Consider the following 279737-nt stretch of genomic DNA (forward strand, 5'->3'; position numbering starts at 1 on the left):
AGTCACTAAGTTTGGAACATTACAATTAATTAATTATCCCGTCCTCCCTGGTTTTGCAATTACGTGTGTGTGTGTGTATCTGTGTGTATGTGTGTGTGTGTGTGCCATAGATTGTCGTTCAAATCCCGTGTACTGTAAGCCCTCGACCTTACACTTTTAACAACAACAACAACAACAACAGCGTCACGGGCTATATATTTCCGGTTCCCCCCATTACCCATAATCATTACGGTTTTCAAGATGGTTGCTGGAGATGTGTGTGTTAATTATTATGCTTGTTGCATTATTATGCTTGTTGCATTACTAGTACCCGACTGCAAAGCCGCAATGAGCCGGCGAAGCCAAAGCCTCTTGCCACTATTTTACCCATCACTATGGCATCAGTAGGTTAGGTAGTTGGTAGTAGGTAGGTGTAGTAGGTACCGTACCTGGTAAGACTTGGTAAAAGAGAAGAGCAGACAGTCCTCCCCAATACCTACATACAATAAATGTCACAAGAAGCTTAAGGAAGTAACTATACGATGTGCTAGGTTAAGGCCTATTTTAAGAAATTTTAACTACTGGGCTTAACATACGTTTTCACAGTATGTGTGTCGTCTTCTAACTTCAGTCGCTGTCAGGGCTGGTTCTCTCCGGGCACTGCGGCTTCCTCCACCAGAAGAAGTTAGCTTGCAGTAAGATCAGTGCCGACAGATCAGACGATAGCGCCGTTTCAACGGCAATGTGTGACTGTCGTTAATCAAACCGAGCTTTCTTTCTTTATGTAAACCGCTTATACCGTATTTCTGGCCCTGAAAAACTATCCCCGACGGCCACGAGATTTCTAAAAAATAATTCTTCGTCATTTGTACAATATTTGACGCCGTTTTCAGCGTCCGAAACGCGTAATAAGCTTTTAAAAAATATTTTTTCAAATGTTCGAATCTCATTGGTTCCGGTGTTTGGTGACGATTTTCGTTGAAGATAATGAGGTTGGTCTTAACGTATTTTAATTACAAATTAGAGGTGCATTAGATTGTGAATCAAAGAAAGACGGGTGAAACAAACTCCTATTGAACTTTTTCGCAATTGTTTTATGCAAACTTCCGCATCCGGTCGATGGTGGCCTCCATTGCGTGATTTGGTTTTAGAAATATTTTTTCAAATGCTCGAATCTCATTGGTTCCGGTGTTTGGTGACGCTTTTCGTTGAAGATAACCAGGCCCGTGCGGGCCGAGGTTGGTCTTAAAGTATTTTAATAATAAATTAGAGGTGCATAAGATTGTGAATCAAACAAAGACGGGTGAAAGAAACTCCTATTGAACGTTTTTCAATTTGTTATGCATACTTCCGCATCCGCAAGATGGCGGCCTCCATTGCGCTTCGGAATTCTCAAGCCAAGGCATAATCTGGTTTTCCACATAATACGTACGCGTTTATTGACAACACCGGCTTCGCCGGCTACTAGTACCGACTGCAAAGCCGCAATGAGCCGGCGAAGCCAAAGCCTCTTGCCACTATTTTTACCCATCACTATGGCATCAGTAGGTTAGGTAGTTGGTAGTAGGTAGGTGTAGTAGGTACCGTACCTGGTAAGACTTGGTAAAAGAGAAGAGCAGACAGTCCTCAAAAAAACATGACCCATCACCAGGGACATCTACTGCAGCATATTCCCAAAAAGAAGACAATGGTGTCACATCCGATGGCTTTACTTGGTGCAACGTAAAAACCTCTCTCAAGTTACCACGGACTGTTGTCGAATCATGTTTCAGTGATGATAGCACTGGTGGAGGTTGTACCATTTTTCCTTTCATTTCGGTTCTTGTTCTTTCTCCGTAACAGACAACAGTGCCCAAAGCAATGACGATTTAGCTTAGGAAATTTGAGCATATGATGAGAACTATTTCGAGCAGTATATGCTTACGTGTGATTCGGTTGTTTTGCACCAACCTCGTTCCCGGCGTCGCAGACGTGTCGAGGGCGCTGGTAAGATGTCCTGTGTCGAGGGCGCTGATTGGCTGATTCGGTTCTCCGACGGCCACGAGATTTCTAAAAAATAATTCTTCGTCAATGTGAGAATATTTGACGCCGTTTTCACCCTCTGAAATGCGTAATAAGCTTGTAAAAAAATATTTTTTCAAATGCTCGAATCTCATTGGTTCTGGTCTTTGATGACGATTTTCGTTGAAGATAACGAGGTTGGTCTTAACGTATTTTAATTACTAATGAGAGGTTTCATTCGATTATGAATCAAAGAACGACGGGTGAAACAAACTCCTATTGAACTTTTTCGCAATTGTTTTATGCAAACTTCCGCATCCGGTCGATGGCTGTCTCCAGCACTCCATCCAGTGAGTGATTTCATTTTAGAAATATTTTTGCAAATGCTCGACTCTCATTGGGTCCGGTGTTTGGTGACACATTTTGTTGAAGATAACCAGGCCCGTGCGGGCCGATGTTGGTCTTAAATTATTTTATTAATACATCGGAGGTGCATAAGATTGTGAATCAAACGACGATGGGTGAAAGAAACTCCTAATGAACGTTTTAAATTTGTTATGCATACTTCCGCCTCCGCAAGATGGCTGCGCCCACTGCGCTTCGGATTCTCGAGCCAAGGCATAATCAGGTTTTCAACATAATACGTACTCGTTTATTGACAACACCGGCTTCGCCGGCTACTAGTACCAACTGCAAAGCCGCAATGAGCCGGCGAAGCCAAAGCCTCTTGCCACTATTTTACCCATCACTATGGCATCAGTAGGTTAGGTAGTTGGTAGTAGGTAGGTGTAGTAGGTACCGTACCTGGTAAGACTTGGTAAAAGAGAAGAGCAGACAGTCCTCAAAAAAACATGACCCATCACCAGGGACATCTACTGCAGCATATTCCCAAAAAGAAGACAATGGTGTCACATCCGATGGCTTTACTTGGTGCAACGTAAAAACCTCTCTCAAGTTACCACGGACTGTTGTCGAATCATGTTTCAGTGATGATAGCACTGGTGGAGGTTGTACCATTTTTCCTTTCATTTCGGTTCTTGTTCTTTCTCCGTAACAGACAACAGTGCCCAAAGCAATGACGATTTAGCTTAGGAAATTTGAGTATATGATGAGAACTATTTCGAGCAGCATATGCTTACGCGTGATTCGGTTGTTTTGCACCAACCTCGTTCCCGGCGTCGCAGACGTGTCGAGGGCGCTGGTAAGATGTCCTGTATCGAGGGCGCTGATTGGCTGATTCGGTTCTCCGACGGCCACGAGATTTCTAAAAAATAATTCTTCGTCAATGATAGAATATTTGACGCCGTTTTCACCGTCCGAAACGCGTAATAAGCTTGTAAAATTTTTTTTTTCAAATGCTCGAATCTCATTGGTTCTAGTGTTCGATGACGATTTTCGTTGAAGATAACGAGGTTTGTCTTAACGTATTTTAATTACTAATTAGAGGTTTCATTATATTGTGAATCAAAGAACGACGGGTGAAACAAACTCCTATTGAACTTTTTCGCAATTGTTTTATGCAAACTTCCGCATCCGGTCGATGGTGCCCACGCACCCCACCATTGAGCGCTTTCATTTTAGAAATATTTTTGCAAATGCTCGACTCTCATTGGGTCCGGTGTTTGGTGACGCGTTTTGTTGAAGATAACCAGGCCCGTGCGGGCCGATGTTGGTCTTAAATTCTTTTATTAATACATCGGATGTGCATAAGATTGTGAATCAAACGACGACGGGTGAAAGAAACTCCTAATGAACGTTTTAAATTTGTTATGCATACTTCCGCCTCCGCAAGATGGCTGCGGCCACTGCGCTTTGGATTCTCGAGCCAAGGCATAATCAGGTTTTCAACATAATACGTACGTACTCGTTTATTGACAACACCGGCTTCGCCGGCTATTATGCTTTTTGCATTATTATGCTTGTTGCATTATTATGCTTGTTGCATTATTATGCTTGTTGCATTATTATGCTTGTTGCATTATTATGCTTGTTGCATTCTTATGCTTGTTGCATTATTATGCTTGTTGCATTATTATGCTTGTTGCATTATTATTCTTGTTGCATTATTATGCTTGTTGCATTATTATGCTTGTTGCATTATTATGCTTGTTGCATTATTATGCTTGTTGCATTATTATGCTTGTTGCATTATTATGCTTGTTGCATTATTATGCTTGTTGCATTATTATGCTTGTTGCATTATTATGCTTGTCAAATGCGGTGGACCTATCTTTACATGTGTTGTTGCAGGTTGTTCAGTTCTTGCTGAGTAAAACCGACTTGAATGATTTCAATCGAGTCGAGCCTCTTCTATACTCCCTACGGCTTATTACAATTTACTGGGGATGGCAATTTCGAAACTTCGAAACGTTTCGAGATATTTTTTAACAATGCTGGCTCAACATTGACATCTACTGGCAGAATCTGCCATTGCAGCCATTAACTAGATGGTATTCATCGAATACTTACCCTACGCATTCAACTTGTTGCGAGCCAACTCTTCTGTTTTTTAACATTTTTTTTCTTTGATCCAATATGGCTGCCAGACCACGTGAGTGATGACATCATAAATGTATGTTCTCTAATATAATTGTTCCATAGATCACGCCCAATACATTTCAAACTGATCAGACTAAGTGTCGTCCCTGTCGAATTATGACATCATAATTATGGCACCAATGATGTCATCGTTAACACCTATTCCCCATATGGAATTCTTTACAAAGAGCCTTGTTTCAATTTTTTCCATGTAGCGGTTTTGGAGATATAGAGGTGCAACATTTTTCGGTTTTTCCAAGATGATGCCTGTACCACATGACCTATGACGTCATGATTGTAATGAAATTGTATCTAAGTTGAACCCAGGTGTTATGCTCTCTCCAACCACTGAGAGGCGTCTATAAGAACTCGGACGGCCATCGCTCCTGATCATTCCTGTGACATTTAATCTGTAACACGTAGACTCGAATGGTGCGTATATTTAGATGATCTAGGCTTGCTTGCACTGATTGATAATTGCTGAACTTCTCCTTGATTATACTAGGGCATGCCCGTACTATATATATGCCCGTACTATATATCTATCTAAAATTATATCCCCCCCCTCTATTTACATGAAATGGTTTGGTTCATTCGCAACGCCAAAGCGAACGGCGAACGGCTTGCGAGTACAGTGACAATCCCCCCCCTCTATTTACATGAATGGTTTGGTCCATTCGCAACGACCACAGAACCCCCCCCCCCTCTATTTACATGCAATGGTTTGGTCCAAAGCGAACGGCTTCCGGAGTTTGGTAAAGCAATCGCCATCGCGTGCACAAACGCGCAGGAAAGCGAATGAATCGCAAATTCGTTTTTATTAGTTTTAAAACTTTATTAAAACATAGTTTAACGCCAACATAGTTTGCAAATGTGAAATAAATGAATACGCTCTCAAATGTGCCATCCGAGGCAGAGTGTGTCCGCCACGTTCGGCACACGCGATCGTTCGCTGCTCTCTGATTGGTTGAATCGTTTTTTGGACATAGCTCGGTAAGTAATTGTCCGATTAATATGAAACCTTGAAAAGGCACATCCTCGGGTCCCCAGCAATATACCTGGCAAGTTAAAAGTATATCGGACCCGTGGTTGTCGAGAAACAGCGGTCACAGACAGACAAACGTACAAACGTACAAACGTACAGAGATTACTGGAATTATAGATAGATAATCCTGATATATTGCATGATCGTATTTTTACAGGATGTTGCCAGAGATCGAATTGCCATTAAACCTATTATTGGGACAATGTTGTGGATTTGACTTTCATAACAATGATTATCATTAAAATATTCTACATGAGGCGCTCCTATGGTCAAAATTTCGTTCCCATCAGACCAACAGTTGCTGAGAAAAAAAAATTCACAATGATCGGATAAGTATTGTTCTTGTCGAATTATGACATCATAACAAAGGCACCGATGACATCACCATCAACATATCTTATTCCCCACAGTGAGTACTTGACAATGAGCCATGTTTCAATTTTTTCCATTAAGTGCTTTGGGAGATATAGAGGTGTAAGGTTTTTCCAATACGGCGTCCATACCACATGACCTATGACGTCATAACTATGAATAAAAAAAATTCTACAGGCAGAGGTGCTTCTATGGTAAACTTTCGTGTCAATCGGACCAACGGTTACCGAGAAAATGCATTTTTAAAATGCAGACATGTACGGCACACGGTACACGTACGGCACACGTACGCAACTGAATGCTTAACTCCGATTTTCGCTTTGCGAGCGCAGGGTAATTACCTCCGCCACCAAAGGTGGATGGAGGTTATGTTTTCACCCCTGTCTGTCCGTTTGTGAACAAAATATCTCAAAAAGTTGTGGACGGATTCGAACGAAAGTTGGCAGAGAGGTAGTGCATGTGACGAGGACGAAACGATTAGATTTTGGTGAAGATCCGGATTCGGATCCGGCTACTAGAATTTTTAAAGTGATTCTTCACCATTGGGAGATAGGGTCAAAAATGATACATAGCAGGATATCTCAAAGTTGTGGACGGATTTGGACGAAACTTGGTGGACACGTTGTGTGTGTGACAATGACTATTCAATTCGATTTTGTTGAAGATCTGAATTTTGGATTCGGATATGAGAATTATTTAATTTTTTCAGTGATTCTTCACCATTGGGAGATGGGGCCAAAAACGATATATGGCAGGATATCTCAAAAAGTTATGGATGGATTTGGACGAAACCTGTTGGACAGGTTGTGTGTGTGACGATGAAGAATCGATTCAATTTTGGTGAAGATCCGGATCCAGCTAGTATAAATTTTTAAGTGATTCTTCACCATTGAGTGATACGGCCAACCAGGCGGAGGTTTGATCTCTACTGAGTGCCGTTCTAGTTATACATGTGTTGAAGTGAATCTAAGACATACTTCTAGTGAAGTATGTTCAGATAAGTGAGACTATGAACCACTACCAAATACATATACACAAGTACAACAGTCTATCATGCAGCATATGGCAATATAGTTCTTGAATGCCATGATGGTGATGGTCCTATGCTTATGTACTATTAATTCTTGTGATTTGATGTGTCTGTGTTGAAATGTTGTGGCCATTTGTGGGCAAGACAAATTCCTTCCCTGGCAATAAAGGTTTTCATTCATTGAGAATGAACATATTGTGTATATATTATTACTTCTTGTTTTTATGCTTTTTATATTCCCTAATTGTTGAGCATGTGCATGCAGCAAACGATAAGTCAAAATCCTTCTGTGTGTAAATGTACTTGGCTCTTAAAATTATTCTGATTCTGACTAGTTCTTATTGCATAAAGACTCGTATTCAGAAACGATGCTTTAAAGGTTTTTTTATTTAGAAATAACATTTTCTCCACATTTTTTTGGGCTCAGTCTTTGTCCTCCTCTCTGCTACCTGAAATGAAATGACAAGGTTATTTGGCAGACACTTTCTGAAAACAAACAAAAATGCAGTAACTCACTGAGACATTGGAATGCACTATCTGGCCAGCTTTTGAAAATATCCTCTCACATGGCACAAGTGTAGCTGGGATTCCCAAGTACACCTGTGCCAGTTTGTATAACTGGGGGAAGACCCTACAGTTTTGTTCCCAGTGTGCTATAGGGTCCTCCCCTCTGTCCAGGAAGCCATCTGCCAGGTAGCGCTGGACTTCCACAGCTGCATCTGCTGTGGCATTTTGGGCTCTTCTTGTCATTTGGACCTTCTCATCAAATTCCCACCAGACCTTGCAAGAATTTTCCAGTAAATACGTAAATGTCCTTTTTATAAGACCTTCTTCTTTTTTTTTTACAGAAGAATGTAACAAAGAATGTGCCATTAAAATCAGTAGTCATGAAAAAGAATAAACTTTTGAATTGTCTGACTGACTGCTGGTGCCAGGTCTGGGATCTTCTGATGGTATGGATGATGCTGCTGCTGCTGGTGGTGGGGGTAGTTTGATGAGCCTGGCGCACTCTGAAGTCACATACCTCTGGGCCTCTTGGGCTTTTGCCTGGTTACCAAAGGCAAGCAGTTTGAATATGGGGTCTAGGACTGTAGCTGTCTGCAGGCAGTGGATGTTTTCAGACATGGCCTGGCCCTCAAATTGTCAAGTAAATTATGGCCTAATGTCACTGCCATTGGATGTGTCCTGTCAGCCAGCTGCGATGATGCCTCATACTGCAGATTCCTGAACAACGGAATTATCTTGAAATATAAAGGACAGATATGCATTTTGTTATTCACTGTTATACTTGCATTGCAGTGTATTTTGTAAATAGTTTTGTGTTAAAAAAAAAAAAGTTCTCAAAACAAATCTTGCAACAGGTCCTCAAAAAATAGTCCTCAAAACAAGCCTTAGAACAGGATAAAGTACTCAGCTGACAGTTCTTCTGTGACTTCATGGAATACAGATAGCACAAGGAGAGACTGATTGATTGCCTCGAGCTCATCACTGGACAGAGTAGTGATTTCTGTCCTCAGATTAGCCAGAGCTGCTCCTACCGGCTCCCTCTGGTTGTAGAGACGCTGCAACATAAAATATGTGCTGTTCCATCGCGTCTCCACTTCCTGGAGTAGCTTGGGCTGTGGCCTTCCTAGCTGCTCTTGGACACAAGCCAGCCTCTCCCTTGCCGTGGTGCTTGACTTAAATAGCGCCACTATTTTCCTTGCCTTCGAGCGGATGAAGGCCAGGCCAGGAGTATACTCTATCACCTTCTTGGTTACAAGGTTCAGTGTGTGTGCAAAACATGCAATATGTGTCATCTTCATGAGTTGTGCACAACGACTCATGTTGGCTGCATGGTCTGTTACTATGCACCTAATTTTGCCCTGGAGGCCCCAGTGTCCTATGAGCAAATATTTTGCTTCTTTAATGCTCAGAGGTATGCGACTGCGTAAACTTTGTCACACCCAGTAGTCGGTACTGGAGTTTGCCATCTTTTATAAAATGGCATGTGACGCCCATGTTCATGGAGGTCCACATGTCCGAGGTCAGGCTCACACAAACCACTTCCTTCATGTTTTGCTTCACCTCTTCTTTTGTTGCTTCATATTTTTCTTCCATCATCTGCTTCATTGTATTCCTGCTAGGTAAGGTGTAGGTTGGGTCCAGCTTCCCAACAAAGGCTCTGAAGCCCTCATCCTCCACCACTGAAAATGTCTGACAGTCTTTCACCACCATGTCCACAAATGCATCATCCAGCTCCTTCCTGCCTATTAGATCAAGTAATTTACTATTGTAGCAATAATGTTTCATCAATAAATGCAATCATGTTTCACTATTTTAAGCTCCACCTTTTTCTCAACTTACCTGATTGAGCACATGTTTCAAATGTTCCATCAAAGGTACATTTTCTTCCCATAAGAACCACAATCCCTCACCCCGAGCCCAATACAAACACAATAAAACAACCACAATCCAAAAAAGTCATTCGACAACTTATTGAGAGCAATTGAGCATCATGGACCAGAGAAGCTAACTATGCTCATAAACTATGTTGCTCCAAGTGTGTACGAGTTTATCGCTGACTGTGAAGATCATGACACTGCCATACAGACCTTATGAAACATGTACGTAAGACCAAAGAATGAAGTCTATGCATGGCACCTATTGGCGAGTCATCGACAGCAACCGGGAGAAACTCTTGATGAATACCTGCAGGCATTGAAGCATTTGAGTGGAGACTGTAATTACAAGGCTGTCACTGCTGAGAAATATAAGGAGGAGTCCATCCGGGATGCCTTCATAAGTGGATTGCAGTCCCACACCATTCGCCAAAGGCTCCTCGAGAATAGAACGTTGGATCTCGCGACAGCTTTTGACCAGGCTCGGGCTCTCGATCAAGCTCAGAGGTGTTCTGAGCCATATACGGCACCTGTAACACCCCTGAACGCGGTTACAACTTATTCGGTCGATAGACCTACTGCCGAAGCCGAAACGAGGATTGGCCGACCTACTCGTTCAGATGACTCTCAAGTAGTCTCTGCTGCTGGAAAGCAACAGAAGTGCTTTTTCTGTGGGAACTTTCGACACTCGACGAGTTTGTCCCACTCGGGATTCTGTATGTAATAAATGCGGGAAAACAGGACATTTTGCGAAGGTATGTAGATCATCTGGGCTGGGAACTGCTGCTATGCTCCACACCCCCACCCTTGCTACAATATCCGCCACATTAGTAGATAACCTATCAAAGGCAACAGTTAACATGCTTGTGAATGGTAACAAGTGTAGAGCACTTTTGGATACAAGGAGCTTGGAAAGTTTTGTGTGCCAGAGGCTGGTTAAGGTGTACAAACTTTATGTGCACCCTGGGACAGGTACAGTATCAATGGCATCTCCCTCATTGTTGACTAGAATAGCTGGTCATTGTTTAGTGAACCTTGAGCTGAAAGGGTAGTACATACAGTAATGTTCGACTTTCCATATTACCTGACCTTTGCAGTGATGTGATCCTAGGCCAGGATTTCATGAAACATCAAGAGTTATTGCGCAGTTTGGGGGAGACAAACCACCGCTCTCTGTCTGTGCTCTAGCTATCCTCTCTGTACCTCCTCTACTGCTTTTTGCCAATCTCACTCCCGACTGTAAGACTATTGGTGTTAGGTCAAGAAAGTACAGTGCACCAGACAGCTGTTTCATTGAGTCGGAAACAAGAAGGTTGCTCAAAGAGGGCATCATTGAGATGAGCCCAGCACCTCGCCCTGGCGATCTCAAGTGGTAGTTACAACAAATGAGTGACAAAAGGCGGGCGGTAATTGATTATTCACAGCCCGTCAACCACTTCACGCAACTAGATGCCTACCCACTACCGAAACTGGACGAATTGGTCAACAAGGTAGCGCAGTACCAACTATACAGTACTATCGATCTGAAGTCCGCTTATCACCAGGACCATATCAAAGATAAAGACAAACCATATACTGCCTTTGAGGCATGCAGGCAGTTGTATCAATTTTTCAGAATTCCATTCGGGGTGACAAACGGAGTCGCATGTTTCCAATGGGTGATAGATCAGGTAATCGACAATGGACTTTCTGATACCTATACTTACCTGGATAACATTACCGTCTGTGGCAAAAGTAAGGAACTGCATGTCGCTAATCTTCACAAATTTCTCGACGCTGCCAAGAAATTCAATTTGACCTTCATTCAACCCTGATAAATGCTCATTCTCTGTAGCCACAGTTGATCTCCTGGGATATAATCTCAAATGGGTTAATTAGGCCTGACCCAGAGAGACTTCGGCCACTCCGGGATCTTCCCCTTCCAGTGGATATGGGGTCTCTGCGTCGAGCACTGGGCATGTTTTCATACTACTCTCAGTGGATTGTTAACTATTCTGAGAAGGTCAGCCCCCCTTGTTCAGGTTCGTATTTTCTTATGTCGAATGCAGCCCAAACAAGCTTTCAAAGATCTAAAATCAGAGGTGGAGAAATCAGTGGTTCATTCTATCGATGAATCTGTCCCATTTGTTGTAGAGACAGATGCTTCAGACAGTTCGATCGCCGACACTCTTAAGCCGGAAGACCTGTGACATTTTTCTCTAGGGCACTGAAGGTGAGTGAACGCAAACATTCTTCAGTGGAGAAAGAGGCCTATGCTATTGTTGAATCAATTGCGCAAGTGGAGAAACTATCTGACTGGGCGCCACTTCACCCTGACCACCGATCAGAAGTCTGCAGCCTTCATGTTCGACTCCAAACAATCAGTCAAGATCAAGAATGATATAATACAAAGATGGAGGATCGAGCTTGCGTGTTACAACTTCGACATACAGTTCCGACCCGGGAACGAGAACATAGTGGCAGACACATTATCCAGAGCATATTGCTCGGCAATCAGCACGGACACATTGATCAAACGACACACCTCTCTGTCACACGGGCATTACAAGGATGGTACATTTTGTAACAACTCGGAATCTTCCCTTCTCTGTTGAGGATGTGAAGAAGGTAACGGCCTCTTGTCCAATGTGTGTTGAGTGTAAACCACGATTCCATCGACCGCAAGTCACATTTTATAAAAGCTACACAACCCATTGAAAGACTCAGTATAGATTTCAAGGGGCCCTTGCCATCATCTACGGCTAACCAATACTTGCTTACTGTGATAGATGAGTTCTCTCGTTCCCATTTGCCTTTCCTTGTCCTGACATGACAACTTGCATGGTGATCACATGTCTTAGTCAACTCTTTGATGTCAACAGAATTGACCCTGATAAATTTATTTTGTAATTTTTTTTCACTGTTTTTGTTATTTTGGGCATATGGAAGAAGAAGAACACGTCTGAGTACAAATGGATGCGGACAGGATTTGCATTTTCAGATGCTTTCTCGTTTTAATTTGTAAATGAGATTCTAGGTCACATTCGGCATACACCAGGGGTGTGTTCAGTTACCAACTTTCTTGTAGAGTGCTCGCCAAGTGGCTTAAACATTCAAACAAGAACTCCATTCAAAACCGTTGATAAGGAACAGCTGGCTTGGCAGGCAATAGCTACCTGCTTGGTATTTGAACTCCCCTGGAACGAGCTGGAGCCGATTTGCAAGTAGGGGAAACTGAAATTCAACATATGTCATATCTGTGGGTAATATCCTATGTCCTCAGTAGGGGAAACTGAAATTCATCATAGGATATTACCCACAGACAGGAGCGTCGAGACCCAGCCCGGGCCCCGGGGCAAACAACCTCGGGGCCCCCTGCTCCCCCCCCCCCCTTTTCTCTCTTTAAAAAAAACCTTTTTAAGGAACTTTCTTGAATGAAAAACCAAAAAAAACTTTATAAAAACAAATGCTCACTTTTACTTAGCCGTATGATCAAAAATAAAGGAGGTAGCGGGACGTTTGGACCGGTCGAGTCAATTCGCACCATCGACTGTTGAACTCTATTTCTCCATAAGATTGACAAAAAAATACGTGAGAAGATGGTTAATAAATTTTTTTTGGACAAAGGGGATACAAATCCATTTCTTTGTAATGCACATTTCTGGTTAATAACCATTTTCTGTAAAGTTTGAAACTGTACCATTAACAGCGGTAAATGTTTCATTTCCGACAAGAAAGGCAGCAAGGAAAGCAAAATCAGCTTCTGGGTTTAAATGTAACGATGAGGAAATGAGGATGAGCCGATGCAGGGTTTCACTGTACTGTTTTAAAAAATTACAGGAGAAGCTTGGGCCCCTAAACGGACCCCGCCTGGGCCCCGAGGCAGCAACCCTCTCCTCTCGACGCCCCTGCCCACAGATGACATATGTCCTCAGTAGGGGAAATTGAAATTCAACATGAGATATTACCCACATATATAACATATGTCCTCAGCAGGGGAAATTGAAATTCAACATAGGATATTACCCACATATATAACATATGTCCTCAGTAGGGGAAATTTAAATTCAACATGGGATATTACCCACATATATAACATATGTCCTCAGTAGTGTAAACTGAAATTCAACATGGGACATTACCCACAAATATGACATATGTCCTCAGTAGGGGAAACTGGAATTCAACATAGGATGTTACCCACAAATATGACATACAGTATATCCTCAGTGGAGGAAACTGAAATTCATTATGGGGTATTACCCACATATATGACATATGTCCGAAGAAGGGGAAACTGAAATTCAACATGGGATTCACCATCATCTCGTTTACCATCAACGTTTACCATCAAACCCGACATCGATGGTCCCGTCTTCCCGGTCGGCCTGTAGACGGTCAGTCGACCCGGAGAGGTGGGCTGCGCAGACGTCGCTGGGCATTGATACCCACATATGACATGTCCTCAGTAGAGGAAACTGAAAATCAACAAAGGATATTACCCACAGATATGACATGTGACCTCAGTAGGTCGTCGTTTTATAACAAATTATTGCACAAAAAAAAAATCAACACCAAACAGTCAAAAATGCATCGAATTAAACTGATATAGATGTCACCTGTACATATATATATATTGTTGTGGATATGAGAATTGTGTTCTTTTATTGTGTAGTAAATGGTAAAATATCACCCTCCTTCCTCCAGTTGTGTATAAAGGTCAAAAGGGCGTCCCTTAGTTAGGACATATGCAATCACGTAGCCAAATCATAGATCTCCCTGTTCAGTAGTTATTTCCTTATTCTGTGGATTAGGTTAAGGCTTTGTCTTCCATTAATTAATACTCCATTGCACCGAAGTCAAATAAGCTAGGTCCCCTTTCGTTTTCATCCCAGCGGTGCGAGTGGTTTTCCATCGCCGCAAGACTCCATTAGCCACGAGGTAATCTCAGAGAAGAAGGGGGAGGAGCCAAATCACGGGCGTTGCCCGCCCATCGTCATCAAAAGGGTGGAGCCAGCGAGCCCTGACCAGCCAACCAGGGCTGGGGAAATACCATCACGGGCGTGGCGCGAGTTGATCTGAAAGCGCGTTATAAAAGCGCCTGCGCAAGCATTTCGAGAGAGTACGGCAGATGAGTAAGGGATCCCCACAAACAGATGCGTCAGGGAGAGAACCCGTCACGCAACGCCCCCACGAGATACGAGAGAGAAGGCAGATGAACCAGTGGAGAGCACGCGGCGCATGAGGCGGAGGAATCCCTGAAAGAGCAGCGGCACGCAGCAGCTTCAGCCACAGCAGCTTCGGGTTTCACCGGCAGTATCGACCGTGGCCGCGAAGGAACGCGCCGTGCGAGACCGATCAAGAGGGCGGCGGCTGCTCCCTCCGGCCCGACCGTGCTTCAGTCTGAGCTGAACCTTCCTCTCCCTCCAGCCATCCACCTCCTGCCATTCCTGTCATCACCCCCGTGTAAGTGTGCTTGTAGTCTGTCTTTGTCTTGGCCTTGGGGTATAAGTTAAGCCTGTTTAGTTAAGCTAGAGTTTCACTGTGTCCTTCTGGTCCGTCCCTCTTTCTGTCTTTATTTTCGTATCCTTCCTTCTCCTTGGTTTCTTTGGTCTTGTAAATATTAGTAATAAATTATAGTCATATTTCAAACCCTTTTTGTCTTCTTCTTCTTCACATCCGTCGTCTTTGTCTTTTCCCAATTGAATACCTGTGGCACGATTTGGCCAACGTTAAGGAATCGGGTCTAGTCATTGTTAACGGTTCGGGCCGCGGCTGCCATCCGCTCGGCAAATTAACATCTTATCCGCGGTCACGAACGAAGCTGCTCACCGGCCTTTCCGGAGGTCGTGGTGCAGCTTCAGGGACCACGTCGGTCAGTAACAAACGAGGGGACTAATCCCCCCTCAAAGGGGAACCATAGGCCGACGTTGGGTTCCGCAACAATATATATATATATATATATATATATATATATATATATATATATATATATATTTACTCTAAATAAAAAAGATTTTCAATTATCTTGGGCAAATTTTGGACCTTTGGTAATAACTATGTGATTTATAATATGCATGAAGTAATCATATATAAACAATAAATCATATATAATTATAGCCATATATTATAATTGGAGGCAGGATACTTAGCGGTTAGGGTGCTGGCTTGGGATCCCATGATCCTGAGTTCGAATCCCGGTCGATCGTTGAATCAGGCCAGGGGGTTGACTTGAACAGGTTGGTTGTTGACAGGTTGAAGCCAGTGAGTTGACTCAGCCTTCCATCCTTCCGAAGTCGGCAAAATGAGTTCCAGCTCACTGAGATGAATGAGGCTTTTGGGAATCCTGCATCGGAGCGGCGACCCAATTGTGCCCAATAGCCAAGGAGCCTACTTCAGCAGCCCTATACATTGCCATGGTGCAAAAAGGAATGGTCATCATCATCATATATAATTAAGACCATAATATGGACCATAATATTGTTATGTCGATGTGGTAGTGATATGTAGAGCAGATAGATCTGAGTAGGTAACATGCTTCATGTGTCGCGGTAAGGAAAACTACCTGTAATAAGTTCTTCATGTGTAGGCGTTTGTTGGGTTAAGATGTATACTTATGAATCTACCAGGAGGTTCGTGTGTTAAGTAGAGTTAGGGATTAAAGAGTAGAGCCCCTGTGTGTCCTCACCTGGTCAGCCAAACCTTTGTCCCTTATGGCAATGCACACCTGCAGACACCATAGATAGGTCCCTAGCGCAACACTAAATAATTCCCCTCCCTGACATGACTGTGAAAGAGAACCGGCAAAAGGAAACCATGCCAGGACCCCGCCGATAATGGGCCGCCGCCATTTACACCTCCAACAGGCCTATCCACCTCGAGTGCCACATGCTATGACGACACCACAGGCCTGTGTTTCGGTGGAGGCCACTGATTGGGTGGCGCGCCAAGGCTGACATCACCGATGCGGAGTGATACGAGGGGCGGCAGGACTTTTGGTGGAGAGAGTGAGTTGGCCAAGAGAGGTCAGCGAGCGCCGAACGCAATTGTGTATTCTGGCAGTGAGTCTGGCAGTGAGAGAGAGAGAGAAGCAGTTGCTTCTGGCAGTTGCACGGCAGTTGGTTCGAGAGAGTTGCTTCGTTGGCTTGGACTTGGCTCGAAGCGGCACTTGGCGTGCAGTGGACTCGTGCTCTCTTTCCCCCTTTGCCGTTCTCTGTCGTTCTGTGTTCGTGCTCGAGTTGAAGGTCGACCTTGTGTGGAGCTCGCGGGCCTGCGTTGGATGCGTGGTGCTTGGTGCATGGACCTCGTGGGCGGTGAGAGGATCGGAGCTAGGAGCGAGGCCTGGTGGTGCTCGGAGGCGGTCTGAGAGGGTCGCGTGGGACGCCGAGCGGGGCCGTGTTACATGCAAGACTACAGACAGATAAGACTGCACACTACATTACCTTTCCCAATTACATGACGAACGTGTTCTTTTTATTCATTCATATCCCCTCGTCTCGTTTCTGAAATCTGTCATGTGGGGACTTCCCGATTAGGATATTTGTTACCGACGCGTGCTTTTCCTGTCCTTGCCTTTTTCCTGTAATAAACCCTTGTATTATTTTGCATCCCCTGTGAAACCTGTGCCCGCTTGAGTTTTTTTTTTTTTTTTTTTTGTATACTGAATCGAGGCTCGTGAAAGAGCTAACATTTATATCACAAACAAATCAACCAGACAAACAAAATATATAAAAAGAGGGAGCGGAAGACAAGATGGGGAGAGAAGGGGAAGCACACAAACACAACATTTTAGAGCAGGGAGATGTGTGGACTGTGGGAGGGAGAGGGCTTGGGGGGAGGAGGCATGGGAAGGTGGGGGGGGGGGGGGGGGGAGAAGTATAAAACACAAGGACACCAAGGACTTCCAGGACAGAAGTTGGTATTTCAAAAAAGTGGATTTGGGGTGAAATTAGCGAGGGTAGAAAAGATCAAGGTTTTGGATGGGGGAAGATACGAGATGGTGGTGAACAGCTGTTTTAAAGACCTGGAGGGTGGAGTGGGATTAAAGAGAGTGAGGGAGTTTGTTCCAGAGGCAGGAGAAAAGAGGAATGAAGGAGTGAAGGTGAGCAGAGAGTCTTGATTTTGGCAGTTTAACCATAAGAGGGTTGCAGGCAGATCTTGTGCGACCTGTAGGAATATTTGGGGGACAGAGCCCAGAGAGAGCTGGGGGGGGGGGGGCAAGGCCAGAGAGGAGTCGGTAGAAGACGGAAAGACCACCAACCTGCCTGCGGTGAGTGAGTGAAAGGCCCTTGGAGTTAGCTTCATCGCGGGAGATTCCAATGATTCTGAATGCTTTGGTTTCAACAGCGTGAAGACGAGCTAGGTGTGAGGCAGGAGCACCAGCCCAGAGGGGAGAGCAGTATTCCATTGAGCTGCGGATGAAAACCTTGTATGTGGTGAGGAGCTCAGGTGTGCCAAGGGAGGACTTCGCACGACGGAGGATGCCCAGTCGGCGACTGGCTTTGGAGGCCAGATTTGAAATGTGGTTTTCCCAGGAGTTAATCCCCCTTACAAGACCGGAGCTACGTCGATGCGCTGAAAGTAAGCTTTTGCCGCAGCCTCCATTTTCCTTCTTCCTCCCGCGCGACATATAGCCGAATCCGTGTTTGGTTGTTGCCTCTGAATAAGACCGTTTAGGCCATCCGCGACTCTACTGTTAACCGGAGTTGTGCGACAATATTATGGTCCATAAACCATAATAAACATCCATTTTTCAAAAGTCATTAAAAAAAATTTTTTGTTGGAAAACATGGCAAAAGTTGATAATGTCCACATTTTAAAATTATTGACGTTAATTTGGATACAGCACAAATTCCTACTTTTTTTAGTTTTTGATGGCAACCCCCTCTGACAATAATCATACTACCCTCAATAAATTCTGTGGAAAATTTGATGCTTTTTTCCGGTCTGTAATGGTATTATTTCGTATAAGCCACCTTGCTAATAGAACACGTCCAAGTACAGAAAAACTGGAGGTTCTTGAAAGTATTGTCGTGTGACTACCCTGAGTGAACACTGTAGGGTAGCACGGATGACCAAACGAGCGTTAACACTCCAAGGCGTTCAGTTCAATGGCGGAGTTAATATGCGTGGGGAGCAAATGGGGGAGAAGAGAAACTGGAGAGCTTACCTTTGCAGATCCCACTGGCAGTCCTCGAACCTGTAACTGGCAGTCATGCGGATCCCACTTGTCGCTCCAAGTCCTTTGTACGCGCCGCTCTGACCTCATCCGTGCCTGCCTCCCCAATCAGCGAGTCCCTTCTTACTCGTCCTTTCTGCCAATCAAACCCCGGACCAATCACTGCTCCTCGGGGCGTGGCTCTCGGCCCTGCCTGCTTTGATGTTGCTATCCAAGTTGGTGTAATCAGCCATAGCGCTCAATGTCCTGCTTCCGGATAGCTTATATTAATTAGTGTGTTTAAATGCGGGATTTTGGCTAGTGTCTAGTGCAGTGCCATAAGGAACGAAGGAATAGATTACAGAGGTATTTACAAACAGGGAACTAAGTTACCCTTAATCCCTGCGCTAATTAACAAGCCCCAATCCTCTGATGGGGACGAATATACAAACTTAACTTGACAGTCCGGTCTAATACAAATTCCCTACTTATAACATGGGGTGGTTCTTCTTTTTCACGACAATCGGAGCACACCAATCTATATATTCTACCTGGTTCTAAGAATCTAGGGTATCACCACCCCCTACAAACATAACAGTGTTCTGAAGGTGATTTGTGTTCTACAGTATTCAGGTATATAATTAAATTTAAATGACAAAAAGACAGACGGACATAAACCATTTGTGTAACCCCACTTTCGCTTCTCGTGCTCTGGGTAAATGTGCAATTATACGTCACGATGACTTTGTTTGTTTCAACTTTTATTTGAGTGGAACAGAAATTCCTCTTTACATTCAGCAATTGTTTTAAACAGACAGAGGTAGTAATATCAAGGATTCTAAAAAACATCTGTAAGAGTTTAATCGGGCTCACAACGCACCGGGATACACAATACTCAGCTGGGTGTACCTGTGATGTTTGTTGCATCATCGAACCAGGTACAAACCATCTGTCTCTCTTTCTCCCTCTATCTCTATCTCTATCTCTATCTCTCTCCATCTCTCTCCATCTCTCACCATCTCTCTCCATCTCTCTCTCGGCATCTCTCTCTCGGCATCTCTCTCTCGGCATCTCTCTCTCGCCTCTCTCTCTCTCTCTCTCGGCATCTCTCTCTCTCTCTGTGTCTCGGCATCTCTCTCTCTCTGTGTCTCGGCATCTCTCTCTCTCTGTGTCTCTCTCTCTCTCTCTCTGTCTCTCCCTTTCTCCCTCTCTCTGTCTCTCTGTCTCTCTCTCTCTCTCTCTATCTCTCTCTCTGTCTCTCTGTCGCCACCTATCGGCCGTCGGTGCGTTGGGTGTAGCGTCATGGTGGCTGTGAGCAACTGCTCTGTGTTTTGGTGAGTCCGTCGTGCGTTTTCCCCCCTCTCCTGCCCTCCCCTGCCCCCCCCTCCCCCCCTCCCTCTCCATTTCCATCCTGTGTGCCTTGGCATTTGTTTTCATCTGTTCTACACCTTTGCCTTCGAGAGAGAGAGGATTGAGAGCGGGCCCATTTTGGGTGCGGCCTACTGGCGTTGACGGCGCGTTGTAAGCCATTTCTGTGCTTATAATGCACGTTTATTATTTACTTTAGTTCGTTTATTTAGGCTTGATACGGACAAGCCGGACAAGAGGGGGAAGGGGGGGGGGCAGGAAGCATGCGTTTGTGTGCTTGCCTCCGGATGGAGTCCCTGTCGAGGACATCATCCTCGCTGTGGGGAGCATTGTTGGGGATGAAAATATACGTGCAGCTTCGCGTATGAACCAGAAAGTGGTGGTGTTCGTTTCGGACGAGGAACTCGTCCATGACATGGTAAGTGCGGGAATAACCACAGAAAGCGGTCACTTTATGATGGCGTCGCCGCTATTAACTCCCGCGACGAGAGTGGTTATTTCCAACGTACCACCATTTATCCCAAATGACAAGTTAATGACCGTGCTATCACGGTACGGTAAAATGGTATCGAGGATTTCAACAATCCCTCTTGGGTGTCGGAATGAACGTGTTAAGCACGTAATGAGCTTCCGCAGACAGGTGTATATGGTCCTTCCAGACCGTGGGGACGACACAGGCCTCAACATCACTTTCAAAATTAATTTTGAAGAGGCAAATTTCCAGCTATACGCATCGTCCACCACCTTAACATGCTTTCAGTGTGGAGCGTATGGACATTTAAAACGTTCTTGTCCCAAAGCCTCGTGTGTCAGGTGTGGCAAGACAGGTCACACTGCCATAGTTTGTAAGGAGGAGGTTGCTCTGCTAATGAATACACCCAGTGGGAGGGAGGTTAACGCTGCTCCACTAATGAATACTCCCAGTGGGAGGGAGGTTAACGTTGCTCCACTAATTGAGATTCCCAGTGGGGGGGAGGTTAATGCATTGCCACCGCTTAAAATTCCTAATGAGGGTGAATCCAGTGTTCCAAGCGTGAACGTATTTATTCCTCCTCAGCAAAATGTTGAAATGGACACTGATAGTAAAGTGGGGACAAGTAAACGAAGGGCTCCGGATGATAGTGACTCATCTGGAGCAGGTAAAAAGGTCGTGCTCGATTTGCAGGCTGTTGGTGGAAAAACTCTTCAGGATGCACCTGGAATCTCTCTACAAAGCGTGGACCAAATAAATAAAGAGGAAAACCCAGAAAAGAGTATCAGGGTTCAGCCGCTAAAACAACGCGCTTCCATAACTCACACAGACGACGTTAATGATGTAAATAATTCAGGCCACGATTCCGTGAATGGTGCATCATTGATCCAAGCGAATGTCGCCGAACAGGCTGACATCCATAATAAATCTGCCAATATAGCAGATAAGGGTGGAAACAAAAATCCACACGAATGTGGGAATAATGATTTCATGCCAATTGAGGAAATCAGTAATCAATGTGCTGATGTTTCCCAAACCCAACACTGCGTGGACCCCCCAGACAAGGGAAGGCTAGGTTGCATAGCAGGAGAAGAAAACGGTATTGACCCAGACCCCATTGGACCACTTTCTGATTTATCAGAATCGGAAGAGGAGGTGGAGGTAACAGCATTATCACAATTAATGGCAGATCAACCCCCAACCCCTCCCCATATTGTTCTCTCATTCCTCAATGAAACGTATAGACAGCGAAATGTCATCATTGGGGATCATTTCCCTGATTTGGCTCCCTTTATTCAGGCTGCAAAACTAGTCATAAAAAAATCTGAGGAACTAAACCTAACAAAATCGCAGTTTCATCGACTAAAGAAAATCATAACAAAGGCAAAGAGTGAGTACTCACAGTGTCAGACAAAATTTACTAATGAGTGATGAAGACGCTTAATCTTGCAACACTCAATATAAATGGCGGTGGGGCCAGTCACGTCCGCCAGATCCAAGTGAATAGTTTATTCAAACGGAAACAAGTTGATGTAATATTACTGCAAGAAACTCATATTATTGAGAAGGTTGAACATGACTGGTGCAGCATGTTCAAAGGTAAATGTTTCTTCAGTAATATGTCATCTGTATCTGCTGGAGTTGGGTTTTTGTTAAAACCAGGGCTTGTACCTGAATCTTGCCTCTTTCAGGAGGTGATTCGGGGACGTTTTGCCTCCCTAGAATTGGTGATCAATAGCCTGAAGCTTATTATTTTTAATGTATATGCACCAAGTGAGAGTACTGACCGTAAAGCCTTCTTTACTGAAGTGATAAACCATTTAAATTTGTTTGACCCAAATCAGTGCATATGCATGGGGGGAGATTTCAATTGTACGCTAGAGCCCAAAATAGACAGAAATTCACCGGAACCACATCCCGAGTCCCATGGTGACCTCTCCCAGTTTCTTTCAGGTGGGGCTTTTTTGGATGTATGGCGATTGATGCACCCAAATGACCGGCAGTTTACATGGTGTCGATGCTCCAATGGCCAAGTATCCTTAGCGAGGCTTGACTGCTGGTACATCACCCCACGATTAAGGAATATTGTAACCTCCTCAACTATTACCCCTTCCATCTTCTCTGACCACCACATGGTCACGATGGGCCTATCTTTCCTTCAATTCAAACGGAGGAGCGCCTATTGGAAATTCAATACAAGTCTTTTGGATGACACCCTGTTTAAGGAAGCCTTTCGCATCCTATGGATAGCTATAGTTGGAAAAAAGCCCCTCTTTGCTTCCACTAACCTTTGGTGGGATAATATGAAAACTCATATCCGACTGTTTTGTCAACAGTTTAATTCCCACATCACTCATGAAAGTCAAATCACATTGGCACGGTTGGAAACCGAAATTCTAAAACTGCAAAACAAAATGGCAGAGCAAGAAAATGAGACAAATTATAAATTGCTCCTTGAAAAAAGGACCCAACTCCGGGAACTATTACAGGAGAAGGCTGCAGGACTACTAGTTAGACTGAGAGTAAAAAGCATTAAAGTATCGGATAGTCCTAGCAAAGCCTTCTTTCACTTAGAAGCTGAAACGAAGCCTCCCCGGCTTATTTTATCAGTTAAGGACCCCAGTGGGAATGAAATTACAAGTTCTGATGGGGTAAAAATCACTATTAGAAAGTATTATTCTGAACTATTTGCTAAAAAAGATATATATGAGGATAAAATAAAATGTTTTACCTCCCATCTCCCAACCCTAACTGAGACTCAACGCCTGGAGCTGGATGTGCCTTTAAGCCTTGATGAGTTACAGTGTGCCCTGGTTGGAATGGAATCTGGAAAGGCTCCAGGAATTGATGGCCTGCCAGCTGAGTTTTACATGGAATTTTGGGACATTTTGGGCCCGGAACTATTGATTGTATTCCAAGAATCCTTGCGAAAAGGTGTAATGCCACTAAGTCTAAGGAGAGCAGTGGTGAGTCTTCTCCCAACGTCAGGAGATCTCCGGCGGATGGAGAATTGGAGACCGGTTTCAATAATGTGCACTGACTATAAAATGGTTTCGAAAGCAATGGCAAATCGTTTGAAAAAAGTCATTGGTGATCTGGTTTTACCTGATCAGACATTCTGCATCCCCAGTCGTTCGATTTACGACAACATTTTTTTCGTGCGGGATTTAATGTATGCTCGCCATGACCAAAATGATTTTGGAATATGTTTTCTAGACTTTGAAAAAGCCTTTGACAGCATTGACCATGTTTTTTTGTGCCATGTTCTTGAAGCATGTGGGTTTGGGGTAATTTTCAGGGCCTTTATAACTCTATTGTACACTGACATCTCCAGTGTAATTAAGGTGAACAATGAACTGGTTCCCCCCATAAAGGTTCAGAGGGGGGTACGGCAGGGTTGCCCAGTCTCAGGTTTGCTTTTTGCGTTAGCAATGGAGCCATTACTTTGCACACTGAGAAAGAATATCTCTGGCCTGACCTGTTTTCCTGGAAGCCCACCAATGACTATATCGGCCTATGCAGATGATGTTTGCGTCATTATAAAAAACCACCAAGACATTGTTGCTCTTGTAAAGTCCTTAAGAACCTTTTTCATGGCTTCATCTCTGAAGGTTAATTGGACGAAAAGCAAAGCTCTTTGGGTGCCATACCTTAATAGTTGCCTACCTGTCTCAACACATCTGCCTGCTCTTCCAGAAAACTTAGAGTGGAAAGCAGATGGTGTTGATTACCTTGGTGTGTCCCTGGGCTCTACACAATTTGAGAAAAGGAATTGGGAAGGTGTGACTGGAGAAATAGACAGGAGGCTGAACCTGTGGAAAAGAACCCTACCGCACCTCTCATTTAAGGGCCGAGTCTTAGTGGCAAACAACTTGGTTGCTACAACGTTGTGGCATCGCTTTATTTGCCTGCAACCACCAGAAGTGCTGCTGGACAGGATACAGGCCTAACTTGTGGACTTTTTTTGGGGAGGCCATCATTGGCTGCGGCCAAGCGTAATATGCCATACTTCATCTGAAGGTGGTCAGACCCTTGTTCACGTGAGATCCCGTCTCATGGCTTTTCGCCTGTGCTCCATTCAACGCCTCCTATTTGGTGAAAACCTGCCAAACCATGCCTTGGCTTGCCATATTTTACAGCAGGCGGGTAGACTCGGCTATGGTCTCGAAGTATTCCTGACTCACCTTAAGTACGTGAATACATCAACGCTCCCCATATTTTACCAGAGCCTTCTCAGTGCCTGGGAAAGACTTTCCGTGAGCCGTAAAGCGGACACTTACTCCCCAGGGATGTTCGAGGTTGAACCCCTGTTCTTCAATCCTCTCTTCCCTGATGTTCTCAAGAGTCGTCATTTGTGCCAACGCTTTATTGAGGCAGGCATAAACAAAGTATGGCACCTTCGGCCAAACTCCGGTGTCGGGTGGAGGAATGTGGAGGAATGTGGAGGAAATTTCAACCTTGACGGCGATTCGGTCCAAGAGGACAATTGGAACGATTTTGAGGAAAGTTGTTCAAAAACGTCATCAGCTACAGAAACTTTGGACTTGGAATACTTTTGGACACCCCAACGAGTCCCCGTTTCCGAAACTGATTTTTGACTGCTTTCCCAAGGAACTTCCACCTGTTAGCACAGGGACAAGTGTATTGCACGCTGAGAGCAGCAAGAGCCTGTATAGGTGGTGGTTATCTCAAGTTCTTGGTATTCCTCCGCTAAATGGAGTAGCACGATGGAAGAGGCTACTCCCTGCCGGGCCCCCCAATGAACCTGTATGGGAATCAATGTATTGTAAGCTGATTAACAAAAGAACAGGTGATCTTCAGTGGCGCCTTGCCCACTGGATCATCCCATGCAATACATATGTATGGAATTTTGCCCCAATATCTGCATGTTGCCCCTTTTGTTCTGTAAATGAGGATGTTTTTCATTTTTTTATTGGTTGTGAAAGACTTTTTCCTTTATTTGAATGGTTAGACTTTGTGTCGTTCAAAATGAATTTCAGATTTACTTTTCGATCCTTTATTTTTGGGCTCAAAAAGAGACGGCAACACAACAAAGAATATGAACTGTTGTGCTTTTTTGTAGTTACAGCAAAGCTTGCTACTTACCTGTCCAGAAAGGAGAGGCGGAATGGTAAGCCCATTCATCAATGCAATGTCATGACGTTTTTCAATGCACTGTGTGCTGCAAGGCTAAAACATGAGTTTGAGTTTTCCAAGATCATGGGTGAAATTGATGGATTTGTAGAAAAATGGTGTTTGAAAAGTGTCTGTGAAGTCCGCCAAAACGAGTTGGTATTATTTTTCTCTTGATTGTTCATAATTTCTACACTTCGTAGTTTTGCTGCAGAAGATTGCATTTGTTTTCGGTAAAATTTGAACTGATCAGCGCATGTATCTGTATTGTTTCCTCGCTTCATCGTTTTCTCTTGTTTTTGGCTTTGTTGATTTTATACACTGTACATCCATGCACTTTATATTTTTTGGAATAAAAAGACGTCAAAAGTCAAAAAAGTCTCTCTCTCTCTCTCTGTCGCCACCTATCGGCCGTCGGTGCGTTGGGTGTAGCGTCATGGCGGCTGTGAGCAACTGCTCTGTGTTTTGGTGAGTCCGTCGTGAGGTTTCCCCCCTCTCCTGCCCTCCCCTGCCCCCCTCCCTCTCCTTTTCCATCCTGTGTGCCTTGGCATTTGTTTTCATCTGTTCTACACCTTTGCCTTCGAGAGAGAGAGGATTGAGAGCGGGCCCATTTTGGGTGCGGCCTACTGACGTTGACGGCGCGTTGTAAGCCATTTCTGTGCTTATAATGCACGTCTATTTTTTACTTTAGTTCGTTTATTTAGGTTTGATACCCTCTTGTCCGGCTCGGACAAGCGGGGGGAGGGGGGGGGGTATTTTCGCCGGAATGGCGAATGCACGCTCTCGTCGCGATGACTTTGAAGGCTTAACCAGGAAGCACGCGTTTGTGTGCGTGCCTCCGGATGGAGTCCCTGTCGAGGACATCATCCTCGCTGTGGGGAGCATTGTTGGGGATGAAAATATACGTGCAGCTTCGCGTATGAACCAGAAAGTGGTGGTGTTCGTTTCGGACGAGGAACTCGTCCATGACGTGGTAAGTGCGGGAATAACCACGGAAAGCGGTCACTTTATGATGGCGTCGCCGCTATTAACTCCCGCGACGAGAGTGGTTATTTCTAACGTACCACCATTTATCCCAAATGACAAGTTAATGACCGTGCTATCACGGTACGGTAAAATGGTATCGAGGATTTCAACAATCCCTCTTGGGTGTCGGAATGAACGTGTTAAGCACGTAATGAGCTTCCGCAGACAGGTGTATATGGTCCTTCCAGACCGTGGGGACGACACAGGCCTCAACATCACTTTCAAAATTAATTTTGAAGAGGCAAATTTCCAGCTATACGCATCGTCCACCACCTTAACATGCTTTCAGTGTGGAGCGTATGGACATTTAAAACGTTCTTGTCCCAAAGCCTCGTGTGTCAGGTGTGGCAAGACAGGTCACACTGCCATAGTTTGTAAGGAGGAGGTTGCTCTGCTAATGAATACGCCCAGTGGGAGGGAGGTTAACGCTGCTCCACTAATGAATACTCCCAGTGGGAGGGAGGTTAACGTTGCTCCACTAATTGAGATTCCCAGTGGGGGAGAGGTTAACGCATTGCCACCGCTTAAAATTCCTAATGAGGGTGAATCCAGTGTTCCAAGCGTGAACGTATTTATTCCTCCTCAGCAAAATGTTGAAATGGACACTGATAGTAAAGTGGGGACGAGTAAACGAAGGGCTCCGGATGATAGTGACTCATCTGGAGCAGGTAAAAAGGTTGTGCTCGATTTGCAGGCTGTTGGTGGAAAAACTCTTCAGGATGCACCTGGAATCTCTCTGCAAAGCGTGGACCAAATAAATAAAGAGGAAAACCCAGAAAAGAGCATCAGGGTTCAGCCGCTAAAACAACGCGCTTCCATTACTCACACAGACGACGTTAATGATGTCAATAATTCAGGCCACGATACCGTGAATGGTGCATCATTGATCCAAGCGAATGTTGCCGAACAGGCTGACATCCATAATAAATCTGCCAATATAGCAGATAAGGGTGGAAACATAAATCCACAGGAATGTGGGAATAATGATTTCATGCCAATTGAGGAAATCAGTAATCAATGTGCTGATGTTTCCCAAACACAGCACTGCGTGGACCCCCCAGACAAGGGAAGGCTAGGTTGCATAGCAGGAGATGAAAACGGTATTGACCCAGACCCCATTGGACCACTTTCTGATTTATCAGAATCGGAAGAGGAGGTGGAGGTAACAGCATTATCACAATTAATGGCAGATCAACCCCCAACCCCTCCCCATATTGTTCTCTCATTCCTCAATGAAACGTATAGACAGCGAAATGTCATCATTGGGGATCATTTCCCTGATTTGGCTCCCTTTATTCAGGCTGCAAAACTAGTCATAAAAAAATCTGAGGAACTAAACCTAACAAAATCGCAGTTTCATCGACTAAAGAAAATCATAACAAAGGCAAAGAGTGAGTACTCACAGTGTCAGACAAAATTTATTAATGAGTGATGAAGACGCTTAATCTTGCAACACTCAATATAAATGGCGGTGGGGCCAGTCACGTCCGCCAGATCCAAGTGAATAGTTTATTCAAACGGAAACAAGTTGATGTAATATTACTGCAAGAAACTCATATTATTGAGAAGGTTGAACATGACTGGTGCAGCATGTTCAAAGGTAAATGTTTCTTCAGTAATATGTCATCTGTATCTGCTGGAGTTGGGTTTTTGTTAAAACCAGGACTTGTACCTGAATCTTGCCTCTTTCAGGAGGTGATTCGGGGACGTTTTGCCTCCCTAGAATTGGTGATCAATAGCCTGAAGCTTATTATTTTTAATGTATATGCACCAAGTGAGAGTACTGACCGTAAAGCCTTCTTTACTGAAGTGATAAACCATTTAAATTTGTTTGACCCAAATCAGTGCATATGCATGGGGGGAGATTTCAATTGTATGCAAGAGCCCAAAATAGACAGAAATTCACCGGAACCACATCCCGAGTCCCATGGTGACCTCTCCCAGTTTCTTTCAGGTGGGGCTTTTTTGGATGTATGGCGATTGATGCACCCAAATGACCGGCAGTTTACATGGTGTCGATGCTCCAATGGCCAAGTATCCTTAGCGAGGCTTGACCGCTGGTACATCACCCCACGATTAAGGAATATTGTAACCTCCTCAACTATTACCCCTTCCATCTTCTCTGACCACCACATGGTCACGATGGGCCTATCTTTCCCTCAATTCAAACGGAGGAGCGCCTATTGGAAATTCAATACAAGTCTTTTGGATGATACCCTGTTTAAGGAAGCCTTTCGCATCCTATGGATAGCTATAGTTGGAAAAAAGCCCCTCTTTGCTTCCACTAACCTTTGGTGGGATAATATGAAAACTCATATACGACTGTTTTGTCAACAGTTTAATTCTCACATCACTCATGAAAGTCAAATCACATTGGCACGGTTGGAAACCGAAATTCTAAAACTGCAAAACAAAATGGCAGAGCAAGAAAATGAGACAAATTATAAATTGCTCCTTGAAAAAAGGACCCAACTCCGGGAACTATTACAGGAGAAGGCTGCAGGACTACTAGTTAGACTGAGAGTAAAAAGCATTAAAGTATCGGATAGTCCTAGCAAAGCCTTCTTTCACTTAGAAGCTGAAACGAAGCCTCCCCGGCTTATTTTATCAGTTAAGGACCCCAGTGGGAATGAAATTACAAGTTCTGATGGGGTAAAAATCACTATTAGAAAGTATTATTCTGAAATATTTGCTAAAAAAGATATATATGAGGATAAAATAAAATGTTTTACCTCCCATCTCCCAACCCTAACTGAGACTCAACGCCTGGAGCTGGATGTGCCTTTAAGCCTTGATGAGTTACAGCGTGCCCTGGTTGGAATGGAATCTGGAAAGGCTCCAGGAATTGATGGCCTGCCAGCTGAGTTTTACATGGAATTTTGGGACATTTTGGGCCCGGAACTATTGATTGTATTCCAAGAATCCTTGCGAAAAGGTGTAATGCCACTAAGTCTAAGGAGAGCAGTGGTGAGTCTTCTCCCAAAGTCAGGAGATCTCCGGCGGATGGAGATTTGGAAACCGGTTTCAATAATGTGCACTGACTATAAAATGGTTTCGAAAGCAATGGCAAATCGTTTGAAAAAAGTCATTGGTGATCTGGTTTTACCTGATCAGACATTCTGCATCCCCAGTCGTTCGATTTACGACAACATTTTTTTCGTGCGGGATTTAATGCATGCTCGCCATGACCAAAATGATTTTGGAATATGTTTTCTAGACTTTGAAAAAGCCTTTGACAGCATTGACCATGTTTTCTTGTGCCATGTTCTTGAAGCATGTGGGTTTGGGGTAATTTTCAGGGCCTTTATAACTCTATTGTACACTGACATCTCCAGTGTAATTAAGGTGAACAATGAACTGGTTCCCCCCATAAAGGTTCAGAGGGGGGTACGGCAGGGTTGCCCAGTCTCAGATTTGCTTTATGCATTAGCAATGGAGCCATTACTTTGCACACTGAGAAAGAATATCTCTGGCCTGACCTGTTTTCCTGGAAGCCCACCAATGACTATATCGGCCTATGCAGATGATGTTTGCGTCATTATAAAAAACCACTAAGACATTGTTGCTCTTGTAAAGTCCTTAAGAACCTTTTTCATGGCTTCATCTCTGAAGGTTAATTGGACGAAAAGCAAAGCTCTTTGGGTGCCATACCTTAATAGTTGCCTACCTGTCTCAACACATCTGCCTGCTCTTCCAGAAAACTTAGAGTGGAAAGCAGATGGTGTTGATTACCTTGGTGTGTCCCTGGGCTCTACACAATTTGAGAAAAGGAATTGGGAAGGTGTGACTGGAGAAATAGACAGGAGGCTGAACCTGTGTAAAAGAACCCTACCGCACCTCTCATTTAAGGGCCGAGTCTTAGTGACAAACAACTTGGTTGCTACAACGTTGTGGCATCGCTTTATTTGCCTGCAACCACCAGAAGTGCTGCTGGACAGGATACAGGCCAAACTTGTGGACTTTTTTTGGGGAGGCCATCATTGGCTGCGGCCAAGCGTAATATGCCATACTTCATCTGAAGGTGGTCAGAGCCTTGTTCACGTGAGATCCCGTCTCATGGCTTTTCGCCTGTGCTCCATTCAACGCCTCCTATTTGGTGAAAACCTGCCAAACCATGCCTTGGCTTGCCATATTTTACAGCAGGCGGGTAGACTCGGCTATGGTCTCGAAGTATTCCTGACTCACCTTAAGTACGTGAATACATCAACGCTCCCCATATTTTACCAGAGCCTTCTCAGTGCCTGGGAAAGACTTTCCGTGAGCCGTAAAGCGGACACTTACTCCCCAGGGATGTTCGAGGTTGAACCCCTGTTCTTCAATCCTCTCTTCCCTGATGTTCTCAAGAGTCGTCATTTGTGCCAACGCTTTATTGAGGCAGGCATAAACAAAGTATGGCACCTTCGGCCAAACTCCGGTGTCGGGTGGAGGAATGTGGAGGAATGTGGAGGAAATTTCAACCTTGACGGCGATTCGGTCCAAGAGGACAATTGGAACGATTTTGAGGAAAGTTGTTCAAAAACGTCATCAGCTACAGAAACTTTGGACTTGGAATACTTTTGGACACCCCAACGAGTCCCCGTTTCCGAAACTGATTTTTGACTGCTTTCCCACGGAACTTCCACCTGTTAGCACAGGGACAAGTGTATTGCACGCTGAGAGCAGCAAGAGCCTGTATAGGTGGTGGTTATCTCAAGTTCTTGGTATTCCTCCGCTAAATGGAGTAGCACGATGGAAGAGGCTACTCCCTGCCGGGCCCCCCAATGAACCTGTATGGGAATCAATGTATTGTAAGCTGATTAACAAAAGAACAGGTGATCTTCAGTGGCGCCTTGCCCACTGGATCATCCCATGCAATACATATTGTTGCGGATATGGGATTTGGCCTCCATATCCGCTTGTAAATATTCCCCTATTTCCCCAATACTCCCCAACTATCCCCAATCCCCCATTCCCTAGTCCCATTGTCTGTAAGCAACACTCTGTAGAACCGACCTTCCCCTTTTTCCCCCATTAAATATCGTGCCCAGGTCCACCGCATCTCACGTAGACAACTTTCGGACATCTTGCTAGTTATTCTTAGTCTATGTCAGTTAAGGACTCGTTTCCATTAATTCTGACTCTTCGTTGCACCAGGATGTGATTGTATGGCACCAGTAGTGAGTTTAGGACCTCCCCATACCTCCTCCCATCTTCCCATGAAACAACAACAACAACAACAACTACCACAACAGCGCGCGGGGAGTGTGCGTCCTCACTCCGGCTCGGTTAGCCGCCATTACCCATGTGCGCCGACGGGGTTACCACGAAGGGGCTGCCTATCGGCCCCTCGTCAAGGGCGGAGCCCGGTAACCCCCCGCACCCAATAAGAAGCAACGGGCCGATTCCATCTGGGGCGGAGCTAACGAGCCGAGGGCGTGTCACTCCCCGCCGGATATACGCAGCGACTTACCGGACGTGACGTCAGATGCGCCCCCAGCTTGGAGAAAGAACGTCACCTTCTAGCGCTGAGAGAGACCTCCCGCATCTCTGGACCGGACCGGGTCGATTCTGCCCCTGAGCCAAGGTGCACCTTGAGCCTCGACTACCTGCCCTTCCTTGCCATCAATCCCCGTGTGAGTCAGTCTTGTCCTGTTTATCTATGGTCTGTCGGGGTTACTATAAGACCGTGATTAAGTGCCTACCTTCCTATGCTGTCTCTCTCGTCCTTGTAATCTAACGTTCCGAACTATTATAACCTCCTCCGGAGGTCTTGAGAACTGTACCCCTGGTGTCGTGTCATTTAATCCAGCCGTTGTGTCCTTTCCGTAATTGATTTAGCATAGCGCGACTCGGCCAACGTTCGAGTATAATCGGGTAAACTGTGCAGACGCGGTCATACCAAACCGCTCGGTAAACCAACATCCACAACCGCGTCTGTAACATTTGGTGTCGAGGAGTTGGATTCGGACCTGGGACTAAATTTGTTAGGCCCAAATTTTGGAACACCAATTGTACCATTAGGGTAACAATTGGTGTTGGGAAGTGGAATTCGATCCGGAGCGCGTTTCACGCGCTCGAAATTATAACGGCGAAATTTGATTTTGTTTTGCGAAAATAAAAACCCGAATTTTGAAAGTCGCGCTATGGCAGACCAAGACGGCTGGGTTCCGGTAGCGGAGAGTGAGGCAGGGTCGATCCAGGACCAAATTGAGGGACATGAGGAGAGCGAAGCAGTGGGGGTAGCAGACGCACGAAATGGCGCCTCGCACATGGCCACGGCGACCACGCACGCGACCGTGGTAGCGCCGCTGGTGGATTCGAACCTTTTCCTCCTGCAAATGAGGGCCCTTATGGAACAAATGGGTGAGCGATTGGAGGGCCAAATGGGAGTAATGGGGAACCGGATGGATGCTCAGGGTGAGCGATTGGAGGGCCAAATGGGGGTAATGGGGAACCGGATGGATGCTCAGAGTGAGCAAATGAGGGCTGATAGTGAGCGATTAGAGGGCCAAATGGGGGTAATGAGGGACGAAGCGAGGGGTACCGGTGAGGGGTTAGACAAGAAATTTGGGAAGTTAGACAATAATTTTGAGGAGTTAGACAAGAAATTTGGGAAGTTAGACAATAATTTTGAGGAGTTAGACAAGAAATTTGGGAAGTTAGACAATAATTTTGAGGGGTTAGACAACGGGATAAAAGAGGTGAGAAATGGGTTAATGGGGGTAGAAAACAGAATGGCCGCTCAAGAGAATCAAATGGAAGGGATGCAAAAGGGGTTAGAGGGGTTAGAAAACAGTATGGAAGGCAAATTGAGGGACATGAGGGACCAAGCGGAAAGGGAAGTTAAACAAATGGAGCAGCGGATAGAGGGGGTCAGAATGGGGGTAGAAACCAAACTGGATGCTCACAGGGAGGAAATGGAGCAGATGAGGGTGGCATCTGGGCAGGAGATGCAAGTGATGGGAGAGGAGATCAGAAGAGGTGTGAGTGAGGAGGTCGGAGGAGTGCGCGAGGAGGTGAGGCACTGTAAGGAGCACATGGAGAAGGAGGTGAGAAAGGGGACTGTAAAGTTACAAGAGGGCATAGAGGACCTGACGCAGGAGGTGGAGCAGCTGACGGTGGGACAGACGGAGTTAGTGGAGCAGGTACAAAGGAACACTGCGGTAATAGGAGGGTTAAAAGCGACACAAAATGACCTAAAAAATGACTTGGTAGCGACGAAGAGGGAATGTCAGATGGTACGTGAGGGATTGACAACGAGGTTGGACGAGGTGATAGAGGTAATGGAGACGAAGGACCGGCAGGTGAGGACGCACATGGAAACGGTCAAGGTAGCCTTGGAGGACGAGCTTGAGGAGACGTACCGGGGAATAAAAGAGGTGAAGCAGAAATTAGAAGAAGTGGAAGAAGGGGTGAGCGAAATTAAGAAGCGACGGAGAGGGGATAAGAAAGAGATAAAAGAGGAGATAAAAGAATTGGTCCGAAGTCTGTGTTCGGATCGTGATGATGTGCTCATTAACCGGATGAGGGATTCGCAGGTGATGGAGGAGAAGCGAAGAGGAAGAGGACCCGGTGTAAGTGGTGACCAATATGGTCGTGCGTATGATGCGCCAGGGGATTTAAGAAGCTTGGGGGTCGAGATGGACCCGGGTGTTCGTGAGAGGCCGTTGGTGAAGTGTGCGACAGGTCTGGTGTGCGAAAAAGGAGGTGTGCGAGAAAGTCCGACTCTGGGGTGTGTGAGGAAAAAGTGCGTGCCAAGGAGTGAGGGTGCTGGCGAGAGTGAGTCGGTCGTAGCGCGTGTGCGAGGGAGCACATGGAAGCGCGGTGTGGTAAGTGTTACAGAGGGTGTGACGGGAGAGTGTGCGCAAGAGTGTGCGCGAGAAAGGTGTGTGACGGACAGGTGCATGGGGAAAGAGTGCGCTGTCAAAGGTAAGGAAGAATGCACGCCTGTGGTGAGTGTTACAGAGGGTGTGATGGGAGAGTGTGCGCAAGAGTGTGCGCGAGAGAGGTGTGTAACGGACGGGTGCATGAGGAAAGAGTGCGCTGTCAAGAGTAAGGGTGAGTGCGTTGTCAAGAGTGGTGGTGAGAGTAGGGAGAGTGACAAGGAGCGTGAGTTGGTTGTGACAGGTGAGCGAGGATGTACACCTGGAATGGAAGGATGCACACCTGGGATGGTAGAGCGTGAGTGGGAATGCACGCTGGAATTGGTAGTGAGGCATGTGGTTGGGTGTGCGAGTGAGAGCACACCTGTGATTGTCACAGAGGAGGTGACCGAGGAGGGGGTGCGAAGAGGTGTGTTGGTGAGGTGTGCTACCAACGAATGTGTGCCAAAGTGTTCGGTGGTCAGGTGTGTGACCAAGGCTGTGAGTGGAATGAGGGTACCTGGGTGTGTAAGGAAAGGTACGAGGAGCATGGGCACGGCTGGATGTGTGAGCAAGGAACGGGCTGCGGGGTGTAAGCATGCAGGTGAAGCATCGACGTTAAACGGAGCAGCGGTTAGGTCGACTTTTAGCCGAATCGGGCCCTCGGTGCGTGCCGGGCCTCGCTTTGAACGGCCGCGTCCGTGCTCCACTAGGCGGAGCGGGCAGCTGGATAGGAAGGGTCGTCATGGCGACCACTTTTTGTTGAGGCATTCCGGCAGGTCGAGATCGAGCCATGGGATGGCTCCGTGCCGAGAAGGTGCGTGGGATCTCGGCCCGGGTAAACCTCCTTCCCTGCACCGAGTGCCGGACGCATCCAGCCGCTGGCGTAGAACAACCCGCATTCATGGCTTGGCTTTACGAAGCCGGGCTTTGGACAGGAATTGGCGCACCGAGAGGCATTAGTGAGTAGACTGTGTGATGAGGATAGTGTTTTGGCCCCGAAATTAGAAAAACAAAATTTTATGATTGGCAAAGGATTGGCAGTAATGATTGGCAGATGATGGGTAGGATTGGCAGTAAATGAAATTTTTTTGAATTGGCTGAAATTTGGTGTGCCAAATTGATACTAGGGAACGCCCCATGTGGTGGGATGGCAACTCTGTCATCCCTCACAAAGGTGGGGCAAATGCGCAATAGCTTATGGGGTGTATGGCAGTGAAAACTAGCCCGGGTGGGTTAGGATATTGATAGGGCCCTAGAAGATGACATTAGGTAACGTTAAGTTTAGTTAGTGACTGATACCTGTAGTGGGGACGCAGGTAGATTAGTGTGGATTATAATGACGAGGGAGCGCAATAGTTTAAAGGGACGACTGGGAAGCGCAAGTTTCAGAGGGGAGTAGTTAGATGAGATGATGCTGTGTGAGAACTGGACAGGTGTGTGGAGCAGTGGATGAGTAGTGAGTGTTGTGGATCAGCGCGAATGCGCTTGGGGAGAGAAGGGTGCAGGTGGCACCAGGTGTGAGAGCACAGGTGTGCAAGTACAGGTGTGTGGAATATATGGAGCAGAGAATGAGTGGTGTGGAGAGAGTTGGAGTAAGTGGTACGGAGTGGTGTGCATGGTGCGAAGGTGTGGATGGGGGAAGAGTGGACCCCTTTCACGAGTACCCGGGGCGGGTAGTGTAAGTGTTAGGTAGAGGGTATAGGTAAATTGTGGTTGGATATTGGCATTTGTGGTGCGGTTGCAGAATGGTATTGCGGATGGGTGCATTAGTGTTGTGGAAATGGCTGGGCGTGTAGCCTGTTAGTGTGTGTAGTTGGTTGGGCACTCCACCACTGTGAGGATGTCGGCCAGGTGAGGCCGCAGGTGGGCTCTGGGAGCCATTAGTGTCAGTGGGGCCCGAGGATCCGGAGGACGGACCCGGGTAGCCCAGTGCCAGAGAGGGCACCGAGTGGGGAGAGCGCCAGAGGGCCTTCCCCAGGTAGTTAGGTTAGGGTAAGGAGCAGGTAAGCTCGGAGGCAACTGCAGTGGTGGAGGTGTGCAGGTGGGTAGACCTGCTGGGAGAGCTACACGTCGCGGCCCAGAAATTGTGCGAGGGCACCGGGAGATGAATCGGGGGAGTGAGACCCCATATTGAAAAGCACCACAGTTTGGTCAATGGGAATTGGTTTTTAGAACCCATAGTGTAAGTTGGCCAATGGTTTGGCAGGAGAAAGACCCCGGGTAATGTAAAGTTGTTAAAGTCATTTAGGAAATAATTAGGATTGATGAACCTGTCGCACCATACGCAGCCACTTACCTGAGGTGATGATGACTCCACACCTGTGTTTTCTTTGTTTGTGTTGCAGAAAGGAGAATTGCTGTTGGATTTGTGAGACGCATCACGACGTGGATGAGACATTGGGGTGATTCCATCTCTCCCTCCTTAGGAGGGACTGATGATGAATTGGTGATGGCAAATTTTGATGTTGAGTTGGAGATGGCAAATTGTGATGAGAGTTGGAAATGGCAAATTTGATTGGTTAGGAGGGAGAGAAGACGAATTTGGTTTATGGGAGGAACGGGGAAGACAGTAGGGACGTTTGTTGATTTGTAAAATAGATGTTTATGGGTAGTGTTGTGTTTTGTGGATACAGTAAGGGGTAAGGGAGGGGCCATGTAGGTTACCTGGTGGGGGGGGGGGGGGGGGGCGTACGGTAGGAACGTACCTGTCTCACCTGGTTCCCATGTGCCCCTAGTGTGCATTACCTAATGTTGCGTGCACTTTTGCGTCCTTACCACCTTACTCACTTGTCTGCTTCTTTTGTCTCCCACCTCCGAGGATCTGGCTTTGGGGCAGAGAGAGAGGAGAGAGAGGTGCTGGCTCCGCAGTTGTGGGCCTGCACTTTCGCTGCTTGCTGCCTGGATCGATACACCATATGGACCGCAATTTTGGTGGCCACCCACAATGGACCGCAGTTCTTTTGCGGCCAAGCACCACCCGTGGATGGACCTATGGGTCAACGTGGCACCTATGCCATACAGGTGAACCACTAATAGTTGGCCCCCTGACGGCCACAATAAAGAAATGGACGCGGTTGGCGCCTTTCTTTATTTTTAAAGAAGCAAGAAGGCCAAGTGCACCACACGAAGGCAAGACCAGCGGCAGAACATCGGCCGGCTGCGACACCACCGGTGATTTATAAACACTTTATTGGTGCACCGGATGGTGCTGACTGTACATGATGGGGTGGTGCTTTTGGTGCTTGGAAGGGGTGCTCTGCACATTATTAAAGGCCGTAAGGCCACAGAGCACTCGTGGGTTGGTGTATCGATGCTGGCATGCGTGCTCTCTCTATGCATAACATCTGCATGTGTTCCTCCAAAAACAGGTCCTGGATCGTAGTGTAAATATCAGCGTAGTCTTGTGTAAATAATGCTCCCTACCGGCTGTATGTTTAGTTTGCGAATTCTTTCCGTGATTCGGTTATCCTGTGGGTGTGTTTCTGTGAGGAGAAGGGTGCAACGTCGCAGGGGGACATATTTACTCATTTGTGAATATCTGTAAAACTGTCGCACTCAGGGTAGAGTTAATAGTAGAGGGAACTACATCTGAGTGCCACACTAAAGTAGGTAAAAATTTATCGGGTCGGGACGCCCCGAGGGTAGAGAAGGGTGCAATGTTGCGGATATGGGATTTGGCCTCCATATCCGCTTGTAAATATTCCCCTATTTCCCCAATACTCCCCAACTATCCCCAATCCCCCATTCCCTAGTCCCATTGTCTGTAAACAACACTCTGTAGAACCGACCTTCCCCTTTTTCCCCCATTAAATGTCGTGCCCAGGTCCACCGCATCTCACGTAGACAACTTTCGGACATCTTGCTAGTTATTCTTAGTCTATGTCAGTTAAGGACTCGTTTCCATTAATTCTGACACTTCGTTGCACCAGGATGTGATTGTATGGCACCAGTAGTGAGTTTAGGACCTCCCCATACCTCCTCCCATCTTCCCCATGAAACAACAACAACAACAACAACTACCACAACAGCGCGCGGGGAGTGTGCGTCCTCACTCCGGCTCGGTTAGCCGCCATTACCCATGTGCGCCGACGGGGTTACCACGAAGGGGCTGCCTGTCGGCCCCTTGTCAAGGGCGGAGCCCGGTAACCCCCCGCACCCAATAAGAAGCAACGGGCCGATTCCATCTGGGGCGGAGCTAACGAGCCGAGGGCGTGTCACTCCCCGCCGGATATACGCAGCGACTTACCGGACGTGACGTCAGATGCGCCCCCAGCTTGGAGAAAGAACGTCACCTTCTAGCGCCGAGAGAGACCTCCCGCATCTCTGAACCGGACCGGGTCGATTCTGCCCCTGAGCCAAGGTGCACCTTGAGCCTCGACTACCTGCCCTTCCTTGCCATCAATCCCCGTGTGAGTCAGTCTTGTCCTGTTTATCTGTGGTCTGTCGGGGTTACTATAAGACCGTGATTAAGTGCCTACCTTCCTATGCTGTCTCTCTCGTCCTTGTAATCTAACGTTCCGAACTATTATAACCTCCTCCGGAGGTCTTGAGAACTGTACCCCTGGTGTCGTGTCATTTAATCCAGCCGTTGTGTCCTTTCCGTAATTGATTTAGCATAGCGCGACTCGGCCAACGTTCGAGTATAATCGGGTAAACTGTGCAGACGCGGTCATACCAAACCGCTCGGTAAACCAACATCCACAACCGCGTCTGTAACAATATGTATGGAATTTTGCCCCAATATCTGCATGTTGCCCCTTTTGTTCTGTAAATGAGGATGTTTTTCATTTTTTTATTGGTTGTGAAAGACTTTTTCCTTTATTTGAATGGTTAGACTTTGTGTCGTTCAAAATGAATTTCAGATTTACTTTTCGATCCTTTATTTTTGGGCTCAAAAAGAGACGGCAACACAACAAAGAATATGAACTGTTGTGCTTTTTTGTAGTTACAGCAAAGCTTGCTACTTACCTGTCCAGAAAGGAGAAGCGGATTGGTAAGCCCATTCATCAATGCAATGTCATGACGTTTTTCAATGCACTGTGTGCTGCAAGGCTAAAACATGAGTTTGAGTTTTCCAAGATCATGGGTGAAATTGATGGATTTGTAGAAAAATGGTGTTTGAAAAGTGTCTGTGAAGTCCGCCAAAACGAGTTGGTATTATTTTTCTCTTGATTGTTCATAATTTCTACACTTCGTAGTATTGTTGCAGAAGATTGCATTTGTTTTCGGTAAAAGTTGAACTGATCAGCGCATGTATCTGTATTGTTTCCTCGCTTCATCGTTTTCTCTTGTTTTTGGCTTTGTTGATTTTATACACTGTACATCCATGCACTTTATATTTTTTGGAATAAAAAGACGTCAAAGGTCAAAAAAGTCTCTCTCTCTCTCTCTCTCTGTCTCTGTCTCCCTCTCCGTCTCTGTTTCTCTCCCTTTCTCTCTGTCTCTGTCTCTCTCTCTGTCTCTGTCTGTGTCTCCCTCCCTCTCCCTCTCTCTCCCTCTCTCGTCCTTCAATTCGTGTCATAGCCTGATTGAATAAACTGTGACGACCAGGGGGCGCTTGTGTACCATGGTTCATCTCGCACTGGACGAGCAGAAAACGGGAAATTTGACACAAAAAAATGATTTCAGCAATTTTAACATTCCAATTAAAAGGGGATCTGAACGTGTCATATAACATACCACGTAAAATGTCTACACGCAATACGGTGCAGCACCGACGGAGTCAGCGTTGCCTCAACCATTTGACACAAACACACTATAGGTGCTCGTGACGTCACAAGCCATTGGAGGGGAGTGGGGGGGCGGGGGGGGGGGTGTTTCTTGACGTTAAATAAAGTTCTAAAAATTCCTTTGAAAACGATTTGTGGTATATTCCATGCATGTTTTCAAATACTTCGTTTGCATCTTCCTTCCCAAATTCCCTCCATCCTTTGCATATAATGTTCACTTTCCTTCAAAAGTGATATATAAAGAGAACTTTGTTTGTTTTTTGTATGTTATTTTATACATTCAGACCCTGCAGGATCCACACCAAACTTTGCATGGGCTCCTCTTTCATCCAGAGGAAGGTCGAGGGCTATGTTTGGTTAAAAAATAATTGAAAAAAAAAAATAATTAAATCGTATAATTGGCCTTCAAGGCCTCGATCGGGTCTTGTGCTTATACCCTGCCTGCGTTTCTTTCCCCCTGGGAGTGATCGAGTAATATGTATTGTGAAGATCATATGTTGAAGTTGCATTTCGTGAATTGTTTTCAACAACACAAATTTAATTCTTACAGCGTTTACACGTGTGCATGTTATTAATAAGATTGCTTTACATGGGTTTATGATAACACTTCTGTGTTCAGGCCTTGTGTGAGTATGTTCTTATACACTGCCTTGGTTTTTCCCGGGACCGATCGTGTTATATGTTTTGTGATTGTCATGCAGGAAATATTTAAATACATATTTCATTGAATTTCCCCAGGCAATGCCGGGTACTTCAGCCAGCAGCTTATATTAAAAAAAAACATAGGGGCAATACCCCTGGCGCTCACCTCGTGGAATAAACAGTATACTGCACCGACTAAAGATATTTTAAACCAATTTCAATGGTCGCTAGAAGACAGGGCAGCATGTAGAATCATGCTAACATAATCATAAGACTTTAAACAAACAAACAAACAAAATACCTATTTTGGGGGGTGACCCCACCCCCCCCCCCCCCCCCCCTCCTCAGACCCCAATTTTTCCAATGCCTTGAACAAACATTGTTACATCATGGATGATGAAGGTTGTGGTGAAGTTTCATCAAAACTGGGTGTGTAGGTTCTGAGAAAAAAGCAAGTACCTACTTTGGGGTGCAAGCCCCCCCATAGTCCACCTTAGAGTCGGATTTTTTTAAATTCCGGGAACAAACTTTGGTACAACATGGGTGATTAAGGTTGTGGTTGTTTCATCAGAATTGCGTGTGTAGTTTCTGAGAAGAAAGCAAACACCGATTTTGGGGGGCAACCCCAACCCTGTAAAAACCCTAAAGGGGAGATTGTTTTAATGCCGTGAACAAACTTTGGTACATCACGGGTGATGAAGGTTGTGGTCAAGTTTCATCGAAATAGTGTGTGTAGTTCCTGAAAAAAAAGCAAATTCCTTCCAAATTTCATTCAAAAAAGCCCCCCTCCCCCCAAAAAGGTACACCCCCTCAGACCCCAATTTTTTTTTATTCTCTTTTATTTTTATTTTTAAATAATGCCGTGAACAAATTTTAGTTGCAACACAACAAATATCATTTGTGCCAAGTTTGGTCGCAATCCCATCAGCGGTTTCGGAGAAGATGTTTTAAGTGTCTATGGACTGATGGACCGACAACATGCCATCGCATAAGCTCCCCTGAACTTCGCTCCAGGTGAGCTAACAAGTGTGTGTTCCATTACCGATCAGCTTGCTATAGCTTGCCAAACCAGCCATCAACCGTTTCGATGGAATGCTTGATTGGGGTTTTAAGCCACTTGATGAGCTCTCAACAAGCTGATTGGTCATTGAATACACTCCAGGTGTACGATGAAATTTTCAGGGAAAATAACCAAACCAATCAGAATTTGATGATGAAGAAATGCTCGTATTATGAAGAATGGGGGTGTGTTCTGTGTGGTTCCTCCAAAAGAACACCAATTCAGCTCAATTCAAAGTGGCTTTTATTGTGTGAGCAGCAAGCACAATGTCGCATCCCAGGCCCGCCAACCTGGAAGTGACCTGTACATCCGTATCCGGTTGTTATATGTTGCAGACAGAGGTCTAGATGTTGCATAGATGACATCTCCCCCTTTTAGATGGGTGATTACCAAAAGCCCATGTACAACATTTATTTTGGCAAACGTGAATTAACACAAAACGGTGCTAAGTTGAGGAAAACTAACACAACACAACTTGAAGTTTACGAAAACTAGAATAACACAACTTGAAGAGTCAGGGGTGAACTACCACGATGCAACAAGATGACTTTGACTGCCACATCTATAGGTCCATCTATAGGTCCTGATTCTAGTTGATCGGCATGGCAGGTGTGCATGAGAGTTGGTGTCGCTGTTTCTGGATGAGCTGCGTGTGCAGGAGAGTTGGTGTCGCTGTTTCTGGATGAGCTGCGTGTGCAGGAGAGTTGGTGTCGCTGTTTCTGGATGAGCTGTGCATGGCAGGAGAGTTGGTGTCACTGTTTCTGGATGAGCTGCGTGTGCATGAGAGTTGGTGTCGCTGTTTCTGGATGAGCTGCGTGTGCAGGAGAGTTGGTGTCACTGTTTCTGGATGAGCTGCATGTGCAGGAGAATTGGTGTCACTGTTTCTGGATGAGCTGCATGTGCAGGAGAGTTGGTGTCACTGTTTCTGGATGAGCTGTGCGTGGCAGGCACTTAGGAGAGACAACATCACTGCCTGCAGGTGGAACGGCAGCATCGATTTCAGGCATGAGTGGATCAGAGACGCCCGTTAGTGGCACGACATATCCAGGTGCAGGCACAACAATGGATTGTTGCTGTTCAGGCTCCGGCATAACGACAGGCAGTATTGGAGGTTCGATGGGGCTGCAGTGACCGTCGACAACGTGGTCCTGGTGTCGACGGACAACCCGCCCATCATGCAAGCGTATTGTATGTGACAGTGGCCCAGGGTTGTCAATGACATCGCCAGGCAACCAAACAGCGCCTGCACCAAAGTTGTGGGAGAACAATGGATCCCCGGTGTGAAGTGAGCGGCTCATTGCTGACTTGTCGTGATGCAACTTCTGGTTAAGTTTGCTTTGGTACACTCGAGAAGCCATATCTGGTTTCAGATGGTCCAGGTTGGTCCTTAGGTGTCGTTTCATCAGTAATTCTGATGGTGTTACTCCTGTTGCACCATGAGGTGTATTACGATACTTGAGGAGCAGACACGAGAGCCAGGTTTCAAGGTTTCCGTCCTGCAGTTTGCGTAGTCCGGACGTGATGACTCTCTGCATTGGAAGCTTGGCGTTGTGGACTGACAGATTTGTGTCTGATACCATTTCTGCGTGTGAATTGGCGAATTCCGAGCTCGAGAAACATGCACCATTATCACTAACGATAACTCTGGGCAAGCCGTGTGAAGCAAAACAACGTCTGTTTCTATATCGTTCCAGCTGATGTAGTGCCATGTGTTTTGTAATCGTCAATCCACTTTGAGTGGGCATCAGTGATGATAAGTAGCATCTGACCGTACACTGGTCCAGCATAGTCTAGAATCTAGATGAACTCGATGCCACGGTTCGGTGGGCCATTCCCAGGGATGCAACGGTGCCTTCGCTGGTGCATTCCTGGTGCGTTGGCAGGGATAGCAATGTTGAATGACCTGTTCAATATCAGTATCTAGATTTGGCCACCATACATAATTCCTAGCCAGTGACTTCATCTTGACTTTTCCAGGATGACACTCATGAAGTTCCTCCATTACCCTAGAATGCAGATGTTGCGGAATCACTACATGGCATCCACACAATATCCAATCACTGTCCACGCTAAGTTCATTTTTACGTGCCACGTAAGAACATAGGCAGGGTCCCCATCAGGTAGCGATTGCCATCCAAGCTGTATGGGTTGGAGAACTCTCGAAAGGACTGGATCACGTCTTGTGTCGGTGCAAATATGGTTGGCATTGACGGGTCGGTCCTCCAGATGATCCCATCCTCGTCGCCATGTGTGGTTCCTCCAAAAGAACACCAATTCAGCTCAATTCAAAGTGACTTTTATTGCGTGAGCAGCAAACACAACGTCGCTTCCCGGGCCCGCCAACCTGGAAGTGACCTGTACATCTGTATCCGGTTGTTATATGTTGCCGACAATGAGGTCTAGATGTTGCATACATCACATGTTCAATTACCAATGAGCTTTTAGAGCGCTCGCCAATAAGCACTCAAGCAAGCACTCCAACCAAACTGTTGATTAGGATTGACGAATATGGCTTGGCAAGCAATAGCAAGTTGACTGGTAATAGAAAACACACCTGTGATAGCTTCAAGAAGCACAGAATTATCACGTGATTTGAATTATGACATGTAGAGAGGGATGGATCAGTAAGTTCATCGGTTAACAAAAAGACAACATAAAACGAGTGTGATCTTTTAGTTTAAATGAAAAATTGCTGTATATGAGAGAGGATCACGAAGATCTTTGTCTTTCCAAAAGTTTTAGATCGAAAAATGTGAAATATTCTAATGGCATCAGCAAACTGACGCAACGGTGGTTACAATGTGCGACACCAGCTGGAAAAAGTGAAGAAAACCAACAACTTACCGTGATCAGTGTGATTGTGGTTTGTGTGGTCAGCTCTGATTCTGGGAGGTCAGCAGTTCAGACACTTCTCGAATAACACTAAACACTTTAAAATGGTACGTGCTGCTTCCTCGATTTTATGTTCAGCATTTAGAGGATAGAGCATGCATAAGTAACCATAGGTTTGGATCCATTGGGAGGACTGGAGGAGGAGCTTCGTCTGTGAAAATGCTCCAATGACTACATGAAGAAAGATGTGGCAACTAATTAGGTGCTCCACCACCTAGTGTGTGTGTGTGTGTGTGTGTGTGCACATGTGCGCATGCATCACCACCACCTGTCCTCATCTTTCTCCGGCTCCCCTCCCACTCAGGTGCACCAAATCTCAGGCCCCCCTCCCACTCAGGTGCACCAAATCTCAGGCCTACTCCCACTCGCGTGCACAAAATCTCAGCGACGCCCTTGCATTTGGGTCCACCAAATCGAAGGCCCCCTCCGTGTGTGTCCGCCAAATCTAAGTCCGTGTGTGTGTGTGTGTGTGTGTGTGTGTCTGTATGTGTGTGTGTGTGTGAAAAACATTGTGGAGTTTTTCTGAAAAAAGACCATTCGTTCAAGGTTATGGGGTAAGCTTATTGAGAATACAGTTGGGTTCATCTTGGTAAACATCCTGCCACTCAATACTAGTGAAAGACCATATCGAGGATCGGGTAGTTATTCACAAGTAGCAAAACTTACCAGCTTATCTGGATTTGAAAAAGGCGAATCTGGATCAACCTACTTCACATTCTTATATGGGACGAAGTTGGAATTTTCTAAACCGGGCAGTTCCACAACTTGTAACGATAAATGGAGACAAGATCATCTGGTTTTGTTTCATCATCTGAGATCTGGAGTGTGACAAGGGTCTGCTGTTCTCATCAATGCCATCCTCTTCTGCGGCAAGTTATGCCTCTCCTTCCATATTCCCTGGGTTTTATGGCCATGTGACTTACATTTATTCCCAAGATGAAAAAGAAATCTTAGGGTCGGATGTTTTAAATCCTCAGAAGAAGTTCACGCAGCCACGTTCACTGCAAGAAGGAAACTTTAGAAGGATTGCCTGAATCCTGTGGTGAGGCAGTTGCTCTGAAACAACTTGCGTTTTCTTCCCGATTGAAGGGAATCTCAGCTCTTGTCAAGTCTGTTTCCTGAGTATGCTCCCCCTTGCATCCCTGCCCTCCCTTGAAATGACACCACAACCGACTCCGCTCGTGAAAAGATCGAATGCCTCAATTCTGTGTTTGCTTCCAAATCTTGTGTCCACGACCCCTCGCTCTTCTTACCCATCCGACCCAACTGCTCTTCGACTCGGCATCTTTTGCATCTGAGAAGGTGGAGAAGTTTCTGACAATTCACATCTCTAAATCTGCATCCGACAGCATCAGCTCACGTGATCTAAAAACCTGCTCTGCTGCTCTTGAACATCCTCTCTCTGTCCTTTTCATCCTGCCATTTGTGCACGGTCATCTTCCATCTGCTTGGAAATCAGCCAACATTACCACTTTACATAAAAAGGTGCAAAAACAGATCCTTTCAACCACGGACCAATTGGCCTGCTCCCAATCTTCAGCAAGGTCATGAAATCCATCATCGTGTCTGACATAAAATACTTCCTCTTCTCCAATGGCTTGATCTCGGATCATCAATTTGGATTCAGACCAGGTCACTCTACTCTGGACATGCTGCTTCTGCTGTCTCAACAATGAATGGAGGTCCTCAATGCCAAACAGAAAATCAGAGCTGTCTCCCTTGAAATCAGAACCGTCTCCCTTCGATGCGGTCTTGCACCCGCCCTGTTCGCCAAACTCTCCTCTTATGATATGCATGGAAATCTCCGTGCATGGCTCATGGACTTCCTCTCCGGTCATAGTCAGCATGTGGCTCTAAATGGAATTCTCTCAACTCCTCTTTCTCTCCAGGCTGGAGTTCCTCAAGGAGGTGTTTTGGGCTCTTTCTAATCTTCTGTGCTCTTTTTAATCTTCATCAACGATCTTTCCAACTCTCTGGAACATCCTTTTTATCCGTTTCCTGATTTCTCGACTCTGCCGTTCCATTCCTCATCCCTCAGATCGGCAGTCTGCAGCCTCCTCACTCTCTGAAGACCTGGACAAAATCACAAACTGGTCAAACAAGTGGAACATTTCTTTCATTCTTGACAAATCTCACACTCTCACTTTGTCTCTCCGAAAAGACCGGCTGGACAACCCTCCCATCTACTTTCTCAACAATCCTCTCCAAGAAGTTCTGTCACTCAAGCTTTTGGGTTTTACTATCTGCCATGATCTTTCCTGGGAAAACACATTTCCAAGCTGGCCTCCAAAGCCAGTCGCCAGCTGGGCATCCTCCGTCGTGCGAAGTCCTTTCTGGGCACTTCTGAGCTCCTCACCACATACAAAGCTTTCATCTGCATCTTGATGGAATACTGCTCTCCCCTGTAGGCTGGTGGTCCTGCCTCACACCTCACTGGGCTTCACGCTGTAGAAACCAAAGCTTATAGAATCATTGGAATCTCCAACGACACCGAGACTGGAGACCAGAACTGAACAGAGACCAGAACCCAGAACCAGGCCAGAACTGAACAGAGACCAGAACCCAGAACCAGGCCAGAACTGAACAGAGACCAGCGGTGTGTCCATTACCAATGCCCTTGCTATATATATATATATATGCCAAGCCAGCCGATGCTTATCAACCGTCTCGTTGTACAATGAGAGTGTAAATCGAGAAAACGCAGTGTCAATGGTCGAGGTAAACGTAATTTGAATAAATCATCCATTTTGCGGCCAAATGGCTTCTTTCTGTGTCTTGGCATTCTTGCACTGGACTGTTCGTCCTTGGCGGCCATCGATTTATTACGTACACAATTCGGAAAGATTTTTGAATCATTAGCTCCATTCATATTTGCTACCTTTCCTGCCCCTTCCCCTCTTTTCTCTTCCAAACTTTATTCCACCTCTTTCCACATTCTTCCAACACCAAAACACCTCTTCTTTCTCGCTTCTCTCATCTTCATTTTTATTACTTATTTTTAATTTCAGCCTTCACCACCCATGTGTGTACATAATAAATAGATGTATTTTGAGCAACGTGCTATCGGAATGTTAAAATACACTTCGACAAACTTGTCAATGTTTCGTCTTTGTTTGAATTCAGCAAAATCGTAAATAAAATGGAATGCGCATGCGCAGCCAGGTCGAAGTGAGTTAGTTCAACGTGATCCGAACCTGTCTCGGTATTTGTGTTACCTTGACCCACTTGTGTACATGTAAACGACTCAGACAATGAGGCAAGCGATTGGATGTTAGATGATCGCAGTGGCAATCCGAAAGCCGCCGCTGTTGCTCTGCTTTCAGTTCGACCTGAGGACACGCCTACTGTTGGGCGTAACCTCATTAATACCCCGCCTCTTAATGACGTCTCGGACCAAGCGAGCCAATGACAGCGTTCGCGTTCGGAAAAATCTGCAGAAACCGCGCAGTTCCGCGGAAGGAGCATTTGGAACTGGAAGCCACAATAGGGAAGTGGCGTTTGGGAATGGGAAACCAGGATTAGGCCACATCGTGCACGACTTTTGTTGTCGTGATAGAATCCGATCGTTGCTGTGCTCTTGGTTTTGAGCTCACGGCCTTGTCCGAGCCACATGGGAACGAGTACTTAGCCGGACATTCCGTGCACCAAAGTTTTCTCGAGCTCCTTGGTGGCGCCGCGCCGCGCTCGTGCATGCGACGGTCGACGGTCACCGTGGCCGCGCAGAGCTCCGGCTCGGCTCGCGGCGCGGCTCGCGGCTCCGGCTCGCTGTGCCCGCACTGCAGGGCTGCCCGGCTCCGTGCGTGGCGCGACCATGATCGCGGGACTCACGCAGAAGTTAAGGGCGCACACCATAGAGGAAGCGCAACAACAACAATCGTTCAAGGTAAGAACCGACCGACTGGTGTGACGAGTGACGTCGATGTGTTGTGTTCGGTCCGCAGGCCACACAACTCCTGCTGGGGTAACGTGATCATCTGGGTGTAAATACGGTACGTAAATACCGTGCGTTGAAGGTTACCACGTTCCCGGTTAAGGTGCCGAAGGCGGCACGAGGGACCTTGGTAATGGCTGGCAGGGAAGGACACCTTTGTAGGTGATTTTTACCTTCATTATAATTAATACAGAAAGATAAACGAAAAAATAATTTACACTCCGCCTCGCTCCTCACCGTTTACTGTGTCCCTCATTCTCACCGTTTACTGTGTCCCTCATTCTCACCGTTTACTGTGTCCCTCATTCTCACCGTTTACTGTGTCCCTCATTCTCACCGTTTACTGTGTCCCTCACTCACCGTTTACTGTGTCCCTCACTCTCACCGTTTACTGTGTCCCTCACTCTCACCGTTTACTGTGTCCCTCACTCTCACCGTTTACTGTGTCCCTCACTCTCACCGTTTACTGTGTCCCTCACTCTCACCGTTTACTGTGTCCCTCACTCTCACCGTTTACTGTGTCCCTCACTCTCACCGTTTACTGTGTCCCTCACTCTCACCGTTTACTGTGTCCCTCACTCTCACCGTTTACTGTGTCCCCCCCACTCCTCACCGTTTACTGTGTCCCCCCCACTCCTCACCGTTTACTGTGTCCCCCCCCCACTCCTCACCGTTTACTGTGTCCCCCCCACTCCTCACCGTTTACTGTGTCCCCCCCACTCCTCACCGTTTACCGTGTCCCCCCCACTCCTCACCGTTTACCGTGTCCCCCCCACTCCTCACCGTTTACCGTGTCCCCCCCACTCCTCACCGTTTACCGTGTCCCCCCCACTCCTCACCGTTTACCGTGTCCCCCCCACTCCTCACCGTTTACCGTGTCCCCCCCACTCCTCACCGTTTACTGTGTCCCCCCCACTCCTCACCGTTTACTGTGTCCCCCCCACTCCTCACCGTTTACTGTGTCCCCCCCACTCCTCACCGTTTACTGTGTCCCCCCCACTCCTCACCGTTTACTGTGTCCCCCCCCACTCCTCACCGTTTACTGTGTCCCCCCCACTCCTCACCGTTTACTGTGTCCCCCCCACTCCTCACCGTTTACTGTGTCCCCCCCACTCCTCACCGTTTACTGTGTCCCCCCCACTCCTCACCGTTTACTGTGTCCCCCCCACTCCTCACCGTTTACTGTGTCCCCCCCACTCCTCACCGTTTACTGTGTCCCCCCCCACTCCTCACCGTTTACTGTGTCCCCCCCACTCCTCACCGTTTACTGTGTCCCCCCCACTCCTCACCGTTTACTGTGTCCCCCCACTCCTCACCGTTTACTTTGTCCCCCCCACTCCTCACCGTTTACTTTGTCCCCCCCACCGCTCACCGTTCACTGTGTTCCCCCCACCCCCCACCGTTCACTGTGTCCCCCCCCACCCCCCACCGTTCACTATGTCCCCTCACCGTTCACTGTGTCCCCCCCCACCCCTCACCGTTCACTGTGTACCCCCCACCCCTCACCGTTCACTGTGTACCCCCCCCACCCCTCACCGTTCACTGTGTACCCCCCCCACCCCTCACCGTTCACTGTGTCCCCCCCACCCATCACCGTTCACTGTGTCCCCCCCACCCCTCACCGTTCACTGTGTCCCCCCACCCCTCACCGTTCACTGTGTCCCGAGGTTGGTCAGAGGCAGAGGCAGAGGCAGAGGCAGAGGCAGAGGCAGAGGCAGAGGCAGAGGCAGAGGCAGAGGCAGAGGCAGAGGTGCACACAGACACAGACACACAGACACAGACACAGACACACAGACACAGACACACAGACACACACACACACACACACACACACACACACAGACAGACAGACAGACAGACAGACAGACACAGACACACACACATGCGCACACACACACACTCTAACGCGCATGCAGGCACAGACACACACTCAAACGTGCATGCAGGCACAGACACACACTCACACGCGCGCACAGACACACACTCGCACGTGCATGCAGGCGCACACGCACACGCACAGACGCGCACGCACAGGCGCGCACGCACAGGCACGGACGCACAGGCACGCACGCACAGGCACGCACGCACAGGCACGCACAGGCACGCATGCACAGGCACGCACAGACACGCACGCACAGACACGCACAGACACGCACGCACAGACACGTACGCACAGACACGCACGCACAGACAGTCAGACACGCACGCACGCACAGACATGCACGCACATACACACACCACAACACAACACACACACACACACACACACACCTATGTACTCAAGAAAACGCGCACACACACACACACACACACACACACACACACACACACACACACACACACACACACACACACACACACACACACCTATGTACTCAAGTGCCACACACACACCCAAGTCGGCTTTGATTTCTTGGTAGTTCTTTGCATATATGTTTTACCATTTTCAACAATAGCATTGTTTATGTTCAGTCACCCCACTTTAGGTAAGCACAAGTATTGTATCAGATTAACTTGAAATAAATTAAAGTTGTATAATAGTTAGTATTTGTTTGCATATCCCTTGCATGCAATAACTGCATTGAGCCGTGACCCGTTGACGTCACCAAACTCTTGGTATCTTCCTTTTTGAGATGCTTTGTCAAGTCCTTACTGCAGCCATTTTCAGTTGTTGTTTGCTTTGGGGGGTTTATTGCTTTAGTCTCTTCTTCTTCATCAAGTGAAATGCTTGATCCATTGGATTGAAATGAAGAGATGGACTTGGCCAGTCTAAAGCCTTCCACTTTTTTTCCCCCTGATGAACTCCTTGGTTGTGCTTTGAGTTTACAGCAATATTGACAAATTTGACTTCACCGTTCCAAAACTTGTGGATGGCACTATATATATATGTACAGTATGTACATGTGTATATATATATATATATATATATATATATATTGTTACTGATCGCGGTTTAGGATGTTGTTTGCCGAGCGAAGGCTCCGCGACCGAACAGTTGTTCCCCGATTCACCCAGAACTTTGGCCGTATCGCACCGCAGCTGCCCAATCTGGAAAAGACTAAAACGACGAATGCAAAGAGGAAAAGGAATAAGACGAGAAGACGGACAGAAGAGTAATGGGATTTATTATTTACACAAGCAAAAAGAAAGCAGTCACATTTATTTACAACACATAAGACGCAGGTGACACAGTGCAAATACTAGCTTACCTACAGTCTTAATTAACCCCGGGACAGAACAAACAAAAGACAGACTCACACGGGGAATGATGACAGGAGTTGGCTGGAAGGAGAGGATGGCTTGGAGCTGTATTGTGCAGCACGATTGGCGCGTTTAGCAGCCGCCGTTCCTTCGCGGCCCTGCTCAAAACCGCCGTCCAGGCCCCAAGCGGCTGTTGGGTGTCGTTGCTGCTGTGGCCGCCGCTGCTTTTCCAGGACTCGTCTGACTCGTCTGGTCCAAACCCTCAACTCAACAACACTCTTGCACGTCTCCCTGTCCAACCACTCTTTCTCTCTTGGTCCAACCACTCCTTCTCTTTCTTGGTCCAACCACTCTTTCTCTCTCTTGGTCCACTCACTCCTCACCACCGAACACACCACGCTTCTTGCGCGCGCGCCTTTATAGCGCCTCCGGCGATCAAGCCGCCGGCCTTCAGGACACGCCCATCGGTGTGCTCACCTCGGCCCTGGTTGGTCACGCGACCCTCTGGCTCCGCCCTTGATGACGACGGGCGGGCACGCCCCTCTTCCCCGACCCGAGCACATGTTCAATGGTGGTTTTGGAGGGGATGTAATTGGCAATCGAGGCTTGGCAATGACGAAAGGGGATGTGAAAGGAAATGGAGATTTTGGGGATGGGAATGAAAGGGGATCTATTCTCTTTCACTGGTGCAATGGAGTACTTCAATTAATGGGAGACACAGCCTTACTCTAAAACACAGAATAAGATATAACTATCGAACAGGGGTATTCTATTATTGGCTGACGTGTATGCTTGTGGACTAATTATGGGATGCCCTTTTACCTTTACACAGCTCCGGAGGCAGGGGGCGCAGAATAAACAATAATAATAACTCACACAATCAAAAAAATACAGTCCTCATATCCGCAACACTGCACCCTCCTCCTCTTAGGCACGTCCCGGGCCTACAACTTTTATTTAGTGTGACACGTAGGTGTAGTTCCCTCTACTTTTAACCTGACCCTGAGTGCGACAGTTTTAAAACATAAATAAATGTGTCCCGCTGCTCCATTGCACCCTGCCTAACAGACTTACGCCCACAGTTAACCGAATTGCGGAATTGTCTTCAAACTATACACTGACGGTGGGGAGCATTATTTACAATGACGCTATTTTTATTTACAAAACTAACCCAGGACCTGTGATTGTTCTTTCTGGGGGGGAGACAGTCTGCTCTGCATCAATGCACCATGAAAGCACCCAAAAACGCACCAATACACACCCAAGCACCAATCGGTGCAGTCACCATTGTTCATCAATGTTCAACAATAAAAAATAAATCAACAACCCCTAACCCTGCAGGTGATCTCTTGCTCTTCGGCTCCCTCTGCTGGTTATTATTATTGTCTTCCAGTTGTTGTCTTTCTTCCATTTTCTTACTGGCGGCCTATTTGCAATAAAGTGTGCCCAATGTGTCCTTTTTATTTTCTTTTATTTATGGCCCACAGGGCCGACTACGTGTGCTTCACCTGTGTGGCATCGGTGCCCTGTGGCCAAGGTCCGCCAGCAAGATTTCGGGCCCTCATGGCCGGTTCCAGCAGAGGGGCCATGCCCCAACCCATGGGGTCCATAGGTGGTGCTCGGCCACAGACATGTGGTCCATAATGTGGTGCATCGATGCAGACAGCTGGTTCTGAGAGTTCCGGGTGCACAATAGCCGACTCACGCACGCTCCCCTCGGCGCCCCATGGCGCACAGGTCATGTGGGAGACAAAAGGGGGACAATTGAGCGAGGGGTAAGGTCACAAGGGTACACATCAATAAGGCAATGCAAGGCGAAATGCGTACGGAGGGCGAAGTGAGAAAGCTCGTCTCTACCGTACGTCACCCCCCTGTCACCTACACTACCCTTGCCCTTACCCCATATGTACAAAAATCTACACATTACCAATCCGTCGCTACTGTCACGTCTCCCCGTATTTCCTCTATACCAAATTCGTCACCACAATCCCTCTAACCAAAATTTGCCATCACCCAATTCATCATCAATCCTCATAAGGAGGAAGAGATGGAACATCAAGCACAATGTCACACCCACGTCATGATGCGTCTCACAATCCAAACATTTGCACAGTAAAAAATAATCAAAACATGGCATGGTGTGGAGTTCCTGTCACCTCAGGTGAGTGGATGCAGATGGTGCGAGGAGATCCTTCATCCTAACTATCCTCGAAATGATTTTAACACACTTTACACTACCCGGGGTCTCTCCCTGCCAATCCATTGGCCAACTTACACTATGGGTTCTAAAAACCAATTCCCATTGACCAAACTGTGGTGCTTCTCAATTTGGGGTCTCACTCCCCCGATTCATCTCCCGGTGCCCTCGCACAATTTCTGGGCTGTGACGTGTAGCTCTCCCAGCAGGTCTACCCACCTGCACACCTCCACCACTGCAGTTGCCACCCGAGCTTACCTAGCTCCTCACCCTAACCTAACTAACTGGGGACAGCCCCTCCTGGCTCTGTCACCCCACTCGGTGCCCTCTGGCACTGGGCTACCCGGGTCCGTCCTCCGGATCCTCGGGCCCCATCCACAACAACTACTACCGGCTCCCAGAGCCCACCTGCGGCCTCACCTGGCCGACATCCTCACAGTGGTGGAGCGCCCAACCAACTACACACACTAACAGGCTACACGCCCAGCCATTTCCACAACACTAATGCGCCCATCCAAAGACCATTCTTTCACCCGCACCACAGATGCCAATATCCAACCACAATTTACCTGTACCCTCTACCTAACACTTACACTACCCGCCCCGGGTATCCGTGATGGGGGTCCACTCTTCCCCCATTCACACCTTCGCACCATCCACTCCACTCCACAATTTCCACCATACTCACTCCACGACCATCCATTCCAATACTCCATACCATTTATTCCATACACCTGTCCTCCATTCACCTGTCGTTGCACACCTGTGCAATCATACCTGGTGCCACCTGCACCCTCCTCCTCTTCCTGGACCAGTTGGTCAACACAACACACATCACCATCACTCACTCATACACTGCTCCACACACCTGTTCAGTTGCACACCTGTGCAATCACACCTGTTCAATCCTCAAACACACGGCATCATCTCAGCTAACTACTCCCCTCTGAAACTTGCGCTTCCCAGTCGTCCCTTTAAACTATTGCGCTCCCACGTCATTATCATCCACACTAATCTACCTGCGTCCCCACTACAGGTATCATTGTCACTAACTAATCTTAACGTTACCTAATGTCATCTTCTAGGGCCCTACACACAATATCCTAACCCACCCGGGCTAGTTTTCACTGCCATCAACCCCATAAGCTCGTGCTCCTTTGCCCCCCTTGTGAGGGATGGTGGATTTGCCATCCCACCACATCGGGGAGGTCCTATCAATTTCGCTCGTCCAAATCCAACAAATCAAAAATTTGCCATTTACCGCTAATCACCGTACCAATCATCAAATTTTGCCTTTTTCTAATTTCGGGGCCAAAACACTATCCTCATCACCCGTCTACTTATTAGGTCCTCTCGGTGCGCCAATTCCCTTCTAAAGCTCGGCTTCGTACAGCCGAGCAATGAACGCGGGTTCTTTGGTGCCGGCGGCTGGATGCGTCCGGCACTCGGTGCAGGGACGGGGGCTTACCCGTGCCGAGATCCCACGCACCACCTCGGCGCGGAGCCATCCAATTTCCCGATCTCGACTTGCCGGAACGTCTCAATAAAAAGTGGTCGCCATGACGACCCTTCCTATCGGGCTGCCCGCTCCGCCTAGTGGAGCCCGGACGCGGCCGTTCCAAGCGAGGCACAGCGTGGATCGCGTACGGCGGTCCTTTCGAACCCGCCGTGGCTCGGATCCCCGCTGGTTCTCGCGGCACGCGAAGCCCGGCACGCACCGAGGGCCCGATTCGGCTATAAGTCGCTCTAACCGCTAACCCGGTTACCGTCGATGCCTCACCTGGATGTTTACACGCATACGCTACCCCTTTCTTGCTCATACCTCCAGCTGTTCCCATGCTCCTCGTAACTTTCCTTACACACCTCGGTACACTCATTCCGCTCACAGACTTGGTCACACACCTGACCACCGAACACCTTGGCACACATTCGTCGCTCGCACACCTCACCAACACACCTCTTCGCGCCCCTTCCTCGGTCACCTCCTCTGTGACAATCACAGGTGTGCTTTCACTCGCACACCCAACCACGTGCCTCACGACCAACTCAAGTGTGCATTCCCACACACGCTCTACCATTCCAGGTGTGCATCCTTCCATTCCAGGTGTACATCCTCGCTCACCTGTCACAACCAACTCACGCTCCGTGTCACTCTCACTACTTTCACCACCACTCTTGACAACGCACTCTTTCCTCATGCACCTGTCCGTTACACACCTTTCTCGCGCACACTCTCCCGTTACACCCTCTGTAACACTCACCACAGGCGTGCATTCCCCCTTACTCTTGACAGCGCACTCTTTCCCCATGCACCTGTCCGTTACACACCTTTCTCGCGCATCCTCTTGCGCACACTCTTTCGTTACTTCCTCCGTAACACTTACCACAGGCGTGCATTCTCCCTCACTCTTGACAGCGCACTCTTTCCCCATGCACTTGTCCGTTACACGCCTTTCTCGCACATCCTCTTGCGCACACACTTTCGTTACTTCCTCCGTAACACTCGCCACACCGCGCTTCCATGTGCTCCCTCGCACACGCGCTACTACCGACTCACTCTCGACAGCACACTCACTGGTCGGCGCGCACTTTTTCCTCACACACCCCATGGTCGGACATTCTTGCACACCTATTTTTTCGCACACCTGACCTGTCACACACTTCACCAACGGCCTTTCACGAACACCCGGATCCAAACCAATCCCCAAGCCGACTGAAGCTTTCCTCACATCATATACATTGCCGAATATTTCGCCACTCACCTTGGCACCTCGTCTCCGCACCTCTTTTTCCACCTGCAAACTTTTTATTTGGTTAGTGAGCAGCACATCACGAGTTGAGCACCGACCTTGTACCAATTCCATTACCTCCTCCTTTATTTCTCTTTTAGTTTCTGTCCGTCTCTTCTTAATTTCACTCACCTCTTCTTCCACCTCCTCTAATTTTTCCTTTACCTCCTTCATCTCCCGGTGCGCCCCCTCTATCTCTTCCTCTAACGCCACCTTAACCGTTTCTATGTGCGTCCTCACCTCTCGGTCCTTCGTCTCCATTACTTCTGTCACCTCCTCCAACTTCTTCGTCAACCCCTCATGTACCATCTGACATTCCTTTTGTGTTGCTATTAATTCGTTTTTAATGTCCTTTTGTGTCGCTTTTAAACCCCCGATGATTGCAGTGTTCTTTTCCACTTGGTCCGCTAGTTCCCTTTGTCCGACTGTCAGCTGTTCTACTCCCTTCGTCAGACCCTCTATTCCCCCCTGTAACCTAGCCGTATTATTTCTCACCTCTTTCTCCATACGCTTCTCACCTCGCTTTACCTCCTCGCGTAGCCCTGAGACCTCCTCACCCACACCTCGTCGTATCCCCTCTTTCATCTCTTCCATCTCTTTTGTAGATGCCACCCTCATCTGTCCCAATTCATCCCTCTGAGCATCCAATTTGGTTTCTACCCCGATTTTTACCTCCTCTATCTGCTCTCCCATTTGTTTAATTTCTCGGGCGGATTGCTCCCCTATCTCCCGCAATTTGCCTTCCATCCTATTTTCTAACCCCATTAACCCATTTTTTACCCCCTCTATCTGATTGTCTAACCCCTCAAATTTCTTGTCTAATTCCCCGATTTGATTTCCTAGTCGCTCCCCCATTCTGTTTTCCATTTTCTCACTATCAGCCCTCCTTCTGTCTTCCATTTCCTCACTATCAGCCCTCCTTCTGTCTTCCATTTCCTCCATTTCCCTGGCTCTTTTTTCGTTGTCGCACTTCGACTCTGCCATGTATTCGCTAAACCGTGCCTTGAACTGCTGCATGTCAAACGGCTGCATGTTAAAGCCCGCTGATACAGCGGGCTCGGCTACCGCGCGCTCGTGCGAGGCGCCTTTTTGCGCGCCTGAAACCTCGTGCGCGAGAGCGCCATTTTGTGCGTCTGATACCCCCTCAACCGCCTCCTCATTGCTCCCCTCCATTTGATCCTGGGTTACTCCTAACCCCTCCTCTAGCTCACCCACCGGCATTCGATCGCCTTGACCAGCCATGGCGCGATTTCAAAATTCGGGTTTTATTTCTTTAAAACACAACAAATTTCGGCAGCTTGTAATTTTGAGCGCGTTAAGCGCGCTTCGGGTCCAATCCCACTTCCCGACACCAATTGTTACTGATCGCGGTTTAGGATGTTGTTTGCCGAGCGAAGGCTCCGCGACCGAACAGTTGTTCCCCGACTCACCCGATTCACCCAGAACTTTGGCCGTATCGCACCGCAGCTGCCCAATCTGGAAAAGACTAAAACGACGAATGCAAAGAGGAAAAGGAATAAGACGAGAAGACGGACAGAAGAGTAATGGGATTTATTATTTACACAAGCAAAAAGAAAGCAGTCACGTTTATTTACAACACATAAGACGCAGGTGACACAGTGCAAATACTAGCTTACCTACAGTCTTAATTAACCCCGGGACAGAACAAACAAAAGACAGACTCACACGGGGAATGATGACAGGAGTTGGCTGGAAGGAGAGGATGGCTTGGAGCTGTATTGTGCAGCACGATTGGCGCGTTTAGCAGCCGCCGTTCCTTCGCGGCCCTGCTCAAAACCGCCGTCCAGGCCCCAAGCGGCTGTTGGGTGTCGTTGCTGCTGTGGCCGCCGCTGCTTTTCCAGGACTCGTCTGACTCGTCTGGTCCAAACCCTCAACTCAACAACACTCTTGCACGTCTCCCTGTCCAACCACTCTTTCTCTCTTGGTCCAACCACTCCTTCTCTTTCTTGGTCCAACCACTCTTTCTCTCTCTTGGTCCACTCACTCCTCACCACCGAACACACCACGCTTCTTGCGCGCGCGCCTTTATAGCGCCTCCGGCGATCAAGCCGCCGGCCTTCAGGACACGCCCATCGGTGTGCTCACCTCGGCCCTGGTTGGTCACGCGACCCTCTGGCTCCGCCCTTGATGACGACGGGCGGGCACGCCCCTCTTCCCCGACCCGAGCACATGTTCAATGGTGGTTTTGGAGGGGATGTAATTGGCAATCGAGGCTTGGCAATGACGAAAGGGGATGTGAAAGGAAATGGAGGTTTTGGGGATGGGAATGAAAGGGGATCTATTCTCTTTCACTGGTGCAATGGAGTACTTCAATTAATGGGAGACACAGCCTTACTCTAAAACACAGAATAAGATATAACTATCGAACAGGGGTATTCTATTATTGGCTGACGTGTATGCTTGTGGACTAATTATGGGATGCCCTTTTACCTTTACACAGCTCCGGAGGCAGGGGGCGCAGAATAAACAATAATAATAACTCACACAATCAAAAAAATACAGTCCTCATATCCGCAACAATATATATATATATATATATATATATATATATATATATATATATATATATATATATATATATATATACCATTATTAGTAACTCCCAACCGCAACCAGGTCGACTCCATATGAGTGGATACCAGAGATAACGTCACCGCGTGGCAGGCGGTGTGTATCGCTCCCAGCAAGGTGCAGCAGCAGCTGTATGGGACACCTTGCTGGCGGTTCTCCACTGATGATATGAAGGTCGCATAGTGACTGATATAAAAACCGAAAGGGTCACAGAGTTACAAGTGTATGGAAAGCCTCACTGCGTTGCCCTGATGAAGCCCCAACAAGGGCGAAACCAGGTCGGTAACTGAGTTTTGCATGCACTTGTGACAGTATCTGTATTTATAATCCGTAATGACGCACTGCTAGATGGTTCCTCTGGAACTTTGCAGGCAAGGCGGACGTGCATGGCGATGACGTCATGTTGTCCGCTCATTAGGTTGGAGAACCAGATTACAGATACCATTATATATACTAGGACGTGCCCGTACGTGGGTGCCCGTTCCTTGGTGCGGCCCGCGTGACCGTACTATATATATATCTAAAATTATATCCCCCCCCCTCTATTTACATGAAATGGTTTGGTCCATTCGCAAAGCCAAAGCGAACGGCTTGCGAGTACGGTGACAATCCCCCCCTCTATTTACATGAAATGGTTTGGTCCAAAGCGAACGGCTTGCGAGTACGGTGACAATCCCCCCCCTCTATTTACATGAAATGGTTTGGTCCAAAGCGAACGGCTTGCGAGTACGGTGACAATCCCCCCCCTCTATTTACATGAAATGGTTTGGTCCAAAGCGAAGGGCTTGCGGAGTTTGGTAAAGAAATCGCCATAGCGTGCACAAACGCGCAGGAAAGCGAAAGAATCGCAAATTAGTTTTAATTAGTTTTAAAACATAGTTTAACGCCAACATAGTGGCAACATAGTTTGCCAACGTGAAATAAATGAATACGCTCTCAAATGTGCCGTCCGAGGCAGAGTCTGTTCGCCACGTTCGGCACACGTGATAGCTCGCTGCTCTCTGATTGGTTGAATCGTTTTTTGGACATAGCTCGGTAACTACTTCTCCGATTAATATGAAACCTTGAAAAGGCACATCCTCAGGTCCCCAGCAATATACCTGGCAAGGTTCAAGTATATCGGACCCGTGGTTGTCGAGAAACAGCGGTCACAGACACACAGACAGACATACACACACACATACACACACACATACACACACACAGAGATTACTGGAATTATAGATAGATAAATGAATACGCTCTCAAATGTGCCGTCCGAGGCAGAGTCTGTTCGCCACGTTCGGCACACGTGATAACTCGCTGCTCTCTGATTGGTTGAATCGTTTTTTGGACATAGCTCGGTAACTACTTGTCCGATTAATATGAAACCTTGAAAAGGCACATCCTCGGGTCCCAGCAATATACCTGGCAAGTTTCAAGTATATCGGACCCGTGGTTGTCGAGAAACAGCGGTCACAGACAGACACACAGAGATTACTGGCATTATAGATAATATATATATATATATATATATATATATTTATATATATATATATATATATATATATATATATATATATATATATATATATATATATATATATATATATATATTTATATATATATTTATATATATATTTATATATATATATTTATATTTATATATATATTTATATATATATATATATTATTTATATATATATATATTTATATATATATATATATATATTTATATATATATATATATATTTATATATTTATATATATATTTATATATTTATATATATATATATATATATTTATATATATATATATATATATATTGTTGCAGACGTGGCTTGGATGTTATTTACCGAGCGGTTTTATGGTATGACCACGTCTGCACAAGTTACCCGATTGTGCCCGAACGTTGACTAGTCGCGCGATGCTGGCTCAATAAGAAAAAGAAGACACCCGGCTGGATTACAATAACACAATACGACACCAGGGGTTCAGTTCTCAAGACCTCCGGAGGAGGTTATATTAAGGCGGAAGGTTAGATTACAACTACAAGAGGGACAGCATAGAAAGACAAGCACTTAGACACACTCTTATATTAACCCCAACAGACGACAGATAAACGGGACAAAATGCTGACTCACACGGGGATTGATGGCAAGGAAAGGCAGGCAGTCGATGGCTCAAGGTGCACTCTTGGCTCAAGGCAGAATCGACTCGGTCCGGTCCCAGAGATGCAGGGAGGTCACAGCGCTCGGAAGGCGACGTTCTTTCTCCAAGCTGAGGCGCATCTGACGTCACATCCGGCGCGGGGCCGCGTATATCCGGCGGGGAGTGACACGCCCTCGGCTCGTTAGCTCCGCCTCGTGGAATCGGCACGTTGCTTCTCATTGGGTGCGTGCGGGGGGTTTACCAGGCTCCGCCCTTGACGAGGAGCTGACAAGGAGCCCCTTCGTGGTAACCCCGTGGAGCGCATGGTCTGGAGCTAATCGAGCCGGTGTGAGGACGCATCCTCCCCCGCTCCGCCGCCATCTCCTCTGTTGTTGTTGTAATTGTTGGGGAAGAAGATGGAAGGAGGTATGGGAAAGGTCCTAAACTCACTACTGATGCCATATAATCACATTCTGGTGCAACGAAGAGTCATAATTAATGGAAACGAGGCCTTAACTGACATAGATTAAGAATAACTAGGAAGATGTCCGAAAGTTGTCTACGTGTGGTGCGGTGGACCTGGGCACGACATTTAATGGGGGAATAAGGGGAAGGTCGGCTCTACTGATTGTTGTTTACATGCAATGGGACTAGGGAATGGGGGATTGGGGAAAGTTGGGGAGTATTGGAGAAAATAGGGGAATATTTACAAGCGGATATGGAGGCCAAATTCCATATTCGCAACAATATATTTATATATATATATATATATATATATATATATTTATATATATATATATATATATATATATATATATTTATATATATATTTATATATATATATATATATATTTATATATATATTATATATATATATATATATATTAATATATATATTTATATATATATATATATATATATATTTATATATATATATATATATATTTATATATATATATTTATATATATATATTTATATATATATATTTATATATATTTATATATATATTTATATATATATATTTATATATATATATATATAAATACATGTGTATATATATATATATATCCCATACACATACTTGAGAAATGTATGTGTGCGCGTGTGTGTTCTGATTTGCAGATTTGCCGGCCACACCTTTTGAGCCACGGAGCTCAATAGGGCCATAAAGACTGTTCACCACCTTGGGATGGTTTTCGCACTCTAAACCTCCACCCAACTCTCACCCCCTTCAAATCTACCCCCTCCCCATGCTCCCACCATGCGTTAGCTTCCATAAACCAGATACACCCTTTCACCCATGGGGCTCACTCACACTTGACATGAAGAGTATCTACACTTCCCAGGATGGCTTTGCACTTTGCACCACCTCCTGCCTCAACCCATTACCCCCCCCCCCCCCCATAACCCCCTACTGTGTGTGTTCTGGTTTGCCAGCCATACCTTTTGACCCACGGGGCTCAAACTTGCCATGAAGACTGTTCACTCCCCCAGCGTGGTTTTGCACTACCAACTTCCCCCCTGATTCTCCAGACCACCCAATCCCCTTCCCCCTCCGCACCCCTCTCACACACGTAAATATATGTAGACTAAATCAATCTCCATAGACTAAATAAATACACATCGACTAATCTTGAGTAATCCTGCATTTATTTCCTGGATGTACCGCACAATCTGTGCAGCCGAATTGCCAATGCACGAAGCTCATAGTGTAATCAAAACTAGCCTCGCAGTCACATTCATGAATCTACATTAATGAATTTCAGAGTTCAAACTGAGCAGCGGAATAGATGTAGGCCCTGCGGCAGAAGGAATGAAATGTAGAACAAAACATTCAATTTCATTAATATTGTTGACTTCTTCTTCTTCACCCCTCTCCTGAGTTTGATTTGTTATGGTTGTGACCTTTTCCTCTTCTCCGATGTTTTTCTTCCTCTTCCACCCCCACGCCCCCCCCCCCCCTCCCGAGATTATATATATATATATATATATATATATATATATATATATATATATATATATAATCTGTGTTACTGTGTTGTCACTGTGTCACAAGTGTCTGTGTTGTCACTGAACTACTCCCTCAAAATTTTGTGAAATCCTACCAAACTTCTGGTATGCACCTACCTCTCCCGTGTGTATGTCCTAAGGGTATTCTTTTTTTGAATTTTTTTTGTAAATGGTTTTTTTTTTTTCAACTTATATCTTCAACTTCAATTTTTAAATAAAATGTATCACATATATTACAAATACATTTGTGCAAAATAATTGTTCATATTATGATTGGTGTAAACCATAACAAAACAGCAACTCAGGTGCAGTCATCCATCTATTTGTCTACATATCTGGGCAGTGTTTGTGTTGTCACTGAACCACTCCCTCAAGCTTTTGTTTCCGTGGTTGTGAAGTGTTTTTAATAACGTGGTGGTGAGGTGTTTTAAATTACTTGGGGGTGAGGTGTTTTTAATAATGTGGTGGTGAGGTGTTTTGTATCACGTGGTGGTGAGGTGTTTTAAATTACTTGGTGGTGAGGTGTTTTGAATTATGCGGTGGTGAGGTGTTTTGAATTATGCGGTGGTGAGGTGTTTTAAATTAGGTGGGGGTGAGGTGTTTTAAATTAGGTGGGGGTGAGGTGTTTTAAATTAGGTGGGGGTGAGGTGTTTTAAATTAGGTGGGGGTGAAGGGTTTTGAATTAGGTGGGGGGGGGGGGGGGGGAGGTGAGGTGTTTGAATTAGGGGGGGGGGGGGGGGGTGAGGTGTTTTAAATTATCTGGGGGTGAGGTGTTTTCAATTAGGTGGGGGTGAGGTGTTTTAAATTACGTGGTGGTGAGGTGTTTTAAATTACGTGGTGGTGAAGTGTTTTAAATTACGTGGTGGTGAAGTGTTTTAAATTACGTGGTGGTGAAGTGTTTTAAATTACGTGGGGGTGAGGTGTTTTAAATTACGTGGGGGTGAGGTGTTTTAAATTATGTGGGGGTGAGGTGTTCTAAATTACGTGGGGGTGAGGTGTTCTAAATTACGTGGGGGTGAGGTGTTCTAAATTACGTGGGGGTGAGGTGTTCTAAATTACGTGGGGGTGAGGTGTTCTAAATTACGTGGGGGTGAGGTGTTCTAAATTACGTGGTCACGAGGTGTTTTAAATTAGGTGGGGGTGAGGTGTTTTAAATTACGTGGTCACGAGGTGCTTTAAATAAGGTTGGGGTGAGGTGTTTTAAATTACGTGGGGGTGAGGTGTTTTAAATTACGTGGGGGTGAGGTGTTCTAAATTACGTGGGGGTGAGGTGTTCTAAATTACGTGGGGGTGAGGTGTTCTAAATTACGTGGGGGTGAGGTGTTCTAAATTACGTGGGGGTGAGGTGTTTAAAATTATGTGGTTGTGAGGTGTTTTAAATTGGGTGGGGGTGAGGTGTTTTAAATTACGTCGTCATGTGTTTTAAATTAGGTTGGGGTGAGGTGTTTTAAATTATGTGGGGGTGAGGTGTTTTAAATTATCTGGGGGTGAGGTGTTTTAAATTACGTGGTGGTGAGGTGTTTTGAATGTTTTCATGGTGCTGAGGTGTTTTGAATGTTTTCATGGTGCTGAGGTGTTTTGAATGTTTTCATGGTGCTGAGGTGTTTTGAATGTTTTCATGGTGCTGAGGTGTTTTGAATGTTTTCATGGTGCTGAGGTGTTTTGAATGCACAGCTGCATCATGGCACGCTTCGTTCAGTTTTGGCAGGAATGGTGTTTATCGGTTTTTGCGTATTAAACCACCTTTAGAGGCCATTTTTCCCCGCAAAGCGGGGGTTGGCCTTTTTCGGGAACCGTGGTTGTTGTTGTTTTTTTGGTCCCCTTTTTGAAGCAATGTTTTACGGCCGGATGCCCTTCCTGACGCCAACCCTTTTTGCCGCCTTTAACGACAAACAGGGAATTACCAGTGAACTGGTACTCAATTCAGCCAACCTCGGAAGGATGACAGGCTGAGTCAACCCCCCTGGCGTTAATTCAGCGATTGACCGGGATTCGAACCCAGGATCCTAGGATCCTAAGCCGGCACCCTAGCCACTAGCCCAACACCAGGGTTGGCAGGAATGGTGTTTATCGGTTTTTGCGTATGAAATATATATATATATATATATATATATATATATATATATATATATATATATATATATATATATATATATATATATATATATATATATATATATATATATATATATATATATATATATATATATATATATATATATATATATATATATATATATATCCCTGTTGGGCTTTCTGTGTAAGTAATGTACAATTTTAAAATGTGGTTTCGGTGTAATTGCACCTGCGTCACCATTCATCACACATGATATGCGGGTGATTGTGGTGGTGGTAACGCCGGTGTTCGTAACGCTCGAGTCTGCGCTTGGCTTGATAAGTAGTGTGTGAGTTGTGCTGGAATTCCTCATGTATTCACAGGCACGCTGACTCTGTGTCTGTCCAGGTGGCACATGGCTGGAAGGATGGAGAGGATTCGGAAGATGAAAATCAAGAGTTGGTGCAGATTGATCGAGGTGGGTAGCGGTCATCGACTGGTTGTGCCCAATCCCCCTGCTCCCGGAGCCTTTTTGCTGAGATTCCCTTGATCATCTTGCAAGATCTATGTATTTCATTGCTGCAAAAAATGTTTTCCTTGTATATCCAATGATTTGTAAAGCTTTCTCTGCATCTAATTTGAATTATGGATCTGCTGGTAATTGATTGATTAGAGTCTTCATTTAAAATTTGTTTATCACGAGTGAGATGAATGCTAATTGTGAAATTGCATTTAGTCTAGTGTATTCCCATAACATGTCCATTGCTCCCCACCTTGCCTGCTAACCCAGCTTGCCTTTCTCTACAAAGCCTCGGTATCAGTGAATGCAAACATGGAGTTTGAATGAGGTCATTGATAGGATACGCGTCTTTGAGAGGGCCCACACAGCTCTTTTGGAATGTGACTTGTCCAAACAGCTTTTATGTGAGCATTGGCAAGATCCGTTGTGTGTTAGTCTACATCAAGCGATGTTGGAAGAAGTTCCGCAAATCCTTGTGATAATTAGATATCGTATTTTATTTAAAAGAGAGATCTGTTCAAGCACCATTACGATAGACCATCGCCCAAATGTTGTTTTTTTTTGCTTTTTGTTTTAGTTTTTTTTTAATGCTATTCTTGGAAAACCCTTTTGAACCTGATATCCTCATGAATAGGACAGACCGGTCGATGTTAATCAAACTGGCAACAAGCATGAGAATGGACGTGACAGCAAAGGTAGTCAAAGTGCTAAATAGGTTCAGTCAAGGGGGAGATGGATTTTGACATGACAATAGATGAAGAACCTGGAAGACGAAATTGGACTTGAAGACAAAACTGACAAATGAGAAAAACGAATAAGAAAAGCCAGTGAAAGCAAATCGATTCAACATCCCTTGCACATCATTAGTGCTCGTCTGGTGCAAAGTTATTAATCAATTATTTTTTTTGGCATGTGCACCCATGTGACCGACCTCAAATTTGTAGGTGCACCAATTATTGGAAATTTGTGTTGAAGTAAATCAGTCTGCCAAGGAAAATATTTGATTTCTTTTCAACACAAACAAATAAATCGAAGGTTTTGTTGTAATTATTTATTTAATGGACAGATTCCGAGATTTTGATTATTATCCATCATCGAATCTTCACAAACTAGCTGGTCAGGCTGTAAGTGGGGTTATCCTTCTCGGCATTCTCATTTTGCAGCCACTTGGTAACTGTTGGAGCAAAGTTGAAACACTTTATCTCCAGACCCTTTCCATCTCCAGTCCTCATACTGATTTGGTCATCAGTTGTTGATGCATGAAGTTGTTGATACATTCTTAGATATTGATACAACAGTATAGCATAAATATGGTGGATTGGCACTGCCACCTAGAGTATTCTAACAACTAGTGAGAAACCCATGCTGCGCACGGGTGGGAGGCCAGAAGCAAACGGGCAATGCAGATACGGCGAATGCTAAATAATGAAACCAATAAATTCCACTTTCCTGTAGCACCCTCAGTCGCACGTCAGACATGGACAGCAAGTTCGTGAAGGACTTCCATGAAAAACCGACCCGTTCGCAAACAAACGGGTACGTTCATGTATAGAAACATCAATCGTGGGTCCGTGGCGAATCTGCATATGGCGATCCACGAAGTTCGCGTTTAGAAAGTAGAAACCATCACTGCATGTCGTCATTTACTTGAACTCGAAATCTCTTTTTTTCATTCCAAACAACATAACTCCAATCGCAAATTAATCACAAAATAAACTTTTAACAACATTGTTAATGTTTCCTTCATTGTAAAAACTACCAAGTCAACAGTTAAAAGGATTTTGAGCCGATAGGTGTTACGGCCTTGGCAAGATCGATGGAGACAGCGATCTGTTAGCGTATACACCGCCCAAATAGCTATGTGGGATTCTCTCATGTAGAGATTAAACTCATGTCATTTGAACTTTGGCCGAGGTCATTATTTACTTTTAATGATGTTTATATACGAATCAAAAAGAAGATCATTGGTTTTGGGTCGTCCTTTCCGCATATCTCGTGGGATTGTGAGTTGAAGACGACCGTGATGACAGGGAGGGGGGTTGGCATTCTCTCAAGCAGGCATTCAACCCATGTCCTTATAAAAGGTCTTTGTCCGAGGTCGCTGAGTCCGATCGGTGCAGCTGTGCAGCGATCGGTGCAGCCGTTTGTGCGGCACCCAGGAAAATAACGTTATGCGGGAGACCAAACCTGAAAATGCTGGAGGCCAAAGCTGAAATTGTAAAAACAATATAGCCTATTTTACTCCAGGAGATCCCAGGATTACCCACCCAAAATATCGTTGCGATCGGTTCAGCCGTTTTTGCGGTACCTTCGAATGGACAGATGGACAGACATTTGGTGAATTATAGTAAGATGAGCAGGAATCATGAGGTTAGAGGTAACAGTCCTAAATGGGGCAAATACGCTTTTTGTTTTTTTTCGAGGCCTGTGGAGGGGCGAGAGGTCGAGGCATGTGGAGGTGCTAGAACATACAGTGGGACGCAACATGACATAACAGAACAAAAGGAACAGCAGAAAGAGAGTGGAGGAAACATACCAACAGCAGGGTTGAGGGTCAAAATAGAGGGAGATTTTGACAAATTAGGGATAAGGGTTAGGGGAGGATGCACGGGGTGGACATGATGGATACAGAAGCAAACTCTCAGGAAGGAAAAATTGAAAATTTGTAAAGATGTGGGCTTGGGGGAGGGTCAATTGGGATAGAAAAGATCATGGTTACAGGTGGGGGATGATCTGAGATCGTGGTGATCAGCTGTCTTTGAAACCTGATAGGAAGAATAGGATAAAAGAGAATGTGGAAGTTGGTTCCACAGGTGGGGAAAAAGGAGTAGTGAATCACTGGAGGTGAGCAGTGATCTTGGATTCTGTGAGTTTCACCAGAAGGGAGTTGATGGTGGACCGTGTGTGCCCTTCAGAAGCCTGGGGAGGACAAAGCTTCGGCTTTCCGAGCACGATCTATATTTCCTACGAGCCCCATTTTGTCTGGATCTCGATATTCCCCAATGCTGAGTGCGCGAGTGACAAATTTGAATGGTTGATTGTGGTCTAAAACGGTGAAATATTCTTTCCAAGTACTGCAAAGCTTGAGGTATTTGGAAGTGCAAACAAGTCAAATTGTGTTAAATAATGTTCAAGTACATAATTTAACTTAAATGAAATAAATAGTTTAAACGATGTAGGAAAAAAAGCAAAAACATTTTTTTTGGAAGTTTACCGCCTTTTTAACGTTACATTAGTTCTTCGTTCCTGTTTGTCCTTTATGACGTCGCTAAAATCAGTAAGTTTCCTGTTTGGAATCATTTTCTATTTTGTTTAATTGCCAGATGGACTGAAGCAATTGCTTTACCACACTGTGTGCATGCGTGCTTGGGACGAGACTCCCGACAATTTCCCAAATTCAGAGGCAAAGTACTACTAAACTGCAACTTTGTGTTCAGATTCATGTTCCGATTTGTGTTCAAAATATAACATCCAATTGGCATTAAGTAATTTTCTCTATCATAGACTGACATCTGTAAACAGACAGACAAAGTGAACCAATTGCTTAACCCTGCTTTTTGCTTCACGTGTGTGGGGAAGTGATAAGTATTAAGATGCAAAACATTAAATACATGTTGTTTTATTTATGTTATCACGTTGACACATTTGTGGACTTTGTGTGTTTGCTCTCACATTAACATTCACCGAGCGATGATCATGGTTCGGGAAAGGTAATGCGCGGTTGTGTTTGGCTAACTATTGCTGGTGACGTCAGTCTGCCAGATTAGTGTTTCTCTCTCCGGGAAGAGATCATGACAATTCTAACACTCTTGTGTTCCGAAAATGAGAGCATTACGAGATGTCAAGTCAACCGTGAGATGACGATGCAGACACATCGGCCAGGTACTTGCATAAAGACATTCACGCTTCCCTCTCCTGACGACCTCTCGTATCACCCTCCTTAAAAATGTCCAGGTGCACACGTTCGACCAGGTATATTGAGACAGAAAACCAAATACTGCATTGGACTCATCAGGAGGAACCAAAAAATCACCAAGAAAATCATCACATCACCAAGCAAGCAAGCCCGTGAGGCCCCGCCCTGAAAGGTGATGATTGGTCAAGGCGATGGAGCGATGAGATGGCACTCGCTGATTGGAGCGTGCGCGGATGTCATCATGGAACGTTCGAGACCGAGGATAAAAAGGACATGTTCCGGCATTTTCCTTCTCTTGCTTCGTGGATGTGGTCGTGAGCGGTCACAGTTCTCTCTCTCCCTCTTGCGCTGAGTTTTCATGATGAGCGGACGCATCTCTTGTGTCCCGAGCTGATAAAAGACGGTCGCAGTTCGTGCTCCTTTTCCCTTCCTTTCTCTTGGTCCTGACATTGGCGGTCGCAGCTCGTGGACTCTGACGCGTTTGGTTCGTGGCTTTTTTGACGACTGAGTGCTGTGCCGTGTGAGCTTGGAGAGACCTCGGTGCTTTGTGGAGCGGGGGAAGAGGACGGAACGAGGGCCTGCTCACTTAACGTGAGGAGGCTGGCGGGAGAACGGACTTTGCGCCAAGGCCTGCTTTCCCGCGAACGGACTCGGGGACCCGTTCTAGGGCCGACAGGGTTGGATGGCCGCCCAAAGATGAGTACACACCACATAAACACATTTATTTTTCCATTTATTTATCCCCTTGTGCTGTTTTAAGAGTCCGTGTGGGGGCGCCCCAAATAGGAATTTTAGTACCGTGCATTTCTTGTTCCCTGGTATTATTTTTTTGTGTTCAATCCTTTAATTGTTGAATTTTAATTCTTTGTCATGTCCTGTTTAATTGTTGGTGTATTGGAGAAACCCCTTGCCGCGTCCGACCGTGCAGGTAAGCGCTCGCTGCTCTCCACCCCTGCACGTATTAACACCGCCATAGGTTGACTGAACGCCTCGGTAGTAAGCTCGATCGGTCATTCGTCCGAGGCAGTCTTTATCGGCATGGACACGACAATATTTTAGCCATTGCCGAAATCTAGTAACATCTGTGCAACTTATTTGATTGCTAACTTGGAGCCTCGCGCGTGTGTACATCAAATGCTCAGTTTAGGTGGAAAACACGTTCTGTGATGGATGTTAAAAAAGAAAGAAAAAAAGAAGACGTGTATTCTGATGTGCTGTAAACGAATATATTATTTAGTTTTCTCTCAGGCGTCTCTTGAATCGTGTTTCCTGGAGAGGACGGTCATTTAGATCGACCTCCTGTGAAACCTATTATTTTATTGTCACCTGACATGGACCATGTAGACATAGAGTTCAAAATGGTTTTATGGATCCTGTAATGAACCTCATCCTACATCCTCGTGCTCAGTTGGAGCAATTGTGAAATGATATCAAAATCTTTGTGCTTTTGACTCCTTTTCACCTTCAAGTGCTTTTCCACTGTATTGTTGATAAACTGCCCTTGGAGCTTTTCTACATTTTTTAGATGTGAGATATAAAACGCTTTTCTATAATAGCTACAGCTATTGGGCTACATCCTTCCTCCCCCTCTTTATCTAGGAAAGTCAGAATCTATGTACCCAATGACGCAGTTTATGGCATCGCCCAAGGCCAAACTGTTCCTGAAAAATAAAAATAAACACCAAATGTAAACGAACGCATTATTCGTATTGTGGTGACAAAACAGGCCCAACTAGAGTATTTTCTTACAGCGGATTTGTTTCCCAATTCTAATCATGCTAAATATGCAATTGGAAGATTCTAAATGTGGGAATATTTAAATCTGGGGATTCTTGTTCTTTCCTTGGCTTGAATGCCAACAACTCCCTCTGGCAGATAAAGTGAGCGCATGGTGAAATGCACCCAGATATTCGCATGTGTTTATTAGCTTTAATTTCACTAGGGCATTGCCCGTACGTGGGTGCCCGTTCCTTGCCAAAAAAAAAAAAAAACGCTACCCGTACGCTCTACCCCGCCCGTACGCCCGTAAACAAAAAATAACAACGCTCTTCGCTTCCGCCCTTCGCTCTGACTGAATTGGGAGAAATAATGCGCATAAGAAATCGAATTACGTACCGTAATGGCGGTCAGCTCGTAACGCGCACACTGTCTGGAAGTTCGCATATCGCATATCTATCTATCTATCTATTAATGCCCATTTATTCAATTATCGCCAACGTATTTTGGCTTTTTGCAATTTAATCGCAAGGAAAAGTAGAAAGAGAAGAGGGAAAAAAAGAAAAGCCTTGCCTTGCTGCAAACAGCTGCTGCAAACAACAACAACATGGAAGGCTGCACTGTCCGGAAGTTGGCATATCGCAGTTACGATTATTTTAGTGTTAATGGCCAATTATTCAATTAGCGCCAACGTATTTTGGCTGTTTGCAATTTAATCGCAAGGAAAAGTAGAAAGAGAAGAGGGAAAAAAAGAAAAGCCTTGCATTAACGCATTAACGCTTGCATTGCATTAACGGTTCGGCACACGTGATAGCTCGCTGCTCTCTGATTGGTTGAAGCGTTTTTTGGACATAGCTCGGTAGGTACTTGTCCGATTAATTACAAACCTTGAAAAGGCACATCCTCGGGTCCCCAGCAATATACCTGGCAAGTTTCAAGTATATCGGACCCGTGGTTGTCGAGAAACAGCGGTCACAGACAAACACACAGACACACAGACACACAGACAGACACACAGAGATTACTGGAATTATAGATAGATGATCGGTCATTCGACTCGAACGTTTCAATTGCACGCACTCGAGGCAGAATAGCGAAACACGAGTAGGGGCCCACGGAACGTCCGTGCCATTTAAAATGTGCCTTCGATTCCAAATGTCCCTTACCTCCTCCCAAACCGTAATTCCTCAACCTCCCCCTCCCCCTCCCCCTCCCAATCCGAGGCTTCAATCCTCTCTCCACTCCAAGCCTTCACATTTCTTCTCCACACCCCTACCCACCACAACTCCTCCCCCACACCCAATGAAAGTTCTCAAGCCCCTCCCCCTCCCAACTCTGTCCTATCTTTGTTCTGCCCTCCCCCTCCACCCTCCCCCCTCCCCCTCCCTCCTCCTCTACACCCGCTCATAAAAGTGAAAGAACATTCTCACATGGATCATTATATATTTAATATCGTGTCACCACAATCATCGAGTTTGAAGTTATTTTACTTGGAGCTTCCTTGTCATTACTCGTCAATAAACGGCTATCTTACTATTGTGGTGTATTTTGTGTCACTGACAAACTCACAAAGCGTTTTAACCACGTTTCATGAAAATAAATAAATAAAAGAAAACCTGCTTTAGATTCCTCCCAAGCCACTCTTTGTCACTTCAGACTTGCCACGTACATTTACTTACGTCACATAATATGTGAATTACATGATGTCCATGCACATGTGAAACATTTTGTTTATAAATCCTGTATTTGCACACTATTCGGCATTAAACTCGAGCGAAAATCAAATTACAACAACCTTTCAATTTTTTTCGCCTGTTTTTTTTTGCATAAGTGCGAAAGTTTTCTTTGGGTGGTGTATGGTAGACTGCTGCTTGGAACGCTCCTGAAAAAAAACGTGCATTACCTCATTTCCTCTGCATGAGTTGTAATCACAATGTATCTTTGTTTCCTCGAAATAGTATCTTCATATAATGATAGAAGACCCGCTACGATACGTTGTTCAGTCTTCAAATGTACACGGGAGGCCCGGACACTAATGCTATGGGCCTGGCAGATGGCGACCAAAATGGTGATCGTATGATTTGATTTTTCGAGGTTCAATTGTGGGCGGGGTCAGCTGCCAGCTGTCCAACTATTGGGTGGAAAGAAAGAAAAGGATGGATAAATCTGGCTGCTTTGATACTGCGTACAGATTCTCAAAAACGTACACGTTACAAACATGTAAGCACAGCTCGGGTTTCCTTTTCAATCATATGTAATCGTTAATGCACAGTTTAACATTCTACTATTTGATGTGGTGTGTTCCTCGGCCTTGCATCGTCCATGGGTGCCACAAGTCTGTTTACAGGTTGTCTGTCTGTCCGTGATAGGTTTTTGTTACCGCGATAACCTGATAACGGCTGAAGCTATGCGAGTCAAACTTGGTGCAGGTATGTATAATGAGGTAAAGTTGAACTGATTAGATATTGGGGTTACGAGGTCAAAGGTCAGAGGTCATGTTAGGTTAAAAAAAATCCATTTACCATGATAACTTGTGACCCATTGATGGGATTCTGACCAAATTTGGTACAATTATGGAGAATGATGTAAAGATTAACTGATTAGATATTGGGTCAAGAGATTAAAGTCTGTAATAGGTCTATAACTTGAGAACGGCTGGAGTGATATCATTCAAACTTAGTACAGGTATGTATAATGGTGTAAAGATTAATGCATTACATTTTTGGGGTCCTGAGCTCAAAGGTTAAAGGTCAGAGGTCATGTCAGGTAAAATGTGATAACTTGTGAACAGCTGAAGGGATTTAAATTAAAACTTTGTGCAGGTATGTGCAATGATGTAATTTTTTTCTACATTAGGGTCTTCATTCTTGGAGGTGCTAAATGGTAGAAGGTTTACAGACTACTTGGAGGGTGGTGGGTGGTGAGGGTGTAGATATACACAAGGAAGAAAGGAGGAACAGCACAAAAACAAGTGTTCCGTATGCAGCCTGCGGCTGCTGGTTGCATCATTTTTTTTTCTGGAAGTGCGGCTGTGCCATTGATGCAGTACCCCTATTACCAGTAAGTTGTTACTCTTTTTGCCGATCTCATAAAGATGAGAGGCTGAGGCAACCCATCTGGTGTTATTTCAACTTGAAACCCAAAGATCTTAAGCCAGCCACTTTATCCGTTACGCCAACGCCAGGCTTAAAAAAAACAAGCAACAACAGCACAGAGAGGAGCAGAATGGAAAGTTATCATCGCATATGGAGGAGATTGTGATGGGCAGCACTTTGAAAGAATAAATCTCGGTAGATGAGATAATGGACACGGGATTATAATTCCACCATCAATTTGGGGACAAATTCATGTGCGTGGGCAACCAGTCTGGACTTTGAGAAGGTGAGAAAATGAGGGATTCAGGTGGAGCATGTGTCACCTGGTTCCTGGGGTAACCTTGGGGAGGGCAGGAAAAGCAAGTCCGGATTTAAGCTGGTATAGATATGATCCCACTAGTTTGCCTTCGGTGGGAGAGGTACAGTCCTCGGGAATCCACCTCCTCCCTTGAGATACCAATGAAGTGGAAGGTCGTAAGGTTCCTCCCAAAAGGAGGAACGTGGGAAGCTTGAGCATTAGCCCAGAGTGTCGAGCCATACTCCATGGAGCTTTGCGTACGAAAGCCTCGTACACTGTGACGAGCTATGTGCGGGTCACGAACGCCTAAGGTCTCCAGAAAATTCTCACATGGTGACTCGGTTTTGATGTCGGTTTGTTGATCCGATCCTCCCACGAGAGCTGAGTGAAGCCAAGGAGTTCCAGAGACTGTACCTGTTCCAGTTCTCTGGAGAAGTGCACTGGATGGTTTGGTTGCCCATTCTCGTGGAAAGTTGGGATTCGAATTTTGTGCATTTCACTTTGCTTCCCTGAACATAAAAATAAAATATTCAAATTTAGTTTTCATGCTTGACTTTTGGGCTAAGCTGTTTATCATTAAATTCGTTTTTGGTGAAGTAATTGTACGTTTGTTCTTATAAGTATTTGTGATATGGGATTTTTGGGTGCAACCTCTCTGGAAATTGTCGTGTAATAGACCGTTCGAGTGTTTATTTAACCCCATCTCCTAACCGTCCATCATTAGTCCCCCCCGCGGCCTCCACTCCTCCATCCTACATTTATTGGCTCTGTGTCTGTAATGAAGCATAAAGAGTGTCTGTGATGTTTTAAAGGCCCTGCCGTGATGGATTATGAAAAGTTCATGGCCTTGGCTATACAGTACCTGCATCCAAACTCAGGTTTAAACGCATTGTGCACATCATGATGTTTGGTGTTTGTTACCAAACCCCAGATCATGACTTATGTTGTTCGACCGGAGTGATAACTGCTCGTCGAGTGTTTGATTAATGGAGTGGTGTTGGCCTTTAGCCCACCAACTTGTCACATACTGTAGCTCTGATCATGTTTTGACTTTGGTGATTCTCACTGTTTGAGTTGAATCCATTAGGGACGATCCACAACAGTGGGGTTTTAATTTTTTGTTTTTGATCATTGTTGGTTTTTAATAACGTATTACGAGTAAGGCGGTAAGACCTTTCACTCCAGCTCAGCACATTTCAGAGTGCAAAACACACAAAGGTTTGAAGAGCTTAATTATTCATTCATTGTTTGTTCAACACTGGAATTCATATGGTGTTAACACTCTATCTTCTGCCTCTACCATCACATCTGTTCACTGTCATTTGAACAGGGCGTTATGAAAAGCAATACTTGACAAGTCTCTATTGATAGACTCGGGTATCTGGTTTAGGTTATTATACATAATGACTGGCTCGAGCCACTGTGGCCTGCAAGAGGCCGTTTGATGTGAACAAGTAAGAAATTCCGTCAATGACTGATCGGGCGAGCGAGACGGTGACGGATTTGTTGTGCCTGGCAGAGCGGCGACGCCAGGCCACGGGTCGGTTGCGGGCTGGATCCCGCGCCGGTACCGCGTCCACCGGCCATGACCGGCCCAGCTCGGAGGAGGAGCTCGAGAGCATCATCGTCGCTCGGGATTGTGGTTTACCAGGAGAAAAGCGCAAGTGGTGCCAGGTGACCGGTGGCGGGCGGACGGCCCCGTGTGGCTGCGGGGAACGTGCCTCTTCCAGCGACGAGGAGGTGCGAGACCTCTGCTGCAGCAAAGCCTTCCGTCCGATCCAACAAAATGGGCAGGTGAGCGATGACCGAGATGGTATCCTTTGTGCCCACACTCACAGATTTGATTTATTTGAACTATTTCCATTATATCAGACAGAATTATGAATTAACATTCGAGGAGAAAATGCATATATATTCCAGAGGATAAAGTGCCTACCAGCTCATAACCCAAAATTGTTGTCCACACAATTTTTTATGGCTGATTATTGTTCATAAAGGACACTCGGTCAATAATCCATATGGTGCCAAAAATGTTGCCCGGTGGCATTTTAAAAATCAAGATGGCGTCCTGCCGAACATGCCTCGGAGACGTGCTGAATGGAGAAGGTGGATCAGACTCGGCAACGGTTGCTAGAGTGAGATGTGCATGGGAGAAGTTTCGGGAACTGAGTGGCGTGCTGATGAGGAGGGGAGTGTCGTTGAAGCTGAAGGGAAAGGTGTATGCTGCATGTGTGAGAAGTGTTATGATTTATGGGAGCGAGACATGGGTAATGAACGTAGAGCAGCAACGAAGGCTGGAAAGGGTGGAAATGCGAATGGTTTGGTGGATGTGCGGAGTATCGTTGAGAGAGAGGAAGACAAATGATGAATTGTGAAAGATGATGGGAATAGAGCCTGTGATTGATGTTGTGAAGAGGAACAGGTTGAGATGGTTTGGTCATGTGTTGAGGAAGGATGAAAGTGACTGGTTGAGAAGAGTGATGGAAATGAATGTAGAAGGAAGTAGAGGACAGGGAAGACCGAGAAAGACTTGACTAAAGATGGTGGAAGAAGAAATGCGGGCAAGGGCATTAACAAGGAGAGATGCAGAAAATAGTGGAAAATGGAGAAGATTGTCATGGGGACGGCAAGGCTAACCCCCGCTCTAGCAGGGAAAATGGCCTTAAAATGCATGTTGTTTGTTGTTGTCCTGCCGAACCAGAGTCGAAAATGTATTGATCAAAAACCAGACTAAGTGCAGCAAACATCAATAAATTTATTAAGACATGATGCATGATGATGGATGACTCATCCTTGGGCCTTATTGTTCTATAAAAAGCACAAACTAGTTATATAAATAGCACAGCATTCAATATGGCCGTCAAAATCTGTGGGTCGGTTCGAGTCTTCCTACAAACAAAATTTGATCTCGTATATTATTGAAAGTTTCCTTTCTACAAGTCGATTTGCTATTCACTCTTTCAAGTCTTTGCCTTATTGTTGTGCACCGCTCCTTTCCTATGCCATCTCCAGGAGCTGCATAACGTCATTGCCGGGCACCGAAGAGGGCCCGGCGATGACGCGCGCTGAAAGGGAGTACTAGGTTTTCACTTTGGTTGTTTTCTTTCTTGTTTGTTTGTTTGTCCGGGCGATATCTCAGCCATCCTTTGAGCTAGGAAGCTGAAATTTCGGCACAATAGTGAGCAAGTACTTTGGCAAAACAGTATTTGTTTTTGTTTTTTGATTAATTCATTAATTGATCAATTACTCAATTATTATCGATTAATTAAGAACTTATTTATTTCCTTTCTCTTCTGGGCAATATCTCAGGCACCTTTTGAGCTAGGAAGCTGAAATTTGGACATGACAATGACCAAGTGATTTGGCTGTAAATTTAATAAGCTAATTTTGATTTATTGATTAATCAGTTAATCGATTAATTATTTAATTATTTGATTAATGACTTCATTATTTTTTATTTTTTTTAAGTTACAGATTCGGATGAAACGGTGGTGGTTTACGTATTCGATTAGCCAATTGGTAAATTTTTTCATTATTTTGTGATTATTATTATTTATTTATTTTCATTATTATTAATCATTTATTTCTTTTCTTTCTCATCTGGGCAATACAGTATATCAAGCACCTTTATAGCTAGGAAGCTAATATTTGGACATGATAGTGACCAAGTGATGTGGCTATAAACTATAAAGGATATTATTAATTTATTGATTAATCAATTAATCGATTAATTAATTATTGATTAATAAATTAATTATTTAATTTTTCCGATTAATGACTTATTTAATTAATTTTCTAAAAGTTATAGCTTTGAATGAAGCACTGGTAGTTTAGGTATGCTATTAGCCAATTGATTAAGAAAATATTTTATGATTATTATTTATTGATTTTTATTTTGCAATTTATCAATCAATTATTGTACACCTCTCCCTCTCAATACAGTCTCTATGAGCTGCACGGCGGTATTGCCGGGCACCAGAGGCGCGGTATTGCCGCGCTGGAGGATATGTACAGTGCATTCAGAAAGTATTCAGACCCCTTCACTTTTTTCATATTTTGTTATGTTGCAGCCTTATGCTGAAATTGTCATGGGGACCGCAAGGCTAACCCCCGCTCTTGCAGGGAAAATGGCCTTAAAATGCCTGTTGTTGTTGTTGTTGCAGCCTTTTGCTGAAATCGTTTAAATTCATTTTTTCCCTCATCAATCTACACTCAATACCCCATAATGACAAAGAGAAAACAGGATTTTAGAAATTTTTGCAAATTTATTAAAAATAAAAAACTGAAATATCACATTGACATAAGTATTCAGACCCTTAACTCAGTACTTACTTGAAGCACCTTTGGCAGCAATTATAGCCGCGAGTCTTCTTGGGTATGACGCAACAAGCTTTGCACACTTGGATTTGGGGATTTTCTGCCATTCTTCTCTGCAGATCCTCTCAAGCTCTGTCAGGTTGGATGGGGACCGTCGGTGGACAGCCATTTTCAGGTCTCTCCAGAGATGTTCGATTGGGTTCAAGTCAGGGCTCTGGCTGGGCCACTCAAGGACCTTCACAGAGTTGTCCCTAAGCCACTCCTGCATTGTGTTGGCTGTGTGCTCAGGGTCATTGTCCTGTTAGAAGGTGAACCTTCGGCCCAGTCTGAGGTCCTGAGTGCTCTGTTTCAGGTTTTCATTAAGGATATCTCTGTACTTTGCTCCGTTCATTGTTCCCTCAACCCTGACCAGTCCCCCAGTCCCTGCTGCTAAAAAACACCCCCACAGCATGATGCTGCCCCCACCATGCTTCACCATTGGGATGATATTGGGCAGGTGATGAGCTGTGTCTGGTTTCCTCCAGACATGACGCTTAGAATTGAGGCCAAACAGTTCAATCTTGGTTTCATCAGACCACATAATCTTGTTTCTCACAGTCTGAGAGTCCTTTAGGTGCTTTTTTGCTAACTCAAAGCGGGCTTTCATGTGTCTTTCACTGAGGAGAGGCTTCCGTCTGACCACTCTGCCATAAAGCCCAGATCGGTTAGGGTGTTGCAGTGATGGTTGTTCTTCTGGAAGTTTCTCCCATCTCCACACAGGATCTCTGGAGCTCAGCCAGAGTGACCATCGGGTTCTTGCTTACCTCTCTTACCAAGGCCCTTCTCCCCCGATTGCTCAGTTTGGCCGAGTGGCAAGCTCGAGGAAGAGTCCTGGTTGTTCCAAACTTCTTCCATTTAAGAATTACTAGGGCATGCCCGTACTATATCTATATCTAAAATTATATCCCCCCCCTCTATTTACATGAAATGGTTTGGTCCAAAGCGAACGGCTTGCGAGTGGTGACAATCCCCCCCCTCTATTTACATGCAATGGTTTGGTCCAAAGCGAACGGCTTCCGGAGTTTGGTAAAGAAATCGCCATCGCGTGCACAAACGCGCAGGAAAGCGAATGAATCGCAAATTCGTTTTTATTAGTTGTAAAACATAGTTTAACGCCAACATAGTTTGCAAACGTGAAATAAATGAATACGCTCTCAAATGTGCCATCCGAGGCAGAGTGTGCCCGCCACGTTCGGCACACGCGATCGTTCGCTGCTCTCTGATTGGTTGAATCGTTTTTTGGACATAGCTCGGTAAGTAATTGTCCGATTAATATGAAACCTTGAAAAGGCACATCCTCGGATCCCCAGCAATATACCTGGCAAGTTAAAAGTATATCGGACCCGTGGTTGTCGAGAAACAGCGGTCACAGACAAACGTACAGACAGAGATTACTGGAATTATAGAATTACTAGGGCATTGCCCGTACTATATCTATATCTAAAATTATATCCCCCCCCTCTATTTACATGAAATGGTTTGGTCCAAAGCGAACGGCTTGCGAGTACGGTGACAATCCCCCCCCTCTATTTACATGCAATGGTTTGGTCCAAAGCGAACGGCTTCCGGAGTTTGGTAAAGAAATCGCCATCGCATGCACAAACGCGCAGGAAAGCGAATGAATCGCAAATTCGGTTTTATTAGTTTTAAAACATAGTTTAACGCCAACATAGTTTGCAAACGTGAAATAAATGAATACGCTGTCAAATGTGCCATCCGAGGCAGAGTGTGTCCTCCACGTTCGGCACACGCGATCGTTCGCTGCTCTCTGATTGGTTGAATCGTTTTTTGGACATAGCTCGGTAAGTAATTGTCCGATTAATATGAAACCTTGAAAAGGCACATCCTCGGGTCCCCAGCAATATACCTGGCAAGTTAAAAGTATATCGGACCCGTGGTTGTCGAGAAACAGCGGTCACAGACAAACAAACGTACAGACGTACAGACAGAGATTACTGGAATTATAGATAGATGGAGGACACTGTGCTCTTGGGAACCTTCAATGCAGCAGAATTTTTTTTGTAGGTTTCTCCAGATTTGTGCTTCGACACAATCCTGTCTCTGAGCTCTGCAGGCAGTTCCTCCAACCTCATGGCTTGGTTTTTGCTCTGAAATGCATCGTCAGCTGTGAGACCTTATATAGACAGGTGTGTGCCTTTCCAAATCATGTCCAATCAATTGAATTTACCACAGGTGGACTCCAATCAAGGTGTAGAAACATCTCAAAGATGATCAAGAGAAATGGGAGGCACCTGAGCTAAATTTCAAGTGTCATAGCAAAGGGTCTGAATACTTATGTCAATGGGATATTTCAGTTTTTTATTTTTAATAAATTTGCAAAACTTTCTAAAATCCTGTTTTCTCTTTGTCGTTATGGAGTATTGAGTGTAGATTGGTGAGGGAAAAATGAATTTAAACGATTTCAGCATAAGGCTGCAACATAACAAAATGTGAAAAAAGTGTAGGGGTCTGAATACTTTCTGAATGCATTGTATTTATTTGGCATGGTGTACTTTATTTGGTGTACTTTGAATATATCTGTACTTGTTATTTCATTTTTTTTAAATCTGTTTATTCTTATTGTTATTCACAGTATTGACGATTTTTACTGAAATTAAAAAAAAAAAACCATTTGGTAGTTTTAATTCAATTTATCGTTTGTCATTTATATTGTTCGTCCATAGGCATATCAATCCAAGCCGTGGATTCTGATTTGCCTCCATATTTGCTTCTCTATATGTTATCTTGATTGTATCCTTCTGAGTTCATCAAGTTCAGGAAGTATTACTCTGGTATATTTTTGTTTGGCTGTATTTATGTTGGTAACTATGGAAATAAATGTTTTTTTGAATTGAATTGAATTGACAACAACATGAAAAGGAATTGCTTTCGAATATAATAGTGTCGTTCCTCAAATTGAAGGGAATTTAATGTAGAATCATAATACAGTAAGTGAAATGCAATGTTTTATTCATTAATCTAAACAGGGCCATTTTCAATGATTCACAATTCATTCTGCACATCATGATCCAGGTCATCTGAATCTTCAACAACTTTTGTCAATTATTTGCAGCAGGATTTAACCCATGAACATCCTCAGAAAACATTAAAACCTAAGTTATTGTTCACACACACACACACAAACAGTTATTCATTGTACTTGGTGTGTTACAACTGCAAGAACATCGTATCATGCTCAACACAAAATCTGGTGTTTGCGGTGTGCCCACAATGATATTGAGAGGGATGAGACTTCGGTTTTGATCATCCTGCACCATGTTGAGCTTGGTCGAGAGAGGGTGGGTTCTCCACCATTGCACTCATCCAAACGATTACTAGCTGATGGCACCTCTTCACATTTTTCCAGAATGCTTCTGAAGTTGGGGGCAACACACATTTTGGGGCCAGATGTTAGAGATTTGCCCGTCTTCTGCACCCACACCACCTGTCGGCACTCTGTCATGCTCTAGCAAGATGTCTGCCCGTTGCAGTGTGTCGTGAAGCTGGTCACTTCTCTGTCTTCCATGGTCGATGACGTAGTCCCAATTTCAGAGAGCGTGTATCGTCTCCTGGCTATCTTGTGGGTAGTGAGCTTGCATATGGCATGCGTGGCTGTGACTGTATCACAGCGAGAGATCGCGTGAATGCTCAGACGTTGTGAGGCAATGTCTTGATTACGCATTGCTGTTGCCTGGATATTGACAACGACCCGATATTTTGTGAATGGTTCCATGTAAATGGGCATGTTCCGTTTGCGATGGTTGTGGTAGTGCACCAATAGTGCAAACACCTCTGTGTCGTCTGCCACAACTGTCACCAGTGCAGCCAACTCCTCTGCAGCCATCAATGCCTGCTGAACAATAATGACGTGTGCTTCTTCATGGATGGTTGCCATGTCATCTCACTTGATGACTCTTTTGTAGATCTCACTTGGTATAGGGTCAGACCCTATGATCACCAACTTATAATGTCTGGTAAACAAAAATTTGCCAAGTAACAAACAAACAGATAGACAGACAGGGTTGAAAACATAACCTCCATCCACCTTTGGTGGCGGAGGTAATCAGTTGGTTTCGCTGCATTTTGTTCTTGGTGAGAGTCAATACAACAGATTCCGCAGGCATCTCGGGATATCCAGGATCAGCTTGTGAACTCTGCTTGAACTTGAGTGCAGTTGGAGAGTGAGCCTCTTCGTGCTGTCGTTGTGGTACCTATCGAATACATGGTAGACTGTTCATGCAGTTTTTTATTTATTTATTTTTGTATACAAGATCGAGGCTCGTGAAAGAGCTAAAATTAATCACACAAAAAGTCAAACCGACACATAAAACACAAAATAATGGAGCGGTAGACAAGATGGGGAGAGAGGGTGAAGGACACAAACACAACATTTGAGAGCAGGGACATCGAGTTTGGTCAGATCACAGGTTTCACACTGTTTATGAAGTCATGGACTGTGCCCATGATTGGCCAGTCAATGGTCCATGGTAAAGCAGAGGTGTGAATAATGACAACTGTTGGATTTGATGCAGTTCTGACTAATACGTCAACCGAGAGGTTCTTCTTCAGTGTTTACCTATGATTATTATTATTTTTTCTTTCATATGTTGAAGGCTCCCGTCATGGACTCATCTCGGCCAGGCCTTAAATAAAAGAGAAGAAAAGTGTATGATGTTTGTTTGTAAGGAAGAGAGATTGAAGCTAGCCCAGTAGCTCTAGTCTGAGTGAGACAGAAAATAAGACCAGCAATCCTGACACGGAGAGTGTAAGGTGGTTCCAGGCACCACTTTAATGCTCCTATGTCTGAACGGTATTACTACCCTGAGTGGTTGCTGTCTACAACCTACTACCTAAAAAAGTACTGTGTTTCTTCTTCATGGCAAAAGTGGTTACTTCTGTATAAATCTTCTTGTAGAACCCCTCAGGCCACTGAGCTTCAAAGTCCTTGAGCTGCTGCTTTCGGATGACGATCCATTGATCAAGATTGATCTTGGGTGGTGCAACTTGGCTGATCACAAAATTAATTCGGGCATCAGGGTCAAGAGCGTTGAGATTCATTTCAAGAACCTGATGAACTGTGCTTCTGTCCTTTTTATCTGCTCAGATCCATGCAGGTGCTTCTTCTTTGTGAAGTCTGGATTTTGTCCTGTTTCTCACTACAGATGATTTGGACATTTGCTGTAATCAATGTACAGGCATCCATACTCATTGCTCAGATATTTATGGTAAATGAGTCCATGGATACATGCTCAGATACACCTGAAAAGGATACACACTCACTGAAATTGAGAATACCTCAATACCTCATTGACCATGGAAGATATAGAGAAGCAAGCGACCAGCTTCATAGCAGCCTGCTACCGTGCAAACATCTTGCAAGAGCATGACTGCAATCTAACTCAACTAAATCGACAAAAAACGATGAATTGACGTACATTTATTAACTCTCAGCATACAGGGCCGTTTCACGTCCGCGCCATTTGAACTCTGACGTAACTCACCGGAAACGGAAAAAAGACCCGTTTGAACACTGGGAACATTTTGCACATCCCTACATGACAATGACAGAGTGGCAACAGGTGGTATGGGTGCAGAAGACGGGCAAAGGTATGGGTGCAGAAGACGGGCAAATCTCCAACATCTGCTCCAAAATTGTGTGCGTTTTCCCTGACTTCAGAAGCATTCTGGGTAAATGTGAATAGGTGTTGTCAGCAAGTGCTTTTTGTACGAGTGCAATGGCACAAAACCCACCCTCCCTCAACACAGCTCAACATGGCTGGAAGAAGGATGATCATAACCGATGTCTCATCCCTCTCAACATCATTGTGGGCACACCACCTGCACCTGATTGTGTTGAGCATGATACGATGTTCTTGCAGTAGTAACACCATGTAAAATGAATAACTGTTCATGTGTGAACAATCATTTAGGTTGCACTGTTTTCTGTGGATGCTCATGGGTTAAATCCTGCTGCAACTCATTGACAAAAGTTGTTGAACATTCAGATGATGTGGATCGTAATGAGCAGAATGAATTGTGAATCAGTGAAAATGGCTCTGTTTGGTTCTATGAATAAAACATTGCATTTTATTTGCTGTATTATGATTCTACATTAAATTCCATTCAATTTGAGGTACGACACTATTATATTCGAATACTATTCCTTTTCACGTCGTCTTTCCATCAATGTTGGCGGCCATGTTAGATTGTGCGTTACTTGTAGAACAATTAGGCCTAAGGATTCATGATCATGCAGCATTTCGTAGTTAATTTCACTCTTCTTGTTTTTGATAAAATGCATTTTCAACTCTGGTTCGGCAGGACGCCATCTTAATTAAAAACAAGACCTAAAGTCTAACAGCGGCATAGCCGGGCTTGTTTGATACTTTCGCTGAAGAGGATAGTATGACCTGAGTGGGGATGAAAGTTATCAAATAATGTAAGAATGAAAAAAATTTGAAGTACTCAGTCTCTAAGCTGTCTGTCACCATGGAAATGAAGAGATTGCATTGAGACACTCATGGTTTATTCTCTATGTTTCGAGTCGACAATTAACCAACCATACACCGCTTCAATCCACTAACTTTGCAGTCACGATAAAGGGATTCCAGTGTTACAATTATATTTACTATACTATTATTATTAACGTTATTATTATTATTATTATTATTATTATTATTATTATGAAGACTATGTTGCTGTATTAATAAACCGAGGCTATTTTGTCCTAAGCAGCCTGAAGGTGAGGCATGAAGGCATGAAGCCTAAGGCCTATACGTACGGTGTCATTGGAAGACCCATAACGCCTGCGCTTTCGATATTTCATGGTCATTTTAACAATCGGTTTGTTTGTGTTTCACACTGAATGAAAAACATAAAGGTAGAGCATGGCGATTGTGATATATGACAGGTTCGATGATGTGTTTGGCCTGAACGGCATAGAAATCAAAATGGCGAAGTGTGCAGTCAACTGTTGTAAGCCGTAATGACATCACATCACCCCTGTCATGTGACCAGATCCTCAGCTCTGATTGGTGTACATTTGTGAGGGACATGCATACATACATGCATACATACATACCTGCATACATGCATACATGCATGCATGCATACGTACATACATACATACAGACACTGTTCTAGACGGCTTTGCCCTATGTGCAACGCTGTAAAAATTGCACCTGTGTCCGAAGGAAGCATTTCAGTTTGGCATTTTTAATATGAAATAGGCAAAACCTAGAAACAAATTAAACCCTTTAGAATTACCCATTAGAATCACCTTTTAAAATTACAATTTAGAACCCATTAGAATCACTTTTTAGAATTACAATTTAGAACCCATTAGAATTACGTTGGAACCCTTTAGAATTAAACACGGTGGGTTAGAACGGTTCTTCTTCATTTTTATGGACAGATGTACATAGCCAAGTATTGATGCGGCTTCACCGCTTAAAAATGCCACCGGGCAATTTTTTGACACCCTCTGGATTCATGACCCAAGGACCTATATGAACAATTATAATCAGTTGTAAAAATTGTGTCGATAACAATTGTGGTTTCTGATGTCAGGCTCCTGGACTAATACACTTATGTCAATCAATTTAATTATATTAATTCTGCGTTGGTTGTATTTTTTCATTTGAGTTATGTTTGGTTACACCCTTCTAGCTTGTATGTATGTGACATGTTGTAGATGTGGTATATTCCCATTCTGCTAAGTTCCTGTGAATTATTTGCTAAGTTCACAAACACCTGCCATGGAGATGGTTAGGATAGGGTGTGGAATATTTGTGAGGTCATCGGTTTGTATACATATTGGATAGCAGTTTTGATATGTTGTCTGCCCCAGATAATTTTGATGTATTGTCTTCCTAATCTGGGTTGAGGCCCAGAAGTTTCGGAGATTGTACTTCTTGCAGTGGTTGATTGTGGAAATAGATTAAGTGGGTTCATTTTGAAGATCATGAAGCCCGGTGTTGGCTTAGCGGTTAGGGTGCCGACTTGGGATCCTAGTATCATGGGTTCCTTAGCGGTTAGGGTGCCGGCTTGGGATCCTAGGATCCTGGGTTCGAATCCCGGTCGATCGCTGAATTAACACCAGGGGCGTTGACTCAGCCCGTCATCCTTCCGAGGTCGGCAAATTGAGTACCAGTTCACTGGTAATTCCCTGTGTGTCGCAAGAGGCGACTAACAGGGTTGGCGGCAGGAAAGGCATACGGCCATAAAACATTGCTTCAAAAAAGGGGACCACGGTGCCCGAAAAGGCCAACCCCTGCTCTGCGGGGAAAAATGGCCTCGAAAGGCGGTTCGTTTTGAAGATCATTCTGGAGAGAGCATACGAATGCAAAATGTGCCTGGAATGAAAGAAGTTGCAAATATTTGAACATTTCAATCTTTCCGTGTTAACAGAGAAGGAGGCCAACGTTTATGGCCTGTCATTTGGCTGTGTAATTGTATGGGATAACAGGAAGTCATCTGAAGAGGAAAACTGGGTTTTCCAGTGCATCAGAGGGATCATTAATGTTTCCTAGAAACAGGATTGGGCCCAAGATTTCTACCTTGGGGCACCTTGACCTCCACTGGGAGAGGAGATGATTTACTACATTTAAACTAATTAAAGGCTGTCGGCATAGATTTACTAAAGTGAGGTAATGTTTAACAAATTTGTTTGGATGAGGGAAATGCAGTGGATGTAGTAAATGTAGACCATCTTGAGGCATTTGATAAGGTACCACGTACTATGGGAGGTTGTTAGCTAAAGTGAGGGTTTGTGGAGCGACCAGGTAGCTAACTGGGATTGGAAACGGGATTGGTGATGGGAAGCAAAGAGTGGCCGTCAGTGGGAGGACGTCTTGCTGAGACGATGCAAGTGGTGAGGTACCTCGGGGATCAGTACTGGGACTATTGGTATTCAAAATCTACATCGACTATTTGGATCGTGCATTTAAGAGTCTCCTTTCCAAATTTGCAGATGCACTGCCAAAAAAAAATTCTTGGGGAGATGCGTTTTCTATTCTTAAAAGAAAATTTGTCTTGAAACAAGAAAACTGAGAAATTGTTTTCTTGTTGCAAGGGGGAAAAAGTCACGTTTCATTGTTTCGATCAAACTTTTCTTTTTTAAAGACTATTTTCTTACAAGGAACATTATTTTTGCCAGCATGACAAAGCTTGGACTCAAGGTAGATAGCAGTATGGGTGGGTGGGGGGAAATGGGGGGGGGGGGGGGAGATGGGAGGGGAAGGGAATTCAGAAGAGGAAGGGGGGAGGGAGGGCAGGGGAATTCAGAAGAGAAGGGGGGAGGGCAGGGGAATTCAGAGAAGGGGAGGGGAAGGGAATTCAGAGAAGGGGAGGGGAAGGGAATTCAGAAGAGGAGGGGGGGGGAGGGCAGGGGTATTCAGAAGAGAAGGGGGGAGGGCAGGGGAATTCAGAGAAGGGGAGGGGAAGGGAATTCTGAGAAGGGGAGGGGAAGGGAATTCAGAAGAGGAGGGGGGGGGAGGGCAGGGGAATTCAGAAGAGAAGGGGGGGAGAGCAGGGGAATTCAGAGAAGGGGACGGCAGGGGAATTCAGATAAGGGGAGGGGAAGGGAATTCAGAAGAGGAGGGGGGGGGGGGAGGGCAGGGGAATTCAGAAGAGAAGGGGGGAGGGGAATGCAATTCAGAAGTGGGGGGTGGGGGGTGGGGTGTAATCAGAGGAGGAGGGGGGAGGAGTGAAGGGTGTAATCAGAGGAGGAGGGGGGAGGGAAGGGTGATTCATAGGAGGGGGGGGGGGTGGGGTGGATGGGATTCAGAGGAGGGAGGGGGATGCAGAGGAGGAGGTGGGGGGGGGGGGGGAAGGGTGATCAGATTCAAGAAAGTCAACCTGTACTGTAAAAGATTGTCAGATGCTATTTAACCTAAGCAGGTGTAAGGTGCTGGGGATGGGTAGGAATAATGAAAGTAGAAATTACATGACATGATGTACTGGGGCAATCTTGGAGCCTGTCACGTGTCACCCAGGAGAAAGATAAAGGGTGGTAATAGATACGGGGAAGAGGGGGGAGCTGAAGAGGAAGGGGGCAAGCAGACAGGACAATGCCAAGTAGTCATAGGTAAAGCAAACAGTATTTTATGTTATATTTGTTGGGGGACAGACTATAAACTAAAATAGGTGTTGTCGGTGTATAGGGATTTAGTGAGGGCCTCATCTAGAATATTGTGCCCCGTTTTGGTCATCGCATCCAAGGAAAAACATAACTGCCATGGAGAGGGTTCAGCATAAGAAGAGACCGGGATTCATACATTAGCTACGAGCTGGGTACGAGGGGATATGATAGAGATGTTTAAGATGATGAAGGATAGAGACAAAGTAAGTGAAGAAGAGCTGCTGCTTTTTTAGTTTTAGCAAAATGGACAGTGACAGGACCGGCGGCCATAACATAAGAGTAAAGGTAAGGAGGTTTATGACTGTATGAAGGTAAGGATCTTTCATTCAGAGTAGTTAATTTATGGAACGTTCTCCCCTTCCCAGTAAAACGAAGTAAATTAATTGTTGTGATGTTGATAATTAATGTGCAGCCATGATGGTCACAGTTCCTTATATTTCCTTGTACATCCAAAGCGGATTGTCCATGAAGGAATCCAAACTGTTATCAGAGACCAGGCTGTTTGGGAAAAGGAAATGATTTGTCAGCTGCTATGATTGATTTCCTGAATACTTATTTGCATTCTTCAGATAAAGGACATGGGACGGGTCTTTTAAACTCTGGATTTGCGTTTATCAGCACGATCTATATTTCTTATGATGTGCCATTTTGTCTGAATGTCGATATTCTCCAACGCTGAGAGTGCGAGCGGCAAATTTGATTTGGTCAAGATGACGTAAAATGGTGTAATATTTTGTCCAAGTACAGTACTGCTAAAGGGAAGGGTTTTGAAAGTGCAAAAAGGTGATTTGTGTTCTACAATGTTCAAGTATTTAATTGAATTGAAATAAAGATTTTAGACGTTGTCGAAAACAAATTCCAGAAGTTTACCTCTGTTGATGCGCAGTCTTTTACACCACCTTATTTAAACACAAACCTTTGAGTTTCCAAAAGGCGGTATTCATGGAAATTGGTCAGGAAGACTACAATTATCGCAGCGCGACGCCAGAGGTTGAAGGAACAATGGCCCGGTTGCAAAAACAATTCCCTAATTCATGACCCGTAAAATTTACTGGTTAGTAGGCCAGAAGTTTAGTAGTTTACTGGATTTACTGGTTAGTAGGCCAGAAATTGTTTTTTGTCATTGGCTTTTCTCCACCAATTAGAAGCAAGCTTTCATAAGTTATTGTAATACATGGTTAAAAAAGGTCATGATTCGTTCTTTGGGTTGACGTCAGCTTAAACTCATTTGCATTCACGTTTCGGCCACGATCGTTGCCCAACGCACTTCATGGGTTAAGCAAATGAATGAATGAATATGAATGATCGTTTTTTAAAGGCCATTTTCCCCGCTAGAGCGGGGGTTAGCCTTGCGGGCCCCATGACAATCATGGTTCCCTGTTTGAGGCAATGTTTTTATGGCCGGATGCCATACCGGATCATGGGTTAAGCAAAGATTTACCTTAAAGTATGCTGCAATTCCTTATATAAGGATTTCCTTAAGGGCTGTTGCATAAACAACCCTCAGGAAATCCTCAGCTAAGGATTTCCTTCTGGTTAAGGAAAATTCTTGGGAGCAGTTGCTATGCCAGGCAACCAATCAAATTAAAGATAGGACCCCTCATCCAAAAGCAAGAACATGTAATAAACACGTAATTTTAATTGATGTTTGTTACCTCCACCACCAAAGGTGGATGGAGGTTATGTTTTCACCCCTGTCTGTCTGTCTGCTAACAAGATATCTCAAAAAGTTGTGGACGGATTCCGACGATTTGCAGACGAAATTTGACAGATTGTTACGATGTAGATCACTACAGTTGACAGAGATGTAGTCTATGTGACAAGGACGAAATGATTAGAATTTGGTGAAGATCCGGATTCCGATCCGGCTACCAGAATTTTTTAAGTGATACTTCACCATGAGGAGATGGGGCCAAATACGATACATAGCAGGATATCTCAAAAGGTTATGGACGGATTTGGACGAAACTTGTAGGACAGGTTGTGTGTGTGACGAGGAAGAATCGATTCAATTTTGGTGAAGATCCAGATCCGGATCCAGTTAGTATAATTTTTTAAGTGATTCTTCACTATTGAGTGATATGGCCAACCAGGTGGAGGTTTGCTCTCTACTGAGTTCTGTTCTAGTTATATGTTGCATACATGCATATTATATGTTACATACAAGCTTGTTATATGTTGCATGGGAAACACGTGCTTCCAGATGAAGAAGGAATGAAGTGATTCTTGTGTAAAATTAATTCGATTCTTATTCACCATTTAATTACCTCTGCGACTCAAGATGGGCGGAGGTTATGGCCTGGTTGCATAAAGCATCAAGGACAAATTTGAGGATTTCCTTAATATTCCCCTGTCCTAACTCTACCTTGATTGGTTGCCTGGCATAGCAACTGCTCCTAAGGATTTTCCTTAACCTTAAGGAAATCCTTAGCTGAGGATTTCCTCAGGGTTGTTTATGCAACAGCTCTTATAGTCCAAGCCATTTAGCCCAAATATGGGGCCAGATAGGAAAAAACTGCAACACTACATATCAGTGCGAAATTGTATGCAGTAATATATACCAGATAACATATCAAAAGTCTAAAGCTCTAAAAATATGGGGTGTCTGTCAAAATCACTGGTACATGGACCCCCCTTTTCATCCTTTTGCGGTACGATTTGTTCACATTTTGTGATACATTCCGAGCACATGGTATATAATTATACTTTTAATATCAGGAATTACAGCATGTTACAGCCCCAGTACGGCCCGTACGGAACAAAAAAATAAGCACGTAAACAAAATTCCCAATAGCTAAATACTGATCACTGATATGCAAATACATGAATCACTTGTCATGACTGTTTCAGAATTATGGCACATTTTGTTGATTAAAATCACAAACTCATAATAAAATCACATATAGAGAAACTAATAATACTGACTCATAAAATACTGTCGGAAGTCAAGGATTCGCTTAAAAGTAAAAAAATGTCCACAATTAACTAATTCAGCTGCATGTAACAGTCTATAACAACAGTCCACTACCTAATCATCATTTTCCTCGTCATCGTCGTCGCTGAAACTGTCCAGGACGGAGTTGGTGCAGCCAGATCCACGGCACTGACCACAAGCAGGAGAACACTCCAAGTTGTTCTTGCGGCATGTACACCGTGCAGAACCACAATCGGTCGAACAGTTGCACCGGATAACATTCAACAAATCCTGAGGTGCTGGAGGGAAGTCGGTCATAACAGGAACAAGATTGCCGTCGCTCATTCTCCAGCCCCAATCCACTGGTTGTAGGCTGTTGTTTCCTTTCCACTGCTGTATTTGCAGATACACCCGTCTGCTGTGATATCTCGCTGCAGCAGATGTGGGCGGTAAGGTCTGTGGGAGTATCTTCGAAGTCTTGACTGCGACCTGTTCACAAAACCGCTTGTACCTGAGGGAATCCAAACTTTCATCAGGTTTACCCTTGTAGAGACACACGAGTGCTATCTCTCCTGCAGCCTCGACCACATCTGGTGATGTATCCTCAGCCAAGAACTGTTGGGATTGAGTTTGGAAGAGTGTGCTCATCATGAATTTCTTCAGTGACGCTCCTTTGCCAAGGCCGTACAGTCGAGACGTCGTGTCACATCCCAATACTGCGTGTATGAATAGGATGCTTTCACACACAGCTGCACCTAGCTGACGTTTCATGGACTTCACATTCCAGATGTGGTTTGGTTTTGTAGTGGATTTTGCCTGACTATACATAAACAAGTCGTGTGCTTCTAGGTTTGCGTAGAAGCAGAGTAGGACGATCAGATCTGTGTCTTCTCCTATAAGGGCTGTGTTCCTCATGTTCGCCGAACTGACTGCGGTCTGGACGATTAGCAGGTCAGCATCTTCCTGGGAATGATGGGTCTGGCATCCAGAAAGCCGGAGGTATCTGCTCAACATGTTGATGAAGTTCTGTTTGTTGTTGAGGTTTCCCAGGAAGATGTCTTTCTTCATGGTCAACTTCATGTCATCAGTGAAAGTCACTTCTGGTCCACCTCTACCTGCTGCTCGCCTCTGGTGGGTCATGTGCTTGGTTGATTGACCAAGATATCCATCAAATATTACGATGGCCTTTCCGTACTTTCTTGTAACATAGTCACAGTGGAGCATGCAGATCTCTCGATATGTTGGTGAACCACGTGGCCATGGTATACGGTGCAGCAGACTTCCACCATCCAAGACATACTGGATTTCGCTGATTGACTCTATGGTACCTGGTTCAAGTTTAGACCAGATAGCATCTCCGAGTACGGACTTCTGGGCTTCACGTAGCATCAGCTTTTCATCAAACAGCGCAGGTGGATGAGGGCATAACTCAAAGCGAAACATCTCTTCCTTATCTTCAGCAGATTTTGAGATGATGATGAGACGCTGGAATAGCAGTTCTGGGTCTATCTGTACCTGGTCTTTACCAACTCGCACAGATGATCTGGCCTTCAGAAATGTGGTGGCTTGGTCTTTGCGCTTGAACGTGTAGTGGACAACTGACTGATTTGTCATGGAGTGCATGATCTTGTCTCCAATGAGCTTGGCATTGTCGACATCAACCTTACTGCCAGCGTTGACACCAGTCATTATGTTCCTGAGGGATGGATGACACTTGAAAGGATTTCTGTCAACTAGAGCGACCTGTAGTGTACTTGTATCTTGCATGTTGCGATGCTGCCTGGTTTTGCCCATCTCTTTGTTCTGTTCACCTGTGCTGTACTTCACTCCAGTGAGCTCTTGCATCGATCTGTTCGTCTCCGAACAAGCCGGCATGGACAAAAGCCACGTTAACCGTTGTTGCTCTGTCATTCCTCTTCCTCTTGTTAACCCCCCGCTGGTCTTCATACTTCTCATGAGTACTTGCTCAATCATCAGGTCTGAGGAAATTCCAGCCCAAGCTCTACTACTTCTTCGGGCGACATGGAAGCCCTGAGTAAACTTACGGTGCACATCTGGATAGTCCTGTTCTAAGCTGTGCATTATTTGCAGGTAAATCCTGGCAGACTTAGCATAGAGTGAATGACCTGAGGCTGCTACATATGGTAACATATCAGATACAGCTTCGAGGTGCAGGGACCAGTTTCCCATACGCTCGGCTTTGATGAATTTTCTTAAGATCTTCACCATATCCATATACTGTAACCACAGTTTCGCTGTTCGGTCTTTGGTCAATGATTCTGTCTGTGTTTGAAAGACTTTGCTGATCTTGTCAAGGATTGGATCACTTGCTACATCGTTGGAAGGTCGTGTGCCTTTCATCAACGCATCATACAGGGTCCTTGCTTTACTCACATCTGGATGAATCACATCATCATCAGCCAAGCCACTCATTGCATCTTCATCCCAAACTGGCAAGTGTTCTGCAGTTCTGTATTGTGTTCCTCCAAGAGGATCAGACAGGAGGAGTGCATTCAGGACAGCATCCAGGAGGATGTGTGCCCGTACAGCCCTGGAAATTGCTTTTCCTGTTAGGATGTGATCCACTGCATTTGGTGCGTATATGAGTTCTAGCAGCTCCTTCAACCCAGAACCACCCATGAGGTGCCCTATGCTGCCAAGGAAGCTCATTTCCATATGAAAGGCACCTAGCCTTACCACAATACGTCGCATGGGGCTTCCATCTGGCTCCGAGAGAATGATCGACAATGCCTTCCACCATAGTGGCTGATCAAAGGTGATGATGGTAGGTACATCATGTTGTTTAGCATGTTGCGCAATGTAGTTGAGAGTGGAGTAGATGCATGTAGTGTCGCTCGAGCTCAAATCAATCATTGGGAGAAACAGGACAGACGATTTTGAATGCTGGACACCACGATGTAAGAGTTGCATCATCCCGGACCATGCAGGTCTTGGTATCTTGAACAGCAGTGACGTCTTCCACAGTACATCAAGGTTGGCTGTGGGATCATGGGCTCTCATGATAGGCACGCTCCCATAAGTCAAGGTTGCAAGTGCCTGGTCGTCAGCTCTATGGTACTGTATCTGGATTCTTCCAGTTGTTTCTATGTCGCTGGCAGTGACCTGAGCTCTAGGAATCGGATGTCCTTGTGTTGTTCCAGGGGTAATCATGGCTATTATCCCCATGCCATGGAAGGTGTTGTGTCCGTCTAAGGTTCTAATGTTGTGGTCGACGTTGTCAGCTGCATATTGAACAAATTCTCCCTTGTGGTTGGGTATGTCCGTACCCTGGTATAAGCTGCATTTTGGTTGAAACGTGTGACTTCCTTGTATGAGCTGCAGTACCCATGTGCATGCAGTGAATCAATAAGGAAATGAGAGGCGAAATGGTGCTGCAGCTGCACCCCTAGTGCAATTTGCAGTGGAGCAATCAGGACACGTGGTCGTGCAGCTTGCATTATAGCCTGACCAATTGAAGCTATCTTCAGCTCTACATCTTTTGCCTTCAAGATCTTTCCAAGAAAAATCTTCAGAGTATCAGGAAGAAAGTTGAGGCTGGCGTCTTTGAACTCAAAGTCTTCCGATGTTGGGTATGTTTCATTCCCTGTTTCCACTTGCTTTATGTCATCCAGTATGAATTTAGCGGCAGCTTCCAGGATTATTTTCTTCTGAATCATAGAATCCTTAGACTGGTTTGCATGAAACTCCAAAAGTACACTGTCAGCTGTTTGCCTCATCGTTGCAACATTCGATTTGCCATTAACTGTTGTGACAATGACTCTGTCGCCAAAGTGTTCAATCAGTCTGTCTTTCATATATCTTTGAGAATAGGACTCGGCATTTGAGTCAGCAAGATACTCGGCCATTTTGTCCACCAGATCAGAGATTGTGTTTTGTTCGTCGTCATTTTCCTCAAGGAATTCAGTCACCTTTATAAATGCCTGACATCTGTCATCCAGAGCAGGACGACCGCCTTCGTGTGGTGATTTGTATCGTCTACCCAATTTCTGTTTCTTCTGTACTGTTTCATTATGTACAAAATTCAGAGGGATCAGTTTCCCTGTCCGGAAATTTGAACTGCATACCTGGTGATACACGGCATCTGCCGCTGGAAGGTCACACACAATGAGCAGTCGAGCCCGAACAGTATCGGCCCATGCATCGTTCCTTGTTGAGCACTTTTGCAGAAGACTATCTTTACATTCTGTAAATGTGATAGAGTGGACATCTCCTTGTTGTTTCCTGTTATCAAAGTTCACCTTTGTACCACAGAAGAGGCAATCTGCTTTGAAGTTGAAGGCTTCCTCTGCTGATCGGAGCGATACACTTGGGCCTGGTCTGTGTGTATCTCGGATACTCTGTGCTACCTTTATTGGATTGCAGTATACACGTCGGCATTCTTGATGAACAACTTGACCTGGAACAGTCTGTATTGGGTCACTGCGCTGGTCACTAACAACATTAATAGTCCGACTTCCCTTTTCACGAAGTGTCACTACTGGATTATCGTTGTTGGTGGATTCATTGCAGAACACACACGAATTGGCCGCCATTTTTCAGGGTTGGATTACCTGCAAATATAGAAAAGTTGAATATACTATTACTGTATGTTATTGCCAATAGACCTAAACATACTAAATACATGTCATTGATGGGATTAAAAACTAAGATTATATATGGTTCACAAACAAATAATGATGTACCGTCGCTTGCTGTGGAGTGAGCAGTCTTTGTAAAACGGGGTGTGGTTAAATAAGACACTAAAACAGTAAAAACTTCACTTATATATACAATATTGTACAGTATGATATCCTTTATATATTATATCGTGCTAGTGATTAGGTCCAGTGTATAAAATAAGCAATAGAAGTTCAGAGAGCGACAATAATCATAGCATGCGGCATATGTACGTCTTTTAACATGGGGCTAAATGGAGAAAACTTGATTGCATTATTTGAGAGTCACCCCATATTTTTAGACCTTTATACTTTTAGTATGTTATAAAGGTACCTTGAGGGTAATCAATACTAATGAGATCGGTAGTGTTGCAGTTTTTTCCCCGTCAAATGCTAAATGGCTTGGACTATTAAGGCAATCTTTAGCTAAAGAAAAAAAAATGTACCTCAAGGTAATTCTTTCCTTTAGGTTAAAGGAGTTTTATGCAACTGGTCCCATGACGTCAAGCATACAGCCAAAGAAACACTGGAATTGCTTCAGAACAAGAAGGTCTGAATTGTTCACCGACGCTCCTCATCCAACTTGATAGAGCTTGAGCAAATCTTAAGCAAGAATGGGAGAAACTCCCAAAATCCAAATGTGCAAAGCGGATACAGACCAACCCAAGAAGACTCAAAGCTGTAATCGCTGCCAAAGGCGCTTCTACAGAGTATTCACTCTGGGCTGAATTATTGTGTAAATTAGATATTTCTGTACTTGTCAATAAATTTATGGGATTTCACAAAACGTTTTCACTTTGTCATTATGGGGTATTTTGTGTAGATCGGTGACAAAAAAAACGATACTCCACATGGAGTTACCTGTTGGGTATTGTCAAGGAAAGATTGGAGAGGGGTTCCACCTAATCCTAAATCGATGCTGGAATTTTTGATTCTGTCCAAGATGGCAGCACAAAATGATCTGTTGCTTACAACAACACGATTGCCTATTTTACATCTGACGGAAAACTGCCCGGAATAACTGCAGATATGACAACAAATACATCCTATTTGCAAGGGCTCATCTTTATATGTATCTGTATACAAATGTGGTGGAATCTCTTCTATACACACCTGTCTGAACCCATCCCTCCCACCTGCCACAACCCTACCTGCCACAAGTGTACAATGGCCTTCTATTTTTAAACAGCGACGTGAGATCCAATGTTTGCAAGCAGATAGGACAATGGATGGCATGAACATGATGTTGATGAAAGGATGTTAACCACCGGGAAGCAAGGAGTGTATTGATGCGATCCATTGTTGTACCTGTCCGCTGACGCAGAACAACACTAGCCTTCACAATTATGACTAGTTCCTCATACTAGTCAATAGAACAGCCAGCTCAAGGTCTCTCCAAAGAGCTGCATACTAATTGATGCGTATCTCTTATGAATCACCAGGGTGAATGTTTTTAGTCTGATATCAAATCCAGACTAGCCTAGGTGTTCCTCTGGAGTATCTTCCTTTCCACATGTAACATACACCACACGACATGCCAGGTAAAGCGATCGACATTCAAACTTTGTCACAGCAAAAATAATATTCAAAATATCTACCTTGGGCATTTCTTGAGTACACTGTAATTTATTTTCATTATATCCAGATCTTTTGCCCAAGAATTCTCAAAACTTCTGGCTTTCTAAATCTGGACGTGTCTGTTGAGGGCTCAAAAGCATTTCCTGCTTTCTGTGTCCTTGAACCGTGCAACCTTTTCCCAATTCCGTCTCGGCTAGGCCAAGTCCACGCTGCACTATCGGGACAAACCCTGGGCATGATGCGGCCACATTTTGCTGTGCTTTTGCCTTGTTGCAGATTCTTCAGCTTCAGCTTAAACGGCTTGTTGTGGCAAGGTTGCTGTTGAATTGGCACTTTGTAGAGCTTTTGGAAAGAAATGTGATCTTGTGATGGACTTTCAAAATACCTGTAGATTTAATGTTGATCGATCTTTTTTTTAATGATTGTTAATGTGCTAACATTTTATAGATTAAAGGTCTGAGAAATTTGGCTAATCTGTTGCCGCCCTTTTGTATTTGTTTAGGATTGTGGTAGCCCCGTGCTTTTCGGTGCCTCTCCGCCACGCTGCCTGCAGCCGACTGCTCGCTGCCCACGAGGCCGCTTACCTTGCTCGGCCTTTGAGCATGCCTCGCCCTGCAAGCGACACAAGCAAATTTTTGCCGACGGAGGCCGCAGGCCCAGCCTCGACTTCGAGAAGATGCAACAGGTAAATGTTGTTTTTACGTCGAGTTGAGGTAGTCAAGTATTCAAACAGGTGATCAAGCTCAAGTGTACTGAGATATTGTGGGAAGGTGTTTGTGGCCTATCGGGTACTATCTGACCTAAATGTTTCTTGCATGTAATATTAGTATTTGAGGAAATAAGTTTTTGTTGACACTTGGATTTATATCTCCTGCTAAGGATCCATAAGTGTGAATGCAGCAAACTTTCTTTTAAACACGTATTCAATAGAAATTTGTTTATGTTATTATAACATCCGACTATATATATACCTATATATAAATGCAAGTTGCACTATTGTGTCTGAACGGCGTAAATGTCGTAACCACAGCACGTATAATGCTAAATGATTGCCTCTTGGGCTTTAAATTGCATCAGCGACACAACCGGGCCTCCAAAAAATGATGCAGCCAAGCAGCCATGGGCTGCATACAAAACTACCACCAGGCTACTATCTCACGGTATGTTTTGGGTCTCCAAGTGAAAATGTCTACATTTCAAAGGGGAATCAATTTTGATTATCTCATAAACTGATTGAGACATTGTTCAAATACGTCTTCCTTGGGCATCCATTTTTGTTGATGATGGATGGCTGCACCAAACTCATGTTTCGTTCAGTGAATTCATGATATTTTGGTATCAAATTACCCATATAATTTAAGGTTGGAGCCCAGAAACAAGGATTTCCGAAAAATTCATTTGAGCACTTCTGATGAACTTTCATTGATGTCGTATAAAGCAGAAGAGGAGAGCGACCTCCTCTACGGTCTCTCCAAATCGTCTTTCCTCGCTTTACAGGGAGTACGAAACACTGCTCCTACCTTGTAACTCGATCCTCTAAACACTCATCTGGGACTGCTCCATTACATCACCTTCATTGGCGACCCATCCTGCTCTCATCATGCCACACTCTAAAATCCCTTCCTTTGGTGACGGAGCCTTTTTTAATTTGCCTCATACGATTGCACAGTGCTTTGAGCAGTTTTTCTCTATGGATTTGAGGCTACGTCAGCATCATGATATATACCAATAGATTTTGCATTGTACATTTATAAATCGAGTCTCCTTCGCTTTACCCTTGGTCCAAGTATCGTCACAGAATTTCGTAATCGGACTACATCCCTTCCCCTTAGCCACAATGGTCCCACCATTGGTACTACTGAACAGGAAATCGTTTCCACTTTCCAGCGATACCACACATGTGGGTTATGGATGTGCGACTCACAAGTTAGCCTTCTTATGATTGTGACCCCTAGAGCCCTGCCCCTCCGCCAAGCCCTCTTAGACCCCCACTGATGAACAGGAACCTGCCTTCCACACCCAATGATACCACACGGTGTACATTTTGGGCCGATGGTCTGATAAACGTCTACGACTGCTGTGAACCCTTAGGGCCTTGTCAGAAGTGCAAGGCCCTTTTTGACCCCCTTTGAAATGAAATATCGAGTGTGAAAACTTGGATTTGCATTCAGCATATATCAACCTCTCCCCCAACCCCCACCCCCTTCTCCCAATCTCTCCCCCAGAAACGTCCACTTTAATAGCAAAAGTCATTTTCTAGCCTTCTGTCAGATTCTGGTTTATGGCCGACAAAGGCTTGTGGAGGAGCTGCATGCATCTCAGACACGCTTGGGCAGACACGCTCGCGCATGCGCCCTCGAATGTGCGGGCAAGTGGAGACTCGCTTGCATCCGCTCGCATGAACAGATGCACACCTGGACTCGCTCTCGCATGAACTGACAAACGTGAACTCGCCCTCGCATGAACAGACACACGCATGGACTCGCCCTCGCACAAACATGCGCGTGTTGACATGCTCTTGCATGAACAGACGTGTGCGGACGCGTCTTTCTCGCACAGACAGACACACACTCTCACGCATTTACCAAGGTGTTTACATTTTTTGTCCACTTCCTGTGCATGCATATACACACATGCATACTCGCTCGTATATACTTACGTACAGTATCTTCGGAAAGTATTATCAACCCTTGATTTTTTTTCACATTTTGTTGTGTTACAGCCTGAATTTAAAATGGGTTGAATCGAGATTTTTTTTTTGTCACTGATCTCCACATGTCCCAGAATGTCAAAATGGATTTCCTTTTTTTTAATGGCATTTTTTACAAATTAATTAAAAATGAAAAGCAAATAAGCAAAAATAAGTATTCAAAACCTTTGCTATGACACTCCAAATTGAGCTTGGGTGCATCAAATTTCCTTTGATCATCCTTGAGATGTTTCTTCAACTTGATTGGAGTCCAACTGTGGCCAATTCAATTGACCGGACATGATTTAGAAAGAAACTCACCTGTCTATTCAAGGTCCCACAGTTCACAGTGCATGTCAGAGCAGAAACTCTACCATGTCCAAGGAACTGTCCGTATAATTCAGATAGAATTGTGAGGATGCATAGATCTTGGGAGGGTATAACACAATTTCTGGTGTTGAAAGTTCCCAAGATCACAGTGAGCTCCATCAATGGGAAATTAAAGAATATGGAACTACCCAGACTCTTCCTAGAGCTGGCCCTCTAACCAAACTGAACAACCAGCAAGAAGGTCCTTGGTCAGGGAGGTGACCAAGAACCCAATGATCAATCTGACAGAACTACAGAGTTCCTTGGCTGAGATGGGAGAACCTGCCGGAGGGACAACAGTCTCTGCAGCATTTCACAAATGTAGGCTTTATGGGAGAGCGGCCAGACAGAAGCCACTCCTGAGAAAAAGGCACATGACGGCACGTCTGCAGTTTGTAGAAAGGCACGGTAAAGACTGAGATCATGAGGCAAAAGGTTCAGTGGTCTGATAAGACAAAAATTGAACTATTTGCCCTGAATGCAGCTCATCACCTATCCAACAACATCCCTACCATGAAGCATAGTGGTGGCAGCATCATACTATGGGGATGCTTTTCAGTGGCAGGGACTGGGAGACTTGTCAAGATAAAGTGAACAATTATTGGAGCCAAATAGAGGCAAATCCTTGAGGAGAACCTGCTTCAGAGTGCAAAAGACATCAGACTGTGTTGAAGATTTACATTCCAACAGGACAATGACCCCAAGCATACAGCCAAAGCAACACTGGAATCTCATTGAGAATCTGTGGAAAGACATGAAGATTGTTGTTCATTGATGCTCCCCATCCAACTTGACAGAGCTTGAGGAAATATGCAAGGAAGAATGGGAAAAACTCCCAAAATCCAGATACGCAAAGCTGATACAGACATACCCAATAAAACTTGAAGCTGTAATCTGTTGATTCAGGGGCCTGAACACTTGTGTAAATTAGATATTTCTGCATTTCATTGTCATTGCATTTGTAAAACTTCCTTAAAACAAGTTTTCACTTTGTCATTATGGGGTATTTTGTGTGGATCGGTGATAAAAATTTTAAATTCAGGCTGCAACACCACAAAATGTGAAAAAGGTCAAATGGTGTTAATATTTTCTGAAGGCAATGTATAATATATATATAATATATATATAATATAATATATATATATACATTTATATATTTTTCTCCATCCCAAAATTGGCATATTTCACACTGATTCAAGAATCGTCTCCATTCGTTTACAAAGGTCACGTTCTCACACGATTACGCTCATGCTGGCGATGCTCCTTATCAGTCTCCAGTGATTGTTGGAAGAGTAAGAATGTTTTTTTTCTGCATCACAATATTATTTATATTCTGAGGTGAATGCAGTTCAGAAACAAAATCCCTCAAGGCATGTTTGATATCACATTGAGATGATGGCAAGAAACCAGCAGGAGAACCTAAGTTGTGGATTTTTTCTGAGACCTTGAAAATGTTTTCAAACTTATAAAACACCACTGCTCGGCATCTCTGGTGTGAAGAAGTTCATGCCGATCCTTGCAAGTGTTAACTCATCGATCGTTCATTGAACAACTTGGCCAACTACCTCCCAGGTGAACGACACCCACCTCCCAAGTAAACGACCTCCCTTGTTGTTATTGACTCTTCCATTATTGTGTTCCAAAATGAGCATCCTGGCTTTGAGCAGGTCAACAGAAAAGGATTGGATTTTAGAATAATCCACTCTACTGTTGACAAAAGGACCTAAGCTGAGACTTAGCAAGGCCCCACTTGGCATTAAAGGTTGGTATACCTGGATCATTTGGCATCACAAATCTTTCCCAATACAACAATAAAAAACGCCGAAAATCTCATCTCTCAGGAGGATAGTCACTAGTTCAGGGTGAAGTACGCAGCTCGATGTGTTAGACATCACATGGATGTTGGCATCTAATCAGTCTGAGAAACCAGTCTGTGCTGCTCAGCATCAACGATTAGAATGTTGATTCATTAGAATGTTGATTATAATGTTGAGTCACATGCACAAGTAAAAAAAAAAAAAAGATACAAAAGCAATCCCGATAAGCAACCGGAAGACGTGTTCATCTTGACGGTTTGCTCAAGCAAAGATCTTGCAACTGCTTACAGTAGCAAGACGCAAACTTGTTAATGAATCAAACAGAGGACAGATATGGCCGGATGGCTCTTTATCAGGATCTATCGATTGGTATTGAATGTGAAATCATTGTGATAAAAGTGATTGTTGACTTCAAAAACAGTTGGTGGTTGGTTTTCAGTAAGCTGATATGCAAATCCTCTTCAGCGTTCAAGTTAATCCGATGAAAATTGAGGATTTTAGAAGTTTGAAAAGGTTGTTGACCTTTTGGCCTATGTTGACCTTTTGGCCTATGTTGACCTTTTGGCCTATGTTGATCTCCAAAATAGTTGTTGGTTGAATTCAGTTCGCTGATATGAAAATCCTATTCAAATCTCAAGTCAATCGGATGAAAATTGAGGATTTTAGAAATTTTTAAAAAGTGGTTGACTTTTGGCTTTGGCCTTTGGACCTTTTGACCTCAAAAATAAATCGGATTTTGTCGGACCATGAACTCTACCATTTGATGAAGTTTCGTGACGATCGGTTTAATATTGTGACCTGTAGGCAAGTATAAGTGAGTGGACAGACAAACACACACAGACACCCACACGCAAACCTGGAGTGATCAACATACTTGTCCAAATTTTTTTTTTTGCCAAGTAACAAACGCACTCCAACGCACTCCAACGCACTCGAATGCAATACCGTCTCCTCTGGCTATGGTAAAAAATAAATAAATAAAGATCTAAAAGTGCACTTCAAAAATACTCTATTCTGTGGCCGTGTTTGCGTACCAAGTTTTGTTTGATCTTCACAATGTCAACGTACCTGTGTTAGTTTTGACAACACTCGTTAACGCATTAACCACTTGTGAAAGAGAATACCAGTTGCAAAAACAAAAAAATCCCAACAAGCAAATTACGACTAAACATCATAATTTCAGTCAAATGAAAGGCGTGCACAATGGTGTTTCTGGAAACTCCAGTGGCCGTGGCATTGAATATCAAAATCACAAGGATGCATCGTGTATGGATGAAAGTTTATACAACAAATCAGGACTTTTCTTTAGGAACAAGGTATAGAATAAATCCATAACACACGGCAGAAAAAGGTCTTGCAAATACGATTGTACGTAGAGGCCTCTCTCTTCCCAGCTTGCTGAAATCTGTTTCCATTTTGTTATTCTTCCATCAGAACATGCAATCTACACAAACACAAGCGCTTTGATCGATCTTCCCAACAGATGCGAGGAATTGTAATAACCTCAATCCATCATGTGCAAAATTATTACACAAGCGAGCAGCGAGCATTCTTAGCAATTACGGATGTATATCCGATGTGATGTGAAGAATGATGTGCACGTCCCAACACGAAGCGTTTCAAAGGAACCGTCTTCCTGCTCAACACGCTCTAATTTGTCCGGCCACGTGGATGTATAACCACACAAATCCTCCGCCGAGAAGCAAGTGGTAATTTCCACATCATATCTGCCCAGTCGACGATGTGGCGTGTACGTCTTGGCATGTTCGTGAATACTTTGAGCAATCCGGATAATGATAGTGATTCTGGTACAACGGTTTTGTAAATCAATTACACATCAATGTACGCAATTGGGTTTCTAATCGTGCTCGCCGGTTTAACATCACACGATTGCTTTGTGTCTGGATTCTGCAAAATTGTCTTGAACAGCATTTGCCTGTTGCAAACAGATTGGTCTTCATAAAGACTTTTTTACATCATTACTATTTTTGGACATATTTTGTTTAATGTGAAATTATGCAATTGATCACGCAGTCAAAAGGGTTAAAAATTTAACCTCATGGTCTTGACAATGCATATATGCAGACCAATTATGCACCAGTACTGTGTGGTGCTAGAACAGGCCTAAACTTGAATGGATGGGTTTATTAACTCACCTGGAACGAAGTTCCGGGGAGCTTGTGCGATGGCGCGTCAGCCATCCGTCAGTCCGTAAACACTTGTAACTTCTTCTCCGAAACCGCTGATGGAATTGTGACCAAACTTGCCATAAATTATATTTGTTGTGTTGTGACTAAATTTTGTTCACGGTATTAAAAAAAATTGAAGTCTCAGGGGGTTTACCGGAGGTCAAAGTGGATCCAGGTTTGACCCCCCAAATAGGAATTTGCTTTTCCCTCTGAAACTACAAACACTAGGTGGAAGGTGAGGGGGTTGCACCAGAAAATAGATTTTTTTTGTTTGTTTAAAGTCTTATAATTACATTTACATTAATTACATTGGCGGCAGGAAGGGCATCCGGCCATAAAACATTGCTTCAAAAAGGGGACAACGGTGCCCGAAAAAGGCCAACCCCTGCTCTGCGGGGGAAAAATGGCCTCTAAAGGTGGTCTCAAAGTCTTATAATTACATTAGTATGATTGTACACGCTGCCCTGTCTTCTAGCAACAACAGAGAAGGAAGCACAACAACAGTCGGGAACAGGGACATCGGAAGATCTGTGGAAGAGAGGGCTGGGGCGGGGTACACGGGATAAGCAAGATGGACACTACAGGGGCTTTCAGGAAAGAAAACAGAGAATTTGAAAGGTTCAGATTTTGGATGGGGGAAAATGTGAGATGGTTGTGAACAGCTGTTTTAACCCATGACAATGTGCATCGTGCAGGAATAATTGTTGGACAGAGCACTGACAGAGCTGGGGGAGCTAGGCCGGAGAGGAGTTGGTAGAAGATAGAAAGACCACCAACCTGCCTGCGGTGAGCGAGTGAAATGCCCTCAAAATCAGCTTCATCACGGGAGATGCCAATGATTCTGAAAGCTTTGGTTTCTACAGCGTGAAGGCGAGCTAGGTGTGAGGCAGGAGCACCAGCCCAGAGGGGAGAGCAGTATTCCATCAAGCTGCGGATGAAAGCTTTGTATGTGGTGAGGAGCTCAGAAGTGCCAAGAAAGGACCGCACGACGGATGATGCCCAGCTGGCGACTGACATTGGAGGCCAGCTTGGAAATGTGGTTTTCCCAGGAAAGATCATGGCTGATAGTGAGACCCAAAAGCTTCAGTGACAGAACTTCTTCGAGAGGATTGTTGAGAAAGTAGATGGGAGGGTTTTCCAGACGGTCTTGGTACAATTAGTACGATTTCTTAGTACAATTTTCGGTACAATTTCCAGACGGTCAGTATAATTCCCAGGATTTGAACACAAAAATAGATCAAGAAGTTACCTGTTATCACTAACTCGATCAAGAATTGGAGTTGAAGCTGAGATGATCTGAGTAAGGTCATGCGACACGGCGAAGTTAAATGCACTGACACCAGGAACATCTGTGCTGTGAAAGTGAACGAACCTTTTTGTGATGAACATGAAAGTATCCAAAGACCATAATATCCCCAGTTGGTGTCAAAACAATTACAAACACTTTTGTTGTGTGGCAGACACTAATTGTCGGTCTGGATAAAAGTGGCAATTTCGTGTGCACCACCATATCAGTAAGGAGGTCTCATTTTTACAACTCTCAAAGTGGATGACATGTTGGTTCAACTTGTGGGTGTGGGCATCCTACTTCATGCTGAGAATGGGCCAACAGCCTGAAACGTGTCCATGTATTGTTTGTGACTCCACTTCTCTCCTTGGGTGACAAATCGGTCATGGATGTCATTTGTTTGACTTTCTAGTTGTTGTATGCTGCAGATGCCCATTATGGGTGTCAGTAAGTGCTTCTGCTTTGCGTTGCATTTTAAATAGCTGGAGAAATATATAAATATCAGAGTGTTTCTGAAGTTAGTTTACCGAGAATTCCGTTTTCACATATATTGTACACTTAAATTGTTTTAATCATTAAATCAATACAAGAACAAAATTCTCGGTAAGCTAAAGTTTGTAACACACTGATGTATGTATGTATGTATGTATGTATGTATTTTTGTATGTATGTATGTATGTATAGAGCTTTGGAGAACAATATAATCTTGAACTAGACACAAATAACAGGTGTCTTTTTTTGGTTGAAAGTAACAAGCCAGACACAAACGACCTGTGCTTGGTCGGGTGTCGCCCAGATAGCCTAGATAGCTCAGATGGCAGAGCACTGTTATGGTTTACCAGAGGACCTGGATTCGATTCCCGGTCTGGGCTTGTAATTTTCCCACATATGTCGATTGCACATATATGTGGATATATATATATATGTGGATGTATATATATATATATATATAATTTAAGAAACAGGAAGTAAATTCCTGAGTGGGGCTAGTGTGAAAAAATTGTGACTCGACCCGGGACTCAAACCCAGGAGGAACCTCATCACTTACAGCCCACTGAGCTATTGAGTCTCCGGCATATCCTCAGAGATTTCTCACACTAACACTGCGAGCTTTATAATGGCCGATGTCTTACGTGCCTACTCGAAGACCCCGGATGTGAGTGTATGTAAGCGTGTGAACCTGGATTTGATTCCCGGTCTGGGCTTATTTTCCCACATATGTCGATTGCACATATATGTGGATATATATATATATATATATATATATATATATATATATATGTATGTATATATATATATATATATATATATATATATATATATATATATATATATATACATACACTTAAACCTATGCAAAAAAAAATAAAATAAAATACATATATATATATATATATATATATATATATATATATATGAGATGGCTGTCTGTTGTCTGTTCGCGCTTGTGCCGGTTGGCTGTGTGAGTCGAGGTGCAATGTGATTGGTTCCTGGTAAGATTGAATAATGTATCGTATTGGCTTATTAAAAGCTGATATTCAAAATCTGATTCAATATTTGACGATCGGAACTCATGGCCTGAATAATTAAGCCGAAGTTGAGAGTGAAATCAGGGAAAGATTATAAAAAAACAAAAAAACAAACCACATATAATTAAATAATGGTCTCCATGGGATTGAACGTTTTGGCTCCAAAAATTTTTTTTCCCATTCTGTTAAAGGTAATTACTACCTCCGTCACTGAAGGTGGATGGAGGTTGTTTTCACCCGTCTATTTGTTACTTGCGAAAATTGAGGATTTGCAATGATATTTGTTGGTCAACTGTTATTCTGGCTTTGTCTGTCAATCACCTGCAGGTCACAATTCCAAACTGATTGTCATGAAACTTTACCAAGGTGCTGAGGTAGTCAAAACAAACCAAATCCGATCCTTGAAAATGAACATACGCTCACGCATGACAAGATGATCCCATCAAATGTGGACATTACCAACAAAGCATTGCGTCCAGACATAGTGCTCAAACGCAAAAAGGAAAAGTCAGCATTGCTGATTGAGGTTTCGGTTCTCAAAGACTTTTGACAAAATGTTTCAGAAACCAAGAAAATGCTCAAATTTCAGAAGCTGAAAAATGGGGTCAAGAGGTCTTGGAAATTGAAGAAAGCTAAAAATTGTACCAGTCATAGTTGGAGCAATAGGGATGATCAGGAAAACCCTTACTGCGTACTTAAAAAGCATTCAGAGCTTCAGTGAGGATTCTAAAAAGAGCGCTTGGATCGAAGCTTTCAGAATGAAGTTTCACAAACTGATTCATGAATAATTATCTTTTACCGAAAATGGAGGTGGAGATTTTGAGTTCTGGGAGAACTTCTTCCCACCTCCTAAAACCCACATATGGAGATAACAACCAATGGGAGAGGGCTACTGATTTTGAGGTCAAATATCAAAGGTCATCTTGAGGTCAAATTTCTAAAATCAGGATTTTTCATCCACTTGACTTCAGAGTTGGAGGATTTGCATATTGCGTCACTGAATTGAGAAACCAACAACTATTTTTGAGGTCAAAGGTCAAAGATAAACTCAAGGTCAAACTTCTAAAATCAATTTTCATCTGAAAAATCATCACTTTTCATCCTATTGACCCGAGCGTTGATCAAGATCGTCAACTTTAATCTTGATGAAATGGACATTTTGATGGATCAATTGCAATCCTTTTGGGGGAGGGGGTGGATTTTGCAAGTATTGTGCTCAGCATGGTCTTCTTCTTTGTCTGTCTGTTTGTGAATAGGATATCTCAAAAAGTTAACAGATTCTGACAAAAAATGGTGGAGAGGTTGGGTATGTGATAAGGATGAAATGATTAGATTTTGGCAAAGATCCCGATCCGGATCTGGAACTGAGATTTTTTTTTAACGTGATTTGTTACCGTTGAGAGATAGGGCAAAAAAAAACAACAAAAAAAACAGATATAGCACTGTATCTCAAAGTTGTGGACAAATTTGGCCGAAACTTGGTGGTCAGGTTGTGTGTGTGACGAGGAAGAATTAAATTGATATATGTGGGAAAATTACATGCCCAGACCAGGAATCGAAACCTGGTCTTCTGAAAAACCATACCAGTGCTCTGCCATCTGAGCTATCTGGGCGACCCTGGCAGAGCATGCAATTTTCCCACACATATGGTTGCCGCTCCCTTTCCGTCAATGCTTCCGGGGCACTCGCTGCCACCGATAGGAGCACCAACGGCCTGAACACGAGAGGGTCTTCCTCCAATGGGCGAACAAATCCACGTCCTCTATAAACACCACTGGGGGTGTAGTGAAGCAATTCGATTAATGAACAGGATTAAATAATTAAAATGATACATGTGGCAGAGCACTGGTACGGTTTTCCAGAGGACCTGGGTTTGATTCCTGGTCTGGGCATGTAATTTCCCCACATATATCAATATAATTATTTAATCCTGTTCATTAATCGAAAAGGAAGAATTGTTTCAGTTTTGGTGAAGATTTGAATTTGGATCCCGATCAGAGAATTTTTTGACGTGATTCTTTACCATTGAGTGATCGGGCTAAAACCGGTCACGTGGTTCGGCCCCCATATTTGTTGAAGAGAAAACCCTTAAAAACCACAAAAAACCCATTTTCTCCCAAACGGCTGAACAGATCGAGGCCAAATTTTACATGCATGACCACATGTAAATGCATGCCGACCGCATGCCGATGCTGGACTAATCCAGGTTGTGACGTCGTAGGTCACATGGTTTAGGAGCTATGATTTTTTGAAGCATAAACCTTTGAAACCAATCTCCTCCCTCATTTTTTAATATATCGAGTGGAAATTTTAGAAGTATGATTCCCATGTCTGGATGCTAAAATAATCTTTTGGAATTTGCAATAGGCCACATGGTTTGGCAATGATAAATAATTCATTTTAAATCTTGAAAACCCTCCATCTCTTGAACTGCTTCATTGATCGACGTGAAACCTTAAAGTGATGTGGAAGACCTGACGTGAAATAAGTGTATAAAATGTCAACATGATTGGTTATGCGGTTTGGCAGGCGTAAATAATTGAATGGAAATCTTCAAAAAATTATATCTCTTGAACTGCTTGATTGATCAATGTGAAACTTTAAAGTAATGTAGAGGTCGTCAATGGGAATGAGTGTTTAAAATTTCAACATGACTGGTTGTACGGTCGGAAAGGTAGAAGTTATTATTGTGTGAAGACGAAGAAACTATATTTTATCTTCTCCATCCATGTCACTTTTCAGTGTATCTTTGAAAACGTGTCCAATGAAAGCGGGGTTGTATCAAAGCGGGGTTGTATCAAAGCGGGGTTGTATCAAAGCGGGGTTGTATCAAAGCAGGGTTGTATCAAAGCGGGGTTGTATCAAAGCGATGTTGTATGAAAACGTGTCCAATGAAAGCGGGGTTGTATCAAAGCAGGGTTGTATCAAAGCGATGTTGTATGAAAACATGTCCAATGAAAGCGGGGTTGTATCAAAGCGGGGTTGTATCAAAGCGATGTTGTATGAAAACATGTCCAATGAAAGCGGGGTTGTATCAAAGTGGGGTTGTATCAAAGCGGGGTTGTATCAAAGTGGGGTTGTATCAAAGCGGGGTTGTATCAAAGCGATGTTGTATGAAAACGTGTCCAATGAAAGCGGGGTTGTATCAAAGCGGGAAGGCGGAGGATACCGGTCATCATTGCCAGCAGTTATAAAGTGGCAGTTCTCGTTAAATTTAGTTTTGGCCCTGATTCAAGGCCTTCTGTTCATGTTTATTCTACTTTTCCTCAATTTTATTCGTCCCCGGCTCATTTCACAGGAGTGGAATATAGGTTTGCTCTCCTTCTGTGCATACATCCATCCGTCTGTCTGTCCATTCGTCCAGACCTTTTTTTCCTTACCTTTTAACGTATTCAACTGAACATTGGCACATGGCTTTATTATGAAAAGCTACAAAACAAGTTTGAGTTATACCTAGACCTAGAAATATCACTCAAGCTTTGATCAGTTCGTTCTAATGTTTTTTTTCACCAGAATGCTTAATGATGGGATAGCTTTGAAAAGAACAGCATTGCTATTATTTATGAACCAATGTCTTACACACAACTATGGTGAAGGTTCATTTGGCGAAGGTTCATTTGATCCAATGCTTCATTTGTCGAATGTGTGTAGAGTTTGGCCCACTGGAGAACTTGCGATGATATTAAAATTGCCAAATGATTTGCTTTGGTGTATTACACCAGTGGCCGTGTTGCAAGCTCGACTTTGTCACACTAGTTTTACAGGTTTTTGCAAATTGCCACTTAGTCTAGTGGAGTTAGATTTTGTATCGGTTTGGACCTCGAACGCTTGTTTTTATCTCCGTAATATTTTGCCATCGAAGTCTGCTCTCACTGTGATGATGTTTGCCTGGGCCTCGTGGCCTGCTCGGGCCTGCCTTGCAGCCCGTCCCTTGTGCTTTGTGTGCACATTGCCTGCAGCGCATCTCACGAGATCCTATTTTGATTGCTGGTGGGTGCAGCCCGGTCTCCTGGTAAACACTGAAATGCTGAAATTGGATCCTCAGCAGCTCTCTCCGTTATCATCCTCGGGTATGAGGAGTAATTCCGTGCTGGAATCTGGGGATATATGGTCATGCCTGTATGGATTTCAACAATATATTATTCAGCCGTAACCCATTTAGGGCTTCTCACTTTTGAGGAAAAAAATATATATATCAAGCTTCTATTTGGCATACACTGTGTGCAGCACTTTATAATCCTCATGGATGTGTGCAGAAACAGTGGTGCTCAATACGATATCTTTTTAGGTACACGATGGGCCAGCCCTGAAGGCCTGTGTTCTTTCTTGGGGGAATGGGGGGGGGGGGGTCAAGAAGACACAGCTGTGATCTATCATGCATGAATAAGGCAGCACAAGGATGGCACTGGGAATTGAAGTCAGGCTCGGGATTTAATCAGCCTGCAACATTCAAAGTCCAAGAAGCAGTGGCATAATTACTGCTTCAGCTGTTTTCACCATGTCTTTCAGCAGCTGTAATGTTTAGAACTTTTTGTGAGATGTACAGGGTCCTATTTTGTCATGGGGCCCGCAAGAGAAGATTGTAATGGGGCCTGCAAGGCTAACCCCCGCTCTAGCAGTGGAAATGGCCTTAAAATGCCTGTTGTTGTTGTTGTACAGGGTGTCTCATCGCAATGCACGCAGACGCATACATTCAGTGCAATATTGCACAAAGTATTTTGGCTAAGATGTCTTTTTCACCTTTTGCATCGTCCCTCCCATCCACGCCTCGGTTACTTTTCCCTCCCTGGCAAAAATAACTATCGTGTAAGTCAGGTTTTGCCCTCGCGGACATGGAGGATGTGGGTGTTGTGGGTAAACTGGTGCGAAAGGGGTGTATCAAATCGCATTTTAAAACCTCAGAAGCCATGAAAGTGCGATCATGACAACCAGCCACTGGGCTTTTGGGACATGAATGTTTGACGTCATGGGTATGGCACAAAGGTTTGTGTCTGAACACGCCATAATCCGACTCCCTCAGCTAATGCATCATGCATGGTGCAGTTGTTGTAGAAATCCTTGCATGTACGACTTGTCTGATAAACGGTTTGGTCTGCTTTATACATTGTTAATACCAAAATAATGTGGATTGGACCCGAGCTGGGCTCCACCAGGTAACTGGCTATTCATAAGTAGCAATTATGACAAACTGAGAAGATGACTTAAGTGTGGTCACCTGCAGTAATTGTTCTGTTAAGGTGGAATCCCAGTGATACCAACACTCACTAATTACACACCTGCTTGCCTGTACCCGAACAGTGTAGTTTTCTGCATCTTCAATGTACAACAGTTCGGCATTCCATGAGAACTGGATTCCGCAACATTTTAGCAAAATATTGTCGCGTGACTACCCTTGGTGAACACCGTAGGGTAACACGGATGACCGATTGCGAGACTTTACACTCCCGAGGCGAAAACTCAATGGCGGATTCAAGCTCAACACAAAGTTAAACGCGCGGGAGGCCAGACGCAACGAGCTCCACAGCCTTATCTATTAAAATGAAACACCCAGGAAACTGCGTTCAAATATGTACAGAAAATAATATAAGGATTTATTATTGAAAAGTAATAACAGTGAAAAAAACACGCGCCGGTAATACTAATAACTAAATCGGGACGTCCCCACACGACTGATATCAAACACAAAACGAGGGAGATTAATTACGAAAAGAACACGTCACGTCGTTCAAAATGTACGCGGATTCGGGCTTATCTGGTCTTTCGTCGTCTCTGTGGCTGCCGTCCAACACCGCTCCTTTCGGCCCGATCGCACACCTCGCTCCAAGTTCCACGGCCCTCTGCGTCCGCCTCCAAGCGCCACCAGGCCTCGTCGGTACAACGGCCCACACACACCACGAGCTCCTTTGCTCCAACGGTCCACCGCAGGGCTGCACGAAGCAACCAAAACCAAGTGCCAACTGCCAACTGCAACGAGCTGTGGTCACGAATGTTCAACGAACCGTGTCCTGTGCCAACTCCGACGAACTGTGCAACGAACCGTGTCCTGTGCCAACTGCCACGAACTCTGGTACGGAACTGTAACAACGAACTCTGCGACTCAACTCTCTCAACTCTGGACTCCACTCGAACTCTCTCAACTCTGGACTCCACTCGAACTCTCTCAACTCTGGACTCCACTCGAACTCTCTCAACTCTGGACTCCACTCGAACTCTCTCAACTCTGGACTCCACTCGAACTCTCGAAATGGCGTCCGACCGTCGCCTATATTGGTGGCCGATGACGTCACATTGGCGCGCTCCTCAGCCAATCATAGCCTCCCAACTCGCCCAGGTCACGCCCTCTGCGGCATGCGACTCCTGACATCTCCCGTCCGTGACCCCGCGGTCCTGGTGTAACACGTGCCAGCGAGGTTGGTAGGCCTTTGAGGTGCGCAGGCGAGGTTTGTAGGCCTTGGAGGTGTAAACGGTGGCGGTTTGTAGGCCTTGGAGGTGTAAACGGTGGCGGTGTATTGTGGCGGTGTTCTTGGCCTGGTGGTGCCCATTTATTACGAAGTCAATGTCAGGGAAAGGGAATTATTTAATGTTGCACTAAGGACCTAACTAATGTTTATGTGGTTTGCAGTGCCATAAAGGACAAAGGTTTGATTACTAGGTGATACTCACAGGGGCGTTACCTTTAATCCCTCACTATTTAACACTCGAATCTCCAGGTAGATCCACACTCATACATCTTACCCCGACAACCGCCTGAACATCAATAACTTATTACATGTAGAGTCCCTGTCACGACAGCCGAATACCTACCTATTCAGATCTACCTAGCTCTAGATGTTGCATTACCAAATTCATAACAATATACCTGGTTTAGGCTTTGGTGAAACTCGTAAATCTACATTTTACTACGTTATACGAGAATATACCACGAACGAGTGTTTGTTTTTCGAAAAGCCCGCAGAAGGTGTAAAAATGCAAGTGTTGGACTTCCCACCTGAGATGTAGGTGGTTTGTTACCAAGGTTTTGTTTACATCATCTGTTTTTGTTCTCTCTAAGTTTGTGTGTGAATACTTACCACTGATGATAACTTAATTTTATTGCAATGCTTTCATGACAGAGATCTTGTAACAAGAAAACTAATTGTACACAAATACTCCAGTGTGGCTCGGCAGGTCTGGAAATTGTTTAATGTGTTTTATTTTGCTTTTGGCCCAAATAGGATAGCTCGGAGATAGCGTGTCTGCCTTTGCCATATATTAATCTAAAGCCATCACCCTTGTGTTTTGTGCACGAAGTGTTGTAAAAGATGGCCGAACGATAGATATGTTGGATGTTGAGGTGTGTTACGTGCTCCTCCCCGACCCCCTGGTCACGGTGTACCTCCGAGCCCCGAGAGGAGTCACGGCAGAAAAATGTGTTATTCCGTATGTCAATGATCAATGGTGAAGCCACACCAATTGTTACTCACAAACAAATATTGTATTAAGATCACACAAGAATAACAGTGCAACAATAATAGTAATCAAAAGTACAATCAATATATCCTATGATGGTACCATCAGTTTCATAATATATAACTCACTGTGCTCCAAGTGAGTGAAACCAGAACATTCCCAATGTCTCTTTCCCGGCCTCAAACTCAAGTTGATTCCGGTTTCAAGCCGAAGTCGATTCGCTCCAGCGATCGCCAGAACGATGTCCAATCGAGACCAGAATCCCGTGCGGATGGCAAGTACAGTCACACAGCCCAAAGCTGCACAAAGGCGCCCTCAAGGCGACTGGGAAATCACACCCTCGGGTATGGACTTTCACGGCTCACAGTCGGCGAACCGCAAATTAATCTTCAAAAGCCAGGGTGCATACACACACACCAGATACGTCTGAAAGCGGTGAAAACGGCTGACGAAGCAAGGAAACCTTGCTCGACGCACGAAACGCGCAAGTCAAAATGGCCGACGACCCGTTCTTGAGACGTAACGGCCCGACGATAATTCTCCTTGGAATCCACCGCCAACAACCTGACACACAGGTTGATCGGTCACAGCGATGACAACTCTGTCGCAGGGATCCCTTTCCTGGGAAACCCAAAAGCTCGCTCGTGACTCCCGTTCGACAACGTTCGCTTCAGAACTCGGAGCAGCTCGGCTTTCTTGTCCGACTAACTCGCTCCGCCCTCTTTTCCTCCTCTTCCTATTCGTCGCCGTCCGGTTCCTGTTTCATTTAAAACATTAACTTTTAACTTTTGAAAATAGAAATATATATTCCCTTTAAATGACAACAATAATAATACATGGAATCAGAAATGTTTACAGTGGATGAAAACCACCGCAACGGAAGTGACGAATCCGTAACAGGTGTCCCTTCTGCTGGCATTTGCTTATGGCCATTAAATATCCTGCTGCACATTTTGGAAAGAGTAGGCCATCGAGTGTAGGTGCTCTGGCAAACTTCTATACCCCCCCTCCTCCCCGCCCGAATTTAAAAGGGGGCACTGAATTGGCGGTGTATTTTGCGCCCTTCTCCTCCTCCCTCCATAAATGATGCAAATCAGCTTGCACGAGCTTCATCGGCATGATGATGATTTTGTGATTTCTAAGAGTAGTTGTTTATATATATATATATATATATTGTTGCGGATCTCGACGCCAGCCTTTTCCCCTTACCAGGGGGGGATTAGTCCCCTTGTCTTTGACTGGCCTGGCGGGACCCGGGACCTATGACTTCCTTCCCGGACAGCGCGAAATAGGGTATTAGGACCAAGAATTCACTATTACCTAATTACTCGCGCTGCCCTGAAACGAGGAAATAAGCCCGGCACGAATCACGCGTGTTGAGACGCCGAGCGGTGCGTACACGCGAGCCGTGCCGTTTAGTTGTTGGCCCCGGTTCTAGCGATCGTATTCGTGCCACGCTTAGTCAAGGGATAAATCACAAAAGCGGTCGAATGGGAAAAAGGAAGAACAGGTTTATTTACACTATTCACAATGGTTCAGAGAAGCAGCTCCCTCCGGTCTCCGGCTCATCCTGTGCAGATGGTAAGTAGAGGGGCAGGAGCTCTCCTTGTGTCGTTTGGCGCACAAGGGTTAATACGGGGCGATTTGGTAGGGAGCGGACTTCGGCGGTTAGCGGTGATCACTGGCAGCTATTGCCGCGTTTACTCGCTTGGCTGAGGTAGGCGCTATTCGCCACCGGCGCGTCTGGTTGCAGCCGTGTACTCAACGCCTCTTCTTCCTCTCCTCGGGTGCGTGCGTTATACTGCGCGAGTTACAGTTGAATGCCTCCAAAGCGAGTGATGCGAGTCAAGTTCTCTCCACACAAGTCTTTTCACCAATACCGTGTGCTGGCGTGTTCTCTCAGTCCTCCAGCGCTAGTCCTCCGGTAGCAAGTTCTTTTCTCTGTGAGACCTGTGCAGTCCTTTCAAGGGCTTTGTGCAATCACTTATAAAGGCACGCCCTGCGAACATTCTAGAACTCATCAGACGCGCCTCTCCACGCCCCCCTCATGCCATGCCGTTAGAGTCCTGGTTGGCTGGTGGCTCTTACCGTCATCGCCTCTGACGCTCCGCCTTGACGCCGCCCCACCCCGACCCCGCGCTCCTCCTTCTTAGGCCTACCTCGTGTTACTCGACTAGTGAGCGAGCAAAGGGCAGCAAATGCTGCGGGCAGCCAAAGCGTAACAAATGCTGCGGGCAGCCAAAGCGTAACAAATGAGTGGGTCAGCCAAATGGGGCGCGGGATCAATTATGCCCATTGAGGTGGAATTGGAGGGTGGACGCAAAATGAACAGCACCTAATCTCTTGTCTTTACACAACGCAGATATTTACTAGGGGAAATGGCCTATACTTACACATACTATGACATAACTAATACTACAAGGTGGCCTACGTGTTGCTCGTGGACTAACTATGGGGGGCAACCCTTTAACCTTTAATGATCAATATGTGCCAATCTCAAAACCGTAGCAATATATATATATATATATATAAATGTTTGTTAGAATTCTGTATGCAAATAATAAGTTGTTGATCAAGGTTAAAATAGAAGGAACTTCAAGGCAGGAGGAGCCCATTAGGCCCACTAAGCCGACACAATCCTGCCAACATCTTGTAAAGTATTCCCCCATCCCCACTACTTCCAGACACCGATCCAACTCTATTTATAACTATTGACTGACTCTACAGTCACTCTCCTTACATGGAGACTACTCCATGCATTCACAGACCCCAAAGACCCCATTTGCCTTACTATTGTCCTATTTCCATGATTTTTACCCATTCTGCTGAACAACTCTTCTTCACTTATTTTCTACCCTTCATTATTCTCAACATCTCCATTCAGATCCCTGTGTAATCACCTTGTTTGTCATGTATAAAGCCATGTCTCTTTCAGCTGTTCCTCATGGCTTAGTCTAGCTAGGCCTGACGTGCATTTACTTGCATCCCCACATTACACACCGAACCCTCTCTATGGCAGCTACAAAGTCTTCAGAAAGTATTCACACCCCTTGACTTTTTCACATTTTGTTGTGTTAAAGCCTGAATTTAAAATGTCTTGAATTGAGATTTTTTTTTTGTTCCTGATCTACACATAATATCCCATAATGTCAAAATTGATTTTTTTGGAGGGGGGAATTTTACAAAATAAGAAAAAAAGATTCTAGCTGAAATATTTTGAGTCTGTAAGTATTCAACCCCTTTGCTATGACACACCAAATTGAGCTTTGGTGCATCAAATTTCCTTTGATCATCCTTGAGATGTCTCTATAACTTGATTGGAGTCCACATGTGGCCAATTCAATTCATTGGACATTATTTGGAAAGAAACACACATTTATATTAAGTTGACGTTGACGACATCTTGTCACACACACACAGTTGACGATGCATGTCAAAGCAGAATCTACCATGAAGTTCAAAGAATTGTCTGTAGAACTCTGAGATAGAATTGTGAGGAGGCACAGATCTGGGGAAGGGTTTAAAACCTTTCCTTAAAAACCTTAAAACCATAAAACCATAACACAATTTCTGTAGTGCTGAAAGTTCCCAAGAGTACAGTGAGCTTCATCATTAAGAAATGGAAAGAATATGGAACTACCGAGACTCTTCCTAGAGAATCCAATACCACTCTGACAGAATTATGGAGTTATTTGGCTGAGATGGGAAAACCTGCCAGAAGGACAATAGTCTCTGCAGCACTTCACAAATCTTAAATGTGGGAGAGAGGCCAGACAGAAACCACTCCAGAGAAAAGGCACTTGAAAGCACACCTGGAGTTTGCAAAAAGGCACGTGAAAGACGGAGCATGAGGCAAAAGTTTATGGTCTGGTGAGATGGAAATTGTGCACTTTGGCCTGAATGCAAAGAGCTACGTCTGGCGGAAACGGAACACAGCTCATCCCCATCTAACGCCATCCCTACCGTGAAGCATGGTTTTGGGAACATCATGCTATGGGGATGCTTTTCAGTAGCAGGGACTGTGAGACCTGTAAGGATAGATGGAACAATGAATGAAGCCAAATCCAGGCAAGACCTTGAGGAGAACCTGTTTCAGAGTGTGAAAGACCTCAGACTCCAGCGAAGATTTACGTCCACATTTACGTCCAAATCCAGATTTCCAAAGCTGATACAGACATACCCAGAAGTCTTGAATCTGTAATTGCTGCCAAAGGCTCTTCTACGAAGTATCGACTCAGGGAATTGAATGCTTATTAAAATTAGATATTTCTGTATTTCATTTTAAATTATTTTGTAAAAAAAATTCGAAAAAAAATATAAAAATTCCACTTTGGCATTATGGGGTATTATATGTAGATCAGTGACAAAAGTAATGTAAGTTATTCAATTTTAAATTCGGGCTGTAACTAGCAAAATGTGAAAAGGTCAAGGGGTGTGAATACTTTCTGAAGGCACTGCATGTCCTTCCTGAGTTGTGGCGACCAAAACTACACAATGTTCTAGATGAGGCCCTCAATAAATTCCTATACAGTGTTAACACTACCTCTTTTAATTTATAATCAAGTATCCTCTACAAATACAAAGTAAAACCCTGTTACCTTTACCTTATAGCTACCTGGCGGTGTGCTGTTCCCTTACCCCGTATCTTTTACCACCCCCCACATCCTTCTCCTGCGTGACATGCTCGCATTGTGTGATATCTATTTTTGTTATTCTTCCCCATCCACAACACCCTGCATTTCATTGTGGTGAACTACATCCTCCTATATTTTACCCATGATGCATTCAAGCATCTTGTGTGCATTAAAATATGGAACGCTTTACTGTGTCTCGGGTGCGAAACGAGTATTATACGAAACCTTTCCTTTTCTTTTCTCTTTGTGATCTGATTAGCTTTATGATCTGATTAGCTTTATGATCTCATTTAAATTGTGGTTGAGGTTCAATTCCCATCATTGTTGTTAAATGGGATGCATTCACCAAGAGGGCAATCTGTGGTGGGCATGCGAAGGTGGGAAGTAGTTATTGAACATCTGTTTATTATATTTATGCAAATATTGGTCCAAACCCTACTACCAACCCGACTCTTCCTTTCCCTGTCTTTACCCCTATCGCCTCCCAAATGTCTTTCCCTCCTCTTCTCCTTCCATGTTTGAGTGGGAGGGGGGGAGTCGAGGGCAGGAATACCATGTCGTGGAAAAGGAAGTAGATATGTAAATATAACTTTAATTTCTTTGTGAAGGAATTGATCATCTGGAATTTCCTTCCTCTTCATAAGGTCATCTCACCTCGATTCTCGAATAGATAAACTTATAAAATGGGTCGTGATGTCCGGATATCTGTCCGTCCAGTCATTCGTCCGTCCGTTAACTTTTTGCAATTTTTGCTATTCCTCACTTATCACACAGCTGATTGTTCTGAAACTTGACACATGAATACAAGACAGTAGCCGGCACAATCGCCCAGGCTTAGATGTTTCGATTTCAGATCATGGGGGCCACCAGGGTTCGGTTAACCCCCAAACTTTGGATCCCGACTCGTCCCTTATTAGTCCCCTACCGGTGTACACCAGAGGGGACTATAGGTTTCCACGCCGTCCCTTCGTCTGTCAGTCCGTCAGTCCGTCACGCAAAGAACAGTTTTCCGGACTTTTTTTCTAAACTCTTAATGCTAATGATTTCAAACTTGGTACATGGTTTCCTCATGATAAGTTACAGATCGAGTTCGAACTTCACGACATTTCGATCATTTTTAACAACGTTATGCCACTTTGAACTTGGGTAATTCTGATATTTCTGATGATCCTTAACTCAGTGCCATTTTAAGTTTTAATTGTCCACCGTCGCACAGCGTAGCGAAAGGGGGACTATGGCTTTCCCCTCCGTCCGTGTGTCCGTGCGTGTTTGCGTGCGGGCGTGCGTGCGTAAGCGAAGGACTGCATTCGAATTTGGTGTGTGGGTGCAACCCACGTCAAAATCCAAGATGGCCGCCGCCATGTATGTCTGATGCCATGTATGTCTTAACCTTGTGAGATGAATATCTTGAAAAATAAGCGAAGTAACAACTTCTAATCTGGTGTGTGGGTGTACCTAGGCATAAGGAAGAACGCTATTGAAAATTGGGTCGCCACGTCAAAATCCAGATGGCTGCCGCCATGTATGTCTGAACCTTGTGAGATGAATATCTTGAAAAATAAGCGAAGTACCAACTTCTAATTTGGTGTGTGGGTGTATCTAGGCATAAGGAAGAACGCTATTGAAAATTGGGTCGCCACGTCAAAATCCAAGATGGCCGCCACCATATATATGTCTGAAACCTGTGAGCGAAATATCTCGAGAAATAAGCGAAGTACCAACTGCTAATCTGGTGTGTGGGTGTATCTAGGCACAAGGAAGAACGCTGTTTAAAATTGGGTCGCCACGTCAAAATCCAAGATGGCCGCCACCATATATATGTCTGAAACTTGAGCGAAATATCTCGAAAAATAAGCGACGTACCAACTGCTAATCTGGTGTGTGGGTATATCTAGGCACAAGGAAGAACGCTGTTTAAAATTGGGTCGCCACGTCAAAATCCAAGATGGCCACCGCCATGTATGTCTGAACCTTGTGAGATGAATATCTTGAAAACTAAGCGAAGTACCAACTTCTAATTTGGTGTGTGGGTGTATCTCGGCATAAGGAAGAACGCTATTGTAAATTGGGTCGCCACGTCAAAATCCAAGATGGCCGCCACCATATACATGTCTGCAACTTGAGCGTAATATCTTGAAAACTAAGCGAAGTACCAACTTCTAATCTGGTGTGTGGGTGTATCTAGGCATACGGAAGAACGCTATTGAAAATTGGGTGGCCACGTCAAAATCCAAGATGGCCGCCTCCATGTATGTCTGAACCTTGTGAGCGAAATATCATATCATAGCATGTTTCCTGCGTCTTCCACTTTGTCAACTCACATCACTTCACCGACGGGGGACCTAGGCGTAACACTTGTTTCCTTTAAAAACCAATTTCTCTGCAATAATAGGACCGATTGAGATAAATTTTCACCATATGATGGACTTGGTCTGGAGAATATTTTAATGGTAATTATGATGTCACAAGTCACGTGGTTCGGTCGCCATATTGTTTTTCGTGAAAACACGAAAACCAGTTTTTCTCTGCAACGGCTGAACAGATCGAGGCCAAACTTTGCAGGCAGAATCGCATACCCATGACGAACAAAAAAGTCAACGAGCATGACGTCATGCATCACATGGTTTCAGAGTTATGACGTTTTTAAGCATGAACCTTTAAAACCGAGCTCCCCCCTCATTTTTGATCCAATCGAGGGGAAACTTCACATATCTGTTCAGCACTAAAATGTCCTTTTGGAATTTGCGATGGGGCACGTGGTTTGGCAGATATCGTTAATTAAACGAAAATATTTTTTCAAAATGGTTATCTCTTGTTTATGTTCGAGTTCTCCTCAAGCCGCACTGCGCGTCCTCAGCCTCGTCTCGCGAACGTCAACAGCGCGACACAGCGTGCGCTTTCCGGAGGGGCGGAGCCAAGCCGAGCAACATATATATATATATATATACACCGATCATTGATCGTGAACCGAAAAATATAATAAATTACTGATGGTTTCAGAGTTATGACGTTTTTAAGCATGAACCTTTAAAACCGAGCTCCTCCCTCAATTTTGATCCAATCGAGGGGAAACTTCACAGATCTGTTCAGCACTAAAATGTCCTTTTGGAATTTGCGATAGAGCACGTGGTTTGGCAGATATCGTTAGTTAAACGAAAATATTTTTTTTAAATGGATATATATATTTTATTTTTTAAAAATTTTTTTGTATATAAGATCGAGGCTCGTGAAAGAGTTAACATTAATCGCACAAAAAGTCAAACCGACACATAAAACACAAAATAAGGGGAGCGGTAGACATGATGGGGAGAGAGGGGGAAGGACACAAACACAACATTTGAGAGCAGGGACATCGAGAGAACTGTGGGAGGGAGGGGGCTTGGGGGTGGGGGTAGTGGGAGATGTATAAAACATATGGACACTGCAAGGACTTCCAGGAAAGAAGTCGGTATTTAAGCATGAACCTTTAAAACCGAGCTCCTCCCTCAATTTTGATCCAATCGAGGGGAAACCACAGATCTGTTCAGCACTAAAATGTCCTTTTGGAATTTGCGATAGGGCACGTGGTTTGGCAGATATCGTTAATTAAACGAAAATATTTAAAAAATGGATATCTCTTGAATCGCTAGTACCTCAGACCGTGAGTTGGTAATAATTTATATAATTCACACAGTGCAATACGTGCAGGCCGCTCCACGGAGCGACCTTGTGGGCTTAACGAGGCGAGGCGTGACACACGTGTCTCAGCATACCTCAGATCAAGTTTGAAAACCAGCATCAACCGTGCATAAATTTGCATATTCGATCATTTTTGAAAAAGTTGTGGCACTTTGAACTTTGGTAGGGGACATTTATTGCAGCGCAATACTCAGAATGCTTGTTTACCAACATATTGCTCTGAAACCTAATGGAGCTCCCCCCCCCCCCCCCCCTACACAATGGTCCGCACAATCGCTCAGGCTTCGATATTTCTATTTCGGATCTTGGGGGCTCCCAGATGGGTATGGGGTGGGGGGAAGGTGTTATTTCCATAACTTTGTATCCGTACTCGTCCCTTATTTATCAATCTATTGTTCTGAAACCCTATACAGCCCTTTAACTCAATGGACCGCAGGATCGCTCATTCTTAGAGTTTTAGATTTCAGATTGGGGGCCGCTCAGGGCATCAGGGGGCTTCCAGGGGGGTGGGTCCCCCAAGTCCACAGTGGTCTGAACAAATGTTTGTTTACATGTTTTACAAACAGATGTTTTATCACAATGTTGGTAAAGCTCAAATGTTTCTCAAACATGAAGCTTGATGGGAATGGCCAGGCCCTAGGATTTTGTCTTTGCAACAAAATGTACCACTGTCTGCTTTTTGCCTTAAAATGTGTCGATTTCAAAGTGGTACAAAATAAATTGGGGTTTATATCAACAGAATATTGCAAGTTGTGCATAAACTGGAAAAGCAAAAAAAGCTTGACGAGCGGGCTGACGGTCGTCATCTGAGGTTGCAGTTCAGACCACTGTGGACTTGGGGGACCCACCCCCCTGGAAGCCCCCTGATGCCCTGATCGGCCCCAAATCTGAAATCTAAAACTCTAAGAATGAGCGATCCTGCGGTCCATTGAGTTAAAGGGCTGTATCGGGTTTCAGAACAATAGATTGATAAATAAGGGATGAGTAGGGATCCAAAGTTTCAGGGGACAGCCCCCCCCCCCACCCCAGAGCCCCAAGATCCAACATCCAAAAAAAATAAAAATCGAAGCTTCAGCGATTGTGAGGACCGTCAAGTCGAATGGCCGTGTCAGGTTTCAGAGCAATCGGTTGGTAAACAAGCATTCTGAGTATTGCGCTGCAATACATGTCCCCTACCAAAGTTCAAAGTGCCATAACTTTGTCAAAAATGATCGAAACGTCATGAAGTTCGAACCCGATCTGTAACTTATCATGAGGAAACCATGTGCCAAGTTTGAAATCATTAGCATTAAGCGTTTAGAAAAAAAGTCCGGAAAACTGTTCTTTGCGTGACGGACTGACGGACTGACGGACTGACGGACTGACGGACTGACGGACTGACGGACTGACGGACTGAGGGACGGCGTGCAAACCTATAGTCCCCTCCGGTGTACACCGGTAGGGGACTAATAATGATGTAATTTGTCTTCCGAATATAACCTCAAAGCCATGAAACGATTCTGCTTAACAAGGCCTGAAGCCACATGTAACTGCAACGATGGTGCATGTCCTCATGGTGAGCTGCAAGGTTTAGGAGGTCATGGTGGCCGTCACAATCTTTTAAGTCCATCACAGGTGGAGCAAACAGTGCAAGGCCAGCTGTTCAAGTGAATTAATGAGAAATCTCGTGTGGATGAAACGTTGAATTGTTTGAATGTACCAGCTGCTGCACATCGTACCACGTTCACGATACCGAGAAAATTATCTGTTGGCCAAAAAACGCAAACATGTCTTATGAAATAGAGAACTCATGGTAATTCCACATTGATGTGCTCAAAGGAAAGTGTTCTGAGATGGTATTGGGCTAAGTAATCTGGGATATCTGCCAAATGCCTTCTTTTCTTTTCTTTTTTGCTCACACATGACATGATATCTATGGCTCGTATGCCAAAGCTTACCTTCACATGGCCTTCTAGCCCACCCCTACTACCTCCACCTTTCCCTGTATGACCCTCTCGCAATAATGCCAGGATTGGCTCTCCCACTCACTATTACTTCCTCAATCATGTTATCGTCTTTACCCTCCCTAACCTCCCTTCGCACAATGCTCACCCAGAGTCTTTGTTTGGAGTCAGACGCTCGTAAGTTCACCAACCTTTGTGAGATTTTGTTCGCGATTTATGCTGAAAAGATGATCAGGAAAGAGGAAACTATGAGATTTCCTCTTTTACGAATGGAGGACAGCACCAAGGCAAAATTCAAGACTGTTGCAAAAAAAAAGGTGCAGATAAGGGCCATTTGATGCAAACAGATTGCCACCAGCAATACTTCAATCCAGCCCAGAGAGCCTTATATTTGAAGAGTGATGGTTGATGCCCTACAATACCAGACGCAGGTTATAATTTGGTCATTCGGTGCACAGTTTGGTAGCGAGGTGCTGACCTCGGCTGAGTCATTGTGGGCAGATCTGGTCCCAAAAGAGGAGTCAGCAGGAAGAACAGGGCACAAGAAGTGTGAGGGGGTTAGTCCGTCTTCTTGTTATGGCTGTCGGCTTGATGCTACAATGCTACATATGCAAGCAGAGGTGTGTCCAGTACAACACGTCACTAGTTCAGCAGTGAATGGGCAGGGGCCGTTGTTCATCTGGTCCTTGCGACCACAAACCTGCTAGATCGTCATGCACATCGGAGAGCCTTTCATGGGACTTCGTAACCTGATGGTAATAAGGTCACAGGTGATCATCCCAGGAACTGTCAGTGCTCATGTGTTTAGAATTTCTCAGACCACAAGGTCATTATCCCACCAAGTGAAAATATAGCTGAGAGCTGAGGTGTTTCTACCCCGTTAGATGTGGGCCATGGGATAAGGCACTTACTGTTGGACAAACATGAATATGGCATTTGGAAAGGGGGCTACACCTGTTACTCCTTGGGTGGCCAGGGGCTAGCACAGCTCAGGTGGAAGGCTGTCACATTGGTCTCGATCTGCCCAATGAGCGATGTCGTGTCGAGGATCTAATTGCCGAGAACGCTGATTTTTACTCCCATCATGATCTGGACTTACGATGAACTTCAGAAGTCTGATACAAGATACAGGTAGAAGATTGTACACCTTCTAGTGAGAAGTCTGGACCCATTCCATCTGGACATTTAGCAGATGCTAGTCATCATCTCCACGATCTGTTGGATGCAGTGGTCCTCAAGAAATCAGATAGTCCTTATGCTAACCCAATTGTGATGTCAAAAGAAGGATGGTACCGTCGGCTAACTGTAGATTATTGAAAGCTAAATCGCCATGTTTTTTTTTTAAAGATGTGTACCTTTTCTCGGCTCTCTGGTGCCAAGTGGTTCTCTGTGAAAGACCTGAATGAAGTCAGGTTACGGCCAAATTGAGGTCGAGCCAGAGGATCATGTGACAACTTCCTTTGACGGCTCGCTCATGTTCTACAGATGGTCCAACACCCCGACCACCTTGAGTGGTTGGAGTTCCATTGCCAGATCCAATGCACAGGAGGTATTGACGTTTTTGGATGATACTCGGCAACATTAGAAGAACACGAGACTCGACTCGATGGGCGGGGTTTAGTGGGAAATTAATTTGGCCTCAAATTGAGTCTTGAGAAGTGTATTATATTTTGCAAGTCTTATTTGTTTTTTCTTACTTGGTCTATCAGGTCTCCGACCATGGGGTTGCTTGTGACCTATGAAAGAAGGCTGTGGTGTGTATTTGGCCCCGGCGGATAAATATGTAGGCAATCTTCATTCCTTTGTCGGCTTTGCTGGATACTACCTGAACGAGAGCGAGACGATGCCCTTAATGTAGGTTTTAGTTCGGCTGAGCTACAAGGCCGTCTATTTATTACACATGCAAATAAATATGGTGGAGCGATTATTATTTCATAACCAACACTTCCCCAACTACCCCTCACGCTCCCAATACTATACAATGCTCCTTCTCCATCCTCTCCTGCTAAACCCACCTCTTCTCCTCCTGCTTCCTCACACACTCCCCTAAGCTTCTTTCCACTGTCATGCTCTTTACTCCTTGGTTTACTCCTTTACTCCCTGATCTACCATCCCCAGAGCATTTGGAGGACGTGTACAAATATTTATTGTCAAAGGGTGGACAATGACTTAGGATGTTTTGAGTGTTATGAGATATTTACCCTCGCCAGAGGAGAGGGTATTACATTTGGGTCCGTTTGTCTGTTTGTCTGTCTGTGTGTTTTTTGCCCGCACAGATTAAATATGCTTTCCTCTGCAACCGTTGGTCTGATTGAAAGGAAATTTCCACCATGGGTGCATCCACTCGTATATAATATTTTAATGATAAATATGACGGTATGGGTCACGTGGTATGGGCATCATCTTTGAAAAACCTAAAAACTTTGCAAGTCTATATCTCCGAAAGCGCTGTATAGAAAGAAATTGAGACATGGCTCATTGTAGAGAACTCTCCTCGGGCAATAACATATGTGAATGATTATGTCATAGGTCTCTCCATTATGGCGTCATAATTTGACAAGTACAAAACTTCATCCAATCAGGTTGAAATTTATTGAGCGTCATCTCGAGATAAATTGGTGGAGAAAAAAACAAAATCGTAATGATGTCATCGGTCACGTGGTTCGGCAGCCATATTGGATTGAACATAAATCTTTCTTGGCACAGTCTTCCTTGGCACACTTGAGCTCCTCACCACATACAAGGCTTTCATTTGCAACTCAATGGAATACTGCTCTCCCCTCTGGGCCGGTGCTCCTTCCTCACACCCAGCTCGGCTTCACGCTGTTGAAACCAAAGCTTTCAGAATCATTGGAAACTCCCACTATGAAGCTGACTGAGGGCCTTTCACTCGCTCACCGCAGGCAGGTTGGTGGTCTCTGTCTTCTACCGACTCCTCTCTGGCCTAGCTTCCCCAGCTCTGTCTGTGCTCTGTCCCCCAAATATTCCTTCAGGTCGCACAAGATCTGCCAGCAACCCTCTTCTGGTGAAACTGCCAAAATCAAGACCCTCTGCTCACCTTCACTCTTTCATTTTTCTTTTCTCCCACCTCTGGAACAAACTCCATCACTCTCTTCAATCCCACTCCTCCCTCCAGGTATTTAAAACAGATGTTCACCCCCATCCAAAACCTTGATATTTTCTACCCCTGTTAATTCACTCCAGATCCACTTTTTTGAAATACCGACTTCTTTCCTGGAAGTCCTAGCAGTGTCAATTTGTTTTATACCTCTCCACTCCCCCCCCCCCCCCTTTCCCCTGCCCCCATCCCCCAAGCACTCTCCCTTCCACAGATCTCCTGATGTCCCAGTTCTCTACTGTTGTACTTGTGTGCTTCCCTCTCTCTCCCCATCTTGTCTCCCGCTCCCTTTATTATATGTTTTATGTGTCTGTTTATGTTTTTTGTGATTAATGTTAGCTCTAACATGAGCCTCGATCTTTTGTACCAAAAAAAATAAAAAATAATCAGTCCTCCATAAACCACACAAACACAGCAGCTAACTAGATGGTATTCATAGAATACTTACCCTGCGCAGTCAACTTGTTGCGAGCCAACTCTTCTGTTTTTGAACATTTTTTTCTTTTCTTTGATCCAATATGGCTGCCAGACCACGTCAGCGATGACATTATAAATTTCTATTCTCTAATATAATTGCTGCATAGATCAATCTCAATACATTTCAAACTGATCAGACTTAGCGTTGTCCCTGTCAAATTATGACGTCATCATTAACAACACCTATTCCCCATATGGAGTTATTTACAATGAGCCATGTTTCAATTTTTTCCATGCAGTGGTTTTGGAGATATAGAGGTGCAACATTTTTCAGTTTTTCCAAGACGTTGCCTTTATCACATGACCTATGACGTCATGATTATCATTAAAATATTCTGCAGGAGGAGGCGCTCCTATGGTGAAAATTTCGTGGCCATCAGATCAACTGTTGCTGAGAAAAAAATTCACTGATTGGATAAGTGTTGTACTTTTCGAATTATGACATCATAACGAGGCACCGATGACATCATCATTTACATATCTTATTCCCCAAGGGGAGTACTTGACAATGAGCCATGTTTCAATTTTTTCCATGGAGCCGTTCTGGAGATATAGAGGTGCAACGTTTTTCAATTTTTCCCAAGATGGCGTCTGTACCACGCGACCTATGACGTTATAATTATCATTTTACAATTCTACAGCAGGAGCCGCACGTATTCTGAAAATTTCATGTCCATCGGTCTAACAGTTGCAGAGGAATTTTTGTTTCATTCATACTGATCAGATCAAGCGTTGTACTTGTCGAATTATGACGTCATAATTAAGGCACCGAAGACATCACCATCAACATATCTTATTCCCCATGGTGAGTACTTGACAATGAGCCATGTTGAAATTTTTTCCATTGAGCGGTGTGGGAGATATAGAGGTGTAACTTTTTTTTCCAAGATGGTGTCCGTACCACGTGTCCTAAGACGTCATAATTGTGAATAAAAAAAAATCTACAGGTGGAGGCGCTTCTATGGTTAAATTTCGTGTCAATCAGACGAACGGTTCGGACCCGGCTATTTTGTTTGTTTGACAAAAGTTCGGCTTGTGAGAGAGTGGTGTGACAAAGGGTTAAAGGCAATGTACTGATACTGGGTCACGAGGACACCATGGATGCAACAAGCATGAAAGAGGGAAAGACGTAAACCTGTGAGTAGGAGTGGTTTGAGGGACGAGGACTAATGAAGGAAGAAAAGACAATGGGTACTCGGTGATGGAAGATGACCTGTTGTGGTTCACTGCCAACTTGTAGGCCTGGTGGGAAGAACGGGGTTTGACCGAGGCAGGTGGTTCTTCTCATGAGAGAATATGTGAGAGGAACAAAGGAGTGTGGGAGTTTCATGAGCGGGTTGCTGGATGAATGTGTCTACCTGGAGGGATTGGTGAGGGATGCAGGGGTGAAAGAGCAGAGGAAGGAAGGTAGGAGAAGATGCAGTATAGAATGGATAGGCCTCCAACCTGTCTCGCTATGATAAAAGAGCAGCAGGCTCCGTGTTCCCACTTCTTTGTGGGAGATTCCAATTTCATGGAAACGGATTGCTAAAATGTCATTTTGTTCAAGAAAATTAATTCAAGGCCATTGCTACCTGACCCAATAACCCCAAAAATCCATGTTTTTATCTCTACAATGTCGAGGCTTAGGGAAGAGCTGGAACACATAACAGAACAGAAACTATGCAATGCAAAGTGTGCAAATACTCCAGCAGCAGGGTGAGGGACACTTGGAGGAAGAATGGGTGAGGGACACTTGGAGGAAGAATGGGTGAGGGACACTTGGAGGAAGAATGGAATGAAGTGGACGGGCGGAGGACACAGGGAGCGAACAAAGTCGACAAGAAAACGGCCGAGGAACAGTAAGGGGAAAAGCAGCGATGGGGTGGAGGGGAGGGAGGAAAACATAATAACCTGGCATGGAAGGGTGCGCTTAGCGAGGGTTAATCCCGTGTCGGTGTAATCCAAGTTGACGTTGTATTAAAGGTGCATGACATATGTGGTTCTTTGGGATGCGCTGGAGACCGTGACGGCGGCCTGTCGAGTCACGTTGTTGATTCTCCTTCGGCCGCCAGTGATCGCTTCGTACGTTTTCCACCAAAATTCCGGTCTTTGGATCACAATATTGTAAATCTCCGATAAATTATATGATCCCTTAGGAATGTCGTACGAAGCTTGGGCCGTTTTTCCTTTCCCGGAATGCATTTCGGGATTCTCGGCTTGTTGAAACATTTGCTGACGACCTCCCTCTGCCATTGTGCTTGTTCGTCAAAGCTGTTTGTGAGACTCATCCCAACCACATCCTTCTGTATTCCAACCCCATTCCCACTGCAACTCATCCCAACCACATCCTTCTGTATTCCAACCCCATTCCCACTGCAACTCATCCCAACCACATCCTTCTGTATTCCAACCCCATTCCCACTGCAACTCATCCCAACCACATCCTTCTGTATTCCAACCCCATTCCCACTGCAACTCATCCCAACCACATCCTTCTGTATTCCAACCCCATTCCCACTGCAACTCATCCCAACCACATCCTTCTGTATCCCAACCCCATTCCCACTGCAACTCATCCCAACCACATCCTTCTGTATCCCAACCCCATTCCCACTGCAACTCATCCCAACCACATCCTTCTGTATTCCAACCCCATTCCCACTGCAACTCATCCCAACCACATCCTTCTGTATTCCAACCCCATTCCCACTGCAACTCATCCCAACCACATCCTTCTGTATCCCAACCCCATTCCCACTGCAACTCATCCCAACCACATCCTTCTGTATTCCAACCCCATTCCCACTGCAACTCATCCCAACCACATCCTTCTGTATTCCAACCCCATTCCCACTGCAACTCATCCCAACCACATCCTTCTGTATTCCAACCCCATTCCCACTGCAACTCATCCCAACCACATCCTTCTGTATCCCAACCCCATTCCCACTGCAACTCATCCCAACCACATCCTTCTGTATTCCAACCCCATTCCCACTGCAACTCATCCCAACCACATCCTTCTGTATCCCAACCCCATTCCCACTGCAAACCACTCGTTTTTCCATTTTCAACTGATTGAGATGCTGTCTTGGACTTTCATTTGTGCTCGGGACTTGTTTTCCCATTTTTGTGCATCACGTTCCCATTTGTGGAATTTCTCCGGTGGGATTGACAATGTCCCATGGCTTTGATGGTCGCGTATTGGCTGCTCTTTCTCACAATGTACCTTTACCTAGGTATCTTGTCAAATCTATTTTCAAACTTCATGGCAAATCTGCTCAGATGGTTTTTGTGTGATGTTTCCAAGTTCTTGTCCAAAGCTACAACTATTTATGGGTTGATCTGTTCAGTGTTCCCACCTGAACCAATGGGTCGTGATGCAGGGACCCCAGATTCAAATCCTATATGTTGTACGTATTCATCCTCCGTTTGCGAATCTCGTCTCCGATGATGAGGCCGAAGCACGAGGTCTTCTCCTTTTCCTATTTAGCCATCTCGGGTATCTGGGAGCGTGATGGGTTGGGGGGGGGGGGGGGGGGTGCTTGGAACAAATTGCCTTTTTTAACAATCTTGGTTTTACGGGAGCATGACGTCCGGGGGGAAGGTGATGGGTGTTGGGCCAAATTGCCTTTTTAACCATCTTGGGTATATGGGAGGGGGAAGGGGGGGTTTTGGGCCAAATTACCTTTTATATCCAAATTGGGTATACGAGCGGGGGAGGGGTTGGACAAATTACCTTTTATATCCATATTGGGTATACGAGGCGGGGAGGGGAAGGGGTTGTTGGGCCAAATTACCTTTTATATCCAAATTGGGTAGACGAGTTGGGGTGGGGAGGGCGGGGGTTGAGGCAAATTACCTTTTATATCCATATTGGGTATACGAGGCGGGGAGGGGAAGGGGTTGTTGGGCAAAATTACCTTTTATAACCATCTTTGGTATACGAGGCTGGGGGCGGGGGGGGGGGGGGGGGGTGTTGGGCCAAGTTACCTTTTTAACCATCTTGGGTATATGGGAGGGGGTGGGTTGGGCCAAATTACCTTTTATATCCAAATTGGGTATACGAGTTGGGGGGGAGGGGGGGTGGGTTGAGCCAAATTCCCTTTTATATCCAAATTGGGTATACGAGTTGGGGGGGGGGGGCGGGTTGAGCCAAATTACCTTTTATATCCATATTGGGTATGGGAGGCGGGGGGGGGGGGGGGTGTTAGGGGGTTGTTGGACCAAATTACCTTTTGAAGCATGTTGGAGGTATTTTTCATTTTGTTTTAATTGCATTATTTTCTGTTCAAAAGGAAACGTACCTCGGTTATTTTCCTTTGTGCCATCAGATGTCTCGTTCGCAGAGCATCCGTCTATCGTCAATGATCCCGATCCGCCGAGGACATTCTGATCCCGGTCCCGATTGTCGGTTACAATTGCCACAAATGTCGATTTGATCCGTCGAGAGGTTTTGCTGCTTGAAGGTGAGGCCTCTCCGCATGACCCGAGCTTGGCGGAATTGAATTTTTCCTTATGGCAATTTTATGCATCATCCTTTCATCAAAATCAATGATAACTCCCTGATGTAGAATCCATGGTGAGTTCACCTTTTCTTTCAGAACGTTTGTCGGTTTGTGTGCATTTAATGAGCCTGTGATCGTGTGCCAACAAAGAGCTTTCGTGCCAGGTACAGACGACGTTTCCCATCGTTACCGCTTTTACAGGTGGAAGGAGAGAGGCCTTCTGCGCTTCCACCCCGGGCCAATTATCGCTCATGCTATGTTGACACCATGAAACAATTGCTTTCGACAAACTCGTCTGTATATTGAATGAATGTGCTCTTGGTTGAGCGCAGGCATGATGGGCCAAATTCCCTTTTATGTCCTTGTAATCCGCTGCTCTGGCTATCCGAGCTAATTCAGTAAAGGCCTCATCTCCTATCCTCCATGCGAAGCCCCTCCCCAGCCCATTCCACCGTCTCCCCTCTCTTAGTTTGCCTCGTTTCCCCACGCTTACCTCATTTGACCCCCACGCACAGCTGCTGTCACAGAACATGCTCTGCTTGGGAGAGTTTCTGCAGGTGTGTTTCAGGAAATGCTTGATGTCACAAAACGTTACCCCTGTTTGCAGCTTTGCACTGTTCACTCTGCACAACCACTTATTGCGGAATATTTTGACGTTGCTCTCACCGGATCCTCACAGCAGAGTAGGCCAAGTATGTCTGGGTGTGGCCATCCGTGGCCACGCACATCAGGATGCTGCTTTGTAACCTCACTCAGATGAATTTTGAGCATTTTAATAAATAAATAAAAAATTTGTCACGTTCTTTGGCCTGTATCTATTTTGAAACGGTTTTGGATGAAATAGTTAGCCGAAACATTGAGCGAGGGACGTTTTTTTTGCCAATAGCTCACAGTGAGGCCTTCATCCATTCGCCAAGAGAACTCTGGTACTAGAACCGGATGCACAAATCATTGGACGGGGTAACACGGTAGTGCTGAGGATGCGAACATTCCCGTGTTGCGGTCCCATCGATGTGGTAAGGTCTTGATGTCATCCGAGTATAAATTATTGACAGGTACGCAGCCGTTTCAGGACAGGTGCTTTGACGTTTTTGTTATTCGTAAATGTGATGCCATTCAGATGTTCGCCGAGTGGTCGAAAGAGCTGAACATCCTGAGGCGGCAAATCCGGACTACATGGGGGATGATTTGGAACTTCCCAACCTATGAATTTCTGCGAGGATGGTGGTAGTCGCATTTGATGGGCAAGCGGTATCATGCCGCGAAGTCACACCTGGAGGCAGCATACCTGGTTGGCTGTGCATTGATGGTTTTCCCATGCTCACCAACTTCCACCTGAATTTAATTGTTGAGGCCCAACTCGCTGTAAGGTTGCCTGGTGATCGCTGAATACTGATGTTTATTTTGGTGGTGGGGTCCAAGAATATCTCCTTCGCTTGCTGTCTCACTTTTCCTCTGGTGTGAAATTGAGGACCCACGTTACATCACACGTCACAATCTTCATTGTGAAGTCTTCTCCCTCTTGCAGCGATCGAAGCATTCCATTTATTTATTTATTTATTTTATACAATCTTCATTGTGAAGTCTTCTCCCTCTTGCAGCGATCCAAGCACTCCGTTTATTTATTTATTTATTTCATACAATCTTCATTGTGAAGTATTCTCCCTCTTGCAGCGATCCAAGCACTCCGTTAATTTATTTATTTATTTTATACAATCTTCATTGTGAAGTCTTCTCCCTCTTGCAGTCATCCAAGCATTCCGTTTATTTATTTATTTATTTTATACAATCTTCATTGTGAAGTCTTCTCCCTCTTGCAGTGATCCAAGCATTCTGTTTATTTATTTATTTATTTTATACAATCTTCATTGTGAAGTCTTCTCCCTCTTGCAGCGATCCAAGCATTCCGTTTATTTATTTATTTATTTTATACAATCTTCATTGTGAAGTCTTCTCCCTCTTGCAGCGATCGAAGCATTCCATTTATTTATTTATTTATTTTATACAATCTTCATTGTGAAGTCCTCTCCCTCTTGCAGTGATCCAGGCATTCCGTTAATTTATTTATTTATTTTATACAATCTTCATTGTGAAGTCTTCTCCCTCTTGCAGCGATCCAAGCACTCCGTTTATTTATTTATTTATTTCATACAATCTTCATTGTGAAGTATTCTCCCTCTTGCAGCGATCCAAGCACTCCGTTAATTTATTTATTTATTTTATACAATCTTCATTGTGAAGTCTTCTCCCTCTTGCAGTCATCCAAGCATTCCGTTTATTTATTTATTTATTTTATACAATCTTCATTGTGAAGTCTTCTCCCTCTTGCAGTGATCCAAGCATTCTGTTTATTTATTTATTTATTTTATACAATCTTCATTGTGAAGTCTTCTCCCTCTTGCAGTGATCCAAGCATTCCGTTTATTTATTTATTTATTTTATACAATCTTCATTGTGAAGTCTTCTCCCTCTTGCAGTGATCCAAGCATTCCGTTTATTTATTTATTTATTTTATACAATCTTCATTGTGAAGGCTTCTCCCTCTTGCAGTGATCCAAGCATTCCGTTTATTTATTTATTTATTTTATACAATCTTCATTGTGAAGGCTTCTCCCTCTTGTAAGTGATCCAAGCATTCCGTTTATTTATTTATTTATTTTATACAATCTTCATTGTGAAGGCTTCTCCCTCTTGCAGTGATCCAAGCATTCCGTTTATTTATTTATTTATTTTATACAATCTTCATTGTGAAGGCCTTTTTTGTTTTTTGTATACTGAATCGAGGCTCGTGAAAGAGCTAACATTTATTTCACAAACAAATCAACCAGACAAACAAAATATATAAAAAGAGGGAGCGGAAGACGAGATGGGGAGAGAAGGGGAAGCACACAAACACAACATTTGAGAGCAGGGAGAAGTGTGGGAGGGAGAGGGCTTGGGGGGGAGGAGGCGTGGGAAGGGGGGAGAGGTGCAAAACACAAGGAGACCAAGGACTTCCAGGACAGTCGTTGGTATTTCAAAAAAGTGTAGGATTTGGGGTGAAATTAGCGGGGGTAGAAAAGATCAAGGTTTTAGATGGGGGAAGATAAGAGATGGTGGTGAACAGCTGTTTTGAAGACCTGGAGGGTGGAGTGGGATTGAAGAGAGTGAGGGAGTTTGTTCCAGAGGCGGGATAAAAGAGGAATGAAGGAGTGAAGGTGAGCAGAAAGTCTTGATTTTGGCAGTTTAACCATAAGAGGGATGCAGGCAGATCTTGTGCGACCTGTAGGAATATTTGGGGGACAGAGCCCAGAGAGAGCTGGGGGGGCAAGGCCAGAGAGGAGTCGGTAGAAGACGGAAAGACCACCAACCTGCCTGCGGTGAGTGAGTGAAAGGCCCTTGGAGTTAGCTTCATCGCGGAAGATTCCAATGATTCTGAACACTTTGGTTTCAACAGCGGGAAGACGAGCTAGGTGTGAGGCAGGAGCACCAGACCAGAGGGGAGAGCAGTATTCCATAGAGCTGCGGATGAAAGCCTTGTATGTGGTGAGGAGCTCAGGTGTGCCAAGGAAGGACTTCGCACGACGGAGGATGCCCAGTCGGCGACTGGCTTTAGAGGCCAGATTTGAAATGTGGTTTTCCCAGGAAAGATCATGGCAGATAGTGAGACCCAAAAGCTTGAGTGACAGAACTTCTTGGAGGGGATTATTCAGAAAGTGGATGGGAGGGTTGTCCAGTCGGTCTTTTCGGAGAGACATCGTAAGAGTGTGAGATTTGTCAGGATTGAAAGACATGTTCCACTTGTTTGCCCAGTCTGTGATTTTGTTCAGGTCTGCAGAGAGTGAGGAGGCTGCAGACTGCTGATCTGAGGGATGAGGAATGGAGCGACAGAGAGTAGAGTCGTCAGCAAAGAGATAGAGAGGATTTTCAAGAGAGTCAGAGAGATCATTGATATAATAACCACCTTTAGAGGCCATTTTTCCCCGCAAAGCGGGGGTTGGCCTTTTTCGGGAACCATGGTTGTTGTTGTTTTTTGGTCCCCTTTTTGAAGCAATGTTTTACGGCCGGGTGCCCTTCCTGACGCCAACCCTTTTTGCCGCCTTTAACGACAAACAGGGAATTACCAGTGAACTGGTACTCAATTAGCCGACCTCGGAAGGATGACAGGCTGAGTCAACCCCCCTGGCGTTAATTCAGCGATCGACCGGGATTCGAACCCAGGATCCTAGGATGCTAAGCCGGCACCCTAGCCGCTAGCCCAACACCAGGGTGTAGAGAGATCATTGATGAAGACCAGAAAAAAGCACAGGGCCCAGAACACTGCCTTGGGGAACTCTAGCCTGAACAGGAAGAGGAGATGAGAGAAAACCATGCAGGGCCACAAGTTGACTACGACTAGAGAGGACGTCTGCCAGCCATGCGTGGAGATTTCCATGGATACCAAAGGAGGAGAGTTTGGTGAGCAGAGCGGGGTGCCAGACCGTATCGAAGGCATGTGAAATGTCAAGGGAGACAGCTCTAATTTCCTGTTTGGTGTTGAGGACCCCCATCCATTGTTGAGAAAGCAGAAGCAGCATGTCCAGAGTAGAGTGACCAGGTCTGAAACCAAATTGATGGTCAGAGATCAAGCCATTGGAGAAGAGGAAAGATTTTATACCTGAAGCAATGATGGATTCCATGACTTTGCTGATAATTGGGAGAAGGCTGATTGGTCTGTAGCTGCTAGGATCTGTTTTTGCACCTTTTTGTGCAAAGCGGTGATGTTGGCTGATTTCCAAGTAGATGGCAGATGACCTTGAGCAAAAGAGATGGTGAAGAGAACAGAGAGAGGGAGTGAAAGAGCGGAAGAACATGATTTTAGGACCCGTGGGCTGATGCCATCAGGACCATTTGCAGAATCAGAGTTGAGGGTTGACAAACTTTTCCACCTTGTCAGGAGGAAAGGACACAGAATCCAGGAGCAGCTGGGTACGACTGGGTACGGTGGGTACAGAGAGGGATGGTTTTGGGACACAAGATTTAGAGGCAAACACAGAGTTGAGGCATTCAGCTTTTTCACGTGCAGAGTCAGCCGTGTAGCCGTTTGAGGTGAGGGAGGGGGTGGAGGGGGAACAAACACCAGAAATAGATTTGACCAGACGCAACCAGGATTTGGAAGAGGGAGACAGATAAGAGAGTTCGGTCTTGAGAACGGAGAGATATTGTTTCCTGGCTCTCCTGAGGGTGGACACACACTTGTTTCGGGCTTTGTGAAAGGAAATGAGATTTCCTTCCGTTGGATTTGCTTTCCAGGAGATGAAAGCAAGTTGCTTCTGGGCAACAGCCTCACCACAAGATTCCATGTACCATGGACGGGAGGAAGGGTAAGACAACTGAAGACGAGATGGGATAAATCTGTGCATGAGAGAGAGCAATTTACTTTGGAAGAATTCCCAGGATGAGTTGATGTCAGAGGCGGTAGAGATGGGAGACCAGTCCAGATGATTGATGGCTGCTTGAAGACCGTGCCAGTGGGCCTGAGTGAAATGCCAGACTCGTCGATGCTGAGGAGGCTCTCTGAGAATGGTCAGAGAGATGTCCGCTTTAACAAGCACATGATCAGATGAGCCGATTGGAGCAGAAGAAGAGCAGCAGACATTTTCAGGGAAGTTAGTCATAACCAAGTCCAGAAGAGGAGATGCTCTGTTGACTGAGATCCGGGTCGGGAAATTGACAGATTGCGTCAGTCCCAGTGAGTCACAGAAGTCCTTTGCTGAAGAGCCATGGCTGGTGAGAGAGGTACCCACACCCAGCCAACTGGCATGGTGACAATTGAAATCACCACATATGAGGAAGAGAGAGTTGGGATGGGTAGATAGAAGTTGGTCCATATTATCAGACAGTGAGATGTAGATGGAGTCATCACTGTTTGGTGGAGGGTACAACACACATATGAACAAAAGGTGGGAGTGAAGGGGAAGCCGTAGCCAAAGGTATTCCTGGGGGTGAGGTGGAGAGAGGGCAGTGGAGGGTGAGTGAGGAAGTTTATTTATTTATTTATTTTATACATTCTTCATTGTGAAGACTTCTCCCTGTTGCAGCGATCCAGGAACTCCTTATTTATTTATTTATTTATTTTCTACATTATCTCAGGCTCATGTTGGAGCTGCCACACACCCACGCACACACACGGACATACAGACACGAACATGTGTGGCACCACACAAGACTGTTAGATGAGACGAGCATAGCCACTGAGCTTGGGGGAAGTGTCGTCACTTCCTGGGGTAGTCTGTGTGCCAGCTTGTCCCAACAATGGTGCCACCTTTCTCACTGCACTCGGCCTGGGCATTCCTACGGAAGAATTTCCTCCTCACCATGGATGCCAACCTTTATGGATCGTCCATGTACTTAACTTTTTAACGGCTGAGCATCAATCAAGGAAGCAGCATGTATTTTTAAGTCTTTGGTATGACTCGGCCTGGGTTTGAACCACTGACTTCCAAGACTCAACGTGGACACTCCAAGTAACTATTACACCACCGACTCAGGTGTTTTGATCAAAAATTTGGTCCATAGGTGGGCACCTCACACTCACCTGTATTGAATTTCAAGTGGCAATGAATGTCTGCTTCGTTCCAGCATTGACATCCATTTCTTCAGCAATTTTAATTTCCAAGGATCCAACAATTGTCCAAAATTATTTGTTTGGTGGGTTTTGATGTTTTCTCGAATGACTGTGCTTGGTTGCACGTGAGAATGCTCAAGATCACACAACAGTTCATGGCTGCACCATATAAACACTCAGCAAGGTGAAGAAGATTCCAAACCAAATTGTGACGACAGTCTCCTGTGAACATCAGGTGGCATGACGTCGTCCTTCACAAGGAGCTTGACTTCCACGTCACATGTTACTCTATTGCATGGCATTGTGATTTTACCCATAGTGCTTTGACTAGCATGTGTTCCACTTCCTGTACAACTTGGTCATGATATGATATGCGGTTTAAACCTCTTAACCGCTTTTTCTAGCAGGTAGCAGTTGTTTTAAATAACTTATTTAATTGCTTGTTGTTCGCAGGAAAATTTCCATGTTTTCTGTGGATATCCAATATCTGAATATCCAATTAAATGCAAATGTAACCTCTGCACTTCGTTTCTGTACTCCCAGGTGAAGGACCTAGTTAGCTCACCTGGAACGAAGTTCAGGTGAGCTTATGCGATGGCGCGTCCGTCCGTAAACGCATGAAACCTCTTCTCCGAAACCGCTGATGGGATTGCGACCAAATTTGGCACAAATGATATTTGTTATGTTGTGGTTAAAGTTTGTTCACGGCATTAAAAAGGATTGGGGTCTCAGGGGGTCTACCGGGGGTCAAAGTGGATCCAGGTTTGACCCACAAAATATGTATTTGCTTTTTCCTCTGAAACTACACACACTATTTCGATGAAACCTTACCACAACTTTCACCGCCCGTGATGTACCGAAGTTTGTTGACGGCATTAAAAGAAATCTGCCCTTTTGGGCCTCTCAGGGGGGTGGGGGGGGTTGGTTGCCCCCCAAAATCAGATGTGTTCCAGGTTAAGGTCTGAGGGTCTGGGGTCTGAGGTGGTATACGGGCTTGTGGATGGGGGAGGGGGGGGGGGGTGTTTCCCCCCAAAATAGGTATTTTTGTTTGTTTGTTTGTTTAAAGTCTTATTATTATGTTAGTATGATTCTACATGCTGCCCTTTCTTCTAGCAACCGTGGAAATTGGTTTAAAATACCATTAGTCAGTGCAGTATAATAATAATAATAATAATAATAATAATAATAATAATACATTTATTTTATATAGCGCTTTTCAAGAAGCCCAAAGGCGCTTTGACAGAGTACAAAAAAACACGTGCAAAAAGACAAAAATCAACAGGTAAATAATCAAAGCAAAAGGAAGGAGAAGGAGAAGAGATAGTCGGGGGTTAAATGCTGTGGGTTAAATGTTGAATGCAGTGTTGAACAGGTGGGTCTTGAGTGATGTTTTTAATGTGGTGAGTGAGGAGGAGTCTCTGATGGTGTGGGGTAGTGAGTTCCAGAGGGTGGGAGCAGCGATGGAGAAGGCCCTGTCCCCCCAGGATCTGAATTTGGTCCGGATGGGGGGGGGGGGGGGGGTCAGGAGGTAGGTACCAGCAGAGCGGAGGTTGTGGGTGGGAGTGTGTCTGGAGAGGAGGTCAGTCAGGTAGGATGGGGCCAGGTTATGGAGGGCTTTGTAGGTCAAGAGGAGTATTTTGTACTGGATTCTCTGGGGGATGGGGAGCCAGTGAAGCTTGAAAAGGACGGGAGTGATGTGGTCACGGGTCCGGGAATGGGTAAGTAGACGGGTAGCGGAGTTCTGAATGTATTGGAGTTTATTGATGATTATTGAGGGTGAACCAAAGAGCAGGCTGTTGCAGTAGTCCAGACGGGAGGTGATGAAGGCGTGGATGAGGGTTTCTGCAGCCGTGGAGGAGAGGGATGGATGGAGACGGGCGATGTTTTTCAGGTGAAAGAAGGCTGTCTTTGTGATCTGTTTAGTGTATTTGTCGAAGGAGAGGGTTTGGTCAAAGATGATGCCAAGATTCCGGATGTGAGGGGAGGTGGATACTGGGAAACCGTCGATGTTGAGGGCAAAGTTATGGGTGGATTTGGTGAGCGTTTTTGGGCCAATGATGATTATTTCAGATTTATCATAGTTAAGTTTGAGGAAGTTGATTTGAAGCCAGGATTTTATTTCAGTGATGCAGTTTGTCAGGATAGAGTGGGTGGCGGTGGAGATGGACTTGGTGGAGATGAAAAGCTGGATGTCATCGACGAAGCATTGGAATTGGAGACCATGACGGCGGATTAAGTGACCAAGGGGGGACAGGTACAGGATGAAGAGGAGGGGGCCAATAACTGTACCTTGGGGGAGGGGAGCAGTGGGGGATTTGCAGTTATTGATGGAGATGAACTGGCGTCTGTCGGAGAGGTATGATTTGATCCAAGAGAGGGCAGTGCCGGTAATGTTAAAGGTGGTTTCAAGTCGGGTGAGGAGGATGGTGTGATTGATGGTGTCAAAGGCGGCGCTGAGGTCGAGGAGGATGAGAATGTTGAGGTTGCCAGCGTCAGAGGAGAGGAGAAGGTCGTTGGTGATTTTGAGGAGAGCAGTTTCAGTACTGTGGTTGGAGCGGAATCCGGATTGGAATGTTTCATACAGGTTATTGGCAGAGAGGTGATGTTTAAGTTGAGTGGCTACAGCGCGTTCCAAAACTTTTGACAGAAAGGGTAGGTTGGAGATGGGTCTGAAGTTGTTTAGGGTGTCAGGGTTGAGTCCAGGTTTTTTCAGAATGGGGGGTAACAGCAGCAATTTTGAGGGATGGTGGGACGATGCCTGTAGACGGGGAGGAGTTTATTGTTGCAGTGATAAGTGGAGAGAGAGCAGGAAGGGAGACCTTGACAAAGCTGGAGGGGATGGGGTCCAGAGTGCAGGTGGCAGTTTTCATTCCTATGAGGAGTTCAGAGAGGTCAGTAGGGGAGACTGGGGAGAACTGAGACAGGGGTTGGCAGGATAAGGGGGGGCAGGTGGTTTGAGGGGGAGCAGGTGCGGTGGTGGTTAAGCTGCTGTAGATGTTGTCAATTTTGCTTTGGAAGAATGAAAGGAAGGAGATGCAGTTGTCTACTGTGAATGACTGGGTGGTGGTGTCCAGGGGGCTGAGGAGTTTGTTTATTGTTGAGAAGAGTGCTTTTGGGTTTCCAGAGCCAGAGTGGATAATTTGAGAGTAGTAGGCGGAGCGGGTGCGGGAGAGGGCATCTTTGTAGTGTTGTAGGTGGTCCTTGTAGGCTTGGGAGTGAATTGTGAGACCTGTTTTATTGCGGAGTCTTTCAAGTTGGCGAGCACGAGTTTTCATCAGGCGGAGTTCAGGGGTAAACCAGGGAGCAGAATGGGTGAAAGAAACTGTTTTGGTTTTTATAGGCGCAAGCTGGTCAAGGCAGGAGGAGAGAGTGTGGTTGTAGTAGTCGGTGAGGTCACAAGGGGTGTGCAGGTCAACGAAGGGAGAAGTGGACATTTTTTCAGAGAGGGTGGATGAGAATGAGGTAGGTGAAAGAGCGTTTAGCTTACGGAAGTTGATAGTGCGATAATGCCTTGGTGCTGGGGTGGGGATGTTGATGGTCATAGTGATGGCTAAGTGGTCAGAGAGGGTGAGGTCGGAGCCAGAGAGATGGTGCAAAATTAATCCAGTAGAGCAGACAAGGTCCAGAATGTGCCCACGGTTATGGGTAGGAAAGTTGACATGTTGAGTGAGGTTAAAGCAGGTGAGTAAATCGGTGAAGTCAGTGGTTATTGTGGAGTCGGTGGAGTCAATGTGGATATTGAAATCACCGAGGAGGATTGAGGGGGAGAGGGAACAGAGCTGGGTCAGAAAGTAGGAGAAGTCAGACGGGAATGATGGGTGTGGTTTGGGAGGGCGGTAGACGACAGCCATGACTGACTGTGTGTGACCAGAGAGTTTAAAAGCCAGGTGTTCAAATGATGGAGCAGATGAGATGGAGATGAGGCTGGTCTTGATGTCCTGTCGGTGAATTACTGCAATTCCACCACCTCGGCCCTCCGAGCATGGTTTATTGATGTAAGAATATCCATTGGGTGTAGTGAGGTTGAGTGAGAAGTAGTCCAGAGGTTGTTGCCAGGTTTCAGTGAGACAGAGAAAGTCCAGTTTATTTTCCAGAATGTAGTCGTTCAGGATGAGGCTTTTGTTGTTGAGGGACCGGGTATTGAACAGGGTGAGCTTGATGTTGCTTTGTATGGTGGGGATGAACTCAGGTGATTTAGCCAGGGTTTGCAGACAGGAGGTGCGATCGTGTGCGTTGCTGTGACCAGGTGCGCTGGGACGATGAGTGGGAGTGCGCTGAGCCGACCAGTGTACGGGAATGACGTGACCTGTTTGTAAATAAACAAACTTACGACCGGAGCCTCTATGAATGTGGGTCGTCGCAGGAGTCCATGGGATTTGATTGCAGAGATGCATGATGGGGTGGAGTGAGTATTGAGCAGAAGAAGCCTTGCGGCGGAGTACCTTAGAGCCATGCCAGGCAGGAGCGAAGGGACGGGTAAGAGGCCAAGGTTGAGGAGGACGAGTAGGCCTTGCCGCAGCGGCAAACGACCGCAGCCGCTAATCAAGCAAACCAAGACCGCAGCGGCAAACAGCCACAGCCGCAAACAACAGCCACAAACAACGGGAGCGGGCCTGAGGAAACAGTGGAAGAGCCGGGCAGGCGAAGCCAGGAGCAGAGCCAGGACCGAGCAGAGGGCAGACCCAACAGCCAAAAAGCCGCCACGACCACCAGAAAAGCAGACTATATACAATGACCCAGTCGGAGAAGCGGCGAACAAGTAACGCCAGCGTTCTCTCCAGACCGGACCGGAAGCGGAGGCGGTATACTGTTTGTTCTACCAGGTGAGCACCAGGGGTATTGCCCCTATGTTTAATTCCTGTTAATCTGCCGTTCCTGACTTTAATTAAACAGGTTTAAGTGTGTCTCTTTGGCCTTGGATTTGCTCCGCAGGGAAGGTATCATCTCCAGAAGCATAGTTTGTCATCTGCAAAGAAACCAAACCTGCACCTGCTATCTATCTGAAAGATGGGGTTTTTTTCATTTACGAATGCACCAAGTTCATTTTATTTCCTGGTTAATTAGAGTGAAGATTTCCAGTGACAGCGAAACGAACGAACCACCTTTAGAGGCCATTTTTCCCTGCAGAGCAGGGGTTGGCCTTTTTTGGGCACCCTGGGCCCCTTTTTTGAAGCAATGTTTTATGGCCGGATGCCCTTCCTGCCGCCAACCCTGTTAGTCGCCTCTTGCGACACACAGGGAATTACCAGTGAACTGGTACTCAATTTGCCAACCTCGGAAGGATGACAGGCTGAGTCAACCCCCCTGGTGTTAATTCAGCGATCGACCGGGATTCGAACCCAGGATCCTAGGATCCCAACCCGCACCCTAACCGCTAAGCCAACACCAGGCCTATACCGGGATTCGAACCCATGATCCTAGGATCCCAACCCGCACCCTAACCGCTAAGCCAACACCAGGATATTTCCAGTGACAGCGATACATTAAATTACCATGACATTTACCCCAGATATCAAAGCGCATTGAAAATTCTCTGCATGGTCGCGTGTAAATTGCGAGCGTTCCTGGTGTGGAGGTGATACAATGTGAGGCGATCCACCTGTTCACGTAACTGGTAGGACACACTTGTGGGTTTTTGGATTGGACCAAATGTACTGGTCCGCAAACGTAGTCAGACGGTGTGTTAGCGTGTTCGCCGAATGGAGCTTGGCCCAAGGAGGCGGCAAATCGCCAGTTTTGAGGGCATTATGGGGGATAAAGGAAGCGCATTAGACTATAAATGAACTAAGTCTCTCTCGGGTGACACTTTAGAGATTTCATCACGGCCTCGGGAATTGCTTCTTCGGACCAAGGTCACGGTGGCGCTAGACTGCGAGCCCGGCCAAGCATGGCGTGATCAGAGAAAACTTCACTGCATTGCATAATGACACTCTTTTGCTGCCCAGGAAGTGCTATATACTCTGTGCTTCCCAGCATTTACCTGTATCTCATGGCAACACGTAAATGTACCTATTTTGAGATTTAGGATGGTTTGCAAGACTCCTTTGGAGCAACAACCACAGCCCAGTTATGAATTATGTTTCACTTTGAGAGCAAAGCAGTCGAATGGTTTCTAATAAGGTCAGGGCAATAGAAAGGGGACGCAACCAGGGCCACAGCTTGATGAAGCAGAAGAATGTTGGTAAATGAGGAGCCCGGCAACAGAAGGACCAGCCAACCACAATGTAAAACGTACAGTAAGCGTTACAGGTAGACAGAAGGGCCAGTGAAATGAAAAAGGTCATTGGAAGTCAGCATGGGATGGACAGTGGTCATCACCTTGATGGACTAGACTAGAGAGAAGAGCATAATTGGATGGACTCGGGTAACCGATTCCACATCCGGAGTAAACGAGTTGGAGAAGATTGGAGGTGAGACTAGATTTGAGAAGGTTAACAAATGAGTTATTGCAGGGTGTGTGTAACCTTGCAAGGCCGGGAAGACAAAGTGCTCAGGGGCAAGACCCAATTTTGCAGGACTGCAAGGCCACGAGCTGATGAATAGAGGCTGAGAAGCGGTTCCTGTACTTCATCCTCTTGCCAAGAGATACCAAGTACCCTTGGGCCTTTAGAGGCAACTATCTTCCTGGGTCCAAGATAAGATGCAGAAGTACCAACGCACACAGGTGTACTTAATAGCTCTGTAAACTATCAAGCCTTGCACACTTTATGTGTCCCCTTGAGTGAGTCATCGAGAGCTAACCAGGTTGCTTTTACGGAAATGTATCGATGTTTACACTTTGTTTGAGCTTTGTTCACGGTTTGTAAATTTTTTATGATGTCTGTATGATAAAGGTGCAAAAATTACTATGAACCTTATTACTCACCTCATTACTGTCCTTCATGGGCATCCTCTATTGGTAGTTTGAAAATAAATTGAAATCTTGGGAAGAGCTGTCGTCTGCATTTGATTAAACAAACACCATGAACAAGGTTATACCGTACACGGAAGGTAAGAAGAGTGCATTTGGCTCAATTTGGTTTAAACAGGTGAACTCGTGGGAAGGTACGCACATGTTAGTTCCATGAAAGAACGTTGGACAATCCTGAAGGTATGGATACCATTTCCACTTTTATAACCATTTTACCTTTCTATTTACCTGCAGAAACAGCATTTGTACACTGTTGCAGCTTTCTCAAAATTTTATACTATGACTACTACTACGACTACTACTACTATTACTGCTACTACTATTACTGCTACGACTACTACTACTATGATTACGACTATGATTACGATTACTACTACTACTACTATTACTGCTACTATTACTACTACTACTATTACTGCTACTATTACTGCTACTATTACTACTACTATTACTACTACGACTGCGACTACTATTACTGCTACTACGATTACTACTACTACTACGATTACTACTACTACTACTACTACTACTATTATTACTGCTACTATTACTACTACGACTACGACTACGACTACTATTACTGCTACTACGATTACAACTATTACAACTACTACGATTACTACTACTACTACTACTGCTACTATTACTATTACTACTACTACTATGGTACTACTATTACTACTACTATTACTATTACTACTACTATTACTACTACTACTACTACTATTACTGCTACTATTACTGCTACTACTATGGTACTACTATTACTACTACTACTACTACTACTACTACGATTACTACTACTACTACTACTACTACTTCGACTACTACTATTACTACTACTATTACTACTACTGATACTACTACGACTATTACTACTATTACTATTATTACTACTATTACTATTATCACCTCTACTACTACTACTATCACTACTACTACTACTATTACTACCACTACTACTACTATTACTACTGCTAATACTACTATTACTTATATTACTAGTATTAATATGACGATCACTTCTATTACTATTATTACTACTACTATTATTATGACTACAACTATTGCTTTGACTGCTACTGCTACTTTTACTATTACTATTGCTACTACTACTATTACTACTATTACTACTATAACTACTACTACTATTACTATTACCACGACTATTACTATTACTATTACTGATGGTTCATATTATTACTACTATTACTATTACTACTACTATTACTACTACTATTACTACTACTATTACTACTATTACTGCTGGTACTATTTATTATTACTACTACTATTATTATTACTATTACTACTACAATTACTACTATTACTATTGCTATTACTACTACTACTACTACTATTAATATTACTATTACTACTGTAGCGGTTGCCGCTGAACATACACAATCGCCTTACACCTGCCGAGGACGCAACCAGGGAGCGACCGCTGTGCCGGGCTCGCCCAGACCGCCCGGAGACGCTCAGTCTCGCCTTTCCCGGGCATGTCCAGACTCGCCTTTCCCGGACTCGCCCAGACCGCCCGGAGACGCCCAGTCTCGCCTTTCCTGGGCATGTCCAGACTTGCCTTTCCCGGGCTCGCCCAGACCGCCCGGAGACGCTCAGTCTCGCCTTTCCCGGGCATGTCCAGACTTGCCTTTCCCGGGCTCGCCCGGGCCGCCCGGGCACGCCCACTCTCCCCGCGTTTGATTGCATATATATATTGCTGCCCGATAAACGGGCTTTTCAGAGTACCCGAGTTTGGTTTTGCTGAATGAAGAAACTCGGATGAATTCCCGTCTTTTGTCGCGTCAATCCTTTTAACTCGCGTAGGAGCACAGCTCCTTCATTGGTGACCCCCGACATGGACACGGCAGTTGCCCTTAAACTGCCTACCTTCTGGGAGGCTCATGCGGCGGTTTGGTTCGCCCAGGCGGACTCCCAGTTTGCCCTGCGAGGCATTACCGCCGACGACACCCGCTTCCACCATGTGGTAGCGGCACTCGGCTCCGCCACCGTGGCCCGTGCCCTGGGCCTCCTCCAGCACCCGCCAGCCACTGACAAGTATGGCGCGATCAAGACGCTCCTCCTCGACGCATTCGCCCTCTCACCGGCAGAACGCGCACGACGCCTGCTCGACCTGCCCGAGCTCGGCGACACGCGCCCGTCCGAGCGAATGGACTACATGCTCTCGCTGCTCGGTGAGCACGCCCCGGATTTTCTTTTCCGAGAGCTGTTCCTCCGCCAGCCGCCTAGCCAGGTATGCCTCGCCCTGGCAGGCACGCAGATCACGGATCCCCGCGCCCTTGCCAGGGAAGCCGACAAGATCTCCTCGGCAGGCCAGCACATCGGGGCGGCTACCTGGAGCCCGCCGCCGTCCGAGGCGACGCCCATGGCGCCCGAGCGCCCGGTGCGGTTGGAGGCCGAACTGCCGGTGCAACTGGCGGCCGCCACGCCGCGCCGACCGCTCCCAACACGACGGCCAGGGCCGCCACCTGACCAGGCGTGGTGTTATTACCACGCCAGGTTCGGACACTAGGCTCGGACATGCCGACCCCCGTGCACTTTCGGCAAGTCGGGAAACGGCCGGGCCGGCATTCATTACCAGCCATGAGCGCCGGCCACTCGGGCAACTTGCTTTTTATCAAGGACAAAGCGTCCGGGCGGCGCTTCCTATGTGACACCGGCGCCCAACTGAGCGTCATACCCGCCTCTGAGCAGGACAGGCAGACCGACGTTTGCGGCCCCTCCTTGGTCGCTGCCAACGGATCGGCCATCCGCACCTTCGGCCCGCGCAATGTCACCCTCTGCTTCGGCAACCAGCGCTTTAACTGGACCTTTGTGACGGCGAGCGTGCCCATGGCTTTGCTGGGCGCCGACTTCCTCTGCGCACATGGGCTGCTGGTCGACGTCAAACGGCGTCGCCTTGTCAACGCCGAGACTTTCAGCTCCCTGGCATGCACGATGAGCAGCTCCGCGCCGACCGAACTAGCATGCGCCCTCCCGGCGGCAAACGAGTTCGCTCGCCTGCTCGCAGAGTTCCCGGCCCTCACGCGGCCGACGTTTTCGGCCGTCACAGTGAGACATGGTATCGAGCACCACATACCAACTATGGGCCCGCCGGTCTACGCCAGAGCCCACCGCCTCGACCCGGCCAAGCTCGCCGTGGCAAAAGCCGAGTTCGACGCGTTGGAGCACCTCGGCATCGTGCGGCGCTCCGATAGCGCGTGGGCCTCGCCACTACACATCGTGCCGAAGCCGGGGGGCGGCTGGCGCCCACGTGGCGACTACCGCCGCCTCAACGACGTTACCACCCCCGACAGGTATCCGGTCCCGCACATCCAGGACTTTTCCGGCCGTTTGGCGGGGCGGGTCATTTTCTCGAAAGTTGACCTAATACGGGGATACCACCAGGTACCTGTCAGGCTGGCCGACGTCCCCAAAACGGCCGTCATCATGCCGTTCGGCCTGTTCGAATTCTTGAGAATGCCGTTTGGCCTCAAGAACGCGGCCCAGGCATTCCAACGCTTGATAGACGGCGTGCTGCGCGACCTGCCGTTCCTCTTCATCTACCTGGACGACATCCTCGTCGCCATCACGTCCCGGGCCGAGCACCTCCTCCACCTCCGGACACTGTTCGAGCGCCTAAGCGAGCATGGCTTAATCGTCAACCCGGCCAAATGCCACTTCGGCACGACGGCCGCTGACTTTTTGGGCCACCACATCACCAGAAACGGGGCCGTGCCGCTGCCAACCAAGGTCGAGGCCATCACCGAGTTCCCGCGTCCCCCGCTCCATCAAGGCCCTGCTGGAGTTCCTCGGCATGGTGAATTTCTACCACCGTTTCGTGCCCCGCGCTGCTCAGCTCATGCGGCCCCTTTACGAAGCCCTCCGGGGCAAGCCGGCCAAGCATGACGTTGTCTGGTCCACAGCCATGGACGCGGCATTCACAGGCACAAAGCTGGCCCTCGCCGACGCAACGCTGCTGGCTCACCCGGTGCTCGACGCTCCAATCGCCCTCACTACGGACGCCTCCAACTACGCGGTGGGTGCCGTACACGAACAATGGCTGAACGGGGTTTGGCAGCCACTCGCCTTTTTTAGCCGGCAACTCCGGCCGAACGAGCTAAAATATAGCACATTTGACCGCGAGCTCTTCGGTCTATACCTGGCCGTTCGCCATTTCCGCCACCTCCTGGAGGGCCGCCCGTTCACGGCTTTCGTCGACCGCAAGCCATTGGTTTACGCGATGGCCAAAGTCACGGAGCCGTGGTCGGCCCGCCAGCTGCGCCACCTCTCCGCCGTGTCGGAATTTACCACGGACATCCGACACGTCGCCGGAAAAGACAACGCCGTGGCCGACTGTCTTTCTCGGGCCAGTGCGAACGCGGTCCACCTCGGCGCGGACTTCGCGCTTATGGCGGCCGACCAGACCACCGACACCACGGTGCAAGCCCTCCGGGCGGCGGACACGGGCCTCCGCCTGGCCGACGTCCCCTTCGCGGACACTGTCCTGCTCTGCGACGTCTCCCAAGGCCAGCCTCGCCCCGTCGTGCCCGTTACCTGGCAGCGCTGCGTTTTCGCCTCCCTCCACGGCCTTTCCCACCCGGGCCGGAAAGCTTCCCAGAAGCTGGTGTCGGCGCGTTTCGTCTGGCACGGACTTCGACGGGACGTCCGCGATTGGGCCAACGCCTGCACGGCCTGCCAGCGGGCCAAGGTCCACCACCACACCCAGGCCCCGCTTTCACCGTGCCCGAACAGCGTTTCGACCACGTCAACGTGGACCTGGTGGGCCCCCTTCCCCCATCACGAGGTTTCACACACCTGCTCACCATGTTGGACCGGACCACCAGGTGGCCGGAGGCCGTTCCCCTCGTTTCCACCACCACCACCGACGTGGCGCAGGCTTTCATCGCCACCTGGGTCGCCCGCTTCGGCGCACCGGCGGACATCTCTTCGGACCGCGGTCCGCAGTTCACCTCCGAGCTGTGGGGCGCGGTCACCCGCAACCTGGTTGTCAAGCTCCACCGTACCACGGCCTACCACCCCCAAGCCAATGGGTTGTGTGAGCGTTGTCACCGCTCTATGAAGGCCGCGCTCATGGCCGGCCTTCAGGACGGCGATTGGGCCGACCGGCTGCCATGGGTCCTTTTGGGCCTCCGCATGGCCCCCAAGGAGGACCTCCAGGCGTCCACCGCCAAGCTCGTCTACGGCCAGCCGCTACGCGTCCCGGGCGAGTTCGTGCCCGACGCTACCAGTCCCTGGTCCGCGGCTCGCCAGCGCTCGGACCTCCACGAGGCCGCCCGACGGTTTACCCCCGTGCCAACATCCCGCCACGGTGGCCCCCAGTCCTACGTCCCCCCAGCGCTTCGCACAGCGCAGTACGTTTTTGTGCGTCATGACGCACACCGGGGGCCACTCCGGCCGCCGTACGACGGACCCTTCCGGGTCCTGCGACGGGACGACAAGTCTTTCGTCATCGACGTCGGCGGCAGGTCGGACCGGATTTCGGCCAACCACGTCGACCAACCACCACGGTTGGCCCTTCCTCCGTGGCGAGGCCGCCCCCCGTCCACGGTTCCCCCCGCTCGACCACCCACCACCACACCGGACCCCCCCCCCCCCCACGACCCTCCAGGGGTCGCTTCGGCCGGGTCATCAGGACCCCCCTTAAATTGACCCTGCCGGTGCAAGTCGATTCTGGGGGGGCGCGTGTAGCGGTTGCCGCTGAACATACACAATCGCCTTACACCTGCCGAGGACGCAACCAGGGAGCGATCGCTGTGCCGGGCTCGCCCAGACCGCCCGGAGACGCTCAGTCTCGCCTTTCCCGGGCATGTCCAGACTCGCCTTTCCCGGGCTCGCCCAGACCGCCCGGAGACGCCCAGTCTCGCCTTTCCCGGGCATGTCCAGACTTGCCTTTCCCGGGCTCGCCCGGGCCGCCCGGGCACGCCCACTCTCGCCGCGTTTGATTGCATATATATATATATATTGCTGCCCGATAAACGGGCTTTTCAGAGTACCCGAGTTTGGTTTTGCTGAATAAAGAAACTCGGATGAATTCCCGTCTTTTGTCGCGTCAATCCTTTTAACTCGCGTAGGAGCACAGCTCCTTCACTACTACTATTTATACTATGACTATTACTGCTGCTACTATTATTACTACTACTACTATTATTACTACTATTACTATTACTGTTACTATTATTACTACGACTACAACTACTATTATTATTATAGCCCCAACTTAATCCCACCTGACACAGTCAACCGCACGAGTGTTACCTCTGTGCACCCTTCTATCCGAGCATCCTCTTCTTGCTCCTCACCTCTCGATGAATTTCGAATCGCCTCGCAGAAGATGAATTTTAAATCTGATGAGTGACCGAAGAAAGACGGGCATATGGGGGGGTGGGGGGGGGGGGTAAAGTGGGGAAGGTGTTGATCGACCGATCATCAGATGTCACGGAGCATCCTCATTGTGCACCTTTGGTGAAACTCCGCTTCCCATTCTCATCTTGTGCTATTGCATCGTTACTCGACGCACACTTCCAAGGTCGCACTAATACAAGGAGCACTTGTGTAATTCGAAACCTTATTGGCATCAAAGTAGATTTATATAATCACCCCGAGGAGTAAATTATTGCTTTGGAGCACAGGGCCTGTGGAATAAGTAAACGACCAGTGGTTCCAATAAATATTTTCTCTTATACAAATGAACTGTGAGGAAGCACCACAAGGACGTGCTCTTAGTGAGGAAGCACCACAAGGACGTGCTCTTCGTGAGGAAGCACCACAAGGACGTGCTCTTAGTAAGGAAACACCACAAGGACGTGCTCTTGGTGAGGAAGCACCACAAGGACGTGCTCTTAGTGAGGAAGCACTACAAGGATGTGCTCTTGGTGAGGAAGCACCACAAGGACGTGCTCTTGGTGAGGAAGCACCACAAGGACGTGCTCTTGGTGAGGAAGCACCACAAGGATGTGCTCTTGGTGAGGAAGCACCACAAGGACGTGCTCTTGGTGAGGAAGCACCACAAGGACGTACTCTTGGTGAGGAAGCACCACAAGGACGTGCTCTTGGTGAGGAAGCACCACAAGGACGTGCTCTTGGTGAGGAAGCACCACAAGGACGTGCTCTTGGTGAGGAAGCACCACAAGGACGTGCTCTTGGTGAGGAAGCACCACAAGGACGTGCTCTTGGTGAGGAAGCACCACAAGGACGTGCTCTTGGTGAGGAAGCGTTGTCCCTGTCGAATTATGACGTCATAATTACCACACCATTGATGTCATTGTTAACAATACTTATTGCTCATGCGGAGTACTTGACATAGCACCATGTTTCAATTTTTTCCATGGATTGGTTTTGGAGATATTGGGGTGCAACCTTTTTCGATTTTTCCAAGATGGCGTCCATACCACATGACCTATGACGTCATCATTATAATTAACAAAATTCTACAGGAGGAGGCACTCCTAAGGTACAAATTTCGTGTCCATCGGACTAACAGTTGCAGAGGAAATTATTTTTTTCATACTGATCAAATCAAGTGTTGTACTTGTCGAATTATGATGTCATAATTGAGGCACCAATGACGTCATCGTTACGACACTTATTCCCCATGGGGAGTACTTGACAATGAGCCACTTCTCAGTTTTTCCATGGAGCGGTTTCGGAGATGTCGAGGTGCAATTTTTTTCGGTTTTCCCAAGATGGCGCCTGTACCACGTGACCTATGATGTCATAATCATCATTAAAATATTCTCCAGGAGGCGGCGCTGCTATGGTGAAAATTTTGTGTCCATCAGACCAACAGTTGCTGAGAAAATGAATTGTAAAAATGCAGACACTCACGTACTCGACCAATTGCCTAACCCTGATTTTCGCTTCGCGAGTGCAGGTAACAATCCCCAGACGTTGACACCTGGCTTTCTACCATGCCAGAGCAGATATAACACCTTCGGAAATCGCGAAAATTTAGCTTTTGAAAGCGCTCACACCACTACTGCTTGATGACGTGGCAGCTCAGGGCAATGAGCAGACTTCCTGGATCATTAGTAATTGAGCCAATTACTCGATACCCCCTCTAGGGGCAAATGAGATCAGACAATACTACAGTAATTACCAGGGGAATATATGGAGCTCCAGTGTTCAAAATGCCGACCAGACATTGAAGGTTAAATATGTTTCTGAAAATATACACCGATTGTAATAGTTACTTTTGTTTTATACACAAATAAATATCGGCGTGAGATTGTATCATTGTACCATTGTGACGAGTTGCTCATGGTACACTTATATGCAGGTAAATGATGGGTAAAGGTTAAAACCAACAGATTATCCTGTATCTGTCATGTGTCCATGAAGACTGTGATTTAGTTTCCATGTTGGCTACAAAACCCTTGTCCAGGATATGAACATAGTTGAGTACGGTCTACGCTGGCTTGTTGGCATTTACATCTTGCTTCCACAGCTTCCCTTGCATCCACAGCTTTCCTTGCATCCACAGCTTTCCTTGCATCCACAGCTTTCCTTGCTTCCACAGCTTTCCTTGCATCCACAGCTTTCCTTGCTTCCACAGCTTTCCTTGCATCCACAGCTTTCCTTGCATCCACAGCTTTCCCTGCTCCACAGTGTAGCAGCTCATTACACAGTTTGCTGGCATCAGGCAATGTGGTCCTCTTGGGTGCCCAACCCAGTTCTCCCCACGACCAACCGCTTCCACATGGAGAGGGCAGCTCTGGTTCCCTGACCAAGGACGGGCTCCATTACAAATATCTCCGGATATGTTCCTTCAAAGCCGCTTGGGTTGGGGGAATATTTTCCAGACGTCTATTCCCCTTGGTACATAAGGCCTGGCTCGCCTCCTTTACCCTTGTGAGGGCCATCATTTTGCAGTATAATTTGACAACATATCGCTCTCGGGTGTATAGTGCTGCCTCCGTGAGTTCTGTCGGACACGCAGAGAGGGATAGGAATGCATCTGGTGCTGCAGGGAAGACGGTCTTCCACAAATGACCACAAATGTCCCACGATGTCTTCTTTCCGCTGCCTGCAAATGCGGATGTCGCATCACTGCCCGGGAAAGCATGGAAGAACGGTGAGGCTGCCGATTTCGAGGATCCCATGCTGAAAGTTAGTGTGGATTGGAATGAGCCTGGATTAATTTCCAGCACCGACTGCAATCCAAGATTCTTCGACTTAAAGCTGCTGTGCATGGGCGATGGTGAGGACCACCACATCTGTGTCCACAGCCTTGAGGAGGATTTTCTTGTGACCTTCGCCGGATGCATGCTGAGGCTGATTCCCATACAGACTAGGCCACACTTCTTATTTTCCTCAATAATTCTTATTATTGAGTTATTTGCAATTGACATGTCGCCAGACGTCTGAGTCCGAGCTTTCTCTGGACATAGCAGGGGTTTTGTTTTTTTTGGTCTTCCTGGCACAGAAAACACAGTGCCCATGCTGTTTGTTACACATACACCACCGGTCAAAAGTTTTCGAACACCTCAATTTTTCCAGTTTTTATTGAAATTTACGCAGTTTAATGTCTCAATGTTCTCTGAAATTAAGCATTGAACAAATAAACAATTGCAGATAAAAAAGAAATCATAGAATCATTTTGTTTAACAAAATTTAATTTACATTTTTGATTCGGCAAAGTAGCCACCTTGTGCAGATATAACCGCCGAACACACTCGTGGCATTCTTTCTACAATGGAAATCAAATATTGTTCGGGAAGTTCTTCCCAACACTGTTGCAGAGGTTCTCACAAATGTGTTGCACTTGTAGGTTTCTTTGCTTTCACCCTTCTGTCCAGTTCATCCCAAACCAGCTCGATGGGGTTTAAGTCTGGAGAATGTGCTGGCCATTCCATGATTTGAAGCCTACCGTCTTGTTCTTTTCCTCGAAGGTGGTTTTGACATAGCCTGGAGGTGTGTTTAGGGTCATTTGCTTGCTGTAGGATGAACCCCTGACCAACTAGGCGTATACCAGGGTATTGCATGGCGCTGCAAAATGCTGTGGTAGCCATTTTGGTTCAGGATGCCAGTCACTCTGTGCATGTGGCCAACTCTGGATCCAGCAAAAGAGCCCCAGACCATCATGCTTCCTCCTCCATGTTTGACAGTTGGTGTCACACACTGAGGAACCATCCTTTCGCCGACTCGATGGCATACAAAAACCCTGCGTGATGAACCAAAGATTTCAAATTTTGATTCATCGGTCCATAAGACCTTCTTCCAGTCTTCAGTACTCCACTGGTGGTGGGTGCTTCATGGCCCAGGCAAGCCTCTTTTTCTTATTTTGCCATCTTAGCAATGGCTTTCCTACTGCCACTCGACCTGTCAAACCTGCAGCTCAAAGTCTTCTCTTCACAGTTGAAACTGAGACTTGTTTACTTTGACCAGTGTTAAGCTGTGCTTGAAGCTGTTGTCCTGTGAGCCGCCTATCACGCAAGCTGTTGACCCTCAGAAACTTGTCTTCTGATTCTGTTGTGGCTTTGGGTCTGCCAGACCTCTTCCTGTCAGAGTTTACTCCAGTTTCCAAGTGCCTTTTGATGGTGAAGGAAACTGTACTCACTGACACCTTGGCTTTCTTTGCAATTTCTCTAAAGGAAAGACCTACACTTTTAAGGGTTATAATGGTCTGTCTGTCTTCCTGCTTACCTTTGTACCATTTCAGGTTATTTACTGGACTTGAATCTTAAATTTCAATAAAAACTGGAAAAATGGAGGTGTTCTAAAACTTTTGATCAGTCGTGTAAGTAGCTGACTGGTTATGTCCCTTGGGTTTTACAAGTTGGCATGAATTTGACATGATGGAAACTATAACAATCCATCGATCAATCAAAAATGGTTTATTAATAGCATGTCTGGCAGCCAATGGCTGAATTACACGTGCATACATATTCATAATTTACAATCGAGGATTGCTTACAAGATAAAAAATATAAATCACAAGTTCATATGCAGGCAGGTATAACATGAAAAATAAGGATCGATACAATAATATGAGGGTACAACAAGCATTCTGAGTATTGCGCTGCAATATATGTCCCCTACCGGCAGTCTGTCTTCCGGAAAACTGTTGCGGAAATTACCAAAGGTCAAAGTGCCATAACTTTGTCAAAAATGATCGAAACGTCGTGAAGTTCGAACTTGATCTGTAACTTATCATGAGGAAACCATGTGCCAAGTTTGAAATCATTAGCTTTACGAGTTTAGAAAAAAAGTCCAGAAAGCTGTTCTTTGACTGATGGACTGACGGACTGATGGACTGATGGACTGAGGGACGGAGTGCAAACCTATAGTCCCCTCCGGTGTACACCGGTAGGGGACTAATAATAGGTTACAATAATAATTTAAGATACAAGCCTAGTGTTGGCTTAGCGGTTTGGGTGCCAGCTTGGGATCCTAGGATCCTGAGTTCGAATCCTGGTCGATTGCTGAATTAACGTCAGGGGGTTGACTCAGCTTGTCATCCTTCTGAGGTCAGCAAATTGAGTACCAGCTTGCTGGGAGGGAGGGGTGAGGAAGGTGGTGGGGGAGGGGAAAGATACAGCACATATACATATTTTAGGGGGGGGGGGGAGGGTTGGCTTTGACAGGCCCTCCGTTTTGGGGGAGGGGGGAAGGGTAGGAGGAAAAAATGTACCCATGCAAAGAGTGCTTCATAACCTCAGTGTTGCACAGCTAAAAAAGGAAATTATAATATCATTGCCACCATCACCAGGAGGTGCTACACGGTACACATTTACAGTCACGTGAAAAAGTAAGTACACCCCATGTAAAGTTTTGACTTTTTCAACATATTTCAACATGCAGCTATTTGATCTTCATTTCAACAATATTGATAGATAAAGGTGATATAATATAACAAATATGAAACATTTACATTTTGTAGTCCATTGTATAATTTAAATAAACATAAATGCAAATTTCGCATGTGGAAAAAGTAAGTACACCCTTGGCTCTAATAGGTGGTATTGCCCCCTTTGGCAGAAACAACCTCAAGTAGGTGTTTCTTATAACTGTCTACCGGTTATACACATCGACTGGGAGAAATTTCTGCCCACTCCATGCAGAATTCTTTCAGCTGTGCGATGTTTGAGGGGTTTCTTGCATGCACAGCTCGTTTCAAATCCCCCCACAACATCTCGATGGGATTTAGATCCGGGCTTTGACTTGACCATTCCAGCACCCTCCATTTCTTTCTTTTCAGCCATTCCTTGGTGGATTTACTGGTATGTTTAGGGTCATTGTCATGTTGCAAGGTCCACCTTCGGTTGAGCTTCATCTTGCTGACAGATGGCCTCACATTATCCTCAAGCACCCTCTGGTACAATGAAGAATTCATCGTGGATTCTATGATGGTGAGCTGCCCAGGCCCTGATGCAGCAAAGCTGCCCCAAACCATAATATTTCCACCACCATGCTTTACAGTTGGTATCAGGTTCTTGTGGTCAAATGCTGTCTTTGGTTTTCGCCAAACATGTCTTCTGGTACTGTGGCCAAATAGCTCTTCCTTTGACTCATCTGTCTAGAGCACATTGTTCCAGAAGTGCTGGTCTTTGCCTCGGTGTTCATTGGCAAACTTTAGTCTTGCCTGATGTTCTTTCTGGACAGCAAAGGTTTCCTCCTGGCACACCTCCCATGTAGATCAAATTTGTGCAGCCTCGTTCCAATGGTAGACTCGTGCACTTTGACATCAACAGTGGCAAGAGCTACCTGTCGGTCCCGTGATGACATTCTGGGGTTCTTATAGACTTCTTTCAGCATCTTGCGGTCTGCTCTCGGGCTGAACTTGCTGGGGCGGCCTGGCCTGAACAAGTTGGCAGTTGTTTGGAATCTTCTCCACTTGTAGATGATCTTCCGGACAGTTGAATGATTGATTTCAAATTGTTTGGAGATCTTTCTAAATCCCTTCCCAGACTCGTAGGCATCTATAACCTTCTTTCTGAAGGCCTCAGAGAGCTCTTTTGATCTAGGCATGGTGACGCCACACACTTCAAAACAAAGAGCAAACCAAACTAAATGTCTGAGGTTTAAATAAGACAGGTTCCTCCAAGATCCTCTCTGACGATGTTCCAATCATTTGCACCTGAGCTGGTGCACCTGATTCTAATTTTAGGTATTTGAAGTAGTGATAAATGTAGGGGTGTACTTACTTCTTGCACATGCGAAATTTGCATTTATGTTTATTTAAATTATACAATGGACTACAAAATGTAAATGTTTCATGATATTTGTTATATTATATCACCTTTATCTATCAATATTGTTGAAATGAAGATCAAATAGCTGTATGTTGAAATGAAGATCAAATAGCTGTATGTTGAAATATGTTGAAAAAGTCAAAACTTTACATGGGGTGTACTTGCTTTTTCACGTGACTGTACATAGAGAATTTACGCCCCTCTCCTGCTCCCCCACACCCCCACATGAGGCCACGGCCACATAGCCTATGTTACCCCACAGCCAAAGTTGTATTTGTATTTGTACCCCGAGTAAAGTATATACGTGTTTATAGCTGGAGTACCCGGCGTATTTGAAAAAAGTGCAAGGGCGCCAATATTTTTGGCTACAAAAGTATACAATCCAGAGTGTTGCAATATGGCTGCATGCAGTATAGAATATTCCAAAAAAACAACAAAGTTTCTAAAAAATGGTTATTTTACCGCATAAACTATAGTGTCCTTTTGGTAAATCAATATGCTTTTGGGAAGTTCAGGGTTCCAGGCTTTAAAATTATTTTTAATCGGGGCTCTAGATGAAATGAAAAGGTATGACCTAAACTACAACTCCATCAAATTTGGTGCTTGATGACAAAGAGAACGATTTTTAGCTTATGCACTCTACAATTATTGGAAGGACATCATGAAAACACCACTATCTTGGAGCTTGAGAAGGTCGTCGGTCGAGGGTCGATCAATTGTCCCCAGAGCTCATTCTCCTTCTACAATACCCTGTTTGCTGTCACCCTCGCTCACCTTAAACTTTTCATTTTTTTTCGAAGGATTCAGCATTGCTGTACAGGTGCTGCAGGTGTCCCGCTCCCTTGCACTTGAGAGCTATAACTAGTCAAGATGCTGATCTTGGGACCGGATCGTTCCACTCCTTTGAGCAGCGGGATTGATGTGATGTGCTCCCTATGTTCGTGGCACGTAAAGTTATTTATTTATTTAGCCCTCCTGGTGGTGTTACTCTGGTGACTCCCTGTTATGAGGTGGATCCCTCCTTTTTCAAAATCTCGAACCTCGTTGATTTATGTAGACAGGCTATTATAATCTGTGGCCTGGTACATTTCCTGACATTTGCATATGAGAGTTTGTAATGATTCTTATATATGTATGTACATGTATATATGTGACCACATAACCGAAGTCATAAATTTACATTCTCCAATATAATTGTTGCGTCGATCACGCTCAATAAATTTCAAACTGATCAGGCTAAGCGTTGTCCCAGTTGAATTATGACGTCATAATGAAGGCACCAATGATGTCATCGTTAACAACACCTATTCCCCATGTGGAGTTCTTTACAATGAGCCACGTTTCAAATTTTTCCATGGAACGGTTTCGGAGATATAAAGGTTCAAATTGTTTAGGTTTTACAATATGGCGCCCATACCCCAATGGCATAACCATGACGTAGTAATTATGACTTTAATTCTTCATGAGTGGGCGCATACTATGGTGAAAAGTTTGTGTCAATCGAACCAACTGACGCTGAGAAAATGAAGGGGGAGGGGGAGGAGGAGGGGGAAGGGGAGAAGGGGTAGGGGGGAGGGGGAAAAGGGAGGGAGGGGGGAGAAGGGGAGGGGTAGGGTGGAGGAGGAAGGGAGGGGGAGGGGAAGTTCAAATTATATCGGATATATAAAGGTTCAAATTGTTTAGGTTTTACAATATGGCGCCCATACCACAATGGCATAACCATGACGTAGTAATTATGACTTTAATTCTTCATGAGTGGACGCATACTATGGTGAAAAGTTTGTGTCAATCGAACCAACTGACGCTGAGAAAATGAAGGGGGAGGGGCAGGGGAGGGGGAGGTCGGGGGGAGGGGGAGGGGGAAAGGGGGAGGGGGAAAAGGGAGGGGAGAAGGGGGGGGGTAGGGTGGAGGGGGAAGGGAAGGGGAGGGCCAGTCAACAATGACGTTGCAGTTCTCATGGTCGGAGAGCAGCACAACAATCGCGACATCGTCCTGAATCTTCGCAACAGCACGAAGCAGATTTTGGAGACTCACCGATCCTGTGACACCCTTCAGTACCGGCGTTGCCGGGCGGGGGAAGGGAGACCCGTACATTCGCCCTCTCGACTCAAGCTCACTCGGACAAAAGCCTCTCACAAATTACACCGTGAAGGCTCAATGGCCATGTCTATGCCACAAATCAAGTACGTGAGCGAGTCGGGCGCACTGAATTGAAAATATATAGAACGCTCATACTCCGTGAAAAGTGAAGCCAACTGGCGGCGGGGATGGAACATCACGTGATCGCTCTGAGCGAATCAGCGCGCTGCTCTGCCACCGGTCAGATTCCGTGTATAATATTCCTCACTGAAATGCGCTGAGGTAAAAATATGGTAAAAAAATATTATGAAATATTTTTTTTTAGGTAGGCCATGTTCTTCCCAGGCTCAATGGCCATGTCTATGCCAAATATCAAGCACGTGAGCCTCTCCGTTTAGGAGTCTATCGGTAACATTACACACACACACACACACACACACACACACACACACACACACACACACACACACACACACACACAAACTGTGTTTTATATATATATAGATATAGAATAGAATATAGAAGAAGATTCTCCAATTGATTAATAATTTAATTATTTTACGATTAATTTATTTTCTTTCATTTATTCATCACTTATTTATTTTCTTTCATTATTAATCACTCATTTATTTTCTTTCATGAATTATTAATCACTCATTTATTTTCTTTCTCATCTGGGCAATATCTCAGGCACCTTTTGAGCTAGGAAGCTGATATTCGGATACGGCAGTGACCAAGTGATGTGGCTTTAAAGGATATTTTTGATTTATTGATCAATCAATTAATCGATTAATTTATTTATTGATCAATCAATTAATTATTTTTTCGATTAATTTATCGTTTAATTAACTTTTTTAAAGTTCCATCTTCGGATGAAACACTGGTGGTTGATGACTTGATGTATATGTATGCTATTAGCCAATTGATGAAGAAATTATTTTACGATTATTATTTATTTATTTTTATTACACAATTAATCAATCAATTTATTGTACACTTCTCCCTCCCAATACCGTCTCTATGTGCTGCACGGCGGTGTCGCCCCGGTGATGTTGCGCGCTGGAGGATATGTTATTGGTTCACGAGTTATCAAGTGACCACTATATTCGTCATGTGTGTGCGTCTGTGTGAGTGTCTGTGTGTCTGTCTGTCTGCAGCATAACTACGCGATGATATCATCCGATCTTGATGAAACTTGGGTGGGAGGTTGATATCATGATCTAGTTGTGTCCTGCCTAGAGTGGGCGTATTGCGCCAAATTGTGGGTGGAGCCACGCCCAAAAAAGATGTCTTTTTAGGGGGTAATCGAGTTTAAGCTACATCTTCTCCGAGGGGTTTGGTGGAATCTGACAGGGGTTTTCGATATTTGGTTAGGCCAATGTCATGTGTCTAGCCCCACGGAGCTCGATTTTTCATTTTTTCATTTTTTCATTTTTTTTTTTTTCATTTTTTTTTCCCCATTTCATTTTTCACCGAATTTTCGGTATTGTGTCGCTAACTAATCTCATAACTGATTATACATTATTTTCTATCTCGTTTCAAGGTCAGTAACTTTCGTTTTGACATATCCGGGCCTGTTTAGGTTATAGTCCGTCCTTTGTCATTGAATACCGCTCGCTCGTGAACCATCGTCGTCTCCTGACTTGTTTACTTATTTGTCATGGGGGTGGTGTACTTTGAATGTATCTGCACTTGTTCATTCTTTTCTTTGAACAATGTACGAATAACTGCTTTTTGGCATCTTTTGTTTTTATCGATACCTCAGTATTTTCGATGTTGCATCTCAATTTTCAGCTACGCTGACAGTGTGTGATGTGTGATAACCATTCTGCAGTGGAACACATGGCTCTAAAATGCTGATCATTGAACATGATCACCCCAATGAGTGAAACTTTGACAAGAGCACCGGTCTCATGAAATTGTGAACCTTTCTTTACCCATGGCCTGTTTTAATCTACTGCGTTTGGCATTCCTTGCAGTATCTTGCACAACCTCTTTCCTCGAGGACCTATTACTTGTCCTTACAGTGGTAGTAAAAGTGTCAGCACGGGATTCACGAGAAGAGGTCCTAACGTTGCCATTGACGAATGTTTTTGGGAATCTTTCACTGTTGGCCTCGTGTGTTAAGACCCAGTGGAAGCTTTGATTATTTTCTCTCAGAATCACGTTTGCTGCATGCCAGGAGTTCTATTTTGATACCTATGCTGAAACGGACCATCTGGATTTTTTTCCCCAGGTGTAATTGGTAGATCGGTAATGAGTGCATTGACGAAACTCCTTTTTTTTTTCTTCTTTCCTACACTATTTCTTCTCACGTTTTCTCACAACAAATCTGGAATTAATGGTCCCACTAAGACAAAGTGAAGTAATACATCAGGGCAATCTCATTTGCTTTCCAATGGTTGTTTTTCAAATGTTCTCATTCTTCAGTAGCAGCATGATGTTTGCACAATGACCTTTTGACGAATACCTTGTATCGCAGCTTGAGAATTGTAGTGAATAAATTATTGTAGGAATATATGGGATGCAATTCTTCTCTCCCTAATCTTTCCACTCCACTCCACACCTGAACCCACAATACTAATAAAGACTTTATTAAGGAATGAATATTCATGACTACATTAGCATATGCAAGGCAGGAACGTGACCACAAAAAATGGCATCATGTTGTTTTTGACAGACAATGAAATAGTAAAGTTGAAGTGGAATCACTTTGCACAGCATTGGAAGCAATGAGCAACTCTGCATATTGTCTGACCTGGAGGTTGTCATGGATAAATAGTTCTTAATTTATTCAACCACAATTTATTGCTCTGCCTTTTAGCATTTTTCTTTCCATAGAAGCATACGCCGTGCTTCTCTAATATATTAGTGGATTGCATACTTCATTTAAAGGGCAAAGAAAAGCTACATTCTGCTCGGCGGCAGAAGGCTGCTCCGTCCAGCTCTGGTGGGAGGACCCCGCCATCCAGCTCCTGGGCAGAGGGTGGCTCCATCCACCTCCGGAGCAGGAAACTGCTCCATCCACCTCCGGGGCAGGAAACTGCTCCATCCACCTCCAGGGCAGAAGACTGCTCCGTCGAGCTCTGGGGCAGAAGACTGCTCCGTCCAGCTCCGGGGCAGAAGACTGCTCCGTCCAGCTCCGGGGCAGAAGACTGCTCCGTCCAGCTCTGGGGCAGAAGACTGCTCCGTCCAGCTCCGGGGCAGAAGACTGCTCCGTCCAGCTCCGGGGCAGAAGACTGCTCCGTCCAGCTCCAAGGCAGAAGACTGCTCCGTCCAGCTCCGGGGCAGAAGACTGCTCCGTCCAGCTCCGGGGCAGAAGACTGCTCCGTCCAGCTCCGGGGCAGAAGACTGCTCCGTCCAGCTCCGGGGCAGAAGACTGCTCCGTCCAGCTCCGGGGCAGAAGAATGCTCCGTCCAGCTCCGGGACAGAAGACTGCTCTGTCCAGCTCTGGGCCAGAAGACTGCTCCGTCCAGCTCCGGGGCAGAAGACTGCTCCGTCCATCTCTGGGGCAGAAGACTGCTCCGTCCAGCTCCGGGGCAGAAGACTGCTCCATCCAGCTCTGGGGCAGAAGACTGGTCCGTCCAGATCTGGGGCAGAAAACTGTTCCGTCCATCTCCGGGGCAGAAGACTGCTCCGTCCAGATCCGGGGCAGAAAACTGTTCCGTCCAGATCCGGGGCAGAAGACTGCTCCATCCAGATCTGGGGCAGAAAACTGTTCCGTCCAGATCCGGGGCAGAGGCTTCTTACAGATTTCCAGTAGCTTGTTGACAAGGTTGTCCATATACATTTTGTTCCTAGATATATATAGATATGATTTTTGGCAGCCAATCTTTTACAGCACGCGATGTCTGTTTTTCCCAAAAACAAACTCGTTTCGCCCCCCTGGGTACACTACAAAATCCTGATGACGTGGGTCGGGTCGGTACAAGGCCAAAAGGATCGTGGATAGGCACGTTCTACCCAAACCATCGACGCATCACTGTCACTGTCACTGTCAGCGAATGGACTTTGATCATCATGACAGGCATCCCTTTAGCACCTTTTTATTTATCACAGTGATGTTTGCTAACGTCCAGACAAAACTGACCGAGAGAGAATGATCGAGTGAACAGAACAAAAAGAGGATGAGCAAGAGCCACAGAGCAGGTTTTTAGGATACGTGCACCGATTCCGTGTGGACCTGTCGCAGAATCGGTCAAGGCTTGCCAGAAAGCTCTCCTGCTCTGTGGCTCTCTTGTCATCATGACAGACTTGGGAATTTATTTTATGGACGTCTGTAATTGGAAAGACAATGCTGTGCATCATTACAACAGAGCAAGGGCTACCGACTCTTCAATGAAGGACATCATCACAACGTGGATATACACAAAGCTTGTGCCCCTGTTATATACATTGGAGTTGGGTATACCAGAAAGAATTTGTGAGGGAGACACGGATCTGGTTTGTGTGCTTCTTAACAATGATGGGAAGATCATTTCTGGGGCTTGTGAATGTGCAGGGTAAGTTTTTATAATGGCGATGCTGTACTTACTATTAAACATGTTTGGGAGGGGCAGGTTAAAAGCGCAACGGCGATCAGAAGAGAGTCGCTCAAAATGCGTGCGCAGCGCATGTGCAAAAGGCCTCTTTAGCATTCATAAGTCATTTCAAAAGTCCCGTATTTGTTGCTGTGTTGTGTATTGGTGAAGCAGATCTGCAACACAAAGCCAGATGACTGCCAGGGAATGCAAGCTGCCCTCTCATGTCAACATTGGTCCTCAATTTCCACCTTTCTGATATTAATATCACATGGGAATCCTTCCACACAAGTTTTTCCTTATTTGCAGATTTATACCATCTTGTCTGCAGTTGTCATACCAACCCCTTTGCCCCTGGTAGACAAAATCATGTGGTGAGGCAGTTGCCTACAAACAACCAGCCTTCTCCTCCTGGAAGGCAAACCTGACCAAAGGTAACCTCAGATCATTCCACAAAGCCCAAATAAGTGTGTCCACTCACAAAAAAGCCAGAAAACAACATCCGGCCCACCTCAAGACTGAACTCTCAAGCCTGTTCCACCCCTACTTCAAAGACCTGATGCCAAGTCTGCTTCTGCAATGTCTGCCTCTGGTGTATGCTCCCCCTCTATCCCTTCCCTCACTCCACATGGCACATCAACAACAAGTGACTCTGCTCAAGAGAAGGCCTAATGCATCAATTCCATATTTGCTTCCAAATGTTGCGCACCCAACTGCTCACTCCCGACACCTACCCACCCTCTCGTACCCACCTGCTCCTGGACGATATCTCTCCCACTTGAGAAGGAGGAGAGCTTTCTGGCAAGCCTTGACTGATTCTGGGACGGGTGCACGCGGAATCGGTACACGTATCCTAAAAACCTGCGCTGTGGCTCTTGCTCATCCTCTTTTTGTTCTGTTCACGCGATCAATCTCTCTCGGTCAGGTTTGTCTGGAAGTTAGCCAACATCACTGTAATACATAAAAAGGTGCAAAATGGATGCCCTTACCAACAGGCCTATTATCTTGCTACCAATTATAAGCAAGGTCATGGAATCTATCATTGCAGTTGCCATCAAATCTTTCCTTTTCTCTCATGGCCTGATCTCAGATCATCGGTTCAGTTTCAGACCCCGTTGTAGCTCATGGCTCAGATTTGGACGGCCTTAATGTTGAGGTGGTTCAGTTTATGGTATTGCATTCGGACCGCGGTGGAGCTGGAGATTGTTTCCTGCATTCCCTTCCCTCCTATAACCCTCCTCTCTTTAGCAGTTACTATTTTTTTTCCTTAATTAGTTAATTTTCAACAACTTGTAGAAATGGTTTATTTAATTCCACATATCAGGACATCATGCAGAATTACACGTGAATTACATCATAAAGGGGGAAAAAAACCCCCCAAAAGCTCATCATGAAAAAAAAAAAAAGAATACGCCATAAAAAATTACAATAAAAATTACTAATCAAGTTATTAATATATTTCTCAATAAATACCGATATTAATAAAGTACATGATTGTTGAATGCTTAATACAAATATTTCTAAGAACTTAATATCAGGGGAAGCATCCAGTAGCTGAAGCCTTTGAGGTGTAACCACCAGTGTCTCCGGTGGAGTCTTTAACAAGTTCAGGGCTATTTGTTACCTCCACTCGAGAATAATCAACAACCATTGCTTAATTTTCAACCTCACCAAGCACGAACTGCATCCCACCCTCACCTCCGGCAACACCTTACGCAACTCGTAAAGCCGAGGCCTTGTGGGCTGATGTAGAAAAGGCGTGTGCACAAATGTGATTGTTTTGGAAAGCAAGGTAAACAATATGGTATTCATAGAATACTTACCCTGCGCAGTCAACTTGGTGCGAGCCAACTTTTCTGTTTTTGAACATTTTTTCCCTTTGGTCCAATATGGCTGCCAGGCCACGTGAGCGATTACATCATATAATTATATTCTGTAATATAATTATTGCGTAGATCATGCTCAATAAATTTCAAACTGATCAGACTAAGTGTTGTCCCTGTCGAATTATGACGTCATAATTACGGCACCAATGACATCATCGTTAACAACATTTACTCCCCATGCAGAGTTCTTTACAATGAGCCACGTTTCAATTTTTTCATGGAGCGGTTTCGAAGAAATAGAGGTGCAACGTTTTTCGGTTTTTCCAAAATGGCGCCTATACCACATGACCTATGACGTCATAATCATCATTAAAATATTCTACAGGAGGAGGCGCTCCTATGTTCAAAATTTCGTACCACCGACAATTGCAGAGAAAAAAAAAATTCACACCGATCAGATGAAGCGTTGTACTTGTCGAATTATGACGTCATAACGAAGGCACTGATGACATCATCATTGACATATCTTATTCCCCATGGGGAGTACTTCACAATGAGCCATGTTTCAAAAATTTTTCCATTGAGTGGTTTCAGTTATAGTGGTGCAAAGTTTTTCCAAGATGGTGCCTATACCACATGACCTATGACGTCATAATCATCATTCAAATATTCTACAGGAGGAGGCGCTCCTATGTTCAAAATTTCGTGCCACCAACAATTGCAGAGAAGAAAAAAATTCATACTGATCGGATGAAGCGTTATACTTGTCGATTATGACTTAATAATTAAGGTACTGAGACATCATCATGAACATATCTTATTCACCATGGGGAGTACTTGACAATGAGCCTTGTTTCAATTTTTTCCATGGAGCGGTTTGGGAGATATAGAGGTGTAACGTTTTTCCAAGATGGCGTCCGTATCGTGACCTATGACGTCATATTTATGAATAAAAATATATATACAGGCGTAGGCGCTTCGGTGTTAAAGTTTCGTCTCAATCGGACCAACAGTTGCCAAGAAAATGGATTTTAAAAACGCAGGCACGCACGGACGCACCCGAATGCCTAACCCTGCTTTTTGCTTCGCGAGCGCAGGGTAATAATCTATTATATTACGGACGACAGTAAATATAGTGAACCAAAATACCTTGTACTGACATGTCAAACTACAAAATGTCACCTTGGGGAGAACAAACTGTGCCTAGTTTTGTTGCTATTCTTCACTTTTTCCTCCAAAGTTTATTGCCTCCGCAACCAAAGGTGGATGGGGGTTATGTTTTCACCCCTGTCTGTCTGTGAACAAAATATCTCAAAAAGTTGTGGACGGATTCGGACGAAATTTGGCAGACAGGTAGCGTATGTGAGAAGGACGAAATGATTCGATTTTGGTGAAGATCCAGATTCGGATCCGGATACTAGAATTTTTAAAGTAATTCTTCACCATTGGGAGATTGAGCCAAAAAGGATACATAGCAGGATATATCAAAAAGTTATGGATGGATTTGGATGAAACTTGGACAGGTTGGGTCACTTGGGTGTGTGAAAAGGACGAATCGATTAGATTTTGATGAAGATCTGAATATGGATTCGGATATGAGAATTATTTAATTAAGTGATTCTTCACCATTGTGAGATCGGGCAAAAAGCGACATATAACATGATATTTTAAAACGTTATGGACGAGTTATGACGAAACTTGGTGGATGAGTTGGTTATGTGACGAGAACAAGCCGATTGGATTTTGGTTCAGGTCCGAATCTAGATCCTGCATATCAGTCAGCCTGGTGGAGGTATGCTCTCTGCCGAGTGCTGTTCTCGTTTAAACATTGTTCTCAGGCTCATCGAGGAGCTTCTACATCAATTACATCTTCGTCTTCCTGCTGCTGTACAGCACAATATCTGATTGCAGTTGTTTCTGTAGCTTTTCTACGAGAATTGGTTGCTGGCCTCTTACCCAACACCTGACCAGGAGCTGTTTTTATTTATTTTTGAGGTTTTCTCCTCCAGAAAAGTTTGTTAAACTATTTAAGGAGCCCTCCCTGCCATACTGATCACTATTTGACTGATAGCAGAAGGGTTTCAGTTTGGAGTTACCTTCTCCCAGGTGGACCTCGAAGCTAAGGCTCAAGAGTCCCACCTGCCTAATCTTTTTTTAAGGTAGCCAGTGCTCACCTCCTTTTGGATATCCTCTTCCACATCCTGAACGAGAGTTTCCTGAACACCATTCCTTGCACAGCCTTGAGAAACAAGGACCTGGTGGGGGTTGCGAGCAGCAAATTGAATTGTCCGTGATGCCGTAAAATACCGTAATATTTTGGCCGAGTATTCCAAAATGGGAGGGTTTGGAAAGTGACAAAAAGGCCATTTGTGTTCTGCATTGTTCAAACACACAATTCATTCGAAATAAAATAAATATTTTAAAAGTTGGAGAATTTTTTTCCCGGAAGTTTACCACCGTTGACGCAGCGTCTATTACACCACCTTATTTAGCACATTACATTAGTTCTTGCTATCTGTTGTTTGTGTCCTTTATGATGTCATTAAAAACGGTACGTTTCGGGTTTGGAATGATTTTGTTTGAATGCAGACAGAGTAAAATAATTATCGCACTCCTCTCTGCGTATGCACGATCGGAACAACTTCACAGTCAAAGTACTGCAAAACGACATGTTTGGTTTTTGTCCCCCGTCGCACCGCTGAGCGAAAGGGGGACTATGGCTTTCCCCTCCGTCCGTGTGTCCGTCAGTCTGTCCGTCTGTCCGTCCGTGCGTGCGTGCGTGCGTACGTGCGTGCGTAAGCGAAGGACCGCATTCGAATTTGGTGTGTGGGTGCAACCCACGTCAAAATCCAAGATGGCCGCCGCCATGTATGTCTGATGCCATGTATGTCTGAACCTTGTGAGCTGAATATCTTGAAAAATAAGCGAAGTACCAACTTCTAATTTGGTGTGTGGATGTATCTAGGCATAAGGAAGAACGCTATTGAAAATTGGGTCGCCACGTCACAATCCAAGATGGCCGCCACCATATATATGTCTGAACCTTGTGAGCGAAATATCTTGAAAAATAAACGAACTACTAACGTCTAATCTGGTGTGTGGGTGTATCTACGCATAAGGAAGAACGCTATTGAAAATTGGGTCGCCACGTCAAAATCCAAGATGGCCGCCTCCATGTATGTCTGAACCTTGTGAGCGAAATATCATATCATAGCATGTTTCCTGCGTCTTCCACTTTGTCAACTCACATCACTTCCCCGACGGGGGACCTAGGCGTAACGCTTGTTCAGATTGGTGTTCAAATATAACATTCTACCTGCCTTTTAAATATCCGCAACTAACCTGTAACCAACAGGCCGTTCCCCTATCCTGATCCACCTGAGGACTCGTCCAGCCGGAGATGGTCGCTCCAAACTGAAAGATAAATCACTTTTAAGAATACGACATTAGTAGACATTGGTGTACTTCATTGTGAAGGAGAAAGACTTTAGTAAACTGGGAAAAAATCGTACGTCTGGGATTTGAACCTGGAGTTTTGGGAGAGTCATTGGGCCTGATGAGGGCACGAAACAGGTACCACAGGTACCGTGGACACATCAATGTTATAATCGAGCAAGTCGTTCCTTTCATTCACTGTGCCACCAAAGGTGGGCGGTGGTTATGTTTTCACCCCTGTATGGTTACCTGTCTGCCTGTGAACAGAATATCTCAAAAAGTTGTTAGCGGATTCGGATAAAACTTGGTAGCGAGGTTGGGTGTGTGACATTGTTTGTGTGAGAGGTTGGGTGTGTGACGTTGTTTGTGTGAGAGGTTGGGTGTGTGACATTGTTTGTGTGAGAGGTTGGGTGTGTGACGTTGTTTGTGTGAGAGGTTGGGTGTGTGACATTGTTTGTGTGAGAGGTTGAGTGTGTGACATTGTGTGAAAGGTTGAGTGTGTGACATTGTTTGTGTGAGAGGTTGGGTGTGTGACATTGTTTGTGTGAGAGGTTGGGTGTGTGACATTGTTTGTGTGAGAGGTTGGGTGTGTGACGTTTGTGTGAGAGGTTGGGTGTGTGACATTGTTTGTGTGAGAGGTTGAGTGTGTGACATTGTTTGTGTGAGAGGTTGGGTGTGTGACATTGTTTGTGTGAGAGGTTGGGTGTGTGACATTGTTTGTGTGAGAGGTTGGGTGTGTGACATTGTTTGTGTGAGAGGTTGGGTGTGTGACATTGTTTGTGTGAGAGGTTGGGTGTGTGACATTGTTTGTGTGAGAGGTTGGGTGTGTGACTGTTTGTGTGAGAGGTTGGGTGTGTGAACTACATTTTTGGTGAAGATCCGGATCTATATCTGACAATTTTTTTTGTGATTCTTCACCATTGAGTGATGGGTCCAACAACGATATATAGCACGATATTTCAAAAGGTTGTGCACGGATTATGACCAAACCTGGTGCATGAATTGGTTAGGCGACAGGAACAAGTGATTCCATTTTGGTTCAGGTCCGAATCCAAATCCAGCCTGCCAGTGGGATACAAAATGTAAACTGTTCACCTGGCGGAGGTGTGCTCTCTTCCGAGTGCCTTTCCAGTTACCCTCGCCCGAGGAGAGGGTATTGCATTTGAGTCCATTTGTTACTTGCCGGAAAAGATTCCGGCAAATATGTTGGTTGGTTGGTTTGTCTGTTTGTGTGTTTGTCTCTCTGTCTGTCTGTCTGTCTGTCTGTTTGTCCGTCTGTTTGTGCACAGTACTATGTCAGCAACGTCATAATTCGATTATTCGACAAGTACAAGACTTCATCCGATCAAGATGCAATTTCTTGAGCGCCATGTCGGCATAAACTGGTGGAAAAAAAAAAAAATGATGTCATCGGTCACGCGGTTCGTCCGCCATCTTGGAAACACCGATAAACTTTGCACCTCTATATCTCCGAAAGTGCTGAATAGAAAAAATTGAGACGGCTCGTTGTAAAGAACTCTCCACGGGGAATAAAATATGTTAATGATGATGTAATTTGTGCCTCCATTATGATGTCATAATTCGACAAGTACAAAACTTCATCCGATCAAGATTAAATTTCTTGAGCATCATCAAGGAATAAATTAGTTTAGAAAACAAATAATGATGATGTCATTGGTCACGTGGTTCGGCCGCCATATTTTCCCAAAATGGCCAATAAAAAAAAGTATATTCCGGCAAGTCCTTGGTCTATGACCGATTTTTCATTTGTCTGTTTGTCTGCACAGAATAAATATTATTTTCTCTGCAACCGTTGGTCTGATTGACAGGAAATTTTTACCATAGGTGCAACTCCACCTGTAGAAGTTTTTAATGATAATTATGACGTCCTAGGTCACGTGGTTCGGCCACCATCTTGGAAAAACCGAAATACTTTGCACCTCTATAAATCTCCGAAAGCGCCGAATAGAAAAAATTGAGACATGGCTCATTGTAAAGAACTCTCCATGGGGAATAAAATATGTTAATGATGATGTCATAGGTGCCTCCATTATGAGGTCATAATTCGACAAGTACATCGCTTGACCCAATCAGTATGAAAAATTTTGAGGGTCACTTAGGGAGAATTTGGTGGACAGGATTAAATTGATGACATCATAGGTCACGTGGTTCGGCCGCCATATTTGTTTCAACACAAAAGCCTTAAAAACCACTGAAAATACATCCTGGCGAGGGTTTGCAATCTCCGATTGCTCTTTTTGTCCCCCGTCGCACCGCGGAGCGAAAGGGGGACTATGGTTTTCCCGTCCGTGCATCCGTCCGTCCGTCCTTGCGTGCGTGCATGCGTAAGTGAAGGACCGAATTCTAATTTGGTGTGTGGGTGCAACCCACGTCAAAATCCGTGATGTCCGCCGCCATGTATGTCTGAACCTTGTGAGCGGAATATCCTGAAAAATAAACGAAGTACCAACTTCTAATCTGGTGTGTGGGTGTATCTAGGCACAAAGAAGAACCCTATTGAAAATTGGGTCGCCACGTCAAAATCCAAGATGGCCGCCACCATATATATGTCTGAACCTTGTGAGCGAAATATCTTGAAAAATAAACGAACTACTAACTTCTAATCTGGTGTGTGGGTGTATCTAGGCATAAGGAAGAACGCTATTGAAAATTGGGTCGCCACGTCAAAATCCAAGATGGCCGCCTTGCGTCTTCCACTTTGTCAACTCGCATCACTTCACCGGCGGGGGACCTAGGCGTAATTCTTGTTTGATTATGTGATGCAAGTTTGTTCATCCATTGCAAAGTACTGAACCTGCATTTTTCATTGACATAAGATATTTATGTTTTCTTTATTTCGTACCGAGAACTGTTTGTAACGTAACGACTTTGTTTCTTTCTCCACCGGCTGATGTGGGTTTGATTCCCACAGCTGCTCAATCTCACCAGCCCGCACCATGGCAAGCGTTGCAAGGATGACAAACACACCTGAACAGTTAAATTAAGGAATTAATCCTGCGGTACCCTGGAATTATTATTTATCCTCTACTTGCGCACTGTTTGCCATTAAATTGATATGCGACTTTCTTTTTCCCCACTTTCTTCTCGTTTTAACTCTTCATATTCTTCCTCTTCTTCCTTTCATTTGAGGTTCCAGCTTTGATTGTTGATCGGGATCATGTTAGTTTAAACTATGAGTCTGTTCTAGCTTGTAAAGTGCACTTTGACCGAAATGTATTTTAAAACGAGTCGGATATGTGCACAGTTTTTTTGTGTGTAGGAACGAACCTTTACGTTGTGTGGTCATGCCTGATCTTTAGCAACACATTATTCCCATCTTGCTGCATGACTCCATTTCTGCCCTCCGACCTCCATGCGGCCAAGCAGTAGCAGCAATGATAGAATTTTTTATTTGTTTTTGCTACCATTCATCATTGCCGTTTGATCAGCATACAAAACTGAACATCAGATATGTAACCGGAACCTATTACTTTTTCATATAAACGCTAAGCCCCAATGTTGGAACCGAGCACTGAATACAAAACTGGAACGGCGCTCAGTGGAGAGCATACCTCCACCTGGTTGGCCATATTACTCAATGGTGAAGAATCACGAAAAAAATTCTACTAGCTGGATCCGGATCTGGATCTTCACCAAAATTGAATCGGTTCTTCCTCGTCACACACACAACCTGTCCAACAAGTTCCGTCCAAATCCATCCACAACTTTTTGAGATATCCTGCTATGTATAGTTTGTGACCCTGTCCGCCAATGGTGAGGAATCACTTTTAAAATTCTAGTAGCCGGATCGAATTTTTCGAATCCGGATCTTCACCAAAATCTAATCATTTCGTCCATGTGACATACGGCTACATCTCTGCCAAATTTCGTCCAAATCCGTCCACAACTTTTTGAGATCTTTTGTTCACAAACGGACAGACAGACAGACAGACAGGGGTGACAACATAACCTCCATCCACCTTTGGTGGCGGAGGTAATATAAGATACTTTGGTATGTAAAGCTCCGTGCACCATAAAAGCATTTTTTTCTGTAATTCATTCGTTTCATTTGTCTTTCCTTGCAGAGAATGTTACTGAAAAAGTCCTCTGTGCCAAGAACAAGGGTGGTGAAGATCAGGGTGAGTGGTTTCTCTTTATTAATTTTTTAAAATTTTGTTTCCTAATTATTGTTGCAAGTCTCACTTGATATATGATTAATGCATCCACAACCACTAGCCCATTGGTTGCTCCCATCAGCACGATACCATGTGACATCTGACACCATGAAAGGTGGAACATTGGCACTGACGCAGCGTTGGGCGTTGTGAAGGTTGTCGGAGGGTGAGGAAGTATTAGATGCCACCTTTGTCTTTGCTGAAAACATTGTGCCCCAGAGTCACTCAAACTCTGACAATTTGGTGAAGCTACTACTGTGTAGAGTCCCTGTATAAAGAGAGTTGCGCCATGCGCTGACCCGAGATTTCTGGTCACGTGATTTCGTGGCGCCATTTTGTGTCTAACTTCACCGTGCGTGAACGTCAGCTTGGTACGGGAATGTTGTTTATTGCCAAACAAAATGACTGGTTGTTCTGCTTTTGGTTGTTCAAACCAATCTGGGAAATATAAGATGTATAGATTTCCAAGTGATAAAGTCAGAAGACAAATTTGGGAAGCGAAAGTCAGACGAAAGAGCTGGAAAGCGATCGGAAAGCGATTCAAGTCTTCACTTGTCGGAGTAGTGATGAGTTTCACTTGTGAGGAGTGAACGGAGTGGTGATGAGTCTCACTTGTGAGGAATGAACGGAGCAGTGATGAGTGACTTGTGAGGAGTGAACGGAGTCGTGATGGTGTCTCACTTGTGAGGAGTGAACAGAGTAGTGATGAGTCTCACTTGTGAGGAGTGAACGGAGTAGTGATGAGTCTCACTTGTGAGGTGTGAACGGAGTAGTGATGAGTTTCACTTGTGAGGAGTGAACGTAGTGGGATGAAGTGTTGGTCTGGTCAGAGTGTTGTATTACGGGCAGAGTTTTCTTACGGTCTGAATGTATGAATCATGTTCTGTACTGAATGTATGAACCAAGTTTTGTACTGAATGTTTACTGTGTTGGCCTCATCGTGTTCCTGGTGAAATTAAACAAGTTATGGTGAATACGACGTCTTATCTGTGCTTTTCCATATCTGTTCGACTAGACGAACCGTGCACACTGCAGGTATTTTTTAAAGTTTTTTCTCTGTTTAATTACGGCTTGGCGCAGTCGAAAATTAAGTGTTAATTAAGTCGCCAGCTATGAAACATTAATCGATCAGGCAATATCCATCAGAGTTCTGGGCAAGGGTGTAGTAATAAATGAACGTTTCAATCTTACTAGATGCCGATGACGTTTTCCTTATGTCAAAGACAGAAGCTGACTTGCAGCTTGTTAAATCATTACAATGGAAATTGAATATAAATGTCGATAAAACTAAAGTTGTACACTATAGAAATATGGCAATACCACGTACAGAATTTGTTTTAAGTGTGTTAGACTATATGTCGGCTGGAAGTCCTACACCGGAATTGCTCTCGGCACCCTTTAAAAAATATTGGATATGCCCACACTCCTTTCTAAAAGTTATTAAAATTCAGAGAACGACAGCATTGGTTTGTCTTACTTATAATGTTAGCTCTTATATGCAGTGTTGGCTTGTAATATGCATTGCCATACCACTTTTAATATCACCACACAGCTCTTTTTCACGGCAATAGCTGAGTTTTTGACAAAACAAATATCACCTGTATGTAATAATAAGACTAAATATGTGTAGTAAATTTTTTTTTAGCAGGTTTAGAATATATCGCCCCATATCGCGAATGTACATGTATATCTAATCCGACACACTTAGACACAAAATGGCGTCCAAATTTGAGTTGACACAACTCTCTATATACAGGGACTCTACTACTGTGTATTTGACCTGTGAAAGGCTAGAGGAATGGGGTAAGGGAGGAGTGGGGGAAAAGGGGGAGGAAGGGGGTTAAAAGCATTGTGTGCTCGTGTACATCTGTGCAGTAGGTGCTTGCAGATAAATACACATTGCACATTATCATGTTAACCACGAATGTATTTAAATGGTAACTTCAACCACTTTTAAGGTTCTTGAAAACCTCAAAATAGGAAAATTGGAAGAGGTGAATATAAACGCAGTGAGGATAATTTAATAACGAGGAGGAAGATGTTTGATGATGATGATGATGAGTGGACTTGAAACCAGGTCTACGAGACTTTGAAATCACTGATGTAATTGATTTTTATTTGGTTAATCTGTTTCGCGTTTCAGTGGCCGCACATATAGGATCGACCCCCAAAGATTGGACTGGAACCACATTTAGGGTCAGATCAGGTGTCGTAGGCAGACTACCGCCTCCCTGATTGGTCGTTAATTAACCAACTCTGGGATTTAACAACTCGCTAATTCTTTGCAGGTTAGCTCAATGTTCAAACTACTTTTGACCCTTGACCTTTGGGATACAAGTGGAGCACATCCTAAGTACGAGGTGACCACTGCATTCTTGGCTTGTACGTAAAACAAACAACGTGTTTGGCCAAAAGGCAAAAACCAAAGTGTATGTATTCGCTTTATGTGTTGTTTTTGCTCGTTTAAAAAAGATTGAGGCCTATGATGAGAAAAACAACACACACACCACTTGAGATTCTCAGTCACATCTGTGAAGGCGTCTATATCTTGCGTTTGTTAGTTCATGAATTGCTGTGAAGCACATGTGATGTCTGTGTTAACTCTTAGATGCAGGCATCAAAAATCCTACATAAACGCAGCCATTGGGCCTCGGAGGCCCAACGGATGTATTCGTGTAATGTTAATTTTTTTATATATATTTTTTTCTTTCATATCCTTTTTAAATCCAAGTCGATGCTCATGGATGTGTATTTGCTCAGAAAATGTGAATCAATGATCCTATTAGTTGGAAGAATCCCATACAAGTAATGAATCTTTTCTTTCTTTTTTTGCAAAAAAACATTTTGTTCTTGGTTTTTAACTTTTTTTCTCTAAAAAGTTGAGGCTCATGGAGGAGTATTTGATCAAAAATATGATTCACTGATCCTTTTATTTAGAATGTATGTGTCCACAACTCTCAAAAATCCTACACCGATGCAGCCATTGGGCCTCGGAGGCCCCACGAATGTATTCGTGTAAAGTTTTTTAATTTTCATATTTTTGTCACTGAATTATTTGTAACCAAGTTATATTGTAACCAATTTTTGATCAAATACTCCTCCATGAGCCTCAACTTTTTAGAGAAAAAAAGTTGAAAAACCAAGAACAAAATGTTTTTTTTGCAAAAAAAGAAAGAAAAGATTCATTACTTGTATGGGATTCTTCCAACTAATAGGATCATTGATTCACATTTTCTGAGCAAATACACATCCATGAGCATCGACTTGGATTTAAAAAGGATATGAAAGAAAAATATATATATAAAAAAATTAACATTACACGAATACATCCGTTGGGCCTCCGAGGCCCAATGGCTGCGTTTATGTAGGATTTTTGATGCCTGCATCTAAGAGTTAACACAGATACGTTTTATAGGAGCATATAATGAGGCTCATATCAAGAAAATAATGATATAACATCGTAGTACAACAACATTTATGTGGGGCCTCGAAGACCCCAGGCCTGCATTCGTGTCAGGTTTTCGGGTTATAAGTGCAGAATGAAGATTTTCCCACGAGCGTGAATGAATTTTTCTTTTATGTCACTGAATTTTGTGTAACAACATGAAAGTCGGTGAAATTGAGGCTCATTCCAAAAAGAAATTGTACAGCGTAGTTTTTGCTACAAAAAAAACCTTGTGGGCCTCCGAGGCCCAATGGCTGCATCCAAGGGAAGCCACAAGCTCAACCTCCAGTTAAGGTAAGGTTGTAAGTAATTGTGTCGACAGCTTTCTCGGTAAACTGAATACCCACAAGTGAATACCAATGAGACGCCATCTTTGTCCCTTCCAATAGATAGTGAGCTCCATGATGCAAGCTCCTTGGTACCACGTCACAAGTGGCATTTTGACATCATGGAATCCAAACATGTGGGTTTAAACCCCCAGTGATACGTACAGTCAGTCACAAGCTCGGCATCGACTCGGCTCCACCTCAACCGGCAAAGCAAAACAACGACTCCAGATCCTTTGGGATTATTCTGGAAGCTACTTGCAGTGTAATCGCATTTTGATCAACCCGAGGTTGTTTCGTTGGAGCACTTACCCGAGCCGTGCGGCGAAAACAAAATGAGTAATCTCCCGGCTCTATTTTTACAGGGAATGGGGGAGAGGTCGATTGGAAGTGGGACTGTGAGAAGCCTCGGTTGGCTTCATGGAAGACTCGGATGGATTTTGCTGCTTGTGAAGCGTAGTAGCTTGGGAGTGAGCGCATCCCACCCGCTCCTTGCTGTCTCGTTGCCAGATTTGCGAGCGTTGCGTTCCAGACAGTTTGGTTTTATTCCCATCCCCTTCCCAACTTACCACCATATCCGTTTTATTTTAATCTTCCACTGCAACCCATCTGAACATGTTTTGGGCAATAGCACGAATACGGAGTGAATACAGTACATCATCGGTTGTGATGTCCTGGTCGGCCAACTAAGTTGTTGCTGTAAGGTCGTCCAATCTACGGTAATATGAATACGTCATGGGTTTTTTTTGCCACAAAGGACATTTTATCCAGCGGATTAAAGTAGAATAACACATTATTCCCTCATAATGATTCTTCTGTCTCTGTGGACTGTGAATCATTAGATTGTGAAGTACAGAAGTGCATTTGTTGTGAAGTTGTGAAAGGAACACTGTCACTGACTATGGTCATATAGATTCTCGATGACGTGATTGTCCGAACAGCTAAGTCGTCGTGCTACTGCTGTGATCATGCATGTTGTATGTTGCTGCCAGCAATGCTTTTCCCCAAATTAGAAATCAAAAACATTACATAAGACATGGAATTAACCCCACATTTAATCATACACCGTTTTCCCAAGACGTGTGTGTGTGTGTGTGTGTGTGTGTGTGTGTGTGTGTGTGTGTGTGTGTGTGTGTGTGTGTGTGTGTGTGTGTGTGTGTGTGTGTGTGTGTGTGTGTGTGTGCGTGCGTGTCGGGTTACCCAATCAGGATCAGGTTATTTAGATGAGGAAAACACCAAGAACATTATTCTCCACAGCTGTGGCAAAAAATTCAACTTGGGAATGCAACACAGCAATGATGGGTTAGTGGCTTCATTTCCTTGTTTAAAGCTCCATGGCAAGGCATGTTTGAGCAGGCTGAAACAAATGGCGGATTAAGACCCCTGCGAGGAAGAGTGGGCTGACCAAGGATAAGCCTGTTTTGGTTTTCATGATGAGATGAGTTAATTATCTTCAAGAGGGGTGTTTAAATTTACCCAAACACCCAGTTTTCATTCATGCACTCACTTGGAGTAACCTTGGTATCGATGCAAAAGTTTGGGGCTGCATGGTTTCATAGTTATGAATGAGAAACACACACACACACACACACACACACACACACACACACACACACACACACACACGCACTGACATTTATTAGCACAGATTTATATTCTGCATTTGGAATGTAAATATTTATTAAATGCAAATGGTTTGATTCCCGACAGAGAATCTCATTTGAACACTAAGGGGAGGGAAGGGAGGCACAATCGAATCTAGGTTCCCCTGTCCCCAACAAAGGGGACACTTGGCATACGATGGTCGAGTTGTTTCATGTTTTTATTTCATTTTGATTAAGAACTGAAAGTTTTTATTGTGACGTTGACCTTGCTCGTCTGAAAATAATGTGGTCGAGCAAAATTTTGGGCAATTGGCCCAGGGACATGGAATTGCATAGAAATCAAAGACAAGTGGTGGTTTCATATGGAGCCTGTGGCTGCGTCATTTTCTGTAGGTGCGGCTGTGCTGCTCATGCAGTGCCCCCTATTACCAGTAGATTGGGACTCATTTTGCCGACCTTGGAAGGACGACAGACTGAGTCAACCCACCTGGTGTTATTTCAGCATGGCAGGGGCTCAAACTCAGGACCCTAAGATTTCAAGCCAGCCATCTCAACCAATAGGCCAACACCAGGCTTAAAGAAAAGGATTGACTGAAACACATACACGCACAAACACACACGCACATATATACACACACACGCACACACGCTTATTTTGCCATTTTAGTTATAGGTGGCCATAGTAACAGTTGTATGAAGATGTCAATGTTTGTGGATTTGTGGTGTGGTTTGGTGTAATCGTGTATTTTATTTGTTATGCGTATATGACGGGAAAATGTCAAAAGATGTCATGATGGTAATCCGTAAAAGGATTATGTTGTTGTATTGTGGTGTTGGGCTTGCGGCTAGGGTGCCAGCTTAGGATCCAAGGATCCTGGGTTCGAATCCCGGTCGATCGCTGAATTAACGCCAGGGGGGTTGACTCAGCCTGTCATCCTTCTGAGGTTGGCTAATTGAGTACCAGTTCACTGGTAATTCCATGTTTGTCGTAAAAAGGCAACAAACAGGGTTGGCGGCAGGAAGGGCATCCGGCCGTAAAACATTGCTTCAAAAAGGGGACCAAAAAACAACAACAACCACGGTCCCTGAAAAAGGCCAACCCCTGCTTTGCGGGGAAAAATGGCCTCTAAACGGTGGTTTTTTTTTGTGGTGTCATTCCTGTCTTGTCATTCCTTCCTACCCTGTTTGGTTTTTTTTTTGAGGGATTCCATCCCGACATGTTTTTTTTTCATTTAAAAATGTTTTTTTGACTTATTTATCTTATTATTTGCTGTTGGATGTAATTTGATTTATTTATCTTGCTTTGACGTTACATGTGCCTTTCATGTGTTTATTTTCACCCTTTTCCTCTTCTTGAGCAAGCGATTGGCCTAAATTAGAGCTAACATGATGGTATAAGTGCTAACACATAAAACATATAGCAGAGAGAGCGGGAGACAAGAGTGGGCAAGAGAGGGAAGCACAACAACAGCAGAGAACAGGGACATCGGGAGATCTGTGGGAGGGAGAGGGCTGAGGTGGAGTACACAGGGTAAACAAGATGGACATTACAGTGGATTTCAGGAAATATAACAGGGAATTTGAAGGAGGTCGGTTTGGGGTGGATTAACGTGGGTAGAAAAGACCAAGGATTTGGATGGGGGGAGAGATATGAGATGGTGGTGAACAGCTGTTTTGTTGGAGGGAAGAGGCGGATGTAAGACTGGGCCAAACTGGAGGGAAGTATCAAACAAACATTTGTTTGTTATGCCTCGGTGCCCGGAGGCATTATGTTTTTGGGTCGTGTGTCCGTCCGTACGGGTTAAACCTCATTTTTCTCAGCAACCACATGTCCGATTGAGACAAGACTCTCAGGGTAGGAGGGACATCCATGCCGAATGTTTTTATAATTGTGACGTCATAGGTCACGTGGTTTGGCAGCCATATTGGATTTCACCGAAAACTACATATTCTCCCAAACCACGAAAACGATCGACTCAAAACTTTACATGTGGCATTGACTAGGCATGGTGATTAAAAGATGATCACAAAAACATCATTGGTCACATGGTGTGGCAGCCATATTGGATTGAAGGAAAATATAAAAAATAATTATATCTCTGAAACTGCTTACCCTATCGATGCAAAATTTTACAAATATCATCTCACACCACTGTTGCATTTAGTTTGAAAATGATGTTGTACGTCATGTGGTTTGGCAGCCATCTTGGATAGAAAAATGAACCTTATCTGATCAACACAACTGAAGGTAATCTCAGTTCCTTTCACAATGCTCAGAACAAGTGTGTGTCTACTCTCAGGAGCACCAGGAAACAATATCTCTCTACTCTCAAGACAACTCTCAAACCTGTCTCCCTCCTCCAAATCCTGGTGGTGTCTGGTCAAATCTGTTTGTGGTGTTTGTTCCCCTTCCATCCCCTCACTTACCTCAAACGGCTACACAGTCGACACCGCACGTGAAAAAGCCAAATGCCTCAACTCTGTGTTCGCTTCAAAATCTTGTGTCCCAAACCCATCTCTCTCTGTACCCACCGTACCCAGTTGAACCCAGCTGCTCCTGGACTCCTGACAAGGTGGAGAAGTTTTTGTCAAACCTCGATTCTGCAACTGGATCAGATGGCATCAGCCCACGGGTCCTAAAATCCTGCTCTTTCACTCTACCTCACCCTCTCTGTTCTCTTCACCCTCTCCTTTGCTCATGGTTATGTGCCATCTGCTTGGAAATCAGCCAAAATTACCACTTTACACAAAAAGGTGCAAAAACAGATCCTTGCAATTACAGACCAATCAGCCTGCTCCCAATAATCAGCTAGACCATGGAATCGATCATCTCTTCTGACATCAAAGCCGTCCTCTTCTCCAATGGCTTGATCTCAGATCATCAATTTGGATTCAGACACGGTCATTCTACTTTGAACATGCTGCTTCTGCTGTCTCAACAATGGATGGAGGTCCTTAATGCCAAACAGGAAATCAGAGCTGTCGCCCTTGCCATATCACGTGCCTTCGATGCGGTCTGGCACCCCGCCCTGCTCACCAAACTCTCCTCCTATGGTATCCATGGAAATCTCCACGCGTGGCTTGCGGACTTCCTCTCTGGTCGTAGTCAACATGTGGCCCTGAATGGATTTGTCTCATCTCCCCTTCCTGTTCAGGCTCGAATTGCCCAAGGCAGTATTCTGGGCCCTGTGCTTTTTCTGGTCTTCATCAATGATCTCTCCGACTCTCTAGAAAATTATTTCTATCTCTTTGCTGATGACTCCACTCTATGCCGCTCCATACCTCATCCCTCAGATCGGCAGTTTGCAGCCTCCTCACTCTCTGCAGACCTTGACAAAATCAGACTGGTCGAACAAGTGGAATATGTCTTTCAATATTGACAAATCTCACACTCTTACTATGTTTCTCTGAAAATACCGACTTGACAACCCTCCCATCTACTTTCTCAACAATCCTCTCCAAGAAGTTCTGTCACTCAAGATTTTGGGTCTCATCTGCCATGATCTTTCCTGGGAAAAGCACATTTCCAAGCTGGCCTCCAAAGCCAGTCGCCGACTGGGCATCCTCCGTCGTGCGAAGTCCTTCATTGGCACACCTGAGCTCCTCACCACATACAAGGCTTTCATCCGCATCTCAATGGAATACTGTTCACCCCTCTGGGCCGGTGTTCCTACCTCACACATAGCTCGTCTTCACGCTGTTGAAACCAAAGCGTTCAGAATCATTGGAATCTCCCGCGATGAAGCTAACTCCAAGGGCCTTTCACTCATTCACCGCAGGCAGGTTGGTCGTCTTTCTGTCTTCTACTGACTCCTCTCTGGCCTTGCTCCCCCTGCTCTGTCTCTGCTCTGTCCCCCAAATATTCCGGCAAGACGCACAAGATCTGCCAGCAACCCTCTGGTGGTGAAACTACCAAAATCAAGACTGCTCACCTTCACTCCTTCATTCCCTTTTTCTCCCACTTCTGGAACAAACTCCCTCACTCTCTTCAATCCCACTTCTCCCTCCAGGTCTTTAAAACAGCTGTTCACTACCATCTCTTTTCTTCTCCCATTCAATATCTTGATCTTTTCTACCCCCGTTAATTCACCTCAGATCCACTTTTTTGAAATACCGACTTCTTTCCTGGAAGTCCTAGCAGTGTCCATGTGTTTTATACCCCTAGTTTCTGATGTATTTGTGTGTAATAATTTTCATTTTTAACTCAACTGGACTACTGTCCAGTTGAGTTCATCACATACTGAACCCTCCGGCGTCCATCGTCTGTCGTCGTCGTCGTCGTCGTCGTCGTCTGTCGTCCGTTAACTTTTCGACGTTAACACTCCAGCGTCCACAAATATCAAACGATTCTGATCAAACTTGACATGCAGCATCCTTACCCCAAGGACCAGGTTGCTATTACATTTCAGCCCGATCCATTGAAAAATGGCGGACTTAGGCGACCATTTTGTTTTTGGTCATGAAAACGACGTTAACACTCTAGCGTCCACAAATATTAACAGATTTTGATCAAACTTAGAATGTTTAACCCTTACCACACAAGGTAGGTTGCTATTGCATTCCAACCAGATCCGTCACAAAATGGCCACCATAGGCCGCCATATTGTTTTCAGCTCCGAAACGACGTTAAGACTTTAACGTCCACAAATATTTATGGATTTTTATCAAACTTGGTGTGTGAGACTCTTGCCACACAAGGTAGGTTGCTATTGCATGTCAACCCGATCTGTCACAAAATGGCCGCCATAGGCCGGCATATTGTTTTCAGCTCTTAAGAAAAGCACAATAATTTAGGACTTTAAAGTTGTCCAGTCAGTTCAGTTGAGTTCTGCTTCCCTGGAAGCTCTAGTTAATAACATGTTACAGTGAGTGCAGTGTGTAGCACAAACAGTTCAAAATATTTATTTAAAGAAATGCAATTTTTGTTTTTGAACATTTTGTGAAATATCGCATTTTATGTAGCGGAAGTTGTTATGGTAAAACTAAAACACAATGTACTTTTTGATATCTGAGGTTTAAAGTGGATACTGTTTGCTTTTGCCAATACTCCTAAAAAGTGCAGTAACTGTAAGCATCTGATGTTTGTTACATTGGTTGCCAGCATGCTAAGTTGGTTCCAACAAAAACGCGGTTGTGAGGGAAGGAAATTGCATTGTCGGAAGTGCCTGCTGTAGGACAATCTAATGTTCCTCTTGGATGCAGGCATGTCTGCAAAACTATAATTGTGATGTAGACACCGACAAAACATATATGTGGCGGCATCTGCCCCCGCAAACAACCAGGAAAACCTGAGCATTAATAACCAATTGAGATTCCCGCGACAAAACCATGTCGACAATGGTTTTATAGACCGGGAACTTGTGTTTTTTTTCTCAAGAATGAGACAAAATGGTTGCAGTGCCCACTGTTAAAAGGCTCTGCACCCTTTAGTGAGCATGTGAGTGACAGCAGGCAGTAATCGAAGTGACCTTCCCTGTAATTGAAACCGTCGAGTGTGCTGCATTTTTCCACGACATCTCATGGCTCCTGCCTCTGGAGGTCCAAGGAGTGCCAGAAGAGAGGGATTAAACTTACGCAGGCCTTCACTTGGGACTTGCCTGAAATGTGTCACACAAGGTTAATTTTCTTTTAATATTTTCAGATCATGTTTTAAGTTGACAGGAAGAAGCACTTGCCTGTGTACTATTAGGAGAGCAATATACAGCCATGGTGTGAGAATCGAAGATTTATGGATAAAAAACACTTTCTGTTGCTCAAGAGTGAGAAAATCAACAACATTTGGGTTGGACGTCTTATGAATGCTTCATGTTAATATTTTTAATATGACATTGTTATTCGTCCTATTTTGTTGTGAGAAGTCGAATAGGATCATTGTTCTTCCCTGTACAAGAGTTTTGTACCAGCACTGAATGGTTGGGGGTTGGATTACTCCATAAGTGGAGAGGAAATCGGAATGCAGTCATTATACGAACACAGAATAGCCTTCTTTTATTTCGTTTTACTTCTAATTTCATAACCGACATGTCATATTACAGGTCAGACAATGAACCTAAATGGAAATTGGAGACTTTTTTTTTTGGCAGTGACATTTCAAAACCGAACAACATAAGTTGGCTGGGGCCCTGAGCTCCATGGATGGGATGCGACCAGCTCCCTACTTTTGGGGTCAGTGAAAGCATCCTGCATCCCGGCCCACTCTGGGGTGAAAACGGTCCACTTCTTGCAAAATATTCTTGTGGCTCTGGCCCCACGAAAAGCCAACTGGTAAACAGATAAGCAACCTTCCGAGGATTCCACGTGGGGCCAAGAAGAAGCCATCCAGAGCCCCCTGACCTCTTTGCAGACCTCATAGCAGGTCTTTGCAGACCTTAAACCCTGGTGTTGGGCCAGCGGCTAGGGTGCCGGCTTAGGATCCTAGGATCCTGGGTTCGAAACCCGGTCGATCGCTGAATTAACGCCAGGGGGGTTGACTCAGCCTGTCATCCTTTCGAGGTCGGCAAATTGAGTACCAGTTCACTGGTAATTCCCTGTTTGTCGTTAAAGGCGGCAAAAAGGGTTGGCGTCAGGAAGGGCATCCGGCCGTAAAACATTGCTTCAAAAAGGGGACCAAAAAAACAACAACAACCACGGTTCCCGAAAAAGGCCAACCCCCGCTTGCGGGGGAAAATGGCCTCTAAAGGTGGTTATTTTTTTTTATAGCAGGTGAAATCAGGTCCCGGAAGAGATCGCAGGGTCACGGAATGGTTATACAGATAGGCTCCCATCTGCTTCTGGGGTCTGCGAAAAGCTCCAAAGACCCACATTGGGCTCTGTCGGGCCACGTTATCTATTTCTCTTTGAACTAAATTGTGAAGTTGTTTGTGCAGAACATTGTTGCCCTGTTTGAATGATATGACCCGTCTCGATATCAGGCGATGAAGATTGCTGTTCAGCCATGGCTTGTCTGTGAATTTAGGCCTAACAACAGATTCGGGAAAGAATTGTCTGCACTGGCTACTTAGAGAACTATGAACCTCAACTGCCATCAATTCAGGATCAACAATTGACCCTAATTTATGCCCCTGATGCTGAGTAACCCATTATTATAAATAAAAAAAATTGTATACGCTGTCGAGGCTCATACAAGAGCAAACACACATAACATATTGCAAAGGGAGCAGAAGGCAAGTGGGAGTGAGAGAGGGAAGCACAACATCAGTAGAGAACAGGAACATCAAGAGATCTGTGGAAGAGAGAGGGCTGCTGTGGGGTACATGGGATAAACAAGATGGACACTGCAAGGACTTTTTTTTCCTTTTCTTTTTTTTGTATACAAGATCGAGGCTCGTGTAAGAGCGGGAGACAAGATGGGAGAGGGAAGGAAGCACACAAGTACAACATCAGAGAACAGGGACATCGGGAGATCTGTGGGACAATAACTGAATTGGAAATAATATGTACAATAATAAATAAATAATATGGAAATAATTGGGAATACTAAATGTGGACAATAACTTTATATACAAAAAACACCGAGCTTCTTGGGAAAGTGTATGGCTGGGGTTAGCAGGTGGTCATTGGGTCTTGCGGCCTGCTTTTTGTGTGCCTTTCTCCATTGGGGTAACTTGCATTGAAATGATTGTCAAGTAATGTCAAAACAAGAGACTAAGCAGTGCGTGCATTTGTTTTTATCTTGGCAGAGTGTGAATGGTGGCTGCCCTGCTCCTCGATTTGGGTGTGATCCATCGATCTTCTCATTTCGTTCCCTCGGCACACTCAGCCCACTGGCATCGGTGGAAGAACCTTCATGTGCTTGACTGGACACATGCAAACACAAATGGCTCTTTATCATCTTTCTTCCTTGTTTTGTTCCACTATGTTATTGATGATCAGACAAAGCAGCCCCAGCCGCTGAAGCTGCCTCGAGTTACACGCCAGAGATTGGCCTTGTCCCACAAGGTCCGAGGCAGTACAGTGGTGCCTCGGCGTTTCCCCTTTTTCCTTGCTCCATTGCATTCTGTCGGGATGAACAAGTGATTATTTGGGAACACATGCCTTGTATCTCACTCAACCTCTCCTTTTAAACTCTGCCTACATTGGCTTTTCTACTTTGCGAATCTACGAAGAGTAAGGCCCGAACCGTCACCATTTAAGGTATTTTATTTCCTATTCCTACTGTCTCCATCTCCTAGTTTGTCTTTAACTCGTACACCTGTTTTTCACTTTACCCCTACATTTTTCTTCTTATTTATTCTTTCTCCATCTCTCCAACTCCTTCCGCAACCTAAATCTTCCCAATCATCTCTCCTTTATCCAAATATTTCTTTAAAAGTCTATCTCTGCCTGGCTGGTAGCTCAGTTAAACAATCTCAGGACAATCACTTGCACCCAATTACTTCTTCTTTTCTACCCAACTTGTTACGAAGCTTGTTAGGTTACATCAGGTCGATGATGTCACTCAACAGTTCAAAGTGGACTCAGGGGGATCCATCTTCCTCTCTCCTTTCCCCTTCTTTATAAACCGGGTCCGTCTTTTGGATTTCTCTCTGGTCTTTGTACGGAATCCATCCAAAGCTTGGGATTGCCATGGATGTAAGACGAGATGCCTCGTTGACTTGCCCTGACGGGTTATGTCACACCTTTCAGGACAATTGAGGATCATCTTTATCTTTACAATTCAGGGAACACACCACATGTATCCGAATGTCCTTTTAACGTGTAATGCCTCTTTCTCTCAGCGTACAATGTTGCCGGTTTTACCCAGCAATCCTCTGCAGTTGGCATGGTGCTGTATATGCTCCCAGAGATGGAATCGAGGGTGGCGGATGTTGGCGATGGTGGCCGTAAACCACGTAGCACTTACCAACGATCGCTGTCGCAGCACATGAGTGCGACTGTTCGCAGGCAGTTGCTATTCCGTGTTCAACTGCTTTTAGTAATAGTTGCATTCAAAAATGAGCCTTAACCCTCTTTTCTTGTTTGTTTGTTTTTTGTCCCAACTGAATTCAGGAACTCGTTGCAGCTTTGGGGCTTCATCATACCTCGTGTTGCTCAAGTCGCCGAAATAGAACGTAGGCCAATTTCTGCAAATGCATTGGGCGCGGTCTCCGTTTTGTTTTGGATGTGAAAAGGAAGCTTGTTTGTAGTTGTTGGCGTGCAGTACTGTGCTTTAGAGATTGTTTGTCAAAGTCGTGGTGGTAACCATCGTATTCCAAGCTATGAATGCATCGAGTAGTTGAGAACGGGCATGAAACATTTCTTGGACTGGTTTGCTTGGGAATAGTTTAGAATGGATTGTAAATTCGTGTGAATCACATGGTATGTGGTGTATCGTGGTATCGGTTTTTGGCAGTCGCCCTCTTGCCAGGCTGTGCTGTACTTGATATTGCTTAACCTCATTTTTCGCTATTGCTGCTAACGTTTCAGTATGGTTTGAAGGATTTGAGATGTAAATACACAACGCGCCGCTCCACCCGATCCCAAACGTCTTTTTTCTACACACGGACGTTTATGACGTCACAACATTTTGTTTGTGATGTTGAGCATAACGCATTCTATTGAGCAGTTTGTGTTCAAGACTCCTCTCGTGATGGTTATATACTATAGTATTACATTATTCCTCATTTTTATGGTTAGCATGATGTTTGAAAATCAAGATGTACAATTTTGCATTTACTACATTTACTAATAAACTTTTGTACTAATATTTTTGCAAATGACAATAGTTAATTTTCGTGTTTTTTGGCGTTAAGAAAAAATAATTCTGCTCTTGCTCCCACCTTCGTAAGCTGCTATTCCTTAGCAAACAGTTTTGATTATGCTCAAGTGGAACAAAAGTCTTTCCTTACATCGAATCCCCTTCAAGAAGCACAGTAAACACACATCATGCACGTTTACATGAAATGTAAGTGTGCACACGATCGCTACACATAATTGCTGCACACGATCGATGCATTGCTACACACAATCGATGCATCCAATCGATGCATTGCTACACACAATCGCTGCACCCGATCGATGCATTTTTATACACAATCTCTGCACACAATTGATGCATTGTTATACACAATCGCTGCACCCGATCGATGCATTGTTATACACAATCGCTGCACACAATCGATGCATTGCTACACACAATCGCTGCACCCAATCGATGCATTGTTATACACAATCGCTGCACCCGATCGATGCATTTTTATACACAATCTCTGCACACAATCGATGCATTGCTACACACAATCGCTGCACCCGATCGATGCATTGTTATACACAATCCGCTGCAACCGACCGATGCATTGTTATACACAATCGCTGCACACAATCGATGCATTGCTACACAGAAATCGCTGCACCCGATCGATGCATTGTTATACACAATCGCTGCATTGCTTGCTACACACAATCGCTGCACACAATTGATGCATTGCTACACAAAATTGCTGCACGTGATCGCTCCACTGCTTCACACAATTTCTGCACACGAGCGCTGCATTGCTACACAAAATCACTACACACAATTACTGCACATGCACGATGCATTGCTACACACAATCGCTGCACATGCTCACTGCACAAAATATATGCACATTATCGCTGCACGAGGTCGCTACATCACTACACACGATTGCTGCACTGGATCGCCACATTTCTGCACATAACCGATACACACCGCTGCACACAATCACTCTGCATGATAGCTACATCCCTGAACACGGTCAGTGCACATGATCGCTTTTCTATAATGTTCCTAACCTCACTCATCTGGTCAATTTTTTTGAAGGATAACTATAGATCATCTGCGAATGTAAATGCTTCTTGTATTTTCTGTTTTCATTTTGCTGACTATGAATAACGATACTCTATGGAATCGGACGATCGTACTCCATGAAATAAGGGTGTTCGTACTCCACAGAATAAGATGTTTGTACACAAAATAGGGTGTTCGTACTCTACGAAATAGGGTGCCCGTACCCTACGAAATAGGGTGCTCGAACTCTATGAAATAGGGTGCTCGTACTCTACGAAATAGGGTGCTCGTTCTCTTTGAAATAGGGTGCTCGTACTCTACGAAATAGGGTGCTCGTTCTCTACGAAATAGGGTGTTCGTACTCTAGGAAATAAGGTGTTCGTTCTCTACGAAATAGGGTGCTCGTACTCGATGAAATAGGGTGTTCGTTTCACGAAATAGGGTGCTCGTTCTCTACGAAATAGGGTGCTCGTACTCTTAAGAAATAGGGTGCCCGCACCCTACGAAATAGGGTGCTCGTACTCTATGAAATAGGGTGCTCGTACTCTACGAAATAGGGTGCTCGTACTCTATTAAATAGGGTGCTCGTACTCTATTAAATAGGGTGCTCGTACTCTATGAAATAGGGTCCTCGTACTCTACGAAATAGGGTGCTTGTACTCTACGAAATAGGGTGCTCGTACTCTATGGAATAGGGTGTTCGTACTCTATGAAATAGGGTGCTCGTACTCAATGAAATAGGGTGCTCGTACTCTATGAAATAGGGTGCTCGTACTCTATGAAATAGGGTGCTCGTACTCTATGAAATAGGGTGCTCGTACTGTATGAAATAGGGTGCATTATAGAGTGCCTATAATGCATGTATACACTAATTAAATCTAATGTACGTGCATACGTGTACGTGCATACGTGCATTAGTACGGCATGCATTATAGGGTGCCTATATGCACGAAATAGGGTGCCTATGAAATCGGGTGAAATAGGGTGCTCGTACTCTATGAAATAGGGTGCTTGTACTCTACGGAATAGGGTGTTCGTACTCTACGGAATAGGGTGTTCATACTCTACGGAATAGGGTGTTCGTACTCTACGGAATAGGGTGTTCGTACTCTACGGAATAGGGTGTTCGTACTCGACGGAATAGGGTGTTCGTACTCTACGGAATAGGGTGTTCATACTCTACGAAATAGGGTGCTCGTGCTCTACGAAATGGGGTGCTCGTACTCCACGAAATAGGGTGTTCGTACTCTATGAAGGAGATGAAAGTACGAATATCCTTCTTTTTTCAATACCATGCCACCAATTGTACGTTTAGAGTCCGGATTCATACTTGATCATGGAAAAAGGTTTTGGGTGTTTTGCCAGTTATCCAGAGGTTTTGGAAATCGCTCGATCCGTGTGATGTTTATAACATTGTATTTGGCATGTTCATTCTTATTTTATAATCACTGGGTGATGTTCAATAAAACATTTACTGCTTTGTTTGTACCTTTCTGCAGTGGTACGTTTATTTCCGTTCAACTTATTTTCGCTTTTCTTGTAGTCGAGAGTCTCGTGTTCCATGTATCGATTCTGCATTTTATTTCGCCAAACGAACAGAAGTTGCATTTGAATGTAAGTTGTGTATATTTAAGCACTTTATGCATTTGTTTTCAAACTCGAGATGACGCAAAGGTGCCTCTTTTTTTTTTTTTTTTAATACCTTAAATTAATCGACTTTTTTTTTCTTTTCTTTTTTTCTCCCACAAAGAAAAGAGCTTGGAATGCTCACAACTTAATTGTGTTTCAGTCTTTAAAGCAACAACGGTTTATTTTGTATGAAGTGATTTACAGTTGCTTTGCCCGTGACACTCGTACTGCACATTGTGTGGAGGCAAGAGTTCATTTTGTTTAGCACCAAACAAGTGAACTATCGAGTGCTGGTACAGAACAGCTCATCCGGACACTCTGCTTCTCGTCCATCGAGATTGGATCCAAAGTCGTAGTAGGAAAGAAAATGGCCCGATTCACCCCCTGGGACCTGAACGTCCAACTTGGGCCGTCATTTTTTTTTTTCAGAAGGAAAAAAACAAATCAAGACGTCTGACTTGTGATGACTTCCACCATTATGAAAACAAATTGTGAAACAGGCAATTGTTTGTCGAGTTTTATGTAACATTGCTTCCACAAACCCACTGTGACATGAAATGATTTATTGTTCGGTTTTACATTTACTTGGTCACCTCAAATTTTAAAGTTTGTGGCTTGTTGTACGAGTCTAACATTTGCATGTGGTGGATGACATCCGGGTTGCTTAAAACGATTTACTATGGACTGATTTCGGAACCATTTTTGAGTTGCCAATAAAATATTCAGAATTATGTTGTTGACGTCATCCATAATTACTTCTGATACCGAAGGTGGGCAGAGGTTATGTTTTCACGTCTTTCTTCTTTGTCTGTTTGTTCGACTTTGAGCAGGATATCTCAAAAAGGTGTGGACGGATTCAGACGAAACTTGATGGACTCGTTGGGTGTGTGACAAGGAGGAATTGGTTAGATTCTTGGTGAAGATCCAGATCAGGATGCTGTAATTTTTAGAGATTCTTCACCATTGGGAGATCAGGAAAAAAAACGCTATACACTGTAGCAGGATAGCTCAAAGTTAGGGACGGAGTCGGACGAAACTTGGTGGATGAGTTGGTTAGATGAGAAGAACAAGACGATTTGATTCTGGTTCAGGTCTGAATCCAGATCCGGCCTATTGGTGGGATATAAACCATAAACTGTTTAGCATGGTGGAGGTATGCTCTCTACCAAGTGTCATTATACTTAATCTAGCTCCCCCTACAACCTCCCACACCAACCCCCACTTCCTCACTCCCCCCCCCCCCCCCACCCCAAACACACACACACACACACACACACACTCAAAGGGGATCAATATCTGAAACCGAAGAAGTGGGCCTTGATCTCCCGGTAACAGCGGTGAATCATTTTATTTATAACTAGCATGGATCAGCTCGTTGCGCTCGCCTCACCACACATCGCTGCTGAGTCATGGGCTTGTTTAAACTGAGGATAATGACCTGACTGAACTTGAGTTTCTGTGTAGTCATGATTTACACCAATCATAATGCAAACATTTCTTTTGTACAAATTTATTTGTAATATTGGTGATATTATTTATTTGTAATTTATTTGTAATATTGGTGATACTATTTAATTGTAAGTTATTTGTAATAAAAAGGTCCAAGTGGTATAAAGTTCTAAATGGTCACGAGTCCAAGCTGTCCAATCGGTCTGATGGGTGTAAGTGGTCGAAATGGTGTTAAGGTCTAAGGGGTCAAAAGGGACTTAAGGGGTGTGAATGTTCAAAGGCTATAAGAGGTTGGAAGGATAAAGGGATCTAAAGGTGTCTAAAGTATTGAAAGGGTCTCTAAGGCCATTGCTCGCTCCCAGAGTAACGATCGGCCGTAACAAAATTAGCATTAGCCCGGTGGGTACCAACGGTCGCTTGGCCGTCTAAATTTTCATCCGGGAACAAAAGAAAGTGGTACACCGCCGAAGACAGGTACGTTCCAAGATTGGAACCATCATGTGGTACAGGTAAGCGGTGTTAGATGACTGGACCCTGCTATCGCGCGACGGACCAATTGCCGTTCGGCAGGTTGCGAACCAGCAACTAGGAAGGACGAAGTTATTCGTGCGCAGCAGCCTCAGGTCCAGTAAGTTTGGCAGGGAACGGAGGCTAACCCCCTCGTAGTAGCCCCAAACCCCGAGCCATAACAATATACACTACATGACCAAAAGCATGTGGACACCCGAACATCGAACATCTCATTCCAAATTCATGGGCGTTAATATGGAGTTGGTCGCCCCTTTTGCTGCTATGACAGCCTCCACTCTTCTGGGAAGGCTTTCCACTCGATGTTAGAACATTGCTGTGGGGATTTGCTTCGATTCAGCCACAAGACCTCAAACATCCGGGGCCTTCGCTCAAACTTGACTGATCTCTCCATACAGATTGCTTCTGACAATCCAGACTTTATCTGCTGAACAGAAACTTTCCTCCTTCAAGATGTCTCCGATTCCTTAATATCTCTTCCTGGTTACTCCCTCCTCTGGTATGATAGACCTGAGCTTCATCCTTGAGGTGGGGTTGCTATCTTTATGAAAAACTTTCTTCCTCACTTGCCCTGCACTGCCCTCTCTGCACCTCACCCCCAGGAGCACCTCTGCCTACGGCTTCCTCTCCACTCCCACCTTTTGTTCATATGTGTGTTGTACCATCCACCAAACTCAATGATGACTCCATCTACATCTCGCTGTCTGACAACATGGTCCAACTTCTATCTACCCATCCCAACTCTTTCTTCCTCATGTGGTGATTTCAACTGTCATCATGCCAGCTGGCTGGGTGTGGGTACCTCTCTCACCAGCGATGGCACCTCAGAAAAGGACTTCTGCGACTCACTGGGGCTGACATAATCTGTCAATTTCCCCACCCGGATCTCAGTCAACGGAGTATCTTCTCTTCGAGACTTGGTTATGACAAACTTCCCTGCAAATGTCTGCTGCACTTCTTCTGCTCCAATCGGTTCATCTGACCATATGCTTGTTAAAGTGGACATCTCTCTGACCATTCTCAGAGAGCCTCCTCAGCGCCGACGAGTTTGGCATTTCACTCAGGCCAACTGGCACAGTCTTCAAGCAGCCATCAATCATCGGGACTGGTCTCCCATCTCGACTGCCTCTGACATCAACTCATCCTGGGAATTCTTCCAAAGTAAATTGCTCTCTCTCATGCACTGATTTATCCCATCTCGGCTTCAGTTGTCATACCCTTCCTCCCGTCCATGGTACACTGAATCTTGTGGTGAGGCAGTTGCCACGAAACTTGCCTTCGCCTCCTGGAAGTCAAATCCAACGGAAGGCAATCTCATTTCCTTTCACAAAGCCCGGAACAAGTGTGTGTCCACCCTCAGGAGAGTCAGGAAACAATATCTCTTGACTCTCAAGACTGAACTCTCAAACTTGTCTCCCTCTTCCAAATCCTGGTGGCGTCTGGTCAAATCTATTTCTGGTGTTTGTTCCCCCTCCATCTCCTCCCTTACCTCAATCGGCTACACAGCTGACTCCGCACGTGAAAAAGCTGAATGCCTCAACTCCGTGTTTGCCTCAAAATCTTGTGTACCAAACCCGACTCTCTCTGTACCCAGTCGTACCCAGCTGCTCCTGGACTCTGTGTCCTCTCCTGACAAGCTGGAGAAGTTTCTGTCAATCCTCGACTGATTCTGCAACTGGACCAGGCGGCTTCAGCCCACGGGTCCTAAAATCCTGCTCTGCCGCTCTTTCACACCCTCTCTCTGTTCTCGTCACCCTTTCTTTTGCTCAAGGTCATCTGCCATCAGCTTGGAAATCAGCCAACATTACCGATTTACACAAAAAATGTGCAAAAACAAATCCTTGCAGCTACAGACCAATCAGCCTGCTCCCAATTATCAGCAAAGTAATGGAATCCATCATTGCTTCGACTATCAAATCCTTCTTTTCCAATGGCTTGATCTCTGATCAGCAATTTGGTTTCAGACCAGGTCACTCTACTGTGGACATGCTGCGTCTGCTGTCTCAACAATGGATAGAGGTCCTCAATGTCAAACAGGAAATCAGAGCTGTCTCCCTTGACATATCATGTGCCTTCGATATGGTCTGGCACCCCGCTCTGCTCACCAAACTCTCCTCCTATGGTATCCATGGAAATGTCCACGCATGGCTCGCAAACTTCCTCTCCTATCATAGTCAAAGTGTGGCCCTGAATGGATTTCTATGATCTCCCCCTTCCTGTTCAGGCTGGAGTTCCCCAAGGCACTGTTCTGGGCCCTGTGCTTTTTCTGGTCTTAATCAATGATCTCACCGACTCTCTGGAAAATCCTCTCTATCTCTTTGCTGATGACTTCACTCTCTGCCGCTCCATTCCTCATCCTTCAGATCGGCAGTCTGCAGCCTCCTCACTTTCTGCAGACCTGGACAAGATCAGACTGGTCAAACAAGTGGAACATGTCTTTCTATCCTGACAAATCTCACACTCGCTCTGTCTCAAAGTCTGACTTGACAACCCTCCTATCTACTTTCTGAACAATCCTCTCCAATAAGTTCTGTCACTCAAGCTTTTGGGTCTCACTATCTGCCATGATCTTTCTTGGGAAAACTACATTTCCAAGCTGGATTTGGATGGATTTGGACGAAACTTGATGGACAGGTTGTGTGTGTGACAAGGAAGAATCTATTCAAGAATCTATTCAATTTTTGTGAAGATCCAGATCCGGATCCAGCGAGTATAATTTTTTAAGTGATTCTTCACCATTGAGTGACATGGCCAACCAGGCGGAGGTATGCTCTCTACTGAGTGCCGTTCTAGTTCAAGCCACCATCTATTTTGGAGATAAACAAGCCAAAAGGTCAACATAGGCCAAAAGGTCAACAATCTTTTCAAATTTCTAAAATCTGCAATTTTCATCCGATTGACTTGAAAGTTGAAAGGATTGACATATCAGCCAACTGAATTCAACCACCAACTATTTTTGAGGTCAAAAGGATGTTCTACTGAGTGCCATTCTACTTTGTTCTGTTTTTACCAAGTGTCGCTCTATGATTGATTATTGTACACCGCTCCTTTCCAATGCCACCTCCAGGTGCTGCATGACGTCATTGCCGGGCACCGAAGAGGGCCCGGCGATGACGCGCGCTGAAAGGAAGTACTCAGTTTTCACTCCGGTTGTTTTCTTGTTTGTTTGTTGTACCCCGCTCCTTTCCTATGCCATCTCCAGGCGCTGCATGACGTCATTGCCGGGCACCAAAGAGGGCTCGGCAATGACGCGTGCTGAAAGGGGGTACTCGGTTTTCACTCTGGTTGTTTGTTTTCTTGTTTGTTTGTTTGTCCGGGTGATATCTCAGCCATCCTTTGAGCTAGGAAGCTGAAATTTCGGCACAATAGTGAACAAGTACTTTGTCAAAAACTTTCTTTTTTGTTTTTTGATTAATTAATTGATTAGTTATTTGATTATTTTTTGATTAATTAAGTACCTATTTATTTCCTTTCTCCTCTCGGCAATATCTCAGGCACCTTTTGAGTTAGGAAGCTGATATTTGTACATGCCAATGACCAAGTGATTTGGCTGAAAAGGCTAATTTTGATTTATTGATGAATCAATTAATCGATTCATTATTTAATTATTCGATTAATGACCGAAAGGGATGGGTGATGGGGACGATTTGGAGGGGGAGGGGCAAGGGGGAATATTTGAAAGAGATGGGTGATGGGGAAGATTTGGAGGGGAGGGGCAAGGGGGTAGATTTGGAGGGGAGGGGTGAATTGACCATGAATTAAAAAAAATTTAAAGTTACAGATTCGGATGAAACGGTGGTGGTTTAGGTATTCTATTAGTCAATTGATAAATTATTTTATTATTTTATGACTATTATTTATTTATTTTCATTATTAATCATTTATTTATTTTCTTTCTCATCTGGGAAATATCTCGGGCACCTTTTGATCTAGGAAGCTGATATTTGGACATGACAGTGACCAAGTGATGTGACTATAAAGGATATTTTTGATTTATTGATATATCAATTAATCGATTCATTATTTATTAATTAATCGATTAATTTTTTGGGGGGATTGATGGCTTATTTAATTAATTTTCAAAAACTTACAGCTTCGGATGAAGCACTGATGGTTTAGGTATGCTATTAGACAATATTGTTTAAGAAATTAATTATTTTATGATTATTATTTTTTTCTTTAAATACACAATCAATCAATTTATTGTACATCTCTCCCTCCCAATACTGTATGTACTGCACGGCGGCATTTCCATGTGCTGAAGGCACCCCGGGAATGTTGCGCACTGGAGGATTTGCTATTTATTTGGCATGGGGGCGGTGTACTTTGAATGTATCTGTCCTTGTTTGAGATGTTTTTGAGAACCACATACGTATCGTTTGTAAATGTTTCATTTGAGAAAATTTAAAGCACTGTCTTTTCGAGACAAGTTTTTTCCAGAGCATCTTGTTCTCTTGTTGTAAGCATCCATCTTGGCTGAACTGAGACGCAAACCGCTTGTGAGTAGCTCAGGCTGTCAGCTTATTTTTGTCTGAGCAAAGCAAACGAACTTCAGTAGACTTTCATAACTAAGCAGTTATTTTATTAGGCCCGATTTTATGAAAGTATTATTGTAACAATTTTTTTCCTTCCAGCTCTGTTTTGATTTGTGTCACCACAACCCCATTTTGCTGGCTTGTTTAAATTTCAGAATTCTTAACATTGACACTTCCTTCAAAACTTCCTGTGCACTAATTTAGTTTATCTTCAGAAATTTGCCAAATGTATAATGCAAGATCTTACCATAAATACCAAGATGCTTTTTTATTGCAATCGGGCAACAGTCTTGGGTGTGCAACCATTCAATATATCACTAGTAAAGGTACCGGTTGTTTGGGTGAATGGGTGGTGAGAGGGCGATGGGGTTGCGAAACGCCAATGTCTCTGTCTTTTGAATAAACCCATCAGCGAAGCGACGGGAAGGATTGGAATTGGCTCGCTCCTGGGAGATCGATCGGCCATCTTATGAGAATGCAAACTGCCATCTGGGCATATGACAAATGAAGCTACAATGAGCGATGACCAATAATATACCTGAGGGCACTTCAATAAAGTGATGAAATATTCCCATTTGCTAGTCGAATTATCGTGATCTACGGACTCGATAAAGAAGCAGTGAACTGATATAGCAATTTTTGGCAAACAGGACGATCAATTGGTCTGTCAACAAAGCCACAGGTAGGCTCTGCTAGTATTCTAGTAATATAGATAACTACTTGAGGACTAGCTCTGAGCTTGGCTCACATGGGCCTGGCTTGGGTGTGGCTTCAAATCAACAGGTAACTCTCGCCCGGTAAGTGTCGGTACGGCATCGAGTTTCAGCAAATTCCGAGGCTCGTTTCCCAGGTAGCGATTCTGTTGATCAAATACGAACACTAACTACTCAAAGTGGTCTTCGCAAAGAACACGATATTTTCAATGAAGATACATTTTGATGATGAATTTGGTTGATCCTCGGGTTTTCCACCAGAGCTGACACGATGGCCTCGAGGTACGCACACTCACCTCTAAGCTGTGTCGTCTGGGTTTGAATCCCGACCCAGCTATAAACTGTCAGAATGGTGTTTCACAGGCAGGGAGATTCATCAATGTGTGTGGCGCTCCTCGGATGGATGTTGAACTGGGGGTCCCATCTGCCAGCATGGAATGGAGGACGTTAAAGATCCCATGGTGTCCTTCGCACATATGTCTTTAAAAAAAATTGTCCCTTTAAACTTATATTGGGGTAACTCCTCACCATGGTGCCAAGGAAAGGAAGCGGCCCATCCTGTTATTCCTCACAGGTAAATTTGATGGAAGAAAACGTTCCACTAATGCCTTCCTGAATTATATTAACAGGCATGCTGGGACAGATGACAAAAGTGTCATCTCCATACCTGTACCAAAGACGTGTTACATGTTCACAAAACATGCCTTAATAAATAATTAATCAAAAGTGATCAGGGGATCAAATTTGACTTGTCATAACAAAATCAAACTGTACAATCATATATGTTTTCATTACCACCTAAGTGTATCAATAAGTTTACTGTGAAGAAGAGCTGGCTTGTTTTCGCAAGTGGAGAAAGAGTTGCTCTTGGCCGACTGACTGCTGTGGCCTGTGTGTTCCATTCCCATGGCTGTTCCCTCTGCCAACCTGTACTTGGCAACCAAGGTAAGTATGCCAAGCACCCCTCAACATGAATCGAGGGAGCATTTTGTCCTACAAAGTGAATTAAAAGAGGCTGCTTTGTGTCTTTACAGTTGCAGTCAAATGCAAAAGGAGTTTGATTGAAAATATAGTTGAAAATATTCATAATGCTTGATCATAATAAACAACAGATGGTATCCAGGATATTGATTGTTCTTTGCGATGACAAATTTAGAAAAAATTGAACATGGCTCATTGTAAATAACTCTCCATGGGGAATAAAATATGTTAATGATGATGTCATTGGTGCCTCCATTATGACGTCATCATTCGACAAGTACAAAACTTCATCCGATCAAGATGAAATTTCTTGAGCATAATCTAGGAAGAAATAAGTTTAGGAAAAAAAAATGATGACGTCATCGGTCACGTGGTTGGGCCGCCATATTTATTTCAACACAAAAACCTTAAAACCCACTTAAAATACATCCTGGCGAGGGTCTGCAATCTCTGATTGCTCTTTCTTGTTGATGAAGTGCAAATGAGGCAGTGATGTAGGGATTGTGATGGCAATACTGTTAGCTACTCTCCAAACCAACATCATCCCTTTCTTGTTCAGGACCTTTTTTACACTGTAGTTTGTCATCCCTACATTGCCTTTTTAATTTAGCAAACATTTTTTTATTCACTTGTTGTTCTTTGCGATGACGTGCTCGGAATCTCTCCTCTGAGAATCGTGCTCGGAATCTCTAATCTAGAAAACAAGTATACTCAAAGGCAAAAGTTATTGTGACACACAAACAACAAACAGAATCAGTGTTAAACTTTTACTGCCACGAATGAAATGTTATTACATGGAAAGACAAATGTTTCAAGGTATGGTAACGATCAACAGTCCATAAGAACAGTGCACCTGGCATATGCAAATGAGCCACAACACAAGAGGGGGTTCACAAGCAAGTTCACACAGTCAGTAGCGAGTGTGTCCACCTTGTGCATTGATGCAGGCCTGGCACCTCCGCCTCATTGAGGCCACTAAACGTCGATGAAAGTCCTTGGGAAGATCATTCCATATCCGAGGAAGGATTTGGTGGAGTTCCTGCAGCGTTTTTGGAGGATTCGGATGACGTCGTAAACGTCGCTCCATTTCATCCCAGACGTGTTCAATGGGTGACAAATCAGGGGATCTTGCAGGCCAGGGTAACACATTAACATTGTTCTGATTAAGATACTGCTGTACAACTCGAGCAACGTGTGGTCTGGCATTATCGTGTTGAAACGTCACTCTAGGGCCGTTCTGTTGCAAAAACGGTAAAGCGGCCATTTGCAAAATCTCGTCTCGGTACCTCACAGCATTCAAGTTCCCCTCAATCACAATCATTGGCTTCCTTGCTGCAGCAGTTATCCCACCCCAGATCATAACGCCCCCACCTCCAAAACGATCCCCTTCCAGAACACATGGCCTGATGTAACGTTCACCTGTGCACCTGTAGACACGTGTCCTACCGTCAGCTCGGTGAAGCTGTGCCAAATGGTGTTTCTATGGACGTTGAATCGACGAGCAACATCACGCTGCGAGGTACCAGACTGAAGCATACCTATAGCTCTCCATCTGTCATTTTCCCCGAGGCGTGGCATGTCGAACTTGTTCCAGAACGATGAATAGAGGTGTTTTTCTGACTTCTGCACTTCTTAAGACTGCATTGAGTGGAAATGATAAGCGTCTGGTTGTCTGTCCTTTTAAAGTGAACATTGCTGGCCATTTTTCTCGAATATGTCATGCTTCTTGCAAATTTCATGCATTTCGAACAACAACTGCTTGGTTGCGTTTCTTCGACCATTTTAACACACTCTTTCTCTGGTTCAAATCCAAAAATTCATTCACAAGATTACCAATGAAAAAATTCCATGTCACAATAACTTTTGCCTCTGAGTATATGTTTTGTTGTAGCCATTTTTGATATTTCAATCACAAAATGATTTGTCAGCAGTTTAATTTTTGACCGGTTCTATTTTAAAATACCATGTATCATGCGATACGTTGGACCGTCTCGCTAGATATATCATGGGCTTTCGACAGAGTCTGGTGTTCCGCTTTGCTTGCCAAGCTCTCCCCCTGTAGCATCCAAGGCCGTGTTCATACCTGGCTTTCTGACTCCTCCACTCACGCAGTCATCGCATCGCCATCAATGGAGCCTTTCCATCTCCTCTACAACTGGAAGCGTAAGTGTCCGCAGACAGAGCCTTGGGCCCAGTCTGGTTCATTATTTACAGAAACGACCTCTTCCCCGGTGCTCTGTAAAATCCTCTCTTTTTGCAGACTCCACATTGTCATATTAGCGATACCCATGGAAAAATCCGTTAAAAAAGTAAAAACGTATAAAGGGAAATACTGTACAAAACATGCCGCAAAAAGTATAAACTATAAAAATACTCACCCAGAAGTATCTAGACGTAAGGCTTTCATAAAATAAATGATTCGTCACTAAAAAGGTTTAAATTTTTTTTAATACGTCCTCTGTGAAATCATCCAATCATGGGAGACCAGGTCGGTCGGACATGGAAAGGAATGGCAGGCATAAAGGAATGTACGTACTTTTAAAATTGGATAAAACTCGAAGAAACTAGAACGACCCTCTTATACGCCACGACGCCAACTGATATGCCTCCGTCCACATTATTACATCATTATAATACTTGTACCAAGTTTGATGTAAATCCGTTCAGCTGTTCACAAGTTATCACATTTTTACCTGACATGACCTCTGACCTTTGACCTCTTTATGCCATAATGCAATCAGTTTATCTTTGCATCATAATGTAGAATTATACCAGGTTTGGTGAAAATCCCATAACTACTTCACAAGTTAACTCAGTTGTTCTCTGGTGGGATGTCTGACATTTGACCTTTGACCTATTGACCCCAAAATCTCATCCGTTAATCTTTACATCATTGTACATAACTGTACCAAGTTTGACTTAGATCACTTCAGCCGTACTCAAGTTATAAACATATTACAGAGTTTGACCTTTGACCTCCCCCAAAATCAGATATGTTAATCTTTTCATCATAATACATACTTGTACCAACTTTGGTCAGAATCCCATTACATGTTCTCAAGTTGTCATGGTAACGAGAACCTATCATGGATGGACAGGCGGACGCACAACCTGAAAACATAATGCCTCCGGCGACTTTGTCGTGGGGGGCATAAAAAAGGGAAAATCAACACATGGATATAAACGTGTCAAGGTCCATGACGTGGGTGATGTATTTTCCAAACTTGGGACATGAAGTCAATTGGCAAGTATGTGAACGATTTGCTCCAAAAAAAGCCGACTCGGTGTTACGGATTGGGTCTCGTACGTCCGTCCGTCCGTCCGTCCGTGCGTGTCTGCACCCATATCTTGGAGACGTGTGGGCCGATTTTGTTCATACTTGGCATAAAGACAGTACATGACGGTATAAGTGTATATGTGACGTGTCACGGTATACGTGATAGTACATGACAGTATACATGTGCACCTCATTTTGTTTCACGATGCGATCAAATATGGCCGACTGGCGGCCATTTTAGTTGTAAAAAACCCGATATTGAACGCGTCCTCAACCATTTATCGGACATGCGTTTGCCGATGTTGTTCAAACTTGGCACACAGACAACGAATGATGGTTTACATACGCAACTCATTTTTTATCGATGTCAGATCCAAGATGGCCAAATGGCGGCCATTTTGTTACTTAAATGTGGCACCATTTATTTTGTTACTTGCATGGTCTGATTTTGGCCAAGTTTGGCACAAACATGGTTCATGAGGCATACACGTGCTCCTCACTTTATTTTGCGATCTGATTAAAGATGGCCGACTGGTAGGTTGGCGGCCATTTTTGTTGTAAAAAACCCGATATTGAATGCATCCTCAACCATTTCTCGGACATGCGTTTACCGATCTGTTACGTCATAAATGCCCCATCTGGCTGACGGACAAACTGTTGCATCACTCTCGATGCTGATCAGGAATTGATGAGATGTTGCTTTGATAAATGGAACATGTCCCTCAACCCTGGCGAATGCCCCTGTCTCACCCTGTTGTCCATGGTCCTCTCCTGGTACAATTCCCAAAATGCAGGCTTGCTGCCCACCTCACACTTTTCTTCCGCTTTTCCCTTGTTTGTGTAACTGCTTTGCTCGAGATGTTCAATACCTCACTCTAACCTTCAGAGATTAGAGCAGGTGCTGCACTACCATCCCAATTCATCCCCCATCCCTATCCCACAATCTTGCCGACCCCCATTAACCCTACCTGTCATCCAATCTCTCCTCATTCCCTGGTCATTCATTCTCCACTTTATTATGTTAAACCTTTGTCACACCCTCAGTTCTTTGTTCTTTGTCCTCTATCACATCGCTCTTCCATGAGCTTCCATCTTGTATGGAAATATATGGAAATACATGGATAAATTCATACTTTTATTCATTTGTTTTTAGGAACAAGCTAAAGAGGAGTTAAACAATAATAACACTATTTTTCGCTCAGTCTTATAAAACCCTCACTCCTTTACACCCTGTAGACCCCATTTAGACCCTTTACACCCCTTAGACCCTTTAAACCCCTTTAGACCCTTTACACCCCCTTAGATCCCTTTGACCCTTTACACCCCTTCGACCCTTTAAAGCCCTTTAGACCCTTTACACCCCTTAGACCCTTTAAACCCCTTTACACCCCCTTACATCCCTTTGACCCTTTACACCCCTTAGACCCTTTAAACCCCTTTAGACCCTTTACACCCCCTTACATCCCTTTGACCCTTTACACCCCCTTAGATCCCTATGACCCTTTACACCCCTTAGACCCTTTAAACCCCTTTAGACCCTTTACACCCCTTAGACCCTTTAGACCCTTTACACCCCCCTTAGATCCCTTTGACCCTTTACACCCCCTTAGATCTCACACTGTACAGACAAAGCTGTGGAGGATGAACATTTGTGATTCATTTTCACAGGACTCTTCGTCTGTGATTCCGACGCCATCTTTCACTGAATCACCTGTTCGGATCATTTTAAATGACGATATTTAACGTTTGTTGAGAATATCAATGGCTGGAAGTTCCGTTTTGATATGATCGTGCTCTCTGAGTGGTAACTTGGACCTTTTGGCGGGATACCCCCTGCATGAGTGAGAAGAGAAATTAAATAACACTGATGATATTATGGACTGGTTAGCTCACCTGAGACTGGTGGAGCGAAGTTCAGGTGAGCTTATGCGATGGTGCGTCCGTCCGTAAACACTTGAAACTCCTTTTCCGAAACCGCTGATGGGATTGTGACCAAATTTGGCACAAATGGTATTTGTTGTGTTGTGACTAAAGGTTGTTCACGGCATTAAAAAATTGGGATATAAGGGGTCTGCCGGGGTCAAAGTGGACCCCCCCCCCCCCATGGGGGCGGGGTGGTTTCCCCCCAAAATAGGTGTGTTTTTGTTTATTTGCTTTAACTCTTATGATTGCCCCTATTTTATTTACTATCCTTAACATGTAGTGTAACATGGGATGGCTCTAAGATGTATGCCTACTTGGCCTGCCTGGGTAGGCCCGGCTTGACTGACAGGCCCAGCTGTTGCTTGTCTATGTGGCCTAGCTGTCATGGAAGCCCCAAAGGGTTTGTCTTTGTCTCGTCTGAAAGAAGACAAAATTGCTTTGTTCTCTCGTGCAACGCACTCCCATCTGTGCACGACGTATCTGTTTTTCAGATTTCCCAACATTTTACCAGCTGGTAATTTCCATCTTTTCCTGGTCAGCTACCTGCAGTACCTTAACCACACAAGCACAATGTCGTTCAGGTGAGCTTGTGAAGGCTGGTGTGGAACAAGGAGGCACCGAAACGATCGGAATCATCAAAATGAAGTATTACGGGCGATACAGTCATTGCTGAAGGTGCAGGTAGCATGGATTTTACCGTCAAGGAGGACATTAATTAATTTAAGGCCTCAAACCCGATGACCATTCATTCCCAAGGGATTTCCTGCTTGAATATTAGAAAAATAACGTTAATCGGCCAAGGTTATGTCCCTTAACACAAACAACCGTCATAGTCCAAAACAAGGTGCTGTCATGTCAAGGAGCTATGTTTGGAGGTTGCTCTGTTACCTGGCCAAAATAACCGGACTTTGTCATTTAACATCTGCAAGTGCAACTGTGTTTTGATTTTTCAACATTTGGAATACGGGCCCAAAGTGTTGGCTCGAGAAGATTGTCAAAAGGTGAGAGAGATGGGATTCCAAAAGCCTGCTCATTTTGACTTTCCACTGGGTGTGGAACAAGATGTTCTTCCACACCACTGATACGGAACCACCAGCTGGCAGGTATCGCATACGATCGATACACCATGAACGAGTGACCTCTTACCGATGGCCTTCACTTTGTCTGTCACTCTTCCAATGTCCGCACAGAATAATGGTATTTCGATCAGGAAGGGGGGCTAATGGGGTTGAATTAAAATGAGAATATAAATATGACAACTAGTTTATATGCTGACCCAATGATATTGTTGCGGTTGTGCCATAAAGGCAAACCCCCTATAGTTCGTTGCACGACAACATGTAGCCTGCAGTAGTTAGCTGTGTCTTATTGCATGTAAAGATTAGCCCTTTCCCATTGTGTAGTAATCAAGACCAATATGCGTTGAAGTTAAGCAGGATGTCAAACCTCCGTGTGGTTAAGGGAAGCCATTACTATGAGCAGGAAGGCGTGGCCAAAAGCACGGCCCAGGTGACCAATGGCGAGCCGGGAACCCGTCGCCATGATGCGACAAGCCTCAGCCAATGGGAGGCTGTGGAACATTTTGAAGGGCGTGGGCGGATCTGGTAAAAGCCCGCGCGGAGCGCATTATCATTCTCTTGGCTTTGGATTTTCGCTGCGCTACGACCTCCTGTTCTCTCTTGCTTTGGATTTCGCCACGTGGACGACACCCTGCTCTGGACTCTCTTGTTTTGGCTCCACCAGACGACACGTGTTTTGGCCTTTGTGTTTCGTCGACCACCAATCGCTTCTGCGCCGATCTTTTGTGCCATCCGGCTGACCTGCAAGCGTTGGCTTTCAACACGACTCACCTGAGCTGAAGTTGTCTGCCTGCGTGGCAGCTCGCCCCACCTGCGCTGCATCTAACTCAACCTGCGCTGGAGTTCGTCCTTCGGACCTGACCCCATCGAGCCGCGAGCTGCGCACACCAGACCACGTGGTCACCAGCGAGGCAATTCCATCACGTACATCGGTACGCCCTTAACCAGAGTGTTATTCCCTGAGTGTGAGTGTGTCAGAGTGTGAAGGCGCCAGTGGGGTTATTATTAAGTAAGAATTGTTAAGCTGAATCTTCGTCTCTGTTTCTCTGTGCCTTATAAATAGAAGGCTGTACATTTTGTTGTTACTTTCCAACCTGTTAGGTACGTCTTTTCTCCATTGGCCTAGCATCATCCGAGACCGAACTTGCCACCACAGGTCCATAAATCTCGTGGGGGTAATGCCGCTTTCCACACCGTGCAAATCCGCTCGGCACCCATAAGGTGTGGGAAAGTGAGGGTTCGATCGCGCGGTTCTTCGGCACGCGCGTGCACCTTGATCCGTGCACCTTGAAGGTATTCGTGATTCTCCGGTATTAACCGAGGGGAATCATGAAACAAAATTGTTGTCAAGAAGGGGGACTTTTGAACCCGGCTCCTGGGTAAAACACAAAACCGCAACAATATATATTGTTGCGGTTTTGTGTTTTACAAATAAAGGTTAATTTCCCCTCATAGTTTAGTCACACTACAACACGTAGCCTCGTTTTAGCTCAGTTATTTCATAGTAAATGTAAGCGTAGACTTTTCCTATGTTTAGTTTGCGTTGAGTAGAATAATGAGAGTTAGGTCTCCTTCCAATGCTTATGCTGCCTCGATACTTTGAGTTTTGGCGCAAATCACCACGAGGCCGGCCTGACAAGTCGATCCAGGCCGAAGGAAGGCGGGGCAGGAGAAGTGGGAGTGACTGGTAAGCACAAGCCGCCAATCAGGGCTCGAGGGGAGTGGCTTAGCACTGCAGCAAAAGGCGTGGTTTGGAACATTCGATACGGGCCAGGGCGTGGCAATATAACCCTGTGCCCGAAGCCCCCTCCACAGTTCTGAGAGTGCGCGGTGTTGAATCAAGTTGTGAGAGTCGGTTCGGAGTGCCAAGTTGTGGGAAGGGAGGCAGACGAGTTACAAGTTGAGTTCTCGGTTGAGCTTGAGTCAGATCCTCCGTTGAGTTACGAGAGTGAAAGCGCGCCGTTGTATTAATCGCGCTGTGAAGGACCGCCGTGCCGGGCGAGACGCGCATATTTTCCTGCCTGCCTTTGTTCAAGATACGAGCTGCGAGGATCCCTCCCGCCTGCCTGCCTGCCTTCGTCGGGGGACGTGCGGTGACCGCCAGAAGGCCACACCGGGGAGCTGTTCCTGAACGACCAAGCGGCGCGTTCAGCGCATGAACAATCCTTCCTTCATCTCCCTGTGTGTGTGAATGGGCTCATCGTCTGGTAAATTTAGGTTAAGACTGACTAAGATCTGCCCTGTGTCTCTCTTTTCTACCGAACCATTGTACATAATAGTGTAAATAAATCGTGTTATTTCTTTGATTCGACCGTCTCGTGTTTTCCATCATTGACTAAGCATGGTACGAACTATATCACTCTAATCGGGTTCCAATAACAAGGTAATATCACGGACCACGTGGTGTGCCATCCGCTCGGGTGCACTCAAATTACACGTGGTTCGTGCGAGACTTGATCCCCGCTTCCGCGGCGGCGTGGGTACTTATGTACGTGCGAACATTGTCCCGAAACCCTGTCCCGCGTCTGACCGGAAGTGGCGACTCAAGTCTCGCGGTTGCAAAGACCCAAGGAGAACAAGGGGCTTAATCTCCCCTTGGTAAGGGAACGGGGGTCGCGCAAAACCGTAACAATATTATATTTATATAATATATATTTATATACATATTATTTATTTATATATTTATTATATATAAATAACAGAATTATTATATAATAATTATGTATTATATGTTATATAAATATATTATTATATAAATATATTATTATATATTATATAAATAAATATAATTATTATATTATACTTATTATTATATTATTATTATTAATTATAATAATTATATATTATATAAATTTTATTTATTTTATATATTTCATTTATTATATATTTATTATTAATTAATTAATATATAATTTATAATGTATATTTATATTTTATTTATTTATTTAATATAATTGTATATATATATATATATATATATATATATATATATATATATATATTTATACGCTAGTTTATAGTTGTTTATATGCTTATTAATGGGGTTCATGCTGACCTCTTGATGTAAGAATGACTTGTGCACCTTTTAGTTACAGACTGACTAATTTGTAAGATATTGTCTTTGCGTGCAACATCCAGCATCGATATCATGGAGAAACCCAATTGCACATTTAATGTCTCCTTCGTTCGACAGATCTTCGTGAGACGTGAATTTACATGGATGACTTAGTCCCCAAGGCCGGTGGACTTGCTCCACGGTAAATGAATCCCTGGTAAAAGTGAAATGATGTTCACTCAATATCTGATGGAAGATGCTCACGATGTCGCTTATTGCTCAAGATGTGTTCTTGCAGGTAAATCTACCTGAATTTACTTGAATCCTTTGGTCGCTTAGAAAGTACACGAGTTCTCGTTTTTACTCTTCTCTTCGATATCATCGATTTTTTTTTTTTGCAGTTGTGCACCTGTTATGGGGTGACCTGACATGACATAAGTGATGCTCGGAATGTTAGAAGGTGCCATTGGAGGCTTCATTAATGTGGAATTCCAATGCATTGACGGAGGATTGCTTGCTGTTTCTTCGCTGAAATTGTTGTTGCAAAATAATTTTCACATTGCAAAGTGAAAATGGAATGCAGTATCCAGATGTGGTGGAACAGGTACAGTAAGTACATCGTGTATTTATAGCTTCTCCATTTTTGTGCCATGACGTCACACAAATCATTGCACGCACTCCCACTCCATAAATCATCCACATTATCACCCACACCAACGTGCACGTCATACATGTTTTATTATCCCAATACTTTATCCCTTCTTCCAACACAAATTATACTGTAGCTGTTGTATTAAATACAATAATATTCTTTTTTTTTTTTATGTGTCCATGCTGCTGAAAACCTTAATCCAGGTGGGATGCACTCACTGACATTCCTGAATGGTAATCCACGCTGGATTTGAATCCCACTTGAGAGGTCATGGAACATCTCGCTCCACGCTGTCTTCAGAAACAAGGGCTTGGCCAGAGTCTATGAGCGGCAAATTTGATTGGTCATGATGACGTAAAATGCCGTAATATTTTGTCCACGTGCGGCTATTTTGTCCAAGACTTTAAAAGTTTTATTTTTAAAAAATCCGGAAGTTTACCGCCGTTAACGCAGCATATTTTACACCATCTTATCTTCCCCCATCCAAAACCTTGATCTTTTCTACCCCCGCTAATTTCACCCCAATTCCCCGTTTTGAAATACCAACTTCTGTCCTGGAAGTCCTTGGTGTCCTTGTGCTTTCTACTTCTCCCTCCCCCCCCCCCCCCCCTTCCCATGCCTCCTCCCCCCGGGCCCTCTCCCTTCCACACATCTCCCTGCTCTCGGATGTTGTGTTTGTGTGCTTCCCCTTTTCTCCCCATCTTGTCTTCCGCTCCCTCTTTTTGTGTATTTTGTTTGTCTGGTCGATTTGTTTGTGAAGTAAATGTTAGCTCTTTCACGAGCCTCGATTCAGTATACAAAAAAAAAACCAAAAAAAAAACCACAGTACCATGTTACATTAGTTCTTCGTACCTGTTGTTTTTGTCCTTTATAACTTCCTTAAAAACTAAGTTTCGGTTTGGAATGATTTTCAATTTCGTTTGACTTTTTTGGAAGAATTTTATTTTTCAGTTTTTTTTTTTGTTAGGGGTCGGGGGTAGGGGGAGCCCCACCCTGTACAGATGGACAGACAGACTGGAGGAGAGTTTTATAGTGTAGATACATTATTAGTATCTCCTGATGTCCATCGCATCTCCTGATCTAGCAATTGAGGCTGATGTCCTTCATCATGTCACTGGACAAAAAGTCAAACAGGCAATGGAGACGGAAGCTATTCAATACAAAATTTAATCAGATCGTGAGCATTTATGCCAGGATACATGTATAAACAATAAAGCGCAGGTGAATCACGGAAGATTGGAAATGTCTTTATCCTGGATAATAAGCATGCAGTACTCACTACCACAATGCCATGCCATTTAAAGGGGAAACACAAACGAAAAAAAAAATATTTTCTGAAAAATATTGAAAATAATTTGAAGGTTGAATTTCTTTTTTGTCAATCAAAGTGTCAAAAATGGCCCGAAAGTGTCGATTTTCGAATTTGCCAGTGACGTCACACCATGTTCTCACCTTGATCGAAATGGTGGATTTACATGAAGAATGCATGTCGAGCGCGGATTCCGATACCGATTCCACCATCATTAGCAACTCTGAAGGTTCTCAGTATGTTGAAATTCATCAGTGGGATTTTGAAGAAACTATTGAAGACAAAATTTGTGAGAGAAACTGTGACATATTGTGCTTTTCGGTAATCGGGCAGACATCCCTGATCGGGAGCAAGGTTGGGCTTCCGGGAAGCGGCAGGGCGAGCGTGATATCGGGCGCGATGGCTGCTGGCTAACCCTGGCTTGTAGCTCGAGCATTGAACAGTGATTAAACATTTTGCCTTTACTGGACTGGCCTTTGCGTGATACACTTCATTTGGCGACGAGGATGGGATTGGCAAGTACATGAACTTTCTGTGAATTATTTTGGGGTGAATCATGGCGCAATTCGGAAAGATTAATGAATTCAACACGGATGCTGATGACTGGGCCCAATATACGGAGCGGCTAGGCCAGTACTTAATACCTAATGATATTGAAGATGCCGGCAAACGATGGGCTGCTTTACCTGGTGTTTGTGGATCTCAAACGTATGGCCCATGCGTAGTCTTGTGTCGCTGCCAAACTGTCTGACAAAACCTTTGAAGACTCTGTGACCTAATGCAAGAACACCTTCATCCCAAACCGTCTTTGATTGTACAAAGATTCAAATTCAATCCGATGTTTCGGAAACCGGGACAATCAATCACAGCTTTTGTTGCTGATCTGAAGCTCGTGTCGGAGTTCTGTGAGTTTGGAGCGACACTGGAGGAAATGCTCAGGGATAGACTGGTGCGCGCGGTCCAAGATGAGCGCATTCAACGGAGGTTGCTGTCAGAAAGGGATTTAGATTTCACAAAAGCAATGGATTTGGCTCAAGGCATGGGGGTTGCTGCTAAAAATGCAACAGATATTCAGGCAATGAATGCCTCTGTTTTTCCCCAAGGGTGGGAAGGAAAAGTACATAAAGTTCAGGCCTACAACCACCAGTACAAGCAGTTCAGGAGTACGACCAGCACTGGCAACCAGGGTAATAGGGCCACCCAACGTGAGAGCAGGGGCCAAAGTTGAAAGGGAAATTTCACCTGATGTTCCAGTACATTTCATTTGCCTGATGAATGTTGGTTTAAGGAGGCTGAGTGCAATTATTGTCACCGTGTGGGGCATATTGCCGAGGCTTGTAGAAAGAAGAGGTCCCGGAAGCCAATTGGGAAACGGGAAGGTCAACATGCAACAAATGTGGTGCAACATGATTCTGAAGTCGAGGATGGGGAGGTTTCGGACGACGTTTATTGCATGTGTAATGTCAGTTCTGGGAATAGGGGAATTCACCCCCTGGAAGCGGATTTTGTCATAGATGGGAAAATTGTCACAATGCAAATTGATACCGGAGCCTCCATTTCAGTGATGAGTGGCAAGTCTCATAAAGACCTTTGGTCTAAAGCTCCAGTGGTGCGCAAATCCGGGGCTGTTCTACGCACTTACACCGGGAAGCTGATCAAAGTGGTTGGATCTATTGATGTGAATGTCCACTACAGTGGCCAGAGATCCACCGTACCTCTTATGATCGTGGATGGTATCGGTTCAAGTCTCGTGGGGTGGGACTGGTTGACAGTGTTAAAGCTGAATTGGGCCGAGATTTGTCACTTTGGGATATCAGCATCCCAAAAGCCCATGGTGGTTCAATACCCAGAGGTTTTTCAGAGCTGACTAGGCAGGGTGAAAAATATTACTCCCAAAATTCATAGGAATCAATTAGCTCAGCCTAAATTTTTCAAACTGCGGCCGGTGCCCTATGTCATGAAGGGGATGGTAGACTGTGAGCTGGAGCACCTTCAGAAAGAAGGACTTTTAGAACCAGTAGAGTTCTCAGACTGGGCAGCTCCAATAGTGCCTGTCCTAAAAGGTGACGGCCAAGTCCGCAAATGTGGTGATTATAAGCTTACTGTAAATCAAGCGGCAAGACAAGACAGTTATCCGATTCTGCGGATTGAAGATTTGTATGCCACCTTAAATGGAGGACTGACTTTCACAAAACTTGATCTCAGCAGTGCTTACTTACAACTACCTTTGGATGAGGCATCAAAGGATTGCACAACCATAAATACTCACCGCGGCCTTTTGAGATATACCCGCCTCCTGCTGGGGGTCTCCTTGCCACCTTCCATCTTCCAGCGCAGTATGGGCACTCTTTTACAGGGCATTCCACACGTTTGTGTCTATATTGATGGCATTTTTAATTCAGGGGACACAGAGGCTAACCATGTGAAAAATCTGAAATCCGGATCTTCACCAAAATCGAATCATTTCGTCCGTGTCACATACGCTACCTCTGTGCCAAATTTTGTCCGAATCCCTCCACAACTTTTTGAGATATTTTGTTCATAAACGGATAGACAGACTCCTTTATGGTATCCATGGAAACCTCCACACATGGCTTGGGGACTTCCTCACCGGTCGCAGTCAACGTGTGGCCCTGAATGGATTTCTCTCATCGCCCCTTCCTGTTCTGGCTGGAGTTCCCCAAGGTAGTGTTCTGGGCCCTGTGCTTTTTTTGGTCTTCATCAATGATCTGCCCGACTCTCTGGAAAAACCTCTCTATCTCTTTGCTGATGACTCCACTCACTGCCACTCCATATCTCAACCCTCAGATCGGCAGTCTGCAGCCTCTTCACTCTTTGCAGACCTGGACAATATCACAAACTGGTCAAACAAGTGGAACATGTCCTTCAATCGTGACAAATCTCCCACTCTCACTTTGTCTCTCTGAAAAGACTGTCTGGACAAACCTCCCTCCCATCTACTTTCTGAACAATCCTCTTGAAGAAGTTCTGTCACTCAAGCTTTTGGGTCTCAATATCTGCCATGATCTTTCCTGGGAAAACCACATTTCAAAACTGCCCCCCAAAGCCAGTCGTTGACTTGGCATCCTCCATAGTGCGAAGTCCGTTCTGGGTACTTCTGAGCTCCTCATCACATACAAGGCTTTCATCCGCAGCTTGATGGAATACTGCTCTCCCCTCTGGGCTGGTGCTCCTGCCTCACACCTAGCTCGGATTTACAACAAAGCTTTCAGAATCATTGGAATCTCCCGCGATGAACCTGAATCTGAGGGCCTTTTACTCGCTCACCGCAGGCAGGTTGGTGGTCTCTGTCTTCTACCGACTCCTCTCCGGCCTTGCTCCCCCTTGCTCTGTCTGTCTGTACTCTGTCCCCCTAATATTCCTAGAGGTCGCACAAGATCTGCCAACAACCCTCTTATGGTTAAACTGCCAAAATCAAGACTCTCTGCTCACCTTCACTCTTTTCAATCGCACTCCTCCCTCCAGGTCTTTAAAACAGCTGTTCACCACCATCTCTTATCTTCCCCCATCCAAAACCTTGATCTTTTCTACCCACGTTAATTCACCCCAAATCCACTTTTTTGAAATACCGACTTCTTTCCTGGAAGTCCTAGCAGTGTCCTCCATTTGTTTTATACCTCAACCACCCCCCCCCCCACGCCTCCTCCTCCCAAGCCCTCTCCCTCTCACAGATCTCCCGATGTCCCTATTCTCTACTGTTGTACTTGTGTGCTTCCCTCTCTCTCCCCATCTTGTCTTCCGCTCCCTTTATTATATGTTTTATGTGTCTGTTAATGTTTTTTGTCATTAATGTTAGCTCTTACACGAGCCTCAATGTTGTATACAAAAAAAATAAATAGACGGACAGACATGCAGGGGTGAAAATGTAACCTCCATCCACCTTTGTTGGTGGAGATAAAGAGACAAATTCCCAGTCAGCAAGTCCCCAGGCCCCAACACACGGTCCATGCATCGCTCAGGTTGTAGCCGAGCAATGGTATCACCGACGGCCTTGCTCAAGCCACGCGGACCGACGTATCTCAGCTCCATTCGCCCCATCTGTAACTTGAGGAGACATTGTTTGCCAGTCCTCAACAATGTAATACTTGGATAATTGTATCAGTAACCCCTTTTTTTCTCCTGGATAAATAAATGTCCACCGAGGAATTAAGTCTAAAGCTACAGAACAGTTATGGGAAACACAGTAATGGATTGTCCCCGTTCTCAGTTTCACAAACCCTGATGGTTAATGTATCCGATGCCTCTGAGAATGCTTTATATGCATTTGCTGAAAACACACCTTGTCAACTTGTTAGCCCGTCCCGTGCACAGCAGGAGATGGGATCTTGCAATCACGTGTGTGTGTGTGTGTGTGTGTGTGTGTGTGTGTGTGTGTGTGTTTGTGTGTGTGTGTGTGTGTGTGTGTGTGTGTGTGTGTGTGTGTGTGTGTGTGTGTATATATATATATCTGTATGTGTGTGTGTGTGTGTATATATCTATGTGTGTTTGTGTGTGTGTGTGTGTGTGTATATATATCTGTGTGTGTTTGTGTGTTTGTGTGTGTGTGTGTGTGCATATATGTGTGTATGTGTGTGTTTGTGTGTGTGTGTGTGTGTGTGTGTGTGTGTGTGTGTGTGTGTGTGTGTGTGTGTGTGTGTGTATATATCTGTGTATGTGTGTGTGTTTGTGTGTGTGTGTGTATATATCTATGTGTGTGTGTGTTTGTGTGTGTGTTTGTGTGTGTGTGTGTGTGTGTTTGTGTGTGTGTGTGTGTGTGTGTATATGTGTGTGTGTGTGTGTGTGTGTGTGTGTGTGTGTGTGTGTGTGTGTGTGTGTGTGTGTGTGTGTGTGTGTGTGTGTGTGTGTGTGTGTGTGTCCGGGTCATAACTTATTTACAATTGGAGTTTTGCTATCAAATTTTCAGCAAAGCTTTATTATGAGATTATGGAGAAGGCAAATTCATAATTTTGTCAAAAGGCCAAAGGTCAGCGTCACAGAAAAGAGTCGATTTTCATCCAATTGACCCGATTTTTATGCCTCGGCCCCCGAAAGTGGTCGGAGGCATTATGTTTTCGGGTTGTCCATCCGTCCGTCCGTACGGACTAAACCTCGTTTTTCTCAGCAACTACATGTCCGATTGAGAAAAAACTTTCAGGGTAGGAGTGACACCCATGCAAAATGTTTTTGTGATCATTATGACGTCATAGGTCATGTGGTATGGCAGCCATCTTGGATTAAACGCTGATAATTAAAATATATATTTCTCGGAAACCGCTGCATGCGAAATTTTTAACTTGGCACATTGTCAAGTATTCCCAATGTGGAAAAAAAGCATGATAATGATGTCATCATAGGTGAAGTGGTATACCAGCCATAAATGTTTTCATCGAATTCCTTTTCCTAAAAACCTGAAATTGCATGCACATGATCTATGACCCATTTGTATTGAAATATTAAATTTATGACATCATAGGTCACATGGTTTGGCAGCCATATTGGATTTAACCGACGACCTCAAAAAAAATCTTCTCCCAAATCGATTGACTCAAAACTTTACGTGTGTCATTGACTAGGCATGGCAATTAAAAGATGATCACGAAAACCAATGGTAACATGGTGTGGCAGACATATTGGATTGAAGGAAAATATTAAATAATTATATCTCTGAAACCGCTTACCCTATCGATACGAAATTTTACAAATACCATCTAACACCATTGTTGCATATAGTTTGAAAATGACGATGTCGTAGGTCACGTGATTTGGCGCCATCTTGAATAGAAAAACGAACCTTATCCGATCAACATGAAACTTCACAAAAGTGATCCCCTACAGAGTCCCCTACACATGCAGAGTGTACATTTTTAAGGTCATATGACGTGGTATGGCAGCCATATTAGCTTGAAAGCCGATATTTTTTTAAAATCCCTTCTCTGAAATCGCTTCACCGATTGATGTGAAACCTGTCATGGCTGGTGAAAATGTGATACTTGAAAACAGCTGTGAGGATTTAAATGAAACTTGTTTATTGTTAGGACAGTGAACGAGGGCATCTACCCGTCGTGGGACCATATGGAGGCATATTGGCGACACAGTCACATTGCTGTAGTTTTTGTTTGTTGCCCTCACCAGAGGAGAGGGTATTGCATTTGAGTCTGTTTGTTTGTCTGTTTGTCTATCTGTCTGTCTCTGTCTGTCTGTCTGTCTGTTTGTTCGCACAGAATAAATATGATTTTCCCTGCAACCATTGGTCCGATTGACAGCACATTTTCACCATAGGTGCACCTCCACTTGTATAATTTTTCAATGATAATTATGACGTCATAGGTCACGTGGTTCGGCCGCCATCTTGGAAAAACCGAAAAACTTTGCACATCTATATCTCCAAAAGCGCTGAATAGAAAAAATCGAGACATGGCTCATTGTAAAGAACTCCCCATGGGGACTAAAATTTGTTAATGATGATATCATAGGTGCCTCCATTATGACGTCATAATTCCACAAGTACAAAACTTCATCCAATCAAGATGAAATTTCTTGAGCACCATGTCGGCATAAACTGGTGGAGAATTTTTTTATGATGACGTCATAGGTCACGTGGTGTGGCCGCCATCTTTGAAAAACCGAAAAACGCACCTCTATTTATTTTTTATTTTTTATTTTTTATTTTTTTGTATACAAGATCGAGGCTCGTGAAAGAGCGAACATTTATCACACAGAAAGACAAACCGACACATAACCGACAAACCGACACATAGAACAAATAACATCGGGAGCGGTAGACAAGATGGGGAGAGAGGGGGAAGGACACAAACACAACATTTTAGAGCAGGAACCGAGAGACATGGAGACATCGAGAGATCTGTGGGAGGGAGAGGGCTTTGGGGGGGAGGCATGGGAAAGGGGGTGGGAGAGGCATAAAACATATGGACACTGCCAGGACTACCAGGAAAGAAGTTGGAATTACAAACAAGGTGGATCTGGGGTGAATTAGTGGGGGTAGAAAAGATCAAGGTTTTGGATGGGGGAAGATAAGAGATGGTGGTGAACAGCTGTTTTAAAGACCTGGAGGGAGGAGTGGGATTGAAGGGAGTGTGGGAGTTTGTTCCAGAGGCGGGAGAAAAGAGGAATGAAGGAGTGAAGGTGAGCAGAGAGCCGAGATTTCGGCAGTTTAACCATCAGAGGCTTGCTGGCAGATCTTGTGCGACCTGTAGGAATATTTGGGGGACAGAGCACAGAGAGAGCTGGGGGAGCAAGGCCGGAGAGGAGTCGGTAGAAGACGGAAAGACCACCAACCTGCCTGCGGTGAGTGAGTGAGAGGCCCTTGGAGTTAGCTTCATCACGGGAGATTCCAATGATTCTGAATGCTTTGCTTTCAACAGCGTGAAGACGAGCTAGGTGTGAGGCAGGAGCACCAGCCCAGAGGGGAGAGCAGTATTCCATTGAGCTGCGGATGAAAGCCTTGTACGTGGTGAGGAGCTCAGGTGTGCCAAGGAAGGACTTCGCACGACGGAGGATGCCCAGTCGGCGACTGGCTTTGCAGGCCAGCTTGGAAATGTGGTTTTCCCAAGAAAGATCATGGCAGATAGTGAGACCCAAAAGCTTGAGCGACAGAACTTCTTGGAGAGGATTGTTGAGAAAGTAGATGGGAGGGTTGTCCAGTCGATCATTTCGGAGAGACATAGTAAGAGTGTGAGATTTGTCAGGATTGAAAGACATGTTCCACTTGTTTGACCAGTCTGTGATTTTGTCCAGGTCTTCAGAGAGTGAGGAGGCTGCAGACTGCCGATCTGAGGGAAGAGGAATGGAGCGGCAGAGAGTGGAGTCATCAGCAAAGAGATAGAGAGGATTTTCCAGAGAGTCGGAGAGATCATTGATAAAGACCAGAAAAAGCACAGGGCCCAGCACACTGCCTTGGGGAACTCCAGCCTGAACAGGAAGGGGAGATGAGAGAAATCCATTCAGGGCCACACGTTGACTACGAAAGGGCTACGAAAGGGCTATATCTCCGAAAGGGCTAAATAGAAAAAAAATTGACATGGCTCATTGTAAAGAACTCTCCATGGGGAATAAAATATGTTAAAGATGTCATATGGGCCTCCATTATGACGTCATAATTCGACAAGTACAAAACTTCATCCAATCAAGATGAAATTTCTTGAGCACCATGTCGGCATAAACTGGTGGAGAAATTTTTTATGATGACGTCATAGGTCACGTGGTGTGGCCGCCATCTTTGAAAAACCGAAAAACGCACTATATCTCTGAAGGGGCTAAATAGAAAAAAATTGAGACATGGCTCATTGTAAAGAACTCTCCATGGGGAATAAAATATGTTAATGATGATGTCATATGTGCCTCCATTATGACGTCATAATTCGACAAGTACAAAACTTTATCCAATCAAGATTAAATTTCTTGAGCATAATCTAGGAATAAATTAGTTTAGAAAAAAAAATGATGACGTCATCGGTCACGTGGTTCGGCCGCCATATTTGTTTTAACACAAAAGCCTTTAAAAAAACACTGAAAATACATCCTGGCGAGGGTTTGCAATCTCTGATTGCTCTTTTTCTTATTTGTTTTTGTTTTTTTATGCAGAATCGAGGCTCGTGTAAGAGCGAACACATTGAACATGAAAACATGCACAGACACATAAAACATACAATGAAGGGAGTGGGAGACAAGAGGAGGAGAGTGAGGGAGAACACAAGAACAACAACAGTAGAGAACAGGGACGTCGGTAGGTCTGTGGAAGGGGGAGGGGGGCTGGGGAGGAGGGATGGGTGCACGGTATAAAGCAAATGAACACTACTAGGAATTTCAGGAAAGAAGTTGGGGATTGAAAGAGGCGGATTTGGTGTGTTTTAACGAGGGTTTAAAAAGATCAAGGTTTTGGATTGGGGAAGACAAGAGATGGTGGTTAACAGCTGTTTTAAAGACCTGGAGGGAGGAGAGGGAATGAAGAGAGTGTGAGAGTTTATTCCAGAGGCGGGAGAAAAGAGGAATGAAAGACTGAAGGTGAGCAGAGTCTTGATTTTGGCAGTTTCACCATAAGAGGGTTGCTGGCAGATCTTGTGCGTCCTGAAGGAATATTTGGGGGACAGACCACAGACAGAGTAGGGGGACCAAGGCCGGAGAGGAGTCGGTAGAAGACAGAAAGACCACCAACCTGGCTGCAGTGAGAGAGAGAAATGCCCTCAGAATCAGCTTCATCACCAGAGATGCGATTGATTCTGAATGCTTTGGTTTCAACCGCATGAAGCCGAGATTGGTGTGAGGCAGGAGCACCAGCCCAGAGGGGAGTGCAGTAGTCTACTTGCCAGCAATGTGAACCCGGAAATGTTGAGTACCCCAAAGTTTTAAGTTAGAAATGTACAGTATGGGACCCCAGCACTTAGAAACTGCCGGATGCTAACTTGCATATGTTGGGCAATTAGCAAAATTAGCATTAATAGCATTAACCCTATCAAACATAGGCCTGGGACACTGAAATTTCTGTTTCGCTCTATTGCTCCACTTTTATTCACAGGTATTAGAGGTAACAAAGGCAAGTACCATACCAAACTAGAATAATATGACTATGGGTAAATAATATCCTCAAAATTAAAACACAAGTATACCCAAAATTATCAGAGCTGAAAAATATGTGCACTAGTTACACAACATAAAACTTCCATCAAGAAAGAGCGTCTTGCACTTCTACTACTCTGCACTGTTATAAAGCATATCCTCATCATAAAACTCATCCTCATCGTCTTCTTCTCCTGACTCTACATTCTTGTCATATTGCTCTTCTTGCTGTGAGTGTGTGAGTGTGTTGCAACATGTACTATCAGAGCCTTTGCAGAAGCAGTAGCTGGTACAGGCCAGGCCTGCAGCTACGCAGCTGCACTTTGCTGTTAAACAGGGCTTTAACCCAGCTTTGCAGCTACAGCTGATCATTTCCAACACGGCAGGAGGAGCAACGGGGCTTGCATCCAGGATGGGCATGATGACTTCCTCTCCCTTCTCGCCTTCCTTCTTATTCCATCCAAACTCTGTTATGTCCACAGCTGGTGGGTCAGGGCAGTCTGCTGCTTTCCAAAGCAGCACCTGTAGATAGGCACGCCGTCCATGGAGGAGAGCGTTGCGCTCTGTAGGAGGCAGTGTCTTCAGTGCTGGGGGGGTTTTGCGCTTTCGGTAGATGTCATATCTGGCGACGTTCAGAGATGCCGACTCCCTCTCGTTGTACAGAGCCAGGAAGAAACCACTCACTGCCTCTGTAATCTGTAAATCAGTAGCTCCCTCCTCTCCGATGAAGTGAAGCAGGTCACCAGGTACTACTCTCATGGCCTTGAGTGCGGACACCTTCCCTTTCCCCGCGGGATAGGAGGTGGTGTCACATCCGGAGAGAGCATGCATAGCCAGGATGGAGCGACACTGCTCACCGAGATTCTCTACTGTCGAATTGATGTTGAGAATAGTGCCATCCCATCTCTCCATCTGCAGGTTACATGTGATACCCACCTTCCAGCACCAATAGACCATGAGTACGAAAACATCAGTGTCGTCGCTGAGAATGCGGACAGTTTCAGCTCCGCGACTGGCTGCATCCAACATGGATGAGATGAGGGAGACGTCAGCCTCGTCATGAGTGACAATACCGTCTGCTTTGCTGACCATCTTGATGTGATCTCCTATGCTGTGTGTGCACAGGAGCTCACCCAGTCTCCGTTTGTTTGTCTTGTTCTTCATCACTTTGTCGCGGCTAGGTAGAGGGGTTGTCAGTGAGAGTCGGTACTCTGTTGAGCTCTCCCCAGCTCTTCTCTGCCTCTCGTGGTCTTTGGCAGAGACTTGCTCATACCGGTCAAAGATGACAAATGTTTCGTTGATGTCGCGATTAAGCCGGCGCCCCATGCTGGCTGTGAGGTCAGCCACAGTGCCTGACGATGGCCACACCACGTGGTAGATGAGCTGCGATGCATCAACGAGTACAACATGTGGTGGGTGGGGATTGGGGGCAAGGATTCCAAGACGCTGGACGATCACAGACTTGTTACCCTTCCTGAGGCATCCATACTCATCGATGATGGATGCAGGGACCGGGCCGAGCTCGTAGTCAAAGAGGGCAGAGAGCTCCATTCTTCTCTTGCTCCCCACCACCAGCAGCCGAGCAAACAACGCCTCAAGGTCACATATGATCTTCGAGCCTATGGTCACTTGGTGTTCCCAAAAATAGTTAATTTCGTAAATTTTTCGTAAATGACGTCATTTCTGTCGCAGCAAAATTCTAAATACACTGTTGGAAAGGGCGTCCAAAACTCTATAAGATCACCAAATTTCATAATTGTCAGACAGAAATTATGTGTGCACCTATTGGTACTGCAAATTTTGAATACTCAAAAAAAAACTAAAAATTAATCTAAATACTCAATATCTCAAAAACGATAGCAGCTCGCGAGATGGGGCTTAGTGCGTTGAACGTGCCAGGTTACGATCTGTTCAAATAAACACTAACATTGAAACTGTAGCTCAACATGAGAGTAGGGGCACTAACCGCGCAAAAAAATGTTGGGTGAAAAAAAATCCACGGCTTTTACATCCCTTTTTTCACATGAAATTTTGATCGCAGGAAATTTTTATAAGAACACTCACGGAAAGCATATCTGTCTAAGTGTATTATGTCCAAATTTCATACAGATCCTTCAAATAGTTTGCTCACACGAAGCATTCAAACGGAGCAATAGAGCGAAACAGAAATTTCAGTGTCCCAGGCCTATGTTTGATAGGGTTAATGCTATTAATGCTAATTTTGCTAATTGCCCAACATATGCAAGTTAGCATCCGGCAGTTTGTAAGTGCTGGGGACCCATACTGTACATTTCTAACTTAAAACGTTGGGGTACTCAACATTTCCGGGTTCACAAGAGGGCTCTATAGGCTTGGCAAGTAGACTATTCCATTGAGATGTGGATGAAAGCCTTGCATGTGGTGAGGAGCTCAGAAGTGCCCAGAAAGAACTTCGCACTACGGAGGATGCCCAGTCGGCGACTGGCTTTGGAGGCCAGATTTGAAATGTGGTTTTCCTAGGAAAGATCATGGCAGATAGTGACACCCAAAAGCTTGGGCGACAGAACATCCTGGAGAGGATTGTTCAGAAAGTAGATGGGAGGGTTGTCCAGACGGTCTTTTCGGAGAGACAAAGTGAGAGTCTGAGATTTGTCAGGATTGAAAGACATGTTCCACTTGTTAGATCAGTTCGAGATTTTGTCCAGGTCTGCAGAGAGTGAGGAGGCTGCTGCCTGCCGATCTGAAGGATGAGATATGGGGCGGCAGAGAGGGGAGTTATCAGCAGAGATAGAGAGGATTTTCCAGAGAGTCGGAGAGATCATTGATGAATACAAAAAAAAAGCACAGGGCCCAGAACACTGCCTTGAGGAACTCCAGCCTGAAAAGGAAGGAGAGGAGAGAGAAATCCATTCAGGACCACACGTTGTCTACGACCAGAGAGGAAGTCCGCAAGCCATGCATGGAGATTTCCATGGATACCATAGGAGGAGAGTTTGGTGAGCAGAGCTGGGTGCCAGACCGTATCGAAGGCACGTGAAATGTCAAGGGAGACAGCTCTGATTTCCTGTTTGGCATTGAGGACCTCCATCCATTGTTGAGACAGCAGAAGCAGCATGTCCAGAGTAGAATGGCCTGGTCTGAATCCAAATTGATGATCCGAGATCAAGCCATTGGAGAAGAGGAAGGATTTGATATCCGAAGCAATGATGGATTCCATGATCTTGCTGATTATTGGGAGCAGGCTGATTGGTCTGCAGTTGCAAGGATCTGTTATTGCACATTTTTTGTGTAAAGCGGTGATGTTTTTGTTTTTTTGTTTTTGTTTTTTTTGTATACAAGATCGAGGCTCGTGAAAGAGCGAAGACTGATTTCCAAGCAGATGGCAGATGTTGACTTGACTGATTGACTGATTGACTGATTCTGATCCTGACAATTGACTGATTTCCAAGCAGATGGCAGATGACCTTGAGCAAAAGAGGGTGAAAAGAACAGAGAGAGGGTGAGACAGAGCGGCAGAGCAGGATTTTAGGACCCGTGAGCTGATGCCGTCTGGTCCAGTTGCAGAATCAGAGTCGAGGTTTGACAAAAACTTCTCCACCTTGTCAGGAGAGAAGGACACAGAGTCCAGGAGCAGTTTGGTTCGACTGGGTAAGGTGGGAACAGAGAGAGATGGGTTTGGGACACAAGATTTTGAGGCAAACACAGAGTTGAGGCATTCAGCTTTTTCACCTGCGGTGTCAACTGTGTAGCCATTTGAGATAAGGGAGGGGATGGAGGGGGAACAAACACCAGAAACGGATTTGACCAGACACCACCAGGATTTGGAGGAAGGAGACAGGTTTGAGAGTTCATTCTTGAGTTTGGAGAGATAGTGCTTCCTGGCATTCCTGAGGGTAGACACACTTGTTCTGAGCTTGCTGGAAGGAACTGAGATGGCCTTCAGTTGGATTTGCCTTCCATAAGGTGAAGGCAAGTTGTTTCAGGGCAACTGCCTCACCACAAGATTCAGTGTACCATGGACGGGAGGAAGGTTACGACTAATATGACAAATATCCATCGTTTAATTTACCATTTGAGTTTTGTCATCAAATTTTCACAAAAGCTTTATTATGAGAATATGGAGAAGGCAAATTAATAATTTGGTCAAAAGGTCAAAGATCAGCGTCTCATAAAATCGTTAATTATCATCCGATTGACCTAAAATTTTAAAATTTTGCATGTTCATTCATTGAATTGGTTCATCAATCAAAAGCTGGAAGCTGATTGTTTGTTTATTTTCGATCAAAAGGCCTGACAAAAGGTCAGGGTTGTGTAAAATGGACAATTTTTACCGATTGACCGTAAATTTTAAGAATTTGCATATTGAGTCACTGAATTGGTTCACCAATCAAAAGGTAGGAGTCGATTGTTGTTTTTAGATCAAGAGACAAAGGTTGCATAAAATCGTCAATTTTCGTCCAATTGACCTGAAATTTAAATAATTTGCATGTTGGGTCACATAATTGGTTCACCAATCAAAAGATAGAAGCTGATTATTTTTTCAGATCTAAAGCTCCAAGGTCAAGGTGACATAAAATCATCAATTTTCATTTGTATATATTTTTTACGTCTTTGTTATTTTGAGCGTATGGAAGAATAAGACATCTGAATACAAATGGACGCGGACGGGCTTTGCATTTTCAGATTATTTGTCGTCAGAGGAGAGGGAGTTGCATTTGAGTCCGTTTGTCTGTCTGTTTGTCTGTCTGTTTGTTTGTCCGCACAGAATAAATATGATTTTCTCTGCAACCGTTGGTCCGATTGACAGGAAAATTTCACCATCGGTGCAACTCCACCTGTGTAATTTTTTTATGATAACTATGACGTCATAGGTCACGTGGTTCGGCCGCCATCTTGGAAAAATCGAAAAACTTGGCACCTCTATATGTCCGAAAGTGCTGAATAGAAAAAGTTGGGACATGGCTCATTGTAAAGAACTCTCCATGTGGAATAACATCTGTGAATGATGATGTCATAGGTGCCTCCATTATGACGTCATAATTTGACAAGTATAAAACGTCATCCGATCAAGATGAAATTTCTTGAGCATAATCTTGGAATAAAATAGTGGATAAAAAAACAAATGCTGACGTCATCGATCACGTGGTTCGGCCGCCATATTTGTTTTAACACAAAAGCCTTAAAAACCACTGAAAATACATCCTGGCGAGGGTTTGCCATCTCTGATTGCTCTTTTTCTTGTTGATATTGTGATGTACTGATGTATAAAGTATGTTGTGTGTAATTTGCATGTACCATTGTACATGGTGGTATGTTATTGACTAAACGCCCCACAAATGTCAAATATAATGTGAGACTTTTGCTGCTTCCATATGAGCACAGAGGCCATGATGTTTAGATCCCGATTTCAAATCGTATTTTGTGTGTCGATTTGTTCAGTACTGCGTACTTATGTCTCCTAATTGTCCTTGTCAACGCAGTAATGTATGTAGAAGATCCTCCATGGGCCTCCGACACTGTAAAGAAGACACGAACACATCTTGTATCCTGAATTTAGAATATGATGATGATTTCTGCCTTTCTAATTTGATCCCGAATTGTATCCTTTCGTTTACTTGAAAACACTAACGTGCCACTGATGGAAGGATAATCGCTCACAGAGCACAGGGACCATGGGATTACACAGACCTGTGCCATTCTCATTGATCAGTGAGCAGATGCCCTGACCTACAGAAGCTGAATACTAATCACTCTCCACAATGAAGCATCTTTCAGTTAAATCCAACTCCATCTATTGATTTCATCAAAGTACGGACAAGAAGCATAGCTGGGTGAAATGAACCGCTTCAATATCCTGATTTGCTGCAAAACAAACCACAGGATGAATATATAATGAGTTATAAAAACAAATGACTGGCTGTAGTGGAACTGTAAGTCTTCAGTAAGGAAGTAATTGGAAAAGCTGAAGCTGAGGTTTTGAACATCGGAGCAAAAGGGAAAGTTTTCTTTTTCCCCATTTTCTCCTCCCCCCCTTTTTCTCCTTTTTTGCCCCCTTTTCTCCTTTTTGCCCCCTTTTCTCCCTTTTTGCCCCATTTTCTCCTTTTTTGCCCCCCTTTCTCCTTTTTTGCCCCTTTTCTTCTTTTTGCCCCCCTTTTCTCCCCTTTTGCCCCATTTTCTCCCTTTGCCCCCATTTTCTCCCTTTTGCCCCTATTTTCTCCTTTTTTGCCCCATGTTCTCCTTTTTTGCCCCCGTTTGCCCCCCTTTTCTCCTTTTGCCCCCTTCTCCTTTTTGCCCCCTTTCTCCTTTTTGCCCCCTTTCTCCTTTTTTGCCCCCATTTTCTCCCCTTTTGCCCCCTTTTCTCCCCTTTTGCCCCCCTTTTCTCCACCTTTGCCCCCTTTTCTCCTTTTGCCCCCCTTTTCTCCTTTTGCCCCCCTTTCTCCTTTTTTGCCCCCTTTTTCTCCTTTTTTGCCCCCTTTTTCTCCCTTTTTGCCCCCATTTTCTCCTTTTTTTTGCCCCCTTTTTCTTCTTTTTTGCCCCCTTTTTCTCCCCAGGCAGGTTCTTCCTCGTTGCTTGATTTTCCAGATATGATTATTAACCTTGTTCAAATTTCTACACTGTTTAATTAACTGACATTATAAACACTGAGCGATTGTTCTAACACAAAACCTAGAAAGCACCTCAAATTGTAAAGCCTCTCCAGTGTCCACGTCGCCTTTGTACTGAACTAATGTTGATAAAAACAACACATTATTTTTTTTTAAGTATTCTCAACTAGCAAAGTTACCCGGTGTTGCCTTCACCCACCCCTTCCCCTCCCTCATCATACCCCAACACCTGCCTCCTTCCACCTCACTCCTCCTCCCTCCCTCTGCCCCACCCCTCCTCCCTCCCTCCGGACTCCCACCTCTTCCCCATGACAGCTTGTGTGCTGATAATGTATGAATTGTGAGGAAATGCTTGTTTAAAACCCCAAATAAGGTGTATCATGGTAAAAAATATGATCCCATAAAGTTTCGTCATGATTAACCGTAGAAGGTCAGAGGAGGAGCGTCACAAACAAACAAACAACGTCTCATTCACTTTTATATGCAAGACTAGTAGAGGTACCCGCACTTCTTGTGGAAGGAGGCGGTGGAATGAGGAAGGGGAAGGTGTAGTGTGGGAGTAAGGAAGGGGTGGGGAGGGAGTCTGGAGGAAGGGGTGGGATGGGAGTCTGGAGGGAGGGGAGCAAGATCAGGGGTGAGCAGGGAGCAAGAGGAGGGGTGAGCGGAGATCAGGAGGAGGAGTGAGAGGGGATCAGGAGCAGGGGTGAGCAGGGAGCAGGAGGAGGGGTGAGCAGAGATCAGGAGGAGGGGTGAGCAGGGATCATAAGGAGGGGTGAGCGGAGATCAGGAGGAGGGGTGAGCAGGGATCAGGAGGAGGGGTGAACATGGAGCAGGAAGAGGAGTGAGAGAAGATCAGGAGGAGGGGTGCGCAGGGAGCAAGAGGAGGGGTGAGCAGGTATCAAGAGGAGGGGTGAGCAATGAGCAGGAGGAGGGGTGAGCATGGAGCAGGAGGAGGGGTAAGCGGGGAGCAAGAGGATGGGGTGAGCGGGGAGCAAGAGGAGGGGTGAGCGGGGAGCAAGAGGAGGGGTGAGCGGGGAGCAAGAGGAGGAGTGAGCAGGGAGCAGGAGGAGGGGTGAGAGGGGAAGAGGAGATGGCAGCGCAGGAGGAGAGAGCAGGAGATGGTGTTCCATCTTTAACTAGAACAGCACTAGGTAGAAAGCATACCTCCGCTACACTGAACAGTTTACGTTTTGTAACCCACCGACAGCCCGAGTTGTAATTTGGTTTCGGACCTGAACCAAAATCGAATCGGCTTGTTCTTGTCACTCACCCAACTCATCCACCAAGTTTTGTCATAAATTGTCCACAACATTTTGGAATATCATGCTACGTATTGTTTTTAACCCTTTCACTCAATGATAAAGAATCACTTGACAATTTAAAAACTCTCGTTTCCAGATCTGGATTTGGATCTTCACCAAAATGGAATTGATTCATACTTGTCACACACCCAACCTGTCCAATAAGTTTTGTCCGAATCCATCCACAACTTTTTGAGATAACATGTTCACAAACAGACAAACCGACAAAGGTGAAAACAACCTCCATCTACATTTAGTGTGTCAATTTTGTCACTTAGTGTGTGTGTCTCCTCCATAATTTCAAAACCATGAGACTTAGTAGGCCCAAACTTTGCATGCACGCTGCGAGAACTCCAGCAGTGTGCACGAATGAAAACTGGGTGTTTGGATTTGTTTAAACACCCTTTTGGAAGGATCCAGATCTTCACCAAAATCGAAATCATTTCGTCCTTGTCACAAATCCAACCTCGCCGCTAAATTTCTTCCAAGTCCGACCACAAACAGACAGATATGGATGACAACATAATCTCCGCCACCGTAAAGCTTGTAGAGCACTCGCCAAGTAGCTTAAGCCTCAAGCAAGCACTCAAATGAAACGGTTGATCGGGAACGGCTGGCTTGGCAAACAATTTGTAATTATGAAGATCAGGCATTCGATGATTAGCATTTGGAGTTCACTTGTCTCCTTACTCCTTCTCCACATTGCTGAAACATTAAACCTCTAATGGTAATTAGGAGGTATTAACGAAGTCGTAAGTGTCTGCCCTGGATCAGACTTTTAAGAAGACATATTTGGGTAATCCGAGCCAAGTTTGGTGATTTATTCCACAAGTGCACACTCGTGCCAAACATGGACTCTCACAGAGGGGACTATTGGGGATAGTTGAAAGTTAAATCGCTACAACCTCCGTAGTATGACCTTAAGTCCTCCTGTCAAGTTTGATTCAGATTGGATAAGTAATGACCGAATGCATCGCGGTCAAAACAAACAGACACAGACAGGCACCAAATTATGTATTTTAGTATGATGATAGATAATAAAAGGGAAAGTGTGTAAGTGAGTTCGTTGGTGTGTGTGTTTCTCCTCCGTAACTCCAATACCATGAAACCTAACGCACCCAAACTTTGCAAGCACACTAGGAGAACGCCAAGTGAGTGCATGAATGAAAACTGGGTGTTTGGGTGTGTTTAAATACCTTTTTGGGGGGGGGGGGGGTTGCAAGATCGAGACTCGTGTAAGAGCCAGCTAAATAAACACAAAAAACATAAACGGACACATAAAACATATAATATAGGGAGAGAGAAGGAAGCATACAAGCACAACAGTAGAGAACAGGGACATCGGGAGATCTGTGGAAGGGAGAGGACTGGGGGGGGGGGGGGAGAAGGGGTACATGGTATAAAACAAATTGACACTACCAGGAATTTCAGGAATAAAGTCGGAGATTGAAAGAGGTGGATTCGGGTGAATTAGCGGGGATAGAAAAGATCAAGGTTTTGGATGGGGGAAGATAAGAGATGGTGGTGAACAGCTGTTTTAAAGACCTGGAGGGAGGAGTGGGATTGAAGAGAGTGTGGGAGTTTGTTCCAGATGCGGTAGAAAAGGGGAATGAAAGAGTGAAGGTGAGCAGAGAGTCTTGATTTTGGCAGTTTCACCAGAAGAGGGTTGCTGGCAGATCTTGTGCGACCTGTAGGAATATTTGGGGGACAGAGCACAGACAGAGCTGGGGGAGCTAGGCCGGAGAGGAGTCTGTAAAAGATAGAAAGACCACCAACCTGCCTGCGGTGAGAGAGTGAAAGACCCTCGGAGTTAGCTTCACCACTGGAGATACCAATGATTCTGAAAGCTTTGGTTTCTACAGCGTGAAGCCGAGCTAGGTGTGAGGCAGGAGCACCAGTCCAGAGGGGAGAGCAGTACTCCATCAAGCTGCGGTTCAAAGCTTTGATTTGGTGAGGATTTGGTGAGGAACTCAGAGGTGCCAAGGAAGATAAAGATTCCAAGGAAGAGATTTTTGCCAAGGAAGAGATTTTTGAAGAGAATGTAGGGATGCTAATCACAAAAAAGCCTCGCCAAAACGGCGGTGCACTATCTTGGTCAGCTCTCTCACATCGCTGGGTTCTTAAGCCGCCATTTTGTTTCAGCCTATTCAAGCATGCCTTGCCTTGGAAACACGAGCTACTCTGATGGACTAATTAAAGTATACTTGATTTGCACGGCCTCTTCTTTCATCCACAGGAAGGTTTAGGGCTATGTTTGGATAAAAAAATGAACCCAGATGAATCCAGATAATTGGCTTTCAGACCTTAATCAGGTCTTGCGCTCATACACTGCCTGGGGTTTTTTTTTTTTTCCAGGAGTGATCGAGTAACATGTATTATGAAGATCGTATGTTGAGGTTGTAGTGATTTGTTGTGAACACAAATTTAATCACTCTGGTGTTTACATGTGTCCCCTGTTATAGAATAAAATTGCTTTGAACAGGTTTATTATAACATTTCTGTTTTCAGGCGTCGCGTGAGTATGACTGCAGAGCAGACACAGACTTGGGTTGAGGTCTGAGGATTAACGTGCAAGACAAGCAGCTTCCAGGTAAGCATGTTATGGCATAAGAGCAACATTTTGCAATGCCCAAGATTGGTGATCCATACTAAACCATAAGGCCAACATTCCACAATTTGTCATGCAGGAAATATTTAAATCCATATTTCAATGAATTTCCCCAGGCAATGCCAGGTACTTCAGCTAGTTATTCATAACTAGAAGCACCCACTCCTGTAGGATTCAGTTATTATCCTAATTCAATCACGTAATTTAAAACACCTCTCCAAAATGCCTCTCGCAGCATAATTCCAAACTGAAAAACGTGGGGACAAGGAATACTGTACTGTGAAGGGTGGGGATGGACTTGTAATACCCTCGCCCACCTGGAGGTGGCGCTACATGATACACATTTACATAGAGAATTGGCTTCCCTCTACCCATTCCCGCCTCCCACCTCACTACCACCAAGATCACCGGCAAAGATAAAACACCCCTATGCAATAATTGGGGTCATGCTGATCCTATGTAGCAAGTGTGGATGTAATCAGCCCAGAATCATCGGAGTCGCGCAACAAACACACACACACACACACACACACACACACACACACACACACACACACACACATACACACACACACACACCGGTCTGTGAATTATAGTAAGGATAAGGATTTATATGGGGTTAAGTGGCATCTTTCTAAATTTGCAGATGACACTAAACTTGGAGGTGATAGTCTGGTTCACTATGTCAATAAATTATATTTCGTTCAAAATCATGGTAGATTAGCAAACCTATACATTTTTGGAAAGGTCATAGCATAAGGAAACTAAAAATCAATGTTTACATTTGGAGAGATACCTGTATGGCGTCCATTTTGGATTTTCAAAATGGCCACTGTAAAATACATATTTTGTTCTATTTCTGCCTCTAATTACCCTAAAAACTTTTTAAAATATACTAAACCTATATTTTCAGGGACAAGGAATCCAATGAAAGTATCAAATTAGTGCTATGGGGAATGGTAAGACACGAATCAAAGGTTTTGAATTGCAAAATACTGTCTTTATATTCGCGATAAGTTGCATAATCAAATACACGTTATCATTTTGTACAGGCAGTTAATAACATCAAAATGTGTCACAATAATTCATATCACCAAACATACACAGGCAGTCAGCAAAATCATATATACACATGCAGTCAGTATAACTTCACATCTACACGGGCAGTCAATGACAAAATATACACAGGCAGTCAATGGCATCAAACATACACGATTACAGAATATGCCATTTAGAGTTCGTCATCACTGTCCTGTGTGTCGTGTGGAAGTGTAATTCAGTGTAACTTATTGATTAAGACTGGTAACGAAGCAGATACATTTTACCTGCAACCTCTGTGAAAGCCGAGTTCGTAAATGAGTGTCAGGAATGTGCCCGAACATGGTAATCTCTTGTCCACCTGGTCACAGCCCCAGGCTGGAGCACCCTCCTACTGTGTAAATGGAAATCACAGCAGGAGGGGAGCGAGTTGATGCCAGGACTTGGTGCAATACATGACCTCGGGGCATCAGCGGAAGAAGGATTAACGTTTCAGCGGACAGAGGATTAAGTCCAGTTCGTCCATATAAACTAGAGCAAACGTGGAGTCGAGAAGACTTGCTACGTGAAGCGCTGACCGAACGGGAGTGTCGGATGAACGAGAAGGACCAGCGAAAAGAGTTAACCTGATCCATTATATTATGCGGTATCATTTTGGTAATTGGATGAAGTGAATACAGTTTAATAAACTAGACCTTTTGTAACCTGTGTCCGGTCGTTGGAGTCCTGTGAGTCCCCCAGTACAAATTCCCTGACAATCTTGGAGGCACCGCTGACATCAATTGTACACACAAACAAGTCTTCTTTAAAAGGTGAGTGTGTCTTGTTTGGTCCAATATGATTTACGAACTTGGAAGTTATGGGTACATACATGGGGGAGCAGGTGGACTGGGGCTTCTTTGCGCACCGATGCCGCGATATAGGTGGCGTGAGCCATCACGAATGGGATTTCGATAAACGACTGTAGCAATTTATTCGTTTTTTTTTAACGATTTCTGTAAATACGTATTTTTCCTGCGCTGTGTAATTCTTCTGACACGCGCCACGAAGAAACGCACCACTGATGTGCATGAAGCGACTTGTTTGCCGGTTCGGTAAGGTCCGTCCGTACACGTGTACAATCGTGTACACCCGTTTTAAATAAATAATTTTTTTCAGTTTTCCCGCCATGCCTATAAATTCATGACAGACAACCCCCCCTCATGCCGGTCCAGAATTATGATGAAAGATGGCGATTGAGAAAAAAAAAAAAAATTGCATCAAATTTTGTCCAGGTCCATCAAGAAGCCTTTGAGACATGCTTCATGGTTGAATAAAAAACCACCGTTTAGAGTACTCCTTTTTTGTTCAAAGCACTCGACTTGGAGCCAGCGACTTGCTCGGCGGGGGATATAATTTTAGATATATATATAGTACGGGCATGCCCTAGTGAGAGATAATTACAGGAAATGGTGTTTGTGAGTAACAACCACCCTCTGGTCGAGGCTCATAGAAGGGGTGATGCTTACTGATTCGGCACGCTTACAATAGGTGTTAATGGTGGGATGTCAGAGGTTTTGGTGTGGGTTAATGTTCACACTGTTTTGGAAAATAATGCTCGATGCAACATGATCCTAAAAAAAAAAGAACCCAGCCCTACATCGAAAGATCAGGAAGGGAAGGAATGGAAAATTTGTCAAGGTTTGAAATTAATCGGACAAGGGGGTCCCAAGGTATGGTCACCGTACTCGCAAGCCGTTCGTTTTGGCTCTGCGGATGGACCGAACCATTGCATGTAAATAGAAGGGGGGTTCTGTGGTCGTTCGTTTTGGCTTTGCGAATGGACCAAACCATTCCATGCAAATAGGAGGGTGGTTCTGTGGTCGTTACTGCCACGTGGTTTCAAAGTTTTGTTGTTGTTGTTTGCACGCATGTTTTTGCAAGCACGTACGGGCGAGCACGTACGTGCGGGCACGCCCTAGTATATATAAATTGAGGTAATATTAAGTTATGGAATTAATTGCTTTCAACAATGCAAAGGGTGATAAAATATGGGATTTTAATGGGATTTTTTAATGGGATATTGGTTTCGGAATGTTTAGAGGTCATTGCAATGTGATAATAACTTGTTGTTGGAACTTGTTGGAACTTGCTGTTGGAACTTGTTGTTGGAACTTGTTGGAACTTGTTGTTGGAACTTGTTGTTGGAACTTGTTGTTGGAACTTGCTGTTGGAACTTGTTGTTGGAACTTGTTGGAACTTGTTGTTGGAACTTGCTGTTGGAACTTGTTGTTGGAACTTGTTGGAACTTGTTGTTGGAACTTGCTGTTGGAACTTGTTGTTGGAACTTGCTGTTGGAACTTGCTGTTGGAACTTGTTGTTGGAACTTGTTGGAACTTGTTGTTGCAACTTGCTGTTGGAACTTGCTGTTGGAACTTGTTGGAACTTGTTGTTGGAACTTGTTGTTGGAACTTGTTGTTGGAACTTGCTGTTGGAACTTGTTGTTGGAACTTGCTGTTGGAACTTGCTGTTGGAACTTGTTGTTGGAACTTGTTGTTGGAACTTGTTGTTGGAACTTGTTGGAACTTGTTGTTGCAACTTGCTGTTGGAACTTGTTGTTGGAACTTGTTGGAACTTGTTGTTGCAACTTGCTGTTGGAACTTGCTGTTGGAACTTGTTGGAACTTGTTGTTGGAACTTGTTGTTGGAACTTGTTGTTGGAACTTGCTGTTGGAACTTGTTGTTGGAACTTGTTGTTGGAACTTGCTGTTGGAACTTGTTGTTGGAACTTGCTGTTGGAACTTGCTGTTGGAACTTGTTGTTGGAACTTGTTGTTGGAACTTGTTGTTGGAACTTGTTGGAACTTGTTGTTGCAACTTGCTGTTGGAACTTGCTGTTGGAACTTGTTGGAACTTGTTGTTGGAACTTGTTGTTGGAACTTGTTGTTGGAATGAATGGGAACATTCAAATGTTGGGTTTTGCTAACGTTTCCACAACGTCGCTACAACGTTTCACTTTCGTTGTTGCAACGTTTTGCTCCAACGTTTTGGGGACATTCGAATGTCAAGTGAATCGAATGAGAATTCAGGAATTATTTCATTATTAACGATTAATGAAGTACCTATTTAATTAATTACATTTCTTATTACATTACAGTAATTACATTAGGGTAATTACCTGAGGTAATTACAGTAATTACAGTTCCGGTAATTACAGTAATTACAGTAATCATTACAGTAATTGCAGTAATCTTATTACAGTAATTACATTACATTAACTCAGGCACCTTTTGAGTAAGGAAGCTGATATTTGGACATGACACTGACCAAGTGATATGGCTGTCAAGGAAATATTGATTTATTGATTAATCATTTAATAAATTAACTCGTTGATTTATAAATGACTTATTAAATTAAAATTCCTCAGAGATACATCTTCGGATGAGATACTTGCAGATTGGTTATGCTATGAGCCAATTGATTAAGGAAAATATTTTGTGATGGCCATATTGGCAATTTCGTGGCCATATTCGTGGCAACTCAGTTAGTGCCACTGCACCTTTAAAATGCATCCCTGCGTTCATTTTTCGATCGATTGAGTTGAAATTTTGAACAATCGGATCTGGACTGTCGTTGTTAACGACTCTAGCACGCACTCGTCCAATCAGGATGGAGCGGTATGGTCCCCGGATCATCACTGCCCGCAGTTTTAATTAATTTTACTTTTTCTCTTGGGCATATAATTTTGAAGACATGCATGTCATGATAGAGGAAATGTTTGTTCTGTTAAACGGAATAAATGTTGTTTATTTGTGTGGGTGTGTATTTTTGTGTATTTGGATATATTTTCACGACTAATTCCAGTTATCGTCCTGCAAAAGGTCTGCTCGTTCTTTTCCTTTGAGTCGTAAATTCCTGTTGAATTCTCATTAAAAAGCGGAATTAAGTACGCTGTGTGATGATGGAGATCCTTGATGACGAATCAGGAATAGTGAATGAGCAGACAAATATCACGGATGGTACACCAGATAGGGAAAATGTAGATGAAACCCCTTTTGCTCAGGTGCTGTGTAGCGCTGCACAAAGATCCATATGAGCGGGGCCTGGGTGCTGTGTAATTAGTACACAAAGAACCAATTACTAGGGTGCTGAATAAACACAAAGATCCATTTTTGGAGCTGGTTCTCCCGGTGCTGTGATTTATTCAAAGAACCAAAATCTTGTAAGAATTAAGATATGATTTGTCGACATCATAAATACTTTAATATATGTAACGATTTTTGTAACGATCATCCTGCAAAAGGTCTGCTCGTTCTTTTCCTTTGAGTCGTAAAATCCTGTTGAATTCTCATTAGAATGCGGAATTAAGTACGCTGTGTGATGATGGAGATCCTTGATGACGAATCGGGAATAGTGAATGAGCAAACAAATATCACGGATGCTGCGGCTGGAGCAGGGGAAGCGATTTTTGAATTGTTCAGTGATTATTCGATATTGTTATGACTTATTGTCAATAGGTATACTAAGTGGCCATGAGGTAGCCTGTTGCTATGTACAGTTTTATTCTATTGTTGATTATACCACATAGCTGTGGTGATAAAGGAAATGTTCGTTTTAAATAGATGATTATGATAGGACCATGACTATAAAATCATGATGATTATTATGAATGATATCATAGGGTTCAAATGCAGAATGATTGCATGAACTTGGGAAAGAACTTTCAAGCCCTATGGGATAAATTGGGTGGTACAAGCGATGGAGTTTCAAAATTTAGCATGATTAAAGGAATTTTACAGTCTTATTTCAGGAGTTTTACGAAATTTAAATTGCCAAGAGATTTTGGGTACTATTAAAAGGAAAATGATGAGATATTTTTCCCAAAGAACTTTAATATCTGCCATCCATTTTGGCTGTCTCACGAATGAAGGATGAGTTGCCTTTAGTGGTTGCAAAGAAAATTTGTGGAGACCAGGCAAAATGGGAAAATATGTCAGATATGACCCTAGGACAGGACGGTGATTCATCAATTGACATGAGGTACGAATCTGAGGTGACGACCGATGAAATTCGATCTCAGTCAATGGATGGACCTGTCCTGACATCATTGGGGAAAGGGCTTATGCAAGGAGACATCCAAAATGATTAATTTGATTTATTGATAAATTGAACTGAATAAATTGAATTGAATATATTGATTGTTTGATTGATGAAAATGCGGTCTCAAGAAAGAAGCTTTGATATATTTGCGAGATATTATCAATGTGGAGACAACCTGGGAAAATTGAGCAAGGTGGTGAGTTTATATACAGATATATATGTGCGGTTACCATTGTGTGATTTCCCCGTCAAACAGAGCGGACACCTGAGGATTCACCCATTTCATACTGACCCTCCGGCTCATCTGCAAATACTGATCTGTGAGATTGGATTGTGCAAAAGCCACAGCTGAGGGAGATTCTCTGGAAATCACCGTGTGAACAGGTGGAGAGATCCTTCCTGGAGGTACGAGTGAAGCTTTAGAGGAACCTGGAACAAGCTACAACACATCCAACGCTACTTTGATAAAAGGCAGAATGGGAAATGGAGCCTGCAAGAATACACAAGGACAACCAGAAATTCCACAAAAAGGTACTTGTACACATCATATGTACGACCGTTATGGTGCCGAAGCTATAAGGCAGGTCGAGAATTGGTATTTGTGGACAAAGGGACATGATGAGGAGTTTCCAAGAGATGGTACATTTGAGCGAAGTCGATTGGAAAGATTGGAACAAAGATTGAAAGCCAGGAAGAGACAGAATCTAACGGTAGACTGGCTTGCATTCCATCTTTGGGATGGTGAATCCAGACAACGGGAACAGCAAGAATGGATAACGGATCTAGAACTTAAAATAAAAAGGATACAGGATACAGTGGAGGAGACAAATGCACAACTGCCCTCGAAATTAGGAATGAAAGTGACAGTTGTCCCATCTGATTTCCAGTTGTCTCCCCAAAAAGGACGGTACAGAGAATTTTTTCGTGTTTCAGGAGATAACGAGAGATTGCAGTGGCAACTCAGGGATGTAGAGATGCAGCCCAGCAATACAAGTGCACAGGTGCACAGCCCAGGTAACGACAGAAGCCGGTGCTTCAACTGTGGAGAGATGGGACACTGGATAAGGAGATGCCCATATCTGAGCAGAAGACAATTTCGACAGGGAAACCAAGGACAAAGAAACCAAGGACAAAGAAACCAAGATCAAGGGTACCAGTGCTGACCGATACCTCAGACAATGATTAGGCCTTCATTGCGACAAATCCCAAATGACGATTGGCCTCAACAAATTAGATTACTGGACAAACATGAATAACTGTCGATGATTCTTGTGTCTGAAAAGTTTTCAGAGCAAGAATGATTCATTTTTCTTTTTGCTTGTTAACAAATTAATAATTAATTGATCAAATGCCAAAATTGGATCTTCTATTTTGGGCACAGCAATTTTAAATTTACAAAGTTTGGAACAATTGCGTTGCAATTGTTGGCAAACCAAGTAACAAGAGTCACATGATGATCAGGTGGGAATTTCGGACTATTGTTCCGCACAATTGATAGGTCAATGGTCGACTGACATGCAAATGGGTGTGTAGTCAAAATTTGGATAGATTATTGTGAAGGCAGAAAGGGTAATTTCAATTTGACATCATAAAGGTTTTCTAAGAATGGACTTTTGGTTCATTTGTCTATAAGCATTTTGAATTTGATTGACAAATTTTATGAAATTGAAATAAAATTGACACCCATCTGATCTGTAAATAATGGTTCCAACGCAAACAAATATGCATAATGCATGTGTGTGTGTGTTTTTGTGTATCAATCTTACAAGATTGTTGACACCGACAGTGTGCCTGTCTGGAAATGGATAGTTATATGTGGATGGGATTGGGATATGTGGATGGGATTGAATATCCAGAGAATCCGTAAAATAAAATAGAAATATAATTTGATTATGAACATTATCTCTTTTGTCAAGGGAAATGGAATATAAAAAATTTGATGTGCTGGGTTATGAGCAGCCATTAATTAATAGTAAAATTGTGAGTAATTTTGGGATTCCATTTTTGATAGAATGTATATGAGAATAACATCTATTTATGGATATGAGCTTCATAAAAGGAAATGAGGAAGTACAAAAACATCCAAATTTGGGAGAGGTCTTACACTGACTTCCCAGAATACTCGGCTCATGGATTTTATATATATAAACTTGAATTTTATCAGCATATAAATTGTGCTGTATGTATGGATGTGTTTTAGGCATAGATGATATGGGAAAAGAGTAAAGAAAATTTTGCTGGTTTGAACTATTGTGGGTTTTCAGTTCTGGAGTTTAAACAAAGTCACTGGTTAACAGATGAGAAAGGATAGTAAATAAATTATTCTCTGCTGGGCAAATTAAGTACGATATTACTAAGACTTATGAGAGCTATTGTTCCGCCATACAGCAGTGGAAAATTATTGGGAAAAAAATTAGATCCAACATAATGAATCTATAAAAGAATGTGATAGGGATAATATCCTCAATTTGTACTAATTATTTGATTGTGGGTAAAGGAATTAAGTCATCGTAGTGGATTGTTAACAGCAGCCTGAAAATGTCCTGAGAGTGTGCATCCATGTAATCAGAAATCCCAGATTTGTTTTTACAAACAACATTTTGGTAGAGGTCTTGTGTGGAACACTTCCTTGGTAGATAAAAAAACGGTACTGCATGCTGGCAGCCACTTTTGCGGCCAGTTAGGCCAAACAAATTGAGAGGAAATTGTAGTTAAATACGTAAGTTACACATGGCTATTTGTAAAAAAGGAAATTTGTTGAGATGGGAAACATTTTTTCGAAGGTTTATTAAGGTGTTATAATATGACATGTGGCAAGGCAAACTATTGGATGGGAAAATTAGATCTGGCTATAGAATAAATTATTGACCCCTTGAAGTTAATCCTTCGAATCATTGTTTCACTGGCATTTTTGTTCAAATTGGAAATAGTTTGGTAGAGCTTTGGTTAAAACCTTTGGTTGCGGTATCTTGGAACGAATTGATAAACCATAGGAGATTGATAAGAATAGAAACAAATATGGACCCAAAATAGAAAGTTGGATTCATGCCTCTCATTGCAAGCAAGCACATGGGGCTAAGGTGGACGATCCCACAGAAAATGAGGCTGCACCTAGCAGCCCAGCAGAACATTCAGTGGTAGAAAAATGATAGTCATGATTTACAGTCATTTGAATTACATTTTAACACCCCTTGCATTGATAAACATTACATTTTCAACATGTGATATTCCTACTTGGAATAGTGACATTTATTTGCCTACATGACATACAATTACCTGCTGATATTAATACAGCATGAGTGAAAAAATGTATCACAACTACACTCATGATCAGGGGATTGAGTTCAACCCCGGGAGATAGGGGGATCAGGGTAAGACAAATAATCTGATTATGTTACATATTAAGGGATTTTCTTTATTTACCTTTTAGGAAGCTTGTTAGTTTGGTATATAATGTTAAATGTCATCGACATATAACTATGTCATAGATATGAATATATACAAGGAGTAGCAGATTTGTTTGTTGGTTTAGTAGTTATATTGGCAATTGTTTTAGTGGTGGCTTGCTTGAAAGCCTTAGTGACGGTGTGTTTGAATAAGGTAACCAACAACACGATGATAACACATGAAGTGACAAATGAGGAAAGAAATGTGGAACCAGAAAAGGAAGACTTTTATGGCGACATAAACAGTAGAATTAAGATAATGGCATAACGACAATGTTATGAGTTGTGTCAATTACAATATCAATGAACTCATATCACCACGAGTGACACACTGTTAGAAAAAAAAAAAAAAAAAAAAAAAAAGAGGGAAAAGAAAAAGTGGAGAGGAATTATGGTAATAATACATTATGCTTAATTTGTTGGTTTGGGAAAATTGTTGTTGGGAATTAGGTATTCCCGTTTGTGATTGTAATCATATACAATGCTATTCTTAGTTTAGTAATAAAATACATACCTGATTGAATATTATTTGTGTGACGCATATAAATGAATATAACTTTTTGTGTTAAGGAAAAACAACAAATTGTTGAATGTGAAACTGTCGGAAGATATACATGATTATGCTGATTTCATGGTAAGATGTACCCTATCTGATTCAGTGTGTGCGGAAAGCAGATTCAGATATGACTGAGCATAAGGATAAGACGAGATCACATTTTGGAGGGATTGCTAACGGAATTGGGAAGAATAAAGAAAGAAAATTTGTGGCTAAAAAATGAAGTTAATCGTGGCATACACCCTCTTTCTCAAAGAATGATGAAGACATTCTCCCGTGTAACTTGGAGATGAATGCTTACCTTCACCAAGGAAATTTATGTGACCATTTGCCTGGATCACACTGCAACATATGAAAGAAAGGCGATCACTTACTCTTGTTCGAAGACTTCGAACATTCACCACATCAGAAGTTGCAGGACAACGACATTTTACCTGCAACCTCTGTGAAATGCGGGGACATATGTTATTACTTCACCAACGTCCGGGGAACCAGCATGGAGCTGCAAAAAACGGCTGTGCCCTTGTCACAACAGCTGTGCACGATTCTGCTGGTTGCTCCTGGTAAGGACCATGAATGACCTGAACACCATGGTCCCAACATCAGTGTGGATGCATCCGGCATCCCTGTTCCACATCTTGCTGGCCAATCAACGTCACACCAATACTTGCTGCCCACTCACAATGAGGGAAGAGGCAAGTCGACTACAACTGGGTGAAGGCCTTGTTCAAGGAATCATTATGGTTCACAGCAAAAAAAGTGGCAAGAATGCTACATGGAGAGAAGGGTCAGTCTATGACTCCGCAGTGTTACCACAACAGCGAAATCCTACACGAAGTAGTGCAGGAGCTATGAAGACATTAGGAGAAAATGTTTCATACCTGGATTCAAACACAAGTGATCAGCCCTTCCTTTCAAACAAAGTTAACATTTGTGTGGAGGCAAACGTTTTTTGCCAGATGGTGCAGATGCTTTACAAAACTTGAAAATGAAGTGAAATTGTTGTATCTTGGTGATGGTGAAGTGTTGTTTTGAAAATATATTTGTGATGCAAATGCAATAGATTGAACAATATGGAAGGAGTCAATGACCAACGAAATGTTTTGTGATTCTTGCAGGATGACGGTGTATGCCTAAGGGAATTTGATTACCAAAGTGATTGATTATTTACTTATACTTGTAATGATGTTTACTAGTAGTGATTGATTATTTACTTATACTTGTAATGATGTTTACTAGTAGTGATTGATTGTTTACTTATATTGATGTTTAGATTAATGGTTAATATAAACAAAAACAAAAAGATGAGGGAATTGTGGAAGTGTAATTCAGTGTAACTTATTGATTGGCACTGGTAACTTATTGATTAAGACTGGTAACGAAGCAGATACATTTTACCTGCAACCTCTGTGAAAGCCGAGTTCGTAAATGAGTGTCAGGAATGTGCCCGAACATGGTAATCTCTTGTCCACCTGGTCACAGCCCCAGGCTGGAGCACCCTCCTACTGTGTAAATGGAAATCACAGCAGGAGGGGAGCGAGTTGATGCCAGGACTTGGTGCAATACATGACCTCGGGGCATCAGCGGAAGAAGGATTAACGTTTCAGCGGACAGAGGATTAAGTCCAGTTCGTCCATATAAACTAGAGCAAACGTGGAGTCGAGAAGACTTGCTACGTGAAGCGCTGACCGAACGGGAGTGTCGGATGAACGAGAAGGACCAGCGAAAAGAGTTAACCTGATCCATTATATTATGCGGTATCATTTTGGTAATTGGATGAAGTGAATACAGTTTAATAAACTAGACCTTTTGTAACCTGTGTCCGGTCGTTGGAGTCCTGTGAGTCCCCCAGTACAAATTCCCTGACAGTCGTATCCGACAATATAGTCCGCATCGTTTTCACAGTCCGTTCCACACAAGCAAAGGTCGGTCAAATTGATTGGCAAATCGAATTGGTCGAATGGTCGATCGAATCGAATTCGATGAATCGAATCGATCGAAGCGATTGGTCGAATGGTCGAATTGGTCGAATGGAATTGGTCGATTGGTCGAATTGGTCGAATCAAATTGGTCGGAATTGGCAAATGTAAACATTGATTTTCAGATTTTCCATGTAATAACGTTTCCAAAAATGTATAGGTTTGCTAATCTACCATAATTTTGAACGAAAAAACATAGTGAACCTGACTATGAGGTCGATAACTGAGAGGGGGTGGGGGAGGGTAGGGGTGATCAGACTCAGGAAGGTCTCGATAATTTCATCGATTGCTCAAACGATTCAGTGTAAGATAAAGAAATGTAAGGTGTTGGGGTTGGATAAAAAGAATGAAATGGAGAGTACATGATGTAAGGGGCAATGTTGGATGCATGTGACCCAGGAGAAGGATCTGGGATTGGTAGACATGGAGGTGGGGACTCGGCTAACGCAACACCGTTGGGCCAACGATGGCCAAACGTTGGCCCAACGGTGTTGTGTGAGCTGGGGAGGGGAGAGGGTTAGTAAGCGGACAATGTTGTGACAGGGAGAAACTTAATAGGTAAAACTTAATTGATTTTAGGGTTGTATTGGTAGCCAATGCAGTGTTATTTCCCTTTATTTGTAAACCGGAAGCTGCATGCCGGAAACATTGTCCGTTTGAGGTGTTTACCGATGCTCCCAAAAGATTCCCAGTCTCTTGGATTCCCAGGTACTGTGTATTCATGGGCAAAGGAGTCGTGCACTTCACTATGTCTAAGACAGGACTGTTCTCCATTCTCAAATTTGTTCAATCCATCACTTCTTAGTAAGAAACATAAATCCGATATTTTATTTATCCGTTCTGATTTATGTGGCGGAATTCTAATAGGTGCAGAAAGTGTCCGCAAGGAAATGCTGAAGGATGCTGGTTATCAGAAGGAGCCAGAGAGAGAGTTATGGTTAAACGGGGTGATGTAAGACACCAAGAGGGTAAAATTCACGAGATGTGAGACACCAAAACATACATCGTCTTTGTGAATGCGTCAAAAAGATCTTCAGCCCTTGCTGTAACCTTGAAATGAGTTTCAGTCCTTGTAACCCATTCCTTGAAGAAAGATCCTGTTCACCTTTTTATGCAGGATGTTTCGGAAGAAACAGCGCAGGAGAAACTTAACACCTCTAGTGTAAAAAAAAGGTAAATCTTTCAGAGAAAAGTTTTTATTCTCAAAAAAAGGATAAAGACATTGTGGGTATCTCACTTGAGCGAGTCAATGATACCTGGAAGTAAACAGGGAGACAATTATTATTATTATTATTTTTGTATACAAGATCGAGGCTCGTGTAAGAGCTAACATGAATCATAAAAAGACAAACTGACACGTAAAACATAAGATAAAGGGAGCGGGAGACAATAAGGGGAGAGAAAGGGAACAGAGAGTGATGGAGTTTGTTCCAGCGGCGGGAGAAAAGAGGAATGAAGGAGTGAAGGCGAGCAGAGAGTCTTGATTTTGGCAGTTTTACCATAAGAGGGTTGCAGGCAGATCTTGTGCGACCTGTCGGAATATTTGGGGGACAGAGCCCAGAGAGAGCTGGGGGAGCAAGGCCGGAGAGGAGTCGGTAGAAGACGGAAAGACCACCAACCTGCCTGCGGTGAGTGAGTGAGAGGCCCTCGGAGTTAGCTTCATCGCGGGAGATTCCAATGATTCTGAAACCAATGATTCTGAATGATCCCCAATGCGGAAATTTAATTTTAAGATCAACAAACACGTGAATCAGTAAGTACTCGTTCAGTGCACGGTTACTTTTGAAACACCCTGTATAATACCTAATAAATACCTGCACAGGTTATTACTCCGAGCACGCGAAGCGAAAAGCAAAATTAAGCAATTGGCTCCTGTCCGTACGTCCGTCCGTCTTATCAGTTTTATGATCGAAGAACAACTTGTTTAAATTGAATGTTATATGTTGAACATGAATTGGAAGACAAGTTTCTCGTTTTACTGTACCTTGGTTGTGAATTCGTCCCGATCACACATGTGTGGAGAGGAGTGAGATTGTAGCGGCTACCGCTGGGTTTTCACAATCGCCTTGCACCTATCAAGGACGCGGAGCGATCACCATGCCGGGCTCGTCCAGGATGCCCGGGCAGGCCCGCGCTCAACTTGCCAGGCCTCGGTCGGGACGCCCGGGCAGGCTCGCCCTCAACTTGCCAGGCCGCAGCCAGGACGCTCGGCCACGCCCCCTCTCGCCTTTCCTGGGCAAACACTCCGGGATAATGTGTGTATATATATTGCTGCCCGATAAACGGGCTTTTCAGAGTACCTGAGTGTTTTGTTTGAATAAAGCAACTCGGACGAATTCCAGCTTTTTGTCGCGTCCATTCTTCCGATCGACGTGGGAGCCCGAGCTCCTTCAAGATAATATTTATACCGTCTTCCTTCCTGGCAGTCAAAATTTAAAATCATTCCAAACAGGAAACTTTTAGTTTTTAAGGATGTTATAAATGACACAAACAACAGCCACGAAGAACTAATGTAACGTGTTAGATATGGTGGTGTAAAAGACGCTGGGTAAAACGGCGATAAAACACCAAATTAATTTATTTATACGTTTTAAAACCTTTATTTAAATGTAATTATACACTTGAAGACTGCAGGACACAAGTAGCCTTTATGATACTCCCAAAACCAAGTAATATATCGATATATAGCATGACGGCGTGGCGTGTGTATCGGGGGTGAAGAAGAGGCCACAAATACGGCAATGTCTGATGCCAAGTGTCGATGGTGATCAATAAGGTCTCCATCTTCTAAACACAGGCCATCACCTCAACAACCCCCTCCCCTCCAACCCTCCGACATCATCTCCATCAATTCGTCTTTTTCAGCGCCATCAACATGCATCGTAATCGCATTATTGGGTCAAGTTTATCCTCATTATTATAAAAGGTAAATTTCATGATCTTAGTAACTCAAAAAGATAAGCTCTATTTTATGGCCTTAATACAGGAAAATAAGCGGGGTGTTGGCTTAACGGTGAAAATGGCTGCCTTAAGATCTTAGGGTCTTGAGTTTGAGCCCCTGTTGTGCTGATAAATTAACACCAGGTCATTTGACTCAGTCTGTCATCCTTCCGAGGTTGGCCAAATGTGTGCCAGTTTACTCGTAACAGGGGCACTGCATCGGCGGCACAGATGTGTTCCCAGAAAGAGATGCAATCAGCAGCCGCCACAAGCTGAATACGAAACAATGAACAACTCAATTGTTAATTATTCAAATAAAAAAAACACATCATCTGAAGAGAACTGAAGATTGTTACTTCCCCTCTTTGTATTTTGTTGGATTTATCACTTGATCCTGGAAGTGCTCCAGGCACTGGGTGTACGGATACAAGGCAGTCTGCATGGAACAGTTTTGTCTATACACTAGTGGAAAAAGTGTCACCACCATATAAAACACAGTCAGTTTGTGTGTTTGTACCGGTCTGTCCCACTTCATAAGGGGTGGGGGGGGGGGGGGGGGTTAAAGTCCAATCTTTCAACACGAATGTGCGTTCACTACGGTATATTTTCGAGGATAAAACAAACTCCATAAATATTTTCCATAAAAGAATAATTATGTCTCTTCTATTGGAAATGTAGACGATGGCTTGCAAACTGAGCCTCAAGGGCGGTGTACAGAAACGGTTTTTTTTTTAAATAACAAATACAAGCTGAAGTGAGGTGAAATTTGCTGCACATGATGTGCAACGTGCGCAGAGTAAAATGAGTATTCATTTACATCCATATAATGTCTAATGTAATGTTTTAGGAGTCGCGGAAGGCGAGAGAACGAGGCCATTCGTAGGGTTCGAAGATGGTTTATTCAAACAGCAAGATCCAGCACACTAAACTCGAACGGAAGTCGGCACGCTTATATAAAGCCAAAAGCCCTCTTCGGAGGGCGTGGCTCCGGCAACCGCGCGTGCGTCACGTCCGCACAACCACAACTCCAACAGGCTCGTGCACGTGTATTATGCCCAAATAAGGTAATCACATAAGGTAACCGCCACATGCGGTTACCTGCACATAAGGTAACCGCCACATACGTCCCCCCAGAATGCACTCCACCGGCCTATGCGTAGGCCGAGGCGACCGAGGGGCTGGGCAAGTTCTCGGGGGAGGCTGCCGAGGTTCCTCGTGGGCCTCCCGAGGTTGCAGGTCGCGGGTGCAGTGCCGAGAAGGCTCGAGCGGTGCACGCGAAAAGCGGGTGAGCCAACCGAGGGGCTGGTCAAGGCCTCGGGGGAGGCTGCCGAGGTTCCTCGCGGGCCTCCCGAGGATGCAGGGTTGGAGAAGTAGTTGCGGTTGTAGTTGTAGTTGCGCGAGGGTGACGAAGCAGCCGTGCCTTCGGAGGGTCTTGGAGTAGGCTCGCCCCTCTGGTCATAGAGGAGGAGCCGAGCACGGTGCGCGAACCTCATAGTCATGGCCGTCGTCGTTTCCGAAACTCCGGCATTTCGAAACCGCGTTCGAAACTGCACCCGAAGCCGTGCGCGAGAAGCCGGCGTCACCAGCTTAGGTGGCTTCCCTGGCTAGGGCGCGCTTGCCGTGTTCGTTCGCAGCCCCCGAATCCGTACGGGGGCAGTCGGAGGTCACCAGTTTAGGAGTCGCAGAAGGCGAGAGAACGAGGCCATTCGTAGGGTTCGAAGATGGTTTATTCAAACAGCAAGATCCAGCACACTAAACTCGAACGGAAGTCGGCACGCTTATATAAAGCCAAAAGCCCTCTTCGGAGGGCGTGGCTCCGGCAACCGCGCGTGCGTCACGTCCGCACAACCACAACTCCAACAGGCCCGTGCACGTGTATTATGCCCAAATAAGGTAATCACATAAGGTAACCGCCACATGCGGTTACCTGCACATAAGGTAACCGCCACAATGTAATAAATAAAGAAGATATAATCACACGAGGCTGAGGCTTCAGACTTTGGCACGCTCACAAGGCTTCAGGTTCTGTGGCTTTCAGAAGAGATATGTGCACAAGTTTCTCAACACAACAAAGGAACCCAATATCGGTCCTGACAAATGTCCGGTATATAGGAGGATGCCATGGAAAGGACAATCATCACGAAGGTTTGAAGAACAAATCAAACAAACGGTATCAAACACGTACCTGGCTGTGCAACCTCGAGTAATCTTCACCTCTCGCCGTCTGCTCACCTCAGTCAACAAGGATGTACTGCCCACCTCACAAATCAGCAATGTTATCTACGAGTTTAAGTGCCGATGTGAAGCTCGGTACGTGGGTCAATGGGTCATACAACCCAAAGGTTAGCTGATCGTATCAAACAGCATGTCCGGATGTCCCCCTGGTGATCTGAAGCAAGAACTTTGGAGTGAGGACACAACCGGTATGAGAATGCAAGAACGTTCCAGCACCGTCAACCATTTCCTCTTCCTCTTCTGCTTCTTCTTCTTCCTCTTCTTCCTCCTCTTCTTCTTCTTCTTCTTCTGCCATTGCACGGCACTTGGCTGCCAACCCCGATTGTGCAGAGCAGTACAATGCAGATATGTTCAAGATATTGAGCCGAGGTCGGAGTACGTTACATCTACGTATGTTAGAAGCAACGTTCATCCATTACATGGACCCTACATTCATTGTGTTGTCAAAAGGAATTTATACGTTCTCTCATTCTCTTCCAACACGGAAAGATTAAAGGTATTTTATTTCCTCGACCCCTGTCCAAGGTAATGATGCAAATGAGGCGTCTTCGCTGACATCTCCGCTCCAGCCAATCGGAGCCCGGGACTGTGGTGACTGAGTCAACCAATGGGCGTTCAGAACACCAATGACGTCATGACTAAAGAACCAATCGGTGTCACGGTTATTTAGACATGCTTATAAATGCACTCGTCCACATCTCTTCCGGTCTCTTTGCTCTGAATCGCCTTGAAAAGTACAGCACGAAAAGCTTCGGTGTTATTGTCATTATGTCGTGTTTGTTGTCCTCTATATTAGAATACCATATAGTTTGTGTGACGTAATGCTTTATGCATTCTGACATACCGTGTGTTCTGACAGGCTTGATTAAACCTTATTATTATTCGACATGTTTGATTTTTTTCAAATCGTGAATAACACTGGATCCAAATAAAGCCAATTGAAATCTGACGCAACAAACCCGTGCAGTGTATAATCAGCAGAGTCCTACAGGCTTAATATGTTTGTTAGGCTCTCCAGAAAACCAAGATGGCGGCCATTTAATTTTGGCTCGTCGCCTTGCTGGGTGGAGTCAAACAGGTTCCCCCCCCCCCTTGCCACGCCTCCTCCCCCCAAGCCCTCTCCCTCCCACACATCTCCCTGCTCTCAAATGTTATGTTTGTGTGCTTCCCCTTCTCTCCCCATCTTGTCTTCCGCTCCCTCTTTTTATATATTTTGTTTGTCTGGTTGATTTGTTTGTGAAATAAATGTTAGCTCTTTCACGAGCCTCGATTCAGTATACAAAAAAAGATGTGGGTGTGGTCTGACAGCTGTCCAACCAATGGGTGCACATTTCAAAAATCTGTCCAACCAATGGGTGCACATTTCAAAAATCGACCTTGCTGACCTGCGACATGTCACAGATAAATAGAAAATGAAAGATTATTTTCGTGTATTTTATATGAACTAGCAACGGCACCCGCCCTATGGGCGGGGCTTCAATTGGGAGGCCCAAATGAAAAGGCAAAATATCAGAAATTGAAGGCTTTTTTACTTTAAACAATTTATATAAACATCCGTTAAATCATATCACATGCAAATCATCAAAATCTAAACTGTATTTGTAGAATTTCAATAAAAGCCACATCACTGTTCATATCGGTAAATATTATTCCATCGTGTTTGGAAAAACTGCAAAATTGGAAAACTGGAAAAATTGGAAATTGGAAAAAAAATTGGAAAAACAATTTCGCCTATTTTACTCTAAGGGGTCCCCGGATTATCCACCCAAAATGTTGTTGCGATCGGTTCAGCAGTTTTTGCGGTACCTGCGAACAGACAGACAGACATTTGGTGAATTATAGGAAGATGACAAGAGGATTATTTTTTAACATGAACAGAAAACATTTCATTCATTTCGCAACAATACAGAAAAACATGATTGTGTTGTTTGTACGATTATGACTGTCATACAGTATACTTGTTCACCAATATGGAGACATTAAGTTAATTTGGCAACACTTCATCATTTATGTCTTCATTAAGCACTCTGCTTGTCCTTGTAGGGGGAATATTGTCATTCCATTTCTTTTTTAATTTGCATGGAGTAAACACAACTTGGGTTCTGGGTTGGCTCGGATGACTGAGGTGCACGGTCATCTGATATTGTTGGTTCAAATCCAGATCCCACTGGGAAAGCAATGTCAAACCAGTCACCGGGTTTCATGTCCCAGTGAGTGAGCTGCTTCGGCTCGGACTCTCCTCCCTCTCTTCTCTGAGGTAGCTGTTTGGACAGGCCATGGGAGAGAGAACTGATGTTATAACATACAACTTATTGTGTAAACGTCGTTATAATTTACAATCGATCCCACTGAGACTCTTAAAGACCTTTACGATAATAATAGGCCGAAATAGGTAAACGATTTTCAGATCTGTGGACCAGACAGATCAGCATAGTTTATTTGGCAATAGCAAAAGGAGGAATGGCTATCTGATTTGGATATTAGTAGAGGAGTACATGGTGTTATGCAATGCACCAGTATATAAAATATATACATGGAGAAAGGTTAAACGCCCCTAAAAAATGGAGCTGTTTGTGGAAAAAACGTTGAATCAAATCTTCTTTCAAACATGAATGAAAGAGCCCTGCGATCACAGGGGCTGTTTCCCTTTCATCACTAGGCCAAAGCAATTATGCACACCCAGCACGTACAGCATGATAGGGGTATCAACTTGAAACTTGAACGGCACTCTTCGACGTTGCGACCTTGACCAATATGCCTCCGCCAAAATTATTACATTGTTATACATACTTGCACCAAGTTTGACTTTGATCCCTTCAGCCATTCTCAAGTTATCATGGTAATTAAAGAATTTTTACTTAACATGACCTCTGACCTTTGACCTCTTAACCCCAAAATCTAATCAGTTAATCTTTACAATATTATACATACTTGTACCAAGTTTGACTTTGATCCCTTCAGCTGTTCTCAAGTTATAAACCAATTACCGACTCTGACCTTTGACATCTTGACCCCAAAATCAAATCAGTTCATCTTTGCAGCACAATACACTCACGTGAAAAAGTAAGTACACCCCATGTAAAGTTTTGACTTTCTCAACATATTTCAACATACAGCTATTTGATCTTCATTTCAACAATATTGACAGATAAAGGTGATATAATATCACAAATATCATGAAACATTTACATTTTGTAGTCCATTGTATAATTTAAATAAACATAAATGCAAATTTCGCATGTGGAAAAAGTAAGTACACCCCTACATTTATCACTACTTCAAATACCTAAAATTAGAATCAGGTGTACCAGCTCAGGTGCAAATGATTAGAACATCATAGAGAGGATCTTGGAGGAACCTGTCTTATTTAAACGTTACACATTTAGTTTGGTTTGCTCTTTGTTGTTGAAGTGTGCGGCGTCACCATGCCTAGATCAAAAGAGCTCTCTGAGGCCTTCAGAAAGAAGGTTATAGATGCCTACGAGTCTGGGAAGGGATTTAAAAAGATTTCCAAACAATTTGAAATCAATCATTCGACTGTCCGGAAGATCATCTACAAGTGGAGAAGATTCCAAACTACTGCCAACTTGTTCAGGCCAGGACACCCTAGCAAGTTCATCCCGAGAGCAGACCGCAAGATGCTGAAAGAGGTCTCTAAGAACCCCAGAATGTCATCACGGGACCTACAGGTAGCTCTTGCCACTCTTGATGTCAAAGTGCACGAGTCTACCATTAGAAAGAGGCTGCACACATTTGATCTACATGGGAGGTGTGCCAGGAGGAAACCTTTGCTGTCCAGAAAGAACATCAGGGCAAGACTAAAGTTTGCCGATGAACACCTAGGCAAAGACCAGCACTTCTGGAACAATGTGCTCTGGACAGATGAGTCAAAGGTAGAGCTATTTGGTTAAATACTTGTAAGAACTTTGGTAGAGCATACTTGTAAGAACTTTGGTCAAAATCCCATCACTGGTTCACAAGTTAGCGCTATATCAGGATTTTTACCTAACATGACCTCTGACCTTTGACCTCATGACCCCAAAATCGAATATGTTCATCTTTACCTTATTATACATACCTGCGCCAATACATATTTGACTTGGATCCCTTCAACCATTCCCCTTAAGTTATCGCGGTAACAAAAACCTATCACGGATGCACGGATGGACCGACCCGCACGGACGGATGGACAGCCTGACGGACAACCCGAAAACATAATTCCTCTTGTGACTGATGGCAGAGGCATAAAAACTTTCACCTGGCCAAGGTGTGGAAGGTAATGATATCGCTGCATACTTCCATTGTCAAACTTTGTTACTACGACCCTTAGAAGACTTAGTGAAGCCAAAGTATGCCAGATTATTGAGATTAAAAACCCTGGGATGCTCCACAGTAAATTGAATATCAACTTGGCATCCATTGGACTGGTATTAGCAGATTGGTCTTCAACATCAATAAATTAATGATGTTAAAGATAGGCCTCGACCTGTATGACCTAGGTTGACCTCTAACTGAGAACATGCAGCTCTGATCAGGCTCGTCAGATATATTCCCTTTGGCACAAGAGCACAGTGTCGTGGGATGAGTGGAATTTCCCTCATGGGATATCCATCAGAACTATCCAGTAGCGGCTTTGTGCTGCAGGTTACAAAGCCAGTGGACCGATAGGATTCCCTCTTATCATCTCAGAACAAAAAGCAACAGACTTGAGATTGTGCTGAGATCATCAACACTGGAATCTTGCATCCTGGAGGAAGATCCATCGTTCTGATGAGAGCCGATTCTCCAGCACGTGACTGATGGTAGAAATGTGGTGGAACCTGTTTTGTGGTGGATCCATTATGATTATAGGACTGCCTGCTCTGATTATAAACTTGACCTGACAGGCGAAAAGTACCGAACGGACATTTTGCACCGTGCTGTTGTTCACATTTTGATGACCACCCACCTCTCACAAGACCTGCGTTCAAGTCTGACTTCTTGTGTAACGATGCCATCATAGCATTGCCCTGGCCAGCAAGGTGTGACGTTTTTGGCCACAGATGTCAGGAAATGGACCTAGGCCATGACCTACTATGGATGCCCCCTCCTGCCCCCCTCGCTCCCCTCCCCCACAAACCTCTGACACAATATTTTTCTGATGCTCCAGTGTATCCTGAACATGAAATCAAATGTTCACTTTGCATAAGTTGGGATGAACTTGCCATTCTGGCTGAATATTTAGAGGTACCTTCAAAATGTGACTGTGGTCGATTCGTGTCGGACTCTATTTCCATGTTTCATACTTTAGTATTTCATAATTTCGTGTTTAGTTACTCCCGCCCGGGAGTAATGCATTCACTCGTGTGTGTGTGTGTGTGTGTGTGTGTGTGTGTGTGTGTGTGTGTGTGTGTGTGTGTGTGTGTGTGTGTGTGTGTGTGTGAACAAGATATCTGGAAAAGTTCTGAACGTATTTGGATGAAAGTTGGTGGGATGATTGCCCTTGGGATAAGGAAGAATTGATTAGTTTTTGGTGAAGCTCAGGATATTATTCCAGATCCAGGAATTTTTTGAAGGATTGTTTACCATTGGAAGATAGGGCTCATTTGATTTTAACATTATCTTCTATATATTCTATATTTAACATTGTGATATGAAAATAGTTTTCACATTTGTTGTAAATGTAGTTTAAACTCGTGGTTATGCGTTAGAGCGGTGTATTTTGTTGGCAGCGTCGTCTTCAAGGTTCTTTTTTTCTTTCTAATAAAGACATATTCTGTCATTTAAAAAACACCAAAGTGTGTATTAGGTTTCCCGTTTCATAAAATGTATCGTTTGATATGTATAATGCTTTAAAACTTCTCGGCTTCTGGGCCCTGTACTTTTTCTGGTCTTCATCAATGATCTCTCTGACTCTCTTGAAAATCCTCTGTATCTCTTTGCTGATGACTCTACCCTCTGTCGCTCCATTCCTCATCCCTCAGATCGGCAGTCTACAGCCTCCTCACTCTCTGCAGACCTGGACAAAATCACAGACTGGGCAAACAAGTGGAACATGTCTTTCAATCCTGACAAATCTCACACTCTTACGATGTCTCTCTGAAAGGACCGACTGAACAACCCTCCCATCCACTTTCTGAATAATCCTCTCCAAGAAGTTCTGTCACTCAAGCTTTTGGGTCTCACTATCTGCCATGATCTTTCCTGGGAAAACCACATTTCAAATCTGGCCTCCAAAGCCAGTCGCCGACTGGGCATCCTCCGTCGTGCGAAGCCCTTCCTTGGCACACCTGAGCTCCTCACCACATACAAGGCTTTCATCCGCAGCTCAATGGAATACTGCTCTCCCCTATGGGCCGGTGCTCCTGCCTCACACCTAGCTCGTCTTCACGCTGTTGAAACCAAAGTGTTCAGAATCATTGGAATCTCCCGCGATGAAGCTAACTCCAAGGGCCTCTCACTCACTCACCGCAGGCAGGTTGGTGGTCTTTCCGTCTTCTACCGACTCCTCTCTGGCCTTGCCCCCCCAGCTCTCTCTGGGCTCTGTCCCGCAAATATTCCTACAGGTCGCACAAGATCTGCCTGCAACCCTCTTATGGTTAAACTGCCAAAATCAAGACTCTCTGCTCACCTTCACTCCTTCATTCCTTTTTCTCCCGCCTCTGGAACAAACTCCCTCACTCTCTTCAATCCCACTCCACCCTCCAGGTCTTTAAAACAGCTGTTCACCACCATCTCTTATCTTCCCCCATCGAAAACCTTGATCTTTTCTACCCCCGCTAATTTTTTTTTTTTTTTTTTTTTTTTTTTTGTATACAAGATCGAGGCTCGTGAAAGAACGAACATTAATCACACAGAAAGACAAACCGACACATAAAACATATAACATCGGGAGCGGTAGACAAGATGGGGAGAGAGGGGGAAGGACACAAACACAACATTTGAGAGCAGGGACCGAGAGTCATGGAGACATCGAGAGATCTGAGAGAGGGCGAGGGCTTTGGGGGGGGGGGGCATGGGAAGGGGGCGGTGGGAGAGGTATAAAACATATGGACACTGCCAGGACTTCCAGGAAAGAAGTTGGAATTTCAAACAAAGTGGATCTGGGGTGAATTAGCGGGGGTAGAAAAGATCAAGGTTTTGGATGGGGGAAGATAAGAGATGGCGGTGAACAGCTGTTTTAAAGACCTGGAGGGAGGAGTGGGATTGAAGGGAGTGAGGGAGTTTGTTCCAGAGGCGGGAGAAAAGAGGAATGAAAGAGTGAAGGTGAGCAGAGAGCCGAGATTTCGGCAGTTTAACCATCAGAGGGTTGCTGGCAGATCTTGTGCGACCTGTAGGAATATTTGGGGGACAGAGCACAGAGAGAGCTGGGGGTGCAAGGCCGGAGAGGAGTCGGTAGAAGACAGAAAGACCACCTACCTGCCTGCGGTGAGTGAGTGAAAGGCCCTCAGAGATAGCTTCATCGCGGGAGATTCCAATAATTCTGAAAGCTTTGGTTTCAACAGCGTGAAGCCGAGCTAGGTGTGAGGCAGGAGCACCGGCCCATAGGGGAGAACAGTATTCCATTGAGCTGCGGATGAAAGCCTTGTATGTAGTGAGGAGCTCAGGTGTGCCGAGGAAGGACTTCGCACGACGGAGGATGCCCAGTCGGCGACTGGCTTTGGAGGCCAGCTTGGAAATGTGGTTTTCCCAAGAAAGATCATGGCAGATAGTGAGACCCAAAATCTTGAGCGACAGAACTTCTTGGAGAGGATTGTTGAGAAAGTAGATGGGAGGGTTGTCCAGTCGATCTTTTCGGAGAGACATAGTAAGAGTGTGAGATTTGTCAGGATTGAAAGACATGTTCCACTTGTTTGACCAGTCTGTGATTTTGTCCAGTTTCACCCCAATTTCACCCCAATTCCACTTTTTTGAAATACCAACTTCTGTCCTGGAAGTTCTTGGTGTCCTTGTGTTTTATACTTCTCCCTCCCCACCCCCCCCCCTTCCCACGCCTCCTCCCCCCAAGCCCTCTCCCTTCCACACATCTCCCTGCTCTCAAATGTTGTGTTTGTGTGCTTCCCCTTCTCTCCCCATCTTGTTTTCCGCTCCCTCTTTTTATATATTTTGTTTGTCTGGTTGATTTGTTTGTGAAGTAAATGTTAGCTCTCTCACGAGCCTCGATTCAGTATACAAAAAAAAAACGTTTTTTTTTTGTTTTGTTTTGTTTTTTTACCTCAAAAGAGATATCAACATTTACCTCAGCGAATGTCAATCACGGTGTCAGTATTTGATGAACTTATAAAGACTTAGGTGACTTATACGTGTGACCAGCATGTGCACGAGATTCTTCCCAGAAGAATGAGTGGTCGCATTAGCTTGTACGACTTAAAATGAGCGAGTTTTGTTTTGACGTTTGGGCCAGTTTTACATGTTGTATCCCTAAGGAATGAAACGAACGTTTTCCTGGCTTACAATTTTATTTGAAGTCGCACATGCCTCAAAATACACTCACATACATAGAATTGGACGCTGAATCCGAAAATGTAAGTGAAATTGCCTTGTTTTTTTTTTAACATTATCTTCTATATATTCTAAATATATATGTGTGCAGTGTCTGTCTTGTGTTGTCTTGTCTTGTGTTGTCACTGAACTACTCCCTCAAACTTTTGTGAAATCGTACTATTCCAACTTGACCCACGGCGGGAGTATGCGCTCCACTGAGTGGCGTTCTAATTTAGTTTAGTGTTTCATACTTTAGTAAGTTTCACATTTGTGGGGTCATTATACCAGTAATACATACAAATATGGTAATATACATATAGTTGGTGTTTCTGGGGTTCTCAGCAACCATGAAATCAAATGATGGGTGACAACAACACACTCGATCCCAATATGTTAGCACTACACTGATCATGGCTGACATGCTGATAGTCAACCTCCGTGGAACAATGCATAGTGATGTCCAACATGCAGAAATCCTGAAGAGTGAGTAGTACAGTATGCAGCAAAGGAACAAGAAGCAGCTGAGAGCTTCAACAATCCGTTCATGGTCAATGACCAGGACAAGCTTCTCAATCTTTCATCTGGAGCTGCAGCCACCAAAGTTATCGCAACTGACGTATTAAGGGCAGAAACAGCAGCAAGAGAGGCAAAGGAAGCTTTCATCAGCGACCAAATGACTGGAGAAGAATGACAATTTATTTGAACCAGTAAAGCGGATGAACCTGAGAACCCTTGATGACATGAAGAAGAAGATGAAAATAACAACGGCAAAGAACAAAGTGGTCCAGTATCAGCAACAGGGCAATATTGCCTTCCAATTATTTGTGAGGTTCCAAAGCCAAGGCTTGCAGTTAGACATGAAGGAACTGATGACAAACCCGTTGATCCCTGTTCCAAATAGCATCAAGACAGCTGATGGATTTCTGGCAAAGACAGACAAATCAAAATGTTTCCAGTATCTGACCAAGAGTGTGAAGATGCTCCAGGACCTTCAGAGGAGTGAACTGCGACATGCATAAAGGAGCTATGTGCTAAGGACGACCAACTCAACCCTTCAAAGAATGTGGATCTGGGAACATCTATGGCCAATCTGTGGCCAATTAAATTAATTGGACATGATTTAGAAAGAATACACCTTTCTATACAAGGCCCCACAGTTGACAGTGCATGTCAGAGCAGAAACTTTGCAATGAAGTCCAAGGAACTGTCCGTAGAACTCCAATATACGAGTAGCATTGTGAGGAAGCAGAGATATAGGGAAGGATATAGAACAATTTCTAGAGTGTTGCAACTTCCCAAGACCAAAGTGAGAGCAAAGACTGTGAGAGTATGAGGCAAAATATTCTGTGGTCGATTGAGAGGAAAATTGAACTCTTTGGCCTGAATGCGAAGCGCTCATCAGAGCACAGCTCATCACCCATGTAACACCTTCCCTACCATGAAGTATGGTGGTGCCAACATCATGCTATGGGGATGCTTTTCAGTGGCAGGGACTGGAAGACTTGTAAGGATAGAGGGAACAACGAATGGAGTCAAGCACAGGTAAATCCTTGAGGAGAACCTGTTTCAGAGTGCTAAAGACCTTAGACTGTGGCGAAGATTCACGTTCCAATAAGACAATGATGGAATGACCCCAACCATGCAGTCAAAGCAACACTGGAATGGCTTCATAACAAGAATGTGAAAGTCCTTGAGGGACCCAGTCAAAGCCCAGACTTGAATCCCATTGAGAATCTGTGGAAAGACTTGCGGATTGCTGTTCACCAACGCGTCCCATCCAACTTGACAGAGCTTGAGCAAATCTGCAAGGAAGAATGGGAGAAACTCCACAAATCCAGATGTGCAAAGCTGATACAGACAAACCCAAGAAGACTGGAAGCTGTAATCGCTGCCAATGTACCAAATATACCACATGCCCTTCCTCGCTGTCCACCTTGTAAATAAACCGTTGGTTTGTTTTCTAATCTATCCATATTGTGGTTTCCTTCATTGGTCTAGCGTAGTCCACATTTATTGCCACCCCGGAAGGTTTTTACCCCAACTAATTGGCTCCTTTAACTAGTCGGCACTGCCCTTCCTGTTCTGCTTGGCAGTCATTTAAAGGGTCGCGTCGAAGGGATGATCCTCTGTCAGTGGGGCTACATCGCCCTAGGTAAGCAGTGTGAGACAGAGGATGCTGTGAGGCCTATTCGTCTGATTGATGTTCATCGTTGGTATCAACCTGGCAGGCTGCGGGGTTATGTGTGGCAGGCCGGCCCGCAGGATCAGAGGATGGTAGGAACCCGGGGAGTCTCCCCTCGTGGTGAACCCCGTTTCCGTAACAATATATTGTTTGGTGGTAGCTTGTTCATTTGTTGATGTGCATACATTCTGTCAGGCAAGTTTCACCCTTCATCATATTCGTAATCTTCATGACCATGTGTTACATCAGAGAAGCATAAAATATACAATTGGTACTTGAGTTGATGATTTATTGAATCCCATGAATGTATTCTCGCTGTTTTGCTTTGTTCTGTTAACGAGTGCAATTTTTGAACTTGCCTTGACTTTGTCAGTTTATGTCATAAAGTCATAGTTGTGGTATCAAATGTTAGGTATATGGACACAGTTTATTTTAATATATGACTTGGATGGATAAAGTCTCACATATGCACTTCCAACAAAAGGAAATTTATAAATTTTATCATTTTCGTGACATGTACGTGTGTGTGGACACATGTAGACCAACAACTCACATTAAACATGTCTATAACATGATAATATTGATTTCAGAAGAACCAGCTTTGGTACCTCATTTGTATGTATTATTAAGATAATAACCACGCAAATTACCAAAGTATGAAACATGGAAATTGAGTGTCACAAGAATCAATCCACGGTCGCGTTTTTCGGGGTAGGCTTATCTCTAAATATTGACCAAAATAACAAGTTCATCCCAACGTATGCAATGTTACCATTTCATTTCATGTTCAGAGGGGCAGGGGTTACACGGGCAGTATAGTAGCCCATGGCCTAACAATCCTGTGCAGACCCTGGCACAGTCGGAAGATGTTATGCACCAGGAATGGCAACAACTCCCTTTGGATTCTCTCTGAGGATGAGAAGTAGGGTTGCAGCAGTCAATTCTTCTGATAGTGCTTACACGCATTCTTGACTATATGAGACGTGTATTCATTGGATTTTATTACTGACTAGTCGGTCTTGAGCCCGACAACACTGGATCTGTTGCCAACAACCCCATTCAAAAATCATCATTCTTTTGGTGGGGAGGGGTTCCAGACATCCTCATTTAGTAATTAAATAATCAATAAAAACTCTGAATTTTATTCAAGTATTTTGTCAGGTATGCGTACTTTACCGATACATGGTTTTCTTTTTGATAACCATAAAAATTTCTGAATATTTTTCTTGGTTATTGCTATGATCCTGAAATAGTCCCCGCATGCTTAAGTTATATTTGCATGTGTAATGTGTATACACATTATACATACAAACTTTAAAATGGTGTAATTGTATAGAACAACCACTCGAACAATCTCTATAAAGAATGACAAATATAATACTACTAGTACAAAGGCCGTCAAAATTACGGGTTGGCACCGTATATTCGATGGTGCAGCCTTTATTTTCTTTTTTTTTGTATACAAGATCGAGGCTCGTGTAGGAGCTAACATTTATCACAAAAAGACAAACTGACACATAAAACATAAGATAAAGGGAGCGGGAGACAAGATTGGGAGAGAGGGGGAAGTACACAAGTACAACATTTGAAAGCAGGGCCATCACGAGATCTGTGGGAGGGAGAGGGCTTTGGGGGAGGAGGCATGGGAAGGGTGTGGGGGGGGGGGGGCATTTGAAATGACAACACGTGAAACATTGTTACATTTCCATCTGATAAATTTTATACTGTTTTCTTCTTCTTTCAGTGCTGCATGACTCCAACAAGCAGCAACGTCAGGATCCGGGCAGCAGGGAAGAATGGGGAAGATTTTGGCCCCAGACTTGCGTTGAGGGGTACAACCACCACGAAGAGGTGTCCCTGATAGTTATGGAATCACAAGTTGTTACGCTTGCTGGACTTGACAAATCCATCGACAGTGAAGCTTGTGTTCAGGACACTGCAACTTGGTTGCTGCACTCGACATGCAATTGCTGAATGGTAGCATCACCTCCACCACCCAAAACAGGGCAAATCGAACTCCAGTCGCAAATGTTACAGGTGACAGCAAGGAGGACACCCGAGGCTGTGCAAAGGGGTTTATTCATCTCGTTAAAATACGACCCAATGTGACTCCAGTCCAGCAAAAGCTGCGCCGCTTGCCTTTTTCTGTGAGAGATGCTGTTTCTCAGGAGTTGAAAAAGCTCGTTAAATTGGATGTAATTGAGCCAATCGAATCTTCAGAGTGGGTTTCACCAATTGTAGTGACAATGAAGAAAAACAGAGGGATTCGCCTATGTGTGGATTTAAGAGAACCAAATAAATCGGTGGTGATTGACGGATATCCTCTTCCGCATATGGAGGAGATGTTTGCTGAGCTGCGAGGCAGCACACTTTTCTCCACACTGGATCTGCAAAGTGTGTACCACCAGGTTGTATTGCATGAGCACAGCAGGGACCTCACTGACGTCATTACGCATGAGGGACTGTTTCGCTACAAACGAATCCCTCCGGGCTCGCTTCAGCACCCAGTTGTTTCCAGAGGATGATGTCTGCCATTTTAAAAAACCAGCCCGGAGCTTGGTGTTACCTTGACAATGTAATCGTTTTTGGAGGGACTCCCGAAGCACATGATAAAAACCTCAGAGAGGTACTACAACGTATCGATGCAGCTGGGCTGAAACTGAACCTTTCAAAATGCCACTTCAGACAGACGGAGTTGTCATTTTTAGGACATGTGGTGTCACACGCAGGACTGAAACCTGACCCTGCTCATGTTGTTGCGGTGTCACAAGCACCCCCACCGAAAGACGTGCAGAGTTTGCGCTCTTTTCTCGGACTCAAGTCATGGTATGCAAAATTCATCCCTAACTATGCATCAGTCGTGGAACCTCTGAGAGAATTACAACGAGGACCATCCACCTTCTCCTGATCAGTCAAGGCACAGCAAAGTTTTGACTCAGTTAAAGAACTGATTGTCAGTAGTCCAGCTCTCGCTCTTTTTGATCCAGAGCTATACACCATCGTGACAACTGATGCCTCTGATTATGGCCTTGGAGCGGTCCTGACGCAAATCCACGCTTACAAAACAGAGAAAGCCATCGCATTTGCATCCCGAACGCTGACTGAATTGGAAAGAAAATATTCCACAGGGGAAAAGGAAGCACTTGGATGCGTGTGGGCGACAGAGAAGTGGAGGACTTATCTCTGGGGCAGACATTTCACATTACGCACTGACCACAGTCCTCTCACTACACTGCTTTCCACAAAAGGATTGGGAAGAGCTGGAATGCGCTTGGCCAGATGGTCCGCACGGCTTCTGTCATTTAATTATGACATTCAGTACAAGCCTGGCTCTGAAAATGCAACAGCTGATTGCTTGTCTCACCTGCCACTGCCTACTTCAGAGCCAAGCCTGGAGGATGATGTTGAGGTTCTTGCGCTCACATCAACCCTCACTGCTGTGACAGCTGAAGAATTCAAAACTGCCTGTATTTCGTGCCCTATTCAAGCAAAGCTGCCGGAAAATGCTTACAAAGCACTGGCCGAAAACGACGAAAGGGCTGTATCCTGATCTCCTTCCTTACTGCAGATTGCAAAGTGAACTGTCATTACAAGAGGACTGCGTGATGAGAGGTACTCGCTGCCTTCTTGTCCCGGATGCACTACAACCACATTTTATCAAATTAGCGCATGACACTCACCAGGGCATAGTGAGAACAAAGCAGCGGTTAAGGGATCTGTACTGATGGCCGGGAATGGATGCGCATGTAGAGTCCGCAATCGAAGCTTGCATTACTTGTCAGCAGCACGACAAGACAGCCGTGACACACGCATCACCACTGCAGCCGGTTCCTTATCCTGACGCAGCTTGGGAGAAACTGGCAATCGACATAGTGGGGCCCTTCGATTCTGCACCACTGGACTGTCGTTTCGCTATCACACTCATCGATTACTTTAGCAAATGGCCAGAAATTGCCTTCACCTCCCAGGTCACTTCCACTACAGTGATCAAGTTCCTGTCATCTGTCTTCAGCAGAGAAGTTAACCCAAAAGAGTTGATATCCGACAATGGTTCACAATTCACCTCTCGGGAATTTGAAACCTTTCTGAAAGACAGAGACAGTACACACAGAAAGTCAGCAGTCTACTACCCGCAAGCGAATGGAGAAATAGAACGATTCAATCGAAGCTTGAAGGAAAGCTTGCTCACTGCTAACATCGAGGGGAAAGACTGGAAAACATTTACAACAGACTTTCTTCAAACATACCGGGCAACTCGACATGCCACAACACAGCGATCACCTGCTGAACTGCTTCATGGGAGAGAGATGCACACCAAGCTGCATGTATCTGGGTTACAGATGCCAAGGCCAACACACCGTCACGCAAAGACACAGCACTCACGGTACAAGAGAAGCAGAACAAGCAAAAGGCGTACACCGACAAACGGCGGGGGGCAAAGGATGTGAACTTTGAATGTGGCTCCTTCGTCCGAGTGAGGAAACCTGGCATCCTCCGAAAGGGACAATCTAAATTTTCAGCGCCTCTCCAAGTTATGGAGCGAAGAGGATCTCACACGTACAAACTGTCCGATGGACGGATCTGGAATGCTTCTCATTTAGCATCTGCCTGCCAAGGGAATGAAAGAGACGATACCGAGCAACCACTCCTTCCTGGCATCACCGCACCACCAGCTCAAGACACATCAGAATCTGTGCCATCAGAGACGGCCGGGATGCCAGAGTCCGCAGACCTCCAGTCTGGACACGAGATTATGTGATGATGTAATCTAAAGTTCTTAGAGAGTAAGAAAAAGAAGCTATGATAAACTGTTGCATGTCTATTATTACTTGTTTTATGGTTAATCCACGCTGTGGTATTACGACATTTCATCTTCGAGTTAACGATATATATTGTTGGTCACTGAGTTATGGTATGCATGTGGTCAAAGAAAGGGGGACATGTGGTGTTGTGCATGGAAGGTACGCTAGAGGGGGCGTGGCCAATAGGAGGAGAAGTTCCGGGAAAAGGATGGAGCGTGGAGAGGATTGGAACGGGACGTGTGTCCGATGTTGGATTGAATAAAACAGTTCGACCTTACTGAATTCTTCATTCTTGGAGTACTTTACGACACAACAAACTTTGAGATCTGCGGATGTTCCAGATCGCTGTCATATAGCAGATGTGCACATCTACCATATAAAACTGTGTGTGTGTGTGTGTGTGTGTGTGTGTGTGTGTGTGTGTGCGTGCGTCCACCACATAAGGGTAGGTTTTAAAGGCTTTGAGTAGTGCTTTAGGAGGGATTTGAGTGTGGGGGTTTAAGGGGCAATCTTTGAACACGACTGTGTGTCCACCGGTTAAAAGACCATGAAGGCCCAGAAGACCCCAAGGACTCTGAAGATCCGAAATACCCCGAAGACCCAAAAGACTGAAAAGACCCTGAAGACCCAATGGACCCCAAAGACCCAAACAACCCCAAGTACCCAAATGACAAAGAGGATCCAAAAGTCCCCAATGACTCAGAAGACCCCCAAGGACTCGAAAGACCCAAAATACCGAAAATACCCAATGGACCCCAAAATAAACAAAATACCCAAAAGACTCCAAAGACCCAAAAGACTGAAAAGACCCAATGTACCCCAAAGACCCCAAGACCCAAAATTTTGGTAAGACCCAAAGACCCTAAGACCCAAAAGACCTGAAGGACCCAGAAGACCCAATGGACCCCAAACACCCAAAATACCCGAAGACCCAAAGTACCCTGTAGACTGTTAAAGACACCAAAGACCATGAAGACCCAGAAGTCCCGAAGGACTCTGAAGACCCAAAATACCCTGAAGACCCAAAATACCCTAAGACCCAGAAGACCCCAAGGACTCTCAAGACACAAAAGTCCCCAAAGACTCTTAAATATCCAAAAGACCAAAAAACCCCAAAGACACTGAAGACCCATAATTCCCCAGAGACATATAAAGACACCGAAGACTGTAAAGACCTAAAATACACCAAATACCCTTAAAGACCCAAAATACAATGAAGACCCAAAATACCCTAAAGACCCCCAAAGACCCTTAAATATCCAGAAGACCCCAAAATATCCTAAAGACCCAAAATACCCCAAAGACCACAAGACCCTGAAAGACCCAAAATACAACAAAAACCCAAAATGAACTGAAGACCCAAAATACCCCAAAGACCCATAAAGACACCGAAGACCCAAAACACTGAAAATACCCAAAGACCCTTAAGACCCATAAAGACCCCAAAGACCCAAAACACTGAAAAGACCCCAAGACCACAAAGACCCAAAAGACCCCGAAGATCTAAAAACCCAAAATACCCTGAAGATCCAAAGACCCTTAAATACCCAGAAGACCCTGAAGACTAAAAATACCCCGTAGACCCAAAAGACCCCGAAGACGAAAAAGACTCAAAAACCCAAAATACCACAAAGACTACAAATACATCAAAGACCCAAAAGACCACGAAGACCCCAGAGACTCAAAAAACCCCAAAGACCAAAAAAAATCGAGAAGACCAAAAAGTTACTGAAAACCCAAAATACCCCAAAAACCCTTAACGACCCCACATAACCAAACAATCCAAAACACCAAAAAAGACCCCAAAGACCCTTAAATACCCTGAGGACCCAGTGGAACCCAAACACCCAAATTACCCCAAAGACCTTGATGACTAAAGACCAGAGGACCTCAAAGATGCAGAGGACCCAAAAGACTCGAATGACCTTAAAGACCCCAAAGACAAAAATGTACCAGAAGATCCCAAGGATGCAAAAGATCTTGAGCACCCAAAATACTGAAATGAACCAGAGGATCCAAAAGACCCTGAGGACTCTGAAGACCCAAAAGAAGAGTAATTATGTCTCTTACATTGGAATTGTAGATGGTGGCTTGCAAACCGAGCCTCAAGGTCGGTCGGTCAGTACGGAAGCGGTTTTGTTTTTAATTACAATAAATACACGGCGTAGGGAGGTGAAATTATCTGGACGTGACGTGCAAAGTGCGCAGAGTAAACTGAGTGTTCATTTACGTCTGTAGGATGTCAATCCAAAACACCAAAAAGACCCTGAGGACCCAGTGGACCCCAAAGACCCAAAATACCCCAAAGACCTAGATGATCAAAAAGACCCGAGGACCCCAAAGATCCAGAGGACCCAAATGACCCAGAGGACACAAAAGACCCAACAGATCCCAAGGATGCAAAAGAGCTTGAACACCCAAAAGTCTCAAATGAACCAGAGGACCCAAAAGACCCTGACGACTCCGAAGACCAAAAAGAAGAGTAACAAGTACACATACATTCAAAGTACACCGCCCCATGCTAAATAATTAAATATGCTGCAGCGCGGCATTGCCGGGGCGCCTCTGGCGCCCGGCAATACCGCAGTGCAGCTCATTGAGGCTGCATTGGGAGGGAGAGGTGTACACTAATTGATTGATTAATTGTATAATTAAAATCAATAAAAGATTATCACAAAATATTTTCTTAATCAATTGGCTAATAGCATACCTAAAGCACTAGTGCTTCATCCGAAGATGTATCTTTTAGAAATTTAATTAAATAAGTCATTTATAAAAAATTAAATAATTAATTGATTACTCAATAAATAATTAATCGATTAATCAATAAATAATTAATAGATGAAATGATTAATCAATAAATCAAAAATATCCTTGATAGCCACATCACTTGGTCACTCATGTCCAAATATTAGCTTCCCAGCTCAAAAGGTGCCTGAGATATTGGCCAAATGAGAAAGAAAATAAATAAATCAAAAATATCCTTGATAGCCACATCACTTGGTCACTCATGTCCAAATATTAGCTTCCCAGCTCAAAAGGTGCCTGAGATATTGGCCAAATGAGAAAGAAAATAAATAAATGATTAATAATGAAAATAAATAAATAATAATCATAAAAAAATTAAATTATTAATCAATTTGGTCAGAGAACACATAAACTACCACTATTTCATCAGAATCTGTAACTTTAAAAAAAAATTTTTTTTTGTCATTAATCGAATAATTAAATAATTAATCGATTAATTGATTAATTAATAAATCAAAAATATCCTTTGCAGCCAAATCACCTGGTCATTGGCATGTCCAAATATCAGCTTCCTAACTCAAAAGGTGCCTGAGTTAATAATGGTCAGAAGAGAAATGAAATTTAATTAATTAAATAAGTACTTAATTAAACGCTAATAATTAAATAACTCCTCAATTAATTGATTATTCAAAAAACAAAAAATACCGTATTTGACAAAGGACTTGCTCACTACTGTGCCGAAATTTCAGCTTCCTAGCTCAAAGGATGGCTGAGATATCGTCCGGACAACCAAGAAAGAAAACAAACAAGAAAACAACCAAGAAAACAAACAAACAAGAAACCAGAGTGAAAACTGAGTACTCTCTTTCAGCGTGCGTCACTGCCGAGCCCCCTTCGGTGCCCAGCAATGACGATTTGCAATGCCTGGAGATGGCATAGGAAAGGAGCGGTGTACAATTATGTCTCTTACATTGGAATTGTAGACGGTGGCTTGCAAACTGAGCCTGAAGGTCGGTGTACGGAAGCGGGTTTTTTTAAATCACAATAAATACACGGCACAGGGAGGTGACATTCGCTGAACGTGACGTGCAAAGTGCGCAGAGTAAACAGAGTGTCCATTTACATCTGTAAGATATCTAATAAATAAAGAAGATAGAAGCACACCTGGCACTAGGCCCAGGCTTCAGACTTTGGCACGCTCACGCGGCTGCACTGTGAAATAAACTGTTCCAACCCGTCATTCTTGACGGGCTTTATACTTTATACTATAAAAATAAGAGATCTGCGGATGTTCCAGATCGCTGTGATATAACAGATGTGCACATATATCAATAGTCTCCATCAGTGGGACATTCGTGAACAAACTTTGTATATCAAAGGAGGCAATTATGTTGTCCGCACTTGTTGGTGTTGTAGCACAAATTGCTTCTGCAAAAGTGAAAGAATCTTTGATCACGAATTGTGAAAGTGACTCCAATACTGGTTGCAGGAACTCTCCCAACTACATAGCCAGTTCATGTTGTGATGAACCAACCATGGACAATATTGGTCTTAGTGGGACATTTTCTTGGTGGATACATTATTGAACATTGGGCTCCAACAGGTTTGATTCTGTTGTATAAATCCTTAGATAGTTCCCCGCGCTTGTGGAGCTGACCTTCCAACCGTGACTTACGGTCGTGTTCGGCTGCACTTCCCATTTGTTGGAATTTTGTTTCATATTTGAGGAGATCCATCATTTTGTTTATGTAATCGATCTTATTCAAGATTACAACTCTGGTGCCTTTATCAGGTTTACAAATGTGAATGTTACCATTCCTCCTCAATCCTCGTATTGCCAAGATCATGGTGATTGTGATATATGACAGGTTCGACGATAGGTTTTGCCTGAACGGCATATAAATCAAAATGGCGGAGTGTGGAGTCAGCCGCCATACTGCCGTAATGACATCAGACGCCATACTGCCGTAATGACATCAGACGTAATCGCATCACCCTGTCATGTGACCAGATCTTCAGCTCTGATTCGTATACGTTTGAGGGGACATACATACATACATACATACATACATACATACATACATACATATGGATAGACGAACACTGTTCTAGACGGCTTTGCCCTATGGGCTACGCCGTAAAAAAAATGTCATACCGTACTGATTAGATCAAGCGTTGTACTTGTCAAATTATGACATCATCATGAAGGCAACAATGACATCATCATTAACATATCTTATTCCCCATGGGGAGTACTTGACAATGAGCATTGTTTCAATTTTTTCCATTGAGCGGTTTCAGGGATATAAAGGGCGTAACGTTTTTCCAAGATGGTGTCCGTACCACGCGACCTATGACGTCATAATTATGAATAAAAAAATTATACTGGCGGAGGCGCTTTATGGTAAAACTTCGTGTCATTTGGACCAACGGTTGCCTAGAAAATGAATTTTTAAAATGCAGACACGTACACATGTACGGACGTATGGACATAACCGAATGCCTAACCGTGGGTTTCGCTTTGCAAGCGCAGGGTAATTACGAAAACCATTGGCTTTGTTTGGGTTGAGTGTTATCGCCAACGAGGGACTATGGCGTGGAAGGAAAAGACGTCCAAGGCGTTCAGAATCAGTCAATCCTCTATTCCAATCACGACCAACCAAACCCGCTCGTCCCATTTCCGGGTTGTATCCGCTTCCAGCAAAACCTCGATCAACTCGTGCTCAAGCACTTTTAACATATTATAACATGAAAGGCAAAATGATGCTGCTTACACGTAGCTACAGGACCCCAAGAAATCTCATCATATGTCGAATAGTAGTAAAGTTTAAACAAGCCCGTCAGAACGCAGGGTAGGTCAGAACGCAGTGTACGTCAGAACGCAGGGTACGTCAGAACGCAGGGCACGTCAGAACGCAGTGTACGTCAGAACGCAGGGTACGTCAGAACGCAGGGTACGTCAGAACGCAGGGTATGCCAGAACGCAGTGTACGTCAGAACGCAGGGTACGTCAGAACGCAGTGTACGTCAGAACGCAGGGTACGTCAGAACGCAGTGTACGTCAGAACGCAGGGTACGTCAGAACACAGGGTATGCCAGAACGCAGTGTACGTCAGAACGCAGGGTACGTCAGAACGCAGTGTACATCAGAACGCAGGGTACGTGAGAACGCAGGGTACGTCAGAACGCAGGGTACGTCAGAACGCAGTGTGCGTCAGAACACAGGGTACGTGAGAATGCAGGGTACGTCAGAACGCAGTGTACGTCAGAACGCAGGGTATGTCAGAACGCAGAGTACGTCAGAACGCAGGGTACGCCAGAACGCAGTGTACGTCAGAACGCAGGGTACGTCAGAACGCAGTGTACGTCAGAACACAGGGTACGTGAGAACGCAGGGTACGTCAGAACGCAGTGTACGTCAGAACGCAGGGTACGTCAGAACGCAGTGTACGTCAGAACGCAGGGTACGTCAGAACGCAGAGTACGTCAGAACGCAGGGTACGCCAGAACGCAGTGTACGTCAGAACGCAGGGTACGTCAGAACGCAGTGTACGTCAGAACGCAGGGTACGTGAGAACGCAGGGTACATCAGAACGCAGGGTACGTCAGAACGCATTGTGCCTCAGAACGCAGGGTACGTCAGAACGCAGGGTACGTCAGAACGCAGGGTATGCCAGAACGCAGAGTATGTCAGAACACAGGGTATGCCAGAACGCAGTGTACGTCAGAACGCAGGGTACGTCAGAACGCAGGGTACGTCAGAACGCAGGGTACGTGAGAACGCGCGGTGCGTGAGAACGCGCGGTATGTCAGAAGGTTCCCAAGAGCACAGTGGCCTCCATAATTCTTCCGGGGGGGGAGAAGGGCCTTGGTAAGAGAGGTGACCAAGAACCCGATGGTCACTCTGGCTGAGCTCCAGAGATTCTGTGTGGAGATGGGAGAAACTTCCAGAAGGACAACCATCACTGCAACACCCCACCGATCTGGGCTTTGTGGCAGAGTGGCCAGACGGAAGCCTCTCCTCAGTGAAAGACATGAAAGCCCGTTTGGAGTTTGCAAAAAAGCACCTAAAGGACTCTCAGACTGTGAGAAACAAGATTCTGTGGTCTGATGAAACCAAGATTGAACTGTTTGGCTTCAGTCTAGCCATTCTGCCATAAAGCCCAGATCGGTGGAGTGTTGCAGTGATGGTTGTCCTTCTGGAAGTTTCTCCCATCTCCACACAGGATCTAAGGAGCTCAGCCAGAGTGACCATCGGGTTCTTGGTCACCTCTCTTACCAAGGCCCTTCTCCCCCGATTGCTCAGTTTGGCCGAGCGGCCAGCTCTAGGAAGAGTTCTGGTTGTTCCAAACTTCTTCCATTTAAGAATTATGTACGCCACTGTGCTCTTCGGAACCTTCAATGCAGCAGAGATTTTTTTGTTGGCTTCCCCAGATCTGTGCCTCGACACAATCCTGTCTCTGAGCTCTGCAGGCAGTTCCTTCGACCTCATGGCTTGGTTTGCTCTGATATGCATTGTCAGCTGTGAGACCTTATATAGACAGGTGTGTGCCTTTCCAAATCATGTCCAATCAATTGCATTTAACACAGGTGGACTCCAATCAAGGTGTAGAAACACCTCATAGATGATCAACAGAAATGGGAGGCACCTGAGCTAAATTTCAAGTTTCATAGCAAAGGGTATGAATACTTATGTCAATGTGATATTTCAGTTTTTTCTTTTTAATAAATTTGCAAAACTTTCTAAAATCCTGTTTTCTCTTTGTCATTATGGGGTATTGAGTGTAGATTGATGAGGGAAAAAATGAATTTAAACGATTTCAGCATAAGGCTGCAACATAACAAAATGTGAAAAAAGTGAAGGGGTCTGAATACTTTCTGAATGCACTGTACATACAGAGTATTGCCTTGTTTAATATAGTAGGGTTAAGATTTTCTACTTTTATGAACTCATTTTCATTGGAAATTCCATGAATAATTTCGTTGTGATCCATATTGCATTTCCCAGTATTCTGATCACGTGCAATGGCAGCACTTTTACATGAAACCGAGGAAGATGGCGACATGAACTTACGTCTATAGCAAAAAATACAAACACTTTTATTTATCCAGCTCTCAAAAAGAGATGGACATTCCAGCTTCGTCATAACTAATTTCTGTCTGTTCACACAAACGCAGTCAGGAGATTTCTACGTTGAAGGAGGTAGGCCAAGGTCCCATGAGGCCTACTGTTTGGGCCGAGAGAATGAAGCCACCCTTGCTGCGCGACTCATTGCCACGTGGCACAAAAGGCTCTCGGTGCACTCTCGGTGTCCTATTACAGTAATGTATGTGAGAGCCAGAGGAAAAGCCCGAGGGCCTACAGCCTGCCTTTTCTCAGTGGTGCTAGGCACAGGCAGGCCCATCCTTGCTTTGACCGACAAAGACCGGAGTGTTGTGCATTGTGGGCCGCAGCAGGGATGCGAGACGCCTGCTGGCGCACACTGCCCGAGGTTGAGGTTAAGGGTTGCCTCCAACCTTTCATTGCCCTTCGGCTTGATTGGTCGTATTATAGAAGGAATACTCTCCCAGCAGGCGGATTTGAACCAGATCAACTCTCATCTAACCGCTAACCGATCAACCGCTAATTTCGGTCCCCTTGTGTTTTATACCTCTCCCCCCCCCCCCCGCCCCCCTTCCCACGCCTCCTCCCCCCAAGCCCTCTCCCTCCCACACTTCTCCCTGCTCTCAAATGTTGTGGTTGTGTGCTTCCCCTTCTCTCCCCATCTTGTCTTCCGCTCCCTCTTTTTGTATATTTTGTTTGTCTGGTTGATTTGTTTGTGAAATAAATGTTAGCTCTTTCACGAGCCTCGATTCAGTATACAAAAAAAACAAACAAAAAAAAAACTGTCCTGCGGTGTAAAGGAGCTCACAATTGTCAAATTGTCATCAGAAATGAGGTCCTCGTTTTTATAACAGTAATATTGTTTGGTATGTATTTTTTTATTTCACAAAAGGTAGCTTTCAACTACTTTAGTGCCTGTTCTCTGGCATCCACAATCCACGTCTTCCAATGAAATATTAATTGTGTGGAAGACTCTGAACTACCGGTACTGTAATATTACAAAGCGACAGGTGGTCGAGTGATAATAACTTAATCAAAGTGAATGTGATGGCAGACCCCGTATCACCATACGTCAAAGACATACCACACTCGGCGCAGAACAACAATCATACCTTTACAGAACTTTTTTTTTCTTGCTTTCTCTCTTTCTTTCTTTTTTCTTTTTCTTTCTCTTTCTTTCTTTTTCCGCACAGCTCTTTCTTTTTTTGCCAGTTTTTACATGCAAAATCGAAGATTTTAAATATATATTGGTCGGTCTTGTGCGGTATTCTATTTGTCTGTTTGTTACTTGCAAAATCGAAGATCGAAGATTTTTTAAGTATATTGGTCGGTTTTTTTTTTGGTTTTTTTTGTATACAAGATCGAGGCTCGTGAAAGAGCTAACATTAATCACACAAAAAGACAAACCGACACACAAAACACCAAAAACAAGGGGAGCGGCAGACAAGATGGGGAGAGAGGGGGAAGGACACAAAAGAGAGGGGGAAGAGGGGGAAGGACACAAAAGAGAGGGGGAAGAGGGGGAAGGACACAAACACAACATTTGAGAGCAGGGACATCGGGAGGACTTGGGGGGAGGTGGGAGAGGATTAAAACATATGAACACTGCAAGGACTCTGGGGTGAATTACCGGGGGTAGAAAAGATCAAGGTTTTCGATGGGGGAAGATAAGAGATGGTGGTGAACAGCTGTTTTAAAGACCTGGAGGGAGGAGTGGGATTGAAGGGAGTGGGGGAGTTTGTTCCAGAGGCGGGAGAAAAGGGGAATGAAAGAGTGAAGGTGAGCAGAGAGCCTAGACTTTGGCAGTTTAACCATAAGAGGGTTGCAGGCAGATCTTGTGCGACCTGAAGGAATATTGGGGGGACAGAGCACAGAGAGAGCTGGGGGAGCAAGGCCAGAGAGGAGTCGGTAGAAGACAGAAAGACCACCAACCTGCCTGCGGTGAGTGAGTGAAAGGCCCTCGGCGTTAACTTGTGACGGTTGAGTTGGTTATTGCTTTTTTCTTCTTTTTTTTTTTGGTCTATCTCTCGTCTACAGGTCACAATTCCAAACTGATCGTCATGAACCTTCACCAAGTTGTGGAATTTGGCACAATTGAGAAGCCTATTGATTTTGAGGTCAAAGCTCATCTGGAGGTCAAATTTATAAAATCGCCATCTTTCATTCGATTGAATTGAAAATTGAACAATATTTCCATATCGGGTCACTGAATTGGGACGTCAACTCTTTTGAGGTCAAAAGATCAAAGGGCAACTCAAGGTCAAACTTCTAAAATCATCAATTTTCATCTGGAAAATCATCATTTTTCATCCGATTAATCTGAAAATTAAAGAGCAATTGCATAGTGCATCACTGAATTGGGAACAAACTATTTTAAGGTCAAAAGTCAACTCCAGGTCAAACTTCTAAAATCATCAATTTTCATCTGGAAAATCATCATTTTGTTATCTGATTGACTTGACAATAAAACAGCATTTGCATAATGCTTCACTGAATTGAGAAACCAACTATTTTTGAGGTCAAAAGGTTAAATTTCTAAAAGTTATCAATTTTCATTTGTCTGTCTATCAATTGCTTAAGGGTCACAATTTTATACCGATCTTCACGACTCTTCACCAGATGGTAGAGTTGGTGATAAGGAAGAAGCCTCTTGATTTTGAAGTCAAAGGTCATCTTTCGGTCCAATTTCTAAAATTGTCATTTTTCATCTGACTGACTTTAAAATTGAAGATCATTTGCATATTGAGTCATTAAATTGAGAAACCAACTATTTTAAGGTCAAAAGGTAAAGGTAAACTCAAGCTGAAACTTCTAAAATCATCAATTTTCATCTGAAAAATTGTCAATTTTAATCAAATTGACTTGAAAATTAAATACCTATTGTATAGTGCCTCATTCGTTTGGGAAACCAAATATTCTCAATGGCAAAAGGTCAAAGGTCAACTCAAGGTCAACCTTATCAAATCATCAATTTTCATCTTAACCATCGTCAATTTTCATCCGATTAACCTTAGAATTAAACAGCAACTTCATAGTGCATCACTGAATTGGGAAACCAATTTTCTTTTTATATCAACAGGTCAAAAGGGCAACTCAGGGTCAAACTTCTAATATAAATTTTAATCTGAAAAATCATCAATTTTAGTCCGATTGACTCGAGCTTTGATTAAGATCGTCAATTATAATCTTAATCTCGCTGAAACCTGGCAACAACCACTGGACTACTTCTCACTCAACCTCACTACACCCAATAGATATTCTTACATCAATAAACCACGCTCGGAGGGCCGAGGTGGTGGAATTGCCGTAATTCACCGACAGGACATCAAGACCAGCCTCATCTCCATCTCATCTGCTCCATCATTTGAACACCTGGCTTTTAAACTCTCTGGTCACACGCAGTCAGTCATGACTGTCGTCTACTGCCCTCCCAAACCACACCCATCATTCCTGTCTGACTTCTCCTACTTTCTGACCCAGCTCTGTTCCCTCTCCCCCTCAATGTTCCTCCTCGGTGATTTCAATATCCACATGGACTCCACTGACTCCACAATAACCACTGACTTCACTGATTTACTCACCTGCTTTAACCTCACTCAACATGTCAACTTTCCTACCCATATCCGTGGTCACATTTTGGACCTTGTCTGCTCCACTGGATTAATCTTGCACCATCTCTCTGGCTCTGACCTCACCCTCTCTGACCACTTAGCTATCACTATGACCATCAACATCCCCACCCCAGCACCAAGGCATTATCGCACAATCAACTTCTGTAAGCTAAACGCTCTTTCACCTACCTCATTCTCATCCACCCTCTCTGAAAAAATGTCCACTTCTCCCTTCGTTGACCTCCACACCCCTTCTGACCTCACTGACTACTACAACCACACTCTCTCCTCCTGCCTTGACCAGCTTGCGCCTATAAAAACCAAAACAGTTTCTTTCACCCATTATGCTCCCTGGTTTACCCCTGAACTCCGCCTGATGAAAACTCGTGCTCGCCAACTTGAAAGACTCCGCAATAAAACAGGTCTCACAATTCACTCCCAAGCCTACAAGGACCACCTACAACACTACAAAGATGCCCTCTCCCGCGCCCGCTCCGCCTACTACTCTCAAATTATCCACTCTGGCTCTGGAAACCCAAAAGCACTCTTCTCTACAATAAACAAACTCCTCAGCCCCCTGGACACCACCACCCAGTCATTCACAGTAGACAACTGCATCTCCTTCCTTTCATTCTTCCAAAGCAAAATTGACAACATCTACAGCAGCTTAACCACCACCGCACCTGCTCCCCCTCAAACCACCTGCCCCCCCCCCTTATCCTGCCAACCCCTGTCTCAGTTCTCCCCAGTCTCCCCTACTGACCTCTCTGAACTCCTCATAGGAATGAAAACTGCCACCTGCACTCTTGACCCCATCCCCTCCAGCTTTGTCAAGGCCTCCCTTCCTGCTCTCTCTCCACTTATCACTGCAACAACAAACTCCTCCCTGTCGACAGGCATTGTCCCACCATCCCTCAAAATTGCTGCTGTTACCCCCATTCTGAAAAAACCTGGACTCAACCCTGACACCCTAAACAACTTCAGACCCATCTCCAACCTACCCTTTCTGTCAAAAGTTTTGGAACGCGCTGTAGCCACTCAACTCAAACATCACCTCTCTGCCAATAACCTGTAT

At 44.6% G+C, this 279737-nt stretch overlaps 2 protein-coding genes and 1 long non-coding RNA gene across 4 annotated transcripts in view; all 3 read left to right on the plus strand.

The window, feature by feature from the left end:
* Positions 1-4979, plus strand: part of LOC137435631 (uncharacterized) — a 38489-nt gene extending 33510 nt beyond the window's left edge. The window contains exon 3 of the long non-coding RNA XR_013624444.1: positions 4231-4979. This is a non-coding gene — a long non-coding RNA (uncharacterized LOC137435631). The remainder of the gene's footprint in view (positions 1-4230) is intronic.
* A 43116-nt stretch (positions 4980-48095) lies between these two features.
* On the plus strand, positions 48096-195645 carry LOC137435627 (uncharacterized). 2 transcript variants are annotated; one of them, XM_068129559.2, is made up of 6 exons: positions 48096-48531; positions 65964-66033; positions 76620-76894; positions 99268-99450; positions 177095-177148; positions 190239-195645. In XM_068129559.2, the coding sequence occupies exons 1-6, from the start codon at positions 48460-48462 to the stop codon at positions 190353-190355; spliced, it is 771 nt and encodes a 256-aa protein (XP_067985660.2). In that variant the 5' UTR covers positions 48096-48459; the 3' UTR covers positions 190356-195645. The 2 variants fall into 2 exon arrangements, with proteins under 2 accessions (XP_067985660.2, XP_067985661.2); XM_068129560.2 differs by lacking the exons at positions 177095-177148; positions 190239-195645 and adding an exon at positions 134262-134410.
* Positions 190561-195645, plus strand: LOC144893587 (uncharacterized). Its single transcript, XM_078784122.1, has 2 exons — positions 190561-193637; positions 193683-195645. Exon 1 carries the CDS (start codon positions 192488-192490, stop codon positions 193388-193390), a length of 903 nt encoding a protein of 300 aa, XP_078640248.1. The 5' UTR covers positions 190561-192487; the 3' UTR covers positions 193391-193637; positions 193683-195645.
* Positions 195646-279737: the final 84092 nt, after the last annotated feature.

Source organism: Myxine glutinosa, chromosome 9, assembly GCF_964187855.1.
Source record: "Myxine glutinosa chromosome 9, kmMyxGlut1.1, whole genome shotgun sequence".
NCBI classification, from domain to species: domain Eukaryota; kingdom Metazoa; phylum Chordata; class Myxini; order Myxiniformes; family Myxinidae; genus Myxine; species Myxine glutinosa.

Bases quoted from the DNA above. Each gene is read 5' to 3' on its own strand.
- LOC137435627 (XM_068129559.2), top strand. From the start codon at position 48,460: ATGATCGCGGGACTCACGCAGAAGTTAAGGGCGCACACCATAGAGGAA. The intron at 48,532-65,963 runs GTAAGAACCGAC...GTGTCTGTCCAG, and splicing joins AACAACAACAATCGTTCAAG to GTGGCACATGGCTGGAAGGA. The intron at 66,034-76,619 runs GTGGGTAGCGGT...TGTGCCTGGCAG, and splicing joins GTTGGTGCAGATTGATCGAG to AGCGGCGACGCCAGGCCACG.
- LOC144893587 (XM_078784122.1), top strand. From the start codon at position 192,488: ATGCATTGCTACACACAATCGATGCATCCAATCGATGCATTGCTACAC.